This window comes from Solea solea, chromosome 17 (assembly GCF_958295425.1).
Source record: "Solea solea chromosome 17, fSolSol10.1, whole genome shotgun sequence".
Lineage (NCBI taxonomy): Eukaryota > Metazoa > Chordata > Actinopteri > Pleuronectiformes > Soleidae > Solea > Solea solea.
In genome coordinates, this window is record NC_081150.1 from 6,001,579 (window position 1) to 6,289,936 (window position 288,358).

General features: G+C 41.0%; 12 protein-coding genes, 1 long non-coding RNA gene and 1 other non-coding gene across 34 annotated transcripts in view; 7 read left to right on the top strand and 7 right to left on the bottom strand.

The window, feature by feature from the left end:
• Positions 1 to 12,224, bottom strand: part of LOC131443700 (uncharacterized) — a 140,837-nt gene extending 128,613 nt beyond the window's left edge. The window contains exons 1-3 of the long non-coding RNA XR_009233662.1: positions 12,109 to 12,224; positions 10,531 to 10,581; positions 9,805 to 9,896 (exon numbers count right to left, since the gene is read on the bottom strand). This is a non-coding gene — a long non-coding RNA (uncharacterized LOC131443700). The remainder of the gene's footprint in view (positions 1 to 9,804; positions 9,897 to 10,530; positions 10,582 to 12,108) is intronic.
• On the top strand, positions 11,390 to 24,368 carry agbl5 (AGBL carboxypeptidase 5). Of its 5 annotated transcripts, none has more exons than XM_058613551.1 (17): positions 11,390 to 11,481; positions 12,863 to 13,158; positions 13,252 to 13,423; positions 13,572 to 13,738; positions 13,875 to 14,052; positions 14,210 to 14,388; positions 14,730 to 15,243; positions 15,334 to 15,503; positions 16,027 to 16,162; positions 16,312 to 16,529; positions 16,631 to 16,833; positions 17,624 to 17,800; positions 21,550 to 21,659; positions 21,809 to 21,861; positions 21,988 to 22,181; positions 22,572 to 22,702; positions 22,935 to 24,368. In XM_058613551.1, the coding sequence occupies exons 2-17, from the start codon at positions 12,944 to 12,946 to the stop codon at positions 23,010 to 23,012; spliced, it is 2,895 nt and encodes a 964-aa protein (XP_058469534.1). In that variant the 5' UTR covers positions 11,390 to 11,481; positions 12,863 to 12,943; the 3' UTR covers positions 23,013 to 24,368. The 5 variants fall into 5 exon arrangements, with proteins under 5 accessions (XP_058469534.1, XP_058469533.1, XP_058469535.1 ...); XM_058613550.1 differs by lacking the exon at positions 11,390 to 11,481 and adding an exon at positions 11,973 to 12,062; XM_058613552.1 differs by lacking the exon at positions 11,390 to 11,481 and adding an exon at positions 11,973 to 12,062 and having other exon boundaries at positions 21,565 to 21,659.
• A 422-nt stretch (positions 24,369 to 24,790) lies between these two features.
• Positions 24,791 to 26,170, bottom strand: ost4 (oligosaccharyltransferase complex subunit 4 (non-catalytic)). Its single transcript, XM_058613562.1, has 3 exons — positions 26,081 to 26,170; positions 25,100 to 25,237; positions 24,791 to 24,925 (listed from the first exon to the last, which is right to left on the bottom strand). The coding sequence occupies exon 2, from the start codon at positions 25,234 to 25,236 to the stop codon at positions 25,123 to 25,125; it is 114 nt and encodes a 37-aa protein (XP_058469545.1). The 5' UTR covers position 25,237; positions 26,081 to 26,170; the 3' UTR covers positions 24,791 to 24,925; positions 25,100 to 25,122.
• A 442-nt stretch (positions 26,171 to 26,612) lies between these two features.
• selenoi (selenoprotein I) lies at positions 26,613 to 35,920 on the top strand. 2 transcript variants are annotated; one of them, XM_058613561.1, is made up of 10 exons: positions 26,613 to 26,806; positions 29,016 to 29,084; positions 29,761 to 29,869; positions 30,515 to 30,589; positions 31,540 to 31,802; positions 31,898 to 32,006; positions 32,096 to 32,144; positions 32,235 to 32,415; positions 32,529 to 32,708; positions 32,996 to 33,061. In XM_058613561.1, exons 1-10 carry the CDS (start codon positions 26,750 to 26,752, stop codon positions 33,059 to 33,061), a joined length of 1,158 nt encoding a protein of 385 aa, XP_058469544.1. In that variant the 5' UTR covers positions 26,613 to 26,749. The 2 variants fall into 2 exon arrangements, with proteins under 2 accessions (XP_058469544.1, XP_058469543.1); XM_058613560.1 differs by having other exon boundaries at positions 26,615 to 26,806; positions 32,996 to 35,920.
• Positions 35,921 to 45,212: 9,292 nt separating this feature from the next.
• LOC131444120 (hormonally up-regulated neu tumor-associated kinase homolog) lies at positions 45,213 to 142,861 on the bottom strand. Of its 3 annotated transcripts, XM_058614280.1 has the most exons (13): positions 142,812 to 142,861; positions 133,835 to 133,942; positions 73,612 to 73,700; positions 52,893 to 53,015; positions 52,607 to 52,776; positions 50,404 to 50,459; positions 50,168 to 50,306; positions 49,948 to 50,075; positions 48,251 to 48,386; positions 47,402 to 47,579; positions 47,223 to 47,306; positions 46,510 to 46,807; positions 45,213 to 46,426 (listed from the first exon to the last, which is right to left on the bottom strand). In XM_058614280.1, the coding sequence occupies exons 4-13, from the start codon at positions 52,953 to 52,955 to the stop codon at positions 45,642 to 45,644; spliced, it is 2,037 nt and encodes a 678-aa protein (XP_058470263.1). In that variant the 5' UTR covers positions 52,956 to 53,015; positions 73,612 to 73,700; positions 133,835 to 133,942; positions 142,812 to 142,861; the 3' UTR covers positions 45,213 to 45,641. The 3 variants fall into 3 exon arrangements, with proteins under 3 accessions (XP_058470263.1, XP_058470262.1, XP_058470261.1); XM_058614279.1 differs by lacking the exons at positions 73,612 to 73,700; positions 133,835 to 133,942; positions 142,812 to 142,861 and adding an exon at positions 54,691 to 55,695 and having other exon boundaries at positions 45,213 to 46,327; XM_058614278.1 differs by lacking the exons at positions 73,612 to 73,700; positions 133,835 to 133,942; positions 142,812 to 142,861 and adding an exon at positions 54,691 to 55,695.
• On the top strand, positions 66,354 to 66,425 carry trnac-gca (transfer RNA cysteine (anticodon GCA)). Its single transcript has one exon. It is a non-coding gene; the product is annotated as a tRNA-Cys (tRNA).
• tbx18 (T-box transcription factor 18) lies at positions 81,713 to 89,962 on the top strand. Its single transcript, XM_058614281.1, has 8 exons — positions 81,713 to 82,202; positions 83,489 to 83,651; positions 83,936 to 84,037; positions 85,173 to 85,344; positions 85,620 to 85,787; positions 86,331 to 86,395; positions 87,723 to 87,817; positions 88,421 to 89,962. Exons 1-8 carry the CDS (start codon positions 81,971 to 81,973, stop codon positions 88,960 to 88,962), a joined length of 1,539 nt encoding a protein of 512 aa, XP_058470264.1. The 5' UTR covers positions 81,713 to 81,970; the 3' UTR covers positions 88,963 to 89,962.
• A 1,144-nt stretch (positions 142,862 to 144,005) lies between the features above and the next one.
• On the top strand, positions 144,006 to 147,777 carry irak1bp1 (interleukin-1 receptor-associated kinase 1 binding protein 1). The gene is made up of 4 exons (XM_058614167.1): positions 144,006 to 144,338; positions 145,393 to 145,474; positions 145,555 to 145,685; positions 145,791 to 147,777. The coding sequence occupies exons 1-4, from the start codon at positions 144,019 to 144,021 to the stop codon at positions 146,044 to 146,046; spliced, it is 789 nt and encodes a 262-aa protein (XP_058470150.1). The 5' UTR covers positions 144,006 to 144,018; the 3' UTR covers positions 146,047 to 147,777.
• Positions 146,074 to 149,928, bottom strand: si:dkey-261l7.2 (uncharacterized protein LOC569751 homolog). 4 transcript variants are annotated; one of them, XM_058614171.1, is made up of 8 exons: positions 149,847 to 149,928; positions 149,675 to 149,731; positions 149,206 to 149,372; positions 148,145 to 148,234; positions 147,945 to 148,033; positions 147,438 to 147,598; positions 146,541 to 146,657; positions 146,074 to 146,462 (listed from the first exon to the last, which is right to left on the bottom strand). In XM_058614171.1, the coding sequence occupies exons 3-8, from the start codon at positions 149,328 to 149,330 to the stop codon at positions 146,352 to 146,354; spliced, it is 693 nt and encodes a 230-aa protein (XP_058470154.1). In that variant the 5' UTR covers positions 149,331 to 149,372; positions 149,675 to 149,731; positions 149,847 to 149,928; the 3' UTR covers positions 146,074 to 146,351. The 4 variants fall into 4 exon arrangements, with proteins under 4 accessions (XP_058470154.1, XP_058470153.1, XP_058470152.1 ...); XM_058614170.1 differs by having other exon boundaries at positions 149,206 to 149,375; XM_058614169.1 differs by having other exon boundaries at positions 149,675 to 149,864.
• Positions 149,929 to 153,446: 3,518 nt separating this feature from the next.
• phip (pleckstrin homology domain interacting protein) lies at positions 153,447 to 185,718 on the bottom strand. 3 transcript variants are annotated; one of them, XM_058613355.1, is made up of 40 exons: positions 185,320 to 185,642; positions 185,145 to 185,203; positions 185,030 to 185,059; positions 184,819 to 184,878; positions 181,815 to 181,965; positions 180,956 to 181,054; positions 180,303 to 180,463; positions 174,795 to 175,016; positions 172,608 to 172,708; positions 172,105 to 172,175; positions 171,620 to 171,720; positions 171,076 to 171,116; positions 170,465 to 170,563; positions 169,513 to 169,669; positions 168,827 to 168,961; positions 166,866 to 166,994; positions 166,500 to 166,725; positions 165,593 to 165,769; positions 164,915 to 165,098; positions 164,673 to 164,775; positions 164,285 to 164,422; positions 163,389 to 163,489; positions 163,054 to 163,261; positions 162,551 to 162,661; positions 162,213 to 162,320; positions 161,079 to 161,203; positions 160,619 to 160,701; positions 160,386 to 160,497; positions 159,047 to 159,108; positions 158,770 to 158,925; positions 157,844 to 157,964; positions 157,605 to 157,730; positions 157,416 to 157,491; positions 157,112 to 157,171; positions 156,861 to 157,013; positions 156,498 to 156,650; positions 156,181 to 156,392; positions 155,846 to 156,087; positions 155,580 to 155,726; positions 153,447 to 154,766 (listed from the first exon to the last, which is right to left on the bottom strand). In XM_058613355.1, exons 1-40 carry the CDS (start codon positions 185,357 to 185,359, stop codon positions 154,057 to 154,059), a joined length of 5,550 nt encoding a protein of 1,849 aa, XP_058469338.1. In that variant the 5' UTR covers positions 185,360 to 185,642; the 3' UTR covers positions 153,447 to 154,056. The 3 variants fall into 3 exon arrangements, with proteins under 3 accessions (XP_058469338.1, XP_058469340.1, XP_058469341.1); XM_058613357.1 differs by lacking the exons at positions 153,447 to 154,766; positions 155,580 to 155,726; positions 155,846 to 156,087; ... (28 more) ...; positions 172,608 to 172,708; positions 174,795 to 175,016 and adding an exon at positions 184,626 to 184,740 and having other exon boundaries at positions 180,324 to 180,463; positions 185,320 to 185,718; XM_058613358.1 differs by lacking the exons at positions 153,447 to 154,766; positions 155,580 to 155,726; positions 155,846 to 156,087; ... (30 more) ...; positions 180,303 to 180,463; positions 180,956 to 181,054 and having other exon boundaries at positions 181,801 to 181,965; positions 185,320 to 185,703.
• A 3,935-nt stretch (positions 185,719 to 189,653) lies between these two features.
• hmgn3 (high mobility group nucleosomal binding domain 3) lies at positions 189,654 to 197,721 on the bottom strand. Of its 4 annotated transcripts, none has more exons than XM_058614374.1 (7): positions 197,520 to 197,716; positions 195,341 to 195,391; positions 195,062 to 195,091; positions 193,328 to 193,378; positions 192,811 to 192,909; positions 192,471 to 192,570; positions 189,654 to 190,722 (listed from the first exon to the last, which is right to left on the bottom strand). In XM_058614374.1, exons 1-7 carry the CDS (start codon positions 197,532 to 197,534, stop codon positions 190,715 to 190,717), a joined length of 354 nt encoding a protein of 117 aa, XP_058470357.1. In that variant the 5' UTR covers positions 197,535 to 197,716; the 3' UTR covers positions 189,654 to 190,714. The 4 variants fall into 4 exon arrangements, with proteins under 4 accessions (XP_058470357.1, XP_058470358.1, XP_058470356.1 ...); XM_058614372.1 differs by lacking the exon at positions 189,654 to 190,722 and adding an exon at positions 190,737 to 192,200 and having other exon boundaries at positions 197,520 to 197,718; XM_058614375.1 differs by lacking the exon at positions 192,471 to 192,570 and having other exon boundaries at positions 197,520 to 197,715.
• A 4,957-nt stretch (positions 197,722 to 202,678) lies between these two features.
• On the top strand, positions 202,679 to 207,744 carry enpp5 (ectonucleotide pyrophosphatase/phosphodiesterase 5). 2 transcript variants are annotated; one of them, XM_058614334.1, is made up of 5 exons: positions 202,679 to 202,831; positions 202,932 to 202,969; positions 204,274 to 205,184; positions 205,588 to 205,764; positions 206,894 to 207,744. In XM_058614334.1, the coding sequence occupies exons 3-5, from the start codon at positions 204,296 to 204,298 to the stop codon at positions 207,295 to 207,297; spliced, it is 1,470 nt and encodes a 489-aa protein (XP_058470317.1). In that variant the 5' UTR covers positions 202,679 to 202,831; positions 202,932 to 202,969; positions 204,274 to 204,295; the 3' UTR covers positions 207,298 to 207,744. The 2 variants fall into 2 exon arrangements, with proteins under 2 accessions (XP_058470317.1, XP_058470318.1); XM_058614335.1 differs by lacking the exon at positions 202,932 to 202,969.
• Positions 207,745 to 210,547: 2,803 nt separating this feature from the next.
• clic5b (chloride intracellular channel 5b) lies at positions 210,548 to 224,213 on the top strand. Its single transcript, XM_058614140.1, has 6 exons — positions 210,548 to 211,011; positions 219,104 to 219,213; positions 219,315 to 219,440; positions 220,090 to 220,196; positions 220,420 to 220,601; positions 222,680 to 224,213. The coding sequence occupies exons 1-6, from the start codon at positions 210,565 to 210,567 to the stop codon at positions 222,842 to 222,844; spliced, it is 1,137 nt and encodes a 378-aa protein (XP_058470123.1). The 5' UTR covers positions 210,548 to 210,564; the 3' UTR covers positions 222,845 to 224,213.
• A 7,272-nt stretch (positions 224,214 to 231,485) lies between these two features.
• On the bottom strand, positions 231,486 to 273,466 carry runx2b (RUNX family transcription factor 2b). 5 transcript variants are annotated; one of them, XM_058613915.1, is made up of 8 exons: positions 272,609 to 273,460; positions 272,271 to 272,394; positions 255,029 to 255,291; positions 253,516 to 253,672; positions 251,402 to 251,506; positions 240,575 to 240,742; positions 236,459 to 236,620; positions 231,486 to 233,114 (listed from the first exon to the last, which is right to left on the bottom strand). In XM_058613915.1, exons 2-8 carry the CDS (start codon positions 272,326 to 272,328, stop codon positions 232,636 to 232,638), a joined length of 1,392 nt encoding a protein of 463 aa, XP_058469898.1. In that variant the 5' UTR covers positions 272,329 to 272,394; positions 272,609 to 273,460; the 3' UTR covers positions 231,486 to 232,635. The 5 variants fall into 5 exon arrangements, with proteins under 5 accessions (XP_058469898.1, XP_058469899.1, XP_058469903.1 ...); XM_058613916.1 differs by having other exon boundaries at positions 272,605 to 273,460; XM_058613920.1 differs by lacking the exon at positions 240,575 to 240,742 and having other exon boundaries at positions 272,609 to 273,466.
• Between the last annotated feature and the right edge of the window lie 14,892 nt (positions 273,467 to 288,358).

The following is a 288,358-nucleotide window of genomic DNA, read 5'->3' on the forward strand; positions in this document are numbered from 1 at the left end:
AGGCTGGGGAGACAGTCTGGGCTTGGCATGCATGACTGATGTCGAGTTTGTAACATTAGGTATCATAAGGTGTAATATAGGAGATAGCGTGAAGTGTAAGATTGCATTTGAGCACGTTGAGAGAAATAGGAAGCTGTTTGACAGCTCTTGGTACTTTATGGTTTCCTGCTGGTCCTTTTCTGCTCTGGGTATCTGACCATAGCTGTAAAAACAAAGATCTGCTATTCATTTGGGTTATGCAGAGTGTTGTGTTAAGTCAGTCCTCCTCTGTAGCTCTGCCTCACATTTTGTCTGCCTGTGTATTTTTGCCTTCCCTGCACTTAAATAAATCTCTCTCTCTCACACACACACACACACACACACAGCTATTCTTCTTAGGACACAGCATTGACTTCCATTCATTTGGACAACCTAAACAAAGTGTTATCCCTAACCTTAACCATAACCAGTTAATAGGTAACCCTAAACTTAACCAGTTTCTTTAAAAATAAGGTTGTGCCTCATTAGGACCAGGTTTTGGTGCCCTTGAGGAATACTGGTCCTGTCAAGCACAGTGTGTATTCTGATGCTGAAAAAGAAGAGGTAACAAAACAAGTACACATACACACATACACACACCCTTCAAGATTTTTATGTCTCAATTGAGGTTTGAAATATACAAGTCTTGGAACCAAACCATGAAAGAAATGACATACATTTTTGTTGTTTGTGACATGACACTACTCAAATGTGTCTGTCTCCTACATGACATCCTATTAATTCTGTTTATATCAAGGCAGGTGGTTGTCAGTGAAAGTCATTTCGTCAATCAATTTTTTTCGGACGGACTATTTTTCAAATGAAAAAAGAAGTTGCTAATTTTGTCAGTGCTCTTTCTAGACACTGCAGGTTTAATTGCTAATTGTTAACTGGGAATGAATGCATTTGCATATTAATTAGTTAGCCCATTTGCATTTTTAATTTGCTGCCTTCAAAGGGGGTGAGATAAAAGGTCGCACAATTCTGAATAATTTAAATAATTTATGCTCCATTGGTGAAAAGAAGCTGAACAGAAGTGTTCTGCGGATATTAACCCCTGAGAGCTTTTACCGAATAAAGCACTCCAAAAATTGTTTTAACAAATCTAATTAAACGGAAAAAGGTCTGAACACACAACCACCCAGAGCACTAGGAGCTAGAGTGTGTCCTCGGGAACAAAAAACGCTCAGGAGAGAGTGATGGAGGGTGCATGGATATGGAGGACGAGACTTCCAGTCCTCTATCCGGATATGAAGGCCTCTCATAGTCTTTTCATCATTCAGATTGATCAAATACCCCTACAGAAATGCTGATGGAGTCAGTGCTCGGTAATAGTAATTCTCTCTGAAGTTAAGCTGCTCTTTGCAATGTGTCCTACACCATAAGCAATCAAAGAGATGTATGCACCGTGGTGGATCCTTGAGAGTTAGCAGAGACTAATTTCAACTATGCCTCCAAGTTGTCATTTTAATGAATGGACATTAGCGGTACAAGTAAATTCTTCAGATCTTCACAGGGAAGTAACAATGAATAGAAGTTATTTGTAGCCATGTGTTCCTCATTTTAACTTTCTTCTCTTCTAACTACTCAAGTGTCCATTAAAAAAAAAGAAAAAAAAACTTTCCATTTTTGGGTACAATGAGCTGATATTTTTGCTCCCTCTTCTTCAACCAGGTCCTGACTGCTTTGTGAGACTGTCTTCTCTCCTTTGTCCCAGTGATCTTAATTACAGGCCCTGGGCCTTGAGCAGAGAAGCCCATTTAAATCAGAACGCATCCAGCTTCCATTATGGGCTTGGCATTTGGTCTTTGTGCCCATGCTCTTAAATTACATGCTGCCAATCCTAGTGGGCACAGGCAAGATGAGGAGAGGAGGATGGGTGAGAGATGAGGTGAAAGCAGGATGAGAGCGAGGAGAGGGGGCCGAAAGAAAGAGTGGAGGGGGCCACAGGCTGCACTTGTCGACGGAAAACACCCCCCCACACCCCACCCCGCGCTCTTCTTCTGCCCTCTTTATCACCAGATAACTTATGTAAAGTAGCAGATGAAACCCATTCCCATTCACGTCAGCCTGATTGTCAGAATAAGCTTGCATTCCTTTGAAAAGTGATTGACCGCCTGAAAGGGTACAAATTAGGGGCCTGTTCATCTTTTCTTCTCCGGTCGTGGGGTTTATTTGCAGCATATTCACCCAGGCCCAAAATTAAGTGAACTCAGGCAGGGATGAATGGGAGAGCTCTGATTGAATAATTGATTTCCTTTGTGCGGCCTGTGTTTAAGAGGGATAACTAGACATCCTTTGGAGTGTAATGATTGTAATTACTGCGATGACTGGTCATGTCAAATATGACACGGGAAAGGACTGTTATTAACCTTTATTCTCCACATCGAAAAAAATAACCCAATATCCTCTTTTCTCTGCCGTCTGCATATGGGTTTCACCTCTGGTGGAAGCATGGCTGCCGTAGGTTGAATGCATGGATGAACTCATTCCCTGTCTAGTACTCCTGGCCCATGAAAGGTAGATGGGTAATTGACTGTGCAGTCGGACTCACTGGTGTGCCAATGACTCACGCGGCTAGTGAGCCTTGGGGTAACTCTCAAAGTACAATGCATTATGGCTGCAGAATTGAAGTGTAAAAGATAGGAGTTATAGCCGTGTTCATGATATCTGTCAGATTCCCTTACGCCTTGACCTCTCAAGCAATGCAGCCAGAATTGGGCTTTAATACACTTGACGCATTGAGGGCCTCAGTGAAACAGACATTCATCACATAGTGATCAGACACAGTCTGCTGAAGTGAGTGGACACATGGTCCATGTGAATCACACATCAGACCTATAGTGACTTGTCCAAACTGTAAGGTCTAAGGTCCTGCACAAGAAAACGTGGTTATTCACAGGTCTAAGACAACTGACCCGTTAAATCTATTTCAATCAACATTGTAAATGGAGGTGATCTATTATTTAGTCTGACCACACTAGGTCATTTAAAACTGTTACATTGTAACAAATCTCACATTCAAACCATTATCGTACTCGTTAAATCAGCCCCAAACGACTCTCTTAGTTTGTCAGAATAGCAGCGTTTAGATCTCATTTTGCTCACCAACTGCATTGCACACAGGAAGTCATTTGCTTTATGCCAAGACAGACAGAGGTAACAGCAACACTGTGCAAGTGAGATGGCTGCAAACAGGTGGAAATATGACTTAAAACACAAATATGAACAGTTTCCGATGTGACTTCTCCTGAATGCTTTTTGCCCCCACCTGCCCCTGTACTGCTGCTGTATACAAACAAACACCCGGTCAGTCAGGCCTGATAGTATTGCTTGACAGAGCCCACTTTAGATGAAGGATGCAGCATACAAACGTTACACTGTTTCTGTTCGAGTGGACAAAAGAGAGGCAGATAATATCAACAAAAGAAATCACAAAAAGTTACGCACTGCAGCTTTGAAGCAGATGTGCATTTTGTAATCACATGGAGGCAGAGAGAGGAGCTATAAATACACAAATGACACCTCACAGTATATGTTGATATGTCTAATGTGTTACCTCCTCATTTACATGTAACAACAACACTGGAGTCAGCAACCAACAAATAGGCTACAAGTCAATCTCTGGGCGAGGACTCCTGTAGTCATTATCTACACTGACCCAAAACCCAAACATTGGGCTGGAAGACAAAAGTACTTCATAGTGCTGAGGAGGACTGCAGAGCTTGGTGTAATTATCAAGGAATTTATACATGTGACCTCTTTAACATATCAAATTTGATCCATTGTTAACATAATTTTGATTAGTTCAGCTTTAAACTGAGTTGATGCAAATGTTCTCCCCTGAACTCTTCACTCTAAAAGACTTTATATAAATTACATGCTCTACTTCAATTATCGAGGCCAGCTCAGGTTTAATTTGTAAATATAAACACTGCTGAACAGCAGAGAGCACAGGCTTGAGTGATGATGTCACACCAAAGCCAATTCTGGAGCTGTTCCATAGACTGTGAATAATTGAACAAGTGCAAGGCCAATGTGACAGCCCTCTGTGATTTCACTGGGATGGGTAGACTTTTTTTGATTCATGGTTTTAAGGCCTACAGTCAAATAAAAATCCAGTACTGCCAATGGATCAGAGGAGTATCATTTGTCTTGATATTCAGATTTCCACCTTTTCTTCTTCAACAAGCAACAACTATTTGTCCTGCCCATCACGCTATTGGTTGACCGCTTCATCTTCAGGCACAACATTTAGTAGTTTCCAAAAGTATCACTGTAAAGCACTGGCTTTTTTATTCACCCAGTTTAACCTCTGGAGTCAGTGCTGCAAAACTTGCCAGCTGTGGACAACAGAAAATCTTCATTGAGCACCAGACGGATGGCACCAGGGACAAAGAATAAATTTTCCACATGACCTAACTATATGGCAAGTCATAGCAATGTCTATTTATATTAAAGTCGTGAAAACATTAACTTTTAGGGAAGTCAAGGTGGACATCCATCAGTACAGGGCAGAGCTTTTTAAGTCACGAGGAACACTGCCAGCTCTGCAGTGCTCCTCATGGAGACAGGACAAGGAGGTAGGGACATGAAGCAAGGATCCTCACTGAGATGAAAGAGACAGACGCCTGCATGCTGCTGTTCTGAAAACAGTGGGAAGTCTGCTGATTTTGCAGTAGCAGCAGTGTGTCACACACAGCTCACCGAGGCAATTAAGGTACTTAAAGTGGCAAAATAAACCGACTTTTGAGAGCTAAAGCAGTACATCCTCAAACAGATCCACCAAAATGTCAGAAATATGATATCAGTCTGTTGCTTAGATTCAAGAGACGTGTCACTGTGGCCTCAGCGTGTGATTTGTTAAAAAGTGCCAACTAATGATAGCGTAGCATATGACCTGCACTTTAAGGGGAGACTGAACCACGGTGAGCGTGTACCTGTCGGTACAAAGGCCTCATACTGAAATGCACTATGAAAGCACAAGATGGAGGCCCATACAACTGTGTTTAACCTGTGTGTGTTGTGCATTTTAGCATCATCATTTGCTCTTATAGCTCAGCACACTGCTGTGCAGCTTTAACTTTGGTTTATACTCGTCGCAGCACATCCATCAGACGTCTCTTACTGCTTTAATGTAGCTTATTAGATGCACGGGGTGTGAAAACAAAACTAAAATATGTAAAATATTACACTGTCGTTCATCCGGACAATTTCCTTGTATGCGACCTAAAGGTTTGGGGGTATACTGACGACCATAAACACCTCTGTGGCTGCTCGTAGGGTGCACGCCATCTGCAGATGAAACTTTTCTTCACTCGCATCAAACTTAGCATGTCTGAATGCTATATGCTGTTTTTATACTGCAGATGAAAACTTCCCACTGGGACAATAAAGTCTATCCTATCCTGTAAAAACATTTTTTTGAACTGAGCACTAAACTACTAACTAATTTGATTTCAACTTTTTATATGATTATTTGCATCAATGAGAATCAACTCAAAGGTGAGTTTTAATGAAGGGAAATATAACCTCGACAAGACTAAATTACTGTAGAAATGTAAATATAATCAATAATGACCTTTTTCTCATAAAAGTTTAGTTTTTTTTCCCATGAGTCTATAAATGAAGACATAAATTAAGTCTGGGGTTGGTTGTGACTGTGCCATCCCACTATTTGTGTTCCTTAATGACTTTCTAATTCCTCATCAGTGGGTAGCTAGCCTCCACAGCAGGCAGACAGAGAGCAGTGGCAGGGTGCCATCCAGGAACAGGTGCTCTTCCATGTTGTGCTTATGGTGTCTGTAGGCCTCAATTACATCCTTTAGGTTGCTCTTAAGTTGGAAGTGCTTCAGCGGGTTCAGTGCTTTCTCCCCTCGCAAAACTTTTTCTGATTACATATTTGAGTGCAACGGCAGGTAAATAATCAATTGCTACGTTAATCTGGTAGCAATGCAAGGTGATTGCAATAAGAGTTAGCGGGGAAAAATAGTCCATATAATATTTAGACTGCTACCACTGTCATGTCACATTTGGACTTTTCAACTTGAGCTTCAGTACTTTTTGGATATTGTTTGTATTGCTTTGAAAATGTACATTTATTTTGATTTCTCTGTTGTTGAAAACATCCATCTGAACCAGTGACAGACTCACTTCATGTTGGCAAAATGATTTGTGGTGTGAGCTGTGGGAGAAAAAAAATAGCACTAAATTTTATGTAGGTTATTACAGGCCTTGTGTCAGGATTTTCCTCACATTGCTGGACATAACTACCTACTGTATGTTTTATGTGGAATCATCTCTGCAAGAAATAAAATGATGAATTATGGCAGGGGCACCAGTCATTCCAAAAGCATATTTACATGTGAAATAATGTAAAATAACTGTTACAGTGGAGGGGGAGTATGCAAAAGAAATGACATACAAAATATACTTGAATTGAGTCCTGCAGCTGAATGAATTTTAGTTAAATTTTTTAGTTAAAGTAAAAAAAACACAACACACTTGTTTGCCTCATATAAATAATATATAATAATATACAGTATAAATATTTGTTTACCTGGATACCACACTGCAGACATATGTGTGCATAGCTGCATATGCAGTATATATCTTTTTCATTTGGGTTACCACCATACTGACAATTGCATTGATACAAAAACAGCTCTGTTAATGAAGTGAATAGTTTACTTTTATTTCATTCACTTAAAAAGAAGTTTTTTTCTTCTTCTTTTCCTTTACCATTCATTTCCAGATCTATGCTTCTCTTTAATACCTTACATGTTTGGTCAAGACACTTTCCAGAACCACTTGTCAGCCACGCAATGTAATAGCTTATTATTTACAAGGCAGAGGCCATTATTACAACCTGTACTGCAGGTGACGTACTTGTCATGTTTGCATAAAAGATAAACGGGGGGAAATAAAAAACCTAGATCACATGAGGGAGAAGCAGTTTTAGGACAAACTACAATCAGATCTTGCTCCTCATCACCTTTGTCTTTTTGTATTTTATAATGCTTTGTTGTTTCCGTGATGTGTTTTTATGATGAATTTCATCAAAAGGCATATCACACCACTGCCTTAAAACAGCATGCAGAGGGAGAACAGGTACCACATGCTGTAGTCATTTCTAAACAAATGGATCAACACAAAAATGCCTGTTGCATTTTGTATTATTTGTATACACAAATGGACAAATATGAAGAATTCAAGTATGAACAAAAATCCTCAAGCCACACACACACACACACACAAATAAAAGCCTGTCCACCATAACACTTCTCCAACACAGTGGTCAGACCAATGAACAAAACATAACAGTACACATCTATAGGTCTCCTCTGATCTCACCCAGGAAGGAGACAACACTTCGCATCAATACCCTGTCATCTCACAATGTGGCATCTTCCCCTTTGAAGGTACAGTTGTATTGTTGCAGTTGCTCAGATGTGAAACTCTCGCTTTTATCATCCTGTTTTGGGCAAGGAGGAGAAGAGTGGGAGATGAAGGAAGCTATTTCTTTTTAACTTGGACCCACCAAAGTGAACAGAAACAGTGTGTTGACAGGTGTGTGAAAGGAGCACTGCTGGGGCAACTGGGGAACATCAGAGACCACTTTCGAAGGCTTCATGAAGTCTCTCCGAAGAGAAGCTGCAAAGAGTTCACTGGCAGCAAAGCAACAATAATTTCCTACATATCAGAAGTTAGCAGTGACGGCTTATTCTGGATTCCTGCACATGCTTTAACTGTAGATTATTGCTCTGTCCGATTAATGGCACACACATTTAGGCCTGCTAACATGCACTAGTGCCATCACTTCACCGAAGACTATTTACCCAAAAACCAGAGAGATTTGCTCCTTGTCCTGAATTACCAACCAGCTGTAAACTACAAGTCCCATTCCACAGCAGGAGAATCACTCCTCCCATTAGCCTTGGCATAGTGCCGACTACAAATGTGAGATCATTGGCCGTCAGGAGGCCCAGTTGGGACAAGACCCTCTGTCACTCATGGCGACACATGTCATAAACTCATTGTCTTGCCATCAATCTGGGGACCTAACCACCTCAAAAGCAGATGGAGACCCAGCAGGACAACAGGGGGCCATGCCCTGAGTCTGTGGCCCACACAGAGTGCACACGGCAGGAGTAAAAGGGGCCACAACTATACGCGATCCTCATACCCTAGACTGGACCTCCTGTGGATAAACCTCTGGATGAAGTCCTAATATTGTCCGTGATTAATTAGAAATAGATGTAAGTACCCCACTACTGCTGTGTAAGAAAATGAGCTTGCTTTTGATTTGGACATTTAACTAATTAGATTAATATTTAAAAGTTTATGTCTGCAGACTTTCACCTCTACATCACATAGCCTCAGTAGTGTATCAGCAATTCAACTCTGTGTTGTATCTCTGAGTATACAGTATATGCACGTCTACGACCACAATAAGAAGAAGCATCATTCCCAAGTTCAGGAGTGAAAATACTGATACATTTGGTCTCCAAGAGGTAAAAATGTCTTGCTGATATGTAATGATATTCATAAAGAGACCACCAACTGGGGGCACAGGAAAACCGTTTCTTAGCAACAACATACATGATCTTACAAGGTAAATCTACGGAAATTTTGACTGGGGTGAAAACAATACAGACCTTTAACTAAGCCATTTTGTGAGCCTCCCTATGGCTGATATCAGTGTGTCTTGTCTGGAACAAATCCCACCTACAAATAATGATACATACTGCATATCAGCAAACCCCATGAAGAGAATGCAAGTTTCAGTATATGCGGCTAACCCAAATGTCACACCATGTTAGTTCCTTTTAAAATGTAACATGTGTGATCTCACGTCATTAACATTCCAAACGTCATCAGCATTAATACCAATAATCACTTTGCCACAAACAATTACCTTATAGGCTACATAAAAAAAATCCACATGACAGTTGAGGACAAGTTGCTGCAAAGAGGGCAGTCTTGCTTTAAAGGTCATAAACTGGTCAAACCTGCTGTCAAATTCTTCTTCTCCCTTCAGCACTCGGAAACCATTTCACAGTATCAGTTGTTGAGAAAATTGTGATGGCTCAGGAGCTTTATGTCCATGCAGTGTAATCAACTGTGTCATGGGATTACCTATGATATACTTCCCGGTGTTATGTTATGTTACCCTCATCAAAAAATACAATTTACAATTTTAATAATGCGGAAAGTCATGATTTTCAGTTAATAAAAGACAGCACATGACGTCACCCTACGAGAGGTAACAGGGGCATATGTTTTGAGAAAAGTGCTTTGCGGAAAATTATCAACAACAACAATACAGAAGTACAGAGATCATGATGAAATTACATCCTCACAAATAAATCATAAAAAATTATCTATCAGGACCTCACTGCTATTATCTGGCCTCCAAATCAGTGGTGACAAATGCAGCCGTTCGAAATCCTCATTTTATTTCCCTTGAAGACCGAGACATTTGTAGCGATCACTGAAGGTAAAGAGATAACTGTAATCTGCAGCAGGAGGTTGTCACCGACTGACTGGTGTGTGAACAGTGTGTGAATGTACTCATGCCTTTGCTATGTCTGCAGGAAAAGGCCAGTAGAAAGGCTTCACTGCCCTCTTGTGTTGAAAAGATATGACATCCGTGCAACAGTATCAGTCAACACTGCAACAGGCCTTTCTATGTTTCTACCTAAACATGCTGTGCGTTCCCAGTGTTGTCATATACAGGACACGACAAGATAGGAGAGAGGAGACGGAGAGGCTTCTTTCACGTACCTGATCAGATGAAGCTTGATGGGATGTTTTACAGCGGTCACAAGCGTGGAGCGACTGGTCGGCAGGTCAGACAGCTCAACAGTGGGATGGCTCTGAGGAAGAACAAATTGTGTGGTAAGTCATAACATATGCATTACTTTATTAGTCTCTAGCTGACACTTTTCAATCTAACTGTGATTAGAATTTAAATAGTGTATGTTAACATGAGACCTCTGAGGATTAAGCAGCATACCAGGTCAGATTTTCACTTTCAGAGAATTTCTGAAACACACAGAAATACAGGACAATAATTCATCTTCCTCTAAAAGCAGGCTTTGATGTTTCTTCCAGGAAAGTAAGAGTAACTATAACAACAACAAAAATGTTTTAATGATTTTAAATGTAGCCATTAAATCACAGTCTTACTTGGTATTTACCCTCCTGGATTCAGGTGAAGATTGTCTATAAAATGAGCCACAGATGTCTGACTATTTCACTCCAGACTTCCCAATAGGTGTCTGATTTTAAACTCCACCAGGCTGACACTGATTAGAGGGAACAAGACATTTTCAGACAGAGGAAAGACACATACACTATGTCAATTCTAATCACAGTTAAATGAAAGTCTCACTTGTCGCTCAAAAAGAGGAAGAAGCATTTTTATTCACATACAGTACATAAGAATTATGCCAATGAAAATGTTTACATTCTCTCCATTTTTGGCTTCTCTCTGTTCTGGATACTCACCACTCAGGATGCTGCCTCTCTGCAGATGATGGTTGCAGGATAATGTAATGCCTGAAAAACACGAGAGCAAATAAATGTCACTAAATATGAATAATAATTTATACTTTACAAACCGAGGTATTTGCAAAAAATATACAAATAGGATAAAGAGGATGAATATCACTATAGTGATAATGATATAGTATAGCGTAGTAACATCACAATACAAAGATGAATCCTCTTCTATATTCTATCCATTATGACCTCTGAACATCACTAAAAGAAATTTTGTTTTTCAATTTTCTGTTTGTGTATTCATTGTTAAAACACTATAATGAATTAAATCATTAGCCGTTATTGGCTTATAACTGACCACTCTTTATATGTATCACATTTAACTGATCTTGTTTGTCGCCGATTCAGTCAGTAACTCTAACTGCAAAATGCAGTTGTGACCCCAGGGTAATAAAGTAGACGCACAAGACGGTCATGATTTTGTGTAATTGATGAGTACTATTTAAAATAGTTTTATTATTAATAATTTATTTTACATTCATCTTTGATTTCTGCACTTCTTTATTGACAAACAGTGCCATAAGAATGATGTTGTTCACCCCAATGGTGTAAAATTGTGTTTAAAATGAAAATACTGTTGTCTGTGTACATCTTGTGATAACACCAAATTCAGCATGATTAGAAAATGTGCATTTCCAGCAGAAAATGCTGTGTGAATGGTGTGTGAATGCACTTCCACTGTTGCCTCTGATGCGTATGTGAACTGCACAGATCAAAGGCAGATGAACCACAGGTGCCATGTGAAGGCAAATGAGGGCCCCGTCCATGTTCATTCATTGTCATTGGGGCAAATGGCAGGCAAAGCAGAATAATTCTAAAACTCAGGAATTTTAAAAAGCTGTATATGATGTGCTTGGATGGAAAACACAGAAGCAGAAAAGGAAGATGTAGAAGAAGGTAAGGTAAAGGCAGGCCAGGCTTACTTGGCCACCCGTTTAAGCTTTAATGCATGAATACAAAACAATAGAGACAAAATGAATGGATTACATGCAGGTGACTATTAGACTGTACTGGTGTACAGAAAACAGAATGGAGTAGATTTGAAAAATGGGAGTCTCAAACAGCTGTTTCTGCAGTATGTGCCACCTCCAGATGGTTTTGACTGAAAATCATTCATAAATGAATACAAAACACTATTTAGTGCTGCTGTGCTATGTTCACGTTAGGTAGATATCTCCAATTAATGTGTAATTAACTTTGAAAGAGTAGTACTGTGACGTTATTTAGCCTTTCTGCAGCTATTCTGCACTTAAAACGATTACTTGTATTTATTAATGAGTAAATATACCCCCTCACAATTATAAAAAAAAACATCAGTCACGTTTGTCAAGCCCTAACTAACTGTAGCTAACTAACTAGGGGAACGCAGTGCTCGTTTTTACAGAGAAACTTGAACGCAGCACTCAGAGCAAAGAACTGTGAGGTTGAGGAGGACGGTAAAAACAAAGATGGACATCGACCGAATATAACCGATACTGGTAATTAATTGTGTACAAGCGTTCGTGAAATGTAAATTGCACTGACCGTGACTCGAGGGTAAAAGGGGATGGAGTGACAGGTCGAGCAAAAGGGCTGCTAGTTCGGTAGCTAAGTTAGCCTGAGTAGCATATTAGACACGTACGCTAGCGTTACAAGGTGTGTGTAACCTGAAGGACAGAATACTTAGGCACCATTACTGACATAGCGCTAAATAATAACTAGCATTTTTGTCATAATTGGTATAAACAGAGTGTAGCGTTTGCAGCCGTCACTCCCCTTCCTCGATTTCTCGGTCAGCTGTTGTTGTTGCTCTGTTACTGAAAACCAGACAGCAGCCATTTACTACTTCATCACAAAAGACAGGGGCGCAAACGTATTCTCACACATGATTATGATGATCGGCTATGCATCAGTTCATCTACTATGTGGTACAATGAAAGCAGGGAGCTAGCAGGCAGAATTGGTATGCAAGTGTGTATAATATTGCTTATAATTACATTTTGCGTGTAGTCGTAACGGCCTCGGGGTGTCGCTGTTGAGTGTTGACTCGTAACTAAGCAAGTCGAAATATTATATCTGTAGCTGTAATAGCAATAATAATCTCGTATGTCCCCACACACATTAAGAAACACCATAATTGTTTCTAAGATAAATAAAACATATACATTTTAACAATAACAAAAACAAGACTAAGTAGTTGGTTGTGTCTGATCTTGTCACTTGAACTTATTTCATTACACTTGACAGCACAAACATATCTACACCTTTTATTCATTTTGCTCCATGTTCATTTATACAGGCTGCCAATGTGCCATCGGTGACCAAGACTCAACAAAGAACCCAGGGGGAGAGAGGTGAAAGAGGGTTTAACTCCTGGACCATGGAGGCTTATTTTGGTAATATTGTGTTTGGCTCCAAGTTTGACTCAGGGAACCTGGCTCGTGTGGAGAAGGTGGAGAAGGCTAGCTCAAGCCCTTCTTCCGACACAGCTTCCAGTGGGAGTGCTCCTTTAGTATCAAGCCTCTCCCCTGATTATGAGTTCAATGTGTGGACACAGCCGGACTGTGCTGGCACAGAACATGAGAATGGAAACAGGTTACAAATCTTCAGCTTTTGTTGCACATATTTGTACACAGCCACTGTGCTGCATTACATTCATTTTATTAAGTCACGTTTTTTGTGTTTCAGGTCATGGTTTTACTTCAGTGTACGGGGTGTAGCACCAGGGAAGATACTGAAGATCAATGTGATGAACATGAATAACCAGAGGAAGCTCTACAGCCAGGGCATGACTCCTCTTGTTCGCACTTTACCTGGCAAGAATCGGTGGGAAAGGATTAGAGACAGACCCACAACTGAGGTACACACTCATACACCCTTGGGACTATTAGGAAGAGCATGTGGGCAACAGGAGGCAGAGAGGCAATGGGCCATCAGTCTGGTTCCTGACAGCTATAATAATCTTTCTAATAATATCTCTCATCTTCCGTTCTTCTGTCACTTCCCAGATTAAAGATAACCAGTTCATTCTCTCATTCACTCACCGGCTGTCAGAGGTGCGAGGGGCAACCACCTACTTCTCCTTCTGCTATCCATTCTCTTATAGTGAGAGTCAGGAGATGCTGCAGCAGTTGGATGAGAGTTACCCCAGTGGTGCTCACCTCAGTCCAAGCAGGTAGAATACATACAGCTCACCTAAACACCTGACATTTGATACTACTTATTAAGTAAAATTACCTAAGAATTTGGCCGTTCATCATGTCTGTCTCACTCTCTTTTCTTTTACTCCTTGCAATATCTGTCCCATTCAGTGCTCCAGAAAGTGTGTATTATCACAGGGAGTTGCTATGCCACTCTCTGGATGGCAACAGAGTGGACCTGCTCACTGTGACCAACTGCAATGGGATGCAGGAGCAGAGAGAGCCCCATCTGCCTAAGTTATTTCCAGACACTAACACTCCAAGACCACATCGCTTCTGCAACAAAAGGGTATAACTCAGCTGTACATAAAGTCAACGATTTCGGCTGTAATCTGACACCTTAGATGACACGTAATGACTTAGTATAAAGCCTGCATATGATGTGAAATCACCTAAAATTGTCAAAGTGGTTATTACACTAACCCTTGACATTTGTGTGTTTGCAGGTGTTTTTCCTAAGCAGTCGGGTGCACCCAGGGGAAACTCCCGCATCCTTTGTGTTTAATGGTTTCCTGAATTTTATCTTAAGAAGAGACGACCCGCGAGCTCACACACTTCGAAACATGTTTGTGTTCAAACTCATTCCAATGCTTAACCCAGACGGGGTTGTCCGCGGACACTACAGGTAAGAATGTCATACTCACATACACGTACTGTACATGCACCCTCACAACATCGTACAACAAAGCGATTATCATTTGACACAATCTAGACTAGAAATTACTTTTGTCTCATGACGACATGCTCATTTGTGTCATCATCTGGAATCAAGTCTGGAACAATGTGAATCTAGCACAGTATGTGTGCCATCTGCTCTTTGAACAAACACTTTGTAACAAGTCTGTTATAATAAGTTCACTACAATTAGTCACTGATTATCAGGCACTATTACATAAGGAAAGTGTGTTGTGTGACTTCTATCCTATTGTTTTTGTTAATGGTGAGTGATCTGTGATTCTTCTACAGGACTGACTCCAGAGGAGTGAACTTGAACAGACAATATCTGAACCCCAGCCCTGAGCTGCACCCATCCATCTATGCAGCCAAAACTCTGTTGCTCTACCACCACACACACAATCGCTTGCACAATACACAGTCCAGTACACACTTAAACAACACTACAAACACACAGACTCCTTCCCCCATCAACATCAAACCCACCAGTCAGCACCAAGCTCCTCCCCGCGGAGTCAGCTCGAATCAACGAATTGCAGAGAAAGATGAAAATCCCACACAAACTGAAATTCCCATGGCGATGGAGGAAAATGTCTGGGTTATTACAGAGATGGGGAAAGAAGACAGCTCCTCGAGCTCCTCAGAGACTGTAGCCCCAGTTACTGTAGACGTCCCACAGGTGGAGGAACAGGAATCAATTCCACCTCAGGAGGGGGGTGTGGCTTATTATGTGGACTTACATGGCCATGCCTCCAAACGTGGTTGTTTCATGTATGGAAATAACCTTCCTGATGAGAGCCAGCAGGTCAAAGCATATTTATTCATACCAACCATTCTCAGATTGCTGTCAAACTGCAACACAGCTTCATTGCATTCTTTTTTCCTCTGTCTGCAGGTAGAGAACATGCTGTACCCAAGGCTGATCGCTGTGAACTCTGCCCACTTTGATTTCCCTGCCTGCAACTTTTCTGAGAAAAATATGTATGCACGGGACAAGAGAGATGGGCAGTCGAAGGAAGGCAGTGGTCGGGTGGCAATCCACAAGGCCATAGGGCTGCTGCACAGGTGAGAATTGAATAAATACACACTGCTTCAACAGTTTAAATAGCAAAAATCAACAATTAAAGGGAGATCAAAAATTCATTGCTGGGTAATTATCCCATTGTTAGTGATGTATCTTTTCATATGTTGTAATTAGATAACATCTATTTATTGGCTAAGTATTGAATATATTATTGCAGAATCAGCTGTTGCAACCATTAAGCCTTGTTTCCTTCAAGCGGTTTAGTACAGAACAGTACACCCTGCTCTGAGTTGCGTTTCCATTGCTGGATGTGTGGGCCAGATCTGTAAATTATGTAGCTGTTTACATAATGGGTCATCTATGTAAGTAGTTTAACGCCATACCAGCACGACACAGTGTAGCTCGCCAACTAATCTCTGTCGAAGAGGGCAATACAGTAAACAAATTACATACATAATACATACTCGTGCTAGTTTCCATTTGACAACGAGAACGCACATTATTGTGTACCCTACCACACTAAACAGGGCCCTAGTCACATATCTGTTATTGGTTTCCCAACAGCTACACTTTGGAGTGCAACTACAACACAGGTAAAACCATGAACACCATCCCACCTGCCTGTCATGACAACGGACGGGCGACCCCACCTCCACATTCATCATTCCCTCCAAAATACACTCCAGAGATATTTGAACAGGTAGGAGGACATAATCTTTTTTTGGGTGGGAAATTGATTTGCCTAGATTTTAGTTTTTCTGAGGTAACAAATTGCATCAGGGGTTTTACTACAGTGTGCTTTTAAGGTTTATGATATTTGTAAATAACACTTTATCTAATGTGCATCAGGTGGGGCGTGCTGTGGCCATCTCAGCTCTGGATATGCTGGAGTGTAACCCCTGGTCACGGCTGGTTCTGTCAGAGTACAGCTGCCTAACAAATCTTCGAGCCTGGATCCTCAAGCACGTCCGCAACACCAAAGGCCTGAATACAAACATGCATGCCCACCCTCCAACAAGACCACACCACAATGGCAGTAAGGCTTCACCACCAAAAGGTTTCAACAAGTGAGTTCAGACAAAGACACCAGGCAAAAATGTACACTGAAGTGTACATTTGTGCTATTTATGTAAAAGATGTTGTTTTTTTAATGTGATTTTCCTGGTAGCTTTCTGTCTGGCTCCACCTCTGAGAACACGCTCAACCGCGTTCGATGCAACAGCCACAGCAGCAGCAGCCAAACACCCTCTCCCAAGATGCACAGCTCTCCAAGCTTTACTTTTGGCTGCCCTCCACCCCGGACTCACTCGCAGCACAATAGCACACACACAAGAGGACGTGGCAGCAACAAGACACTCGTACCGGTCAGGGGTAAGCTGATCTCTCAACAATCTGCATGTCTTGCTGGTTAGTATTTTGTATCACCTCTGACGGTGTCAGTTGACTCTTCTCTTTAAATCTCAACATTGCATATTCTATCTGGAGTCTTGTTTTTTCTGCTGTCCTCTATTTTTTTTGTACCATTGTAGATGATTGGAGCTTGGGACACTTGTTTTTTTGAGAATTGAACAAATGGATTCCCATCCTGGATGTGTCTGCCCTGTAGTATCTGCATGACCCAAGCATGACACACACACCCCCCCCCACCTGCTACTTGTGCATGCATTTTGTGGCCTCGCTGACATTAGTTGTGCCCAGAGTGAGGATGAAACTACATTTTTCATCAGTTTTCATGAGCCTTGTTCTTAGGCACAACAATAAATTGTTTATGCAGTTGGAAACTGAAATATCTCTAAATAAATCAAAGTTTAATCAAAATTTAATTGAATTTTGAAAATTTAATAAAAACAGGACATTCTGAACTGGAGTCAGATTGGTTCAGGGAATCGGCAGCAATACCCAGCCCTACTTGTTTTCAGCTCAGACGACATATAGCATATGTTCCTACCTCACAATTTTATTCCATTCTATAATTCCAAATCACAACATACGTTATCTCAAGGCACTCAAAACACAAGGTTGATTCCTTACAATATTCTCAATGTATCCCGTTAGTTTCCAACATCTGTTGTGCCTCAGCCCATGGCTCTTGTAAATATTCATATTGCACACAATCGTTGCACGTCGTTGAGCTGGTGTGTGTGTGTCTTCCTCTCTGTAGACCCTAAGCCTCAAGAGAAGAGACGCCCCCCCCACCACCGCTCCGTCCTACAGTCTCCCAGCAACAGCCACACTCCCTCACGCCCCCCACTCTCACCCCCTTCCTCCTCCTCCTCCTCGTCTTCCTCAGTGTGTGCTGCAGGCTCCTGTCCCCTCCCGGCCTCCGTCAGTATGACAGGTCTGTACACACTCCAGCCCCCCAGCCTCTCCACTTTGCTCCCCTCCCTGCAGGCTCTGCCTCGACCCGGGCTTCTCTCCAAACTGAGCCCCCTGCTCCTTCAGAGCCTACCGCCAGCCAGTACCACTCCAACTGGGCCCACCCAGGACTGAAACAATCCTAACCTTTTACCGTTATGACCTCCGTGTGTGGGGGTGGGGGGGTGGGTAGTGGGAGTAGGCCAAGTGACCCTGTTTAGACCTGGTATTAACATTCCTTGAGTGATCCGAACACGGACAGATCGTGCTACCGCTACACACAGGTCTGAACACTACCAATCCCTTCAGAATGCGTCCTCAAATCAAAAAACACATTCAGACACATTCGTGAGCATGCATGAATCCATCCTCAGCCTGTATTAGAGAAAACTTATTTCATGTTACACACCACTGAATTCACCTTTTTATACCCAAATCAAGCATAACATTCAACCACTAAAACAAATGTTTCTGTTAAGGAAGGCAAACAAATGACTATGTTTTCACATCTTAATCAAGAAATAATAAGGTTGTTTACTATTTTTTCAGTTTTTTTGTAAAACAGTACATTTGAAAATTCATGGATAACAATAATAATTATATTTTAGCATTATGAATATCATTAACTGGTGTATTGACCATTACAGAAACATAAAAAATGACTCTGTTAAAACACTGTTAATGTAGGGCAGCTGTGTGGCTTTGGGTGGTGGTCTGTTTGTTAAGGACTGTATCTGTTTATTATGTTCAAACAGATATGATATCAGTGTAAATTTGAATGAAGGGACGGGGACACCAGATCCGATCACATGTGGTCACAGAAGACACATCCAGGACACATTTTAACGCCGGAGTGATCAGTCGTACTTAGGGCTGTCTGCGTGTAATTGGATTGCTGAGGATATCAATACCAGGTCTGAATGGGGCTTTGTAGGTTAAGAGCAGATCACTATCACATGCGTGTGTGACTGACTGAAACATTATTGGTGCTAGCTCTTGTAAAATTCTCCTCAAATATTCTGCACATATCTGCATAATTACATGTGTCTGCAGTATTAGCACCTTAGAATAAATAATACACTTGAGAGCGCCGAGAGCTCCTCTGGTATCGTCATGTTGAATGAAAAGTTTCAACATAAATAAATCAAACTTGTGTGACACACACACACACACACACACACACACGCACACGCACACGCACACACACACACACACACACACACACACACACACACAAAAAAAACCCTGGGACAGTGAGTCAGTGATATTACAGTGGGAATATGTAACAAAGAGACACAATTGCTTGGCTACATAATTTCCATTGTGCCCTACTACTTGCAGTATGTAAATATTATTAGTATGCATTGATATTTGAAATATTATACTAATGGAGTATATTACAATGAGTAAGTCTCTTTTTAAGTGTATATATACAACTAATAAGCTAAGAGGAATTACCACATTACTGTGCTGATATTTGGGAAATAGCCAGGGCTATCAATTTTTAAATGTTATCTTAAAATCACTGTCACTCTTACAAGTAGCTGTACTTTGAATTATTTTGCGTTGTTGCACTTATTTATTGGTTTTATTTATTTATTTATTTATTTATTTGGAGAAGAAAAAAAAAGCAACAGGTTTTGCTAAATTAGTGGTGGCTTCTGTTCTCTGATGTATTGTGTCTTTGTATTTCACTCTATAACTCTATAATGTGTGTACTGTACGTAAAACAGGTCACAGGCCGATCTCACCGTCCCTTTATGGTTACTTCTGTGCTCCAAATCGGTCGTGGCTCCTGTAATCTGCATTTAATGTCTTGTGGTATTTAAAAGGCCTGTTGTTTCATTTTTATATTTATATACAAGTATGCAGTTCCTCCTTTCTGTGATAATTATTTCAACCTCTTTACCATTCCAGTGTCAGTCCAGTCTTGGTCCTGACGCTAAGATATTCACAGTAGCCTACTGCCAGAAACCTCACGTGGACCATTGCTGGTTTTAAATCCTTATGGATGGTGGAACCACAGAATTGTCAAAATAAGAATTGTGTCATGGAGCTGTTTGCCAACAAGCAATATCATTTAATACTATTTGTTTGTCAGAAGAGTGTTGCAAAGTCCAGCAGGCAAGTGTCAATAATTTTTCTAATACCAAATCCAGTATTGGTTTTGGTGTAAATAAAGTGTATAGTTTTTAAATTTTAATACATGTTTCATCTAGCAGGTGAGACATTCACCATTATTTATTAAAACACATATGTGTGTGTGTGTTTGTTGTATAAATTGAATGTGGCAGGCGCGTAGTAGTAAAAAAAAGTTGATATATTTTGTGGTTAGCCGAGATGAGATATTATCTTGTTGTCCTTGGTGTTTTGTGTAAGCCTTGAGGATAATTTGTGGAATTATAGTTATTTGTCTGTAATTCATTTTTGTGTGCTGTCGTCAAAGAATTTGATGATGGTGTGTGTTGTAAGACCAGCCGTTTTAGATGCACTGAAGTTGCCGAGGTGGAACATTTGTGATCTGACATATGATTGATTGGATCAAAATAGCTTTCAGAACATTTGGCCTTGCCTTGCCGTAGCTATTGTCTGTCCCAGTGCTGTGCATCATCGTTGTCATGGTGTGCCTTCCTCTATTGTAAACAGTACGTCTAAAAAGGCTGCACTCATTCTTTTTTTTTTTTAACCAGAATTATATTGTTATTTAGAACCCCTGAAAGATGTAATATGTAAACAATGGAAGAATGTTCTCTATATTTTTGATGATTTTGAGTTTGCTGGCCAAAAATAATGAATGGTTTAAAAAAAAAAAAAAAAACATTACAACGGATTACAATAAGTTAAAGGGGCATATGTAGGACTTAGAGAAGGCAGCTAATTTGAGCAGAGGTCAAATAAGAACTGATGATTCTCTTGCACACTATCCTCTCATACAGTGATGTTTGATAGTTTTTCCAAACTAGAGCCCTGACATCTAAGCAGTTTGTGATCACATTCCTAATTTACTACGAGGAGTGAAAATGGGATTTCGGAGACAATGTTGTTTTTATACTCTTTTCATATATCACTTTAGTGGTTTTCATCCTGCATAGTGAAGACAATGGATAAGGAGCTTTCAGCTGAGAACAGTTTTGGAGCGATGCGGGGAAATGCACTGTAGTTGTATTCTGCTTCCTCACTGTGAACTTTGTCCTGCTGTTTCCCCACTGTTTCAAACTTAAATGTCCTCATCCTGAATAACAAAAAAAGCTGTGTGCATAGTCACATTCCCATTAAGTCTCCCTGCTTTATACTTTCCTTCACTGTGGTGCTAACCTTCTTTACCAGACTTGGGTTAAGTGTTTGTCTGTGTAACATCTTTAAGAGTATCACCTTCTTGAATGTGCTGCTGTCCTTTTGCTGCCTCTCTGTTTAACCTCTGGAATAAAATATATATATATATATATATATCCTTTTGTGAAGCAACTTCTCTGTGCGAGTGTTCTACTCTCTATTCATTCTTTTGACTCTAATCATGTAGAGCACAGGTCAAAGGTGAAAGTAAGACCTCAGGAAATTGATCATTGAAGTGTTGACATATATCAAATAGCATGTGTTACATTTCGTATTACTTGTTATTGTGCTATAAAATGATGTTAATTTCCCAATGTTGCAATGCTCAGATGCCACCCACCGTTTCTCCATTCCTGGTTTTCTTGTCTTCATTTTCATTCCCCGTCATGTGCTTAACAGGCATCATCTTTCCAGACTTTCAGGCAGGTGGAACCAGTTCAGAGCGTCCGTCCAAAATACCATTTCCCATGCGTCCTGGGCGTGTGGCGAAAGGCTGCCGGAGTCTATTGGTAGGCCGTCACTCCACAGAAGCCTGTATAGAGTTTAGCAGACTTGTGGCTCACATACACACACAATGCAAACTCTCCTCATTTTACCTAATTTTACCTCATTTGTGTTTAAATATGTATAGCTTATATAAATCTTTTGGTTTACACAGGTTGCTAAAGTCTCCGGGCCTGAACACATCCTTTCCTCCATCAAACTTACCAAGTGAGTTCAAGAAAACACAGATAAGATTACACATATGTGTTGTATACTACATGACCCTCTTTAATATATGCTATGACGACTTTTCCATTAGTGGTTAAAATATTAACCTCTTCACTACCTGCCCAGGTGTGACCTGCAACCGCACGTGAGCTGCATCACCATCCGGAAGCCGGGGTCAATGGACAGCCCATCCACACGTGGCAGTAAAACAAAACCGGTTGGCAATACTCATTCCTCATCTGGAGGAAAAGAGGAGTCGGCCGCCATCAAAGTCTGGAAGCTGCTTCGACCAGGTCTCCACCGACACCTGTCACTGTCAGGTACCTATATATACATGAAATGGTTTCCACTCTATTTGTCAACTGACTAAGGATTAGATGTTTTGCACTCGAACTTATTAGAAAGGATGGATTCAACATGACCTCAGCTGCATTACTAGAAAGTATATCACTTAATTGTATCCGCTCTAAAAGTTAAAGGGTTTCTTCTTGGTCCATATCTACCAAGTTTCAAGAGAATCAGCTCAGTAGCGTTATTTAATTTTGCCTCATTTGTGGAGCATTTTATTGTCTTTCAGGTCATTATATTGGTTGTATGCCTCTTAACTTGGAATCTCTAAACTGCTGATGCCCATTTTTATACTTATGTTGGGTATAAACTGCACGATACATATAAACAAATAAGATAATCGTTTGCGTTTCTCTGGTCAGGTGTATCAGGGAAAGACGGTGCCATACAGCTGGCCTCCAAAGCACTTCTGAAGGACACAGACAACCATCTACACTGCAAGGACTGTGCCATCATAAAGGCTGCACCAGAGACAGATGAGATACTGCAACAGGTGAAAACCAATATGCACACTTTGTGTCAAATATAATTTAACATGTGACCTCTGTCAAACTTGGGGCATATGATAACCTAAATGCCCAGAAATGTCATCCAAATTCCTCTTTGAGAGAAGCTGCTCACAGACAAACATACAGACAAATACAGTCAAAAACATCACCTGCTTGGTGGGCGTAATTAAAGTAAGACAAATGACTTTACCAGGCTGTGCCATGTTGTCTTTGAAGGTTGATGAAACTCCAGTGAGTCCGCTGCCGGAGCCTGTCGGTATGGGTGACACAGTGACCCTCTGTGGAGAAGCCTAGGAACTGCAGAGGAGGAAGAGGCACTTGTATACGACACCAATTTTTAAATCATAACCATTCAAAACAGGCATTATATCAGACTGACTAAACTGTGCAATATGTTTTTTTTATTATTATTTTATATATTCAGTTTCCTGAATATCGTTACCAGTACATAGTTAAAGGTTATAATTCCCTACAACTGTGCGGCTCAATACCTACAAACTGCTCAGTACATACCTTCCCTGAAGTCACAGGGGGTGAAGTGCCTTGCTCAATGACACCATAACGGTGAAGCACACATGTGAAATATCTCTTAACATTTCAGTTACTCTTAGTGTCCCTCATATTTGTGTTTTTTGCCACTTTACTATTTTCCTTCTGCTGCTCTCTCCCTCAAACGGATAGTGAACACAGTCTGACAAGTATTCCTATATACACTGATGAGTATACTGCATGCCACAGTCAGCCACTCGTTACATTAGAGGTTGACTTCTAGTCTCACTTAAGAGCACAATGGCACCTTGTACAGCTTCCTTTACGTCCTTTTTGTATTTTAAAACAATGTGAGAGCGAAGTGTGTATTGATTTCAAAAGTCCTTTGCGCTTTGTATGTTACTCATAAAAAGGTATTCACCATTCATTTTACCATACTGTTCACCAGAACCGAAACTGGAATGTCTAATTGTGGAGTCACAATTATCCAAAACGCAAAACAGTCAGTGAGCAAGTCTGTCATTCATTTGACACCACTGACACAAGTACAAAAAATTCCGAGTAGACAGTATGAGATTCGGGACAGATGTACATCTTACATGGGACCACCCTCAGTGTGTGCATGTGCACATGGCTCTCGTGAAGGAGGCCAACAAAAACAAACCCATCATGAACCCCTTTGTTGTTATCATGTAAAGAAACCTCTCCAGAGCAGGTCAAGGAGGCCTTGTGGAGCTGGAGGGTTAAAGAAAGGCAGCTAAACACAAAGAAATTCCAAAAGCAAATCCATGTGTCATCTACAAAAGAGCTATAAACCTTTACTTTCCAAAATTCCCAGGTTGATGTGGATGTAAAACAAATATATAGCTGTAGTTGTTCACATTCCCTCTTAGAACAGTGATTTGAAAAGAAGATCAATCATTTTGTTACTTAGAATTAACATGGTAAAATTTGACTTCAGATTTTTCCTTTTTTTGGAATTTTGTTGAAATTAAACCCAAGATGGGATTCTACTTTTATGGATATTGGACAATATTTCGTACATACTTGTATTACACCAGTGTTGTGTGTGTTTTGTTCACATGAGACAATCTGACTGAGATTATACTATGTTGGAACTTAAAAGAAATGTGATGTGTAAATAAATGATCTTTGAAAACACCAAGTGTGCATTTACTTTTGTGAGAACATCCATCTTCTACCACTTGAAGCTCCACCTGAGGGTCACGGGGGTGCTGTGCTAATCTCAGCTGACATAGGGCGTTAGGCGGGGTACACCCTGGACAGATCACCAGTCCATCACAGGGACACATATGGAGACAAACCACCATCCACTCTCACACCTATGGTCAATTTAGAGTGTCCAATTGACCTAATCCCCATTTGTGAGTACAATGAAGTGATAATGGAATTGTGTTATTTCAGTTTTACCTTGTAATACATTTGCAAAGATTTTTTTTAATTTATTTTCACATTGGCTTTATGAAACCGAGTGTACATTGTTGAGCAAAAGGCTGAAACGTAAAAGGGTCTGAATACACAGTACATATGGGTGACAGGAATTAACTGAAAATCAATGCAAATGTACTGCATGTGTTTTTATTACAAAAAGAACATACACCACTGTGCAACCATAGCAACATAGAAATTCATCTCTTGGAAAGAAGGATGGAAGTTGGGGAATGTTTCCAAGGTGGTGGCTTTGATTCCCATCTCATCTGTGGGGAGAAAAAGACATTCAAATGTGTCCGTGTGTCTAACCACATTATTACACTGATGTTCACAAAAGCTATATGGGCCATGTTGGCCTTTCAATTCTGGAACAATATGGAATAGTACTGACAAAAAAGTGACATGGTGAACCATCTTCAGCAAACAAAGATTGCACTCACCTCTCCGGTCATATTGGCGGACTCTACTCCTGCTTTTTGGGGTTATTGACAGCAACGTAGTGATACAACACAACTAACAGGAACAACGACACGCCAAGCATGTTGGCAAATATGGCCAGCTGCACGTCTGTCACCATTCTGCAGAGGATAAAGAAACTCAGTGGAGCAAGTGCAAGACTGCTATTTGTTTTTAAGTAGCTTTAGCAACTGGGTGAAGGAGGTATAGACGTTTTATATAATGCACTGACAGGTTTCTAAGTCTAGTTTGTGACATTTGAAAGTATTATAGGATATGGTTGACTTTATCACCCTCTTATTTTGGACAAAGTGGTGCTGGCAAACAGATCAATAGATAATATATCACAACTGAGAAATAGATAAGTAGTTAAAATGCACAGATAACAAAAATAGATATATGTGGATATATACAGAAGAATAAATGGGAAGAAAACAACTAATTGCCAACAACAAATTTACACATGGCTACATACTGTATTGTATAGTAAGACATACAATAATAAGTCGTTATAGGGACTTTTCTCTAAGTTAATGCAACATAGTAGGTCATACGATACCTCCGGTAAACATATACATTTTAAATGATAAAAAGAAAAGGACATGTCTCAGAACATTAGTAGATAACCGATCTGCTTAAATCAACGTTAAAGTCGATCACAAACTCGGGCTTGAATATTCCATATTTACATTCCGATCACGTCGACACACACGTAGATGATTATTTTAATTTTCATTATAAATGTGGGCACAATTGTAGATGTTTTTTGACAAACTAAAGGGTCAATTTGGTGAAAGAACAATCGTTTGTGTCAGGTTAGTTAGCTAGCTAGCTAACTAGCTAGCCGACTAACAGAACTCACACAGGTTAAACAAGCAAATACGACGTATAGTAGACGCGGAGCCTTACAAACAATAGCATGGAGAAACACACTGCAGTGCAGTTTCATTGATGTTATAACTCACGTTATTCCTTTATTGAGGATTGACTCTCGGCTGCACTGAAGCCCCAGTAGATCAGCAGCAGGAAAGAAGAAAAATCTTGTTTCCGGTTGACTGGGAAAGACACGTCACGTTATAGAGCGTCGTAGAAATAGGTTTTCTCTCATTGATAAACCACGATATGTGCATTTGGGGTAAAAAAAAATCGTCGTCTTTGATCTTCCCTCAGTAAATTGCATATAAAGCAGAAATACTGTAAATATATTTTGTGCAATATTTATCTTAACATGCAGTTTTTCTCCCACAGTAAATGCACTGAAAACAAATCAGAACATGTACAATGCAGAACAATAGCATTGGTGACAAAACAACAGTACAGTGAAAACGAACTGTATTCGGTATTATTAACTGCACATTCAGGAAATGTTTATGTATATACATATGTTATTATGTTTTAATATGTATATAGATGTATAACTCAAGTACGCTTAGTCCTCCCAGCCAGAGGCGGCGGTAGTGAGCTACAATTAGTGTGGCGTTTACACACCGTAGGAGTGGCCCCAGTGTTTCTCGACCTCACCGCACCCGGCCGGCGTGAACGACAGCAGCTAAGTTACATGGTTCTTGGACTCGCCAGTTAACGTTCGGGATTTGATATTCATTTATCTCCTCGTAGAGCCATATTGCACCACCATGGCTCTTTACGAATATGTCACCCAGGAGCAGCTTGCGGGCTTCGACAAATATAAGGTATGATTAAGGGACGTTAGCAGCTAGCATTAAAGCTGCCTGTGTGTGTTTCACAGCTAGCTGTCACGGTCTGCAGGGATAGAAGTGTGTGTAAAGGTAGAAATGGTTAGATAAAATTAAACCGGATGCTGATTAAAAAAACATTTTAAAAAGTAAAGAGGTAGATGCAGTTCCCTGTAGCCTGTTCTCGTGTTGGTGGCTTAGATATAACTATCCCTGTACTTGTTAAGGTTCATCTTCGTGCCACATGCTTTGTTATTTTCAATATCCATTGACATACAAATGTGTGGTCAGGCGTTAAAAAGTAAAGGGCCAGTCTGACAATGAGATGCATAAACACAAGCAACATGTACACACTTTTACATGTGGTGAATGTAACTGGTCTAACATTTCGATTTTTTGGAATTAATCCATATAGTGTGCGTCTGAGAAGTTTGAGCCACAAAATGTTCATGACTACATTTTATTTTGAAAGTGACGTCCGGAAGATTTTTTCGTTTACCATGCCGTGCTTGACATTGGCGCAGATGTGCTAATAGCTAACGTTTCTTTTCCTTTCTGTTCTTTCTTAATGGCTGCTTTGTACCTTCTGTTTTCACACATTTCATAGCTCCCCCCGCTCTTTTTCTTTCTGTATAAAATAATTGATATTAATATGTTATTGTTAAGATATAATTGAGTCCATAGTGGTGAAAGAAAAGCAGCTTGAACCAATACACTCACACTGACAAGATACTGACGTTTGAATTGTCTAGAGTAACCAAAGTATTTTTTTTTATTTTTTAAGGTTGTTATTCAGGGTTCGAATAGTACCACCTTTGTCTGTGCTTCACACAGATCTTTCAGGGCCCAATTAATAGCCATAAACAGGCATTGATGGGGTTTTATGATTGTTATGGACTGAAACTACCTAAAAAAGGAGTGGCAGATATTTGAAGGATGTCACAATAAGTGGTACTAATAGACAGAGCTGCTTTGTAGCCCTTCAGGCTATATTCTTATTTATTTCCCTGCTCATATGTTTTGTTCACCAAAGGATTCAGGCCACTGAGGCTCTCTGCAGTGTCTCCTCATCTGATTACTGATTTCCATCATGTGAGGCCTGTTTTGTCATTAATCCTTATGCCCAAAGTGTTAATCACTGGAAGAGATAGGAGGATGACAAATGAGCCAATTAAAGGATTGTGGCTCTTTTTAACGCAGCACTTGTTTTCCCAAAAGACGAACAAATGTAGTTGAATACAAGCGCATATGAGTGGAAAGCACACCATGTAGGATTGTCTCGCTCTGTTTGCATGCTGCCACCCATTTTTCTGCTTCACACATCCTTTGTCACACTCAGCACAAGCTACAGTGCTACCTTCCTTGCTTTAAAGGGTATCTTGTGTCCAAGCTTTATTTTTTTTTGGTGGTTAATCACATTGGCTACTTTTTCACCCTACATAACAAATGAACTGTATAAACTGTAGACTTTTAAATTGAAGTCCAAGAAACATTTAATAAGCATATTTTTTTTTTCTTGAGAATCTTTGCTGACATTTTACCAGTAATCTGTGATAATTAATTCTGAAAGTTAAATTAGGTAATTTTGCTGCAGGCCCATTACAGTCAGTCATTTCAGTGCCTGCAATAAATAGTGCTGTGTTAATCTCTGTCTATTTTTAGTATGAACTGTCTGCAATACTTCGTATCATAGGAAGCACATTTATTTTGAATGCTTAAGAGTTTAGTGCTCATGTGGAAAGAGAACATTTGAAGGGTCATTTATTAATTCTTTTGCAATCCAAATTTCAAAGTCCAGTCCAAATTTCCCCAATTAACAAGACATAGAAAATAGTTCTCCAATAACATTGACTTCAGAGAGGCAGCGTTCACTGTTTCAGCATTCACTCACATCTCAGAAGATACAAAAAACAGCCTTACACACCTCTGGAATTGTATGAACTCCAGGGACTGTAGTTCATGTTGTAGTGCTTACACTTATTTGTCATGCCTGGATAAAGTTACTAAGACTGGAATCAGGTTTTGTTTTGATCCACATTATGATATACTGTTGCATATAATGCAGCAAAGAAGTTAAACATGAAGCTAAGGCCATGTAGCCTAAGGCCTGGTTGACTTGCAGTTATAACAATCAAATAGATTCAAGTAGATGAACTCTGTGTACATGGTTAACACACCCTGATTATGTCTATGTGTGTCTTTACAGTACAGTGCAGTGGACTCAAATCCCCTGTCTGTCTACGTCATGCACCCATTCTGGAACTTTGTGGTAAAGGTGAGAAAGACCAGTTCAACCAGATCTGTGCGAGGACAAGCTGCATCTTTAATGAGTCTGTAACACCATTAACAACACAGCCTCTTTTTTGTCTCTGTGTCAGTTGTCCTATCAGTTCTGAAATTAGAAGATGGTGTATTATGTGCTGTACATGAAACATGCATGTGCTCTCTTAAATAATGTGCTAAAGAGCCTGGTGGAGCACTGACACAGTAATCAACTGATATCTATTAAGCCTTTATTTATACATTGATATCTGTTTGACTGGAACTTGACATTATTTATAAGAATTGTGTGTTCCTTTCCCCCGAAATTATCACTGTGTCTTAACAACACAACCTCTTCTTTGTCTCTGTGTCAGTCGTCCTATCAGTTCTGAAATGAGAAGATAGTGTATTATGTGCTGTACATGAAACTTGCATGTGCTCTCTTAAATAATGTGCTAAAAAGCCTGGTGGAGCACTGACACAGTAATCAACTGATATCTATTAAGCCTTTATTTATACATTGATATCTGTTTGACTGGAACTTGACATTATTTATAAGAATTGTGTGTTCCTTTCCTCCGAAATTATCACTGTGTCACTGTCCAGAATCTTAAGTAATGACTCAGTGACAGGAAGAACATGTTGATTAACTTTTTGTTTGTTTTCTACGCCCAACTCCTCCTCTCCAGTTTCTACCAACATGGCTTGCTCCAAACCTAATTACATTCACAGGCTTTATGTTCCTGGTGTTGAACTTCCTAATGTTGGCCTTCTACGATTTTGACTTCAGTGCTTCCAGTAAGTCATCTCCACTACTTGTCTCACTCATGCATGTGGTCATCGTCGTTGTTGTTAAAACTGGTTGAATCCTTTCTCAATAAGAGGTGTGGTAAAAGAACCAGATGGGTTTGTTTATGGGAGGCAAAGTCCATCACTGGATACACACCCATGACAACATACAAACCCATGCACAATAATCTGTCATACTAATTATGTACAACAACATTTCCAGGATATAGAAACACTGGCCATAATGACCTTTCAATAACATTTGTTGTCAGAAACCGATTCTTAAAAGAATAGTAAAATAAAAGCACATCTCCACAAGCACCTTGGTTAAAAACAACTCTGGCATGTTCCACATGTTTTTCAGCATTTTAGATGCTGCCTGTTAATGACCCCTAATATAACCCTAAAGTAGGCATGAAGATAAAACATGTAAATTATGACTTGCATGTCCCCCTGACTACTATCTGACAAAACCCTCATAGCTTAAAAGCAGAGCATCAAAAAATAGTTTTTAAATGTGGGTCCATTTCATTTAAGTTTGATTATTTAAACTTTTCAAATTGAAATAACTTTGTTGTAAAGACTGTATGTCTTATAGTTTTTCTTAACTGTGTTTCTGTGTGGCGTGATGTGTTTTTATGGTTTGTGTCATAGCTGCAGGACATGAACATGTGCCTAGTTGGGTCTGGGTTGCTGCAGGGATCTTCAACTTCTTGGCATATACACTTGGTGAGTTTGAACCCCCGTCACCCGCAATTTATTGCACCTCTCTCTTTGTTTTTCTCTCTCTCTGTCTGATTTAGTTAGAGGGTCAGGAGCATGCTTGTAGTGCAGTGCCTTAAGCAATGAGACTGCAAATATAAGTGGTAGTTAAGGGTTAGACTTTGACCAGTGATTAAGTTTTGCTTTAACTGTTAAAATGTGTTTAGTCATGTCATTCTTACACCCACTAAAATCATACAGTATCACCAGAATGTCACAGTGAAACACATACAGTTGATTGTCGACAACACAAAGTAACGATTGTACATGCTCGGCACGCCATTTGCAAGATACTGACGTGACTGTGCCACACTTGTTTCTTTACTCTCATATGTCACATACCAGTCAGCCATAGCCACCAGTTATGTCCATTTTAGAATCATTTTATTCACTGGATGTTTTACAGGCTGCCAGAGACAAAGCAAGGATTTTAAATCACATTAAAACAAATGAGATGATGTAAAATGTGGTTTCCATTAGTTTGTGTGTGGCATTGCATTTTCATAACACTTGACAGTAATGTGTATGTGTATGTAGACACATATTTCTATGTATGTGTCTTAAATACAGGTTGTCCTCAGATATTGTGGAACCTGTCCGTCAACCACAGTCATATAGACACAGTTTGTATGTTGGTTTGTGTTACATGTACAATATGAACTGAACTGAGGTCGGTTTAAAGTGTTGCTGACCACTGAGGATGTTAGTGCAGAATACTTCCATGTGTAGATGAAATGAGTGCAGAGGTTGTGACAGTGGGAAGCAGGAATGTGGCTGTTTTCACTCTATTGTGTGTGTGTGTGTGGGGGCAGCAGCTTTTGTGAGACATTGGGGGGGGGGGGGGAAATCTCTGTTGCTGTGCTCCTTAAAAAATGATGCAGTCTATGTAATGACGTGTACCTTTTTGTTGCGTACAGATGGCGTCGATGGTAAACAGGCGCGTCGCACCAGCTCCTCCACACCACTAGGGGAGCTTTTCGATCATGGCCTGGACAGCTGGGCCTGCATCTTCTTCGTGGCCACCGTGTACTCCATATTTGGGCGCGGTGAGAGTGGCGTGAGTGTGCTCACGCTGTACTACATCCTGTGGGTGGTGCTGTTTTCCTTCATCCTGTCTCACTGGGAGAAATATAACACGGGCATCTTGTTTCTGCCCTGGGGATACGACATCAGCCAAGTGGTAAAGACGACGCACTCACACCAGCACTCACGTTCATTCACACAAACATACCAGACTCCTGAAGACTCCATGTATGACGCCTCATCTCCTTCCAGACCATTTCCCTTGTTTACCTGGTCACTGCTGTGGTCGGCGTGGAAACGTGGTACCAGCCGATCCTGCTGCACTTTCTCTATCGAGACCTTTTCTCCTTCATGATCATTGGTGAGCTGTGATTGGTCACACGAATACGTTATTTAATTAGTTTTACTGAAGCAGCTGTAATAATATAATACATGTCTGTTGATTTTCAGCCTGTTCCTTCACTGTGACTTTACCCATGAGCCTCTACAATGTGCTGAAGTAAGCAACGTTTTCATTCGTTTTTTTTTCATATGTCGCTATATCATGTTCACCCAGTGCTCTGAACGTGTCACTTACGTGCTGTTGCAGGGGTTACCGCAGTAACAGTCTGAAGCACAGCAGCCTTTACGAAGCGTTCCTGCCCTTCCTGTCTCCCGTCCTTCTCTTCATCTTGTCCACCATTTGGGTGGTGTTCTCTCCATCCAACATCCTCGAGCTGCAGCCCAGGATCTTCTACCTCATGGTGGGAACCGCATTCGCTAACGTCACGGTAAGAGCCTGTGCATTTTTCACACCGGTGTGTGTTGTTGATGTTTTTTTTTGGTTCTGATGACTAAACCTGTTCCCATCTGCACACGCTCTGTGTTCGTGTTTGTCCTGCAGTGTAAGCTGATCGTGTGTCAGATGAGTAATACGCGCTGCCAGGCACTGACCTGGCTGTTGCTGCCCATGTCGGTGGTGGTGATGTTGGCAGTCACAGGGGTGGTCACCAACGAGACGCTGCTGCTGTATGTGTGGACAGCCGCTGTCATATTGGCACACATACATTACGGCGTATCAGTGGTAAGAGCGCACATGTGAATACGGCTTTCTGGACTTTTAAAGCTCATGTCCAGCAGCTTGTTTATGTCACTGCTGAGAAACTATCTCTGTATTTGATTCAATGCTCTGCTTGTTTAACAATCTATGGATGGAGCTCAATAATAAGTCAGCTTGAATAGACTAAGCTCTCTCTTGTGGCAAATGAGTTTAAACTTCAAATAAAAGCCACAATTCCTTGCTTGAGTAAATGAAGAAGTAAATGAGAATAAAATAATAATGATTTTGTCTTTTTTCCCCCCCATCCCCAGGTACAACAGCTCAGCAACCACTTTAACATATTCGCCTTCTCTCTGAAGAAACCCAACAGTGACTGACAGGAGGAGGAGCGAATCGGCTTGAAAGGAGCGGAGGTTTAAGCTCCTCCCCTCCACTACTCTACCGACACTTCACTCTCATCACCACGGAAACCACATCCCCTGCCCTCCGTCCATGAGGACGCTGCAAGTGGACTGGACTATAGCCCAATTTACCACCATCTCCAAAAACCCATTACAAATACAACACAACGCACACACATTCCTAACCAATCAAAACTGCGGCCGTTGCAGATGGGGGGCGGGTCCAGGGGCTGTGGCTTCCGTCACTGGTGATTGGCTAACTTGGTTGAGCCAATGAGGTACAATTGTTTCCTACGGAAATGTGCTTCGGTCATGAGGACAGGAGCCCAGACGAGCCACGCAAACACACACACACACACACAAACACATTCTGCTTTCATGCAGATGTTTTATAGCTTGTGGCAGGTGTTTCAATACAAAGCCACACATACACACACACACACACACAAACACACACTGTTGCGCTCACATAGTATTATGAATGTATAATATGCCTTGGGAAAACATCATTTCAGTTAATTTTATCAAAAAGAAAGTAGTGCTATTTCAAACCTGACCTCTTGACCTCTGGTCACATGTGGCTCATCCATCCACAGCCGTGTCCACAGTAAAAGGGTTCAGTCACCTGTTCATCACGAGAGGATTTTCAGGTGGAAATCTTTGTGCTATCTTGTAATAACTATATATATATATATATATATAATTTTATATAAATATATAGTGTGTGTTAAAGGTTTGGGGCATTTTATTTTCAATTAAATCTTTCAAAATTATGATTGATCCCGTATAATTTATAAAAAAATTACCTCTAATTAATTAAATTAATTAAAGTCATAAGTAACCAACCAGGGCAAATATTGACCAGGATAACCTCTGACCGTTTGACGTCTACTAATCTTTGACCTCTGTCTGAGCACTGGCCTCTTTGCTCTCCTGACTCTCTGAGGTGTCGTGGGTTCGCGCTGATTCGTGATTGTTTTTCAACTCCTTGATATTATTTGTCGGTCACATCGCCACGGCATTGGTGTGTGGTTAAGTTTCCCCCCCAGCGCTTGAATGAAGAGTGCCTCCAAAAGCCGGCAACGGAGCGGACTCACTCTGAGGGAACAAGCTGCTGCACAGGACACCGCAAACACCACAGAACACTGCCTGGTGTCACACTCTCTCACACACACACACACACACGTTCACACCCTTTATACTGTCTTAAGTGTAACTTGTGTAATGTTGCCTTTGTTTTGTTTTTTGGTTTTTCCGTCTGTTCAACACTGATCCTCAGTATGATTCTTACTTTGTTTAAGAAGATGGATGTTCAGTCGTGTCTACAGACTGGACTCAGCTTCTCATACTGTTGGGTTTTTTTTTTTTACTTCTAGGCCAAAGGAGACGAGACATTCTGTCATTGTTTTTCATGTCGTAACAATCAGTCTGTAGGTTGACAGAGTCGTTTATTTTTCTGGGTAAACCTCACCGTTTAGAATCCTGCCTGCTCAACAGTCATGTCCGCCTGAAAGGACATTTATGTAGAAAGGAACAAAAAAGTCTCATCACAATTTGGCCTGATTGAGTCCACGTCTTTGTTTAAACTTTCATACTCTAGTTCTCTACCAAAACTGGAAGAGGCTGGTGCGTCTACGGTTTACATGCCATGCTTCCCTGTCACCAGACAACAGGAACAGATGTGCTGCACTTTCACTTGTTTATGACGTTATACAGTTAAAATAAACCAGAACAATACCAGTGTGGGGGGGGGGAAATTATCTTACTTGCCGTGTGAATGTTATGTTTATTTGCGAGTTCGTGTACTTGTCTTTGATTTGACTGAAGTCCACAGTCGCACTCCTAATGTCTGCATGATGCAACAGAAACATCAGGTACACACATGTCGATCTTTTTAAACATTTTCGCCTCAGTGTCGACTCGTTCTGTCGCTCGTCTGTTTTGTACAACGGTAAACATGGAGGTACGAACCCTGTCGTGTCCCCGCAGTACCAGAGATCCAATCCTACTGCCGTAACATCCAGCAGAGCAGCTCGCGCTGAGAGCTCATATGCAGTTATAAAGCACATTGTAATCTTTTAAATTTGTTTTTTTTTTTTAATGAAGCCCCATATCTGTGACTGTGATGACCATAGATTGTAGTGATGTGAGAACAACTGATTGTGAGATTTTGCCACCAAAACCGCTTTTCTTTTTTTTTTTTTGTGGGTGCAAAGCACTGTCTGGGTATGTGCAGATCCATGTGTGCTGTTTATGTATGGATGTATACTCTGTATGTGTGAATATCTGTGTAAATACATACATAATGTCTTCAGTTTTGTTTTATTTTTTTGTTTTAAAACAGGATAAATGCTCAATTAGCTGATTTTTCTCTTCTTTTTATTCCCAAACCCTTCACAGCTGAACCTAGAGACCAGGAGCAGTTTCTCTATATCTTACTACAGTTTTTGAACAATTTCCATCTCTGCTGCTGCTGCTGCTGCTGCTGCTGCTCATGAGTTAGTTTTATAGCAAAAATGGCTATAAAAAAAAGTTCAATGCAAACAAGCATTTTATATATTTAAAAAAAAATAATCTAAATCAAACTTTCTTTGCTGCTTTAACTGGGGCAGATTTGCAGCGTGCACCTCAGCTTTACTCAACTCTTTCTCGGACAAACTGCCCTCTCGTCGAACCTCCTGGATTAATGACCCAAGCCTTTCAAATTGTGACTAATTTGTTGTATAATGCTGCTCTGACAAACACTTCAGGGCTTCAGTGTGGCTGCTTGTGATGTTGTATTTAACTAGTGAAAGAAAGGACTGTTGGGAAATAAATGTATTTGTTTTTCTTTAACCACGTCACTGTGTCTGGCACAAAGGTCTGTGGTAGTTTGTAGTTCCTTCAATATCAACACAGAACGGCAGCAAACAAAGAAATAGGGCTGAAACGATTCATCGATTACTAAATTAATCATCAACTATTTTGATTATTCGGTTTGAGTGTTTTCTAAAGAATTCAAACCAGTTTCTGTGATTTTTCATCTTCTTAAATGTTTATATTGTCTGGTTTCTTTGCTCCATAAAACTAACAAATCACTAAATCGGAATCATTTTGGTTTGTGGACAAAACAAGACATTTGAGAACATCATCATTTCCAGGTTTGACAAACACTGATCAATATTTTTCAACATTTTATGGACCAAACAATTACTCGATTAATTGAGAAAATTATCGTGAGTTGCAGTCTAACAAACAAAGCAGTGACCATGAATCCCAACACATAATATAATTCCTGAGTTCAAGTGATATTAGTGTTACTTTTAAAACACTCAGAGCAAGTCCTTTCCTCACCTAGAAATTAAAAATTGATGATCTGTCTGAATGTTCAACACAACACATTAAATTGCAACACAAAAACACTCTGGGATCAACTCTTACATATTATTTATTACACTAACCTGTGGCAAACTATTTAAAATCATCATAAATACGTTGTCATTATTTGAAGCCTAATTATAAAACAGAAAACCTTTGTATTGGTTTATTTGTATGACTTCTCTCGTCCTACAGTACTTTCACAGTCTGTTAGGGGGCATGGTCCACACTTCACTGGTCAAAGGTTAAATAAAGAGAATAAAAATAAAGTTTTATACAAAGTGACTTGAGCTGAAAGATAGAGTAAAATACCAATACTCACATTATGTTCCTTAAACGTCCAACACCAATAACTCAAGGCCATCTTTGGTTCTCTTTCTCACCTGTGAACACAGAAACATATTTGTTATGTTTTAAAAGGTGAGATCAACTGTTTCTTGCAAATAAAGGAGCATTACAGATCATTTGTTGCAAGCTTGTGGATCAAACAACACAAATAGCCTAGATCGAAATAACTGTGAAAGAAATATTTCTTGCTTAATTCATATCCTAGTAACATAACACAATTACTCAAAAAGTGGTATTGTTGTGGCGGATCATAAGGTTTCAATCTGTCCTGCTAACAATGTGTGAAAACAACAGCTTTTCTGATTTAGACATGTTCAGATGACGTCATGAGTGAAAAGTCCCCAAAATCCCATCTCCATGAACACTGAGGCTTTCACTCACTGGTATTAACATCACAGTATTACAGGGAAAGACTGGTAACAAATAATTAAACTCTACATGAATGGGGCACTTAAATATTGTAAATATTATTTTATTGTGCTGCAAATAAATAATGAATATTGTGCATGTTTTTGTGATTCTGCTGCATTTTTGTGGGGATGCAAAACTTGACAAAGGTCATTTGACCTTTTTAAATAAAGCACAAAATACACTTCATCTTCCTCCGCCACCCTTTGAATATGTAGGTTTCTATGCAACCAGGTACCTCAGTTGAGCATGTTAACTAAGAGTTGTTAAGTATTATTCATTCATTCATTCTCTACCACTTTATCCTCCACATGAGGGTCACGGGTCGCTGGAGCCAATCCCAACAAGCATTCACTCACATTCTCACCCATTTTGAATGAACTTCTGCAGGTTTGGGGCCTGTGTGAGGAAACCGGAGAACCTGGAGAAAACACATCCACACAGGAAGAACATTAAAAACTCCACTCAACTTTTTGCTGCAAGGCAACAGTGCAAGCCACAACCCCACCATGTGGTCCCATGTTACGTACTAAGATAAAAACAACTCAAAACCAAGTGATCTGTACTGACAGTTGTGATATTTGAATAAAGCCTCAAGGAACAATTAAGAAAACAATGAAGCACAAGCTGATGTTAGGGAGAAGTGACAGCTGTCACAGAAACACTTCCTGTTCACATCAGTATCCTCAAGCATTCAGTGTGTTCTCTACCTGCATACAGAGGAGAATAGTTTTGTTGACATTGGCAACACAACTCTGACCAAATCATTTCATATTCTTTACAAAAATGTTAGAATAAATAAACAATATTGAATCTACTGCCTCTCATCAACAATTATATGTTATCCACATGTGGAAAAGTGAGCTTAAAGTCCACATTATTCCACCACACCTCCCCCCTGAGTGTCCTGTGTGGTTACAGGTGTCAGGTGGCTGAGTGGAAGATGTAGAATCATTGAAGCATTAATGGGGAAGGAGCAGTGACAGTGACATCACAGTGACTGTTGTCTACAAGCTTGATAGCACTTTACAGCTGTGGGTGTTCACATGTCACAACACCAGCGTGGTGTGTTTGACACGATGCATGTTCTACACTGTAAACGCATTTTATACTAGAAACAAGAAGTTAAGAAAAAAAAACCTGCAAGCCCAGTAGCTGCAATTCACACTTCAACCACAGGAGGGCGTTAAAGACTTCAGCTAAATAACTTTCCTGAAACCTATGATTCATTCTGCTACTGAAATTGAGGAGTTCTTAATAATAAAACCTTACCTTCTGGATGATTGACTATATTAACAAAGGGAAAACTTAAATAAAATGAATAAATATTTAACATAAATCATGGTTAAAATAAAAAAGTTAATCCAAAAAAGGAACTGAAGCCACGGTTCGTTGTTATCAACAAACAAAACAAGAAGCTGAAGTTTAGCTGTGATGTGTAAACTGACTCCGAGCTCATAAAAATGAAAAACTGCATATGAGAATATTAAAGTGGGAGATTTTGCACGGTTGATTTGTGGTTTGTGTCACAGCCAGAGTTCAGTTCACTGAGCGATGGCAGAAAATCTGAGCTGCAGTCTTTACCGTTTCTTTCATAATAGTCTTTGTTTTGTTTCTTATTGTCTCAGAGTCCACAGCAATGGACAATCAAGAAAGCTACACATGAAGGAATGTAAGAAATCCAAACAGAGAATCATAGCTTTATGTTTAACTGTCTTTTTTAACAGTTTCACGACTTAAAGTTGTAGAAAAACTGTCTCTGCAGCCAGGAAACTTTTATTAGTTTCAATATTATTTGCCTTCTTTTAACTGCATGTGTGATCACGTGGCAGTCAGGGCTGTGATACCTAATCAACATGTTTTCCTTTCCTCTGACACAATATATAATAATATAACATAATGTGATGAATGATGTGATTGCATCTAATAAACTTTAAGTTTCCCTGGTGGTGTTCCTGAGAAATTCTACTTAATAAAAATGGAATTAGCTCCTCCTAAAGTCTTGAAACTTGAGATGTCGTCTTCACAAGAAAGGACCAGACAGATGGACGTATAAAAAGGACAACTAAAAAACTATTCAACTATTTTGAATGTATGAACATTTAACGCTTAGAACACAGAGCATTTCGGCTGCTTTTTTCCATAACTGTGTTTAAATGTACAGTATATAGAGAGGCTATAAGAAGTGCAATATAGAGTCTTATATAGTCTTATATCCTTTTTTTTCAGCACAGACTATATCTGACAAAAAACTATGTAAACACACCTAAGCAAAAAGTATTCAAGATGCTTAAAATCGGATTGAATTTGTGAAATTTGGAAATACGTGACAGTTCAAAGTTCTATTTTCTCGTTTTTATGAAATTTTTTTTTTTAATTGTGACGTCTGCACAATAATTGCTACTTTATTATCACTTATCACTAACATTTGATACAAAATGAATCATAACTTTGACTGAACAACACATAAGAAGACGAAAAAATATTTTTTTGGAAAGCATCAATATGTGACCTATCAACACACACCCCCAGGATGTCCATATAAGGAGTTGTGTATTATTCCCACATCAAATTGAAGTTAAAGATGCTTTACAATTGAGGACTAAATGAAACAAAAGTGTTTTTCTTTAACTCATCCAGACCAGATTATCTCTTCCACTCGATTACTCTCAAATACCTAATACTATGTTTCATCCATATGTCAATCTTACAATCATTTGAATACAAAACGTTTAAAACTGCTGAGTTTAGAGTAATGTGCCTAACGTGTGCATGGGAGAAAAGCTGCACTATTAAAATAACATGCAGTACCTAGAGTCTCCAGCAGATGGTGGTGTAGGTCAGTAAATGTTTAAGCTGCCATGCTTTCATCCCAGCAGAGGATTGCACAGAACACTATAAGATGTTTCTACACATCTTTCAAATAACCTTCACCAGTTAACACAAGATTTAGCGATTTTATAGTTTTTACAGTTTACAGCGTACAGTTTTTACAGTTTGAGCAGCACGTGTGCTGAACTTAACACCTCTGGACCATGTGGCTCTGCTCTCTGTTACAGACTTCATTAGTAATTGATTGTCTCCTCACCCCCACGTTTGTCTGGCAGAACGTTTGTTTTGAACATCCTTGTGGCGATCGGAGGACATCGGAGTGTTGACTCCAGAGCGAAATGAAAAGTTTCACACAGAGAGAAGCTGCCAGACAAATATCAAAGTGGAGGAACAGTGTGACACGTTTATCTTTAATACTGGCTCCTTGTGTATCATGAGTTAGTGTGTTTGGAAGTGGAGGCCCAGCATGTCTGGAGTGGACTGGGCTTCTTTATTGACTCTGTGGGTGCTGAGTTGTGCCTGTCAAAACAGTTGGCACCGCATCATGATGGTCGCTTATCTTGACAGGATCTTTTTCATCCTGAAATATGACTCGCATCGAGCAATGATTCATCCAAACCATGAGTTAGAAACAAGCCAGCGGATTGCTCAGCCATTAAATTTGTGATACACCACTTTGTCTGGGAAGAGGCTACAGCACCCGGGCGGGCAGGGGGGGGGGGGGGGGGCTGTTTTTAAATGTCCACTTGTAACAGTTAAGAGGCTTTATTAGCAGAAAGTGAATTTACTACTCATGACTGTGTTGATATACATGTATAATCACCTTAAAGCTGTAGTGTGTAACGTTTAAATATAAACATATACATCTTAACTATTGTCTAAACTATATTACACACAACTCTGTGATTGTCAGTATTGCAGTGTATTTTATGTCACAGTGCTGTAATGCAAGAAAGTACAAATACTTCAGTACAAAATTCATGTAGTATCTTTACTTTGTTATTTATATATATATTCTAGCCACTTTTACTTTTACTCCACCACATTTCCTCTAACTATTTTTGTTACTCGTTACAACCAAATAAAAGAGTTGTTAATACACATATAGACTAGCAGAGCCAGAAATTGAACCCACAACCTTCCAATTGAAAGACAGCTCACCCTACCACTGAGCCACCATGGCTCAATCCTAACTCCTCAATTTTTTTATACTTTTTATTCTAAAACTTAGGTAAATTTAATATCAGAAAATCACTTTTGATACTTCAGTACAGTAAATGTCATATACTGTACGACATTTACTTAAGTAATATTATATAAGTGACTTCAACTTCTACCAAAGTCATATTCTGGTAAGATACTAGTAATTTTACTCAAATATCTCTTGTATATAAGTTACTTATATACAAGACTGACGTCACAACTGAGCAGGCGGGAGGAAGCACACAGTTCCAGTAAAGCCAGACCGCTTTTGCACGTCCAGTAGGACGCGACAATCGCAATCGTAATCACGAACACGACTGTGATTGTCCAATATTGAAGAATGAACGCTCCGCCAACAGAACTCATAGCAAGCGAAGCACTCCATTAACAACAGCCTGCATGTGCCAAACACAACACGGCTGCTGCTGTTCACTGCACGGTGCAGCTCCAAGTTTCCTGGCTGCAGTCTGGACATGTAATACTACGTTTAAAGACAAATAAACAAACTAGAACTTAACAAAACACGGTAGAAAAACAAAATTTCATGTTTGGAAGAAGCCAAGAGCTCGATCTCGTTGTGAGAAGTCACACACTGGAGCTTTAAAAGCATTTTCTGGTTCAAAGACTCAGGAAGAAGCCACCATCTTGTGCCTTCATGTTTCTAGAGCAGCCCTGAACAAACTAGCCAGAGAATGCGTCTCAAGAAAATGAAGATATGTGTCAAATATTCTGGGATGGATGTTGATGGCATCGCGCACATTTACACAGTTTCGTTTTCTGCAAAACCTCACAAATAACCTCTGAGGTGATCGATTCGTTTTTATAATGACTAAGAGTTTCTGACAAAAGTCTCCTCTGATTGGCGCGGCGTCTTTTAGTGAATTAGTAGGTGTTGATCTTAAACTGACAGTTAATCAGAGGTGGCATCAATTAAACAGTGTTCAGCTCAGGTTGCTGTGATGCTGGACGTTTTGTGTGCTGCTGACCTTTGTGACTCTCACTCACACACACACACACACACACACTGTGATGACGAGCAGTCCGCAGACTATTTAACCACTGCTCCACCCTGGACTGTTCTCCCTGCGTGGTGACGCTCAATTATGGATGACCATCATTAGAAACGAGACACGCCGGAAAACACAGGCTTGCCCAGACTGACACACACCGTGATGGGCACAACAATTAATCTCTGAGACACCAAAGACTACTGAAGTGCTAATGGGGGGGTAACACCATCCTGTACAGTCCATAACCAGTACACCTGTAATCCATAATAATAATTCCACACCATTATCATTATTACAGCCAAAACTAATCACAGTTAAAGAGGAAAAATCTTGAGATGCGGGTAGTACAATAACAATATTATTCATTCAGTAACTTTACTGAATGTGGAAGTTAGTTAGTTCCTTGGTCTCTGCGATTGATCCATGAAAGATTGCATCCTGTTAAGTGCACATGTCCATGTTTAGGTCCCTGCTTTCATTGTGGAACGTGCCTATTTATCCTTTTCTTAATTTTAGTATTCCATGCTAAAATACATCTTAATCTTCATTGTCTGTGTAGGAGCCATTCTGATCATTTATCCTGATTATCAGGTCTTGTGTTTGATGACACTTTGATGGCTTGTTATGGTGACGATGCACAGAGAGGGGCTGAGTCTTTATAGCTGCACTGGGTTCACTGATCACGTATGGGTGACGGGGAGATTTTATGGTGATATAAGTTTACAAATACTTGCATCATCACCGGTTCATCCACCTTGTAACAAATTAATTTAAACACAGGGAATTCAACCCAAAGACCAAGTTTGCCTGGACATCCATTCATTGGCACACGGTAAAACGGGTCTGCACCCGGCGGAGTGGCTAAAACCAGGACTGATGAGTCACTACAGTCTGTATTTAATTTCTTTTTTGATAGAAGCATGACTCTGTGGCGAGTCGTTGTAGTCGTCCTGTTCAGAATGAAACGGGTCCTTCAAGTGTCCAGTACTGTCCAGTACAGTCCAGTATTTCATGAACTGTTAGCATGTACACAGCTCCCCCGTGTCCTCATGTGGAGAATAAAGTGGTAAAAGATGGATGGATTTGCATGACTAAGAAGTTGTATGTTGTGTATAGCAAATGTTCACATGTTAAAGTAAGACCATGGGTATGTTGGCACCGCCATAAAACCAGTGTCAGCGAAAGCTTGAACCACAACCATGGATACAGATGACTTCTTTTAAAAAGGGGGATTTCAAGAAAGCGGTGGTTGACATCATCGTGGATCGCCACTTATTGACTCAGACAGAGCATAAAGCACATTATAGCGATGGCACAATCACAAACAGTAAAGACAAAAGCTCAGTCACGGGGAGGCAGATTGATTTGATTTGCCTCTGCATGAGTTAAAAATATTTCAACTTTTGCTAAACATGTAGAAGATCAATAAAGAGAGAAATTAGTGGTGAGTAACACCGAGTTCACCGTTGGTAGCAAACAAGTCGATAAACGGAAATGAAAAAGTCCTTGCACTTATTCCGTTCTGGACTGAAGATAAATAAAGAACGACAAAAGATGATTTAGGGCCCGGTTTGCCTTGTGTCTAATATGTAACTAGTTCCCCATGTCAATACAAACCAAGAGACAAGCCTGGGCATGTTATATGTTCCACAGATGACTCCACAGAACCCCCAGTGACCACAACTGTCTCTGTCTCGTATGAATTAATGAGGCATCACAGAGGCTCTAACTTTTATACAACTTAACCAACATGTGCAGTAAACTAGAAACTGAAGCACAAGTCAAGAGTGAATGAATCAAATCTGAGTGTGTTGATGTCGACTGTGACACTCGACGTCTATTCAGTTCTTTAAGTCTTATATACGAGGTGAGATTAGGTTTGTTAAATGCACAGGCCTAACAATGAAATATTGAAATCAAGCAAGACAAAATAAATCAGTCCAGATCAAGACTTCAGTCTTACATGGTCAAGTCTCAAGTTCCTCCCTTTGTGACTTGAGTCTCAAACCTTCACCTCTGCGTGAACTCCTTTCTGACCTAACTGTGTCCATCGACCGCTCGCACTGTTGCAACATTGATGACCAGTCAAGGTCAAGATATGTTCTTTTTGCTCTTATGTCACGGCTGTCGTCGGTCAGGACACCTCTGGTCAGCGAATGCGTCACTGATAACCCGCGGTGATCGCTTGGAAACACACTTGACGATGCCATCGTTACAGGCACCTGCTTTTCACGCAGGTTCACTACAGACGGTGCGTTTAGACAACGCTCCACCGGTCACAAATACATCCCTCATATGCCCCCGTGCATTATTAATCTGTTTTCCATACCTTGTTTGTGCAGCTCTTACGTAAATGTACCAAGTCAGTTTCAGTCCAGTCGCGGAAAGCGGACTTTGCTACTGTTGTTTAGTGCATTGTGCATCGTGCAGTGCAAATGTGTGTGACTGACACAGTATCAGAACTTACTGGTTCATATCACTGTTAAGTAGCCAGAAAGGTAACTGGAGTGGGGGATGTATCCACCTCAGTGGGTTCAATCTGTCTTCACAGGGCACACACAGAATATCTACATATCACAAACACGCAAACACACATGGAGTATCGGGTAACGGCCGCTGAATTATTAAGCAGCCGCCAAGAGCGCCACGTAGCAGCAACCAGATTCTTCCACAGTCTTTGCAGCACACCTGAATATTAATGACACACAGTCGCAGGGACAGAAGGAGCACGAGGAAGACGACGTCTGTGAGAGATTTGAAAACAAGTTGGTGGAGGAACTTTGCATGATGAGAGAGTGTCACAACATGTGACACCCTCTCATCATGGACAGGCTTCAGACTCAGGGCACCAGTGTGTGCAGTGCTGACTCTGCGGTTGTTTGGATGAGATATTCATAAGATACACAAAAATAGACATTGACAAAAACAAACAGAAACACAAAGCTGCACGTACTGAAGGGGTACTGAACTGAAGTTGTGACTTTGTTTTTACTTTGACTCTTTGTTGGTACAAAATGTTGAAAACAATAAATACAAATATAACCACACTGTAAATCAATGTGCTTCCTGCATTTCACATTGCAATGGGTGGTGCAGACAAAATGGTTCAAATGTTAAATGTCATATTACTTGAATTGAGGAGTTGAATCAGAGTTTACACTTTTCTTTGGCACTGCATACTGTGTGGTGTCTTGTCTACACGTGACTGGAACAGTAAACATTGAGAATGACATGTTGTGCACAATCCTTTAAGTATTGTAGCTGCACTACTTATAATTTGCCTCTTCTGTTCACCTCTTTTTTCATATAAGCCGGCATTCATGAAATGGCTGCTACACTAACTTCTCTCTAACTCCTCCTCCCCCTTGTGAGATCAGTGCTCCTCTACTGTCTCTGTGTCAGTAGTCCATACTGTGTAACTGGCTCTTTTTGTCACCTTTCCCCTGCAGAGCTGCAGGTAACAGTGGCAGGTTCAGATCTGCCACCCGACGCTGGAGCGATGACCGTAACTGAACTGAGTTCCTCTTTGCTCCACTCATCACTCCTCCCGCTGTCACTCTCTCTCCTCCACCTCCACCTCCTGCTGTTGGCAGGTCTCTCCTCTTCCCTCTCTCCTGCTTGAGGCTCTTGATGACCAAAGTATGTTGTCTCTGTGAGGGGAAGGCGGGAGGTTTAGACCCATTGACCAGGAGTCCAGGGGGCCCAGGTCGGGTCAACCCCACCCACGTCATCTTCCTGCCTCTTCTGTCTTTATGCCCCACATTGCGTAGGCGTGGCAGTGGGGTAGTGGGTGACGTTTGGGTCGTTTCCATGGAACCCATTTGATCTCTGTCTGAGGAGTGGGAGGTGCGCGTGTCGGCCTCCAGCAGCATCCTGGGAGAGATACCGTTCTTCTCCGAGGAGTAGAACGTCTGCAGCTTCTCCAGTCGCTCGTCGATGCTCAGGTGGTGCGAGTGGTCGTCCTGGTGGCGGTTGTCATGGAAACAATCTGACCCGGGGTCTGCTGCCCCGTCAGACTGAGTAGTCCTGAGCGGGAGTGTGTGTTGTATCGGTCTCATGGGGCTGTTGCCTCTGATTGGCTCAACTGGAAGGGGGACATGGCAAGGGGCGGAGTCACAGAGTTGAGACGTAGAGCTTTTAGGCGGAGAAAGATGGACGAGTTCCCTGTCTCTAAACACAGACACTGAAAAAATAACGGTTGAATGTGTCACATATTGTAGTGTGGCTGTAAGTGTGTCGCTTTGCTTTTGCACACTAAATCTTTACCTTCTGGAAACAGAGTCTCTCTGGTGTCCAACGTCACGGCGATCTCGTCATCAGTAGCCCCTCCCACTGCTGACAGAGGGGCAGGGGAGGGTGATCGGAGGCGAGGGGGCATCGGGGGGGAGGCACAGTGAGGTAGCTGAGGCAGAGAAGGAGAAGGGGGACGGTTCTCATCGTCCTCTCTGTTGTCCTTTCTGTGAAAGTCCTCAGTCCTTCTCCTATTGCTCTGACAGTCAGTTGCCTGCTGAGCCCTCAGAGGTCGGCTGGGCTGCTTAGAGATTTTTTCACTGGTCGGTTCAATCTGAGAAAGCAATGATTGGACATATATATATATATATATATATATATATATATACATTTATTTATTTATTTATTTAATAAACTAGATATTTTGATCCAAACGGATGCTGTTCATTTTTCCACAGTGTCAATAAACTCCTGAATCAAATGATTTCTTCCTTGGGCCATAACCATAAACTGTACATAAATGGATGCAGCTCATGGACTCAAAATGCCAAAAAAGCACAACACCTGAGTGGACACAAGTGTAATTGACGGCTAATATTGTCCAGCAGATGCCTGGTTGCAGTTGCAGGTGAAATCTGTGAATTACGCAGTTCCAAAAACGTGCAAACAGAAGACTGCATACATTTACAATATTACATCTATCACTCTTTACCATTTAAATACTTTGTCACTGATGACGGCAGCGTTACCTGTTGCTGATTCTTTGATTCAGTGTTGCTCTTCTCTCTCCATGTATTCTTACTGGGAAGACTCCAATCATTGCTTTCCAGTTTCTGCCAAATTAATCATTATTAGCTGCTCAATAATTCTTTTAGGTCGCATTATACTGACGTGTGCATGTGTATGCGTGTGAAAATAAAGTGTGAACCTTGCTGGCCTTGGCTCCTCTCTGGCTCCTGTTGAGTTTGTTGAGCAGCAGGTGATAGGAGGCCATGATGGCAGAGGGTCGGTTGCTGGTGAGCACGTGAATGACTTCAGAGAGAGAGAAGCCCAGCGTCTCCGTCATGTAAGACAACACAGACGAGTTGAGTTCCTCCGCGCACAATCTGGGAAATAACAATGACAGAGAGGGAGGTTAAAAAAAAAAAGCCATGACAATGAATACGTGTGATAATGGGTTGTTCAGCATCTGTGGGTGTGAAATGACTGGTAACTAAAGGATTTTGGTGCAGAGGATTTTCAGGGCTGGAACAGCTCCGCTCTTATTTCATTCATGTGGATTTCAGAGGACACATTATTGCTGGGGGGGGGGGGGGGGGGGGGCACACATGATTGCATTTCCACTCTGCATAAAGTGATAAAAGTCTTTTAGTCATGCTATAATGTCGAGTTGTAACCCATCTGACCACCGAATTGCTCATTTTCTTAGAAAACATGCAGGGATTTTTCCTCCGCTCCGTTTTTTGCCCAGATTGTAACGTTTGTCGCAGAATTACCCCCGAGGCGTCGCTGTGTCTGATGGCACAAGGGGCTGCAAAGAGTGCTTTTTAATTTATTAAAAAGCAAGTGAGAATCTTTACATGTTTTTGCAGCACATACACCAGAATGTAATGTGACACACCACAACTTAAAGCCAATTTAGAAAATATATTACAGATCCTTTTACATTCTTTAGAATATAGGATTAAAAGTACAAGTGGTTACAGTATATTTCTGTAGCTTTTTGGTGCGTTTGCAGATGTCGTGTTACAGAACGTTCACACAGAAAAAGCTCTACCTGTTTTTATAGGCGAGTGTGTGCAGTGGTTTCTTTGCATGTCCTTCGTTGATCCAGCGTTCCTCCATCGCAGCTCTGACACTGGGTCTCTTTGCAGGATCTGGTTCCAGGAGAGACAACACAAATGCCACAGCACCTGCAACGGCAGCACAGATAAATCAGGGTATTATCATCCAAGGATAGAGTAGTCATGTTAGATACACTTTCCAAATTATCAGTCATCATCAAATTATTTGGTGTAAATGTCTTTAATAGACGTACAAGCAGATAAAATAAACTATATTCCCTTTCCAGTAAATTACATTTGGCATGTTCTAAATCTCTCAAGCATTTATGACTGATTAAGTAATACAGTAATGAAATAAATAAATTAAAGGCAGAAATGAATATGAAAGAATGACAAACTCTCTGCCCAAAAAAGACTTAAGCTCATTCATAGTCTGACTTTCCTGGAACACCTTTACAGCTACATTTAAAAAATTATAATTTATCAATACACAACTAAAATGTGGCAACATATAATATCCATATAATTATACATATGATCAAATGACCATGTCAAATAGTTTATCTGGTTGTCAGCTTTGTAGTTTTTATTAACCACTGTCACGATTGTCATCGCTCTGTTTTTGTCTGAACAAAAACCAAAAACCCAACACCAGTAAGCAGTTGAACAAGGTTAGTGATTATCTGGTGAACACGACGGAACATTTAGCAGCTAAACAGCCACATTCTGTATTTTCGTCTTTGAGAGCTGCCGGAGTGGAGACTGTCCTCCGGCCTCACCACCAACCACAAGACCAATGCTTAACATTCAACTTGATTTGCCTACACGAGCATCAGTCATGACCACACAGTCACAGATGGTTTTCTACATGCAACAACAAGCGAATGCTGGGCAATAACAAACACATTTGCTTGGTAGGTATTTTGGTAAATGAGCTGTAATTCAAAAAGGCCTCATATTCACACTCACACAGATACAAGTCTGCCATCAGCCGCCTTGTTTTTTGGAATAGTGTTGTGCTGAAGAGCGTTTAAAAGGGAGAGAAACACCGTTCATTTGAATGTCTCAGGTGCTCGTCTGTGGCAGTGATACAGCTGCTAATCTTGTGTTGTCACAGTTTCAGGGCATCACAGTGATACTGGTTTTCCCCTCAGTAACGGGAGCTGTGTTTGTTTGTGGTGACATGGCGCCATGACAGAAGCAATGGAGAGAGAAACAGACACACTAAGGCACTAAGTGGGTTTATTGGTACCCAATAAGTGGAAGAAATAAGTAAAACTTGTTCTTTTGTCTCAGCTCAAGTCTGCGGTCTGCAAAAAGATCCTGCGAGTCGTACGTGATGTTTGCTGGAATTATTTCTAAAACGGGCACAAAAGCTCCTTCAGGATTATTCAGGCAGTGACATCCACTTTAGATTTAACTTACCCAAGAGCTGACCTGCAACCAAGGAAAACTTTTGCAAATGGAAAAATATTAAATCATTATAGGAGAGGAATCACATAGTATGCATGTTGACATTTTATGGTTGACTTTTTTCTGTTGGCCATCATATTTTGGAGCTTGACAGCCAACCACTACAGCGTGTGCATTTGTTCTCTCCATATCACCTTGAAGACTAATGAAACTCGATCCAACTCCAGCACCGTGGCGGTAACTGACTCACTGGGCATGTGGTGAAATGTGGACTTACCTTTGCTGATGTCACCGGGGATGCTGCCGATCTCTCCGTTGACCATTTTCTGGTGGAGCTGTTTGATGTTGAACGGCTCGACGGTAAAGGGCAGCGTTCCTGTCAGCATGGCGAACATGCTGACACCTCTGTGTGAATGGACACAAACACTTTAGCGTTATCCAAACTTTATCCAAATGTCCTCTCTAAGCTAGGATGAGAGCGAGACATTATCACTTACATGGACCAGACGTCCACTTTGGGTCCATACTTCCTGTGAGCGAGCAGCTCAGGGGCTGCGTAGGCCGGGCTTCCACACTGAGTGCTGAGAAGATCCAGAGACAACGACTCTGCCTTCAGAGTGTTGCTCAGGCCAAAGTCTGCATGAGACATCATCAATGGATTCTCATCACTGCACATTTATAGAAGATATAGTTAAAGATATGAGTAGTTCTCTGAGTTTAAAAGTCAACATACCTACAATCTTTATGTTATTATGCTCATCCAGTAGGAAGTTTTCAATCTTCAGATCTCTGCAGGAAAAGGAAAAGACAGATATTTGGTCGATTAAAGTGTAGATCATTCTACTGTTTACATTTTGTTGAAAACCTATGCTTTTGAGGTTGTTTAGAGGGCAAACATTCGAATCAATGATGAAAAACTACTATCCACCACACTGCCTGCAGCTAAACCCATATTAAGTACAGCCTGTCAGCAATGCTCCTTTCATCTGCCTTCATCTAACCAGCAGATATTCAAGCTCCAAGAAACTGAGAGACGTTCGTTCACACAACCCACGACAAAGTTCAAAGAAAGTCGGGTCAAGAAAGAGCGAGAGCAGACTTTGTCACGAAGGAAAGAAAAATCATGAAATCATGTGGTAAACCTGCTGCACGTGGGTGGCAGGAGGTGCGTTAGAGTGCAAATTTTCCAGTTTGATCATTTATACGTGTTGTAGTGTGTGTGTGTGTGTGTGTGTGTGTGTGAGAGAGAGAGGTTGAGAGCGACATCGTTGAGGGACTTCATTAGAGAGGAAGTCCATGATGTTGTGATGATGTGTGAATCATGGCACTGGTGCAAGAGGGTGAGGTCATTGCCTGGTAATCACATCCCCTCCTTCAGAGGAGCCAGAGTCTTAAACCAAAGCCCAGAGCTGTGTATGATGTGTGAGGTTACAGCACAAGTGTATATGTATGTGGACGTGTGAGCGCGGGGGTCTCTAACACCTACACATAGTAAAAACGAATAAAATGGCCACTAGAATAATACACTGCACTGTGCCAGGCATGGCCTCTCTCGTCACATTTCCTCCGCTGTAAAACTACTAAGTACTGTCTACGCTGTGTTCTAATGCGTGAGTTTATATTTGTATCTTCAAGATGTAACCGTGCATGCAGCAAACAGCTACTGTTTGAGCTTTAGATGGACTTTTAATTATGTCTGTTCTGCCAAATCTCCAGCAGGGCCAAACTCAAGATCACATGCTCCTGATTGATTGTCCAGAAACCTACTGGTTAAAACTGCACAACCACATCTTAATATGAAAAGGATTTCCAGTGAACATATGTCATATATATATATGTATATATGTATATATATATATATATATATATATATATACACACAAGATGAACTATCCTTTAAATGATTCCCAGTGTCTAATATGGGTTTTCATAAAATACAACCAATCATCTTCATATAAAATACACAGAAATATGGAAAGCTAAATGTAAAGACTCAAAATGTCGTTACGAAGTTCTTCACCAGTTGTTAAATAAAAATAAAAAGTCTGCCACAGACTGAATGTGCTAAAGGTTTCACCTTGTGACTTCCCTCTTGTGTGTTTGAATTGCATGTTGAACCACGACTGGCTTCCAATCTAGTTGTGAAAGAAAATCCAGCAGGAATCTTAAAATCCGATGGTGAAACTTTTTCCTTTACGGCGGATCGTTGTCAAAACTTGGCGCATGCACGCGCTACATTATTCTGCGTAGCGACAGAATCACTTCAAGCAAAATTCCCAGTCATTTCCAAACCTTTTTGTCGAGGTGAGGGGACACAGGAAAACGCTATTACTCATTTTTCCGAGCTATGATATCTAAAAACAACTTACCTCAGTTTTAACTTGACGTCCAAATACCTTTTACGCCTGCAAATCACCCATATCAGTTTATATAGCACAATAGATGTTTGCTTCCAAGGTAACATTTGTATTATTAATTATAATAGAAAGACACAAGGTTACGTCATCTGAGAAGTTGTCTTTGGCATTATATTTGATCATTTATTGATGGTTGAATGGGAAATACAGATTATTATGGAGACTTGAAAATTAAATTCAGTAATTAAGAGGATCATTAGTGTGTTAATACTACACAAGTCTGTGGTAGACTGTGAGGAAAATGTCTTTGTGAGGATATTTTGGCTGGTCCTCACAACTTTGAAGCAGTTTTTTGAGGGTTCAGACTTGGGTTTGTATTAGGGTTAGGTTAAGGATTAGAGTTAGACATTGAGGGTATGATGGTTACAATTAGGGTAAGGGGACCAAAATGATGGCAGAATACTTGAGGAACTGGTTAAGTTTAAGGATAAGCTTTGATTTCAGGTAAGGTTATGATCAGGGTTAGGCATTACCTGGTTATGGTTAGAGTTAGGCATGTGTGTGTGTGGTCAGCCTCACCTGTGCACAATGCCATGTTTGTGCAGGTGCTCCACTGCAGAAAGGATCTGTCGGGTGTAGCGCCGCACCTCCCTCTCCTCCAGCCTCCTCCTCTCACAGATCCTGTCCATCAGGTCTCCTCCTGCACAGAGCTCCATGGCCATGTAGTAGCTGTTCTCTGTCTCCAGAGTCTGACACAGACATTCACATACAGTCTTGTAATTATGATTAAAACTTTATTGGGAATTTATGATGTTTTATGATGTTTTTAACTTCTCATTAATTGGTTTACATCAATATTTTTTACCTCGAACAGGACGACAATGTGAGGATGTCGGACCATCTGATGAATACGAGGTTCTCTCTTCATGTTCTTCAGTACGTACGAGTCCTGACGTGCTTTCTTCTTGTCAATCACTTTTATGGCAACCTACACCAACAAACACATGTACATGCACATGCACTGTAAAATAAAGTTGTTGTTTTTTTGTAGTTTTTACATTGATTTATCACAAGATTTACACTCGCACACTTTTTAAATAAACACATTTGGTTATTAACCAGCCAACAGAGCAAGATGTCAGTGATGAACCTGTGCCCACAGCTCTTTACTAATGAGCAATGTTTTCATTGCTTTCATCACTGCACCACTGCAGTTGCCAATGAATTATTGCTCAGTCATTTTATCCACCAACATATAGTTTGACCTCATTTGGAGATCAAGGCATTGGCATTCAGTTATAAACCCTTAGGTTTAACTCCTATCATTCATCAGCTGTGGTGTAAATTATAAATGTTAAATCCTCCAATGGACGCAATTAGAATTCCTAGTAAGTCATCTTTTGTTTTTCTCTAAGTTGCAAATATTCTGTTTTTATGTTCTTTTTTATTTTACCACAAGATAATAACAATGATTAATGCATAAAGTAATTGGTCTGCACAGGAAAAACAATCCCTGAAAGTGTTAGCTCATACAGATGACTGTTGTTTGTCTTAGGTCATGTATCAAGTAAACAGTGTGGTGTGAATGACAGCACATTGTTGATAGAATCTAAACAGGCCAGTTTAATTCCATTTTACATTCCATTAATAATGTGTACTAAATAGGTCACTTGATTACATATCCAGTTTTTTTATCCCATGTGTGTATACTTGAATTTGTTGCCTCTTTTAGGACCTTTTCTGGCATGAACACTGACCATGTCAGAACCAGTAGTCCTCATTGAGACCAAAACCTGGTCCGAATGAGGCAAAACATAATTTCCGACTGATGTGTGTGTGTGTGTAGATGTGACCTCCACAGGTCTTGTATCTACAGAGGGTAATGAGGGTTAAGGTGGGCAAACACAGCTCGGAGATGAGTTTGGTCACTGTCATGACAACCAGGTCAGGTAAACATGAGCCAGGGTCAGGGATGAAAAGAAAGTTACACATAAAGGAATGCACATGCTCACACACACACTCACACACTGCTATTCTTCTTCGGAAATGCATTGACTTCCATTCACTTGGACAGCCTAAACAAAGCGTTATCACTAACGTTAACCATAACCAGTTAATGCCTAACCCTAACCTTAACCTAACCACAATTCAAATCTTGGCCCGAAACATAACCAGCTCCACATATCTGAGGTCCTGCCTCATTAGAACCAGGTTTTGGTCTCCATAAGGGCTTCTGACAAGATCAGTGTTTATGTCAGTAAAGGTCCTTGAGCGGTAACAAATACAAGCTTACATAATGCAACACAACACACATACACACAGATTCAACGGGATCAGTTCAGGGCAACAGTGTGTTTACTACCTCAATGTGTTGTCATTTCTATTTGCCTCATACACAGTACATGACATAAATCATAACTGAAACTCATTTTTCTTGGATAATATTATAGTTTTTAAAGCAGTAAACATCCCCCCTCATCAAAAATACAGGTGGTTCCGATGAAGACTACAAGAATAATAACAGTCTTCCACAAATAATTATCATTTACATGTGTTGCCATGTAATCATGCGAGAGCTCTACATATGCCCTGTGCCAACCCTCCAGCTCAAGCCAAACCACGTCTCCTGGCTCTAATTCTCAGATTAAAGAGCAGGCACCGACCTTTTCCCCCGTGCCAATGTGCAGCCCCTCCATCACTTTGGCAAATGAGCCCTTGTTGATCATTTTCCCCACCAGGTAGGATCCCACGCGTTTGGAGTGTGGGAAGCTCCGCAGCAGCTCCCTGGGAACCTTCAGCGAGGGAAGAGTTGGCCTCTCCCGCTCCAGCATCGAGTTGTCCCACTGGGACACGCCGTCCCCCTCACCGTCCGCCACCATGTCCTCTGGACTGGGCTTCACTACAGCAGCTGGCATCCCCAACAGCGCCTGGGCCCCATGTGGCTGCCGCTTACACTCACAATCAAATCCAAAACCAGGACTGACCGTGTAGAGCACACATACTATCACACACAGATGTACATAAACATATCCAACGGTTTGTTTGAGTTCAAATGTTGCTTAAAATACAGCAGACCCAAATCCCCCTTCGGAAGCAAACGAGAGCCTTTGGCAACAGATTTGTGTTCCTTCCACTCTCAGATAAATAAATCCATTACTGCAGACAGTTGATAGATGACTCCTCTTTTCTTCTTGGTTTATTTTACCTTCTGACAAGTGCAGGTGCGAGGCAAGTGTCTCCCTTTGGATTCCAACTATGCAGTTTTTGACTGGTCTCTCTCTCCCCTTCCTTGCTTCTCTCACTCCGTCTCTGTCTGCTGGGTAGTGGATGATTAACCGTCCTGTTCTTAGGTCAGCTCCAGTGATGAGGACGACATTCTACACCGTAATTACCCCCACTGCACACACTCAGGTTCACACAGTTATAGAGTAACCACTCAAGCGTTCTTGCTTTATTAACTTGGCTTCCCTTTAGAAAGCTTTAGTTTGTTTCTTTCAGTTTTATTCTCTAAATGGAAGTAAAGTGTTCCTTTTTCCTCCGTTTTCTTTAGTGTCTGGTTGGTTCTAATGACACATAGCTGTGCACACGTAAGTCGATGAGAATAAGTGTCACAACCTTCATTCACCAACATCATCACTTGTGTATGAGACCACGCGTTCGACCTCTTTACCAAGTATATACAGTCAGTTTCACACAGTGTTTACATTCATCATTTTATTGTGAGTAGTAAATGTCCTTGTAAAACTACGATGTTTTTACACTTTGGTTTAAACCAACATTGGTGCTGGATATTATAATATTTGGACTGAACTATGGCAGCTTCCAGTCTTTATGAGTGCCTTAAAATAATAATTCTTTTTCAAGGGTACATTTATTGGCACAAATTACACCAAAAATAAAATGTATCAGCACATTCTTAAAGCCCTTATCAAAATTGTTATTTTATTTCGGTAAAACATCAAAGATTAATTTGAATCAGCTTCTTATGCAACTGTCTGTATTTTCATTACACATTTTACAAAATATTGAATTGGATTCATTGGATTAATGGGGTGAGAATGCACTGCTAAAACTTCCCCCATTTACAACTACAAACTTCATTATTGACCCCTTCAATGTAATTATCCTTTGTCAGGGTCAGAGGTCAAAGGTCAGGGTCAAGAACAGATGAGCAGGTCTGCAGCATGGTGGAGATTCAGTGTCTCCGTTAACAAACGCTCAGCAGGGCAGACCGTTGCCAGCTTCATACCCTGAGAGCCACAATTATGGTTTTCACATTTTTACTTTAAATAATGCGTTTACACTGTAACACTCATCATTTCAAAGTAAAACAAAAACCAAAGTGAAGATGGAGTGATATTGACTCAGGGATATAATACTGGCAGCAGGTACTGGAGCCACAGCAGCATGTGTTATGGCAGTGGTGACCAATGGAAAACAGAAGTGAGGTTTTGTACTGACGAGCGATGGCGAGCAATGAAGTGTGTCTGCTTTCCTGCTACTGTAAAGTGCGCGCGTGTGCGTGTGTGTACATCAGGGTCAGATTGCAAGTGTGTTTGTGCTCGATTCGTCCTCACTCAGTTGATGAAAGGAGGGATAGAGCCCAAGATCTGTCATGTAACTCAATAGGCACTCACACACGCACACACACACGCTCACTCAAACGTTACACAACCTTAAACTGAGCAACAGCAGTGGCCAAGTGAGGCTTCTTATGTTTTCATGTTTTCTTGTAACCATGCTGATTTTGTGTAATTTGACTGAGCATTCACAGAAAAGACATTTGCAGCAGCCATGACAGAGTATTTCCTCCACTTATAGCTCATTTCCATTAAAAAAAAAAGCTAAAAAAAACATTTAATTGCAGATTTACATTGATTTTGACCACTGGGATTTAAAAAAAAAAAAAAAAATCATCTTTCATTCCCAACTACGGACATGCAGTTTTTTTTTTTAGTTTTTTTTTTTATTATCAGATTAGGCTCTGACAAGTATGAGTTTGACCCAGGTGGACGTGCTAATTTCTTCTTTGTCTGCTTCATTTTTGGCAGCTATGCAATTTCCTGCATCATTTATGGCGCAACACTAAAACATGCATTCATCTTCTATCCGTTAGCATAGCAATTAGTGATGAATGGTTTTAGAGAACCTTACTTTTTACAACTTGGGACAGTGCTCAATGTATTATGAGCAACTTAACTCACCAAAGTAAATACTAACAACTGTAGCATTTTCACTGATTGTGTTGTTGTTGATTTCTTCTTCCTTTAACTTGTAAAGTTCCGGTGCATTTGTGACCATCAGGTTGGAGTAACGGGAATTTTGTAATGTGGGTTCACAAGGGTTAAGAAATCTTTTAAAAAATGTATAAATTTTTTTAAAAATATTCATGGTATGCAAACAGCAATATCATTCAACTCAGGTCCAAACTAGAACACATCCATTCCTTACACTGCTTCAACACTTTCCTGGTATATTCTGAAACATAATATCTACAATTTGTGGTTTCACATCAGTAGAACCCAAAACACTGTAAAAACACTGGCAAACCCCCCTCTAAGAAAACCATTACTTTTCCTAAACATGTCACATATCACATCTTAATCACTCTTCATGATGTGTATGTGTAGCCTTCAGTTCGTAAACAGGTCTTAAGACAATGGTGTGTGTGCGTTTGTGTGTGTGTGTGTGTGTGTGTGTGTGTGTGGAAGGAGGTGTTTAACACCCCCTCCCTAATGCCAGAGGGAGAGTCTGAAGCTGCATCTGGACAGATACAGGGGAGGACAGATGTTATGAAAGAGCGGAGGAAAGTGTGACTCCTGTAACGCTGTGATCACAGGAAGTGAGTGAAAAACAAACAGCTACACAGGGTGAGGGTGAGGGACAGAGAGAAAGAGAGTTTCATAACTGAACTAGTGTGAAATAAAATGACCTTATGCTTTTTATGAATATGCAGCACTGCCATGTTTAAATGTTTTGCAGTCCTTTCTCTCTCTCTCTCTCTGTGTGTGTGTGTGTGTGTGTGTGTGTGTGCCTCCTTCCACGGTTCAAAAAAGGTCATTCTCGCTGCCAAAAACCACAGTCTATTTGTGTGTGTTTATGCACACACACTTATTGTGAGGTGAGTATGTTTTTGAGATTACACATCTTTGCATCTACACATGTGAGCTTACGATGTGTGTGTGTGTGTGTGTGTGTGTGTGTGTGTGTCGCGTTGCGTTGGTGCAGTGGAATGCTGGCTCGCCTGTAGGACTTGGCGAGCTTCTCGGCGGTCACATTAAATGAGAAGAGAAACCCCCTTCTGCTTCCTGCCGGTAATAAATGGATCCCCAGCAACCATTAAGGCATATTTTAACACCAAATAACTCCTCAAAACCACACTAGAACAGACACTCAGTTGAACCCTCCCTCCCTGTTCTACCATCTCTCACTCTCTTCTCCTGATCTATTTATTTTTGATTCTCCCTTTTCTACCTCGCTTTTATACAAACTCTTCAAACAAATAATAGCTTATATACAGTGTCGGCTGCTGAGTGTTTAACGGTTGTCATACCTCTTGACAGTCTCAGTAAATGAGCAGCTTTCAACCTGTAGCATGTAAGTTACATGATGTTCTTGTATGTCTACAAACTATGGGCAGACTGCTTTAAATACAGACTGTGTTTGAGTCAGAAACAGAAAGAAAAGACGCTTTGAACCTCTCATTTACATTTAGAGTGAATATTACATGTGAACAACACGGCCAACTAGGAAGTGCTCACAGAGCATAATTTATTAAACCCCCAGTGTTAAAGGAAAAAACATAATCCCCCCCTTAATCAGATCCCTCCCAAAATCTTTCTTGAGTCCGACAGAAAATTTCCTGGAAATCGGTTCAGTAGTTTTTGAGTAATCCAGGAAAACAACCTGATGTAATCCTCTCAGTGCAGGTGATTAGAAATGATTGTGGGATTATGCAGTAGATATTTACAATATGGTTAAATACAGATTAGCCTTCCAGAAGGTTCCTGATTTTTATGAGATGCAAAGCACTTTGTGTGATTGATAGAAACTATAAACTATAAATATTCTTCTTCTTTTTGCATCACCGTTGAGGGATGGCCACAGCGGATCATCTGATATATCATATTATTTTATGATCCTATTATCATATCATGATATGACTTAAACATTTGAATATGCAATATGTAAAAAAGCAGCTGATTATTACTGTAGACAGTTATTTGGATAAACTGCCTCGGTATTGGAGCGACGACAGTAAGTTAATCAATTACAGGAAACTCAGAACAGACATTTTGTTAAATTATTATGTGCTCTTTAAATTATTCACATTTGTAAAACTTTAACTTGTATACATTTATATAAAATTGGCTCTCGTGTTCATGTAATTTTGACTTCTATATCCAGAATTGTTGAAGCTATGACTACGTTGAAAAACTTGCTTTACATGGTTGTAAAACAGTGAGCTGGTGTCAAAGCTACAGCCTTCCACTACAGTCTTATAAGGTTTTATAAATTGGCATGATATGATTTTTAGGCTGAGTAAACACTGGTGTTTACTGGCGTCCACTTGTGTTCAGGTTTCCAGTGCTGTTGTCCCTGTCTGCCCTCCAGTGGATATAACAGACTGATGCAAGGACACTACTTTTAAATAAATAGCTCAATTACAATAAATAAAGAAACATCTCAGCATCATTTGATCTCTTTTTCTCTGTTTGTCATTTATCCACTGCAAAATTAACTTATATCAGTCCCACAACAGGAAAACCGTCCTCCCTTAAGTGCTTAAATATATTCACTCATTTGTAGATCAACAGTGCAGCAAACAGCAATGACTGTGTATGTGAATGTGTAAACAGCATGAGAAAATACTGTGAGATTAATTAATGATATGTGCAATTTATGTGGGTTTCCTCCCACTGTCAAAAAACATGCAGATTTAGGGATTAGACAAATTGGACACTCTAAATTGACCATAGGTGTGAATGTGTCCCTGTGATGGACACACCTCATGTGGAGGACAAAGTGGTCGAAGATGAGTGTGTGTGTGAGTGTAACTCATGTGTGTTTAATTTACTAATATTAAAAATGATGTAACTGAATTGTCTTTCCTGTGATGATGTCATTATCTGCTTCAGTGGACAGGTGAGGGGCCGGTCGATCGTCAGTCACCGCTGACTTCACCCGTGGCCGCAGCCTTCTTAATTGTCATGTCATCATCTGTCAGTGAATCCGACCATCACTTCCCAGTGTCTTCATCAGTCAGTGCAGTGTAGTGTAGTATGCTGCTTAGCGTGTCATCATTCGGCGCCTGCATGATGCTGTGGTTAACTTTAAACCTCCCTCGGTGATGCTGATGAGACGCAGTTCTTCGTGGTTTCTAAACAGACAAACAACGACCAGCGCTCTGTCTTTGCGTTAAAGCTGCGCGTCTTCCACATCATATACTGTGAACGCAGCCTAAGGACCATAACATTGCTGCCCACAGAATCATTTCTGTGATATCAGGTTGCTTCTGCACTGACTGGAGCCAGAAATGGTGCAGAGTTACCTCTCCAAACAGGCAGGGGAAGTGCATTTTGTGAAAAGTGCACGTGCCAAGAAAAACTGAAATGAAGAGAGGGCAAAAAAGTTAAATAACACTGGTAGTGGCGCTTTGATTTGAGGCTGCCTCGAATTCTTAACTCAACAATGTGCAGATATTTAAATGTTAAAGCATCAGATTAACCTATCCGCAGCATGACACTTCCAATATTTCAAATGCAGAAGGGGTACAAGTGAAGCGTGCGATCCAAGAGACTGATGCATTTGATATTTTCTGGGACTGAAAAGTTTGATTTGCACCCCAAATCTTAACACTGTAATGACAAACTCTCCACCTCGTCTAACACTGTAGGTGTTGATTTCTTGAGTAGTTGCCTAAAGGCTCACTGCACACAGAGCACTGTAATTTAAACGCACACACACACACGTATGCATGGACACACACATAAAAATACATATCCATAAAAACGTCTCTCCCAGAGCCTCAGTCCATCACAATCTGCTATTCCCACACAATCCTGACCAAGCCTGAAATGGGAGTTTGTGTCACGGGTGGTTTAGAGGTTTTCTTCTGTCAACATAACACTGATGGGAGAGAGACAAAGAGAAAGTAAGAGAGAGAGAGAGAGAGAGAGAGGTCTGAGAAAAATACAGAAACAAAGGGATGAAAAAAGACCCCACCCATTTGAGCCGAGAGGCCAAAAAAATGAGTGCTACAGCAGCAGAAAGTGCACTCCCACTGTCACTAATGTGGACCGTGTGTGTCTGTGCCTGAGCACATGTGTGCAGATGTGCACTTACGCTCGGCTGTGCTCTCCTGTGGTGTGTGCGTGTGTGCGCGTTTGTGTGTGTGTGTGTGTGTGTGTGTGTGTGCTTTAGCTGCCTGCTGCGCCGCTGCCAAATTGAAATGTGAAAGAAACGTGTTGGAAGGTGATGACAAGAGTGAAGTGAACCAGTCGTTTCCTGAAGGCCCTGGCCAGATGTGTGGCACACAGAGCCTCAGAAATGTGCTGCACATTTCTCTTTAATAACCAGGATATTTAACCAGGGGAGGCGGGAATATGTGGGGCAGTGACTCTGGGTGTGCTTACCTGTGTGCATGTGCGATACATCTTTAGGTTTGCCGGGGAAACATATGTGAATGTATATGTGTGTGTGTGTGTGTGGGGGGGGGGGGGGGGGGGGGCTGGATGTGCCGTTTATGACTTTAATCTGGGTTTTTGAGACTGTGGTGTTGAGGAAAGTGAAGGAAGCACAGGAGGAGTAAGACGACAGAGAGAAAGAAGTCTGACACACTGATGGCCACACCTCCCGTCACCACTCAGGACACACAAACACACACATATGGCACACACACTGGGTCTTTTCCATACTGTACTCAACTACTGACCACAATGCCTGCCACTTCCTCCAGAAGCTAACCCTGGCGCCTAGAATGACAAAGAAAATATTCAGCTCTATAACGTCTGATGTCTTAATATTTCCAACCTTTCTCTTCTCATATATGCATGATTCATGGATCATAATTTAAAAATAAAATCAGATCCTTTTCCACCGGTTCCCCTGCCAGTTAAACGGAGCATTTTCAGGAGTCAGTGCAACGGGAAATAATGCAGAGGTGTTGCAGAGTTTCTTGCCGTACACTGGTCTTGTTGTACGTGGTGAAGCAAAGAGCCATATTTCTGCTAACCTGAGCCAATGCTTCAGCCAAAAAATGGTCCACATCCACTGGCAACGACGGTACACACAGATCAACAACAACAGTAAAACTGATTCGAAGGCTGTAGTTGATGTTTTATATGTATTGACTTGGTCAAGCCAGGAAAACAAAGAATTTAAGGTTCAAGTGACATTACTGATGGTTCAGGAAAAAGTTTTAATGTCGTCACATGAGGTGTTTTGGGCACTAGGGCCTCTGGAATATGACTTGTATGTACCATTTTCTAACCCGTTCCATCACCTGAATCAGCGGTGGAATAGGACATCGTGAAAGGCCATAGTGTGTGTGCTGGAGAAGAAGTGGTGCACTTTGTTTTCGGCAGAAAAAAAGCTGTTATTTACATAAAAGGTGTTGGACTAGCACACGTTTAACTGCCTTGGTGTGGAAGTCTGTGTGAGCGTGTAATATGAGAGCGTTTAGCTGTGGGTGTGTGTGTGTGTGTGTGTGTGAACATAATCGCCCATGATATACAACGTTTTGGCCATTTCTTAATAGCAGCGTTTTAAGAACGGCCATTAATGCAGCTTGTAAAATATTCCCAACACCACGCCAAACACTTCTATTTCACCTCCCTCCTTCTCCCGCGCTCTCTCCACTTCGCTAAAACCTCTCTTTCCTTCACCTCATTTGTGCGGGGAATTTATTTTAACTTGTTAAAAACAATTCTCTGAATATTCCCAGCTGAGCGACCAGGCTTCCGTATTTTTCACCCCCTCCCTCATTCTTCCTCTCCGTTCCCTCTTTCTGGCTTTGTTTTTTCCTCCCTTCCCTTAAACTAACCTGTATAATGTTGTCAGAAGTGCTCGAGAATGAAGTGCTAAGTGTTGCTTTTTATGGGGAGGAAACAGACTGGAACAGCGGGTGTGTGTTTTCTGATGCCTACTAGAAAGGCACACACACATACTGTATATACACATGGACTCAAACACACTTAGAAAACTTTAGAGTGACTACGTTATAAATTACAACCTGTTCACTGATGAGATAGCCCTGAAGCTTTTGCTTATAGTCGATCATTAGCAGTTGTGAGTGTGTCACAGTTGTGCGTGGTAGTGTGTCCTTGTGTGTGTGTTTTTCTTTAGGGTTGACTGTGTCATTAAGGCACCTTGGTGAAAATCTGTTCTCAATTGTTGTGGTGATTTCTGCTGTTTTAATTTGGACAGTAAAGCCGCTGCCAGCTCTCCCCGCCGCGATGCCGTGACCACTTTGCAATGTTAACACAATTCCCATGCAGTCAAACAACACGCACACACACATTTTTATGTATCATATCCATAAAAGCTCTGCTCAGAATTTATTTTCCAAAGCGGGAATGTGTCACAAGTGAGGAGTCTTTGTTTAAAGGGTGAGAATAATGTGCAGAAAATGACTCAAACTTGTATTTCAAAGCATTTCAAAGAGCTTCTCTAACATGGCTTCCTTCAACTGCACGTTTTAGATAAATATTAATATTTTGTATGGATAAATACTAGTTGATTAGTTCGTGTGAGCACAAGAGCAATTTAAATAAATCACCAGAGTTTTAATATCATATCTAGTGTAAGCCAGAGCTAAAATTGAAGCTTGTTATTTTCTCATGTTTCTGAGCTGAACTTAGAAAAACAGAATGTGAAAGAAGTTGATTCTGGAGTCGAAGACACCTGGAAACAAGCGCGTTTAGATATAACTCAACTTATAACGCAACTTAAAGCCTATAAATCAAATCAGAGGGGACTTTATGTTTTGTGAATTCATGCAATTACCACGTTTTCTGCACACATCCAGTGTGACGATCTGAGTCATAGGCACAACAGTTAATTTATATGGACTTGGAGTTGATGAGTGCTGTTCTAGTGTTACAACTTTGTCCATCCTCCCTCCAGACTCTCTGCTGTCCCAGCTGACAGCTGGCTACAAGCACCTCTGACTCTGCCTGAGGATGAGATAAGCTCAAACGTGATTGGGTAGAGCTAAAACAATTCCTAAAGGGAAAATGAAAGGTTGCATCAGACAAATAAAGAGAAAATGGATTAGCAAATATCAGGATTTGGTTAGAATAGAAGAAACAGATTAGATTTTTCAAAGCTGAAGCAAGATTTTGTCATCGATAATAAAGCTCACACAGTGCACTCATGATTTCCAGCTGTGGGTCAAGGATGCAGGATGTTTCCTCTCCTTTTTGCTTTCCTTTTAAATTGATTTCCATGGTCTAAAGAGCTGCTCAAGAATCATGTTGGAATATTAGTGGGGTGTAATGGGTGTAATGTTGATGCCGCTAGAACTGGTGGAGCAGTGAGGGGTCCACGGCCTGAAACAGAAACCAGATGGACGCTTGGATGGCACCAAATTCTTTCACCTCTACCCAGTGGAAATGGAATTAAGTGCAATTATCCACGGTGCTCCGAGCATCAAATAGCAGCTCGCACATCTATATCTATGATATCTTTGTTTTGACCTGTGAGAGAAAATGTGCATGTGTTTCTGTGTGAGTGTGATTAGGTATGTGGGGTGTTGGCCATTAAAGCGGGCTAATAAAGTCTGTTCCCTTTCATTAGTGAGTGCTAAAATGGCCTGGCAATGTGAGTTTGTGTGTGTGTGTTTAGGTGTAGGTGAGCTTGACTGTGTCTGTGTTAACTAGGTAACATTTTGTGCAGACAGACAGTGTACACTTGCCCATGTGTGTGTTTGTGTGCATTCATTAAGCATGTGTTATGTTGTTAATAGCACACCTCGTTGGCCAGGCAAGATGAGGTCATTAAAGTGGTGTACAACTGTGCTTGTGTACTCAGATTTAACAAAGGCAAGCCTATATTTGGGAGTCTCAGAGTTGTGTTTGTGTGTTTGAGTATTGCTTCACCTCCTCACAGCTGTTATAGCACATAAAAAAAAAAGCTAATGTGATATCCTGACAATTCTTTTGATGAGATTCTACCCCATGATCATAACCGTGGTTACAAATTCTGATCATCAAAGCTGTAGTGCGTGACTTTCAAACATAAACAAATGTATGTTACGTTCAATGAGTTCACACAATGCCGATGAATCAGTATTTCTCATTATATAGCAGTGTTTTGTTTGTGAGAGTGATGTGTTTTACAAGCGTAACAGCTATGCTAGTAAAACGAGCTAGTTGTAGTGATGCGAGTAGTCTTTTGGCGACAGTTTTCTGTAAGAATTCAGAGAGAGGCTTGAGTCACATTAGTTCTTTAGTAATGGTTTCAGACTCTTTAAGGGAAGACAACGTAGAATGCTGTAATTTATTACGGATTAAGGATTACACTGTGCTGCTGCGTCTTGGCTATCGACCAATTATAAAAGATTCTCTGAATTTGCTTTAAAAAAAAAAATCCCACAACATTTACCACAGTTTGATTTCCATCCATTCATCCTTACATCTGTATGTATCTATATGTCCATAACTGAATTTAATAAAACCATAACTGCCAGGTGACTCCTGAAGCAAACAGCGAACTCTTCGGCCACTAAACGTCGCCCCATATTTAACCGGCTAGTACCAAACGTTGTGCTGACATAACAGCTGCCCTGTGCATCTGGAAACAAGACTCATGAGAAAAGTGAGCGTGAACCAAAACAGTAAAGTTGTAGGCTGTAAAACAAAAACATGAGCTTAAAGACACCAACAGGGGGAAACAGCCCTGTGATGACTTTGATAATTCTCCTTTACTATCACACACACACTAAACTCGTTCACTGTTTTTTTAACTACCTGCGTCTGACATGTCCTAAACATGTGAAGGTGGGATGAGTTTCTGCCTATCACCAGGAGCACAGATGATGATGTGTTCACACAGCTGCAATCTCAGATGTGACTGTTTTAGCAGCTCCTAACTCCGCACCTCACAGCGGGACACACTTTATTGCAGCGTGCGCCCCTCCCAGTCATGCCTGGTTACTTTGTTTCTTATAGCTCAGGTTTGGAATCCTAAAAACTGAAGCATGAAGACAATCTATCCTGGATACCTCTGACTCTGTCCATCCTCTAGTCTATTCTATTGCAAGAACGTCTGCACCTACTGTATGTGATACTGCTGACAGAGTGACACACACTGGAGCTATAAACATGGGGGTATAGCTCATTGGTAGAGCATTTGACTGCAGATCAAGAGGTCCCCAGTTCAAATCTGGGTGCCCCCTTATCTCATATTCCCACCATGAAGCATTGTTGAACTCAATATAAAGGAATTCCAAGCTACAGTGTGTGCATTTTGTTGTCGTTAAGGTCATGTGATCTGTAAGTGGCTTTGGATAAAAGCATCTGCTAAATGCTTAAAAGTAAATGTAACATATTTTGTTGTTTCATTATAGAAGGGCTCTTGCCAGTTGCTTGTTGACAGCCAATAAAATAACCTAAGCAAGGTGTAAAGTGTGGTTTTGTGGGAGTAAAAAGTACACGTAGTATGCTGCACCAGGCCATCGAACACTACATGTTCACTTCACTTGTTATTTTGCACGGAACGTACGGTAGTTCATGGATTTGCAGAATTGTGAAATATCTACATTCTTATCTAGACCCGTTAATTCAGAAAATAAAAGGGTCGGATCATCATGTTTCTCAAAAATGTTCCCTTCTGTAAAAACAGTCATATTTTGGTAGGAAACGGTGTGCGATGAGGACAGGACATAGGATATTGTTTCTGGAAAGTGACACCTCTGCTAAGTTATTCTCATACTTTTTTTTTTTTTTTTTTTGTAATGTGCACCTCAAACCAATTCAAACGCCTTGATAGTATCAGGGCGGTGACAGATGTCCCGGTGGTGACATACAGAACGTTGAAGGATGCATTTTGAAAAGTCATTAGATCAGATCAACCTCATCTTAACCCGATACGTCAAAGGACATATTTCAGGATGTGTGCTTCATTGGGACGCTTGTGTAACGAGCACAAAATCTGCAATCGTGACTCAAACTTTTACCATCTGTTAATGAAGGCAGATGGAGGTTGCCTTTAATTTAGTGCAACTTTTATGTCCGCCTTTAATGAGTCGTACACCATGTGCACCAGTGTCATGTGTTAGCTTGGGTCTTTCCTGTGGTGCCTGCCTGCCCGTCTTCCAGTGCTAATGTGCTAATCTGCTGTTTAGTCCATCCAGATGGGTTTCTCCCCCCACACTTGGGGGGGCGGTAGGGAGAGGGGAGAGAGGAAGTTACCTGCAGAGATTTCCCCTCATTAAAAATCCCTCAGCCTAAATCACACACCCCACACTCAGCCCCTCCCTTCCTCGTCTCTCCTGCTTCCATCCTCCCTTCCCAGGATAAGGGAGCCAACTTTTATTAAGCACTGACAGGCTGAGACACCCAAACTCCCCTCCACTGCATCTCCCCTCCACTGTCTGTGCAGCACTTTACCTCTTCCTGGTTATTTATTTAAATCTAAGTTTGAAGGCAAGCCTGAATTGAGACGTCATAGTTTGGCATCGACATCACAGGCCCGTTGGCATGTGATGTGATTTCACATAAAACTAACACATTCCTTCGCCGTAGATGAGAATAAAGTGAGGCGCAGATGAAAGTGATGTGAGATCTGAGAGCGAGATATGATACGTGTGCGCGTGGAAACACAATATGCAAAAGAAAGAGGAGAAAAACACACAAAACCGAGTCACGGAGACCACACATACTCTATATGTCTGTCATTCACACACATGCATACATGCACATGCTAACAGCTCTCTTGCCGATACCTAAACCATCATGCATGAGAATATATTCAACAAGCAAAGGGAGGTGTAGAACTGTGGGCAGGAGGAAACAGGGATGGGGGGGGGGGCTTGAGAATGGTGTTAAAAACCTCTTTAGAGCGCAAATAAGAGAGGACTGTTTAAAAGCCTGATTAAAATTCTTATGCTTTATTACTCTGCTCTTTCAATGAGCTGCTGACAAAAAAGGGGTGAAGGGGGAGAGGAAGAAGGTGAAAGAGAGCCAATGTTAAAATAAAACTCATGTTTGTTGAGAAAAATCAGTGACAGGAAAAAAAGAGAGAGGGAGAAAAACCATCATATCAAATTTAAACTCATGGACAAACATGTGACCAAGGTTACCAGTGGCCACCTCATGCACACGCAGGCTCTGTCTTTCAGCACAAGACAATGATCTCTTTTCCTGGACTGTCTACACACTCACACACTCCAAACCAAAACCGCGGGACTAAAAATGGGTCCCTGTCATAGTCTATTAGGAGTAAATTTGCTGTGTCCACAGAGCTGTTGCTCTCTTGCCCGTGTAGGCCTTTTTCGCCGTGTTTTGAATGCTCACTGGATTTCAACCTCTCACCACCTCATCGTATTTGGGATTGGGCTGCTGCTGCCTGGCAGTTTGATCAGCAGATAGCATCAGGCCGGTTTTCTAAAGAAGATTTAGAAAAAAAAAAAATGCACGCCAACAATCCATCATCTCCTGTCAAACCATGTACATGTACATTTCTCCACTGTCTTCTTTGGATCCTGTTACTTAAAACTGGCCTAAAGCAAACATCTTGTGTGTGGACAGCAAATGTGTGGAGATTATCCAGTTTCAGTTCTTTATCAAAAAGGACAAAAGCTACTTACACTCGGTGTATTTTTCTTTGAAATCATACTGAGTATATCTGCGGAATAGCTCTAATTATTCTATTGAATTTTTTCCCGGTTTAATAATGGAGAGAAATGTGCTGCCTTATTGCCAGAGATAACGTTGACGTTGGATGATTATGGACAAACCCTTGATTGCTTTTCATGATAATAACAACACTTATAAAGGAGAACATTTTGGGGTAATAGAATAAAAACTGCAAGCAAAGGAAAAATAATATATAAAGTGTATATATATATGCACCATGTTTACAGTGTTGTCACCCCTATTTTCCAGGCACTGGGATTGACATGCGCTGCCAAATGACACTCATGTTACACCACTTGCAAATGCAATAAATCATTTTACACTTTGTTTTTTTTGTACTTTTTAAACAAAGCTACACAGTCTCTGTGCTAAAAAAACTCCGACAGACACTAATGTGCCAATGTTGTTACCTTAATTTCAGCCAAAATGTCAAACTATTGCCTTTACGGATTTGTTTTTTTAACTTCTGTATCGCCCTATGTCAGCTGAGATGGGTGTGGAGGATAAAGTGGAAGAAAATGGATGGATAAGTTGAAAAATATAGGGTCATGTTGTGGTTAAGATTAGACGACTAAATCACACAGCTTGACATGTTGATCAGTATGAAGTACTGATATCCTGTCAAAATAAAAACATGATGTTTTTCTCACTCAGTGGTTCAATCAATTTCAGTTTAATGTTTTTTTTTTGTGTTGGAGACCCAGTGGTCTCTCTGTTGCTAAGAGTTGGACTTGAGTGCACCATAAAGTCAAGGTTTCCAAAACATTTTCAAAGTCAGGACCTATAATAAAAAATGTGTTTCGGACCACTCAGCCAAGGCTGCATGATAAAAAAACTGAAAACATTAAAACAATTCACCAGAAAAAGAAGCAAAAGCCATTTAGGGTTGTAAATAACAGTTGAGAATCCATGGCCCCGACTTCAAAGTAAAAGTCTAATATAATGAATGACATCAACACAAAAATATTGTGTATCAGCTCTGCGTATCTGTCCATCTATACGCACTAATCCTTTCAGCCACATGAGGCACGAGTATTTAAGGGAATCCACAGCAGTCCTCCACACGCTTGATTTATGGGCAATTACACTATCTGTTTCCCTGCTGCTTATCTGTCAACACAGTTTGAAATACAGGCCGCAAGCCATTCAGGGACCACGGATAAATTAACAAAGCTGACCCTCAAGAAAACGTAGGAGAATACAAACAGACAGAAAGAGACAGACTGTATTAAGAGTGAGGAAAGAATATTTGGGTGAAAGTGCAGTGATTAAACTTGGTGAGTTTGTCACTAAAATACCAGTTATGTTGGAACACTTGTTTTTAGTTCTCAGGCAAAAGAACACGCATTCATCGCCGCGCACAGCCCAAGAGACTGCCTGTTGTAATTACCTCCTCTGCGCCGCACGTTATGAAAGAGAAACACACTGTCACATACACCATTAACTGCAACAGGAATACAGGGGTGTTTTTAATAAACCTATAAATGTTGTTTACATAGCCACCGAGTCAAAGGACATGGACACTGATCCTCCCTGACAGTAATGCATGCTGCTAATCTCTGTGTTTCTAACCAAAGGCCTTTTTCTTGGCTCAGTGGTGACAGTCAGCTCTGAAACGGGGCTTTCAGCACAACACAGTCAGGACAGATTTAGGCAAAGACTTTGTGATTCTGAGCCTTAATGCTGTGGCTTCCTGCAATGATTCATGTGTATGTGTGTGTGTGTGTGTGTGTGTTCAATAGTTTGACATGTATATTTTACATGCTATATATGGAATGCATTTTGAATGTACTGAAACACACACTGTGTGATGGTTTGAGTTTGAGTTTATTTATTCATTTTTATCACTTCGTTAAATCTGTGGTTCTCAAACTGTGGTACGTGTACCACCAGTGGTACGTGAGCTTCCTCTGGTGGTACTTGGAGGAAAATCAGACATATTGTATGACTGTATATACCAGGTTATGTGATCGGAGTGGAGCTGTGTATAAAAAGTTTTAATAACCACTGAGTCAAATCATTGGGGGGCAGACGAGTCTCTCTCTTGGTATTCAAGATGAATTAAGGTGGATTTAGTTTTTTGTTGGTTGGTTTCGCTTTAGCCATTTAGATCTAAAAAAAACTCTCACAAAAAGATACTTGATGAATATATATAATGTATAATTCTCATGACATGTGTAAGTTGTATTGTTGTAATTTAATTAGAGAGTGATCAGTTGTCAATCTGTGACAATTAGGTAATTGTCCATCTGTCATTTTGTGATTGGTTTAAAAAACTAAATGGAATCAAAAGCATCACATCTAATTCACAATTGGTATATTGTATTTTCGTAACAGCTTTTGACAACATGTTTTCAGTTCCCTTCTTAAGTTGCACACTGAAAATAATACGTATTCTGCAGCCATGTGCTAGTTTTTCATGTAGTATTGTTCTTAAATGATCACGATCAACAGTCCCCTGCTCCAAAGAGAGGTCAAAGGTGAAACCAGGTCAGGGCTCTTAGAGCTGGGAGACATCAGAAGTACACAAAGGATGACCCACTTATTAATGAACCCATATTGTTTCCATGTGATAAAAGTCTTCCTAACTGTTTCCAATAAATGAGACGGCATGCAAACAAACAAACAAGCGTCACCTTGGTGTGCTCAGCAGGTGTGATCAGTCCAGCTGCTGAGGGGGTGTGGCTTCTTCCTAACAGCCTCATTAACAAATCATAAAAACCTCACATGGTCATGAGCGTGTACATGTGTGTACTTGTATTTATGATCCTTTCTGGCATGAACACTGACCTTGTCAGGACCAATGGTCTTCATGGAGACCAAAACCTGGTCCTAGTGAGGCAGGGAGGGTTAAGTGTAAGATTTGAATTTTGGTTAGGGTTAACACTAGGGATAACAATTTGGTTAGGCTGTCCAAATGAATGGAAGTGTGTGCGTGCGTGTGTGTGTGTGTGTGTGTGTGTGTGTACTCAGACCATGTTCAGATAGTCAGTCCATGTGAAAGATCAAAGACCTGGCCAGCAGATGATGAGTACAGTTAAACACATGCACACTAACAGCTCAGCTGAGTCAGAATGTGTTGTTTCTGGAGCAATTAGAAGATCTGAGTGAAGGAGTGCCAGTGTGTCAGCTGGCTTAAATAAAATCAACAACTCTTCATTTTGCAGGATAAATAAATGATAAATGGATGCAAAGACAGGCTGGAGAGGCAAAAGCCAAAACAACGCCCTGCCTTTTCACTCCATTCTTCAATACTGCGCTGGTGTCGTATCGGCTAGAAATGGAATAATAATATCCCACTGTATAAACATCAGCCCAGACCACATTCATAGTAAATTGCTCAGCTTTAATCTCACATTTCTATTGGTATATCTGAACCATGTATTTGCCGCCTTCTCCATCCACAACCTGTTAGAAGTAGTCAACATCTCTGGAGTTTATTCAGAGCCACAATGACACGTGGCAGTTTTGTAGGGATGAAAAATATCCCCCCCCCCCCCCAGCCCTTAATATATGGAGAAACCCTATAGTTGTGAATTCAGCAAACGGCATAAAACGCATATACACATGTGCGTTTTGCGACAAGGCTATAATATGTTTGGACAGAGCAGGATGCCAGGCTGTGCCCGTTAAAGGCTCTAATGTGGCGGTGGTTTCATGGTGGTTGGCACGGATCAGCAGGAAGAGGGCAAAAAGAGGGATATAAAAAATGAGGGAGTGATGGGGTATGAGGGAAGGAGGGAGGGATGCCTGGAAAAAGAAAGAAAGGAGCAGGAGCAAGCTAAAGAAAGAGGACTATATTTACAGAGGCACACCACAGGCATCAAACAGTCATAGATATATGAATTCTCTTTCTTCTCACACTCTATGTCCTCACTTCATCCCTTTCCCCCCCCATTCTCTCACTCTGGGGGAAGGCCCCATTCACAGTATGGACCTATGGTGATCAGAGTGGAACCTGCCCTCTTCCTCTGTCTCTCTCCACTGTCCTCCCTTTCATCCAGTCTTTTCTTCTTATTTTGCCATGGAGAGAAGGATCAGTCATACTTGAGCTACATTTTCTCTTTATTAATCAGATCTCGGCATATATATATATACATATAAATATATATATATACATACATATATATATTTATATATATATGTATGTATATTTATACATATATATATACATATATGTTTACATACACATACATGTGTAACCCTATATATATATATATATATATATATATATATACATCTCTACTTATAAGGACTCTGCATTGACTTCCATTCATTTGGACAGCCTAACCAAAGCTTAATCCCTAACCTTAACCAAAACCAGTATATGTCTGACCCTAACCTTTACCTAACCACAGTTCAGATCTAACCCCTAAACTCAACCAGTTCCTCAGAAATGAGGTTCCGCCTCATTGGGACCAGGTTTTGCTCTCCATGAAGACTATATAGAAGTACAGTATATTAAAATGACTAAATAGGAGTAGAGACACAAGAACAAGCAACTGACCGCTGAAAAACTGCCTCTGGGTGTTTCATATTTCCTTTGCTGCAAAAACAAGCTGTCACAAAAAACACCAGTGACAGAACGTGGGAGGAAAAAAAAGATGACCTTCTCCCATTCATAAAGCTTCTCTAAGTATTTCTTCATACTCGTATCATTCTTACACACGTGTATGCACACACACACACACACACACACACACACAGAGAGGGAGAGACACTCACCAGCTCACAAGCAGAGCAGAGCGGATATTCTGGGTGGTGTTATTCCAGGTGTGGAGTCGTTGAGGTCTCCATGCTGTGACCCTGTTATCCTGGGAAGAAGGAGAGTATTAGAAGCATGCCGGGAGAGGAAGAGACTCTATATCAAAAACACATTTTAGCCTCAGGCTGTATCACTGCAGCTATAGATGTGTGTGTATGTGCGTGTGCGTGTGCATGTGTGTGTGTGTAAAGACTTTATCAATCAATAACAGGGAAATTGTGACCATTACATGAAGCTGAGGGCTGAATTTTTAAAACCAGAACACATTTCTTTCTGTGGCCCTGTGCACACTTTAGTTAAAAGGAAGAAGTACAGTGAGAAAATAAAAGTGAAAATCATTCTGTTCAGCTTGCAAACTCACAGCAATTACCTATAAATCAAGTCGCTTGTATGTTTAAAGTTTGCATGACCACTGGTTATAATTAAATCCCATACTGTAAAAATGCCTCATAAACATAAACAGACGAGAGCGTGTTTGTAAATCATTGCGTTAGTCATTATCAATAAGATTATCTAAATCGGATTTACTCTCTGCAGGATGTCACTTTTTTCTTTTTGCACATTCCTCAGCAGTGAAAACAGTTACGGTCTCTCTGTGCACTTGCTTTCTACGCTGCACAAAAAAAACAACATTTATTTAACATTTTTTCCTTTTTTCTATTTAAGCAAATTTGTTTTATGTCTACATCCATATCTATTTAATGTCATGTATAATGCTGATTATTTTAAATGTGAAATAAATGTGGTTTATTAAGTGATTTTGATTATTTAATGAATACACTGATGATGCAAAGAAAAGCCATGAAAATCCAAAAACAATGGCTTTGTGAAGTAACGAAGTGGCTGCAGCATCATTGTGTTCACGTGAGAGCATATTTGTTTGTGAGTTAGTGCATAATGGTTTCTTAAAGTTGTGCCGTCTTCAGTCTCATTTAGAGTTTGTTCTTTTTCTTCATTGTAAAAATGGTCATTACGACGTTTCGAGACGCAGAGTGGCTAAAATAGAATAGCAACTGGTTGTGGCAAGAAAACGCTGAAACACAAGGTCATAAAATATCACATATATTGTAGATATGCACGATTTGTGCCTTTTCGTTAACGCAGAGATTCCTTAAATGCAGTAATAAAACAGAATTCCTTAAATCTGCACTAAATGTTAGTTAGCATTACGGTCTGGACGTTGAATGCAGGCAGAACTGAGAGACGAGCTTCGCGGACGCCTTCACCGCCAAACTCTAATGACTTTGCTCTTTGATTAAAAAAAGAAAGACCTAAACGCTTCCAGTTGAGCCAAAGAAAAAGAAAAGGAATAAAACTCCAACATCTAAGAGATGAAAATAACCGTTGTTCTCCGGTTTTAAGAGGCACGTGTGCTGGGGTTGGCTCGAGACGTCAGTTACGAGCTGCAGATGTTTGTATGGCTTTTTTTATGATTGTTGTTATTTTCAAATTGCGGTGTTTCCGTGATGAGTTTGCACTCGTTAGGAGAGTGTGTGTGTCTGTGTGTGTCTGTGTGTGCATGAAAGAGACAGAAACATCCAAAGAAGAAAGAGACGAGAGAGTTTCATTCACCGTTGTTTAATCTGTGTGTGCTTTTTAGCAGCTCATCATGTAGTGTAATCACGGGGAAACGATGAAGGTTACACACAGTGATTGACTGCGCACTCACACATGCACACGCAGACACACAAACACAATAACACACAGCTAAGAATTGAAGAATTCCCTGGCACTGAACAAAAAGGGGTAATCAAACACTCGGCATACACAATCCTGCCTTCTAATGACCTTGTGCGCGCACGTGCACACACATACACACACACGCGCGCGCACACACACACACACACAGCTTTGATTCGTCTCTTCATGTGGTTTTAAGGGTTATGAGAGGAGAAAATGTTTTCACCTCTTCTTATACGAGATGAAGAACGCCATAAAAACAACACCTGCTTACTTGTTCTCAGCCCATCATGTCTGCCACTCCATTCTGTCCTTCTTTGAAGGCAATGAGGTCATGAGACTGGGGTTGTTTTGTTGCCGTGAAACAGAATTAAACACATCGCACTGGCCATTTAGCTCATTCTCACCCAAAGCATGTTAAAAGGGAGGTTTGGTGCCTTGCTAAAGGGCACAGGCTCAGGTGAATCCTGTCAAGCTAAAGCAGCTTTAATTGCATCTCATCACCTGGCAGGTGTAGACGATGAGGTGATGAAACGGAAACGAGCAGAAAGCTTTCTTGACAAAAACAAACTGGTTTTACAATCTGTTCAGTTCACTTCCACAAATCATGACTCGACTATGTAATTAATAAGAGTTGGGAGCAGACTGAGGTCTCCTGCTGACTCACTTAAATATGACTGCAGCCACTTCCACCTCTGCTGACACGATATATAAGTTTAGAAATGATTTATTTACAGCACTGCAGCATATGGAGTCGCCTTTAATTAGATACACAACAGTGCTGCTAAAATGGTTAAAACAATGGCAGAGTGGAGTTGTTTTCAGTCACTCTTGAAATCACACACTGCTGGGACTTTCTTGATCTGGGTAAAACACAACGCTAAAACAAAAAAGAGAAAGAAAAAAAAGAAAGAGAATAGGAGTGCTACTGTTTGACACTGAGTGGAAAAAAATATCTCAAACAATGTGCTCTTTGGTGCATGATGTGCACAGCAAAATATTTGAAAACCGAGGCACTCAGGGTTGTGGAAAAAAAAAAAAACACGAAAAAGAAAAACGTTATTGGTTTTCATGGTAAAATTTAAAAAGGAGCATCAATGCATTGTGGGAAACTCAGGGTGACAAACGGTAAGATTACACTCATCTTGTAATAAAGTATGAAATAGACAATAAAGCGCTTTTGCCCAAACAGTCTTTGTAGATAACACACAAGCACCTTTTAAAAATGCCATCTGATTTATCACCGTTGCGACACAGCAAAACACAGTGAAAAGTGAAACCTTTAAAATGTACATTTGCATCCGTACTGAATTAATAAATATGTACATTATTTAATTGACACCAGGCGAACACAACTACAAAAACATATGGTTTCAGCTGAAAAGAACAATTAAAAAAGGAATAAATGATGCCGAAAAGAATTTGCCCGTTCTTGTTCTGTTCAGTGTGATTATGCAATATTTATTAACAGTTAGTTAAAAAACAAAGAGTTTTTTATACCTAAAATGTCTCAAACACACAGAAAACCTCTCTCTCACACACACACACACATACACTCACAGCATCACTATCCATACACCGTGTGTGGAGGCCTTTCTCTGTCAGTAAAGCTCACGAGCTGAAAACCCCTCAAATCTCCCTTGTAATGCGTTAAAGCTGGGGTCTACAAGTCTGGAAAAGCCAGCAAAAGCACTTAAAAAATGGAACCAATGCATCCCAGGCCCTCGCACTGACGTTACACCCTCAAAATAATATGAAAGCATACCGTCAGTGACATCAAATACAACATGAGTCACTTGTGAGAAAACGCTAAATATGATGGTAATGAATTACAGGGAACACATTCACATACAGCGGTGAATTACTCTTTATTACAGTAAGAGGTCCAATAATTTAGATGAACAAAAGTGTTTCAGAAACAAATCCTGGACTCGCATCACTCAGTCAGTTAATAATGGAAAATACTGCAAATAAGAGACTGATAAACTCTATGACATGGAGAGGATTCCACAAAAATAAGAATGTTGCAGATCATATGTATAATAGTTTAATGCTTTTTTAAGCTTGTGATCAGTTAGTGTCTGCATCTGTGCATCGTTACTGCAGCTGCTACAAAAACACATCACATTAGCACACTCATGTGTGAAGTTTAAATAATGAGTAAATAAAAGTATTACAATGGGGCTGCAGGAAGACTAATTACAAATCACAAAAGGAACATCATGTTTGCTTGTTGGGTCGAAAGAAATGTCGTTAAATTGTTACATTTGTTTACATCAACAAGGACAAGGTTATTATCAATCACCCTGAATCTCTTTAAATGTGATCTGATTGCAATGCATTTGTGATTTATAAATACAAGGGGCATTTTTAGGCTGTAACTGAGACCTTCATCTGTGTGTCAGTCTCTCTGTGTGTGTGTGTGTGTGTGTGTGTGTGTGTGTGTGTGAGAAACAATGCATGGCAGCCAGAGCAGGAGTTCAACTTGAATAACATCCGAGACACACACAGAGGCCCTGAATAAACGGCGTCAGGACCGGAACCGGCTCGTAAAGAAATTCAATAAATGCCATATATCCATCAATTTCCATCAAGCGTGTCAGTAAAATACCAAGTTTCTCAATGGAAGGTTAACTTTATGAAAGGGAGCAGGGGTCACTTCACGCGGATGATGAGTGACTCTCAGCCAGCACAAGCAGGATATGCTCGTTTGCTTTGCGGCGCTGGCATGGCTGCAGATACATGCATGGAGTTAGGACTTTGCTTGTCTGGGATCAGCCCGTCTCCCAGCAAAAGCAGCAGGGGGGCGAATGAGCGGATCCTGATCCTGATCCTGCAGGCAGGCGGCAGGCACACGGATGAAAATGCATGCTGCATATTTTCCCCATCACTACATCCTCCTTTACTTTGACTACTTACTTTCCCCATGCATTCTAAGTTAAAAAAATGTCATGACATAAGGTATCACTCCCTCAACCTGTAACACTTACGAGTTTACTTTAACAGCATGGTAATAGTGTGTGATATTTTATTAATATTGAGGTAGCCTTATGCTAATAAAATTTTATTTCCAATGCAAGTTCCAGCTTGGTAATAAGGATTTAATATCACAGTAATTTCCAGAGTAATATCGCAGGTAATAGATTGGTAATGAAAATGACTGTAGGCTATCATCAGAGCATTTCCTTCACAGTAAAACACTAAATAACCATTGTGCTGTATCACTCTCTCTCTCTCTCTCACACACACACACACTCTCACACTCTCACTTACACACACCCTCATGCCACTTCCGTCATAAAAGCCCTGGCAGTGATCCACGTGCCCATTAGCGCGCGCTAAATAACTGTTAACAATGTATTACCCAGACTCCCCTGCTCCACCACATCTACCCATGGCCCCGCGTCCCCTTCAAAGCACACAGGTAATTATGTCAAAGTTTTTTTTTTTAATAAACAGCTCATTCTGTGTGCAGCACAGTTACGCCCACCGTCAACGTGACACAACAGATTTGTAAAAAAAAAAAAAAGGGCTGCTCTCTGATTGGCTCAACGACGACAAATCACCGCGTAAAAGCGCGCGCTGCACGTGACTGCGTCATTAACATTAATGCAGATTAATTCACCGTTTTAAAAAGTGCTTGACTAACTTTATAAAAAGGTAGATTTTATTATTAGGCCTACATAAATATTATTATATTCATAATTTTACAATTACATTTCAGTCACTTGATTAATTTACCATTTATGTTAAAGTGTTTTTAAACACTGCCAACCTATATCTACACTTGTTACACAAAACAGCATGTTTGTATTTTAATAAATACATGTGCGTCGACCTGCAGAATTCAAACAACAACAACAATAATAATAATAATAATAATAATGATAATAATAATAGTAATACAGAAAAATATGAAGCTCAAGGTGTAAAAAATGATTTCAGCTGAATAATAATAAAATCGACAGTGAACAGAATAAAAGAGGCCGAACACTCTGTCAGTGATGTGAGAGGCAGAGCATGTGCAGAGTTAGAGTCGTGACCAAAGAAAGAAAGAGAGAAAGAAAAACATGTTTGTTTTACAGGTGAACTCATTCACGCTGCTTCAAAAAACGCTCTGGGCGACGATGAAGTACTTGAGTTTTCTGATGTTAGAAAACGCCACGTCATAAATTATATGTTTACACAATAGAAGTTTGAGCGAGTCCGTTTTTTTTATTGTCTCTGTTGGCAGCTGTGCTGTGTTTATGTTAAGTATTATCAAGTTATGACTTATTAAAGAGTCGTGGACAAAATAGCAGATACAATGAACTCAGTGCACCTGCTCAAGAAAAACATAACAATCCACTGTGTCGTGAAATGGCTATTTTTTATTAATTCATTTTATTAAACACAAACAAAATGTCTTCATACACCTGTTTATGATATAATAAGTGGTGTAGACCTGTGCTGTTATCATTATCCAGTCTATAGAAATGTAAAAAAACCTGTAGTAATAATAATAATAATAATAACAATAATAATAATAATACATTTCGTTATATGTAAGTGTAATTGTTATCAGAAGATATCGTTTTCCTTTTTAAAGACGATGACATACTGAATTATTTCAATTTCACTTTTATTTTATTAAACAATGTTCAACACATGAATCGCTTGTTTTTAAACCAAAATTGATCAGGTCAAGTTTTCCCTCGGAGTTTTCCACATTTCGTGTGTTCAGGAAAATACAAGCTAATTTAACCAGGATATTAAATATGTTTTTTTGTTTGTTTGTGTAAGATAATTAATCATACTATCTTGACCAGGACTATAACTGACTAACTAACTAACTAACTAACTAAATAAATCAATAAATAAACACCGTGCCATCACTAAATTTCACATTTATCTATCTCTCCATTTGAGAGGCAAAAATGTCTTTGAAACATTTTTACTCTCGCGGGATTATTCAGAAATATGACGTGTCTAAAGGCCCACGGGAAAGTGAAACATGCTTTGGTTCACTTTCTGATCTGATCACCCACACAGCGTGACGTGACGTGACGTCCTATATCAAATACACCACGACGTATATGCCAATAATAAGCGACGGCGACGTGTTTTGTTTATTTAACCAACAAACCACGAGAGGCCTCGAGCTTAATTTAACACAGCGGTCCACATGAGGAGGAGGAGAAGGAGGAGGAGGTGGTCACCGTGGCAACAAGGAAGCTTCAGAGAAAGAGAGAGAAGCCTAATTAAAGTCAAACGTGGATAATCACACGGTGGTTGTAGCTAAGTAACAAATCAGGAGATTATTTCCACATCAATATGCAAATGTTACCATATGTACCCTATGTATATGATGCAAACCCTGGCCTGAAACGCACATAAGCACAAACATGATGTTTATTTATAGCCTGGTCCTCTCTCTCCCTCTCTCTCTCTCTCTCCTCCACACTCACCCACGGACACGCATTCCCCGAGTGGCCACATCCACGCTGCCGTCATAGTGCAGAGGATTATTGACAAACGAGCAAAGACAAGAGATAATCCAGCTGGTTTGTGATGGTGTTTTACATCACAGTCATGACGCTTTAACTGTCATGTTTTCAATGTTCTTGTTCAATCAGTTACATTTTTGAATTTTAAATTTCAATTTCACACCAATGCGACGCACATTAGTGCACCAAAGGCCTGTGAAAATTATTTATTATTATTCTAATATTATTATCTATTATTATTACATTACATATTAGATCAGTTTATAAGTAAACTAAGTTAAGCTACAGGTTTGTTTGAGTAGAAATCAGCAGTTTTCTGCAGAACGTTTGTTATTGCAGTGAAAACAAATGGAAATCAAACCAAATGAAATTAAGGATGTTATAAAATGTTATTGTTTAATTAAATATAACAAATGCAGAGTATTATGATAAACAACAGCTGAGCTTTTGCTGTGTTTATTTTATTTTGTGAAGACGCCCTGTTTAACAGGCTAATTTATGTTGTTATATCTTGTAAAATATATATTTTTTTTCTTTCTATTTAGGTCGGTGAACATACAGGGCATCATATTTATTTTGGCCATACATTACCACGTGCACAAACACATTTGGGTTTAAACATGAACATGTAGGTCAGGATGTGAGCAGTATCAGTGGACACAGTGCAGACTAAAGCATGTGGGACCGCTGCGTGAAAATGCGCGCGATGCCACGGCGAGAGATGCTCCGTGCGTCCCTGAGCCTGGAGACATGATTCATGAGCCAACTCCTCTGTTACCACATAAGGCGGCACGAGTGGGGCCCCACAGCAGGCGGGACCAGGGGGAAGTTCCGGAGGCTGTGACTACTCGTGATTGGCTGCTCTGCGCTGTGATTGACAGGTCGCTCCTCTAAGCTCCGAGTAGTTGACAGTGTCCAAAAGTGCGCACGGCTCTTACAGACAACGGAGACACTACATCTCCTCCCGGCTCCCTGTACTGACTCTGCTGTCCAGCCAGAGGACGGAGTGCCCCGTCTCGACCCACGGCACCAGGCTGTCATCGCGGATTGACATATTTCGAGACGAAACTTTTTTTTTTTGTTCGCTCCCCGCAAGCTCGTGACGCCGTCTCCTCCTGCCTTTCTCTCCCCTGTCCCGAGACACGCGAGAGAAATGGCAGAGAAGCGTCGCTCCCCGTGCGCGCTCAGTGTCAAGGCTCACGCGTTCTCCGTGGAAGCGCTGATCGGTGCGGAGAAGAGACGCAGGACGGACGGAGGAGAAGATGCTGTGTGTCCCGGCTACGAGGACGGAACCGACGTCTCTGATCTGACCGGGAGCCCGGTGCCGCGTGCGGACCGGGCTCGAGACCAGAGCAGCGAGGCTGAGTGTGCGAGCGAGGGATCCCGTAAGTAAACAACATTTAGAGAAATAATAATAATTAATATTGTTGCTAACATTATTATAAAACAAATTAAATTGCCACATTTTAAGTTAAATCATTACTGTATTTTTTTTATTAGAATACTGGAAATTATTTAACGTTTCATGCAGAAGTCTCAGGCTTTTATTGCATATTATTTTATGAAAACAAACATCAGACATGTCCTCTGCTCATAATTCTTTCATATAATGAGTCACAGCACAGTTTTAGTATCAGGACTGCATGTTCTTTCTCCTCTGCTTGTTGCACAAGAATCCTCAGTAAAGACACAAAAATATGTAGATGCTCAGGTAAAAATAACAATGCCAGTCTGTGGGTTCTGAGTTACGCAGTCGTGGGGGAATGTGATATCATATCACAGCCCTGGCCTTGTAAATATGAGTGTGACTAATGTGAGCCGCTTTATGAGTTGTGTTGCAATCATAAACACGCCAATTAGCAGCGCGTAAAGGCAGAGGGAGAGAGAGGGCCACGGCACGGATGCTGACAAGTCTGCAGTCAGAGCATAAACCGACTGGCCCGTGACAAATTAGGATTTAAATCCACTGTAATTTCAAAAAAAAAAAAAAGCTCCTTGGCTGAGCATTTGTCTTTGTGTGAGTTTAGCTTGTTAGGCCCATGTCTAATGTGCATAAATTCCCAGCACTTGGCGAGGCCTGCGTGGAATATAGCGCAAATAACAACAACAGTGAGACACATAAACACTGAAGTTTATACTCAAGGACTCTATTATGAAAGTCGTTATTGAAAAATGAAAGAAAGAAAGGAATCACTGGTGTAGCTATATTTCTCACTCAGGTCGTGCGTTCACTAATAAGTGTAGAGTGGCTCGGTTTAAAGAGACATATATTACACTCATTTTCATACAGATGCTGAGTTTTCAGTGCACCAGAACTCACCATGAACACATTTATACATCTAAAAAAAACACTTTACCTGCTTGAAATGACTGGAGTACATAAAAGTATACACACTGCAGAGCAGCACTACTTATATTTCCACATGCTGCTGAAAAGAGGCCTGTTGTGTGGCTGCAATAAATACATTTCATATTTTATACCAGACCCATGGTTTTTGAATCATACATTTAAAAATGTTCTGTACTATATTTGTCTTTTCTGAGACACATTTAAATGCGTTGTGCGTTATTATTATTATTATTATTATTATTATTATTATTATTATTAATAATAATAATAATATTAGTAGTTGTGTTATTACAAAGTGTCATGTGACTCTTTCCGATGCAGCGGAGAGCGAGGACGCGCTGCTGGAGAGCCCGCAGCCCGCTGTTCTGTGCACGGCGCCGGTCACCGGCACCGGAGAGGAGGCCCGCGTAGACCTGCAGGGGTCAGACCTGTGGAAACGGTTCCACGAGATTGGCACGGAAATGATCATCACCAAGGCTGGACGGTGAGACAGAGCTCTTGATAAAAAAAAAAAAATACAAATTCAAGAGTTTATTATAGTAAATTCTCAGACATTCTCAGACAATATTTATTGTTGGCTAAATAAACAAAGGTAATTTTAAAGGTGTATAATTAAAAATGTAACCTGTAAATTAAAAAAATACTTATTTAAAATAAGACATTATTAATATTATATTAGGATTATTATTATGCGGTGGCTCAGACGGGACTGTGTGTTTTAAATGCCACAACCTCCAGAGCGGATGATTTATTTGCTTTCCCTGTCAGGCGGATGTTCCCTGCGATGCGTGTGAAGATCACGGGCTTGGACCCACACCAGCAGTATTACATCGCCATGGACATCATCCCCGTGGACAACAAACGCTACAGGTGAGAATTAAACACGCACTCCGTGCGTAAAACGCATGACGTCCAAGCAACAACGTAACGCAGTGACCAATGTTAGGGTTTTCTTTTAATCTGACATTAAGGAAGCTTCCGATATATAAATCATACAAATGTTGCATCAATCATAATTTAGACTCACGAGGACAAACCTGCACACAACCAACCCCCCATTTTTTCAACTGTGTAACCCCGCAGCTCTCTCTCTCTCTCTCCCTCTCTCTCTCTGCACAAATGGCGCCTGGCACCAGTGTATGTTGTTGTCACGGTGGTTTTCTCGTCCCTTTTGGAAAAAAAAGCGCCTTTTGGATGCTTATAAAACATCTCCACCCTACAGAGAGTCAAACCGACAAATGTCGTTAGAAGGCACAAGCAAACTAATTAGATAGATTAGGTTTAGGCTATAAATCGCTTGACAGCACCTTGTAGTTTAACATCCTAATATAAAATGAAGAAAAGGTGAAAAAGGGTTACTCAGTGGTATTATTTCTTTGCTACGTTTTCCTCCCTAAATCATTGTAGTGTATTTATTTGTTTGTCTGTTCATTTAATGTACAATAAATCGCCTGTAGTCACGTGAGAGTTTTGGGATTGATATTTTGGCAGAATAAAATTTTATTGTTTATTAAATCCATTGACTGATGTTAAATATCAAATTGTTGCTGATGATGTTCATCACCACAGCCATTTTCTCTCCAATAAAAACAGTCTGTTCAACATTAAAACATTACTTTACTTTATTAAAACATTACTTTAACAGTAAATCACTCTGTATAAATAAACACTATATATAAATGTACAGAATATGATGTTGTCCTATAATGTGACTATCATTTTATTGTAAACTACTTTAATTTGACAGTTTCCCATTTACTGTAATTTGGCAGTACATTCATGCATCAGTATTAATGCATATGCACTTGATTTTAACAATATTAATTGTATTAATTTCATAATTAAACACAGAAAAACTGTACTATATTGTGAATTTTCACAATTTCACCCTGGCACATGATAATGATGTAATACATTTACAGTACAAGTGTTGATAAAATCTGTAAACTTGAGATATTGTGCTCATATACCAGCCTGTGTGTGTGTGTGTGTTTGATGCATGAAGGTACGTGTACCACAGCTCTAAGTGGATGGTAGCAGGGAACGCAGACTCTCCTGTGCCGCCCAGAGTGTACATCCACCCGGACTCCCCGGCCTCAGGGGAGACGTGGATGCGTCAGGTGATCAGCTTTGACAAACTTAAACTGACCAACAATGAGCTCGATGACCAGGGACACGTAAGTTACTTCACATATATGAATTATTCATTGGTTGTATATCTTTCGATGTTTATGTCAATAATACTTTTATGTATATTATACATATTAAGTGTGATATGATAAAAACATTTATCAAAAATGTGTACAAGACAATAGAAGTCTGCATCTGCATATTTGCTGCAATGTTTTAACAATTACACGACAATGTTTTATTTAAAAAAGTGGATCTTCTTGATAGCTGTTGTTAGTGTCATTAAAGACTGAAAGAGCATTTTTTTTTCTTCCCCGTTCAGATCATTTTGCACTCCATGCACAAGTACCAGCCCCGGGTCCATGTGATCCGTAAGGAGTGTGGAGAGGAGTTATCTCCAGTGAGAGCCATTCCCTCTGGAGAAGGCACGCACACATTCGCCTTCCCTGAGACGGTGTTCACTACCGTCACTGCATATCAGAATCAACAGGTAGCTCAACAGACTCCACCACTGCTGATATATATTGGCTTTGTTTTTCGTAGCTTTATATAAAATAAGAGAACAAAATACTTCAATGCATGTCTGTGTGTTTGTGTTAGAGAAAGCGAAAGCAAGGTCCTGCAGTTTTATCAGAGGACGTTTAAACATCTCTTCTGGACTTATTGAATTTATTTTCTATGATTTGAATTCAAATTCTTTTTTTAACAAACATTTGTTTGAACATTGCCATTTTTTTTTTTTTGGATTTCTTTAAAGCAGAGGTTAGCCGGGATTATATGACCCACAGTGTATGATGGCTGAAGTCAGAACATGGTGGCAATGCCTATAAAAATCCTTTTGGATGTGGGTCACAGAGCAAGGCCTTAAACACCACCCACAGCCTGAGAACAGACATCTACTCACACGCTCAATAATGCATTCCTGCAAAGCTTTTCCATTCTACTTACTATCACTACCTTCTCCATTGTATAAAGTAAACTTACAACTGAAATATTTGGATATAATTAAGAGTTTCTTTTTTCTGCCTTTCAGATTACACGGCTGAAAATTGACAGAAACCCATTTGCCAAAGGCTTCCGAGACTCTGGCAGAAACCGGTGAGTTCATTTTCACATTATTTTGTGCATTAGCTGTAATGTGGGACCCATGGCTGCATTATATTCTGCCTTGGTTGTGGTTTTTGTCACGGCTATTTCAGTCTCATTTAATGAGGAGCAAAGCACTTTTTTTTTTCCTTTCCTTTTTTTTTGCTAAAGGAAAATGTGCAACAGCCTCCCATTTACTCTTTGCTAAATGGCAGAAGAGAACTGGCAAAACTGTGCATATGTGGCACGTATTATGATGGTTTCATCATATTAATTGGTGATGCATTTTCATTTAAACGTGCTAACTTTAAAGCCACATTATTCCCTACAATTGCATAGTTACAGGCACATGCTTTGGGGGGGGGGGGGGGGATCTAACCTCAACTGCAAATGGAGCGTCAGATTCCAGCCAGCCTTGTAACATAAACATCAACAGCAAAATAATAAAAGTCGAGAGTGTCCTGAAGAAAATCTGTATAAACACATTTTCTAAACATATATAAACACGGCATTAAAACAACACAGCAGTAAAACCCTAACAGTCCAAACAGCCACTCCCCTGAGGCCTCATAGAAATCATTAGAGGAGGGGCGGGTGAGGGGGAGAGAGGGAGGAAAGAGAGGAGAGGAGAGAGAGGGAATGTGCGAGACAGAACATTTCAGAGCTAGTAAGTTTGAGAATGGCAAACTGGATAACGCAGGGATCATGACAGCTGACCCTATAAAGTGAAACTCAGGAAGGCTGACAAAACTTCCCCTTAAATATTACAGGAAGAGTTAAGCAGTTAGCTAAATAAACTTCTGCTCTGATAGGCTGCTTCGGTGCACGCAGAGTCGCTCCGGGCAGCTTGTCTAAATTATCACCGTGGCTACAACCCTGCAGGAGGGAGGACTTTTATCCTCACGCTAACGAGGGCTAACAGATCACTTGCAGCAACCTTGTGCCCCACCTAGAGGAGGAGGGAGGGATGCAGGTTTTTTTTTTTGGGGGGGCGAGGGGGAGTCCCACCTCATAAATCCTTGCAGCGGCTTCCTGCGCCTTCGTCCTGATTCGCCCATAAAAGCCGTGTGAAAGCAATTACCTAAGAGCACCCGGCTGGCGGCAGCCAATCGCAACGCGGCGTTTATGCCCCTCGTTACCTGCCGTCTCCATGGAGATTGAGATGGCCCCACAGGCGACTAAAATGGCCGCCAGGTGGTTGGCGTAATGTACAACGCAGAAGGCATGCTGGGAATAAGCAGCTGCAGCTGCATCGACGGCTACGGAATGTGCAGGAATGTATGCTCCAAATGATTTTGTGATGATTTGTGTGTAACGCTGATGAACGTGTGTTCCGCAGGATGGGTCTGGAGGCTTTGGTCGAGTCGTACGCATTCTGGCGTCCGTCTCTACGGACACTCACGTTTGAAGATATCCCCGGCATGCACAAACAAGGTAAGGTACAAGCAAATGTTGAGAAAATGGGATTCAGTTCCACCTTTTTATTACTCTTTTCTGATCTGCCACCAAGGTCTGAGGTCTAGGTACAAAGATCATTCAGTAAAGGTTGAGGAAACATTGTAGTCCTATTACAAAAAACGGATGGCTGTTGGTAGGAAATGTTACGCAATGGGTGGTTTCCTTTGTCAAAATCAATCTTCACATGCTCAGATATCCACCCTCAGAAGTTCAACTCTTGTAATACTTCATTTATTTCTTTTCCTGAGAGACTGCTCAGCAATAAACCAATGTCTGGTAAATATTTATATAATACAAAAAAACACAGTTTCACAGGAATGGAGTTATTTCCTTCTGCACTAAAATGAAATGAAATGATGGCACACGGGAAGTAACACACATTGCTCATTACATGTCATGACTAACAGGCGTCCTGATGACAGTCAGTCAGTGTGCTTTGTTTACGAGGACAAACTCACAGTGATGAAGATTAACAAAGAGCAGCAGCTTCACAACTAAACACCAATCAGGTTCAAGGATCTACATCTATATTGTTTCATGCTCTGTTTCAGAACTCTTGTGTTGTTTCTGTGTCTGCAGGAATGGTAGGAGCTCATGGAGGGGTCGGAGCGTCCTCTCACTTGCTCTCCACATCGCCATGCTCCTCACCTTTCCAGGTGTGCCCTCTCAGCCCACCAGACTACGCCTGCAGTCGACCCACACACCCCCTCCATCGCTTCAGCAGCCCCCCAGATTCGTTCCCCTCTCCCAGAGGCCCGTCGGCATACGAAAGTGAAGGATTCTGTTCCCTGCCCCTCCCTGCATCTCAACTTGGCTATCTATCCAACCCCACTCCACAGGGCTACGCTGGTCTTCGCCTCCACACGCCGCCCTACAGCCTGTATGGTTACACATTCCCTCCGTCACCGCGCCTCGCAGCCAGCCCTGATAAAATGGCCGCCGCTGCCACTGCCAATCATCAGAGTCCCTTCCTTGGCTCGTCTCCTAGCGGGACTCTAACGGACAGTCTGGGTGTGCTGAGTGCAGGACAGCAAGGCTTTTTGTTTGACTCTCGGACTTTAGGACTGGCAGGTACCCAACCAAGAGGAGGGGCCTCACAGGTCACTGCCCACATCGGCTGAATTTGATCCCGGGCATTTAGGGTTGTCAGGAAAACAAAAACGGCACCCTGGAATGGGTGGAAGTTGCTTAATCATACATGTGCTAAACAGGCATTTGAGCTGAACTGTGGACAAAGAGCGACAGATCAAGCCATTGCTTCTGTGATCACACGTTAAAAAGCTCCTCTAAGTCAAGGAAACGTTTCTTAACTCTGTTTCGCTGCATTGGTCGCTAAAGGAACACATGTCCAGCAGCTTTCATTAAGGAGTCCAAGCAACACTGAACTGGAACTGAATATGGACTGGGCAGACACAGAGCGACTGGCCCAGCCACTCCGAGCAAGCACTTCAAACTCTGGCAGGAGGCCCTGAAGCAGTGACTATCATGCTCTCACAGCATTCTGCACGGCCTCTGTGATCTCGCCTACTACGAAATGGAGTTACTGAACACTACTTTTAAACTTTATTTTAAGGGACACGTTGACTAAATTACATCTTGACTGAACTTTGGTCAGTTCAACTCTCTGTTGGTGTTACCATTCAATGCGTTTGTGCATTAGAGAACATGCAGTTAAGTATAATATGCACTACAGACAGGCTCACAAAACAAACACACAAAAGACTTTAACACACAACACCACATATTCATACCGAGGAGGTTAAAGCTGCAGGAGAATAATGGATGAAGGACATATCTATATATTCTATGTCTGATTTTGTTTGGAAGATGGTGAAGCTGCTTGAATGGCAGAGAGAACAATGTTTTTCCTTTGTGTGATGCAGACGTAAATGCACATGATGGCTCTGTATATAAAGGGAGGGCGGGAGGAGACATAATGTATATAAAGGTGGCCGTGTGTTCGCACTTAGAAACCCTAACGCACCTGCTTCTGCTCTTTAGACTGGGTCAGGTACACGGACAGGCGGCCCTGAACTTGACTGAAAAGCTTTCCGCTATAACGTGATCTATTTTGTGATCTGTTTGAGCCAAATAAAATATATCTATTCATGACACAATGTATTTATTTGGTCGAATCAATGTCTTTCCTGTGTAAACCAGTGTGTAGTAATGTATTTATGAATGCGTGTCATTTTTCTTCAAACGTAATTGTATGAGTGAGAGAGTAAAACTATAGCTTAAGGACAGGGCTTTGTTAGGTTGTCCACATGAACATTAGTCAATGCAGTGTCCTAACAACAATATGTGTATTTCTCTCTCTCTCTCTCACTCAGAGTGTGTGTGTGTGTGTGTTTGTGCGTGTGTGTGGCGACAGGTGGTTGAGTTGTCAGCGCGTGTGTGACCTCACGCTCTCAAAGTTCATGTCGATGCCTGAGAATTGACCCCCCCGCCCTCCTCACTTCAAAGTCATCCCTCTCTGCTGAGAGCACAAGCCAAGACTTCTGCTCTCCGAGCTCTGCCACTCAACCTTTGTAATTTTAGCCCGTTTTAACGCCTGAAACAGCAAGTCTCCAAAATAAAACCAAGACAAAAGCCAGAGAAACCTCTCAGCTGTCCTCTGTGCCATGTCCCCAAAATCAGTTTTGAAAAGAATAATGAGCGCATAATTACATATATGAGAGATGAAGTAGTTTTTATCAGTAGTAACACTATAAAAGCTACAAAGACAAGAAACAAATATCACAAATGACAACTGAAACGAGGAACCTGGATCCTGATTTCATGCATGCACACAAATGTTTGTCAAAATGACAACAGGACAGATTAAAAACACAGTTGGTACACAGCAGTAGTACAATATATCTAAAAGAGATACCCAATATGACCCATTCATCTAAATCATTTATTTTAAATGGTATAAAGCACAATAACAGCAACTTTAAGTATGAAAAAGTCCATTTTCTGTGGGTATTTTGCAATTGAAGTTTTCACAGTTGCACGACATGGACCTTAGTACAACATGGTACAGCTGCACTTGTTCTTAGATTGTAAAGCAGATACGCTGATCGACTGATGTTTGCTAACTGATTCCTCAGGAGCTGATTTTTTCGCCCTCCCCCCCAAATGTACATTTTGAAGTTTGCTGACTCTGTTCTGCTGTTGTCCATTTCCTCTGCAGCTCCTCTGTCCTTCACCCATCAGGTGTCTCCTGAGCAGAGGGTCACATGTGAGGGGGCAGAGGAGGAGAGGGCGGACGGAAGCGGGGGGAGGAGAGCTTATTTTAGAACCCAGGAATGATTGGCTTGCTGTCTCTGAGTGACAAGGGACGGGACCCCTGCCTGCTGCATCCATACCACACACACACACACACACACACATATACGGCACGGCAAGACACATTTATACAGAAATGGTCGCTCAGGCTCCTCCCTCGGTTATTCTCTTACTGTTACTTCCTTAAAAAAGATTGTTTTGATAGAAGGTTTGACTTTGAGCAGGACAGAGCTTAAAGTCATCACTCGTATATTCACAAAGACGCACCCCGGCATGGTGTCAGTGTTCCAGTGATTCTCGGCTGTGGTGAGGATCATTAACACTTGTGCATGACCAGGTGCCGACGTGACAGAGCTGTCACGCCATCCTCCTGCAGTGGGAGGAGGGGGAAGGGGTTAAGGGAGTCAGCAGAGAACAGGAGCAGCATGTGTGTGTGTGTGTGTGTGTGTGTGTTGATGTTTTGCTCACTTTCAGAGGACCTCAAGACTTTTATAGGACACTGTGGTAGGCAATTAATCAGGAAATGAAATGTGCATTCAGGAGTCACTGCTGGGTAATATTTCACCGACTTTCACGTCAACTCTGATTTTGAAATGTATGTACACATGGTGTGAAGGTGGTGAAAGAGTAAAGGTCAGTAAAGGTCAGCAGATCAGCACAGTCGGTAGAGTTCATTCTCTGGGGAGGGGAAAGGAAAGATACTCGAAATGTTTCAAGTCAACCCTGCGATGACACCCATATACTACATAATATCTTCTGAATTAAGCTGTCAAATGTGTAGGGCTACAACCACTAAAAGAAGGAGAGGTAAAAACAAGTGTTATTACTACACATTTTTAAAAGGTATATTCCTTTTGTAAACAAGTGTGTTACGGAACTGAATCCTCTTTTTTAAAATAACAAACAGCAAACATTGCAGCATCTCCAAAGCATCTGTCCCAACTCTGTTTTCTGCATATTGCTTCTGACGTGACCTGCCATGACCTGCTGCACATGCATGTCATATTGAGATTAATCCTCTGTGGACATAAAACAAGTAGTAATTCAGAAAATACTTTGCTCAGTAATGGTACTAAGCGTTTTGTAATTCCTTAGCCACTGGGTAAAGAAAAAAATACTACAGTAACATATTACTGAATCACACATTCCTGACAAGATATAAATAAATAAAAATAATCTTCCTGCAGCAAAATGTAAATCACAAGTGTCAATAGGTGAAACCAGATTTAATTCCACTTAAATACTGTTTGATTTTTAATGAACATATTAAACACAGTATTTATATTCAAATTAAATCCCTGTCATTTTTTTTTTATCTTCATACATCCTCTCATGACAACTCAAGTGTTATTATGATGAGCTGCAGCTTAGGACCTGAGTTAAGTTTAGAGACATACAAGCGACCTGGCAACAGTTTTAATGTTTTATGATGATTTATGAAACGTTTTATGGATGTTTATGCTTATGCAACCAAAAGACTTGTTTTAGTTATCAGGATTAAATCGATCTTCCAAGACTGTTTTCTCATTCACCTGAACAGACAAGAGAGCCGAGTTTGGCTGGAAACCTAAAAGTCGTAGTGTTTTCTGACTGGTATTTTAATGTGTCATGACAATCAGTGTCACAGTAATACGAAACACACTGTTTAATGCATCGTCTTCCCTTGTAACATCTATTATTATCTAAAGTGGGCTATGTTGATTTACTGTTAACATTAGCCACGTATAAATACACATTTAGCAGCGCTGCCAGGGCATCTCATCGTGACACTGAATATTCCCAAAGCTCTGAGGTGTCAAATCAAAGCTGAGAGATATGGAGAGTGTGTTTGCGTGTGTGTGTGTTCTTGCCAGCGCAGGCTTACAAATATAGACTCCACTATCCAAGAGGAACATGAATGAGTAAGACAGAGCAAGTAGAAGAAAAAGTTCTGAGTGTATGTACACACACATGTATTGTCTGCTTGCTGCTGCTGTTTTCCATGTTCCACTTGTTGCTCAATGTCCCAAACAGGAGCCACAGTGTTTACACACGTTTGCACATTAACACATTGAACTCATCCCTGTTTAAGACGATAATACTGTACAAACAAGACCAGTTTAAATGACTGTGTATTTCATTTCATATGAGCTCTGTGGAATGAAAGCACAGGGATTATGCTGCTAGGTTTGGGGGGGAAAACTGCTTATTTGCATAGCCTTAAAAAGTTTCCCATATACTGTGATGATGGTCTGTGGCATTCTCCAACAGTGAGTCTTGGCAAATGTGGAAGAAACCTATTTACCATTTCTTTCCTCTACACCCATTCCCTTCCTTCCCCTGGGGACAGGCAACCCTGAGCACTCATCACAGAAGTTAGCATTTGCATAGAGGCCAGTTATGTGGTTTTAGAGTCCTATGTGATTGAATGCGGCATTAACATAAGGGCTGACGGCAGGACCACGTGGTCGAGCGTGCTCAGACCGGAGTTATGGCCTGCTGTACGTGACCAAGCATAAGAAGTGGGGAGTACACAGGTGAGGTCATACTGGGTATAGTGACAAGAAAGTTCCCCTGAGCACAGCAAAACGTTTCAGCAAAGAAAAGAGGGCAAACATGTATCTAGAATTACACATTAAGACAAACCTCTCCTGAAATAAGGTTTCTGACAGAAAAGGGACGTCCAGTGATAAAGTACTGAACAGGTGTGACATTTTTCACACATTAAGGAGTCAGCTATTCCGTGGGGATTAAATATTGGGAGAGTGCTGCTCGGCTGCTCTTCCAGGAAGTGCACCTGTGCCGCTGTGGGGCTTCAGCTGGTGGGGGTGCTGATGATGTTGCAGGCTCAGCTCAGCTCCGCCTGCGTGACCTGTTAATGGCCTAGCGGGTATTTGATGACAGTTGCAAGAATCTGAGGCTCAGGGTGTCCTTTACAGCTGTTAAATCTTTGTCATCAAATCTGCCTGCGCTAAGTTGATTTATGCACTGCTCCGCAGGGCATGTTTCTCGGTACCCCCCCTGTTAGAAAACCCTGTGAACTCTGATCTAAGATGGGGGTGTTGAGAAATAATTATGACACAATATATTCCTGTAATCCCTCCATGTCAACAATGAGAACACAATTGCCTCAAATGAATGTCTTGCTCTGCGGCGATGCAAACACACAAGAAACACGCGTGTGCCAAAACATGTGGACTTCATAGTTAGCAGTCCGTGTCATTCTGTGTGCGTATGTCAGAAAGTGAGAAGGTCCCATAGACTGAGTGTCGAGCCAAAAAGAAAGGAGAGGCTCTGCGGCGTCTTGTAAATGTCCGTCAGTTCTTTAACCATGTGATCTGTTGCTTTGCCCCTTATAAGCCCTCTGGCAAACACGTAGCAAAATGCACGACAGTTATTCACAGCTGCCTTAGGCAAAAGGTTTTAAGGGCTGAAGAACTTTTGGAAACTTTAATTTACACTTGACCCAAGCACCTGCTAACCACTTCCACTAAAGAAAAGATGAACAAAATGAATGTAATTTAGCCACATCACTTAACATAACACATCACTATGTGTTATGTTTGCTTTTTAGGGAATATAACAAATGTAATATTAGTCATAAAACCCCAGCGTCATTGAATGTTATGCAGGGTATCTACTGATATGGTTGACAAAAATGGACATTGAAAGAACATCTTAGGACTGAATCCATCAAATACTATATCTATATCATTTAGTGAACATTCTGCATGTGTGCACAAACATCACCAATCAACTCAAGTTTTGATTGTTCCAAAGCCAAAAAACAAACCTGATGTTTGTTTATAGGTCTAAGTCAAGTTAACATATTCTGCTAGTGTATGTTTTGTTAAAATAAATGTTCCCCAAAGGTTTTTGGTGACTGAAACCTTTTAAAGACAACAAACCATCACACCTCCATTCACAATATAAATCATGACAAGTGGAAATCTGTGCATAACATTTCAGATCATTTTAACTGCAATTTCTGTGATGAAAGCTCCAGTGCGGAACCTCTATTGCCCCCAGTGGACTTGTGAGTAATTACAAAAACACTGCAGTCTATGTGACCTAGTTTGATCTCTCACTGCTATGCTTCACAATATGCTTCACACAAACACAGAGAGAGAGACACACAACTTGTGCTTTGCAAGACATAGAGACTTTTTTTCTATAATACTTCGGTAAGTTATGTGTTGTTTATCTGTGTGAAAAGCTAAAACTGTCGCTGTGATAAAAAACACAATTGTGAACATCCCGCTTTACTTTTATCAGCAGCATTCCCGTCTTAAACTTTTTATGGGTGCAACTGTCATGCTTTACTTGTGCCGTGTGCTTCTTCCACCTCACCTGCTCAGTCATGATGTAAAATGTGTGTGCAGTGCAGTGACGTTGCCATAGACAAACGCAAAACAGAGAGAGAGAGCATCACACAGAGAGAGTTATGTGGAGTTGGTAAGCTGAATCAGCACTGTGTGAACTATGGTATGAATGTAACAGAAGTTACACACTACAGCTTTAATACCAGCTACTATTTTTGAATGGGTAAAACAGCCATCTACAAGATTTGTGTATGCTATTTTAAATGTAAACACATAACTCTTAAGTAAAAGGCTGGGAAAAAAAATATCTGCAAATCTATTCGGTGACCAAAATAAAATCTCCCACGACCAACTGGGAATAAATTGTTTAAACTACATTTAAAAACAGTCTGATAATCTTTCTATAATAAAGTGCACCATAGGTTCTGGTCAGCAGTGTGTTATTACTGATCCACAACAGATGCTGCTGGAGGTGACTAACAGGGTCATGTGTCTGTGTGTGTTTGTATGTTTATCTCTTTTGTATGTGTGTATGCTTACATGTAACACAAATACTGCCCCTTACTGCAGGGGCCTGGTTCCCACATGCAGCTGCTAATAGGAAAGGTGCAAATGTGTGTGTGTCTTGCCTGACCATGGCCCAGTCCAAGTCTTAGCATGCTCATTTATAGCCAAGCAGCCCATCAATCTTAATAGAGGAGAGAAGTGCAAAGAGCCGATGAAACGCCAGACATGATCACTATTCATTCATTGGGGCGAGGAGAGAGGGAGGTGTGAGAGCAAGGAGTCGCAGGGAAAGATGAGAGGAGGGGAGACGGTGGAGCAGGCAGGGTGAGGGTGCACAGAGGGAGTGAAAGTGAGCAGGGTGGGAGGGAAGAAAGATGTGGTGAGAAAGAGAGAGGCAGCAAGTTGTTTATCCCTGTAGGTGATAATAATGATCTGATCCTCTGTCTCGCTGTTTGAGTGATTGCTGGCAGAGCCATGTGAAAACTGCTGAGCCGGCCAAAGTGAGGGGCACACCAGATCATATTGTCACTTAGTATGTGTGTGTGTCTCTCACACTGTCTTACACACTCTCTCTGTCTCCCTCTCTCTCTCTCGTTGTCTTCTTTGGGATTTCTCTGGAGTGAACAGTTAAAGGACATTTTGGTGGTTGGGTTATGTGACTGGCACATCGTGTATCTCAGATGGTGGTGGACAGGTCACATGCCTAGCATTAGATCACACTGTGCTCTCTGTTTATGTGGCATGTCTGTACTGAAACCTGGTATGGAATGGGCCTGCGTGTGTGTGTGTGTGTGTGTGTGTGTTTGAGGCAATAGAAGGTCTGCTGAGAGGTTGGGAATGGTGAGATGATATTTGGCAACGTGCTGCGACACTGCGCTGACACAGGACACTGCGTCTTCATACAACAGAGCTCTCACGCTTACAGGCAGGTGTTTCCTGATAAATATTGACTCAGTGAGGCAGTATTTGCGTTTTGACACTGGTCCATGTTTACTTGTTTACACTGTAACAAAAGAAAGGAAATGCAACGATCGATGGTCCAAGAAACAGCTCCAACAGTCGGCCACCAGGCTGTCAATGATCGTCCCCAATCCTCGTCAATGCAGTGTGTGCAGCAACCATGTCAGCTTAGTAACGTCTAATTCATCAAGACTTAGTGTCATTTAATGTCACTGAGAGAGATCCCTGTGATTGGCTCAAACCAAAAAGCCAATCACAGGACATCACCGTCTGTCAGTGAGAGTCTGTTTGGTTCCAGCCAATCAGAAGATAGGAAAAGGCCCAACAATTATGAATAATATAACCTTAAGCAGCTGTGTGATGACGAAGTAACAAGACAAACAATGCTGCAGTGTATATGTGCCGCCACCAAATAGCTCTTCTCTTTTTTCAATGACAAATACAGACAACTGCCCCCTGCTGGTAAGGAAAGTCATTTCCTGGCATGCAGGCACAGAATTTTCATGCTGGGCGGTGTAGGCGAGCACTAGTGTCAGATATTGACTGGTGAACAGCCTGATGCACTAATTGGTAGATTCTGCATTTTGTTACTGGCCTACAGAGCCTACATGCAGCTGCAGGTGGTTTAACCTCTGATAAAAAATGATTGGTAAAGAGGGCACAACCTTTAATATTTTTTTTTCATTAAACAAGATGTCATGACATCAGTTTCCTGTTTCAAAGTAAAAGCACTCAAGCCTTTCAGTTCCGTGATTCCATTGAAGTTTTATTGTGAAATATGTGCAGCAACAACAGGTCCATGGCATCATACTGAGAAGTAACTATGTTACAGCAGTTCTTAATTTTAATATTTTGAGTCCCGCCCTTTTATTTGCATACTGGCATACTGTGCACTATGTGACATTCACCAATTCTCAGAGTCTACTCTTTGTTTCTAGTGTCTAGTTTTTATTGTTAAACAACAACAATATCAAATGTTTCTAAAGTTAAAATTAACTAAAATTAAGTTAAAATTATTGTTGGTAATGTACACTAAATGTGATGGTTATTTTAATAAGGACTAAATATCTAAATAAATAGATCGATCTTTGGGAATCTTTAATTTACTGCCATTTATGTTTGCTACACCTCATATAGATATGTTCTCACTTCACACATTGCAGACCACACACAAATCTAGTGTGAAACCTGATTTGAGATGAAGCTCCACAAGCATGCGTGCATAAATATCATCTCCATTAATAGACTGCAAACATGACACCTGACCCTTTATCATTCGTGATGAAACATGTACGCAGTAACACTACAGATTTGCTTTAATTAAGAATTATTAAATATTTCACGCAGCCAAAAGATTGCTTACATTGTTTAGTTTATTTTTGCATTCACTTCTTGAAATAATTGGCAAGATAAATCCAGTGCACATCAAAGCACTTCAAATATTTAAAACCTTATTCATGTTCTGTATATTTTGTCTGCAGGTCTGAAAGCCAGGACCACAGAGGGCAGGGTGGTGAGGTGAACCCAAGAAAGCCTGCAACAGCTGTGAGAAACCATCAGATCTGCCATTCCTCACACTTCAACAGCCAACAAGACGGCGATTTATGACGACCAGAGAGGGAGAGAAAGAGACAGAGAGAGAGAAGGACGGAGGAAAAAGATCAAGCGGTGGAGAGGGAGACATAAACAAAGAGAAAAGGGGAAAAGAATGATATAAACAGTGAAAGGGAATAAAATTGAAAGGAGATGTGATAAGCGGGTAAATTGACAGCAATAAAATAAGATAAATATACAGAGAAAAGGGTGACGCAACAAGACACAAGAAGAAGGAAACACATTTGTAGTTGCCAGAAAACGAGTAGAGCTTTGAAGATTAGAAAAGGACTGAATTTATTGAATAATATTGTACAATTACACATGTTGGTGGAGTGACTGCAGTGAGGGCGAAACATGAGCGATGTGAAAACACACATCAACTGCAAGGTCATCTTACAGAGAGTGAGCTGAGAAGTTTGGGCCTGCTGAGGGAAATCAAAGGCGTGGCAGGACATGCAGCCTAACCTTAGATTGTCTTATAATTAAAGCTAGAGTGCGTAACTTTTGTTGTTGACGTTGTTATTCTGCCTTTGTTTGGACGTCATGAACAGAAACAATGTATCAGCATCTGTATGTTGCTGTGTCCTTCACCTGAAAACAGGCTCTGTCAAGCAATACTATCAGACCTATCTGACTGAGGGAGCATTTGTGTGTATGCAGCATCAGAGCAACGGTATTATATAAGCATTTAACCCCTTAAAGTTCAGAACGACCACATCTTGTGTGCAGTGTGGGAATGTCGCCGGGGCAATATTGAGGAATACTATACTGAGGAATACAATAAAAGATGAATCTGCACTGTGTCAACTCATTTTGCCTGGTTGCTTGTTTCAAAGTTACACACTACAGCTTTAATATGACAAGAATGACCAATTAATATGAGTATGATTTAAAAATGCTTTCATAAAACGGTCAAATCTCCTGTCTTATGGCAAACATAGCAACCTGCTGCCAGGAGAAATGAAAGATCTCCCAGTTCCCCCACCTCCACCCTTCCTCCCGTCGTGTTCTCGTTCTCTGTCTACTTGTCTTGTCTGCGGTGGGTTGCCGGTGCAGAAAGCTTAGTTTATTTGTTTTTTTAATACAAGCTGACCCCTGTCCCCTGCTGTGCATGTGTGTGTGTGTGTGTGCGCGTGCGTATGAACAGTGAGCACTCTCCCATGACAACCACGTCAGCGACCCAGAGACGGTGTCGAAAGAAGACCACACCGCACGGGGGGAACACACATTTACACACATGCATACGCACATGCACAAAAATAAACTTAAACACATATACACTCGTATATCTAAGAAAGCAGCATGGCACGTAGAAGAATATATGTGTGTGTGTGTGTGTGTTTATGTGTGTTTTGGTCCCGAGGAAATCTTCAGCATGTGTTAGATGAATCCCCGGGGCTCTCACTTGCCTATGATTGGCTACTCAGCTGGCTGTGTTTGTTTCCACAGCGACAGAGCTGTCACTGCCTCCTACCACCCAGGTAGAGATGTCAATCACGCTGGCTCGCAGCCAACCACACACAGGCCACACTGCAACCAGCCCCAGCATAGAACCCGTAGTTAATGATTTACCAATCGACCAATTAGAATTAGGATAATCTTGATCTGGAACATCCAGTGTATTTATACAGAACTTGGCTTTTTAATGCATTTAATGCATGTCTAAGTATTTATTTGAGCTCAGGTACAACATAACATTTATGAATTACTCAGTAATGTTATTAATAATTACATGAATAATGTTCTTAGTTGCACCTTTACGGCTTCTGCAATGACATCTGTGTGCCATTGGGAACAATGCAAATGCTACTTGTAGCACAAATGTGATAATTAAAGCGTACTTTACTACTCCGTCTGACAGCGGCCTTTCTATTCAGGGAATTGGGGCAAATATGTGCAACACAGTGTCTTGCACCACAGCGTCACAGTCATGTGTTCACAAAAAAAGACGAGCATACACAGGATGAAGATTGACTAATGTCACTAATGCAAAAAGCCTTAATAGATAATACAAAATGGTCACTTGTTAAGCATTCTGTGTTATTGTGATACAGGCAAATTGTGAATGATCAAATTATTACAGATTTTTGGTACATTTTACATCTTTGGTAGACATATTCCTTTATCTTCAGGCAACTCAACAACATTTAATCCCCAACATCCTGCTCACACAAACAGACCAAAACATCACACAGGATGGTCCACAAGGCTGAGAACACATGGTCTGCTCTGCTTATAAAGACCACTTGGTATTAGTAGTGCTGTGTGTGTGTTTGTGTGTCGGTGTGTCAGAGCTTAAACTGCTTGTAGCGTTGCTTGACTACAGAAACAGAGGAATATGTCCTTTTAAATGAACCAAAGCCCTTTAACAATTTACCTCCCTGTGGAAAGTGTAGGGTTCAGCGGACAAGCAGGAGGAGCCGAAGAACAAACCCCCCAACTCGGTGATCATTGCGCATTCGTCTCTGCTTGTGAAAATGTCACATACTTCCAGTCGGATTTGCATCACCAAACTAAGGATTTCTATATTTAGTCACTCCAAGAGACTCCTGCTCTACCAGCTGAGCGGTATCAATGCCCTCAGTATGTCAATGAGATGAAATAGAGTATCACTAATCTAACCAGTAGTGTCTGTCCTTCCCCTGACCATCACATATCTGCTGTTGTGTAAGGCATTGTTAAAGTGGCTTTAACAAACAAAACAACATTCCCAAGTGCAGTCCCAGAACCCTCATCACACGACTGCACAGCATTTAACGGCCGATGTGTGTTTCTGGTTACCAATGCATCTTTGTTAATGTGTTTGCTTTAAATGCCTGTGTGTCGTTAATCCCCGTCCTTGCCCAACAGTCACACACACTGCTGTACGTACACATGGCACTTGGTCCCTTGTGGGCAACAGTAGCTCCTTCAGTGTTCTCCTGCCTCTGCTCGGCTGAATACAGTAAAGCCTCTTCACTGTAATCACTGATCAATAATACTGATCACAGGTCAGTCATCAATACTGCGCCATCTGCTGCCATTTCTCTTGAGCAAATAACACACAGAGGCTTGACATTAGACAGAGTACATTTACATGACATTAGAAACAAATGTAAATAACTGTGTCAGTCTGACTAAAGCTGCACTTTTAAAATACTTGTACATGTATTATAACACAGCTATAGTAGATAATGCAATTTGGACTCAGATTACTACTGCAATGTATACCCACATATGGGCTCAGACTGGCCCCAACACCAGTGGCCAAGAGGAAATGAATTGGGCTTGTAACTGAAGGGTTGCCAGTTCAAACCCCAGGGTGGGTCAAGGGGTGCTGAGCAAGGATCTGCTAACAACTAACTGCATTCTTAACTAGAAACCACATAATACAAGCAGAGCAAAGCTGTTTGTATACTTGGAAATGGCAGTTGAAAGTGCAATTGAAAGATTTAGGGGGTATTTTGTTGGCAGAAAGTAAATATACTACCCAGGAGTATGTTTGTATGTAATCACTTGAAAATAAAAATTGTTTGGGTTTTGTGGCTTTAGAATACACCTGAAAAGACTAAGCGTCCAGAACAATGAACAATGACATCCTTTACGCAGTCACTTTGTTTGTGTACCTTTAATTGCACTTCATGAGTATTTTAAGATACAAAACTAGGAACAAAAAAGGAAAACCTTATCAATACCAATACTTAACACACACACACACACACACAGACATAATCCCCTCCATCCCTCCAACCCACACACACACACGGGTCTACAGTATGAACTCATCATTAATGCGTTGAGCCGGATGTTGCTGTGACCTTTTTCTTTTTAGGCCTGACCCCGGCAGACGACCCTAGAGAGGGATTAGTCCCACATACGTCTAATTAACCCCACAGCATACAGCTCAGACTGGACCAGCACAAACTCATCCACACAACAACACCCTGCCCACGCTTTATTTATACTTTCTTTCAATCCTTATTTCATTTCATCCAAATTTTCCTTTCAAATAGAAAATGGCTTAACAAGGGAGCACATGTTTTAAGGCTACAAGAACGTGTCCCCAACCTGCAGAGTCCATCAAACAACTTTACTTAAGCATCAGCCTATATCTCGCATCTTAACTCCCAGACACCCCTCCACCTTGACCCACCCACTAACACTCCTCGGGACCAAGCTAACCTCTGTGTAATCCCCTTTGAAGCCTAAACAAGTGTATTTTGACTGTGGTGGTTTGCAGAAAGGAAGCAGAGGTGGGATTTCCACAAGAGTTTCTCGGCCTACAAAAGCATCAACACTGAAATCTTGCGGAAATGAGCCAACTAACATAACACACCAGACATGTGGCAGGAAAAAAGGTGCGACCTATCAGCTTACGCTTTATACCCATTGCTGGAGAATGACTTCTCAAATGAGTCATTTAAAGATATATCTAAAATCTTTGCATTACAATATCTAAAACTGAGAAGATGATCCATAATCTGTATTTCTATTCAAAGTACGGGACTCATTTGCCGTTTGCTGCATGTTCTGTCCACAGTAAACAAAACAACAATTCCCATGATCCCACACTGCTTCCTTCACATGTCCCTTACTTGTAATTTATACAATTAAATACATGGTGATTTGGTTTAAAGGAGCAAAGTACATTAAAGTTTCACCCACTCAAACAGAGTTGTTCTGGAACGCTGACACAACAAACGTTTTCAAATGTAATCTGAACAATCCACCGAAAGATGTCGTCTTTGTTCGACTTAATATGTGACACACACACACACACACACACACACACACAGCTAAAATGTACACACAGCTGTTTAAAATCCTGGCTGCTCACACACACCCAAACACGAGCACACAGCACAGTATGCAAAGTATCCTGGGTTGGGTTCAGATGATGCAACACAACACCCAGCTACTAAACAGTTGTACAGAACTGGACACTTTATTTAGGGAGGTTACCAAGCAACCCCTCCCCTTTGATTTTTAATAGTCTGTGGAAAAATAGCTCTGATATTTAGATTTCCTGTTTAGTTGGCTGAAGTTGCTGTCACACTATGAATAGATGAATGTGATGTATACAGTTTACCAACTCGTGTGCTGCTCACACCTCACACAGGCTTATAGATCAAACAGCAGTTACAATATGTGTGTGTGTACTTGCATGTGTTACCTCTTTCGGACCAATGGTCACTGGTGGGCACGTAAACCAAAAAAGAATGAAGATATTTCTCGACTTAGGGGAAACTGAGGTTGGGAAGCACAATTTTTCAAAAATACTACCCCTATTCTAGTAACACAAAGCTAAATGCAAATCGGTATTCCTTTAAGTTCAGGGCTAACATTTGAATTGTGGTCAAGTTAAGTTTAGGCTGTCCAAATAAATATAATGTCCTAAGAAGAATAGCTATGCAAACCTTTGTGTGCATGAGTGTGTGTATTCAAACCTATCTTTGAGGGGACATTTTGACCTTGTGTGGACATATTGTCTGGGCCCCACACATTTTACAGGATTTTTTTCAGGGTTAAGACCTGGTTTTAGGGTGTGAATTGGGTTTAGGTTAGGGTAAGGGGCTAGAGAATGCATGATGTTGATCCATGTCCGCATTAGGATATAAAAACATTTGTGTGTGTGTGTGTGTGTGTGTGCGTCATGAATGGGTTCCTCCCTGCAGCTGCAGCTTTTCCCAGCTGTGTCACTTTGATAACTGTGTGGTTACAAATGCCTGTCTTTGTTCCCATTAACTTGCGGCGCAGCAGACCATCTACACAGAGGAGAGTCTGTCACACAGGTGTGAAGGTGTGAAGGATATGAAATAAACTGTTCCCGAATGCTCCGCTTTGTGCGAGACTTTATATACTGTACCTGTGAAAGTTGGTGTGTGTGTGCACGTGTTAAGAGGAAAACAAACAAGTACATTTCTATGTGAGTAAGAGTCTGATATTGAACCTCTTACACTTTAATCCTCGACACATGCCTCGACAGTTTAGTGTTAAAATGGATGAACACACTGAACATCGCTTGTCAATCAAACATATCTTTCTGGGAATTTATGTGCAGATGAAATTTGAGTTGGTTTAAGTGAGGAACTTTTCTCCTGGAGGATCACTAATGTGAGGGCACAGGCAGAGGATCGGATGTGGGGGAGGGCAGAGGGAGCAGATGGGGGTAACTGGTTATTACAAGCATCCAGAGAGCAGGACAGATGGTTAGACACTGGTCAGGGTTATACAGCAAATGGTTGTAAAACAGATATGGGAAAACCATGTGTGTGTCACTCAAGAATGGATACATACTCTTACACAAACACTTGTGTAACTGTCATTTATTCTACACTAATAGGGTGAGGTGAATGTAACTATTATTATATGGTTGGAAAAACACCCAGAATGCATTATTTCTAACATGTTTGCATCAGTAAAATCTCTTTACTGATTTAATTATCCCCATCAAGGTTATTTATTTGTTAGTTTGTATATTTTTGAGCAGTATAACTCAAAAAGAGTATTTAGGTTATAGACAAAGGACAAAGTTACTTGTTTTTGGCGGTGACGTGGAGATGGATCCCAATTTAGGATTATTTTTCAAGCAATAATTAATCCTGCGAGACGGGGCAATTGATCAACACTGGGAAACTAAGAGGCCTTGGTGGATGTTTGTGCTCTCTGAGTGCTTTATTTATGTCCAATTTTCAGTAGAGGCTTTATTGTTTTTTGTTTTTGTTTTTCGAAAAGTGACTTTTATATTCACATCGTTATCATCTCTAAAATACTTCTCAGGCATCTCCTCAGTGGTCTCTGGGTAATTCCTGTCAAATATATCAGTTAAGTCTCCTGTGAGTTGGAGGTGTGTCACAGAGTGACATGGATGAGGAAGAACTGCACTTTTTGAATTCTAAAATTAAATAGCTAAAAAAAAAACACAATAAAATACAGAAGTTGGATCACTGCTCGCTGTCTTTCTGCTGAAATTGTAAAACACATAGGGATGATGGGAGCTGTCATGCTGTCGTGCTGTGCTCCAATCATATTAAATGTGTGAGGTTATAGAAGTGTAACCGGAGACAAAACTGGAAGGAGGGACTGGTTTAAGACAGTGTCCAGGCCTTGTGAAATAGCCCGTTTGTGAAAGTGTTTTGTAGAGGAAAGAAGAGCCAGTATATGAGATGCTGGTGCAGTAGAGAAAACACTCTCTGGCTAATTATGATTTGCTGTCTTCTTGAGAGGAATAAAATCATACCCTTTTGCATCACATATAATCACACTGTATTAAATAGGAGACAACTTTCATTGAGTATTCAAAATCACAGTACAAACATCACGTGACAAACACTGGCCATGTCCCAACAGAGTTTAAAACTAAAAAGTGGCTGCATAAAGACGCGAAGAGGACGGCTGCACTTTGTCTCCTTGTTCCAGTGAGGACAAAAAACACAGACAAAGCTTCCCAGATCACAACAACAGCTAAATAACTTCAAGTAGCATCAACAACCTCTTTCCTCCAGCTCTGCTGTCATCACCCTCAGGATCCGGGTGACACATCAGTTCACTGGAACCACAGACAGGCGCCAAGGGCGAGTCTAATCTGCTCTCTCTCTCTGGATTCCCTTCAGTCACACTCTAGCTTACACTTACACCTGCAGTGAGGCGAGACTATCCCACTCGGGATCTTCACAGAGGCAGGGAGATAGAGGAGAGCGGCGGGGAGAGCCAGCTCCATGCGTTTCATCTGTAACCACTGGTCACCGTTTGCTTCTGGTTGTCCTCTGTTTAGACATGTATGCAGCCTGTGTTTGTGTGTGTGTGTGTTTGTTTTCGGTCGTGGCTGTCTGCGTGATACCAGTTGTGTTAACATCAGGGCATATTAAACTGATGGTGACAAAAACTTAACACTCTGATAAAATAAGGGTTGTGTGTAATCTGGGCAGCAGAGGTAACTGCCAGGTCAGGATAAGTCAGCTTTTTTATGTGACTCCTTTATTATGCATTATAAAAATTAAAATACTATGTTTTATAATAAGGAAAGCTGTGAAGGGAGAGAAAATACACTTTATTGTGTTGTTCTGGGGGTGCTGATAAGAATGATGTTAAGATAAATGGCTTCATTTCAGACATCTTTCATGTCGTTCCTATTCACCGTCACACTTTTTCTTCTGAGCCAGTCAGTACGTTTACATGACATTAAAAAAAATGGAATAATTGCATTGGTCAGAGTATAACAGGACTTTAAAAATACTTGGAAACATGTTGTAACCTGAAATAGTAGCTATGAAACACATCCATATAATGAGGTTGGGAGATGCATTATTATTATTATTGCATGTACAGTGCATGTTCAACTGGACCTAAATTGCATGGTCTAGTATCAGAAGAGCTATTTTTGACACATCACCACTCAAATATAATTAATCTGGAGCCACAAAACCTATTTGACCCTTAAAATGAAGAGAATATCATGTATAAAGTTTTTCTTATACATAAGAACTACATTTTATTGGATTTATGAAATTTAAGAACTACAAAAAGAAAACTTTTGACATTTAATTGCCTCTTGTTAAGTGGAGAAAAAATAACTACTTTCAAATTAAATCAAACAATATTTGGATTTTTATGTAATTCATGCTTGAGAAAACCTGCCTGGCATAAGTACGTGGATCCAAAGACAGACAGGGCTAAAAATGTGTACTTCTTCATGTACACATTACTTCAAGTGTCGGGGATGGCTTTCGGGGAGGTTTTTAACTTAGGATGTGACGCACAAAATATAACACGTTTATTTACACATTCATCTCTACAAAAAGGGTAAAAAACATGGAAATTAAATAAAAATAAACACCCCGTAGGTGCTCCACACATGGCTTTAAATTGGATGTAATAGAGGAAACTAGCACACAGAAGAAAAGGACAAGAGCAAAACAAACATAATAAGCACCCATGTGTGGAAATGATAGAACCACACTTTTCCTTTCATTGTTTTGAACATCTAGTATCTCTTGTATTTCTTATCCAAACAACGTTAAAGAAACCCGTTTCCCGTTATGTGAGGAACAGTCAGACAGACAGATTTTCCTTGCATTTATGTGATGTAATGCAGCTCCTTTGTGTTGTAAATTTATTTTTAATTTTTCTGTAGAAATGTTGTTCTGATGTCTGAGACCGAACTTACAGGGGATCCACGGTTAAGCCAAAAAGTTGTCTCTTTCCACTTTAAGTATGTGTCATTTGTTGCTATCATTCAAATCCCATCGTTTGGTCTCATCTGATAATCGGTGTGATAAAACATGTCATAAATGACTCCTTTCCTCTTCCAGCTGGCAAACAAGAAGTCAACATGAGATAGGGCGGGAGCAGAAAAGAATGATATGAGTCTAGACAGGCCTTGTTGGGTTCAATCTCCTGTCAACACCATGCCTGTCTGCTGCTTTGTGCGAGTGTGCTCCGTTCCCACGATCAACCCACTACAGGAGACGCCGCTGGGAAGGACACGGCATTCGGACGCTAATGTAGCATGAGCGTCTCTCCCAGTAAGACCATGCTACTGATGGTCACCATGCATATGTGTGTATATTCATGATATCATCTCCCAGTGCTGCAATTACACACACCTTTCCATCCGGTTTAGACCCATGACCAAACAAACACACACACACACAAATATATTTGTAGCTACTAAGGCTTGTGTCTGTAATTGAAATAAAATGGAGTGTGAGCAGAGGTTATGACCTGGAGGTTTTGGTGATGCATTATTAACTCTGCTCACCCAAAAAAGATACAGTCTCTCTCTAGAAAACACACACCCACACATCCTGTCATAGATGACTTCACATCTCTGACTTCTCCTCACCGTATATTTAACATGTTATGAAAATACATGTCTTTCCTGTCTGGATTGTTGCTGGATTTCTTATGAACCCTAAACTTCACTCTTTTTCACTTGCTGCACTTGTGGCTGGAGCGTGACAATAGCATGTGAGAGTCAAAACAATAGAAAGGTTGAGGGGAAAGGCTTACGTCACACTGTAGAGCGATTGTTCAAGTTTAAGCAATGTTCCACTGTGTCTTTCTTTTTCAGACCCGCTTGATAAAACATCATTTGCAGGAATATCAATGCAGCTAAACCTACAGTAAGAAAAACCTCCTCACAACCAGTGTAGTAATGCACAAAGTACAAATACTTCTGTACTGTACAAAATTCACGTATTTGTACTTTGCTATTCACATTTCCTCCAACTATCTTTGTTACTCGTTACTACCAAATAAAATCAGAAGAAGAAGAGTTGGTAATGGTCTGTATTTATATAGAGCTTTTCTAATATTGATGAGCTGCTTTACACACTTCAACATGGGGTTAAGTGTCTTGCTCAAGGACACATATAGACTAGCAGAGCCAGGAATTGAACCAACGACCATCCAGCTGAAAGTCAACTCGCCCAACCACTGAGCCACTTTTAATACTTTAACTTCTACTTCAAAAACGTAAGTACCTTTTACATCAGCAAATGACTTTTGACACTTAAGTACAGTAAATGTCATATACTTTAAGACTTTTACTTAAGTAATATTATAAAAAAGTGACTACAACTTCTACCAAAGTCATTTTCTGGTAAGATACTTGTGCTTTTACTCAAGTATACTTTATACACGATTTCTCACGGCCCTAACAGAGGACTTATTTAGATTTAGAAACTGAGAATAAATAATTAAATAAATCAAATGCATTGCTTTATTTCTCACTAGCTGTCATGCAGCAATCTGCATCATTTTGTTTCATGAAATCTTTAAACAGTTGTTTTCGGAATGAATCATCAAGAGAAAATCCTGCCGTATACACACTTTTTCAGCGCAATAGTCCGTCAACCACTACTTCAGTCCAAACCTTCACTTCACCTTGATATAACATCTATTTCTACAGAACAGACCTCCCCAAGTTGTTTTCTCTCACTGCTAATTTAAATTCCTCGTGAACACCTTCCATCACATGCCCGATGATCCGTGCCGAGCGCCCTCCCTGAGACCCTTTTATCACTCCCCCAATTCACACAGATAGTCACACACAATACACACTGTATGCTGTTCCTGGCCTTGACCTGTGACCTAATCTCCCATGATTCTCCTGTTTTTGGATCCCACACAGTCCTGAGGTCGCTGAGCACAAACAGATGAATCCAGTGGACGCTCACCAACACAAACATGATGTACAAATACACACGTCGTGCATGTGTATCGAGGTCTTTCTGCTTGACTATCCATCCCAATCTTGTGTGTTCAGACAGTATATTGTACTTAGAGTACACTACATGTGTAAAAGTGTGTCTTTTGATGGTCGGAGCCTTGTTAGCACACTGTCGGTGTGTGTGGTCATGAGTGTTGTCCACTCTGAGACTTAGTATTTCATTTAGAAGCAGTGCAACGACTCCCTTGACTGCTATAGACGTCACGCACTGTAACACCACTGGGGCCTAAGAAAAAGGAGCGAGAAGAAGCTGGAACTGAAGTTAGAATAAAAAAAACTGAAGTGAAAGCAGCATAGCTTTTAGGCCTTGTTTAGACTGTAGCCCAAATCGGATTTTTAAGCATATCCAGATTGTATATGGCTTGATTTTTTTGGCAGTCTAGACAGTTAAAAAACTCATGAGATCGGATTTTTCCAAAGCTGATTCAGAACACATACCGAGGTGGTTTCAAATGCAATTCTGAAAATCAGAAACTCAGAAAATCTCGGTCACTCAGACAGGATTTCAGTGTCTTCTGCATCACTATAGAAATACATGTGAAAGACTAGACTAGACTAAATATGGACATACACAGATCTGATCTGGTCACTTGCAATATATAATGTGAACAGTTGGTCAGGAAGATCAGATTCTGTTCGGATATGTTTACAAATCCGATTTGGGCTGCAGTCTAAACAAAGTCTTTAGACGCAACTTCATTGTGAAGTCAAGTTACGCTAGAATTAAGTTAATAAAGAAATGTATATATAGTGGTTTCAGATTCAGCGGCCCATCTCTTTTCCTTACGTGACCTGTGGGAGCAACAGGATCCATTTATGCTCTTCGTCTTGTGGCAAAACCTACTATTCATTGTTGTGGAGAATGATGGTCTTTACATTATACGGTCAGAAATCTAAAATTATGCACCAATTTATTCTGAAATGTAAGTATCCAGGCCGCAGACACGCCGATGACTGGGTTAATGTCCTCACGTTCCCTTCTGAGGACATGCACTGCCTTACCTCAACTCCAATTATGACAACAGAAATGGGCACTTGGTGTTTGTTGCATGCATGTGGGCTGGATGCATGGATATGCACTACGAGAATGTGTATGTCTATGTGCCCTATATGAGCACAGCATGTCTAAACAGGGAGGTGTTTAAGCCTTATAAACACTAAACATAGTGGGCTGTGACCAGCATGCTGCTTATGATTAGCAGGTTACAGCAGAGTGATCAGAGGGAGCCGGGCGAGCGGAAACCAGAGAATGAGTTTTATGTGGAACTTAATTTAGCATATATTCCTAGAATTAGCTCCACTGTGGCAGGGCTAATTTCAGACGCACAGATGTAAAGGCTAAATATAACACGGCAAAACATCCGACAACACATGCGAAGACAGAAACTAATAAACTGCATGCAACTTCTTTGCTGCACTATCACACACACATACATTGCTGTGGTGCACAGATTTCCACCCAAAATGCACATGGAGCAGCATGTGGGTATAGCTGAGCTATAAGGGTTGCCTATAAAGAGCTGCCTTTCTTTGACAAGAAACTCCTAAAAAGATAAGCATCATAAACAAAAACAAGCCACTCAAAATGCAGGCACGCGTAGAAAGTGTGGACAGGTTTATTTGTGTCTGTGCGACAGCGCAAGCTGCAAAACATTTCTGACCAAAGGTCCAAGGTGCCTCATTATCAAGTTCAGAAAGCAGATGTCTTCATGCACAACACTTCCTAGCCGAGGTGCTGTGGAGGAATCAAACGAGACCTGGTTTTGAGCAGCTCATTACCGCCATAAACAACCACGAGACCTCAAGCCCCCACTCAACCTGAGGTCTTTATGCTCACACGGCCCTGTCGTCCGTGTCTGTCAGCAACTCCAACACACGCAGTCAAAATAAGGTTATCTCCAGGTAAATATCCACAAGCCGACAATCCTTAACATCTGCATTTGAAACAGAAAGAAACTCACGTTGATACAAGTGAAAATCAACATATTCCACCATATTCCATCATGTTGTACTGTAGTGTGTGTGTGTGTGTGTGTTTGACGCTGAGCAGAGGTAACGCCGCACAATCTGGATCGCTGATCTAAACACACAAACACGACAAGGACAATCAGATTTTACAAAGACTCGTGTGTGCCTGTTTTGTATAAAGCCATCAGACACTGTGGCAGGAAAGAGCAAATCACTTACATATTTTAAAGACAGTGAGTGAGGGAAAGGAAGGGGGGAGAAAAAAGAGGAAATGAGTGGTAGGGTCTAACAAGAGCTGTGTGTCAGGTTGCGAGCGTGTTGGGGTGACAGCATTTTGGCGACACCTCCACAATTAACACCTTATTACTCACACATACATCAACGTGCCTTTTTGTGTGTGCATGGAAGCATGTGGGCCTGTTTTAGAGGCCGCAGTATGAGACAGACAGAGCAGTGAGTGTGTGAGTGTCAGTGTATCTCAGGCACTACTGGGGAAATGTGGGCAATTATTTTTCATGCATCCTTTGTACATATATCTAATAACCTAATTATAATCAGTATTGATTTCACTGTAAAACAAGGATGCCTGTGTTTTTCATCAAGGAGAGAGAAGCCACCCCAGCTAATTTAAGCTGGTGCGGATTAAATAACTTGCAAGTCTATTCATCTGTATGCACATGAAAGAGCATAAGTTACAACTCAACTGGGACCCAACAGGTAACAGACAGAAGTAACGTCTCAGGTCGATTGATATGTATCATGTTGTGATGAAATCATTGTTTTCTATTTACCTATAAAAATGTTTTCCCCAAAACCAAATCAATCATCTTGAAAGGTTTAGAACAACAAACACCTCATGACAGAAGTTGTTGGGTGTTTTTTTTTCTGCTAAAGAAAAAAGTACTTTCTTAGTGTTTCAATATGTTTTACTTATACAAACAGCACATGAGAAAGGCTCAGCTACATGTGACGCTTTGTTTGCGCCCTACGATCCGTCCTAAATATGCATAACATTCCACATGATGTTCGACCATTACGGTGAGATTTACGACGCGTGGCATTCAAAAACATAGGAATCACACGTAATTTAATAAAAACCCTTCTGTCGTTGCATGAGGGGGGCGCAGGAGAAGGGCTAATGTATTCTTTATGGGGCACAGCGACTCTGCATGGTTAGTGACCAGACCAGGAAACTGGAGGTGGACCGTGGACTTGCAGTTCACCCAAAAACTTCCTCTGTAAGTAGACCTCATCATCACCCACACACCTCTCTCAGAGTGTGAGCTGGTCACATGAACAGACCAAACACGGGACACTGTTCTGGGAAACATTACGCTTCAATGACTTAGCTCTTTGAGGTGAATGTAACATACAAAGTAACATACAAACAAATCAATATTCTAGCTACAAAAATAAACGCACGGGATGTAATTTCTGCCACTAGGGGTCTCTCAATCAAAACAATAACAAAAGACGTAGTTTGATTATATGGAATTACTCCATAAGTGATAAATACACACAATAAAAACAAAAGACAACACACAAACCAAGTAGTACAAAATATTTACTTCACTCCGATGTTTCAAAACAAATTTGCCTCTTATGTTATGGCAGGTTACGCAGATGACACCATAACTTAGGTTTTAAAAGTGTCACAATGTGTAAAATATGTAACACTGATCCCGTCTTTTTAGGGCGTTTCATTGCAGAAAAGTTAAACTTTACATATTTAATCCAATCTCATTTAAAGGTTTAAAGAACAATGCTCTGAAACAAATGCTCCCACTAAGCGAGGAAGACACAAATTCATGATTTCATTAATTATCATAGTGATAAATATCAGAGGAGTTGAAAACAGTCTGCACACTGGGATCAGAGGTTATGATGCTGACCTCCTGCCACTTCCTCTCACCCTGAAAGTCATTCATAACAGCAACTCAACAGTTCCCTCACAGTCTGAATCCACTCCTCCCCCTCATCTCCCACACTCCCCTCTTCCGTACCTCCTTCCTCCTATCTGCGTCTTCGGCTGCACCTCCCTATCACCTCACCCTGCTCCTCCTGATTCTACAAAAGCGTGTGTGTGTGTGTGTGTGTGTATATCGCTTCAACCTTCATATGCAGAGACGATAAGTGATAAGTGTGCCCCGTGTATGTGTGCGTTTGTGTGTGTGTGTGTGTGTAAATAATGAGCTTGCGGGGGTGAGGACATTCCATCAGACAGACGTCTCCATGAGCAATCAGTCATTTCATTCGAAACTAACCAGATTTTCACTGAAACATCATACACATAAGTTTGTCCAGAGGAAGACAAGCTGCCACCCTCCTTGCTGCCATATTTATCGTATCTCTGACCTTTTAATTACACACAAATTACAAAGACAAATACACACATTTATCTCGCTCATGGCTCTCCTCTCTCTCTCTGATATCACAAAGTGAATCCTGAGTCCACGGTTGTTACACACATAACTTCTGGGATTGCTCTCTCTCTCTCCTTCTCTCTTTGTAGTCGATTGGCTCGGTCCAGTCGCTGTCTGGTGGCGAGGCCGAGGTTATTTATCACCCGACGGTGAAACAGAGGGGGGCTTGCCAGGCGCCCGGACCTTATTAGTGAGATTTACAGTGTGCAGGAAAATCTCTCAGGGGGGAAAAATGCTGCTATAAGCACCATCAGTTGTTCATCAGATAACACCCGCACGTCTACAAGACGACACGGTCACCAGGTAAAGCAGAAACATGCCCCATTCACAACAGGTTAAAAACATGAGCCAGAGTGACCTTTAACCTTCTGACGTAAGGCCACAAAATGAATTGATTTCGAAATGATTAATCAGTTTGAGTTTTTTTTTTTTTTTTTAACATGTGGTTTCAGCTTCTTAAATCTGAATATGTTCTGTTTTTTCTCTCTACATGAATTGGGTTTTGGACAAAACGAGACATTTGATGTCATATAACTGTGAAGTGATTAAGTTATTATTGTAAGCTTTTTGTCATTCGTCATTTTGGGGGACAATACATAGACTTGCCCTAGACCAGGGGTTTCAAACTCAAATGACTGTCTCGTCTGGTCAGTCGGGGGTTAGTCAAGTAAAAAAAAAGAAGCCCAACTTTTTTGGGAAAAGCAACAGTTGCGGTGAGCTCAAGATTACATATCAATATGCCATATTAATTCCTTTTTTTATATGTACTCGTCTCGCCACGTGTGAGCTTTTCCGTCTTTTACTACTTCTGTCTTTTATACATTATTCTGTACATTCTGTGTTTGTTTTAAAGCGCTTTACAAATAAAGTGTAATTGGATTGGATACTTTCAAAATATAAGTGCTTGTTTTAATATGCAACAATAAAAAAACATTAATCTATTCATTTAAAAATAAAAACATATAGAAATGACTCGTTACAACTTGATATTGTTTGGAAGGCCACATGTGGCCCCCAGGCCGCAACTTTGAGACTTAAACATTAACACTACTTGCCTTAAAACAAAGTTCAGATTATCATCAACTCTGTCCCCAAAAGCAGACTAGGACACACAGCCTAAGAATAGAGCACTTTATATGGACTACTGTAAAAGTTTCCATATTTTATTCCTTCGTTGGACACTTGCCTTTTTCCAGAGATTCCAAAATCTACCCTCACTTCCACGCACACAGAATGTGCCGGAGTTGACACGGTCACACCTGCCGTGCCTCGACACAGCTTTGCACAGTGTCAGTGCGAGTGTTAAAGGTGATTGTGTGCTCGTCGTGTAGCGTGCCACTAAGCGGTAGGGCCTGCATCCTCTTATCGAGCTCTAAGTGCTGGAGAGGGTGAGAAAAGATGAACCGCCACCTCTGTGGTGTGTCTCTGTCGCGGCCTCGGGCTTCAGGATCTGCTCCGATAGCAGCCGGCAGTATCAACACTGCACTTACTGGGCGCACAAGTGTTGTTGGACACACAGATAGTCACACATTTGTGCCCTAGTGTTTATAGTTTACCCGCACACATGATATTACTGCCACTGCCATTTCCTCTGACTGATTCCCAGAACCTCCGCAGATGTCGTGTAAATCATCAACACGTACTAACATTTTGAGTGTAATCACAGCATTAATTTGCTGGAAGAACTTGGCCAAAGGGAGTAAACTGTCGTGAATGCGGTCGTTCTATAATGTCATCCAGAGTTTTACAGTCTTATCTGGCAAAATATATTTCCTTGGCAAAAATGTGTCTGATTGAAATACTGCAGCTGAGGCACAGTGAGCATGGGAGCGAGCCTCGAGCCTCGAGCCTTGACATCCAGTCAAGTCTACAGCTGCGATGTTATATGCATGAGGCCACTAAACATATCTTGTGGAACACTTTCACTATCATCCATATGCAGAAGCTTCTTCCTTCCTCCCAGGCAGTGGCGGTTGTGGGCTGCACGCTCCTGCCGAACGCTCTTCTCAGAAGCCAGAGAAAGTTGTTTTCTTGGCCTCTGCCACGGGTACAACAAAAGTCTTTGTATTTTCATTTGTGCGACTGCGCGTGTGTGTGTGTGTGGATCTGATAACTCAGAAGGAGGTTATTTTAGACTTAGTTCCTCTGCTCCTCAGATGCTGTCAAAGAGACAGAGGCAGGATGAAAGATCACAGAGGGAAAACCACAGAGGAAGAGTGCATGTGTGTGTGTGTGTGTGTGTGTGTGTGTCTCTATGGCCAAATTTACATGGCAAAAGTTCATTTTCTGCACTTTGAAGTGGGGAGTATCAGTGTCTCAAGAAAACACAGTGAGAAAAGGGCACTGACTGTGTGTTTGTGGGTGTGAGGGAGAGGAAAACAGAGCATGAGAACGAGATGAAACCATTACTACCTTCTTTATCATCCTCCCTCCATCCTTGCCTCTCGCAATCACCGGCATTTCTTTCACTACTTGTCTCATAGCAGCAGAATGATGAGACCCGGTGACTCCAGCACTCATAAATTTGATAATGAGTCTCTTCATTAATGTGATGCCGACTCCTCCATACACAAGGAGATGTCCTTGTGTATGTGTGTGTGTGTGTCTGGTTCCCTCTGTCTTCACTCTTATCTGTTACGGAGATGAAAAGTGCTCAGATCCCCCCCCCCCACCCCCCAAAAAAGGAACATATTACATATATAAAAACAGAGAAAAGAACAGAAGATAAATGAGAGGACGATGAAAACAAACCGTGGGATAGTTAAAATACAGTCTGTGTAGGATCATGTCACACTGAATCAAACATAATTAAATGGGGGAAAACATGCTGAAAAGAGATTGATAGTAAAATTTGATTAATTACCATCAACCAATCAATTAATCGTTGACAAAAGTTCCTAAATGCACAAAAAATTATTTTTTCATCCAAAAATGTATCAAAGTTTAATGTTTCGATTACTCATGTCATATATTTAATATTTACTTTAATACTATAAAGTTACATATGGTCATATGGTTATTCTCATAAAGAAATAGATCAAAATCATAAAGATTTTTTAAAAATTTGTAGTCTGACAACAAATAAAACATTTCCTCATCTGAATAATTACATTTTGTTAGTCATTGAATTCCTCCAGCACTGCATCATTTTATAATAATGCTGATTTGACACATGTTGTCTTTATCAAATAATTGCAGTGACTTTATTTGGATAGTAATTAATTGTGCAGCCCTATAGGTCGTACGCAGATATTATTATATTGTGCGATTTACCATTTCCCTATTGTACTGTATTATGTTGATAGCATAATAATAATAAAATAATAATATATTTTATTGACAAAGCACTTTTTAAGGGTGGTAAAAAAAAAAAGATCACACTTTAACATCATTTAGTATAACTTCTGCACTGAGTGAGTGTTGAAGTGTTTCAATTTGTCACACTTGCCAACATCTGTAGGTTCATCCCGCATATGTTCATAAAGGCTTCTGACCAAATACTCATCTGTCCATCCCACCGACGACCCTTCACCCTTTACCCCATGGCCTTCACGTCATCCACCAAGATTGTCAGTAAAAAAAACTTTAACAGGCAGCATGTGTGCCCTAAGACGCCGTTACCCTATAGGATCACATTTTCTTACCTTTATCCATTAATAGACACAAAGACACACTCCAGGTACAACATGTGCGCACAGGTTTTTACTCACTTTAAAGACGTCTCGTAATAGTTTTTATTGAAAGTGAGAGGGGAACAAGGAAAAGCGGGTGAGATAGAGTCCGAGGGAGAGGGACAGATGGAGACGGAGAAGTGGGGAGCTCGCTCCATCGCTGCCATGTCTAAAGGAGCTGGTATCTCCAGATAAAATAATCTGGTTATTCTCAGCAGCCCTGGGAGGAGACGTGCCTTTTTACACGGCACGGCTGTGTGAGATTACATGTGTTTTAATTACATCCACAGGAGAAAGATAAAGAACATTATGACACATTAACATTATTATTTACATACTAAAAAATGTCAAGCCATTAGAATGAGCAAAGACATTTGACGGCAGGTATGACTTATTAACTGAGGAGACTTGATAGCATGTCAATCTGTGCTTTACATGCATGCAACACATTTAATCTGGCAATCTGAATAAAATGAAATTAATAAAATGCTAATCAAACATTAATAATGAACATCATTCTGTCCTTTCGAGTAATTAAAACCATCATTCCATTACTTTTAAAAGCAAGAATAATGCTGTAACTACACTTACAGTATGCCAATTTCGCCGGTTTATTCTTTAAAAAATGTCTGGCTTTATAATGATAACTAGGGGATACTGTATATGTCTATTATTTGACCATTTCGGTTGAAAACAACATTAAAATACTAGTTTACCCAAACACACACATGTACAGAGAGAAACTGTGGTGTGTCAGCATTGGCTGATTCTTTTAACAGTGAGTGCACGGTGGTCACCAGACCTCCCCGACACTCGTGTGTCATTCCCTTCACTTCTGCTCAAATATCTGACCAATCACACATTTTCACGACTTGCAGACTCTCGTCAACAACATTCAGATGACATAAAGACTCAATTTCAAGGTTTCTCTCAGCTCAGCACCTCAATGAGGCCTTGGCTGTCACATGGAGACCAACAGCAAAAAAGAAAAAAGGCCTGCAACTGATTTTGGGTTCTGACCTCCAGCTTCAAGATGCAATGAGTCTATTTCTAACTGAACAGTTCTAGTGACTCAGTTTTCACTGGCCCATTACAAATAGATTGTGGGGTTAAGTCCAGGAAAATAGTCATAGTTTTAAGTTGCATCCAACTGTTTTAGAGTGTAGAACTTTTGAGAGGGTCAAACTCTTCAGTGTGCTTCTTCTGTTCACATAAATTATGAACTGAAGGGCTTTTGTTTCTATTTCAGTAAACATGGCCGAGTGTTATGGATCATTATAAAACGTCCATGCAATTACACAGGCTACATGTCTTTATGTAGATGCAAACACTGCCACTAATGAGACCTTTTTCTGCATCAAGTCACTTGCCAGCTCCACAGTGCTCTCATGTAACCCTTTCTGGGCAAAGATGGAGACGGAGCAAGTAAAATACTACATGAAATCATGTGACGCATGAGATACATAAATAGAGATAAAGAGTTTTGCTTCTTTTCATCGGGGACCAATAAGATTAACTCAACAAGCCCAAAACCCTGTGGGTCTGTAGGGGATCTATACGATGTTTTGCCCCTTCGCCATTTGTCTGTATGTGAAAAAGATGAAGCGTGCGTCTGCAAATGTGTATAAGGGGGGAATGTAGGACTGGTTTTATCATCAGATCTCCCTCATCATAGCCAAACACTAAAGAAAAGTCATCATCATCTGGTCAATCACAACTTACCACCAGCTATCACCATCATAATCATCATCTTATGTCGTCAGCATCGATCTGGAACCCTCCGTCCGTTGACCGGTTATTTGAGGTTACAGGGGGAAAGGATGAATTACAGAAGAAGACCACAGTTTTACATGCAAAGCTATATGCAACTTAGCAAACGGCTGCTTCTGGTGCCACTGGGAGTTTTTGACAACGGTGGTGTCAGCTGAAACACAGCAGAGTGCTGTTAAGTAACTAGATAACTGGATATTATCATCAAATACCTTTGAAAAGCACGTCATAGCTCGGGTCCCGAGCCTATATTATCAAACTGATAGGTAGCACTGACCACGACAGCGTATATACATCCATCAAGTATCCACAAGCAACACAACAGAGGGCTGTTCACTCCCTGAAGTTGAATATCGATAAGATCGTGCACTACATTGTGACAGACATTAGCGATTAAAAGAGGGGAGGAAAGTGATAGAAGGAATGAAGAAGAGAATTTATCAACGGCCTTAGTGTCCACTGTTATACCTGCTGAGATGTGTCAGGGTGAATTACATATGGAGAACTCTTTCACATTCTTTCCATTAGTGACTGTTAAGTCATGTCATGAAACTACATCGGGGTTAAGTGCTCTTGCACTGATAGTAAATTGTAACAAGTGCTGTACATGTGCCATCTGTCACACTATGTGTAAAAATACACATATATCTTATTATCAACAGAATCATAGAACATAAAACCTGAATAAAACTGAAGGTGAAGATTCCATTTTTATTTTTTTTTCTTCCCCCGACGTGGAGTTAGTCCTGGTTTTTCCATTACAATGCTGATCAGAACTGGCACACGCAAATACAGCGCTGGCCTCCTTTTGTTCCCTCGCATACACACACATGCAAACCACAGGCACTCACAAACTTATAAGTGCTTGTCCTTAAGCATTAAAACACACAGAGGCCCCAGGGACGGACAGAGGAGGGAGAAATGACACGTCGGTCAGCTCACTTCCAAAATATGACAGAAGGCCGGAGAGAAGATTTTAAAGCTGTATTCTTACTGCAACCATAACCACTAACGTCATGTACTGCAAGCGCTTAGCAGTACTTTCCAGGTATTTATAATGCAGACATTAGAAACAATTTTACAATCAATGTGCTTGTAATATTCATCCTGTCGACTATTGCTTTTTACGTGTATTGTTACTGTGATTCTTAAATTGTCTTGAGCATTGCAACGTGTGTATGTCAAGCCAATAAAGCATTTTGACCTTAAGAATTTGAAAACTGATTATTAATGTTACTAGGAATGGGAATCGGTCCAATAGTCATAGTTTTATGTTGCCTCCGATATTTGTTACACAGTTGGAAAATGATGTCTTTGAAATTACTTAACGCAAATGTGTTGTTAACAGCTTTATAAATGGTCTAAAATGACTAATCGGACTAATATCGGTATCGGTAGATATACGAGTTTTTGATATCGCAATCAGTATCGGACACAAAAAAGTGTAATTGGGACATCCCTAAATGTTACACACAGAAAGAGGTCAGGAATAATCTTTTTAACAAAAGAAAGGAAGAGGAGGGCTTAAAAGTAGATAAAAACTAACACTGCATAACATAAGATAAACAGTAAATAACCGTCGTTAGGCTTTAGGTTAAGGCCAATACAAGAGCCACTTACTGAAAACATCAGTCAAATATCTGGGTAGTGACTGCAAACATCTTATCACAGTGATATTTCCATGTTTGGGCCCCATTGTCTAATCTTTGTCACATTCAAACTTGAGCTCACTTATCAGCTCATCAATCAGCTCCACATGTTTCTCAATAAAGCGGCGTTAACAATCTCTTCTGGCGGTGCACAAACACAACAGCAATCAGCAAAAAGGTACAAACTGCAGCTCCAAATAAAGATGATATGTTATGTATTGACTCACATTTATGGATACACATATAGCCAGGCTAAACACACACTTTAGTTACATCCTAAATACACAGATATCACGGTGGTATCAATGTTCTCATCGAACTCTAAACCTTTAACTTTGTGAGAGATGAAATGTATTTGCCTTAATTCAAGGTGGTGATGCATGCAGAGGAATGCACACAAGAGATTGTGGTTTAATTATTGGGGAACAGAGTCCACAAAATAAACTGACTCGAAGGCGACACAACAGCAAAGTGGAAATCATCACATTGACTGAGCCACATGAAACAATAACTATTAAGTCATTCTTCTGCCCTCTTAAAATCCATAATATGTAGAGAGTCTGTTAATCGTTTCCTCGCTGAGGAGAGACGTGTTGAAATGTGCTGACAATCAAAATAACTTTTGGTTTATTTTCTCTCCTCATGGTTACCCCTGCATACATAAAACATTAAATGCAACTCATTGCTCTGGCCTCAGCACACTGCCAAGCAACGACTCTGTGTCCTGACTGTGTGTGTGTGTGTGTGTGTGCGTGCGCCTTGGGTTCAGATTTATCTTGATTGTTTCCTTCCACGTCTCTTTTCAGTTTTCATGTTTCTCGAGGGTGAAACTTTATGTCGACTGTGGTCTCTGGGTTTGGTTATTTTTGAAAGCAAACGCGGAGGAAATATCCCAAACATTTTAACGGCCTTTCTTCAAAGGACGTTTACTCTCTGTTGAATTTAATTAAGAGACATAATTGAGATTGGCCTTAAATAGCTGGGTTTTTTTACTGAGCTTTTTCATAAGTTAAACACAAAACCACATTTAGCAGTCATCAAAAACGATGAATCACCACCCTGGTTTATTTAAGTACAAAATTAGGTAAAAATGGGGGGAAATCTTAATAAACATAGCAGGACATTTCTGGTATAAGCTTGACTTGACTGTAGGAATTCACAACCTAGATGCTGCCTGCAGTCTTTAACAGCTTATATTACAAAGATAAATGTTCATTACACAGATGTACAACAACACTCTAACGCAACGTTACTTTGAGCACAACACAAGAAACCTTGTAAAGCCATTTTAGATTTAGTTTGATAGACAGTGTGGAGAGAGGAAAATGGGCATGACATGCAGAATCGCTCCTTGGCTGGATGTGAATTGGGGACATTGTAATTACATTGTGGCCTAAATCCCTGGTATACCAGTGTGCCCCATATTAAAAAGATACTTTTTTATATACAGTGCTTTACTATAAAGCTTTATTGTACACAAATGTATTACACTGTTTTCATCCTGTAAAAACCCAAATGTCGAGTTTTATGAGCTGCAAAAACAACGTTTTTATCTGAGTCTCAAAAGGGGGTGGAGAGCAAATAATGTTCACTGTATTTTTTTTATATATATATTTCATTGTGTATAATCTCTTAGTATATACGTGTATAAAGATAAGGCGAAGCTTGTGCAGATGCTTTATTGTTCAATATGGGAAAGTGGTCCCTCTTGAGGCCAGATCCATTACTGCAGATAAATTCCCATGGGTCAAAAAGTAATGAAGGATAAAGGAAAGAAACGACTCAGATTTGTCATAGAAGAATAAAGCAGGTAAAATGACAGCACTTGTCTCTCTGTGTGTGTGTGTGTGTGTGTGTGTGTGTGTGTGTGTGTGTGTGTGTGTGTGTGTGTGTGTGTGTGTGATGTCTTCATTGGCCCAGTGCAGCAAAGATCAAGTGCTTGTGTGTGTGTGTGTACACAGCGTCTTCAGCGTCTTCCAGCCCCAATGGGCTGTGGATTTTAACAGAGCATGGATCACAATTACTGTTCCTCTGAGGGGGAACAGCAGAAAGAGATCTGAAAGCTTGTGCACACACACACACACACACACACACACACACTTTATTCCTTTGCCCCAGCAGCTGAAATTCCCATCAGAACTTTTACATCGTAAAGCCCCATCATCATAATGATTGCAGCCTCTTTGGTTTTCTCCTTTGTTCTTCTGTCTTTCCCTTCATTCCTTCATCCATAGGTCACACACTATTCTCTTACAATATGTATTAAACAGAACAAAATAGCATCCACTTTCATTTTAAAAAATGAAAACTATGGGGCCGGCCCTCTGCAGCAAAAAAAGGTCCATGACAACAGTTTTGTGCATGTGTGTGTCAGCAGGCCTCAGCTAGTTTGAAGTTTGTCTCCTCGTGAGGCTCCATACATGAACAAAGGCAGTAAAAATGTTTTATTCTTCAACACATAAGGCTCACTAAAAAGACTAAAACTAATCTAGAGTACGTGTAAGTGTATGTTATTGCAACTATCACAAAAGACAATATCTTTCTAGTGCAGAGCCTCGGAAGAATTTGTGCACATGGATCGTACGACACAAGTACGACAGCGCTGATGACTAAAGCAGAAGTCACATTAGTTACTGACACAAGGACACACACACACACACACACACACACAAAATGAGCCACCTCTAAAACAACAGCTTGCCAGCTCATTACATTCACTTGGACACTGGCCTTTAACACACAATACCACCAAAAGAGAGACATTCAGCCCCCCCACACTGCAAACGCCACCTCATGTACCAGATCAGCAGCAGCAGAGCCTCTGGTAACTAAAATCCAAAAACAACACATAAAAATGTGAATAATAAGGAAGAGACGCAGTTAAAATGATGATGGACTTAATGTCTATGACCACAATGTAGTATATCATTTTAAACATCAGATTTTTAAAGCTGCAGTGTGTAGTTTTTGGCGAGTTGGGTTTGTTGTTGATGTTATTATTCTACCTCCGTTTGGTCTCTGTAAAAAGAAGAATGTAACTTTATTTATGGGCGGTGTCATCTGATGTCAAGCAAAACTATCAGAGCATGTGTCAATTAAACATTCATAAATGTCGTTCCCATTTTAAGGAAAATAGCAGAGTGATTGACAGCTGATGTGGTCCAATATGAGTGACACCTTTGTCATATGATCAGTGACGTCATGACCGGTTACCAAGATCTAAACGCCACTTAATCAGCATTGTGTGAACTCAGTGGCGTGTGGTTTGAATGTATTCATGTCTTCCTTACATCCAATGGAACACCTTCTAAATATAGTTCAAAGCGAGGACATGCTCTCAACAGGTTCACTCGTTAATGGCTTTGTTCTTTTTTAAAAGTCAAACCGTTTATTGCCTCCAACTAAAATAAGATGAAGCCATCATCTGAAGGTCTTGTGCAAAACTCAGTTATCTCTGTAACATGCCGCTGTCTTGAGTGAAAGGTCAAAGGTCAGAAGGTCAGGGTTAGGGCCTGCTGACATGCTGCCGACTGCTCCTTCAGCCAATCATCGGTTTTCGTCGTCAGGCCGCGGAACTGCAGCAATCGGCTCTGTCAGCAGCTGGTCAAGAGGCAAAAGGGAGCACTGTGTGTGTGTGTGTGTGTGTGTGTGTGTGTGTGTGTGTGTGTGTGTGTGTACATGTGTCGCCGTGCACATTCCAGCTCCTGAAGTGGCACGAGGGTCAGAGGTGAGCCGCATGTATTCCCTCATCAGCTCTACTTGTGGGGCTGCTCACACACACTTGACGACCACTTACTCTATTTAAGTGACACATGTGAGTACAAGGACGGAGTGATGGTAACAGCCCAACGATCCACACAGGAACGTACTGAAACATAAGAGTTGTCTTCCCCTGCAGTTTGATGGAGCAGCCTGTGGTGACAGCGCTCAGCCTTTCGTTCAAGAGTAGATACATTTCATATACTATGTAAAGCTGTTCAAAAATAATGTTATATATATATTTAGTTCAACAAACACAACTTTGCTCACAAAGAAAAAAGGTAAGGGTTCACCAATAAAGATTTTCTTTTTTGTTTCTGCAGCAATGGAAGTAAATTGAGACTTTAACCCTTTAACACCGAGCGTATCGCAGACGACACTATAATTGCACGACAAATTGTACTATCGGCAAAAATCCAACTGTTTCTGAAAGCTGAGAAGTTGCCTGTCAAAGCCATCATGTGGTTGTTACAGTAATTTCACTTGCACTGTTGCAAGAAGCCGGCGAAACAGCGTCACCAGAGTAGAGAGTTGGAAAAGCGCCTGTAGGCCTACATAGTTTCCATTTTTTGGCCTTTTTTTGGACACTTAAACAAAGACTCAAACAAATGTTATTTTAAATGGTTTATGTTGTGTGTTCATGTAAAACTACAGTGTTTTTTTCTAAATAAAACCTTTTTTCTTCATTTTAAATTGTTAATGCACTGTTTTAACATGCAGTAAATTGTAAATAACTTCCAGATATTGAAAGTTAATCTGGGGGAAAAAATGGACAAAAGCGCTTACTCACAGGACATTTTCTGGCCCTTTAATGGTAATGTTGGAAATTATACAATTTCTTCTTATGCAATATTTGGATATGATGAGGCAAAAATGTAGACATTAAATTTCCATAGACAAAACACCATATACACAACTGCAACAACTGGAAACATTATCAAATCTAGATTCAATCCTTATTTTAATTATTTTATTCAACAGACAACACTGAAGTGTATTGTCTCCTGAAGTTTGAGTAGAAGAGTGTGTCAGTGTGTGCTTTTAGCAAAAACAATATTTCCATGTGGATGCCCTGCAGTGAAATGTCCACCTGCATCTTTTTGCAAAAACCTTTGCTCATGTTCCCTCCTTTCATCCTGTATTCGGCTGAATTCTCTCTCTCTCTCTCTCGCTGTGTATCTTTTACACACACACACACACACAGAGACAGAACATGCCCACATATAGGTTCCTGGCTCCCCTCCGCTCTGCTTTAAAGCGCTGCCTATCCAAACAGGAAAGTGGCCTCTGCCCCGGCAGCAGTTGAGGGCACAGCAGTGGAGATTTCATTAGTCACAGCTAACAGGCTAATTATCCGCTTCAGCGCACCTGTAAAACTTTACTGTGTGTCAATCTCGCACAATCACAGACACTGCACATAGGTAGGTGTGTGTGTGTGTGTGTGTGTTAGTTTGTGGACATGTGGGTCTGTGGGTGGGTGTGCAACAAACCTGTCTGTTTCTGTGTTAATATGTGAACCGTGTGTCAATCAGGCCTCTGTGGGCATGTGAGCATTTTATGTGCAACAGCATGACTGGCGATCAAAAGCCAAAAGCTATTTATTTTAAAAGGTGCAGGAAACTCAGAATGAAATGAATAAAGTATGTGGTCTTGCCATCAGCTCCCACAAATGTCATCAGGTGCTATTAAACTGCTCTCGTGCTGTTTTTTGGACTTCAATTCTTCCGTCTTTATTTGGTATTATGACAGTTTCAAACAAGTGGCCAGTCTTTTTACACCAAGAAAACATTCCAAAAGAAAGAAAAATGATATTCATATGCTGTGCAATTTTAGCACCGTTAAAGTCACAGGTTAATAACTTAATATAGGATGTGGAGCAGTAGCTCATAGTTGGGACTGCAAACTTTTGCAGTCACATGACGTGTAGTACTGTGCAATGAAGCAATGCAAGCAATCTTGAAAAATAAAAACTTTGTTTTACAATGTACTGCTGCACAAAACTATTCCTTATACTGGCTTAGATCATTTATCAGGGTAACTTCCAACAAGGTCCTTAGTTAATAACAATCTTTGGGATCCGACAAGATTTCAATTGGGTTTCCTTGCAAGGTTAAAACAAGCAAGGTATTGCTCTGCAATACTTTCAGTTTAGTCACAAAGGCATATTTAAAAGTGTAGTTTGTTCATTCTAAGGTTTGTGACCTCACAATGCACATTGCAACGGCAACTTAAACCACTAGGGATTGTCATCTTCGTTTGATTTGACCATCCTGGGATCGTTTAATGTTCGCTCATGTACATGCAAAATAGATCATTTTCAAATCAAAGTAATTATATTTATTTTACGTTCCCAACCACAGTTTGGCTAAATGCCCGTTGACACGACTTTGCTTGGAAAAGAAGAAATAAAGAGTGAAAGAAATGAAGACGCAGATTGCAATAATCAAATAAATGCCCCCTTTTCCCCCTGTTAGAGGGTTTCTGGGTTTAAAATAGCTTCAAATGGAGACATGAAGGAAAACAGGGGCCACTGAACTAAAGTCTTTGAGGTTGAGGGAATTTCTCACCATTTTACTGCAAGTGCCAAAAACCCGCATCCTGCCCCATGAACAGAGCTAGAGACACACACAGACACACACACTCAGAGTCTTACACACACACATACAGCAGAACCCCCTACCTGGCAGCCTCTTTGTAGCCATGTTGTGATTGTATCGGATATAGAGCGATAGAGGTTAGGACTATGGGGGTGTCAGTAGGGGGATGTGTGAATTTGTAATGTGCTTATGCTGGAACCGCAAAGACAGGAGATACGGGCTCTGAAGCGATATTACACTCCCACACACTCGCTCAAACAGACACACACACACACACTCACACACTGTAGGGAGTGCAACTCTAGCTCCCTGAACTCCTTTCATCCTCCTGAAGGTGGAAGTGAGTGCAGGGTTTCCTGGAGTCACAGTGAGATTCAGCACTCTCTATATCCTCTGCAAAACGATTGCCTGCTGCCGGTGTGTGTGTGTCTTTACAGTTCAAAGACTCAGGGTGCATACTGTTGAGGTCAGCTATCACTGTGTGGTCTCCGAATCTGTATGTCAAGTTGGAATTATTGCATTAGCACATACTGCAGAGCATGTATAATAAAGTAGTTGTAAGATTGAAGGAAGAGAAGTGGCAGATTCGTATGATTTACTTTGATTTGACTGTACACGTGCTGCTGATTTCAAGTCACAATTTTTGAGTAATTTTAGATGATGACGTTGTTCCGCTGAACATCACGTGCACCGTCTTTTAAGATGACATTGTTACGCCTCCGTGTGTGGTGGCTAAAGTTCTAAAAGGTCACTTGAAGCGAAGGAATGAGCAGCAAATAGTGTAGCCTCCCCCCCCACCCCCCGATGCCAGGTTAGAGGTCAAAGGGAAGCCACACTGGAGTGATACTGTGACAGCATACCTACAGCAGACTGCAGTGGTACACATGAAGATTGTCACACTCGGCCTTATTACCTTTATAATCCTTTATTTCATGTTTTTAACTTGATTATGGTTGATTTTTATTGTTTCAGTATCAGCTGACACGTCCTGTTATTTAAACTCATCCAACTCTTCATACTGTAACTCTTCCCTCACCTTTACCCCCCCCCCCCCCCCCCCCCCCCCCGCCTCCCAGGCTTCTACAGAACATACATTAGCAAACACCATTAAAAATGAAAAACTATGTCTTTTACTTACCAAAGGGTTTCTTTTATTCCCTAAACTCACCACATCTGAAGCTCGACAGGCTCACTTGTAGACTGTGGCGATTTTGTGAATGCAGTGGACCATGACACGCCCTGAGACATACATTCTGTATACACTTAACGTGTGGGTAGTGCCTCTAAAGCTGGGGAAACGCAAAAAAACAACAACCTCTTCTTTGTTCATAATTTAAACAGCATTTACTGTTGTTTCCCACAGGTCGTAAACTCATAATGTGGCACAAACAAAGCTACACATTATATAAATCACTTGTAATTTTACCATCGGCCTTCTCCGTGCACCCAAATTGACATTGTTTGTCCACATGTCTCTCTGCACAAACAATCAGTGGGTGCTCCACTGAGGGCAGATGCAGGCTTTAGTGCCACAAATCACACATTTGACTTCATTTTTGGACATTGTGGGCTTTAAAAAAAACACCATAGTAACTACAGTCACAAGTTTCTATGAGAGAATGAAATATGTCTTTGAGTTTTGCTTTGATATACAGGGCTTAACACATTTATTTGACCACCTGTCATAAAAAAAAAAGATAAAATAAACATTTTAGAAATCTTTCAAAAACTTGTTAAAAAAAAAAAAGGTATTATTATTTATTTGGCAAATAAACTGAATTCACGTTCTTGTATCCAAATTTGAGTCGACTGAGTCGGACTTCATCTCTGAATCAAGCATAACATTCAACCACTAAAACTAATCTTTCTGTTCAGGAATGCATGTAAATAACTATAATTTGACATCTTAATCAAGAAATAATAATGTGCTTTACCATTTTTTCTGGGGTTTTTTTGGAAAACAGCACAATTGAAAATTCATTGATAACAATAATAAATAGGTCCTCGCACACTGTGTGAGTGCTCGGTCCCTAATTATATTTTAGCATTTTGGTTAAATAGCTTCTATCTACTGGTGTATTAACCATTACAGAAACATAAAAAAAATATTTTCTATAATTATCAATGCTGTAAATTTGGGGCAGCTGTGTCATAAACCTTAGATTGGGTGGTGGTATAATAAATGTGTTAAGCACAGTAGATCTACATATACGGGTTACATATATAGGTTTATACATGTATGGGTAACATATGGGTCATTTGTGACACTTTATTTAATTGAGTTTTCTTATACTGTGTCTACTACAAAATTCAGTAGTCCCAGTGTCATTGCACTTTTTTATTATACACTACTGCCACCAATTCCTGGAGTAGCGGTCTCATGGCATGCCTAGCACAAACACACTGAGTTCCAATGAGGTCCTGTTGGACCTGTGCACACACACACACACACACACACACACACATTTTTGTACAGCATTCTTAGCGTGGACAGTCACAGACATAATGCATTCCTATAGCCTTGTACCCTAACCTTTACCATCACAACTGAATGTCTAAACCTAACCTTAAGCCAAGTCTAACCCTGAACCTAAAACCATGTCCTCACAAAGATAGGTTTGGATCTAAAGTTGTCCTCAGAGCCTTCTACAGATATGTACAAACACACACACACACACACACACCACTGCCAGATCTGTCTCCCATCCTCCATTTCTTCTACATATAATATATCAAAGCACCTTTGGGTGTCTATGGATCTCAGAAAATCCACCCTCACTTCCTCAGCTGACATTCTCTCTCTCCCTCCCTACACACACACACACACACACACACACCATGTGTGGTGATGAAGGATGGTACCTCTTTTCTCTCCGGTCTCCAGCTGATGTACATACATTATTCCTGACAAAACACCTGGAATAACACCACAAACACATGTACACACAGGCGCGCGCACACACACACACACAGACACACACACACAGTGGCTGAGTCTCTTCACTGCTGCTTTGCCAAGACAACCAAAGACACACACCGAAACAAAAAAAAATCACAACTGAACTGCTGTGTTACAAATGACTGTGGTATCATAATGCTTAATGAAAAAAACATCGGTACATGCTCCAGTGAAACACTATTTATTGTATGACACTTCAAACAAGGACCAAGAAAGTCAATCATCAAAATCTCATCTGACCTTAGTTTAACTTGCTGGACTTGCCCTTCTCTCTGCCAAAAGGCCGACACGGTGCTCAGAGGGCAAGACCGAGGTGGAGACAAAATGGCCTGAAACATCAAAATATAGAGGGGGAAAAAAGAAAACAGAAGTCAAGAGACAAAGAGAAATAAACAGTGTGGGTGTTTAAGGTCATGCACAAGTGCGTCTCCGGCAAGACGTACAAAAAGCACATCTATATGTAAATGTTTGCTATCTGTGTGTCTGTGTACACTGAAGCAGGAGTGTGAGTGAGTAGACTGTACAGTCCGTCTCAGTTCATTTCCTGGTCAGGAAGAGGAGGCGAAGGAGGAATAAATAAGATAAGAGAAACACAGTGGAGCCATTCATGAAGCATGTTCCTATAGGGAATATGGCTCTTTGTCCAGAAAGGAACAGAGTGTCCATCTAAGAACGAGAGCGAGAGGAAAATAAATAATCCCAATAGCTACAAGAATCAAATGTGTCAAAAAAAAGTGATACTACTTGATGTAAAGATATGTAGAGTATAAACTGTGGTATGCGTGTGGTCCCGACTTCTCATCCGGTTGAAGAAGGCGAGGGACCCCCTGTTTCCTTTGGCTCCGAACGCTCTGTTGTGACTATATTACCGCCCCTCCATTTCCACACCCAACTACATATGTCTCCCATACTATAGCAAGGGTTTATACACTGCGTATAAATGCTAGGTTTGGACAGACCCAGAATGGCTGGATTACACTGTGAGATTACACTGTTTAACAGACATCTGTGTAGCTTTTAATCAATTAAATAACGGTTTTGGTCTTCCTACAGCTTTATACCAGTCGGGTGATTGTACATGGAAGGTTAGGGAAACTTGAAGCGCCTGTCAGTTCATTAGCATGGTTTATAAATGCTGTAAGTTTATGGGATGCAACAATTAATCTATTTTTAATAATGGATAAACCATTTGTTGAGTGTGTTTTTATTCAATAGAAAGTAGACTAGTAACTAGAGCCTCTTACATGTAAATATGTTGCCATTTCTTTGGTCCTTTAACTGAAACAGCAGTTAACTGAATATCTTTGTGGACAAAACAATAGTTGATGCCGTCAACATTTAAAAAGGTTTTAGAAACCCAAGTCGCCATTTTCCATTTTTCAGATATTCTATGGACCTAATAACTATTCGAAAATAACATGGTAGCCTCACTTGCGTGACACAATCATGTCCAAATAATGTGATACGAGGCATTAAGAGAAAAGGGAGAAACCTGGAGCAAATTTCTTAATGTTTATTCAAAATATACAGAGCCCAGTGTCCTCTCTTCTCATCTCAGCACTGACAAATCCGCCGGCCGCTTATCAAATTAAACCCCCATTAGCAGCAAAAGCACACTCACCCAAACAACCTATTACCAACACAAATATGCCGGAGCCCCACACATGTTCTGCTACCATTCCCGCTCTGAGTAGGTCACAGGCTCTTTCCATTAACCTGAAAACAAATCTACTTGTCTCTACAAGAGGAGCTGAAGAGCACATGTGCTCACTGCTCCTGACCTGTGACGTCAATTGTCAGCGCCTGTCACTCTGCGTGTCCAGAAAAATGTGCAGCTCTAGCCCCATAACGTCACACCTGATGAGACGGCATCCACTCCACAGAGCAATTCTTTCCATCCGTGCTTGTAGGGTTTTATTTGCAGCCACACCATAAAAAGAAAAGCAGTGTACGCAGGTAACTCGGCCTTATGGATCTTCCTTCTGTGTGGCAGCTGCTAAAAGGATTTACCCCAAAATGTGGTCATGTATAACCTAAAAGTGAGACATTGCTATAAAAAGGACAATTTCATCCGTCTTCCTTCCTCTTCCTGTGTGGACCCAGGGGACGCCCTGGCCAGTGGTGGACAGAGACATTCTGGAAGACTTAATATGCACTCCATCAGCATAAAGCAATCATCAGATGAGTCAGGTAGATGTTTAGATGAACATGGCTGGGTGCGTTTATGGGCCGTGTCCTATAGTAACATACAAGGATAAAAACCCAGGAGGAAGCCGAGGTGTCTCAGTGACTGCAGCCAAAAGCTAAACCAAGGAGGACGTAATACAAGAAACATCGATTCGAGTGAATGAACTGACACGGTTAACTCAACCTGCAGCTCTTAACCTTAAATTACACAGATATGAAATTACGGACTCAAACATTATAAGCACACCAGGAATATGTTTTCCACACTTCCCTCTTATTAAACTAATGCAAGGCATGAGGGCCATGTCTCCAGGTCTTAGTAAAAGTACGACCACTGTGCCAGAACTTCTTTCACACATCGTCAGGGGTACGAGTGACTTTCGAAAGCCTGCTGAAACCGAGGTAACTCATACGACCGCTTCACTCTTTGGTCTTGTTTGTTAGAAGTTTATAGTCATTTGGTGAACATGCTGAGGAGCCATTCTGCTGCTGGTGAAGTGATTTCTGAAAGCAGAGCCCCATATTTGGATTACATTCACTATTCTAAGTGAAATTTCATTTCTCAACATCTTTTATAGCCTGGAGCCTTTCCAGTCTTACCACTGTAAAAAGCATCTAATCACCTCTATTTCAATGCGTTTGCTCATAAAAAGTGGATCAAGAATCTTTTTCTTTTTTTTGTTGTTTGTGTGTTTTGTTGAGATGTAGCCTCAGGCTTTTAGATGTCCTGAAATTAATCCAAACAGAAACTCTGTAGTTCAGCCTCTTTTCTTTCCTCCTCCTCCTCTTCTTCCTCCTCTCTGGAATTCTACTCTCTTGCTTTTTTTTTTCTTTTTCTAATAAATCTGAATGGGGCCTTTTCCACTTTTACAGGAACAGCAACTCATTAAATGGTTGATTTCAGATGGCAGAGTGTGAATGTTTTGAGTTAACTTTATTGATCTGAGTGGGTCTGCGGGCCTGAGAGCAGCGGACATGCCCTTCAGCACATGGGTAGTAGATTTACACCCGGGTCATTTAAAGACACCTCTAAGCCCAGATGGCCACTGGCCGACATTCTCTCCTGTGCTGTACCTGGAATAGACACTGCGGTCATCTCTCCTGCGCACATGTTCACATAAACTTGGCAAAAACACCTCAGATAAGATTTTATTCACCTACCTGCATGAATGCACTCTTCTCCTCCAAGAACGGCAGTGATGCGTAGTTGTCTGATAGTTCATGCCTGGTTTACATCCTTGGAGTCCGTAGAGCTTCACCTCTGGCTGCCTGCAGCACATACAGAGGTTTTTCAAATGAATAAATAAATATTTCCATTTTTAAATGATTGTTTATGGGGCGTTTCTGTTTTTATTATTACACACTATAAAACAAGGACAAAGATTGAGCAATTGCAGGATGATTGCGAGACAAGGAGGTTTGACAAATACCACAGAACAAATATGAGTGTATAACACAGAATTAATGGCACGCAACTTAATTCAATGAACCATAAGAATGAAGGCAAAGGTTTTTTCATTTTAAAAATATAGCAGCGCCTTCACCGAGTTCTTTGAGCATGAACTCACGTTAACAACTCATGGGAATATTGAAGGGCTGAGAGAAATCGCAGTTCAGCTTAGTTAAGGAGGTTTTGGTGTTTTTGATATTTGCCCTCCCTTTACCATATCAGCGAGGGAGAGCTCGGTCTGTCTCCTATGTATGACATCACTCCCCATGCATGAGCCATTTCCCATAAACCTCTGCGGTCCCCAGGGTTTCCCACCCATGACATCAGTGAATAGGCAGGATGGTTATGGAGACCACCTTTCACAAGGAACTTCATTTTTAATCGCGTAAAATACCTCTATAATGGAATCAAACAGGGAGGAAATGTCATTCTGCTCCCCAGTCTCACTCTCTCTCTCTCTGTGTGTTTGTCTCACTCTCCGCCTCAGGGCTGGGTGCTGTGAGGCTGTAAGGTCCCTCTCTTCCCACAACTGCTCTCAATCGCCCCTGTGACTACTCTGCTGTCAATCACTCCCAACATCAGCCCTACGCTGAACAGATCGAGCCTGTTGGCACAGACGCGCACACGCACACACATATTTATATACTGCACAAAGAAAACAAGGTTTATAGTGGGAGCGGAGATGAAGGGGGTCCTGTCAGCACCTGCTGGGCCTCACCAGAGAATCTGTGGAGACACAGATACACACACACACACACACACACACAGACACACCACAGGGCACTAGTTGTGAAGGTACCACTTTAATTTCCCACATATTTACTCAGCCTCCCTCTACGTTGCCTCCGGCCATGCCGTCCCGCAGGGTCAGTGTGAAGCTGCTCTGCCCTCTCACAGAAGGAAGCACCGGGCAGCTGAGAACCACATCGCCAAACGCACACGCACACAAATTACAAGTGTACGAGAATAAAGGGGGGGGGGGGGGGGGGGAGTCTGAGGTCATACGGCTTGTCAAATGTTAATGTAAAGGCACGCCGACATTTCAACACACACCTTAAGTCAGGTACTTCATACATGCAACACAATCTCGCAGAAACACACAGACTCAATTGTCGAGCTCCTCTCGTACGAAAGCAAACGTCTATTAATTTCATCTGTTTCTGTCCGAAACTGCGCACACATGCAGATGTAACGCACACAAACATACACACAGAGTCCATTAGGCTCATGTGTTGGGCCTAACCCATGGCCCAGAGTGCTCTTTCATGGCTCCATCATTACATCAATAAGTCTTCACATTAATCTCAGCGCAGCAAGAGCACACAGGCTATTACCAGACCGGCCCTGCACCACAGAGGCTCACTCCCAAGCAGAATAGAAGTCAAATATATTCTGGATAGTTGAAAAACACACAAGTGGTGCTTGCTTTGCAAGTGATGTGTCCATTTTTGAGGCTGGTTAGAGGATAAATTACAAATACCTTGAGTAGTTCAAATGCATGAAAGCATATCTAGATATACAGTATTTGGCCACGTGTGCTCTGAAAGGCCATCAAACGGACTTTTTTTTTGTAGACTGCTGATTTAATACAGAGCGCAAAATTATTTTAGAGGAGCTGGTTTCAATAGTGACTAAGATTAATCCTTGGCCAAAGCCTTTTCAAATCTGTGTAACATAAGTATCATGCCCCCTTTAATGAAGCTCTTGAGAGCCGTCTGAGAAAAACATGGTAACTTTTCTGAGATTAACTTACTCCATCGCATTATTAAATCAGCCTTTGCTCTGCATTTAAAAGCTCCTGTGAGGAAAAGGCGGCTTGGTTAATAATCACGAGGATGAGCTAAGGCAATAGGCCGAGGCTACCATTACAAACACGGCATCAATCACAATCAAAAACACACACACACACAAAGAAAAAGTAACTGCAGTGCAATGAATTTCAAACTCAAATAGAAGCCAAACAAGAAAATGGCATAAAGAGAAAGAAATGTTGGGAAAGTGAAAGGAGGGGCGTTTGGCCCTCGTCTGTCTGGACAGGAAATGGGGTTCTTTAACCCTTGACCCTGGTCCACCATGTCACCGAGAGCGCGTACGTGTGTTTATATGCCTTAGAACAGGTTCTTTCAGACACGGGTTTGATGGACACATGGTCCTTGTTGTCATGGTAGCCCATGCAGGTGCGCAAGTATGGGGTTTCCTGCCCCTAGGTGCAGGATGGTGGTGGGTTGGGGTGTTTATTATCCGCAGTGCCAACAGGCAGCAGACTCCTGCCGCTCCCCAGAGGTAAGAAGAATGAAGGAGGGGAAGGAAAAGAGGGGGAGACCGAGACACGGTATGAATGGAGAAAGGAAAGGAGTGAGAGTGGTAAGTTGTTAAAGTATGAGCATCCATTTTTATCGCTCTGGATCTGTTCTTGGATAAAACTTTTTCTTTTCTTTTTTTTATAAAAAAGAAGCTGTGAAGTATGTTTTTCACTCTTCTGAATCACTGCCATAACAAAAAAGTAAAAGATTATTGCCTCAGAAACCTCTGCCGTTCCGGGAATGGTAGCCGCCGCTAAGATGACCTCAGACATTGTTCCGTTGTATTCTTTTTATTCTCCTTTCAACATTTCGGACCACAAATGGGAGACGGGAGAAGGTAGTGGGGGGGGCAGCAGTGTGGAGGGAGTCAAGCGGTGGGGCCAAAGGTCACTGCTGAAGATTCGCCCCTGAAGGCAACTCCACTGCAAATGGGCTAATAATAAACATTTGGTGTTTTGAGTTTCTAAAACTTTCTGTCCCGACTCCACTGGCTTCAGGTTCTGGACCAAAAACACATTTATCAAATGTTAAAGGCTTGTGTTTTTTAAAAAACACAATAAAAATATTCATTAAAAGGTATTTGTAGCATAATAATCTATATTTAGGAGTGGAGTCTAAATGTATATATAAAAAAAAAAGCAGGGGGTTTTTCCACCTTTAACTCCTGAGTAAATTACAGGATTATGGTTATAAGTAAATGTCTCATTTGGGATATTCTACAACAGCTGTATGTGGGCACATTTTATATATTTTAACTAAATAATACTTCTTTAAAATTAGTTAATAATAGACAGAAAAAACTTGCCTTTAAAGATATAACAATCATGATTTGTAAAGTGCAGCATAGATAATCTGTATTCTGAATGTCATTTACCCGTTAAAATGAGACATTAAATTAAATCAAAAAGTATAAAATAGAAAATTAAGAAATAAAGAAACACAGTAGATTTCCTGAAGATAACAAAGCTCCAACCATTAAAAAAAAAATCTCAGAATAGAGAGAGGGAGAGAGAATTTAGAATGGGCAAATATGTCTCTACCACCAGTCTAATCCCAGGCCTCACTGTCTGCGGTGTTTGTTTTTGTGTTTACTCTGGAATGTCAGACATCCGAGGACACGGCGGAGAGGAAGGTCAAACCCAGCAGAACTCCAAAGACTAAACAAACATTATTAAATTCTAATTTGTTGCTAAATGTTTGTGGAAAGTAGTGTTGTGAAATCATTAACGATTTCGTTCTGGTTATTTACTCGTCTGTAATGCGCCGTGAGAGCACGTCCACTTTAAAAAGGTAAATTACACACAGCACTTGACAACTGCGACATGCACGGAGAAATAGCAGCTCAGCATATCGCGTATAATCTCAAGCAGACAGAATATCCTGTGAGGAAACTTGATTACAGGAAGAAATACAGCACCATAAAAAGTGGGACATGAAACTGAGACATAACTGAGGAAGTGAGGGCTTAAAAGTATAAAAGAGTTTTAGTGAGACTGTCGTACTGCGACAACGTGTGACTGGACCATGCAAGAGAAAAGCATTGCTCTCGGACGGAGACGGCGATAATGACAAAACCACATTAATTGACCGAGTCAGATCTTAAGAGTTTTGATTGTTTGCATCTTGATATTAAATGTGTTTGGACATAAACAGAAAAATCGGGAAAGCATTTTCTCACGAAACGGAGCTCTGGCCATATCTGATGTTAATGATGGTATGAAATCACACATCTGTCAGTGTGATGTGTTGTTTGGAGGAGAGGAGCAGGAGAAGTGGACAGACGGAACAAACAGGGACAGGGCGCTGAAAGGGTTGTTAAGTCTGTGATCGATCTTTGGCACTCAAACGGACACGATTTCTACGGACTCTGTGGGGAACAGCGTTGTTTAGCCTTCATGAGGGGAACATGTGTTGTGTGTATTTTACTTTGCTGTGTGTGTGTGAGTTGTGCACTCATTAGTGAAAAGCCTCAGTGCAGACTAGCTCCAGTTACAGTAGTAAACGCTGCCTTTGAACTTTTAATGGAGTCCTGAAACTCAACTAGGCCTTAAAAAGCACAAATCTTTAAGAGAGGACAAAATGGAGAGAAAGGGGTATGGAAAGCAGTCAATATAAAGCTTTACAAAATGTACATTTAATTAAAAAAAAAAAAAAAAAAGGAAGAATAAGAGCTGTGTTCAGATCAAATCTTGTTTGAATCTTATAAATAAAAGATCAAGTTCAACAATCCTAATGAAGCACAACATGTATAAAATGACACCTGTTGACCTGATTAAAGCGAGGTTAAAGCATCAAGGATCTCGGTGTGTTTCCTTTCTCCAACACACACCTCATTATCATATATATATATATATATATATGGGGCAGTGCCTATATAGTGTCGGCACCTGTGAGTGCACACAGTAATTAAAGCATGCAGACCTTTCTATGTGTTTAAGTGGGTGGGTATTTATCTGGGTGGGTGTCTGAGCTGCACGGTCCTCTCTGGTGTGCATTGCAATAAACAGATGTTGGGTCTTTATGAGGTCTTTACAACAGGTTCGGCCCCAAGTGTGTTTGTGTACCGCGTGTGTGTCTTAATGCATATGTAAGCTATATATATAAATATATACTGTACGTGTCGACCAAACATAGAAACCTGTCATCAGAGAATCTTAAAGGAGACCACAAGATGGATACAAACAGGAAAGGTGCGGCATTCATCCCAAGTGTTGAGATATGTAATCACTTCATTAATGCTGCCATAATGTCACAGTATACTTTGTAACATGACAAACTATCGGCTGGTACAGACTTTTCACTGATGGGAGAAGAGAGGATTTGGGGACATGACTGTTTATTTGGCTCTGAGCTGTTTACAGAGATGGACACTGTGGAGCTGAATGACAGCATGAGAAAATACCTCCGATAATATACCGACATGCAGAGAACTCCGCAGTGAACTGGCCTCGTTCTTCCTCTCTCAGGACCTATGAGCATCACTCTCACAGTCGCCGCAATGTCTCTGCTTTCAACGGCACGTATTTATGAGGAGTTAGGATTTTGTTAAGCATCTTTGCTTTTATTAGCAGTTTAAATTGTTTTTTTCCTTGTACATTTATTGGAGGGATCATGTGATTACTGTATACATTTATTTAATAATATTTAAAAAGGCACAGAGCATATTAATGTACATTAGTGTACAATATAGATGTAAATGTGCCACTGTACGTTGGTAGGTGACAGACAATACAACATAAAACACAACTATTCAGATGGCTTAAAAATGTAGTAATTGTGCAAGAGTAACCTGTTTATCTAAAGTGCTTTTTAGATATATTTGGTGAAATCCATGCACTATGATATATTAAAAAATGTAAATAAAAGCTACAAAACACCATTTTGTCCTTCACGTTGGGATATATAGAGAAATAAAACCAGAGTTATGTGAATACGTAAAATATGAAACATCTAATGAACTGTTTTCTTGGAGCATTGGGAAGTTGGTCTTTCAAATTCCAGAATGTCAATACGCTGTCACAAGGACTCGTTCACTGATACAATCCATGCTTTCTTCCTGTACATTCTAAGTACACATGAAATGTTTCTATAATTAAAATTTTACATACTAGACAGCCTCTGTGCAGGGCCTCATTCTATCATATTTTCACAGCTGAAAACCCATACATGAAACACACTTTGCATTAGCTCAATGTAAAGATCATCTCGACAATGACGTTCCAGCTCGAGTTGTGATGTGGACTGTGAGCTCATAAGTTCACAGAACCTCCTGCTGATGAAACAATGATCACCACCTGAGCTTATTGTTCAACACAGCTGAATACTGTTGGTTTTATAACCAATAAAAGTGGAGTCTGGAGACGTAAACAATGACATCTACGTTCATTGTTGTTTTTTTTCTCTCTCTCTCATTCTATCAGCATCTGTTTTTAAACAAAGAGGGAGATTTGTGCAGGAAATAAAAAATGAAACTCGACTTTTTTTTTCTCCCCCTTTTACAATAAAGTCGGAGACAGATGACAGCTGTGGACACACAGAGTGCATGCTGCATGTTTTATCGCCTCCACTCATAAATAAAAAAACGCAGAGTGGAAGAAATACAGTCAAAATATAGGATTTATGGCAACGGGCACAGGAGGGAGTCTGGAGATTTCTTGGACAATATGAAAATAAAACTGCAATAAAACTGAACGGGCCTTGATTGTGGTCTATGGAGAGACATGGAGGGCCTCCAACACGGCTAACTTTATTACTTCATCTGAGAGAGAGGGGGAGACACATCAACAGATTCGGAGACCATTACAGTCAAATCTTTTTTCCCTAAGTGGCCACAGTCTCCATCTGAGGACCCCCAGACCCTTTTCACCCAACAACCAGGGACAAAATGGAGGCCAAAAACCTCCTCGATTCAGTTTGCCCATCTTTTTATTTACACAAGCACAATCGTTTTTTGGGGTTTTCATAAATCTTTGTAACATTTCATAGCACACATCAGAGTGTTCTGTTAAACTGGTGGTAGTTATAAAAACACTGGGTAAACAAAGGAATTTATGCATTAAGAGTAAAATGGATTCTTGTTTATGTAAGTGGCCACAAACCTTATGATGATCACCAACTGAACAAATAATTCACCGTCAATTTCATTTACCACACTATGTTTCTCTTAACATTAAACATTATTTGGAGTGAACTGGGTGAGAGGTGTGGAGGGACTCTAGACAGTGTTTTTGAAGAGATTAGAACAACAGATGGACCGGATGGTGGATGAAAATGTCCTGATGGTTTGTAGGCCACTGAAGGAAAATGGTCAGGACTTTGACTGTGATTTAAAAGTAAAGGTCTCCTTATCTTCCCCATTCTCTCACATATGAAAATAGCCTATTGTTGGCTGCGGCATCTTTCTCGGCCAAAGCCGCGCATCAGATCTTGGGTTTCACAGAGCATACTGGGGGACCAGAGAAACCAGAGACAACAACAACAAATATGGCCTTGTATTTTTAGGTTGTGATTATAAAGTCCATTTCACAGTTTAATACTCCAGGGAGACCAAACAAACTTTGCTGTTTGAAGAAACCAGAATTGGATCAAATCTCTGCAGCTCCCCACTGTCCTCAAAAAAATGAAAGAGGGCAGCAAATCAAAGGTCCACAGTGCATGGAGAGACTGTGGCTTTACAAATACCTTGTTGCTTTCATATGAGATGCACACTTTTGCATTTCCCTTCACTACACAGGGGGGAATAAATAAGATACTATACTTTTTCCAGAAGGCTAATTTCATTAAACAATAGTTGCACTATTTGTTTTACAATTATTCAACTGCATAGGAGGCAAAAACTAGACAGCTAATGTATGTTAGCCTCTATTTTTGCTGCAAGAATGTGTTTTTTGTTAAATACAATTAAATGACAAAGTAAGAATTCACAAAACTAACATTAAACACATCAAACTTCTTACCAAAGGCTCTGTACGGTCTCTAAAGGCCTGATCTCTCTTGCTGCATCACTTACAGCATGTGCCAGTGAAACATTTACCACCACCACCATTAGACTTTGTTGCCACCTGCTGACCAAACATGGCTACTGACCAACTTAAATGGTGAATGTGAGCTGAAATGGAGCTTAATGCTACTCAATATGAAACAGAAAGCTATACTTTATAATAAATATAGAGACAAAATCTTGATGTATACATGTGGAGTTCCCATCTCATTAAAAGCAATTTTATGTGATGCACAGCATGAGAACGTATTAGTCTGAATTGCACGTTGATCTTCACCATCTCAACTACCTTCTCAAGAGTTTATGTCTAGATGTGCAAAACCACACAAATGGGGGCTGAGTGGATTTCTGCTATAGATGTGAAAGTGGTAAAATGCAGAAGTTTAATTAAATTAACATTATTATACATTGTCTGGATTCTACAGAGTGTTATGTGGGGAAATTAATTAATTTGTGGCCACACACTATTTTGTTGCTTGTGCATGTTACACATTTAATATAATGTAAAAATAAATATTCTCATTTACAGCTGCACATGGAGTAGTAGTGCCACTGTGCACTAAAGACCAAACCACAAAAGACAATTGAAGGTTTGACATGTTTGTATTACTAACTAGTGCACTCAAAGCCAGTGTGGACAGACAGACACAGCATGTTGACTTGCAGAGCTATCAATGAGTAAACATCACCTTCAAAATGCTACTGAAATGTTTGTTTGTTTGTTTGTTTGTTGCACCTGTGTGATTGAACGAGTGCGTGTGCTTGGAGCAATTGTTTGCAGCTTGTTGTCCCCAACACTTCATTTAGAGAAAAGGCTCAAACTGAGACATTTATGTTAAACAGTTCAGTCTAAATCATTATTCAAACAGAAAAGTGACAGTTTACCTGATGTTTCATCTTTAAAGTCGGAGAGCAACGGTGAAAAGCCTCTTCTTCTTTCTCTTTTTTTGAGTTTTAATGGCGGTTGGCAAACAACGATTTGGCGCATTACCGCCACCATCTGGTACGGAGTGTGCGTCAAAAATGTGGATCTAAATGTACTGCAAAGTAAATAAATGCATAATAATCATATATATATACATATGCATATATACACATACACACACATACACAAACAGTAAAAAATATATAAGTTAAATAACTTAGATTCCAACCGATATCCTGTCAAACAAGGTGAAAAGCCTCAATTATATGTAATTAGTGTAATGTGACAGTGTAATCTGTCACATTGTGTGACGCTAACCACGTGACTATTATGACTGTGTGTGTGTGTGTGTTACCTCTTCAGGATATTTTCTGGCATAGCCACTGATCTAGTCACGTTATCATTGATACCTCATGATTAAAGTTTGCTTCATTTATCAAATGTAATGCACTAGTCACACAAGGACACAACCAGCACATCCTGCTTGTTTAGTGACACTCCCTATTTGTCTGTTTGAAAGTTGATCAACAGAAGCAGTCTGTCCACGTGTGAGGAGAGTTTTAAGTTAACTGTTCAGAGTCCTGTGTAGATTTGTTGTCCGTGTGTTTCCAGACATAAAACCACCTTAGGTGGAGAAAACGCTTTGGGAGCACCTACTCCCACCAAGGCACAATCAAAAGCTGGTAAAGGTATCACAACATTTTCAGTTGAGTTTTCAATTTTATTAAAATTGGTCACACAACACAAGACCAACTAATGAACTAATGAACACAAATTGGGTTATACTAATGAAACACATTCTTTTTATTATTACTACTACTACTACCACTGCTACTACTACTAATAATAATAATAATAATGTCCCAATCACCAAAAAACAACTTTTCTTATGCTGCACAGTCTCCCTTCAAAAGACATTTTATTAGAAAGCCATATTCTAATTTTAGCTAGCTGTCAGTTATATTTACTTGTTTATTATTGTCATTATTATATTATTATTATTATTCATAATAATAGTAGTAGTATTTTTGTTTGTTTTATTGAATACAATTTTGTTTTTTATTCAAAGTTACCGTTTTTGCTTTGTTATATGACTTTGAACTGCTCTACAAATAAAGATTGAAGAAGAAGAACCATATTTGGTTGGAATTTCCTACAGGTCCCGACATGCACCTCGTCCATTACCATAGCAGCGGGAAGTTAGTTTCCACCATGGACGGCCCGAGCAGAGTGTTTACTGCTATACTACCGGCTGCGGGGCTCGAGTTTGCCGGTAACGTAAAGGAGCAGGGGCTGGAAGTACGGACAGTTAACCGGCAGAGTCCCAGTAACCGTGTGAGGGAGGTCCAGGTGACGGGGACAGCGGAGGTTTGTTGTCCGGCGGACCGAGTCTCTGTCCGGGTCAGTGTGAGCAACAGTAAAGAGTCAGTGAACGAGGTCACAAACAGCGTTTCCCGACGACTCGAGTACATCGTGCAGACTGTCAGGTGAATAAAACAAACATACACTACATACACATATTGAGAGTGGGTCAGCAACATTAGCTTAGCATTAGCTGCTACGTGGTTCTATCTGCATAGGAGTAAGTTTGACTTCTTCAAATGTGCTAAAAGTATTCTCTCCCACTGACATTAACACTAATTACTTGTAATATTCTTCTCAGTCTCTGATATCTACTAGTGTACTGGATATCCGACATTTTTACTGTACAATTTAAGAGAAATTTTAAGTTGAAAGTCCCATATTCGCACCTTTTAATCGAACAATTATCAACTTTGAAATATAATAAAAGCAATGACCAGGACTGAGTAGGTTGTGTTGAGGACATATGTTTACTATTTTTGTCTAATTTACAGTACGGTAGTAGTCATGTATGTGCTGAAGACAACCTCGTCAGTCCTTTCGTCAGGATTTATGGAGTGTAACTTATTATTTTTTATTACATCTCAAAGTTGATCATTTCTTTGATTTAAAGAGTGTGAATATGGGACTTTCTACTTGAAATTCCTTTAAAACTGTATAGTTTTAAATATCTGATATCCAGTACACTAGTAGATATCATGTTTACAGCATGTGCTAAGTGAATCATTTAGGTTAAATTTACAGAACTCTGTCTGTGTAAGGATCCCATACAGGTAAACAGAGTATAATCTGCTTTTGTGCAATACATTTTTAATTTTTGGTGTTCATTTTTTGAAAATTATTGTTAAATGTTTTAGTTTGATGTTTATTACTTGAATCATTTTAACACTTGCATCATTAAGGCACCTTGTAGCCGTTTTGAAAAGTAAGTAAAGGTATTCTAAATAGTATTACTGTATTTAGTGTCTACAAATCATATTGTATTTTAACTTTTATCTTCCTCTATATATTTAGTGGTTATTCTGACCAGTATCTGCCTGATACTAACACCAAGTTGGCCCATCCCTGACACCATTTCTGACTTTTTATAAACCAAATAACTCTCAATTAGTTGAGAAAATAATGAGCAGTGAGTTTGCAGTAGTCATGTGTTTACATTCATTCATTCAATGTGCTTAGACAACATGGCGTGAGTGACACAGACACCACAGTGAGGAGGTTTCTTCACAGAGAAGCAGACCTGTTCCACATGGATGCAGAGGTATTCGGATACTAACAGACAAACATATAGAGTTTTTCTGCGGAGTTGTGTTTGACAGTGTAAGAAAATGGCTCCCCCAGGTGGTGGTGACTTTTTTGGATTTTGAGAAGATGGAGCGAGTTTGTAGTGTCTTGCTGGAGAAGCTGGACAAGAGTGTCTGTGTGGGATCGCCACAGTTTTACCACAGTGAAGACTGCCTGAGTCACCTGAGGTAGGAACACACAAAGCACACCTCTCTACAGCACTGTGGATAGAGTACCAATAAGATTTTCTGGATGCAGCACTTCAGTAATCAGTGTGCTTTTGTCTGTTTTAGAAAGCAAGCTTGTGTATCTGCAGTTGAAAATGCTCAGCAGAAGGCCAACGAAGTCAGTCAGCTCCTGGGACAAAGTCTGGGACACCCCCTACTCATCAGAGAGGAAGAGACGAGGGAGTGGAGGAACGAGGACGAGGACTATGGGAGCAGAGAGCAGGGAGCTGCACCCGTTTCTCATCTTCCTCATGCACCCACAATCACTGCCTCCTCGCGGGTGACTGTCTGCTTCAGCCTCAGAGATAGGAAAAAACTCTAAAGACATTTGCCATTGGCAAAACCAAACCCCTGTTTGCCACAGTTTAAAACACTTTATTGCACAATTGCAGCTCATCCAAAGCGTAGACAGTCAAGGTTATTTTTAGACTTTCGCAAACACTGTCATGTAAATTTAAATTTACAGAAAATCAACAAATTTCAAGCATTGATAATTATGCCAAACACTCATATGTTGTCTTTTAAAAAGACATGAAAACCTCATCAAACTTTTGACAAGGTCAATAACTGACCACAGAGGGAGAAAATGGAATTATCAGATGGATGAATGTTTTTAAGACAGATTCTTCAGGTGTCCATGACCTCATCTTCAGGAAACAGCTCTCTGAGCCAGGGCTGCATGATGAACCGCTCGCCGTCAAAATGTGTGAAGTAATTCTCCAAGGTGGGAATGTTTGGCTACAGAAACATCCAACAGTGAGTCCAAGGCCATCATGTGTTTGTGTATTTGAGTGTGCTGTGATTTCCACGTCTTACCCTCATCCCGGTGATGCGCTCCAGTTGCGTCTGAGGCAAATATGCAACCATCAGAGAGGAACCTGCAGGTCCGCCGAACAGAACTTTGTAGTGAGGTGTCCTCTCTGCAGCGGCGCCCTACACATACAGACACACACAGTCACAGAGGTCATGAACTTGTTTCCAACATTTGAACACATTACATTTCCTATAATGTGGGTCACTTGCAGTTCTGAAGCACTAGTGTGAAATCTATTTACTGAATGAGGTGTGTCCAACCCCTTTATGTAGTATTGTTAGTATTAGGCATTTTCCAGTTAAGCTGACGGAGCGTAAAAAAACTCTAGAGATGATTGTTGGGTCAGGTTCGGCACATCAATTGCCTGGTAATTCCAAATTCTAAGTGAAAGTAAAATATAGGGTTGAAGAATTAATCAAAATGTTATCAAAATCACAATACAGCCTAATCAGAATATTTCTTGAAGCCAAAATGTGTGGGAAAATGACCATTTTAGATGAAATATTGTCCACGCCTGTTCACATCATATTCTACAGACTGACGTGTATCTTTGTTGCTCACAGTTCTGCACAAATATCACAGTCATCATTTTAAATATGTATTTTAACTGAAATTTTGGAAAATTATGTAAAAAAAAATACCAATCTCTATCATATCACAAAATCATACCGCAATCGCACTTTCAGTCAACTGCTAACTAAAGCGGTTATGGTCAATTACATATATCTTCAAAATTGTTCAGCCCCAGTAAAAAAAGGCCAGTTTTAGTTCAGTAGCTCCACTTTCACTTACGTTATGTGGGAGTGTCCAACACATGTCTTTTAAAAGTCTGGTTTTAGTCGGACTAACACAATTACTCAATTTCTTCAATGGATAAAAAAATATTTGTGGATGCTAACCTCAAAACTGGAATATATCTTGTTAATCCACTCTGAAGGGGCTCGCATCTCCGGGTCCCAGCTCACCACCACTCCGACCATGTTACCCTTCCTCTCCCTCACCACCTCGCCGACTCGTAGGAACACAAATGGAGGACGAGGGCTGCGCACGGTCGAGGACGCTGCAGGAGAAACGATGAAGGAAATAAGACAAATTGTCACTTTGAATAGTAGATTTTCTTTAAAATGGTCAGATTAACACTCTTTGTTATGAAATGCTCTTTTTGATAAAAGAGGAAGAAATAACCGAAATACAAAATGTAGTTTCACACAAGATTAAAAAAGGGGATATTTTTATTCATTCATTTGCTGATGTGTTTTTTGTTTTGTTTTTTAAAATCACTGGATCCACATAGCAACAATGCCTGTCTAGGCTACAAGTCAAAGCCAATTAATCCTAGATTATTTCCAAAAATGTCCAGTGATGTCACACAGTATATAAATATACATATACACACAGACACAAACCTCCAAAGAAGCCCTTGTCATTGTCAAAAAGCATTGCTTCAACGGGAGGCGAGTCCATTTTCACTTCCTGCTGCATGCCAACCATAGACCTTCAGTGTCAAGTGAAAACGAGGTCATTGGGAGTTGAAATGATAATGATTCTTATAGTAGAGGAGCAGCAACAGTTGTTATTGGCTCTACAAACACTCCGGTGCACTTACATAACATCGGACATCTGCTGATCTGCCCAGTCCATCCATGCTGTAGCATTCAGGTAAGACTTTCTCCAGTCTCTCCAAATTCTTATCAACCTGAAACACCAAGGTCACCTGATGAACAGCAGAATTACTCAAAGTGCATCATCCTAATAGAATATCAATAATGGTGACTCAGAGAATACAATGCAGTGTGTAGTCCTAAATCTGATGAGGAATCAATGGATTGTCATGAAATAAAAGACACAAAAGGGCAGTTCCTTAAATATTTGATTGCAAATGTTACAGATTATTTTACAGCTTGGTTTTTGCTCACAGGCCTAGTTAATATCTGCTTTAGCAAAGGTTAGAAAACATTACTAAAAAGCACATCCTTAATGTCATCATTAATAGGACAACACACTAAGATATGAACTTCATTCTCAATGTCTCTGTGTTGGTTTGCAGTGACATTAAAATGAAACCTGCGAGTCTCAAGGAACAAGTTCCTGAACAGTTCACACATGGATCTTTATCCTCTGTTCAAATTATATTTTACACAAGATTCTACTGGATTAGAGGTCGACCAGTAATGGGGTTTTCTTTGATTATTACACACCAGGGCAGCCAATAAACAATAACTGATATAAATGTGTTTGTCCCATTTACTTAGCTTAGATTTGTTTTCCTCCATTTGATAAAATACAACTCTTTAATGATAATATCAAAAGTTGCATACACATCTACAGTTCATGTCTGCACTGCAGCGCAATCATTTACAGTATTTTCCTTTAAAAGAATAATGTATACACTACATATTAAATACATAAAACAGGTCATCAAAATATGAATTTTTTTTTAGTTTTACTGACTTTTACAAACATCCATCAAGTTCTAAAACAACGTCACACCGACACGGATGTGTCTTTGTTTACATGTATGGTAACACCTCACGTAACACCTCCCTAAAACACTTTAAAAAAAAAAAACACTTTCAAACTTAATGATAATGTGGTCACACGCACACAGACAAATGCATTTACATACGTCATAAAGAAATGACAGGTCCCTCACTCACTCCCACTTACCGCGTGGTCTTGTGGTAGCGCTGCGCGGCGTTGGTTCCGGTCCACTGGGAGATTAAGTACTGCGCGGGCACAGCGGACAGAATGAGCGCGAGCTGCAGCGCCACGGCTACGGGGACCTGAGGCATGACCGCTGCTACTGCTGCTGCTGATGATGATGATGATGTCACCTGCTGGACGGAGTTTGGTCACATATCAAAGACAAGAAAAACAGACAGAAGGCAGTGACGCAACACTGTGGCAGCCGTAAAAACGTGAAAGAATAAAAATGACGGCGGGAGCGCGTGACAGGTGGATGTGGATGTGGCAGCAGGTGCGCAACCGGAAACTTAAGAGCAGAGTTTGTTTTTTATTATTATGTCGTAAAGTGACATTTTAGATGTCTCAACCTTAATTTACCAGAAAGGAAAGCTCTACAGAAACAGTCAACAGCAAACTTTTACCATTAAATGATCAACTTGTGAGTCCTTACCTTATGTTAGAGTCCACAGTTTTTCCTGCGACTCTCTGCCAAACATCATGAGTGCGTCTGCGAACCAGAACAGTGACACGCTTTCACTCCTGTTTTATTTACATAAACCACGCGCCACCGCCACCTGTTTATCCCCATTATTGTCGAAACTTTTAAACTCGTAGTAGTTTACCCAATAGCAGGAGCCCACGGGTGAAGTGACGAACCTTTAGCTGCTCGCCACGTCAGGACAACGCGGCGGGGCGTGAAGTGACGCACTTACACTCTGTGGACACCAGGTGTCACTGTTGCTTTACTCGGCCCTGGTGTTTTTGTTTTCATATTATTACATACAAAACAAGTGACATTCACAGTTTAATATTCTTTATTTCTTTAAGATATGGAATAGTCTGTTAGTTAATAAAAAAAGAGTCTTCACAGTAGTTTAATAGCGCTCTGAACTATTTTCCCGTTATTATTTGTAATACGTTTTATGGTCTCTTGTGTATAAATTGTAATGTTTTATGCTGTAAAATTGCATTAACTTAAAGATGACAGTCTAATTTTGGTGTGCGACTGTGCCTGATTAATTTTTTTAAGAATACTATGATAGGTTTGTGTGTTAGTGTTGTTTTTGTGTAAAAGGTTACCATTTCCTGTAATATGCTCACACAATACAGATTTTCACACCCTCTGAAGGCAATTCTCCCTCATATTATCATGGTGGTTATAATGGCTCTATTAATTTGTTTTTATGTTAACATAAATACAAATACTAAGTGCTTTTATCTTAATAAAAATCCATATTTTAACTATCACTTTGTGAAAAATAAGTTAGACCTTCGCTATGATAGAAAACATGTATTTAAGTCAACAAAAATAAATAAACCAGAAGTAAAAGTGTATATGGAAACACAACTGTTTATTTACTTAAAATATTGGTATGAACTAACAGGACAGCAGTACTCCCCTACACATACATTCTAGCTTTATGCTTCTTTTTTTGCATTAATTATTTTATATATAAAAAGTATCCAAACTAACAAAGACGTCCTCGCTTAGTTCACATAAATCAGCTTTCCCTTTCCCTTCCCCTGCTTCATTCGCTCCTATTCCACATCCAATTGCAACTTAAAAACAGCCCCAAAATGTTTCCCAGTGGCTCAAATGCAGCCACTTCACACACACACACACACACACACACGCGTCCATACTCTCACACACACAGTGACCATTCAACTTCTGACCCAACACTATGATGCGTGGTCAGAAAACCATGCGACCAGCCAAACTCTGCCACACGTGATAAATGAACGCAAATGTTCAGCGAGGGTCTAAAAAAAGAGCGAGAGCTGAGTGAAGTGAAGTGCTGACACCAAAAACCTCAATGAGGTCAAGTCAGTGCAGAAAACCAGACAAGACGGACGTGACTGGTCTGAAAAGATAAGAATCAATTAATTACACCCATTTGACTAGTTTTAAGGCCCCTTTTTCATGATTAGAGGTTGTGTATTGTCACAGACATGGTTAAGGTTAACCAGCAACACTAAGTCAGCTCTTTTACTTTGACAGATTCAAAAGTATAAAGAAAAGTGGGTGATATGATTGAGAGACTGCAATACACAACCTTTTTTATTAACATGGGGAACAATGGCTTCTACGTAGCAGGCCCGTGTAAACATTACGTTTAAAACTGACGTCCTATTTAAGATTTGAGAGGAAGTTTGTTTCTGGAAACATTGAAATCATGATCATCTGTGCGTAAAGGTAAATGTTAATTGTGACTGAGAAAGAAAAACCCTTTATGTGCCTATGTCGAGTATAATAAATCCATTTTATGAATGAGCATCATTAGCGAGCCACCTAAAACAAACAACACTGCTGCCCGCAAAATATGGATTTGTTTAGGGCAAAGAATAATTTGCTTCCTACTTTGATAAAAGAAAAAAAACATTTACTTTGATGTCAACAGGAAGATGGCTGTCACTGTTCTCAGCCATCTTCATATGCAATAAAGCTCTTTATATACACAATATAAACAAAGCATTGGTAAGTAAGGAAGTGTGTCCTCGGATAAGTGTGGCAGAGTATAAAACACCATTCCAGCAATACAACTCCACAGATCGAGCGGCTGAGACATTGTCCAAAATGGCAGGGACACAGACAGAAAACATTTGACACGTCGTAAAAAGTCGCGAAAAGAAGCGCGACACACTCACTGCGGAGACAGTAAAACTAAACAAACAAGAAAAGAAAAACACATTCAAAAGCCATGTTCTAAAATCTCAGTGCCCAAACACAAACATTTGGCATCAACTTATCCATGACAACAAAACAACAATGATAAACAGATCAGATATATGTTGAATAATATGTGACAAGGAAGATCAGTGAAATCAATGCAAACATCCAGGTCTCTCCGGCACTTTGCCCCACAAGTGTCACATTTTGGCCTTCACTTGCCAAACTCGGAGGCCGCCATCTCTGTAAATTCGGTCCATTCAGTGTACAGAGCAAGAGAATGACTGTTCATTTCATTTTTCCGTCTTTTCTCAGCCTTCAGTACAAGCCTGTCAAGATCAGTCCTGGCCCCAGAGTCCAGAACCCCCCTGTCCCGTCCCCCCCCCCACCACCACCCCGTCAAATACAAGAACCAAAGGGGAAAAACTTATATCATGCCAGAGTAGCGAAGGCACACAGTCAGAAAGATGTAGAAATCGTCTTTCTCTTTCTCGGCTTTTTGTCCAAAACTCAGTCCGAACCAGTTTGATCTGCCTCTGTCCTGTTTCTTCAGACGTGAGAAAGTGTCGGAACGAGTGAGACAGAGTTGTGTGTGTGTCTGTGAGTGTTTGTGATCAAATAGAAACAATATCAACATTTCAAAAGTCCATTTGTCTATGTTAACAGTTGTAAAACACACAGGGTTACTCCCTATGACTGCATTGATAACTGGTCTGTGGTAAGTGCATTTCAAAGCCCAGCGCTCCACTCGCTGTACCTTAGGTATAAACTGACGATAGGTTGGTTATAGGACCATATATTTGACATGAATAATGGTATGTTCACAATAACAGTTCAGTCTTTTTTTTCCCCCTTCTTTTCAAACTGCTATAAATACATTTCTTTGAGAGGTTTTACAACGATCAAACCGTATGCCACTGTCTGTACGCTGAAAGTGAATGACACACTCAGTTGCGGTGTTAAAAAACCCCACGCGCGCGCACGCTCCTTCAGTTTCACACACGCCTGCAGAATCGTGACACAAGTTCATACGCACACAGGCACATGTACCTTGCAGGGCAGAGGCCAAACACACACACGCACGCACGCACGCACACACACACACACACCGGAGACATAAAGGCACAAGGTATTGCTAATGTTGAGGACACATTGACACATGAATGATCTAAACATACAAATGAATCCTTTCATCCACTCACTCACAATAAAAACAGTGTCTATTAAAAAAAAGATTCTTCATCTTTCAAACATGCAAAAAAAAAGAAGAAAGGAAAACACCCACACGCCCAAGCACGTCAATAGTAAACAAAACCTACTAATCTGCGGTACCTGCAAAGGTACAACATTTGGTATATTAGCTCAGACAGACACACTCATGTCAGCCAACGTGTAAGACTTCCAAAACAGAGAGCCCATCATTACGTACAAATCTTAGAAAAAGCTAATTGTGGGTTGTATATATGTATGTATATATATATATATATATATATACATATACATATATATATATACACATATATATATACATATATATATATATATATATATATATACATATATATATAAAAAAAGTAGAGGAACGATGATGACGCGGATGAAAGATGTTATCAGGCCAGCGGTTGTTCTACAATTCTAGCTCAGCGGAGCAGGTTTGACCGACCCCGCAGACACTGGACCAGTTCTCTGAAATTGTAAGACGGAGATGAGCTACGTCCATCTGTCCTCATGACATCTTCAAGTACTAAAACTCTGTTCAGCTACTGTCTTGTCAAGTCAGACAAGGGTGAGGGGTGGTTCACCAGACAGGAGCCAATCACAAGACCACCAACACGGGAGTCGGCAAACATCTATCAGATCCAACATGGACCAATAATGTAAGAGGAGCTTGAACATATGTTGTCTGAAATCCACTGGTTGCCATAGCAATGTGCTTTCTGGGCCGAAAGAGGGAGGACTAGACAGGCCACTGCACTGCTGTGTCTCTCCAGAGCCTCGGCTTCCAACAGCAGCAGATGAAGCAGCAGCTACCCAGAGGCACATACACATACATGCACACAAATAAGCATGACTTCCACAACGTGGCCCTTTGCTCCTCTGATGCACAAATAAAGAGATTGTGATCTCTTAAAATCTCTGTCACATCCTGTTTATCTCCAAAGTTACCAGCCTATCAGGTTGGCTTTGGCCTTTTCTGTTAGCTTACGGACACGCCCCTTAGAGGAGGTGCCAAAGGTGATAGACGAGTCCTCAAACAGCAGTTGCCTCTGCTCCTCCTCAGAGTCCTCCTCCATGTACCAGGCCGACCTTCGCCCCTGGTTACGTGTGCGCATGGACCCACTTGCTTCGTCCCCCTCTTCCTCCTGTGGAGACTCCCTGCGATTGGACCGTTGAGGGACAGTCTGCGGAGGAGGGGTGACCTCCTCGTTTCCCCTCCTGCTGCTCCTCCTCAGCGGCTCAAGCTCAGGCGACTCTGTGGGTGGAGTGGATTCCTCAGTTCTTATTGTTCGGGGCCGACCGCGCCGCCTAGGTGTCGACGGTGCACCAGAGTCCGACAGCACAGATGTCTCCTGCGCTGAAGATGTCCCTCCTTCATCGCCAGTGGACTGGTCGAGCTCATCGTCCGGGGTGGAGCTCCTGTGGTTCCCGCTCCTCCTCATCTCTTCCAGCTCCTGCTTGCTCTTCCTGCCTCTCTTCTTGCCTGGAGGGCGACCTCGGGGTCTGGAAGGGCTTGCTGGAGTCGTGACCTCTGGAGGACTCAGCGGCTGTTCCGTTCTGGACTTCCGCCCCTTCTTCCCAACGCCCATCGTCATAGGACTGCTATGACCATTCAGGTGGACTGTGGTCTGGACTGAAGGGCTGGCGGGAGAAACTGTGCAAGAAAAGACATTAAATCAAAGGGAGTAAAACATCAATAACAGAAAGTGACATTAAACACTTATAATAATTATATATTATTAAAGGTTATATGTAAAAATATATTCTATTAAGTCCTAAAATTTAATAAGATTAAGGAAACACAGGTTAACTTGAAATAATGTCTTCAGTATATTCACAACTGAAACCTTAATTTGCATGTTGCAAACTATGTTTTGGTTTGGTGTTTTTCTGTTTCACCGCCCAGTGCCACCCACCAAATAACGCCTCAAACTATAGTGCTTTGACACACAGAATGCCAGCAGAGTTACTTCAACACAGTGGGCTGCAGCTACGGCTCGGAAATGCTGAACATTACCAAACCTAAAAAAAAAAAAGCCTCACTACCCCTCTCAAAACATCTCAACCAGAGGAGAAGTAAAATGAGGATCTGCAGTGGAGATGCATTAAAATATCTGACATCTGAAAGTGGAAAAGAAGTGAAAGACATTACCTGTGGCGAATATTTAATCATCTATGTGAATATTTAACATTTATAAAGTTTTTAAAGTCAGTTATTGTCACCTTGTCGTTTCCTCTCACCATGTGTTATTTCTCGGCTGCTCTAAAGCAGACACACTTTCACTTTCGATCTCTGACTCAAACAGGTTCAATGTTTATAAAAATAAAACTGACAGTGGGACAGTTATGTACATGTTTGATTGTGCACATTTACACAGATTAATGTCAGGTATAAATGCAGCTCCATTTTGAACTGGGATTGCAGTGACAAATTTTACATGTATACACTTTAAGCATCATCTCTTACCAGGTGTGAGTCGTACAGGCGTCCGGAGTTTCCGCCGGGTGCTTCCTCCACCGCTACTCTCTGGGGCCGGAGAGGAAGTCACCTTTTCAGGAACCGGTGGCGTTGAGGCTAAAACAGAGTTATGAGCCCTAAGTGAACGAGTCGACTCTGAAAAAGGCAAAGAGAAATAACTAAAGTTAACTGCTCCGCACATTTAAAGCGAGACACTTTGCTCTTTTACAACAACGGTATTTCCTGAATGTACTGCACAATATAAGCGAGCTCACCTGCTGTACTCTGTGTGTTGCTTGTGGCGTTTTGCGAGGAGGACGGTGCAGGTGGGGAGTGTGCAGAATGGCGCGCTGCACTTCGCGTTCGCCCCGCAGCCGGTGTATCCGCCTTCCCGTTGACCAGCTGTTGAGGCTGTTTCAGGGGGGTGCTCTGTCTCAGGGAGGAAGGCCGCGAAGGAGGTGGCGATGGCTCCTTTTTTGCGGTCACCCTGGATGACACGCGTCTCTTCCTCTCTGGGCTTGAAGCAAGAAAGAAGGAAATAATTCAAAAGACTAAATAATATTCTATCGAATGAGCCACAAAATTGAAAATAAAACGTCCTTCCTTCTACCTGGATGCAGTGCTGCTTGTTGGAGACTCGCTCCTCCTCCTCCTCCTCTTCATTGAGTGCCGTGTCTGTCTGTCTGTAGTGTGTCGTGTCTGCCTGTCCGCGCCCTGTCGGGTCAGTTTATCTGTCAGGCCGTGGATGGCCTTGTAGTCAGCCAGGATGGAGCTGACGTGCTCCTCAAACAACGCAGAAAGCCTCAGACTCATACTGTAGATCTGGAGACACAATAAATGATGCACTGGATCAACTGCTGTACTTAATGTGTGTGTGTGTGTGTGTGTGTGTGTGTGTGTGTGTGTGTGTGTGCGCGCATGTCTTACCCGAGACTTCTTACTCGGCGTGTAAGCTTTGGAATTGCTGAAAATGAGCCGGACATCTTTGCAGAGGTCAATGGGAGACTGGTACTTTCCTTCTGTCAGTGTGGAGAGAACGGTTCCAAAGTCCATTGGAGAGTCAACTATTTGCAGGTAGTCCTGGGTGAAGGCGATGTAAACAGAATAAGGATTAGATGAGAGCAAGAATTAGGAGACAGGGTTATTATCAAGAGTTTACCCCTAACACTTCCCTTTTTAAAGTGTATCTAGTGGAAATTCACACCCAAAATAGTTTGCCAGGTTTCTGAGTTTGCAAGTTTGTGTGCACCACCGTTAATTAAGAGAGAAGAGCAGCTGTTGAATAAGTACCGGGTACTCCTGGAGGTCCACAGGTTCCCTGAAGGGCTCGGAGTCTTCACACTGAAATATCAGGTCCAGCAACTCCTTACAGCGCCCCCTCCACGCTTGAGGGTCGTACGACGGAGGTCGCGTTCGCCGCTGACGCTGCATCGGCCGACGTCCCTACATTACAAAGTTTCATGTGAAGAATGAAGAGTTCATGGTGTGTTTTCACTCTTGTGGACGCTGCAGTCAGGAATCTACACAGTGAGATGTGTTACCTTGTGGTTTCGAGTGGATGTTCCAGGTCTATTAGTATCTTCATCTTCCTCCTCCTCATCCTATATAAGACAAGGGGGGGAATGATTGTGATGGTGAGTATTGTACTGTACTCATTTCTTTATATTTAACAATAATATAATACAGTATTGTATATGTTTAAAAATACCAGCTGCCTTACATGTATAATTTTAGGTTCCATGAATTAAAAGAGAATTTTGAAATTGTGATTGCTACCCTGATCTACAAAAAACAAAAGAAATACATATTTGATATGTTACTGTGTAAACATGTTTACAAACACACCTCATCTTCGGAATCAGAGAAGGTTGCCTTCTTCATAGTTTTGTAGAGGGGCATGATGTCAGTCAGACTTTGGTCCCTGAAGAAGAATAAAAAAGTAGTTAACAGTTTAAATGTTGTGAAACTTAATGTAACATAGCTAAAACTAAGTACCTAACGCTTAATACGTAAAACCCTATTTAACACACTCACTTAATAAACTGCAGCATGAGGTCAGAGACAAACTTGGCAGTAGTGACGATGAAAGATCCCGGTTCGTTGAACGTTTGGGCGTTGTGTTCAATATAACGAACCTCCCACATCAGAGAGGACAGTCGTCTGAAAGGGAAACAAACAATCACAGACTGTGTTTGAATTCTATCTCTTCCATATACTGTATACTGTACGCTTTCAGTATCTTCTGCCGTCTCTTCTGAGCTGATGCCAGTTACCTGTAGAAGCGGTTCACCAGCCTTTGGCGAATCGTGCTGAGGTCAGTGACGTAGGCCACGACTGTGCAGTACGTGGGATAAGCCTGTAGGTCCACTGGAAAGGCAAATGGCGCTGCCACATCTGCGGGTGTTGAGTTCAATAGGGGGATGGAAGACAAAGATGAAGAGAGGATTAGTGCTGCGGCACAACAGATTTGACGTACAAGCATTTTGTATAACTCGGAACCAAAACAGTTTCAAGAAACGGTCACGTTGTGAGTGTGTGTTTAGTCAACACATTTTCACGATCAGTTACATCAAGCTAAAATAAGGGAGGTGAAGGTAACAAAAATGGAAACATCTCTTAACCTCTCTTAACCTATGTATTGTGAGACATTGATAAAGCGATCTGAAATCACCTTAATCTAATTATTGATCCCCAAATCTCAGCATAAATCTCACAGCTAATGAGGAGATATCTAGATAACTGTCTGAACTGTGCAGGGTGTAAACCGGCTATCACACTATGTCAGCTGAGATTGGCACAGCACCCCCCGCGACCCCCATGTGGAGGATAAAGCGGTAGAAAATGGATGGATGGATGGATGTTGACACGCTATGTGTGCATGTTTTTCCACAAACTGTCTCTAGAGGGAGCCCTCTAACCAGTGTACTTCCACCATGATTGCAGTAATACAAAGTCTCTAATGTGACATTACATCACTTTCCAGGAATACAAGCAAGCACCTCAATATCTGACTCAACGTGTCAGCAGCTTATTCTTTTAAACATATGACACTTGGTCCTGCTGATGAGCTCAGAGCAGTGACTCACGCTGTGCAAAGTCATGCTTTACGCAGCCTCTGTAGCCTAATGTCACATCCCTGCTTACATGACATAAGCAGGCTGTTATTAATATTATTATAAAAGGTCTGACAACATCATACCGAGGGTGCAGAGCTGGTCGATGGCCTTGATGATGCGTTCACACTCCTCCGCACGTGTGCGGCAGCCCCATTCCCCGTCCAGAGGGACGTACAGCAGCTCCTTCTGCTCCTCTTCTACGAGTGGGACGCTCAAGCCCAGCTCGTCAGGGAACGTGGCTACAAAATGAGAATTTTCGGGGGCTTTAAAGCCACTTGAACTTAACTTTATTGAGAAAGAAACTGCGTGCATGTCTTAGTGTGTGTCCACAAGCGTGTGGGTGTGTATTAGATAACTCACCATCATCAGGAATAGGCTCCATATCCCACGGACTCATCTTCTCCGTGTCTCCATTGTCCCAGCTGGATTGGAAATAGTGTTGTGATGTGGATCATTGACATTCAACAAATTGCTAGTACTTTCTTTTTTACTTGACATAGGTGACAAGCAGTGTCGTGAGCAGTGACGCTGCTTTGCCACAACCTACATCTGAAGAAAACATTTTTAAAATGATCTGTAACCATAAATGTCTCAGCGTGGAGAGGGAAAAGAACGAAACACAATCAGAGAACATAAATATCAATCGTTTGAAATGTCACGGTTAGTGAAAGAAAAACAATGCAACATAAAGAGCAGCGTCAGCCGGAATCATTGTAAATATCAAATTCCCAATTCAAACTTTGCCAGGATATTTTCCACAGAGTTTGTGGATTTAATGAGTGTTACACGCAGCTATTTGTTTCCATCTGAGTGGGTTTCTCCATGCAGACAGACTTGTTTTTATTTGTAAACCATTTTAATCAAGCTGTTTCAGATGTCTTTTCCCATTTGTGTTGGTGTCTGCCAAGTCAAGAAATCATTAAATCCTAAAAGTAACTACATTTCTGCCGAAATTTCACTGGACTTAAAATCACAAGACCTTTTTGTGATGTTTTTCCCTTTTATTGGAGAAATGTATTGCTGCATGAGAGAGCATAAAACAAGATAAGGGATTGTCTTACCAATTTGTCTTTGGTCAAATTACACTTTATTGTCTCGTTTCAAGGGGCTGAATTTTACTTTAAGTGCTATTGATATGGTCCAAAATGATCTATATGGCATATAGAGATGAAATATAAGGTACATAACCCCTTAAGTGAAAGCTACTGCAGCCTCTTTGTCCGTGTGATGACAGATTATATGTATATGATATTTGGCTTTGATAGGAGCGGCAGTTTTATGGCACTTTTTCATTATACAGTTCTAACACTACTCTGCTCTACTCAGTTTGGTATCAGGTATAAACGCGGCTGTAAAGGTTATGATTGGGCTCACGATCGCCAGCGCTCGGCAGTGCTGTCGCTAAATACACCCGACTCCTCTGTTAAATATTGAGATTTTAGAAATGTCCGTGCCAAATGTTGGAGATTAACGCATGTTTGCAGGATCTTTGAGTCTTTTTAACTGATCTACAGTCCGGGATTACTCGGTTTGATTCTCGTGTCGAACGTTGCACTCCTCCTGTGACTCCTTCAGTCACATTTTTGAATCGGCTCAGGTCACTTGGAACGTCGTCAGAACAAATAAGCACCAGATTAAAAAGAAATTGTACAATGAAATGTATAACTACAGGTCAAGTGAATCCAGAATGTGTTCATACCAAACATTGTAGCACTGGAACAGACTGTCAGGATACTGCGTCTGGTACGGCTCCTGGCTCTCAATGGTCCCGAACCACCAGGCATCATCAATCACTGACCGAAACCTGTCACCTACACAGACATCACACAACTATTTAGACATTTGCAAAAAAAAATGAAGTAGAAAATGTGTATATTTTAGATTTGCTTAAAAATCCTATGCATGTTTTTAGTTATTCTAGCTTTGGCTGACCTATCCTCCACTGCCTGTCTCTGGCATTGTCAAACTGCTGCCGCAACACCAGGAAGTCAATTACATCAGCCATGTCGTGGTACCTACAAGAGAAGAATAGTGTTTACAAATTACTACAAGGAAGTGATGAAACATCTGAAAATATAACCGCAACAGTAACAATGTGAAATAAATCAGAGTTTGTAGGACAGTTCATTACTCTTAAACACTGTAAATCAGTGGATTAAATGGGTTTATGGAACTTGACTTGTGTCAAGATGAGAATTTATTGAAAAAATGTGCTGTATTTAAATGTAATGATTTACTTAATCTGCATATTGTTGGAGGAAAAGTGGAAATGAATGTAAGAAATGTAAAGTTTACATGAACATATGACACAGTGATACCACTTCCTGATAAATGGCTGTTTCACATGTGTAACAAGCACTCGCTATAAAAACAACAGTGGGTGGATGCTTACTTCATAGAGAAGGATCCTCCGGTCAGTTTGCCGGTGTCAGGGTCCAGGAAAGACAGCTTCAGGCAGCACAGCGTGGGCAAACCCACCTCGTACTTGATGCCAACTATCTTCATCAACTCCTGCTCCTGAACATTACAAGTAAAAGAACATATAACGCAAATTAACAAACACTGTCAGTGGAATTATTTATTCAATGCACTGTTTTTTTTCATTTGTTTGGACAAATATGACCCGTGTCATGTTTACAACCATATACTGTATATGTACTACATAAGCATGCTGATGTCTTTACACTGTGTGTGCTTGTATATAGAAAAAAAAAGCAGTAACCATGGTAACAGTTGCATGTCAAGGACAAGCTACTGAAACTAAGTGCAGCTTAGCACTGCTATACTAAGTTATTTCCAGCAGGGAAAACATGATACTGAAGTCATTCCTGGTTGTTAGAACTACAAACGGAGAGAGAGAGACTGCATGTGCATATTTGCTTGTATTTCTGCCTTTATTTGAGAGTTAAGGTTAACTTGTGGTGAGGGTTGAGGTAAGGAATTTAGTTGTGATTGTTATGGGTAAGATAATCAGCGAAAGAATTCCCTTTATCAATCGTTATTTTCTTATAAAAAAAACAAAAAAACAGGCACGTGTGACCTACTTTGTCAATAACAATGAAAAACCAATGAATGCTAACATTTATTGAGTTTCCATTTCAAGTGCTCTGCTCTGTTAGGCCGTAAGAACTTCAGCACCTTTGTCGAATAGATGTCACAGAAAATATAACACAAACACAAAGTCCCATGATTAGATTACAAAAACAGAATCCAACATGTCAATGTCTGCCATATTTATTGCTCAAAGACTTTGAGGTGCCATGAGCAGCTTTACCATTTGTAACAGTGAAGTTTACGTTTATGTTCTTAATGAAAGACATTATTATACGCTTTACTGTCCAAGAACTGTTCCTCTGTGTGAAGCTTGTATTGATTTTGCGACATGGCTCTACTGTGATCTTTATTATGGGCCTCTCCTCAGTGGTTGTGGGTAAAGAGACAATATAAATCTACAGATACATTGGTAGCAAGAGCAATGTCTCTCTTCAGAGAGTCCTAAATCCATCTTTGTCAGACTGTTCCTTACCCGTAGCTCCATCTTGTGCCAGGGCTGCTTCTTGGGATTGATGCTGTAAATCTTTTTCTGTTTGGCCATCTCCACATAGGCTTCATGTCCCTGTCTGAAGTAATACAACTGCACATACACACATACAGTACATGTGAGCTACAACGTTACTTACTGGAACATTACAACATTACTTGACTAGTAGGGTATTGTCACTTTCCTCCAACATTATCTCCTGTGGCAACATATTTGGATGTAAGCATCTAATCATGTTAATATATAAGCCTGGCTTTTTGATGTGTGCAAACATGTGGTGCACATGTGGTGGGAACACTGTAACAGAGACAGGCTGCATGTACCTCATCTCCCATCTGGGGTATGTAAGGACATCTGCGCGGGACTGTGTCTGTGATCCAAGCAGAAGGAAGCCACTCCTCCAGAGTTAGGCCTTGCTCCTGAAACTCTGTCCTCTGAAAGACATACAACACAATAGATGCTGTCACAGCTCAGGCAAGGATTTGCATTCATCTCAGAGTTACTTAACCACTTTTACAACAAATTAGCAAATCAAATTTAGTGCAAAATCGCACCATGTCAAGGCATTTTACCTTATATGACAGATAACTTACAATATAGAGAGAGAAGTTCACACAATGACCAAGCACTTGATGATGGAGAGGAAAAAAAACCCTTTGAAGGGGAAGAAATCTCTGGCAGAACCAGACTCAAATATGTGCAGATTTCTGCCTGGGCCAGGTGCATTCTAGGCCTAGATTCTTGTGATTAATCTTAGTTTGGTCCCTTACTTGTGCAAGTAGCTGATTGGTAATAATACCAAGGAAAATAAAGGTTTTAATCTAACCTTTCTTTTCTCCTTTGGCTGCTTCTTCTTTGGTGAGGTGCCATCTTTGTCTGGTTTGTCTTTCTTCTGTTCTTTCTTGCCTTCCCTCTTCTTCTCCCCATCCTCCTCAGAGCTGCTGCCCTTCTTTTTCACTTTAACACTCTTCTTGGGCGGTTCAAGGTTGATTCCTGCGTCTGCTGTCCAGTCAGAGTAGTCGCTGGAGTAGTCGCTGCACGGAGATCAAATGCATCCCTGTATCAGCTTGTGTTTACAATAATGATTTGCATACGGCCCGTGTATGTGTGTAGGAGATAGTTGATATGATTAATGTGTGTGATAAACTGCGTCTATCTCACCTTGAACTGCTGTGGTCATCTGGCCACGGCTCTTTTTCCTCCTCCTCCCCCTTCTCTTCCTCTGAGGAATGCCCGTTAATCTGACGCACCTCCACCTCTCCCTAGAAACAGACACACAGAGGCAATTAAACACAATGAATGCCACTAACAATTATTGTCATAAAGATTCATCTCTTGATTATTTTCTTGATTTGTCAGTTTGTTGTGGTCCATGATGACTCTCAGAAATGATAAGTTCAGAAATATCTTGTTTTGACCACAAACCAAAATTATTCAGGTCTAATGATTTCTTTGTTATATGAGGCAAAGAAACTAGGGCTGCAACTAACGATTATTTTCATAATTAATTAAACTGTTGATTATTTTCTCCATTAATCGAGGTGCCCGTTAGGTCCGTAAAATGTCTGACCAGTGTTTTTCAAAGTGTCTTCTTTCATCTACAAATCATTATTATTCAGTCTTAATGATTTTGTTGTTGTATGAAGCAAATAAACCAGAACAATTTGCAAAAAAATCAGTGAACTTGTTCGTATTATAAATAAAACATTCAAACCGATAAATTGATTATAAAATTAGATGATGATTAATTCAGTTATTGATTGATTGATTAATTGATATCAGCCCTAAAGGAAACCAGAACATTCAAATCTAAGAACAAAGATGAAACAAAGATTAACTGATTATCATAATAATAGTTGGTGATTAATTGTTGCAGCCCAAAATTAAACATCATATTATTATTGGAAAACAACTTTAGCAGAGCTCTTTGAAAATAATGAAATGCAGATCAAATTTTGAGGATAAATTACTAACTCATTTTAGCTAATACACTAGTTGGAATTGAATAAAGTATAAAACCAAATCTACAACACGGCAGTAGCTGTTGTGTTGTCTACCTCTGAAGTGCTGTCATCCTCGTCTGCAGCCTCAGCACTCTGGCGACTATTCTCCTCCATGGCAGCCCGAGTCTGATAACCATGGTTACCCAGGCTCCTCCTGCCCTCATCAGCTACACCCTCTGATGTGGGATGAACCTGCAACATGAAGAATAGAAAGAGAAAGACAGAAAACAAAGGTAAGATGGTAACATTGTGGCTGATGGAATATTCATGAAGTTGCTGATCATCCAGTACTGACGCTGTGAGGGAGAGTCGTGACTGAGCTTGACTTAACTGAAGTTCTGAGACATGAAAGCATCAATAAAATGTCTTAAGAAGAAAAATGAATACTATTTCTGAAGTGTTGTAAAAAAATAATGTCTGTTGAGTGTGTTCATTCACTTACCCTGCTCTCCTTGGGGAGAGAGTGGATGGTACGTCTCCTCCTTTCTGACTGATAAATATTGATTTCTTCCTCCCCTTTAGCCTCGCGCCAGTTCACCTGCCTCCTGCACGAAACAAACAAACACACAGGGTCATGATGTGCACCCAAAAGATACCACCTCCAAGGCAGAGAAATCATATAATATTTGACCTTCCAACCTCTCTCTGTTTGTTTGTATGTATGTGTGAGCACAAGTGTTTAACCTGACAGAGGCGTCCTCCAGCTCCGGGACCAGCACCCTGCGGCTCCAGGCCACCAGGTCGCCCTCTGTGGCCATCTGGCTGCGTGGAGCGTTGCTGTGCATCTGGCGGACTCCCTCGATCTGACCGCTACGGCGCAGGCCTACATTGGGTGGGGAGTGCACTTCTATTGGCGATCCCACCGATCCTAAGATTGAGACATCAAATTAAAGAGAAAAACACAAGTGCTTTGTGTCAAACTGTGAAAAGAGACGTGTCATTTTCTATCGTTTATTGTCTGTGAAATATCAGAAAACAAGTTACAATTATTTCAAAGCATCAAATTCTCACATTTGAGAAACTGGAACCAGGAAAGACATTTCAGGTTTTAACAAAATTCGAGTTACATTATCTATAACTTGTATTTTGTTTGAAATACTAACAATATTTAATTAATTATAAAAAAAAGGGAGTAGGAAACCACTTCTCATTTACGCATATACTAAATAGGTAGATGATATGTTTTGTTTTGTGTAATATTCACTATTCATTTTACAAATTAACCTGAACCAGAGTTTATCACAGTAAATGTGTGTCAAATAGCGATAATAGTTTGCAGCATATAAGTGACAGCATTTGAATATTTTTAACTCAATCAAGATAATAAATTGAAAACTATTAAGTCATGAGATTTGCTCCTACCTCTGCTGGCCCTGGTGTTTACATTAGCAGCCGCAGTAGTAGTGGAACCAGGAGCAGCAGCAGCAGGGCCATCATTTGACCCCAGTCTTTGGTCTTGTTCCTGCTGCAGCCTCTGAATGAAGGAGTCCAGAGGACTGGGACCGTCCACAGCCTGCTCACTCACCACTTGGTTCAGGCCTGATAGAAACATGAAAGAAGCAAAACAAAAAATCATCTTAAAAAGGTATATAGAGAACCTGGTGAAATGTAATTAGTTTGAATTCCAACAGGGATTACTGCCATAAAGATTGCTACTGCCAGATAAAATGTAAGCTCAGCCATCAAACGAATGACGATGATTTCATCTTTTTTGGTGTCGGCCAACAAAGAAAACATTATTTCTCAAGATTAGTACTGCACAATTCCACCAAAATGCTATTGTCACACATTTTATCCTAATTAAATAATGACAGTGTCTTTTCAGTTTGTTTATTGCACCTGGTCATAGAGCAATTAGACTAAACTTTACTGATCCTTCACTGGGGAAATTCACTTCTCACAGCAGCAAAACAGACAGAGGTAGACAAGACAAGATACTTATATATATTATATATATATTAATATATTTTATATATATTAGATATACTGACTAGAATAAGCAATCGAAAAGATAAAAAAAATAACAAATACAAGTAAATAGAATTGATTAGGTTTAGATTATTTTCCAACTAATTAACTAAATGCCACTTTTTTTCTTTTACATTTAAGATTGTGAGCTGCCTTATTAATTCTGTTTTAATTACTGACGCTAGTGCACTTAAGATGCCTTTCACTAAGGAAAGATAACACAGTCGTCAAAAAATGAGGTACAAGAGCAATGTGATCAGCTTGACAACAGAGTCTTTGATCAGCTGATCAGCCTCAATACCTGAGGAAGTGACGCCCATCTGTGGAATCAGCTGCTCGTCCCGGCAGCCCTCTCTGCCAGGTACCAGCCGCTGGTACCTGGGAGGGTGGGGGTTACCGTCCACGTCCACCAGGAAGGGAGGGGGCATTAGGTGTGGCGCCTGCTGGGTCTGCTCATCCAGCACATAATTGTTGGCGTCCCGGATCAGCGGCCGATAGTCTGTGTGGAAGAACATCTGGTCCGCTATCTGAAACAAGAGGCGGAGAGGAGCAAGTTCATTTCACAGCACATTAAAGACGCCTGATCATTCGTCCCTGCTGATGTCATCAGTTGCTCACATCAACATTATACGTCAAGTTGTACAAGTATGTGATCCTGTCACTTCACCTTGTCGTACTTGCTGCTGGAGCCAAAGCCAAAGATGAGCAGGTGTCCGTGGGAGTCGGTGGCTGCGAAATGCTGCCCATCTGGACTGCATTTGCAGTCAAACAACGCTCCGTGTCCTTGACCCTCAATCTATCCACAGAGACACGGAGGAAGGGAGATCATAGCATTACACTACCTGGTGGAATTGCATGCAACTGTAGCACTTTGAATGACATGGATACAGTCAATTCCACATGGCTGGTACACAAGTGTGCAAACGCTATTTAATGAGCCACATGAGGCACATGGAGGTTGTTCAAGATGATGCATTTATGTTTATGGAAAAATGTAATTGACCAACTGTATTTAATATTTCCATCAACAAAACAGAACATCTGTGGAGGTAGCTTTCCTGCCTGTTGCTTTTTGTGTTTTGTGTTTCCTTGACTTTTTCAATAATCAAATAAAATACGTGATAAAAACATGTTTTGAATTTTTCAATGTTCATTAATTAAAGGTACTGAACCCTACTCTGCTTGAGCCTAGAGGACGTCTTGTATACAAGGTGTGAGTGAGTGGATTTGAAGTGCAATTCAAGTTGAAATGGGCACAATATGCTTCAATAAAAGGAATAGTTTTTATTTTTTTTTATTTCTTGGTGAGCGTTAGAAAGGTACAGTAGACTGATACAACTCTTACAACTCTACACTGTATGTCTGTCTCACTATATATGATCACAGGCAGCTGCTCGTGAGCTAAGTCTCACTCAGACAGAAGACAAGGGAAGCAGCAAGTCTGGATTTGTCTAGAAGAAAAAACCTGTCCATCAACACCTCTAATGCTCAAACAGTTTTGTACAAAATGCCACTAGTAAAAATTCACAATTTTTACAGCTGCACAGTTCAAGTACGTGCAGGTATAACTGTTTCCACCCGTTTCCTTTCTTCAATTTAACGGCAAAACTCTTTATTCTCATCTGTCAACAAGAAAGTAATAGGTTTATTTCCAAGATGCTGCACTATCCCTTTAAGTTTCATACTGAGAGTTGTGCCTTTTTTTACACAATTTGGGTAAAGACTAAGGCCGTTTGCTGTCTGTGATCTACACCAAGTTTCAGGCAACTGACCAGCTCACTGAGTGACTCACTGCGATGAATGCTGTCCTTGGTTACCATAGAGACACAAGCAGGAAATACAACAGTGTCTTTAATGATTATCACGCTGGGTGAATATGTACAGCAGCATATGCAGCACAAGTGTGGACGACATGCCTATGGACACACTTAATAATATACACAATAATACAATACGTGGAGGGGATAAAGTGAGGCAGCAAAGGGAGAAAGTGAAAGCACCGGGGGAGGTGGGGGGGGGCTGTGGGTGAGAGGGGAAGAATGCGAGACAAAGAGTGACACTGGGAAAGGAAAGCGAAGGAATGTGTGGTGGGAACGAAGCAAATAAAAAAAAAACACTGTATCCCTGTAGTCCACATCACACAACGCTAACTAATTCACTGACTTCACATCCAAACATGACAACACATGTCAAAGAGAGGAAAAATATACTCGTACATGGACTTGAACACATGACAGAACACTCACTAATGTCTCGTCTTCAGTGGGAAAAATTCCATTTGGAATCCATTTGCCGAGGTTAAGACTCACAGTTATTTATCTGTTCAAGCTCAGATTGGAGCACTGACCAGCAAAGTGATTTTGTTATTTGGTATGAAACAAGTGAAAAAGTAGTCATTAATACATGATTACCACCCTCCACGCTGCTTTCAACTCACACCAAAAAAAACTGAAAAGAAAACAAATTAAAAGCAGTGGAAAGTAGTCAATAATTTTCTTTTGGAGGTTTAATATGATTTTTTTTTTAAATTATATTTGCAGTCATTGTGGTGTAAAAATAGTTTTCCAGCTTCAGCATGACTGTTTGCAAAAAAACAGCTCAGAAATCCAGTGACAGTGAGAATCTTACCATGTTGAAATAGGAGCGGATCTTGACCCCTCTGGCCAGGTCCCAGACAATACAGTTCCCATCATGCCCCGCTGAGAAGAGGATTCTCGGATCAAAGGGGTGTGGCTCCAAAACAAACACCTCATCCTCGTGACCCTGTCATTAAACGACACAAACGTCGAGAATAAGTCACTCATGAGAAATAAATGAAGACATCGGGAAAAATCAATGGCCGTTTGTAACTGTGAATTAAACTGATTTCAGCTCATTAGCATTCAAGCAACTATTACGCAGACGGAGCTGCCTCTGCCTGTTTATTTACGTGAACTTTAAACATTTCACAGTCAGCGGTTTAACGCAAGCAACATAATCAATTAACAATTATCTTTTTTAACAACCTTTTTTTGTTTTTCTTCAGGGATAATGTGGTAAGGTTTTGCATCCAACACTTCTACATCCATGAATGCAACACCGTAGAGTTTCCAGCAGAAAATGTAATGTTAGGGGTGCATTTTATGTATCAAGGTAAGACAGCCACTGAAAAATCCATAGCTTTTTTAGTAAGCAAGCAAGCACGCAAGGTTGAGATGTTTGGTCACGTGTAGAGGAGGGATACGCTGCGGCGACCCCTAAAGAGACACCTTTAACTCTTTTAAAATTTTCTTTCCACTTGTGTGTCTGTGTTAATGTGTTTTTCCACTTCATACCATCAGCACATGGACGAGGTTTCCGGTCGTGGAGTTCCACACCTTCAGCGTCAGGTTGTTGGCTGCCGTGATCACCGTGCCGTCGTGGCGATCCCACGCTACCATGGTAACCTTCAGCTTGGTCACCTTGTCTTCCAGTGGCGGAGGGTTGTACTTCCTGGAGGGAAGATGTTGATGTCATGTTTACACATTTATTTATTTTAATATTTAAATACATGCACAGTATATACACGGAGAAATGCGGCATAGATGTTTTCTCATCTTTTCCAGACATTTCCAGGTCAGACGGTGCATAAATATTCTTGCGCTTATGCACTGGAGATAAAATACTTTCACATACTTTTATGTTTTACACTATCTATTAAATTATCTAGGAGTTTGAGTGCAAGCGAAGCACAGATTAAATAACTGTGTTGTGGGCATTTATTGCCATTCTTGCATATTCCTTGAGTTCATTGTGTTCAGGCAATATAGATTTGAAATGGCAGTCAGTGTCATCTCCATTCATCAGTTGTCTGTGATTCCCACAGTAAATCGATATTCTGTCTGCAAGCAATCAGGTAATCAATCACTGTTAAATTCAACCATCATGCCACAGGTGTGAAAGTCTAGTTTAAGTTGATCATTTATTGTAAGTACACTATAAATCCCCTTGTGTAGCTGTGAATAAATAAATGCTGATGGTGTTACAGAGGGATTTTAATCACTTCAAACTCCATTTAAATGAATGTTGGTGTTTGGGGGCGGGGTTTGTTGCTTCAGACCAGTGCACAGGTTTCAGCAGGGATCCCTCATATACTCATATAAAGCAGGTCTGGGACGGTTTGATTGATTTGTATGAAATAAATCTTGACATTATAACCCACAGGACCTTCCAAGCCCAAGGCTCTGAGCTCTGAACACAGCAGTGCTGGTGGAGAAAGCACACTTTGACAGCTGTGCACACACTTACCCGGGTAATTTGGTCTGCATGTCCAGCAGAATGCTTCTCCAGCCCTGAGGCTGCAGCTGCCAGATTCGTGCTGTACCATCCCTGCTGCCGCTCACAAACCTACAGCACACGGACACATAATAATGCAGCGGCTAAACTGTAAAGATGGCACATGGTTCTATTTCAGCGTTCTGCTGTACAATGGCTGCTTTCATCTACACACATCAGTATAAACTAATAGTGTGTATCTTCCGCTCCACCCCTCCCGTTTGCATTGACAGTCTACCGCGCGCACTGCTGCGATTACAGCAGCCCAGGAGAATTAAAGCTGAGCTTGTTTTTCTGCACATTCAACACAGGCACACATAAATTTACACTCAGTGAGTTCATGAGATACACAAGCATGTGTGTGTGTGTGTGTCTGTGCGTGTAAGAGAGAGGGGGGGAGGGGGGGAGAAAACGCGTATCAGGGCATGTATCAGAAAGTAACAGTGGGGTTTTTGCTGACACTAACAAGTCACATTACAACACCCTGCGGTTCCATAAGCACAAACAGTGATGCACACACAAAAATTAAATGCACCTAACTACAGTATGTGGCTCACACAAACACACAAACTGTGCAAGCTCACCTGTCACTGCAGTGTGAAAATTGGATGCTGTCAACTTTGTCCTAGGTGAGAAAAAACAACAGGAAAAAAGTCATAAAAGCACATCTTACAAAACTCTTTTATCGTGAATAACAATTAAAGGTCTCTAATTTTAGCAAGACCTTTGCAGAGCTTTTACACCACCTCGCTGTCTTCCTCGGTTAGATGGGAGTTTGCTAATTTGTCATGGATAATGGTGAAAACTATTCTTACTTGACAACAATAAAACAAATCCCAACCTTCCAGCGGCGGCGGAAGACCATGAGATGCACTTAAAAGCTTTGAATAAAAAGCAAGAGTAAGTGGGCATTTGTTTTGTTTGTGTTGTTTGTCTTTAAGAACAAACTTGCACCGTTTAAATGTATAATGTGTTTGCACAAACCGCTTTTAGCATTTTTGTACATCAGTTTTGAAGCAGGGCATGTACAAGACAAACAGATACACCAAAACCTAAAAAAATAGATCCATACATTTTAATAATAGTCATAACAAATAAAAACAACAATAATTGTCTTAGTTGACTCACTGTATGGGACTCAAGTTCAGAGATCTTCTCTGGTTGGCCTGAACCAAAGTAGTAGACCCTGATAATATGGTCTGTGCTTCCTGTGGCAAGAAACATCCCACCTGAAAACACACAGCGAATTAAAAGGATTTCTATTATGATACGGGACACATGCATTCATTTACAGTTAATTAAAATTTAACATTATTCATTATTCATTCCTCACGCCACAGTAGCGTAACAAAATCCACATATTCCAGTATTTAAATGACTGATTTTCCATTAATAATAAAACACATAGAGCAAATCTTAACTTCAATGATCAATAACAGGAATTCATCATTTTTTGAGTCCATTTTCTCAGTAGCAGTGGACGACCTGAGTGTGGCCGTGGCTACTCTGCACACTCGTCAGATAATCTGGGCTAATTGGGCTAACTTTTGTTTTAGCTCTGTTTCCACGTCTGGTGGTGAGGAACATGTGTGATAAAGGTTTGTGGTGTTAACCTGCGCTGAAGGAGGAGCAGATCATCTGGACGCCAGGCCTGGAACGCTCTGTGAATTTACTGGGCCTCTGACTGAAAAATGCACGTAAGAACAGTAAAGTACATATTAAATACGGTGAACAACCATTCTCGTCTGAATATACTGATACTGTGGATGCTTTAAAGAGAGTGGGTTTGACAGGCAGGTGTGCCGATTTAACATCATCTTTACACAGTGTATTATGTAAATAAATATATACAGTACAAGTTATGCTTAAGCATCAATGCACTATAAACATAACGATGAAAGTGACAGTAGTCGTGAAGAAGAGTGTCAGTGAATTGTAAGTGAAGTGTAGATCAAAACAGGCCAATAATATACTGCATAATATATTTCTCTGTATTAAAAATACATTTTCACTGACTAACAAACACATCTTTTGCTCGACAAAAATATGTCAGTTCAGAAGATGTGAACAGCAGTCGTGCAGCTGAGACACTGGGAGCTACGTTCGTGTTTCTCACCCAAACTTGAGCGTGCGTGCATCCCACTGCCAGAAGCAGATGGTTCCGTCAGCTCCGGTGGACGACAGGTAGCGCTTTGAACCACAACAGAGAGGAGAGAACTGCAAACACAACCAGGGAGAGGTTACAACAAATCAATGTCAACACTCAAATCATATTCCAAAAAAAAACATGTGAGACCTAAAGACAGACAGACAGAGAGCGAGAGCACAGAGAGGGCACCATAACCCTTTAACACCTAAGCCTCAAAATGTCTGTCTTTTACTTTCTTGCTTATTTTAACCATATAAAGGACCAGAAAATGTTTTTTCCAGAATAACTTTCAATATTTGGCAGTTATTAACAATTAACTGCATGTTAAAATAGTGTAATAACAATTTAAAATGAAGAAAAACAAAAAGGTTTATTTAGAAATAACACTGTAGCTGCACATGAACACCAGATTTTGCGTGTTAAATTTGAACAGTACAAAACATAATTTAAGATAACATGTAACTATGTACAAGTGTTCGTCCCACTCTCTTCTCTCTGGTGATAAAGATGCTGATTCTCCGGCTTCTTGCAACAGCACGAGAGAAATTACCATAATAACCATGTGTTGGCTTTGACATGCAACTTCTCAGCTTTCACAAACCGTTGGAATTTATCCAATAGCACAAACTGACGCATAATTACGGTAATGCAAAGTGTCGTCTTTGTGTTCAAGGGTTAAACTCTGTTGGTGATATAACGTATATACAGTATAAAGACCATAACGATCAATAAATTATTCATACAGAACAGTACTGTCTTGTAAAGGCCAACATAGATTTCTCTAACCCTGTTGTTCAAAATCTAACTTACTACTGTTGATTAAATGGCTTGAAACAGCACCCAACTAATACACTATTTTCTCTCGTTTAAATAACATCTGCTAAAAAATTCAGTGACAACATATTTCATATTTACTTTGCCTTTCCAATGGGGATTTTAACAATAAAACCACATTAAGTGCCTCACTATTGAGGAAAGAGGCGCTCTTTTAACTGATTGTAAAAATGAGTCTGCTCACAGAAACAATACGGAACTGTTAATCCGTCAATCGACCACATGTTGGAGGATAAATGGAGAGTTTAAGTGGCTCTCCATTAAATTAGCAACATAAGCTTAAAATTGCATCACGATACATTCATCCATCCGCCTATCTTCTACCGCATTATCCTGCACATGAGGGTCGTGGGAGTAATAACATGCATGATGACGTTCAAAATAAAAGCATTTGATTTGATATGTGGAGCTCACAGGCTTAACCGGCATTGTGTGACCTCATTTGACAACGGTTTAAATGTAATGGCTATTTGTTTAAATTTTAAAGTGATGCACTACAAAAAACATCTACACATGGACAACTGTAATTAAAACACATTAAACAAGTTTATATACAGTACATAATGTGATGTCTAACCCCAGCTGTGATTGGCACAGCACCCCCTGTGTGACCCTCATGTGGAGGATAAAGCAGTAGAAGACAGATGGATGGATACCGGAAAGCAGAGAAATAGACTTCTCCAATCACAGACAAGATTCACCAGCACGTCACACGTTTGTGACGTCAGGTTATTCTTAAACGACTGAATAACTGCCAGATATCTAAAGTGAAAGTTATCTTGGAAAAAGGAGCAGAAAAGGAGGCAGAAGCACTCACTCATTGAACATTTTTTTGACCATACCACAGCCATAAAATCAATATAAATCCAGGCAGCCCCATTATCTTGATCCTCATAAGTGGGTTAACGTAATATGTTATATGTAATAAATATAAATTAATGTAATTTAATTAAGCATTTATTGCAGTTACTTTCACTACATCGGTCTCTGCTTCACTCCAAGTGTGACGTAGCGCTCACATGAGATAGAGCAGACTGATGAAGGGAAGGGGAGCAGGAGACTGCAGTGACATAAGTGACATAAAGAACTGCCAGCCTAGGTGAATGAAGGGGAAACACTGCGTCATCACGCATCTCAATTATATCCTCCGAATGATACAAATATAGATACAAGTGTCTGAAGGGGTGAAGTTTTGATAGACCAAGAAACAAACGTTGGGGTAAGGATTAAAAAGGATTAAAACGGTGGGGTAAGGATTTGTTTTTGGTCAAAACAAATCAAGACACACATGTAAATCCACATTCCCTAAAATCTTCCTACCTGTAGTGAGGTGATGGAGGCTGCGTGTCCCTCCAGTACAGCCAGAGGTGCACACGTCTGTAAGCACCACACTCTGATGGTTTTGTCACAAGAACCAGCAGCAATCATGGTGTTCTCATAGCTGACGGCCATGTCTGAGATCTCGGCAGCGTGGCCGCGCAGCGTGGCCAGCAGGCGTCCATCGTCTGTTCCCCAGATTTTCACAAGACAGTCGTCTGAGCCCTTTTGAAAGACAGACAACACAACAGTCCCCATGGCTATCACATGTGAATCAGGACTAGTATTTTGGAGAAGTGGCCTGAAGCACACGTCCAGTAAAACAGATGAAATAATTAAGACTTTTCTGTCCGAGCATGCAGCTGCTCAGGGCTACAAATCTGCAAACGTGGAAGACAAACAGCCTTCTAATACATGATCGTACATATAATTAGATGTGATCAATCTATAGTGTGACAAGAAAACAAAGTGGACTACTGAATGTACCAGATTATCAATCTATCTGGTTTGTGAGATTATTATCAGTAAAGATAAATCTTCATCTGTCTTGTAAACACTTTCCATATATTAGCCTGGGCGACATAAAGCATTTTCACTCACTACTTCTGTGTCTTAAACTAAGATTAGCTCACTTTAACTTACTTAAATTACAAGTGCATTTGTGTATATACTGTATGTTTGTTCTTCTTTTCCTCAGACCAAATGACAACATATTTGTACATTATTTAAAACACTGTACGCGTCTGAATTATTGAGGGAAATCAGATTCTTGAGACTGTGTTAATGTTTCATCGGGCTCCAACCTTCATTTGGCTTTTCACAATGACAGGGCTACAGTGTGCAGGTAAGTATACTGTACACAGTAGAAACAAGTCCACTGTATCACCACCCAGGACTGATATTTTTCACACTCCTGTGAGACAGGCTGGTCCGTACTAAGAGGAAACCCAGCTCCCACTGAAATAAAGTAGAGCTACACAGAGGTAGATAAGAGCAATCTCAAAGTGTAGAGAAAAAAATAAGGTGTATCAGCCGAGGCTTCAGTGAGACTTCATGGGATGTCTCATTTTGACAAAAGCTACTCTGGGTTTAAAAAAAAGGGGGAGGACATTTTCAGAGGGAGAATCCTGTTTGTAAAATACTTTATTTAGCCTTAAAGGCAAGGCATGAAAATAATAGAGAACAGAGTTCAAGAAAAGAAGGACCACAAATCAATAAGGTTGGGGAAAAGAGTCATAAAACGATATATTCATTGTGGGGGGTTTTGTGCCCCAGAATCGTGATACGTTCATGTTTCATTAAAGGAAACTCAGCTGAAAATGTCTGCTGTCATCCACCTGATCAGAGGTTAAACATTTTCCATTTGTGCTTTGACTAATAAACCAATCAATATATCTAACACCTGGGTTAATTATATAATTGTGTTCATATAATTACACCTAACCAGCATCACAAGTGGTGGTGACACAGTGTGACATATTCACAGCATACTACATCCTTCCAAACTCCTCTGAACCCCCACAATAATACCATATTTAAACAAAATACCAGCACAAGTCCTGCAAGTATGGTTACAAATAAAGGTAATCAATGAACTAAAATGCCCTCTGTGAATGTCAAACTACTAGATTAATAGTTACATGATACAGTTGCAACTAATAATTATTTACATTATGTATAAATAATGTACTATCATTTTTTTATTGCCATCAAGTTAGTAAGTAATTACAGTTCAAAAGTTCACCTTCTTCCCCAGTGGGAGACATCAGACACATACTTTGATCTGCATCGAGGGACAGTGTGTTCCAAGACGAGACAATCCCATGTTCAATTTAGAATATCCAAAGTCACTCGTAAACCACAGTAAACCTAGAATCAAGACTAGAATATACACTAAAAGACTAGAATAGTGACTAAATATTGCATTTAGTGGGGGCAGCCCATGGCCAAGTGGAAAGGGAACTTGGCTTGTAACCGGAGGGTTGCCGGTCACCAGGTCAAAGGGCTCCCCAGGCGCTGCTGAGTGGCTGCCCACTGCTCCTTCTAGGAAGCTTCTTAGGAGAGGATTTAGTTGAATGCAGAGAAAGAATTACCCCTAGGGGATTAATAAAGTGTATATACAGTATATATAATTTCAAGAGTCTAGTTTTTGCAATTTATTAGGGACAGAAATACATAGGGGCCCTCAGACAAACAATTCTATATTTGAAAAGAGTAAATGTTATCATTTATTTTACTTTCTTCTACTTATTTAGTAGTTTTGAAAATTGACATTAACAAAATTAAAATTGAATAGTGACACATAATAAATGGTGGGACAAATAAAACACAAATAAAAAAAAGCTCACAATAAAAAGAAAAAAATTGTAAATCTATACTGTATTCACTTATCTGTATATGAATGTACTGTCTATATATATATTAGAAATGAAAGCTTGATTAGGCACACATAACAAAGATAAGGGAGGAGAGACCTAAAGCTCTGATCAACATGAATTGAGCTTTTAATTAAAATCTATGTCTGACAAATAAGTCAGGCTCCCACATCAGATTATAAAGTTGTTTCTTGTTTGAACCCATACACCAAAACATTGTAAAAGAAAGGCCAGGCAATTAGATTGAAGAGAAACATGAGCTGAAAACACCAACTCCCCCACCCGCTTTGAATAAATCTTAATCACTTTCTCCATCACCACCAGTCGAGCAGAGTGTGACTCCAGACACAGTTTTTTCCCGTGGACTGACTGAACTACAAGTGGTCCCATGGCAATGTAAACACCCCCCAAGGTGACATGACGAACAGAAAATGGACGAGATCAAATGAGGGCCGGGATTAAAAAGGTGCTGGACATGAAACATATGCAGCACAACCTTGGTATAGATGTCAAGTTACAGTATATTACGGCCAGTTGAGTTAGCTACAGTTACTGAGACAAACAATCCATAGCAGCTAGTATAATTTGTCCTTGTGGCCATGATAATGAGCCCCGAGCCTCTTCCAAAGCTATATTACTCAAATCAATATGGCCGTTTGCCAATGAACTGTTTAGCCAAACCTTTATGCACACGCCCATTGATCACACGCGACTTCAGTGAATGTTTAGGCTAAACTATTTAATCAATTATCCATGCTGCCACTGCAGCAAAGCCAGGGAAATAAAACACAAACACACACACACACACACACACACACACACACAACTGATCTAAAAATAAGAAAATATTTAAATAAAAATGATATTGCAATGAAAGGAGACAGCAAGAAAAAAAAAGGGAGAGGGGAAAAAAAGGGAGATGGAGAAAGTGAGGGAGACTAAGAACGAATTTTAATTCTGGCACTTAGCCAATGCCTCAGAGGAAACATTTTCTCCTGTTATGATGAGAAATAGCAAGGAGAAGAGAGGGGGGGGGGTGAAAGGAACAAAGGAGAGGCAGTGTAGGATAAGGGACGAGGGGAGAGGAAAAAAAGAAAGAGAGATAACGTGAAGAGAGAGACAGAGAGTCAATCGAAAAGCCCTCCCCCTCCTCCCCCCGCTCCCTCTCAGCAGACAGCCATTTTTAGAGATTTAAGAAGTGAAAGCTGAAAATGGTGTATAGCAGCAGGCAGAAAGCAAAACGAGGGACGGCAACATTAAATCAATATTATCTCCGTGTTGATTTAATATTCAACGCATAGCTCGCACTGTATCACCAACACGTCTGCACTAAAGCTAACACACTATGTACAGGCAGCGACATCCACCTTTTCATGAACATGCCTTCTTTCCCTTTTTTTAAAACATGATCGCTGTCAAAAAGTTGTGTGGATTTTTCCTTTTTCTTTTCTTTTTTTTCTTTTGCTGCAAGGTGAATTCAGTTACAGCTGTGAGTCACTGAGTGAAAGATTCTCCACCCCAGTGAGGTAAACATTAATTACATCCCGCCACAACTGTTACTGTTAGATAGCACAAACAGATACTGGGTCATCCTAGTAAGCCAAAGACACCCTGTAACAATCAAACATGACCACAACCGACAAGGAGTGAACCCTCAACAAACAGCATGCCGCTGGTGAAACTTTTGAAAAGACTTGGAGCACACACTTACTGACTGGTTTCAACAGACTTTTTTGTGGCGACAGCGCCTGACGACGGATCACAGGCGACATTGATTTGACAAACCAACTGAACGCATCAAAACTCCAACCGTGTCTATAGGAGCAACAGTTTAAAGCATAAACAAACATCGCCATCATTGTTTTGATCCCCGCTTCTGACACTATTTCCTGTTTCCCCTACTCTTTCATTGGCTGCTGGCAGCACGTGTTTGCAGTTGGGTCAGTAATCAGCACACACTACCCGATTGCGTCCAGAGTCGGCTCAAAAAATTCAAACATGTTCGATTGACTGTGACTGAGGTCGTGTCTGTTACCCTCACACACTTGCTGATTCAAGTCTTTCCCGCTCACACACTGACAGATTTCTGTGCCAACCAGCCATGCCAACTGTCCCCAACTAGTGCTGACTGGTGCAGACTCTGCCCAACTGCGAATAATGGGAAAATAAGGCAAAAAATCTTGTAGTGTGTCCCCAGCTTTATGCTACACACAAACGGAGGCATCACACTAAAGCTGGACAATTATTAGTTTTCAAACACAATTCCCAAATCACCAAATCAAATCACAAATTCTGCTATTTAATAATACAATGAATTCATCTGTTGTTTGCTGATGATGATGATGATAACTTCACTGATGATGAACTTTGTTAAGCGTAATGCTTCCATGTGGAAACGAACCTCAGCAATGTTGGTTTAAGTTATGGTTATAGTAATATGTGGTTATGTGAGTTTGCTTATTGTGTTGTTGTTTTTAACCCTTATTATTATTCTCTAGCTTATTAAAAATACTGTTTTATCTGTTTTACAGTAGCATGTACAAATGCTGTTGTATAGAAATAAAGGAATAGGTAGTATTAACATAGCACTTTTCTAGTCTTGATGACCACTCAAAGCTGCTTTACACTACAGTTTCGCCATTCACCCATTCTCTCACACTTTCACATAGCGCATCTATGTGCAGCACATTTTCTATCACTCATTCACACGCTGCCGGCACAGCTGTCAGGAGCAACGTGGGGGTTATGTGTCTTGCCCAAGGACACATCGGCATGTAGACTAGCGTTACCTCAGTTCTGTCCCAGTATATTTAATTATTTTTAATTTAATTAGATGGAATTTGTGTTCATATAACAATTTCATTTGAATAATAATATGAAATTGTGTTCATATTTTACCCATAGTCTTAAAAACTTAGATAATATGTGTCGTCAGTGTTTTTCTTTTTTCAATGCTGCTCCATCATGTTTTATATCTATTACACAGAGGAATTTGAACCGAAACTTGACTTAAAACCACATTGATCGTAGTTACAATATCTGTCAGAAACATAGCAATGACATATCTTCCCCCCCAAATCATTCAGCACCTACATCACACCACCACCACAAGCAAAAAAAAAACACGCTGCCTTACCGTGAAGATGCGTCGTCCCGTCCTGTCAAAGGTGACGCAGTAAACGGACGACAGATGTCCCAGGATCCTCTTATGCATCTTCATGTGCTGGTACACAGCGGTGGGCACCAGCTGCCGCAGGCGGTAGGAGCCGATCAGTCGACGGCCGGAGCTCGTCTCCACTGTACGTCAAGAAAATATTCACACATCAGGAAGGGCAAAATGATGCCTGGAGTCAGGTGATGCGATGCATAGATATGACATATTGTGAAATTGCAATACATTCAGATACTGTAAGCAAGGTACTAACTTGTAATTTTTCCCTAAAAAATGATGTACTATGTAAAAACTTCAAGTAAAATAACAAATGTTATATACAAAATCAATATATCAGGGGTTATTTTGGCTAGAGAGAGGATGAAATATGACAATATTTGAGTGTATCTATATTTTTCTTACACTCTAAGCACCAAGAAGACAGTATCCAATGAAACGGGTTTATTTCACAAAAACATGCAAATACACTGCAAACACACTTTTGAAGGAACTCAAATGCTGCTGGCACGAGACACTTCAGCAAACACACTCAACGCGAGACACACGTGTTTAAAGAGTAAAACTGGAAGAGTGTCACTAATTTATTTTATTGATTATTATTTATTTTTATTACTTACCAATATTAGGTGGGCTCCCATAGATAACTGGTGGCTCCGGTGGTCGTCCACAGTGAAGTGCAGCCAGTGCTGAGCCCTTCCACACCACATGCTTGCAACCTAAATAAAGAAAGAAATCAGATACATGTTACTGTACAGATACTGTCAGATACTGTACATACATAACAGATAATGTAATTACTATATGATTTGTGGCGTTAAGTTTTATTTAAGTCAAGCATTAGTTCAATTGTCACAGTGTAACAGATTTAAAACATGATGGAGCATTTACAACTTGAGATAAGATCAATACATATATATATATATATATATATATATATATATATATATATATATATATATATATATGCCGCTCTGTATTCTAATTCAAAAGAATAAAAATGAGAAGCTGTAACTGTGTTTAATAAAGTAATTATACACAATAAAATATTTTTCTAATAGAATGTGATACATTATTACAGTATTATAACAATCCCAGACACTGAAATAGGTGGATGAAAACCAGTTACCATGAAGAACAGCCCCTGGGTCTGACTTATATTCTTGAATACAGCCTTTGTGATTCACTACATCATTTTGAAAATGATTAAATGTTCAACCCTAAAATCAAACATTACACAACTGTACATTAGACCTACACTGACATAATATATTACTATAAGCTTTAGTCTACTACTAGAGCTGAAACAATTACTCATGACATTTGAGATTATCATCATTTCCAGGTTTGACAAACACTGATGAAACATTTCTTAAGGTTTCTGACATTTTATGGAACAAACTAATATAATAAATAACCATTAGTTGCAGCTCTACGTGTGTATACATCACATCGGCAAACGCATTCAAATGCACTCACTCTTGCTGGTGCGGAGGAGATTCTGCCTGCCGGCCCCCAACAGACTGATGAGCCCCGGCACGCTGGCGGGAACTTCTGTCTCGAGCAGTGGACAAACTCTGGAGCAGACCTGCAGCAGGTGGTCTGGACTGATGTGCCGGTTGAGCTTCACCTGAGCAAAGAAACATCACACACCCGTATTTATCTCATTTTGCAATCCAACGGATACAACACCACATCAGGAGCAGCAGAAAGAGATGTGTGTGAGCTTTTGCCAAATGCTGATGCATCGAAACACCAAACATCAACAGCTCAGTGACCCTCCTTTAAAAAAAGAAGCACCCAAGGAGAAAAACAAATGTAGTATAGTTGTTAACTTAAAACATTTAAACCGATTATTTAAAGGTTTATAAGCAAACAAAAAATAGTTTTAAATGATAGATCGCTATTTTTTTCTCAGCAATATTAAGTGACACAAAACACAAGGTCACAGCTTCTTTTCAACAAACTCAATAAGGATAATTTGGAGAAAAAAAATTAAACAACTAAAATATTACTTTTTAATTGAATTGAGAGGATTAACTGACATGTGCAACCAAATGAATGCTGCTGCAACCAGTTTGTTTTTTAAACAACAGTGCAGTTCAACAGCAGTAGAGGGGGCGTGGCATGCAACATAAGCATGAAGCCGAATGAAAGGCACACTCTTATAAACACAGTGTGTCTCTGACACATGGGGACACTCCTGCATGGCCTACTTCTGAAGACACACACACACACACACACAAAGCTGAGTAAAGAGCAGGATGAGAGAGAGACAAACACAGTGAGACGTGCAGCGCTGTGTTTATGACAGCACTATTTCAGGAATGTTCATTTAGATGAGATATGTGGAGATCAGCTTTGTTTCAGACACATCTGATTTAAATATGTGAACTGGGTCAAATAACCCTGAAATTAAACAATTACTGCTCGCTCGCTCTCCCTCTCCCTCTCTCTCTCTCACACACACACACACATAAATAACTCCTTTATTCCTTTATCTGAGCACCAACACACACACACACACACACACACACAGACACACAATTAATGACCCCTTAATTGCTTTCAACATCCTTGCTGGTTCAGAGACATGATCAGTAATTCTGAACACATCCAAGCACACACACACACACACACCTCAGGTACAAGCACAGCCAGGACCCACACGAGCAGGTACACACTCACACACACAAGCACATTACCTGAGTGATGTGTAAAAACAATTTGCACCATTTTACTTCCTTCTGATGGGTAATGGATAACAACCACCGCCTCCCCACACCACCACACGCCTACAGCAGCAGCACCAGAAAGCACACACGTGGTCCTACACACGTCTGCAGGTTCCCTCTGTGTGAATCACCACCTTTAATTTCCACGCACTGTTTTATAAACACATAAATATCTATGGCACCTAAACTCACATTCCCTTTAATCCGGATCACACATTAAAAACCAGCAAAATGTTGAAACATCATTCAAAAAAAATAAAATTAAAATATAAATTAATAATTGCACATATTTATGATTATCATTATGATCATATAATATTTTTAATTCTTTTAGTCGGTCTATATATGTGTGTGTTCCACGTTCCTGGTTGGCTTCATATGCAAATTTGAAATTAATAATAATAATTATTATTATACATCTAATTAACCCACCTTAATTAATTAGCCACAACTAACAATGTTAATTATTACAATATCGCAGAGGTGTGCAGTTGATACCTCATGGCTGCCCAACCCTCTGACTGTGCGTCAGCCCAGGCATCAACCTCACACTACTGACAAGAAACCGCCTCTATACTCACTCCCTTTACATTTGTCCTGATAATTAAACACTATCCGCAGTATTTTTCCTTTTAATAGAGGGAATTATGCACAACAGACAGGAGGCAGGCTGAGAGGCTGAGCATGGGAGGAGGAGGAGGAGGAGGAGGAAAGGAGAGCTGAGTGAGCCAAGCAGGAAGACAGACAAAAAACACACACACGCACACGGGCAGCAACACACTGTCGATAATTCCTAAAAAACGTAAAGATCTGCATCCACTTCAAGCCACACGACATGCGATCACACCATGTCTGCCTTTTTGGACCCAAGAGGAAAAAACCATGACAAGCCAAATCTTCGTGGATTCAATAAGCCAAGGGTGATTATTATAATATATTAAGAAAAATAAAAAAATAACTTGTAAAACAGCAACAAAAATCAGCGATCGTGATGTGTACTGTGGGCAGACTGGCTAAGAAATAAATATGTAAGCAATGATTAATTCTCTCCACGCCCCCATGCGTAAAAGCCGCTTTCAGGCGAGCCCCTGTTTGTTTACATGACAATTAGCACGTCAGTTAATAGCGCGATTAAAAACGCTCCAGCTCAAACGTTACCTCTCATCTTCACATCAACGATCTGCCTCCTCTCTTCAACCCGGAGCTGAGATCACAAACCCCCGAACAACAAACTCAACAAGACTCCGACACAGACAGCAGCTGCCTCACACACGAGCTGCAGCCCCGGCTTTACTCTCTATATTGTTTATATTCTCCTCCCAAAAAAAAAAAGTCCTGTTTTCAAACTCTTGCCCCCTTGAGTGTTTTTCAGCCCATGCACAAAATTATGCTTCTTGCAGGACAAGAGCGCCTCCATCTCTCTCTGGCTTGTGGCGCAGGGAGTCCCTCCTCCGGATCCTGGCGCTCCTACACCACAACACTCATGACGTATCAACATTTCACACACATTTTCACAACAACTATTAAAACCTTTAGGACGTGCATGGCAACAAACCCGCACACCACGGTGCACACCAGGCTGGGACCGACACCCACGGTGCCCCAAAACGACCCCCAAGCTGCAGCCAACTCGCCCAGCAGAGCCCCTTTTCCACTTTTGACTTCACCACCTGATTTAAAAATTGCGGGAAATTCAATTTTTATTTTGCTCTCTAAAAACTTTTTCCTCCGTTATAGAGCACCCTTACCAAATTTTCGTACGTCCCGGGGTGTTCCTGTCCTGTCCAGTCCAACCTTTGTGGCAGCAGCTGAGGTGGAAAAACAGTGTCGACTGTGATCACCCAGTTCATAAATATATGAAGTGGTGTTTTTAAACAGTAAATGACAAATCAGAGTGAAAGCAACATGACAAAGTACAGTGCAGAGACAAGCATCTCTCTCCCACTGCTGACTGCTTACCTCCTTCTCCTCCACCTCCCTTATCAGAGTCTGAAAATAGGAAACAAATACAAAATTACGCCCCGTGACCATTTCGGACATATTCTAAATTATCCTAAAATGCAAGTACACTAACCTGGGCAGCTTTTTGACACGGTCCAGCTTCTAGAAATCGGGCTATTAGGAAGTACAGTTCTGGTATGGTTGGAGGGAGAGAAGAGGACGGGGAAGCTGCGTTAGAAGAGGGCAGCGAGGAAACTGGGGGGATATTAAAACAACCATGACACATTTTTACGAGCTGCTTTACTCACCAGAAGTCAACTGCGCGATGTGTGTACTGTCTGAAGCCATTTTGGTGTTGTTTGCCAGGGCAGCGCCAGAGCCTGTGTGCTGGGTCTAGGTGGCTGCCCTGTAGCTGTCACTGTTTATCCACCAGGAAGAGGCTGCCTCCATTCAGCTCTGCTCACACAAAGTCCCGCCTGCGTCGAGTATTTCTCCGCGAACGACAACTAGGGCGCGCCGCGCGACTTCGCTCGCAAAACACCCGCTTTCACGCGAAAATACCCAACCGCCTTAACGTGCCTGCTCTGTCTAACCCGCGGGGTGAATTTTAGTGCCAGTCGCTTTGTTGTGGGCTCAAGTTTGTTTACACCCCCTCCCCCTCAAAGGAAAAAAGCGCAAGCCCCCTGCGGAAGGACACACGCGGTGTGTAACACGCACTCCACTGTAGAGGGGAGGTAGAAATGGTAGCCTGCTAAAGGAGCGGACACACTGCTGCAGAATGTCTCTTATTCCGTAGTTAGGTGACATTTATCGTGTTTAATAATACATTTTTTTTAGCTTACATACATTTTAATTTGCTTGTGGAATCATCAAAGCGCACATTTGGTCACATTTCCTGTATTTTCTTTAAAGGCGGATGTAAAACATGGCTCCCGTGGTGTTTTGAGGTGGATTCGTAACAGATCTCATCGTTTCGGCGAGGTTTCACCAAATCATACACGTTGCTGTGATGTGTCTGCGGTGTTTGTTACGGCCTCGTTTGTTCTTACTCTGTCGTTATTGTGTAACAAGATGTCTCGCTAACACACCCACTCGCTCTGGGAGCCGTTTGGTGGGGAAGTCGTCCATTTCTCCTCCAAATACTGCCAGGCAGTAAAATGGGGGAAGGGTTGGAGAAGAAGGGGAATGCAGCTTAATGAATGAAACCTCGTGAGTTAAAGGGATTTAATGGCAGTGAGACATGTATGCAAGATACAACTAACTAGGAACATTAATAAGGGGATAGTTACATGGCAGCAGTGACACACTTCCTCTGAGGTTAACACAACGTCTGCGAATTAATATGACTAACACTAAGCTGTTGTATTAATTTATGCTATTTAAAAAAAATATGTTTTTACCAAAGCAGCAATTACATTTTAAAGATGCATTTATTTACTAATATAATACTTGTACAATCCCCCTCATTCAGTGGGATCTGTAAAACAAGTTATCGCCTCTGTTTTCCATGTGTGATTTATTTACTTACCACAGGAACCACATTATATATTTCAAGCAAATTGCAGGTGTTCAATGACCTTATTTTTTTAAAATCAATTTTATTCCCACATTTCTTAATATAAACCATGTGAGCAGGATATGAGCAGCTGCTTATATTGTGTAATTTACCCGAACAAATATTTATTCCCATCTTTTTATACAATGTATGAATAAATGAGCCTACAGCACCACTTACTGCAAAGGTCAAACATTTTCATCTTAAACACAATCAAGCCCTGTTTTCTGTTTCTCCAGAACAAGACTTAAGGCCTCGTAGTTAGGAAAACATTTAGCAAAGTCTCTTCTCTCACAAGACTTTTTTTGTTTGTTTAATCCTGATCCATGTCTGCATCACAGGAAAATTGAATCATTTATTCCTTAAGCTTTAACCCACATTCCCAGAAAACTATTCAAAGCTCCTCCAAAAACACAACCTCTTACCTGGACGAGTAAGACTAATAAATGACAGGTTACAATTTCAAATACAAACTCTTGGTAGTGGTAAATAAGTATTTTGATTCTATAAATACAATATATGTTATTATTTTATGCCATAAATGTTTACTTTTCCCATCATCAACCAGTTAGGACTTTTAAAAAGGTATGTGGGTCAAGGTGTATTCTGACTTTGAATTTGACCTATATTAATTTCTATCCATCTTCTTCCACTTTATCCTCCACATGAGAGTTGCAGTGGGCGCTGGTGCCAATCCTACCTGACATAGGACGAAAAGTGGGGAACATTTAATCAATTAAATTGGAGTATAAACTGTAAAGATGCTTCTCTACAATGTCTAAAATCTGGTGTTCTTGCTCATTTTGTTTAGGAATTGGAAAATAATTGTTTATCACAACTGCTATGTCATCTTGACATGAAAGAAAACTGAATCATCAGCAGCAAATAAAATGGCTAAAATATGTGTAGTTTACTGATAAAAAAAAAATTAGTGCAATAAAATTGAAAATAGGAAGGCCCTTGTACCCATGGCTCAGCCATTCTGCGATCCTTGACTATGAATGAGTTCCATTTAGATCAGTCATCTGCCTAAAGATGTACTGATATAAAATTAACCCTTGAGCTCTCTGCAAAATGCAGTACGGCATTACCACTTCATGTTTAAGTGGAAATAGTTTTTTAAAATATGATTACAATGCATGTACAGTAAAATATGACTTCATGTAAAATACAAACAGAGTAGTTTATTTCAGTTTGTGTAAGAGGTGACATGACTTTTACTCATCAAATTGATATTTATTCCACCTAATGGAGCCATATTATGTCTGATGGTATACTATATCTGTCCATGCGCTGTGTGTGTGTGTGTGAACATAATCTTTGCACTTGTTAGGCTTGTTATATGCTTTGCATTTATGAATTTGTTTCAAGATACAACATCAGGCGAGCAGGAATCCTCCAGATAATCTGATCAGTGGCTACAATAACATTCTCTGCTTATTCTCTTACTTGTGCACACACTGGATGCTCTCATATGAAGTTGGGCTGAGTTTGACACTTTCTGTAGCAAAGATGAGCAAAGGGCAACTTTTCATGACAGAAATGCAAAAAACTCAGGTTTCATTGTTTATAATAAGAGATTATTTTGGACCTTGGGAGAGTAATAAAGTGATCTTCTTTGTTTTTCTCTTTCTTCTTCTGATCATTGCTATTCTGCTGCCCCTATTGGTATATAACTCATTGTGGAAGTTCATCATCTTCACAGAAATCCCACAGTTATTGGGAAATTAGGACTACCCTTTTAAGTGCCTGCCACTTGATGGATGGTCCTCTAAACCTCCAGTCCATCTTGCAAACTCTAATACATATTTCACTGGTTTTATGACTCAAGTCTAAACACTGTTGGGTGGAACAGGGCCAGGTCTGAATTTTTAGTGCCAGGTCAATCTCTTCCATTTTACCCTTCAACCTTAACCGTCAAGTGTATAGTTATTATTGTGCTGACTGACATGGCCACAAGGAGGCAATCTCTGTCAGTTACACACAGTTGGGCAGGGGGCATCCATGTGTCAAAGGTTATGGAGGAGGGTAATCAATTACACAGGTCCTCTTCTGGTAACATGTATAGACATTTGCTTAATATTTGCCTAAACTTTTACTCATGATAATTAACACATTAACATGCATGTATACTACTTGGAGACGGCTGGTGTTAGCTGTTTCCCAGACCTTTTATATGGGGACCACATGGTCCAGAGGGTGATTAGGAATTCTAACCACCCATTTGTTTTTTTAACAGCCACCAGATAACCTCTTATTTTGAAAGTCTTAGCACTAAATAGGCATTGAACCTTCACCCCTTTTGCCAAACTGTGCCCTGTATCTTTTAAACCACCTGCACATACACAAAGATAAATGCTCGAAGCTGAGATTTGTTTAGATACTGTGTCTCCTACTTCCTGGGTCAGAGAGTCACTGAAATACCCCAAGAACAAAACAGCATTACTCAAAGAGACGGATATTTTCATCATCCTCTTCTTAGCCTCAGGTCTGCTCATGTAAAGATCTGAACAGTCAATATTGTACCTGTCAATTACCTTCAGTGGTGTAGTGGATGAGTTATAAGGTAAGATCATTCTAGTATGGAATTTTTCACTTGGTTTCAATTTTTTTTTTATACATTTGATTAAGTCTCCTGAGAGTAGATTTTAATTGGACTTGGTATTTGTGTTATACAAGCATCACATCTCCACATGTTAAAAGGAGGAAGTTGTCATTGGCGTGTGACTGAGTGACAGAAAGGACTGTCTTTCACTGAGTCCCACCACTCTTTGCAACCGCTGACCTTTCACGTTCTGACACAGCAGTTGTATTTAACACAGCAATGTGCCCCAGTCGACCTCACGCACACACACAAAGACACACAGCTTTGGCTTTGTGTGGGTTAAAAACCCATTTCTGAACATGAACGTGTTGAAAAGGAACTCAAAGAGGACACACGCTGAGAGCTTCGCACAGACTACCTGAGTTTTACAAACTACAAAAAGCAGCACGAGTCAAGGTTTTACAAGCACAAGTGGTTAGAATGAAAACATGGCATCGCTGTCAAACCAGACACACGGGACTAAAGGAAAAAAAACTTCAGGGTGACATCAACTTTTTCTTTTATTTCAAAATATTTTCCCAACAGAATGAAACTAGAGGGTCCAAAACCAATAGAGCTGTCTAGAACAGAAGCACCACTCGTTATTGCTATATCACTCTGCTGCAGGACAAGGCCTTCGGGGTGGGGTAACGCGAGGGAGCAAAGTGAACAAAGTCAAGCACTGACCCACAGACAAATTCACACGTGCACACACACATTGTTGTACAGCATTCTTTGTGAGGACACTCATAGACATAATGCCTTCCCTCACCCCTTACCCTAACCTTAAATCACAACTAATGCCTGACCCCAACCCTTAACTCTAAAATCAAGTCTTAACCCCTAATCAGTCCTTTTAAGGTGTGACAGAGTGTGAGGACCAGCCAAATTGTCTTCACTTTCACAGTTTACTAACCTTCCTGTGGTTTTTTTGGTCCTCACAAAGACATATGTACAAGTACACACACACATACAAAAGGAGCTATGTGGTGGTGGTGATTTTTTTAAAACTAAGAGTTCTGTTTTTTTTTCTTAAAAAAGAAAAAGCTGCAATTGTACTATATGGTGGTGACAAATTACAACACATCCTCAACTTAAAAAAGGTGGGGGGACTGAAGCATCCCCTAATTTGCCAGAGTGCCCGGTAATAATGATCATCGTTTGTGGAGAAGATTCACGACAGATAGGCAGAGCTGGTTTAAAGATCATAACAGTCTTGTTTTAGGCCCACCTTTAGGCAAAATGAGAAACATTTGCAGCCGCCTCATAAAACCAATTCATTAGAGAGGCGTAATGTATAGCAATAAAGAACGGTGGGAGGAAGAGAATTGAGGAAAAACATACTGAGAATGAACAAACTGTATGGGGATTGGGCTGCTGGTTGTCCGTCTTTACTATCACAAGTCTAAAATAAATTCTGCATGGTACAAAAATTGTCAGTAAAAAAAAAGATGCTGCCATGGAGTCAGAAGGGACGAGTCAGTGGACACGTCCATATCTTCACGCCTTCTCATCCTCCGCCTCCTCCTCCTCCTCCTCCTCCTCCTCCTCCTCCTCTGCTGCCTCAGTTACCTAAAAAAAAGAAGAAAGTAAGATAAGGTAAAGGTAAGGTATGGTTGTCTGCTTTGGTTTGCCAAAACTCATCGGGCAAGTCTGCAGCAGTTGAAGACGGAATTCTCCATGTAACTACATCAGCCGTGAACCAGGTACAGGATTAAAGATGATCTAAGTAATCTGGAAACAATCAGCACTTTGGTCACTGAAGATTCTGAAGCATATTTAGTAGAACAGAGAGGTGCATTTGTTAATTTTTCTTGCTGAGCGCAAGGTCAATACTACTCTAATGTATGTGAAACAAATGTGAATCCAGAGTGACACGTGTTATGACATTTGCATGTTAGCTTAGTCATACTGGTGATGGACGGGTGGAACCAGTATCCTGGCTATGTCCAAAATAAACAAGATCTAAATAAAAACGTTATGCTAAGCTAAGGTAAATCTTGACAACCTCAAATGTTATTATTCTACCTCTGTTTGGTCTCTGTTGTGTCTCCTTCATCTGAAAACTGGCTCTGTCAAGCAATACTATCAGACGTGACCGAGGGAGTGTTTGTGTGTATACAGCAGCAGCGTATGGCCAAAAAGCTTTTTATCCTGTCAAGCCACTGAACGATGCTTTGTTTGTGTTTTCAGTCATACTCTGACCTGTCAGTTTACCAGCACTGAGATCTGAACACTGCTATACTGAGAAACACAGAGAGAGTCGTGTGGCGCTAATAGGCTTTATCAGCTTTGGGTAAACTTATTTGACAATAGCTTGCATGTAGCAGGCATTTGTTTATATTTAAAAGTTACACATAGGGGAAAAACAAAAACAATCATATAGCTATATATCACGATATATGTCTAACTGATCATTTGAGCAGCGCCACCGTGAGGAGACATGAAGTAGTGACGTCTGGAGACTGAAACTGACAGGAAGGGACCGTTTACTTTAGAGTGCCTTCTGTATTTGCCCGGGCGTATTGATTCTCGTATTGTACAAGGAAGGACGATACATTAGGATTATCATTACTGTCTGCAACCTTGTTTCTGCAGATAAATGCAGGTTTTTGAGAGTGTTTTTTTTATCAATGGATAAAGCACTGAAGACTTCCATTCATGCTCAAGGTTTTATGTAATACCTCAAAACCTGAGCAAATACAATCCAAAGCTACATGAGTACAAATGACTAAAAACATGTTTGTAAATGAGTCAAAAAAGAGTGACAGCAGCTTCAAGCTGCTGGTTAAAATGATCCTTTATGTATGTTTTTCAGACTAAAATAAGTTCACAAATTTGTTTTGCACAGGAAATAAGTGCACGCTCTTATTATTGCTATAAAAAGCCACTCACTGAATCCCATAACTCCTCTGTTATCATCGGAAATCCAAAGTATTTTCAAGAAGAGAATCAAAATCTTGTGATTGTGCATGTGAGTTTGCATGATCTCCCTCGAGTGGACCCCTCCTGTCTGTTTTCTCTGGCTGGCCACTGGTGGAGCCAGTTGTCTGTGAACCCACGTGAGCCAATCATCTTCCACATCACAATACTGTGAACAGCACTAAACCGTCCTGCTCATGTGTACAAAGTTGTCCTTGGCCCACTTCACTGCACACAGCAAGGAAAACACCCGACATACTCCCTTCTTCTTCTCTCTCTCTCTCTAGCAAATACACACAGCACTGCAAAACACACTGGGTAAACTGCATTATTGTAAAATTGAATATATGTTAGTGTCCAACACACACCAAGAATGGATTAGAAACACTTCACCGTACCCTTGACTCTGACTGTATCACTCTGCCCTCTCACTGACATCAAGGAGGGAGCTGTGGTTCTGACGGACGACACACTGACAGACGGACGAGACACATAGATCTGTGTGTGTGTGTGTGTGTGTCAGTATTCATTAGTGTAAGTGAAGTGAGATGTGATTATTAGTGATAAGAAATAGATATGAAGGGGGTAATGAAGGAATATAGGTGCGTGTGTACATGTGTTCACGTTGATACACACATTGACAAAAGAAGGGAAGACAGGTTGTTATTGTCTTCTTCTCTGACTGAGTGTGAATTGTTTTCCCCTTTGAGGACGTTTTCAGTTTTTCCCTCCATGTACCTCATTGTTCTTGGTCTCTCCATTCTGGGTGTGGCCATCTTCCTTCTTACCCTTCGCACTGCCTTTCTTTGCCTTCGCCCCCTTCTCTTCAGCCACCTTCTGCGTGGAAGCAATCAGAAGAACATACACAGCGTATTCACTGGATGTTGGCGGTCATCACCACTCACCTACATCCAAAAAAATCAATTTTTTTCCATACACTGGCACTGTCAAATGTGATTTAATCCCATTTGATTTAAGTATAAAAATATATTTTTCTCCTACTTGTTGCAGAATACCGTAATATTTAAATTACCAGTGAAATATCATATTATTTTAGGGCAAATAAATCCCTTCAGTCCAAAAGACACTGTTGTCCATCTGCATATGAGGACTCCTGAGTGAGTTTTAGTTTTCCACACATCCTCCACCTTGCTTATTATGCATATAAATCAGTAGTGAGAGATTTGCAGCCGTCTGCCTCTGACGGTTGCAAATTTATGGTCTGTGTGTGTGTGTGTGTGAGTGAGTGCTTTACCTTGACGATGGCCTTCTTGGGCTTGACCTCAGCCTTAGATGGAATAGGTTTCTACAAATTATAAGAAAAGTAAACTCACTTAATTAAAGTGAAAAGCACTTGGACAGACATTACTTCTTGTCTACAATTGTAGGGCTACTTGCGTGCTGTTTGTTCTGCTCCATCAGTATTTTTTTTTAGCTACAATAGATTATTTGGATGAGCATATAGATTATTGGATCCCACTGCAAATGTTAATAATGATGGAGTATTTCTAAGCAGTGGAATCAAACAGTATTCCTGGACGAAGCAGTTTTAAATATCTGCCACATCTAAAAGTGAACTGACCTCAGACCACTGTGCAATGACTACATCATTGAGTTTAAATTCTGGCCAGTCAGTGCGAGCAAATTGGCTGCAGAGCTTTTTCCAAGATGCTGAGTGCGGACCATGTTACCCTGAGGCACGAGCTAACACTAAAACTAGTGTGACAAAATTAAATAATGTGATTTGCTCTCAAAATATCTGTTTTTCTTAAAAATCATTGACACGATAGATAGACGAAACAATAAAAACATTGGGGCTTTGCATTTACTGTAACTCTTCAAAGACTACATTTGTGTCCTCCAGTCGCGATAGTAGCTTATGAAAAACATAGGGAACATGCAAAGATGAATGGATTCAAAGTGTGAAGAGTAAAACAAGTAGATTAACATTTTGGGAGAATACATTCAATTTCTTTCTGTCTTTCACCATTCCTGTGTCTATATATATATATATATATATATACACATATATATATATATATATTCATTTATAAATACCTAGAAACTGTCCAACAGTGACCTGTTGCTAAGGTCCCCACCTTAATCCTTATGCTAAACTAAGCTAACTGGCTGCTAGCTGCATGGTAGAAAGAATAATTGCATTTCCCAAAATGCCAAACTACTCCTCCAAATTGATCATACATAAATATACTGTGCAAACACATGCAAATACTGCACACTGGTAAGTTCAACATATAAAGAACAACACAGATAAAAACACATGGTCTGTGTGGCAGAGCTGCATGCACACATGAATGTTTTTTGGTGGTCAATATGTCAATATATAGTTTTCATTATAATTTTAAACATGTAGGGCCGCAGGACATCGACTCTATACCCCTTGTATAGAGGTAAAATGAGCTTAATTCTCACTTGATTTATAATTTATAAGATTTACATTTTCTTGAGGCGTCAATGTTCTCAATCGCTAGTTTCAGGTCTGATTCAACAGAACATGATGTCAGTTTTGTAAATTAAACTCTCATTTAGAGGACAATAAACGATAAAGTAGGGAACATACAGTACACAGCTGTGGGACTAACAGCTGTGTAGTGTATGTCAAATCGGAGCCTGGTTGCCGGGGAAATATATTTGAATTTCCGTTTGGAAAATGTCAACATGGCACACGAGATTAGAACACCAAAGCAATATGGGCAATATGAGAATATTACCATTTTAATCATGCAGCCTTGCACACACGGTGTCAACAAGGTGTCGCAACAAGACCACGTAGAGAGTGGACAAAGACAACAGAGAAAAGACATGCATACCAACAATGATGCAAGGAGGGAGGATGTTTATGGAATTAGTGAACTGCACTGTTAAAATCCCTACATTGTGTTTTCGTTATACGTCTGTTATTGCCCCACAGGACTGTGTGGAAGGAAGGAGAGGACAGTGACAGAGGTGAGGACAGAGCAAAACTTACCGCTGACAATCTCTCTGACCTTCTGGTGGGCTACCGGAGCGAGGGATGATCAAAAAGAAGAGAGAGACAGAGAGAGACAGAAAGACAAGGAGAAATCAGTTGTACCTTTACAAGCTGACGTGCTTGGTGACTGCGCCAAGAGTGCTAAACATTAACATGTCATGTGTCTATAGTCTCACTCACTCACTCACTCACTCAAACTGTAAGTTAAAAAAACCACAGCACACAAACACACGTCTACACACACACACACACACACTGCAAATAAACAACATTTACCTCTTGTTTTGTGACTTTGGAGGACTCCTTGCCCTCAGAACCCTCTGGAGACTGGAGTTAAAAATGAGACAAAAATAACATATATACATTACACTCAGTGATATTACCCCTACCTTTACTGTGGAGAATGGGTCATAAAGGAAACTTGATTCACGTGTTCGTTGAATGAATGAATGAATTCATTAATTTAATAAAAAGAAATAAAATAAGAAAACAATAGCGACAAAAAATAATTAGTTTGAAGTAAAACGTACATGATTTTTTTCTCGCGTTGCTGTTAAACACAAAAATTAAATATACACGCTACTTAACTAAAACCGAGTCCGGCTCACTGGCACACATAATATCTTATCATTTCTGTGAAGAGCTACAGTGAAGCAGGAGGAATCATAAATAATACAAATCACTCAGCAGTGCAGCTGTGGGAAAGGTCAAATGTTTCAGAAGTGATAAAAAAAGGAGACGCTTGTGTTTTTAGAGCAAGGTTTTATCTTCCGAACAGAAATATCACTTACTAATGGCGACATAACTGATGTGTGACTATCATTATCAACACAAAATGAACCAGCAACTGCATCTCAGAGACTGTTTTCTGAGATTTAAGAGTCTCATTGACTAACTGATTGAGAAAGACATTTATTTACACTTATCTTATCATTTTTTTAATTTAAAAAAAATCCTGTGTGTGCAATTAAATCATCAATGAGCAAGTAACTGTACAGCAAACAAAATGAGCGTCTTTTCTTCTGGTGACATTCTGATCATTTATTTGTATACTGTCAGGTGGCCTATGGATTAATTGTACTATAAAGAACTTTTGCAATTGTGTATAATATAGAGTTTCTAATCTTTCAGGCAGAGTTTGATCAATTAATCACCCGACTGAGTAAAAGGGCTGATTTTCCCATTTGCTCATAAGCAGCAGTGGGTGATTTTGTTCTTGGAAAATCAATGAATGCATCAAAGTGCAGTTAAACTTTATTTTTAGTTGAATTTATTTGGTAGTTTAGCAATATTGTGTATCACTTGTTATTGTTATATTCTATTGTTATATAGATAGATAGATAGATAGATAGATGATTTTTCATTTGTTTTCATTTTCATTTAATATATATATATACATATACATATATATATATATATATGTATATATATACATATACATATATATACACATATACATATACATATATATAATTAACCGAGAACACAGGCAGGTAAGTGAGGTGCACAGAGCCTTATCCCTAACCACAATTCAAATCTTAATCAGCTCCTGAGAAATGAGGTTCTGCCTCATTAGGACCAGGTTTTGGTCTCAGTGAGGACAACTGGTCCTGACAAGGTCAATATATATGCCAGAAAAAAAAGGTCCTAAAGAGATAACACACACAAAGAGAGAGAATGTCAGTCCAGCCCGCAGGTTGCCAATCCAAATAATGCCCACATGCGACCTCCGCCCCTAGAGGCCCCCATTCTCTGTCCTCAAAAGCGAGTGTGCGCAGACAATGGCAGTTTTTAGGTGATAGAAAAGCTCGTGTCCATGTTTGCGCTGATACAAAGCACCGGAGACCGTCGTGCCTGTGCCTCTGATCCCCTCTTTCTTCATTCATTTCTATTCATCCTCTGGTTTTGTTCGATCGGCTAAAATTCATCTCCACTGGATAATAAAATAATAAGAGGATGTGCTTTCTCTGAGTTTTCACATGATTCACAACCTGCGGGGAGTCTATATTTATGCCTGAATGCGCGCACAAGAATGACCATCACGCACATCTCACACGGCTTTTACGCATCCGTCCATCCATCCACTCATCCATCCAACCATCCGGCGGGTCGGCGTGACTTTCACCAGTGCGCACAGTGGACACGGTGACAGATGAGAACGACCACAGGCACGGCCATTGAGATAATCACGGGGGCGTTTCACGACACAAAAACAGACGGAAATGTTGTTGATCGAACACCTCACACACAAACAACGACGCTGTAACCACCGCGGACGCCGTGGAACACAACACGCGCCCTCAAACTTTGGCATCATCTCACCTGCCTCGACGTCGCCACACACACACACACACACACACAAACACACTCAAAAATCGCGCACCGCAATTTTCTTCAAACGCAAGAGCAGTGAAAACTACAGTGAAGTGAGCGGCATGGAACAGACCACACTCACCTTTCTCTTCGGCATTTTACGCGTGAAATATTCTCCACAGAACGCGGGTGGGGAGCAAAAAAATAAGGTAGAGCCCAAACGTGCAAGAGAGGTGAATTTGAACTACCTCGAAATACAGGATCAATATCTAAGCACCTTCGATAATATGTTGATTATATGCTCTCCCCAAAACTCTATACTTCCGCCAGCCATTGGTTAGATGAGTCGAAATCCTCGACTGTGCTGACTCCTGATTGGCTCCTCCCGCCTCTATGTAAATAATACTTTATCAGTCATTGGCTGAGGTTTATCAGAGGCCGCCTGTGATTGGCTCCGCGCTCTTTGTGCGCAGATCCCACCAGAGCGCGATGGCTGAGAGGGAAAGTGGAGACAGGCCAATACAAGCAGAGACGACTCTCGGTGGATCTGGGTAATGTAGGACGAGTGGAGCGACACAGAGGGAGAGAACGACTATGTTGTAAATAAAACACAAAGGACCAGAGAGAAGCGGACACAATGACGGTGTCATAGAGAGCAGCTCCAGAAAAGCTTTGTGTCTTTGGGGATTGTCTTTTTTTAAAAAAAAAAAAGAACTGGACTAATGACGCAGAGGCACCAGAATAATAAACAATACAATGAATACATTAGACAATTTGACTAACACTACCTTCTGGATAGTTTCTGGATGATTTTAAGAACCACAACTGAATGTAACATCATTTACAATCTACAATACACCTATCTTTTCATTTTCAAATTTAAAACTTGTACACCTCATTTTTAAATTAACATCAGGCCCCTAGAGATGTTGTGGCATCAAAGGAAACACTTTTTAATCATAAAATAAAAAACTAAACTAAAGCACATGTTAATGTAGATTCACTTTATTTTAATAGTCCATACTGCACCCACTGTGAGTACCAGATCCATGATCTCACAGTGACAGTACAAAAGAGAGGTTTCCAGGACACATATGCAGATATAAATCCTTTAATAATTCATAATTAGAGTTAAAATGTTAGAGTTAAAAATGCGTCTTTAACTACCACCTCTCCATTTTTCACTCAGATGAAGGATTTGTTTATGTTTTGTGCCTCTGATGCTTTTCTTTTAGACAGCCACTTATACTTAATGAACTTTCTCCCAAGAGTGAAAGTTGAATAGATCTGTGATGTCTTTAAAACCAGAACTTGATTAATTGTCCCCTGAGGTCACAGGCTGTTTGACCTCATGATTGGTCCATTGTGTGTGTGTGTCCCCCACCCACACCCACAAACACACACATCAACAAGTGTCTCCGTGGACATCCAGAGAAGACGTAGCTTGTCTGGACAGCTTGTGTTGTTGGTCAGTGTCCTGCAGGTCAGTGCTTACTGTGATGACACAACAACAACTTTGACCTCTGATTGACCTCAGAGAGTCACAAAATCCTCAATATCTTTTCCCCTCAGCCCAAGTTACTGATCCTGTCACTCTGACTTTAGAGATACATTAATCCTAAATTCTAACTCTGTATTCTTCCTCTTCACAATACTGTATTCCTCTCTCCTCTCCCAATACTCTGTGATCTAGTTTCCCCAGTTCAGGGGATGGTTTAAAACATAGAGTAGAACACCTTTCATGTAAATGCCATTGTTTGTGCTCTATAGTATTGAACAACTGCATTAACTTGAGCTGTCTTAGATAAGTGCTGTTACAATAAACGTTGTAAAGGATACTCAGTCACTCACAGCCTGACACAGCAGCCGCTCTGTTTTTAGGAAAATTCACTACTCCCACCTGTACAGTCAAACACATTTTGCTACAAAAAAACATTTAGTGTTTTTTTGTTTGTTTGTTTGTTTTATTTAACAAATGTATCACACCTTTTCAAACATAACACTGTCTGGATGGTTGTTTGTCTCTATATGTGGCCCTGTGATGGACTGGTACCCTGCCTTTCACCCTATGTTGGTAGAAGATGAATGGATGAGTGAGGACTGTGTGTCCTATTTGTTCTATTCTACACAGAAACAGAAGCAACCACAACATTCTTGAACAACATATCATATAAGAGATAGTCGCATGCGTGCACACACACACACACACACACATACACACACACACACACACACTCATAAGCTCACAAATCTCACAAAAGACAGAGAGACAAACAGAAAAAAACAACAACTGAAGTTATAGCCTGGAACACACAGGAGCAGGTAACTTGATGCTCCACTGTTCCCACACACAAATTTGACACTGTCAGCTAAAAGGGAAGCTAAAGCACAATGACAACAACATGACAACATAAAGAAAGGCACAAAAGAAATGAACAATGAAAAGAAATAATAAGCCCCAAATGATTTCTGAAACATTTCAAACAATTTTAAACAAACATTATTGATTTTTACTCATCACGGCTCTGTATGTGGTCTACATTTTCTCTTGTTTGTCAGATATAATACACTTATATGTGCATGACATATCTGTTTTTCAAGATAAAACACCCTGGAAGCATGTTAAATGTTACTCCTTTAGTTTTAAACTAACATTAAACAAGTTACATTTAACACAATTACAATAAAGACAGATTATCTGACCTCCCATCTGGGTACAAACTATCCTCAGCAGAGTGGACAGCATGACCACACACAGGACAACAGCAGATAAAACAAGTGCAACATAAAGACAGTTGTACAATGTACAATATAAAATATACTGTAGTTACTTAAATGCTTGTCAGGGTACATTTTATTTGTATTGTTCCAAGTCTCAACATACATTAGATTCAAACATGTGTGGCCATCTGCCTCGACCGGTTGGGGTGAAAGGAAAAATGGGGGACAGAGGAGAGGTGGGGGACAGAAAGGGAAGGGAGAAAATGAAAGAGGGAGGTGAGGTAAAGACAGAAGAGAGAGATAACACTTGTCTCAAGTTATAGGTTAAGACAGGGTATTAGGCATGTTTATAGTACTGCAATGTCATTTATACTTGTACTATTAATACTAAATTTGTTTTTACCATCTGTTTTTAATGCTAAGTGTCTGTAATGCTTTTATTTTGTAAAGCACTTTGGTCACCTGTTGTAAAGGGCTATAGAAATAATGACATTGTATTGTACAGGCAGCAGCAGAGATTGTTGATGAAAAAAAAGTATACCGATATCAACTTTATTACATCATAATAATGACAATTATACGACTGCTAATGATAATAATAACAGCCTAGGAACTGGATTATATATTCTGTTTCTTCCTGCCTGCACAAGAATTCCAAGGTACTTGTGCTGTAAATATCTACTCATGGCAAATAAAATCTTAGAAATCTTGAATCATAAAATTGCCTCCTTCACTGTTACTTTAAAACTGCAAATTTGACGGTGTGCCATTTCTTTAACACCTAATATTATTTTCAATAGTGTTTGACTAACCCTATGCCTATTATTTAAAAGATACAGAAAAGACTAGGAAAACATTCTGCAAAAATCTATCTGGTGAACTATTTGCCCTCCAAAAAAATCCCCCACCACCCATTTGTGAGTGTGATTTAGTCTCTTGACTAATTCAATTAAGTCTCCTGTTCTGTTAAAATCCCTGATAGAATACAGACAACGATGGAGTGGAGCTGTTGAAAGTGCCATGCGCTCATGGATCGGCATCTCAGTTGGGATTGAATTTATATTGTCGAGGGACGTGTTTCTATGGTAATGTGCACTTCTCATATCTGGTTGATATCACAGATATAATTGTGCTTCAAGCATGTCATGCTATTTAACAAAAAAAAAATCCACACACACTTTCCAGATCATATGGGAGTTTAAGTAATGACAGCGTTCACATTTTATTGGCCAAATGCCTGGTTAATTCAAATTATGAGCGGCTGAATGAGTCAGGTCTTTGAACTGGGGCCTCATGTTTCAGGAGATTTGCTTTCGTTTAATTAATTCTGCAAGCCCACTTTAATCCTAATTATGAGTGTGTGTATTAATGTGTTAAGAAGATGCTACTCAATGTAACAGCATATATGATATGATTATATATGGGGTGTCAACCATACCACATGATCTCCATCAGCAGGTGGAGTTGCACGGTTGTAGTGCAAAAGATTTATTATAATACATTTCCCTTTTCTCCCTTAATATTTTGAATGTTCTGTTTGTGTTAGTGTAAATAAAACAAAGCAATCTCACCTCAGCGTCAACTTATTGTGGATTTTTTCACAACCATGAGTCAAGGTCAAACAAATAATTTTGCCTAAATAGAAAATACGCTGAATCAATCAAGCTCAGGTTGATAAGAGTGTGCAATAATAAGCTTCAGTAAACTGATCTGTGTCTCTGCAGAGGGAGAGGGATCACAGGGTCAGAAATAGGCTCAGTGTGACCACGCGGGGACATTACTGAGATGCCAGCTTTCATTTATTTCACAGCTCAGATCTGGTGTGAGCCGTAAACACACGCAAACAACACTTGGCTGACACCTAGTGGACAAATGTTGTACTGTCACTGTTGCAGGCAGGCTTCATGGTATGTCCTGTAAAACAATAATAATGTAAATCAATGATCACATCTGTAAATACAACTATTTTCTTCTTCTTCTTATTATTATTATTATTATGGTTATTATTATTATTATTATTATTATTATTATTATTATTATTATTATTATTATTATGATTATTATTATCATTATTATTATTATGATTATGGTTATTATTTGTTTAATATTGTTTATTTTTATGAGTAGAGCCAGTGTACATGACTGCACATCCACATGTAAAAGTGCCATATTAAAGGCTGATTTACATATTTTGTAAAATATTCTTGGGGCTTTTTTTGCCTTCAAAGATCAGCATGAAAGGAGGGAGACACCGAACCTGAGTTGTTGCGGGGGGGGGGGGGTCTTGCAAATAAAACATTATATTGACCAGATTAGATTAGATTATAAAAAATTTAAAAACTAGAAACGCACATTGCCCTATAGTGCAGTGCGAATTGCATTGTCTTTTATAGCATCCTTTCTTACATATTGCATATACAAAAGGTATATATTATATATAAAGTATTTGTATATATGTATATTGCAGATCTACTACTACTACTACTAATAACATAATAACAATAACTAAAGCGGAAATGACACCGTTATGTCTTATTCTTCCTGCTCCTGGCTCCTCCTCCTTCCTCCCTCCCTCTCCTCTTCCTCACCCTACATTACGTCACCGGGACCTTTGCGCTTGTCGATCGCAGTGTATTATGGTGATGCAGCTCTTCAGGAACTGAAGAATGCACTTGCAGGACGCAGCGGCCAGACGACTGCTTTGCTTTAACATCTGCAACTAAGACAGTAAAGGTAAAAAAAAAATTAAAATAAATAATAAACAAACAAACAAACACTCACACCCAGAGGAGGAAGAGAACAGGCCTGGCTGACTGTTTATCTGTGCGTGCAGAGCAGCAGGGGCGAGCCGGTGCAGGATCAGATAACGAGGTGAGCTTGTTGACATGCAGTGCAGTGCAGCGTTTTGCCTGTTTCTTGGATTCATGCGTATTTTTTATTCTTCGTGCTGCTTCAATGTCGCGTCAACTGGTGTGACAAGCGCTATTGTGTGTGCGTGTTTATACCTGCAGCACAAAAGCCTGCTTCCTCTTAAATGTGAGCATTATTATGTGGGTGTGGAGAAGCTGTGTGCTGTCGCTGTGTCTCCTGGCTGCTACACGACTTGTTATATCATGTCTTTCGTGCCTTTAGTCGTAGAAACTGATCACTTTCTCCAGTCTGCACTGATGGTTATATAAAGCAGACTCTAAGTACAGTGTTTTAAGAAAGGTTACTAGATACTGTCTCTGAACTCACTTCATGACTCCTTGCTCATCATTTTGGCTACAAAGGGGTGATTACAAGAATTATTAATCTGTTGCTGTTTATTCCCTGATGAACTGATTAATATTAAAACCTAGAAGCATGGTTCTCAAACTGTGGTACGTGTACCACCAGTGGTACGCAAGCTTCCTCTGGTGGTCCTCTGGTGGTGCTTGGAGTAAAAGCACATATTCAATGCTATGTGTTGGTTTTTATCTGCTTGCCAAGCAACGGAATTTCGTTGCCAGTTTTCACTGCTGTGTTTTCTGTGCAAGGACAATAAAAGGAAGTCTAAGTCTAAGTCTAACAAATACTGTTCTACTGTATATACCAGGGTATGTGATCTGATGAATTTTGAATGGAGTGCATAGGAAATTAAACAAATAACCCAATAAAAATAATAACACATTAAATAATGTTAATTATAGTCACCTTATCTCTCGCTCCATTTTAATCTAATTTCAATGTACCAGTGTGTGAAGTGTATGTGAGGAATAGGAGGATGACGAGAGAGTAAATGATCTTATTTGGAAAAAAATCTGCGTCCTGCCAATATTTTCTCAGGTCAGAAAATAGCTTTTATAAGTGTGACACAAGCTAACTAAAATTAAATTATGTAATAACACTGGAAACAGGCTGGTTGTGTTAGATAAATGACTAAAGTTTATCCAAATAGTCGTGTATTAACCAAAGTTAGTTTTTTCTAGATACACACTGTTGTTGCCAAGTGTTGACAAGACACATGATTGATGATTGTCTAATGTTAATTACTTAAAAATGTTTGCTTTGCTCATTGTTGAATAATGTAGAATGACTTATCTCAGAATAAAAGGCCACACATGTACGTGGACTGGTCTGTGCACATACATTTGTGTGTATTAAGAGGTTCATTACTTTGCCATAAGCAGTTTTGTTTTGCATGTGTTTTCTAGGCGTCATCACACACACAACACGATGCTGGGCTGCTCGCTGCGAGGAGGCTGCAGTCCTCTGGTCTTCCTCTGGACCCTGCTGCTGCTCCCGCCTCTGGTTTCCCCTCATAGCTTGAATGAGCAGCATGGGAGCAGAAGCCACAATGTGAAGGACAAGCCCAAGCTGCTTCTTGTGTCCTTCGACGGCTTTCGCTGGGACTATATCGATCGCGTCCCGACGCCTAACTTCCGCCTCCTCATGGATGAAGGGGTGATGGTGGAGCAGGTGGAGAACATTTACATCACCAAAACGTTCCCCAACCACTACACCCTGGTGACAGGCCTGTACGCCGAGACGCACGGCATCGTGGCCAATGAGATGTACGATCCCACCCTCAACCACTCTTTCTCCATTGAGACGGAGAGCATTTATGATCCGCGGTGGTGGGAGGAGGCGGTGCCTCTCTGGGTGACCATCCAGAAATCTGGAGGCCGGAGTGGGGCTGCAATGTGGCCTGGGTCTGATGTGAAGATCCATGGCATGTTACCCTCCCAGTTCCTCCACTACAACTCCTCAGTCTCCTTTGAAACCCGAGTGGGGCGGATTATTGACTGGTTCTCTGCACCTAAAGAGGACGCGGTGGATTTTGGAGTCCTGTATTGGGAGGAGCCCGATGAAAGCGGCCACCTCCTGGGCCCTCAGAGTTCCCTCATGGATGCAGTCATCGCTGGGATCGACGAGAAGCTCGGCTTCCTCATAAATGAGCTAAAGAAAGCCGGGTTGTTTGAGAAGGTGAACCTGATAGTGACCAGCGACCATGGGATGACGCAGCTTTTCGCTGATAACATCATAGAACTGGATGAGTATGTCAGCAGGGACCTGTACACTTTGGTGGATAGGAGTCCGGTGGTGGGGATTCTGCCCAAAGAAGGTCCAGTATCACTTCCAAACAATCAATATAGCGTCACTTGAGAAAAGCACTTGCTTTCTTCCTGAACATTACAAGAGAATAATGATGGAAAATCACAAATCTGCCTGTATAACAAGGATTCTAAAATTCACTTATTAAAAAACTGAATAATGTGGCTATTATGTGATCATAAGCTTTATATGTACCATTTGGTGTTTTACTGGGAATATGTTTAAAAAAGTCCCTTTTCTGTATAATTTTTGTAATGTTTAATCAAATTTAATGATTTTACTTACATTTTGCTATTATTTTGCAATGTATACAAATTTCAGCAATATGGCCCTTTTTTTTGGTCATAAATGAACATTTGTAAGCTCTCTGAAATGTTTTTCTCATAAAATCTGCATCTTCGTCTCTCCTCCAGGGAAGCTCAACGAGGTGTACGACAAGCTGGTGGACGCAAACCCCAACATGATGGTGTACAAGAAGGAGGAAATCCCCACGCGCTTCCACTATCAGCACAGCGTCCGCATCATGCCCATCGTCTTAGAGGCCAAGGAGGGCTGGACCATCATGCAGAACAGGAGCGGGCCCTTCATGTGTACGTTTTGAAACAGTGTGAACATTCTGGTTTCTGTGGATTTACACTTTAAACAGGGTTTTAGTTGTTCGTATAAACACAAGTGTCTCTTTTAAAGTCAGCTCATGATATATGAGCTATTTTTGTTTTCCCTTTGAAACAGTAGGACTGTTTGAATGTTATTTTTGTGCTGCTTTGGTTTTTTTTTCAGTCCATTTCAGATCAAACGGATTTCTTTTTTTTCTTTTTTTTAAACACCTTTTGGGAGTAGGGATCAGAGATGTTGAATTTTTAATGCCGACGACAGCAGCTAATTTTACTGCTTCTCTCCTCTCTGGCGGGGGATTGGTTAAAATTACCTGGTGGCAGGAAGGAAAAACCTGCTGACACTAAGTTCTCAGTGATGTGATGAGAATAAGCCACTATAGCTCAGCGTTATATGATTCTGTGGAACATATGAACCCGCCCAGATACGAACTGTAAAACCACCAAGATACCTCTACTCTGTGAATGTCGTGATGCCAGTTTTGAATATTTGAAACCCTGCGTTGTTCGCAACCATGTTTATTTACTAGTATTCACTGTGTTAGTTTGTGTAATGCCAGTTATTTTCATTACACAGTCCATAGATTGGTAGAATACCCAGAAACACTTGCATCCATATTAATACAAACACAATGTAAAAATCTTTAAAGCATTTCCTCCATCATGTTACTACTGGTCAGAGACTCCACCAGAGTCACTGTATCTGATTGGGTGGTTGCTGCCATCACTGATTAACTGTATTGATTTGACTCACAGAGAAGCCTTTCAGCGAGGTAATAGTGCTGATAAATGTCGGGAGCAACAGTTAGACAGTCCAAGCTTCCGTCGGGACTTTATGCTTGTGTCTCTTGATTTAATCTCCGTTTCTGCGTGTGTGTTGTGTCTGTGATTGATGCAGCAGTAAGCGGCTGGCTGGATGGTGGAGGCAGTGGTGGCTGTAAATCTTGATCGAGAGCGGTTGAATCTGATCCCATAAATCTGTGGACGAAAAGTGCTGCGTGGGAATCCACGCGATGTGGAATCTCAAGATTCAAGAAGTATAATCAACACTAAAGCGTCGCACCTCCTCATGCAAATGTGTTTCTTGTCTCTTTTTTGTCTCCAGTGGGAAACCACGGCTATGACAACACCCTGCGCAGCATGCAGCCTGTGTTTGTGGCCCGTGGACCAGCCTTTCGCCAGGATTATGTGAAAACCACCATGCGCTCAGTCGATCTTTACCCTCTCATGTGCCACATCCTGTCTATCCGGCCTCTGCCGAACAACGGCTCCCTTGCAAACGTTCAGGACCTGCTGTCCCCGGACTCGGCTCCACCTGCTCCCAGCGCGCCTCCCAGGGTCGATGAGTACTCCTACGCCCCCGTCGTGGGCTCTTTCCTGAGCGTGGTGATGGTGCTGGGCTTTTTGGTTGTCTACGTCCGAGAAGTGACGCTCAAACAGCTGCCCTCACTAAAGCACAGACGCAGGGAGATGTCGCAGCCTTTACTGCAAGAGGACTTGCACCTGTAGCTGGAGACAGGAAGGATAGCCCACATAAAAGAAGAGGAGGTAATGCTCCCCAAGGTAGCCCGCTCTGTCCAGAAGCATCCCTGAAATGCCTCCTTCACACCGCTGTTTGTCACTGTGCTGCTCTGTTCTGAGCTTGTCTCCATGTACAGAGTTTTGCCTTTAAGTGTGAAGGAAATGTGCAGGGTTTGCTTCTGGATCAGGCTTGATCAAGATATTAAACCTGTTACATGGGCTTCTAGTGGCTTTGCTTTGATTGTGAATTTCACCTGATTTCATCTCATCATTTTCATCGTTGCTCACAATGCAAAAGATTTAAAGCAAAGAGTGGACGTAGAACATGTGATTCTGATCCTTTGGTGGCTAAAACTGTGACGGGGATAAAGGGTTTAATGTGAAGTAGCTGTGAGGACATTTCATAAAAAGGGTAGGATGCAATAATTCTTTTTAAAGGTGCGCACACTTTAGACAATCTTTCTCGAAGGCATTCATGGTGTTGCATTCATTTGTGTGTAGGAAACGTGTGGAAAAAAATTCAACTGAGAAGAAAAGAGTTGAAATTCTACCTAAGGTATCAGTCAGTTCCTCCACTCGAGCACTGAATTAACCTGTGATCAAGCTTAAGTATTTAAAACTCACCTCACTTTTTCTTGGAATTAGATGTTACAGTTAAGGCTACTCCTCATATGTATCCATGAGCCAGTCACTCCTCTGCCATGCTCTTTACTAGTCCGTTACCATTTGCCTTTTACCTTAAAATGGAGAACAGCTCTCCAAAGTGTGAAATCATGTGTGTGTCAGTCCATTTTTCTGTGAAGATGACCGTGTGCTAAGCTCATCCTCATGTGTTGACTGTCATATCCATGGTCATTTGTTGGTGAACATGTGAAGTGCAGTTGCTATTGGTCAGTATTCTGTCGTTAGGATTTTAAGGGTTTTCGTTGTTGTTTGGTTAAGTCGACTATTTCAGCCTGACTTGCAAGAACTGCTCCTCTGATTTGCACTACAGGACAGAAATGAAACAGTATGAAAGAGGCGGTGGTAGAACGTGTTTTAGGTCATGTATTATTTGCACTTCTTATTCGTAGTTGCTATTTGACACATTGAAAATGTTAGGTGCCTCTTGCCAAAAAGCTTTTGGATCAACATAATCGCAGACAGTCTAGTAGAATCCAGATCACCCGGTCAATTATTCTGCTTTTGTTTTTCAGCATATTTTAATTCTGCTGTTAGATGCATCAACTAAAACCTGTGCCCAAAAATGACAGACATCACTGTGACTAATTCCTTTTTACAAATTCATAAATTGAAAGTATTTTATGGAAAAGGTTCATTTTCTGATAACTGTCTTGTTTTTGGAAAGAAAAGTGTTGTCTGATCATTTTTTACCCCTCTAATTGTCGAAAGAGAAATTCAATCTATCCATACTATATTTAAATAACGTACTTGAAATAGTTAGAAAACATTAACTATCAGGTCTTTATAACCATTTATGATGACTTTGGGTTTGAAATATGGATACTGATATTATTTAGAGATTAACTATGTTTGCCATGTTGATCATGTTGATGCAATTAAAGATCATGTTGAGAAAATAAAGGGACTAAAGAGAAGCTAAATGCAGTGTATTTGTTTCATTTTTTTTCCCTACGCATGAAGTTCCAGGTTTAACACACTGTGAGTCTTTGATTTTCTGATAAGAGAAGGAGTTCCAGAGTCTAACAGCTGAAAAATCCATAATAAACACCAACTTGCTTTATTTGTGAAACGACAACAAAAACAACTCTGTTCTGATGTGTGCATTACACTATTTTAACAAGGCAGAAATAAACTTAATATGTTAATAAATCTTCACAACTTTAGCAAACAGAGAAACAAGTTAACTTGTGAAAAAAAATTACAGGTACAGCACACGTCATTAAACAATAATAATAAATGCATCCCACCATAAACTGCTCCTACTGGGTTTATATACTCACAATTGTCATATTGATTATCAACGTTTACATCAGAGATGTCAAACTGGAGGACCGCTGCCCTCATGTGGTCCCCCAATCGACTACATGCGGCCAACAACTTAATATCATAATGAAAACATGGCTGCAACCTCCTTTAAACACAGCAGACACAGGTGATAAATATACTCTATTTGCTAGCGATAAATAAGACATTCGGTTGTAATGATCACATGATTAGATGCGTTACATCCAATATTAAATTACAAAAAAGATTGCTTGGTGTCCACATTGTTTACTTAACAACAATGAAACAATGATTTATTTCTCTGAATAGATTTTTTGTTTTTTACTGTGAAGTATACATCATATTATCCATATCAAAAACAAGCACTGTTACTTTAAAACTGTGTAAAATCATCATGAATATCTTTATTGCAATATCACGATGTGATATGTGTTAGAAAGGTAAGCTTACAGTGACCTGAACAGTTGTTTTTTTCCCTACACTTGTTTTCCTCTAGGCCGGCCTACTTTTGACCAAACTAGATATTCATTGGTCCCCAGCTCATTTGACTTTGACACCCCTGATTTCAATTAAAAGTCGAAGAAACCCTTTAATCTTCAGCTAGATTTGGTCACAAAGTAAGAATCTAAGTGGACAGATGTGTAAACAAAATCAAAAGCAAGATTTAAGAGATAAATGACGTTTCTTCCACTATTTTTCAAACTTCAGACTTCAAACTAAAGTCACAGTCAGGTGGCCTCGAAGGCACAGTCTTCAGCTTTTGCATTAATCACTTGTTAACTCGCAGGACCAAAGGTCTTTTTTTGTGTTACTGCTGGAATTTGCCCAGCAGGCGCTCAAACAGTCAGTCAGTCAGAGGCAGGCGGACTGTGCCACCACTCCAGCCCCTTTTTCCTCCACTTTAAACCTCAGCTCTTGTCCAAAAGAAACCCCATCAGAACAAAACTAACCATGAACAACACAGTCAGCGACACAGTCGATGAGGGAATTGTGAGTGAATTGCGCCGCGATGGAGCAGACAGTCCTGACGCAGAGCGCACAGGTGAGGCGAAGGCGCAGCTGCAAAGCGAGGCGCAGGTCCACGTTGCTGCCGAATACATGGAAATCAAGGACGGGGACAGAAAAAGCTCCTCGTCCTCTTCATCCAGTGACGATGACGACGATGAGGTTAAACGTAAAGGAGCAGCTGTGGATCCAACTGTAGAGGTACTGGTGGACCTAGAACCTGTGGTATTGGTTGATCCATTACCAGAGCCTGTGTTACTGGTGGATCCATTGCCAGAGCCTATGTTACTGGTGGATCCATTGCCAGAGCCTATGTTACTGGTGGATCCATTGCCAGAGCCTATGTTACTGGTGGATCCATTACCAGAGCCTATGTTACTGGTGGATCCTTTGCCAGAGCGTGTGTTACTGGTGGATCCATTGCCAGAGGTTTTGGAACCAGTGCCTTTGGTAGAGGTGAAAGCAGAGGCGCAGGACGGATCCAGGCGGTCATCGACCTCTTCTTCATCCTCTTCCTCCTTTGGTGATCCATGCGACGACCCGCCGATCCAGCCGAGGATCCAGGAGGTGGAGGAGGATAAAACCGAGCACAAAACTGCTGACATCGAGCCGGTGGAGTGTGTCGACTACACCCTGACAACTCTGGAGGCCGTCACTCTGGAGGAGAGCAGCGCTGCACCTGAACCTGCTGAAGCCACCGGTCACCCCGACATCGCTCTGTTCGTCAAGGTGAGACACACACTGACACAGACAGTGGTCAGCACAGAAGAGGAAAGGACAGGACAGGACAGGACAGGACAGACACAGACACAGGGCAGAAAGACCAAGACACAGGAGTCAGGTCAATCTCCAGGTGCAGGTTTCTGTGCAACAGCTGCACTGAAAGTGCTTTTTACACTTCTGTCACTGTTTGACTTTAGATTATAAGTATAGGACTTTTTATACATGTAAATAAGCAAAAAAAAAAAAAAACAACAGAATATACAAGAGGTTTTTTCCTTTTGTAAAACAACTGTCATGTCTGCTGTTTGGCTGTTTTGCTGTTGGATGGAACACCAACACTGCAGGGTGTGGCCTTAGATTAGTCGAATGAAGTGATCAACCAACTGGCTCAGTCTGCAAGGACAATAATTGTTATTTTTTCAGACAGTAAAACATTGATACTCATTAAATTCTATACATGTGTGAGGCTGTTTTTGATTCCCACCGATGAGTAATGTGTTCATTTACACATATACATGTATAACATATTTAGTGACTTAGCTAATTCATATCCACTTACATTAGCCCCAGAGGTCATGATGTAAAAGTAATAATCATAACATAACAGCCATCATTGAATTTAGGGCATTTCACTGTCATGGTGCAAGTCTGAATACATTTATTTCCTTTGCAAATTAGCACAATTAAGATATGATGATTCCTTAAAGGCCTTACTACAACTATTTAAAACCCAATACTAAATGTATTTTTGCTCATTAAGAAATGAAAACATAAAGCTGCATGGGAAGCGATAAAAAAACAACCCATTTCTTACGACTTGGTAAACTCAAGGTCAAGGTCAAGGTCACGTTTATTTATATTGCACATTTAAAAACAACCCCGTTGCCAGAAAATGTAAAAGGAAACAATAAAACACAATAAAGAAAGTCACCAAATAAAACACAGCAATGGAAACAACAGAAATAGAATAACAATTGCACCCATTAAAATAAGAATTTAAAACAAGAATAAACTAATTAATTAATTAAAGACTCAGCTGGTATTAAAAGCCAAAGCAAATAACTAGGTTTGAAGTCTGGAGCTATGTCCAGGACATTGACATTGTTGACCTCAGTGCTCTGAGTGGAGTGTGATGTAGCTGTTATTTTACAAGGATTTAAAAACAGGTAATACAATTTTAAACTGGATCCTGTAGGTGACAGGAAGCTAGTATTATGAAACTAGAACAGAGATGATGTGATCACATCGTCTCTTCCTCGTCAGCATATACGTGCATTTTGGACCAGCTGAAGACGGTGAAGAGATAATATTCCACAAAGCCCACAGGACAATGTTACTAGGCACCTTGTCAAAAATTTATGACAAAAAGATAAATAATTAGTGATTAAAAAAGTTGCTATTTATAACACTTTGCTTTATAAAGCAGGTGAACGTCACTGTTCATCAAAGTTTGTACAGAATATATATGTAAAAAACAAACCTTTTGTTTCACAAGTATGGAGTGACATTTTCACTATTTTGGTTACAGTTTATCAACATACTGTAAACAAACACAAAGAAAAAAGGAACATATAGACTTGATCACCATAAATCACCACATTGTAGATACATTACTATAGGTCCAGCAAAATATTAAGGTTGTTAATAAAGTGAACATTTTGGAATTATGGTGCAAATGTCTTATTCCAAATATCTTTAGTAATAAACAGAAATACGTAACAAAACTGTTGATTTCAGTCAGAAATGTCAGTGACCTGTGTGTGTGTGTGTGTCGGGACCATCATCAGTGACTTTGCAGACCGATGTAATAATTAACTTGTGGTCTGTTGGGCCATATAAAGCAGGGGTGAACGCCATGGCTGAGCAAATCTGACTGTGTGTTTTGTTGCTTTTCTGATAGAGCTGCTCTGTGAGGTGAACTATCAGCACACGCAGGGGTCACTTTGCCGATTGAGTCATTGGCCTGGAATGAAGGCCCTCACAAAAGCCCTCGTAAAGAGGAATGACAGCAGTGATTTATGTGGAAATTTAAAAGTGCCCTGGTCTTTGAACAGAATCAGCAAAAGCCGTGCCTTTGTAAAAATTAGTGTCATCCTAAAAAGCGTTAGAATCTGATATATGGTGATTTTGTGATGTTAAACTGTCACAGGAAGATAATTAGCTTCATAAACAGTGCATGATCACCAAAATATTCATTATTATTTGAGGTAAAATTCTCAGTAAACCTAATTAGTAAAAGGAACATAAATAAGTATTTCTGTAGAATATTACATAACATCAGCATTAGTACACATTAAGAGGACAATTCTGACCCATACAGGTGCTATCTTGATGTTGTTATATCACAATTATGATAAAGACGGTAGTTCACCAGTGATGTGACAACATACTTGGCCCCTACTCCACAAAGCTGGCCTTCCTATCTGATCGAGTCCATGTGGTGAGTGCATTTCCCAACAGTTTAATCTTCAACAGTTGCCATAAACCAAAGCGGAGGGACTATAAAATTAGGTGTATAGGAGAGTTACGAGGTCAACTATCTGCGCTCAAGGTTGATGCGACCCCGCTCTCGCGTCCTTTGATAAAGCCGACCACAGCAGAATAAACTAAACTATCAATACAAACAATAATCTGTCTTAATCTCATACTGAACAACAACACGTTCTACTTAAAATAAAAGCAGCCATTTAGCATGTGGCTAAAATGATACATGTGTTTGGAACCACCTTTAACTCTGGTGATGTACAAATTGTTCAAGTGAATTATTAACCCAACAATAAGTCAGTGATTTTAGCTTCCTTTTGTCTCAAGGGAGCAGGAAAAAACCCACTAATGTTATTTTATAACCGTCAAAGATTTATAAATCCTCGCAGGAATGTGGAGAGCTGTGGGAGAATGTGAGTATGCACTGGTTTGCTAAAATGTAAATGGATAAAAAGTAATGAAGAAATAAAAAGGCTATAGTCCAAAGATGAGAAGGTAAAACCACAGCCTGGTTCTGTTTAAACAGTGAAGAAACTCACCTAACACCATTTCCTAAGTGCAGTCATCAACAAATGTTTAATGAATGAAGGACTTTCAAAATAAAGGTAAGGAAAAGTGGAATGTTGCTTGAGGATGTCAATGTTAAAAAGGCTATAGTTTTATGTTTGTTATAAATACAAAGTTGTGTTAAAACAAAAGCTGCCTACTCTACAGCTGATTAACATGTTGTAATGTATTTGTTCAAATTGTTCCAAAGCTAAGTTTAATAAAAACAACATCACCAACAACACATGTAATACCAAGACAGTACGTGATAGTACGTTTAGACCGTTTTTCCTTTATATTTCATTATTTTTGCTGTCATATTTGGTTCATGAAATAATAAGACTAAAACAACTCAGACTGGAGTGAGAGTGTAATTAATGAGTGTTTAATTAATGCTCACACCTAATGAGACTCAGTGGCCCAGCAAGTGGTTTATGCTGCATGTTGCTGTTTCTGCCAGGAGATGGAGCTGCTCTATAAATACAGACAAAAAAACCTCTCATTTCTCTCTATGTATTTGACATAATAAGCCATAATTCCCTCACTGTGTTGTAATGATTACAGTCAGGCCTGCTTTTATTTGTGTTGCCCTACATAGCACTAGTCTGTAAATGTATGCCAGTTCCTGCCCTAAAACCAAGGCCAAGCATTAATAATTCAAAGAGGAATCTTCTGCAGGTCTTCTACTGGTGATCAAATATAACCCGCGCTATCCTGTCTCTGTGTGTGTGTGTGAATGCACATTAAATATGAACGACGCCGTTATATAAGGACGGAGACATGAACACAGAAAGAAAAAGTGACACAAAAACATCACAGTTTTTGAGACACATCATGGGATGTGGTAATAGTGTTGATTTAGTTTAAAGATTTGTATGAAAAGCTTTCTTCAATTTGGCAAAAAAGAAGAGAATAGACCATGAAAAATAATACTGTGAGGTGACTAGTTAAGGAAATCAATGCAAGAGATAAGAGAGAGTGGTGCTGATGATGTGTGTTAAAATTGGTTGCAGTGTTAAGAGAGAGAGATGGGGCTCCACCCCCTGGTGCAGACTATAGACTGACACCTGTTGCCCACTCTGTGTCAGTGAGAGGGAGCTCTGCTGTGCATCTGTGTCTAAATCAGGGCACGGGCTGTACCTGCCACCTGGACCCACTCTCAGCCTCACCTGCACGCTAAAAACAAGGGAGGAGAAAAACGCCCTTTTACGGGACTGAAGAGAAAAAAAGCGCTTGACATTTTCAGGAACCTTAAGTGTGAGGACTCAGAGGAGAGGATCACACAGAGAGGATAACAAGGCTTTCTCTCATTTCATTGAGGATGTAGACCACAAGGGAGAATTTAAAAGAACAATAGGTCAAACAACCGATTCTGAAGAAACAGCCCGGTCACAGCCCGAGTCAAGCATCATGTCCACAAACGGTGCAGACAGGGAACCAGATATCGAACTGTTTGTCAAGGTAAGACAGACACAAATCTATGATTTCACAATGTTCTCTAGTTTTTAACAGAGGGTGGATGCAGTGAATCAGGAGATTTTCTTTATACTGCAGCATCAGTGTGTGTGTGTGTGTGTGTGTGTGTGTGTTGGAAAGCTGGTGTAACTTAATAACACAGGTTGAGTTACAGCGGCACACAGCGCTCCATGCTGACCTGGGGTTGTTGTGACACTGATATTGAAGCTGCATGTTGATGGTGGGAAGCTCTAACAATGTTGGGTACCGTTATTATAGTGGCATTTTCATCAGGAGGATTGTTACCATAAACTGGGATTGGGTTTGTACGTTTGTGTGGTGAGCTAATGCTGTGGTAGGAAATAAAAGAAGTGCATTTATTTCTCACAGCCCATTCAATTCAATTCAATTTCATTTGTACAGCGCCAATTCATAGACAAACCCAACAGGAACACAATGAGCAGGCACGAGGCAACGTAACAGGAAAAAATCTCTGACAGACCCAGACTCAGAGGGTGCAAACATCTGCCACAACCGGTTGGGGTAGGAGAGAGGAGAGAAAGGAGGGAGAAGGCAAGGGGGTTAGTGAAGGAGAGGTGTGTGAAAAGAAGAATGGAGAGGAAAGAAGAATATAGAGGAGAGAGAGAGATTGGTTCGATCCAGCTCCTCATGTGACCCTCAGAAAAGGACAAGTCATAGATGAAGGGAGGATGAGAATAATATTAACGTTAGCAGCGATGAGTATATGATATATAGTAATAGATAAAGTCGTGGTGAATCTACTGCTTTAACCAAAATGTGTCATCCTTCACATTATTTTGCGATAGATTGTCCCCTGAAATAGAGCTAAAACAGATAAAAGTACCAGTTGGCAATGGTGGGAGCAGTTTAGATGCACGTGAGGCCCATCTGAGGAACATTAGAGGCAGATGAACATGCAGTACCTGAGGCAGGTGAACTGGAAGCAGATGGAAAACGCTGATGTGGTGCTTGGATGCACTGACCCAATTAGCTGCAGTGAGGGTTCCTCTCAGCTAATTCACCTCCCAGGAAACCAAAGTTCACACACAGCTCAGCTTGCATCTGTCTTTAGCCTCAGCATTCATTTATTTACCATGGCTGTAGCTATACTGCAGTTTGCGATATGTCTCATATTGGGTTTCAAAGCTGCAACTCTTGAATTAGACATTGTTTTTAATGAAAATAAATTGACTGGACTGTGTCAACACAACTTAGACAAACCCTGTATACTGTAATCTTTCACTGTAGCTGCAACACTGACGTTGCAAGGTGATAGACGTGGAGTCTAATACTGTTTACTGGGCAGTGGGTTAAAAAGTGATTTGTTGCATTATGGGAAGTGTATGATGGATCATGTTTCAGGCTTGGCCAATAGATGAGTAAAAGTCTGGATATTCTGGCCTATTAGATACAGTCATACTGTACATACTGTACCTTTTGTGGAAAATCTTAAGTGTTTTAGAAAACAAATACTGGAGTTGAAACTGAATCATACAATATATTTACTGTGGAACTAACTGTAACTAAGAACTTAGTTTGTACTTGTCAATAATGATCACAAGCAGTAGCTTTGATTACACTCATTAAAATGATAACAATCAATGAAACTAACCCCCAGATAGAGTGTAATATACATGAATATGTATGTGACGGATCATATGAATTGACTCTGCCTCCACTGGACCCCACACATCCCATCACTCACTGGCTCCACACACACACTCACTTTCTTCATACCTAAAGGGATTAGATGTGTGTGTGTGTGTGTGTGTGTGTGTGTGTGTGTGACAGCTTTTGTCCTGCATGTTCTAGAAGTTGATTGGCTTTTATCAGTGACTGTGTATTGTGTTACCACTGTGCTACTGAGCATAGCCATAACAATGCACACACACACACACACACACACACAGAGGAATCCCATGCACCCACAGGCAGCATGACAGCAGCGTGAATACAGTCAGCTCAGCTACTTTTAGACTGACAGCGTGTGTTTTTTTCTGGTCTTTGCTTGGAGCTGCTCCTCCTCTGGGAACATACACCCCTTTTAGTACATGCAGTTTCTTTCTTATATTCATGTTAACCAGTATGTCAAAGTTTTATTTTTTGGCTTTTTTTTCTCCCCTTTTTCTGGTAAAATATAACAGGTCAATAATAACACCTTACACAGACTTACAACACTGAAGTCTGAGTGCTGTTAGCTGCCTTTCTCAAATTTCTGATAACAAAATAAAGTCCAAACTTATATAACTAAATAATAGTCTGATTCAAACAGCCACACCAAGTGATTTAAGTGTAAGAGTTTGCTTACTAAATCCTTAATGAGTTCATGAAATGAAAGAGAACAACTCCACTTGTCAAATCTCACCCTTCCCTCTGCTGACCTCGAGGTCAGTGCTCTTACTTTGACACGGCTTGTGGATTCTCACCACGTGACCTGCAGGCCCTGCACTCTGTGCTCCGGCGGCCACTGAACCAGGTGATGGAATCACTATGTATAATTCAGCAGGGCACAGTGGATCGGGTGTCAGTGTTTGTGCTCTGCCGTGGATCTATACACGATGACACGTGATGTCACCACGCGTCGACGATAGCTTATTACTGATGAGGAAGAAGTGATTCTGTTAGTGGCACCACCGTAAAAAGGAAAACCCTCGTCTGTATTCTATCCTCATTTGAGTAATATGAGGTGATTAAAATGCTATGGAGTAACCGATGAATTCATTTCAAAGCCATTTGGATAAATGCAGAGCTATTTGTAAAAAAAAAACTTTTATTTTGGCATTTGACCAAACGCTTTTACTGCACAAAACTACTGAGTTGTTAACTTGTGTATTTCCTGCTCAACCAGTTATAATAATAAAATACACATTAATGCACCAGTGTAATCTGCAATATAATATATATCCACAGAGGTTTCTTTTTTTCCAAATAGTCATTACTTTTAATGCTTTGAATGAAAACATTCTCTTAAAATACTGTTACTAAAGTGACATTTAGGTAATGTTGTATTAAACTAGTGAAGTGTTTTGCTGCCAGGTTTGAATATGTGGGAACTTTTCCCAGAAGGTACTTTCAGTTTGACTCTGCCCTTATGTGATTTATGTGTTTGCACAGTGTTATTTTCATGCAAACAATGAAACTTCTCTTACTACTCAAATATCAAGATAACAGCCAACATTCATTGTAAAAGTCATGTAACACAAATAAGCGTTTAAATGTTAGCATCAAGGTCACAACCTTGTTAGTAAAGTGCACGGAATTAAGTGTATTTTTTTATTTGGGATGAGTCCTTCATATCATAGCAGTGCAATCACTGGCAAAGAGGTATTGAGACAAAGTGACAGCAACAGAAAACTATGAAATCCTATGGATTTAAATGTAGCTCTTGTTTTACATGGCTATGTTTCAACATGTAGTTGTTTCAGTTGTGGGAATGGCTTGTACTACACTATGAGCCATTCACCCACTGTGAGTGTGTCTGCATGTATGCACCATAATCCAGTATTTGTGTTGTATTTCACTCTGACTTATTTCCTGTCATGCTGTGTGTGTGTGTGTGTGTGTGTGTGTGTGTGTGTGTGTGTGTGTGCAGGCTGGCAGTGATGGAGAGAGCATCGGCAACTGTCCCTTCTCTCAGCGTCTCTTCATGATCCTGTGGCTCAAAGGAGTCGTGTTCAACGTCACCACCGTCGACCTCAAGAGGTGAGTGACGTGGCGACGGCAGACTCCCCGACACGAACACACGCGAGCACACCCACGGCTTTGGACTGAAACGCTCCTGTCACTGTGTGTCCCCTGTGTAGAAAACCAGCAGATTTGCACAACCTGGCCCCGGGGACGCACCCGCCCTTCCTCACCTTCAACGGAGAGGTCAAGACTGACATCAACAAGATTGAGGAGTTCCTTGAGGAAGTGCTCTGTCCTCCAAAGTAATTTCACTGGAAGGTTTTATGACATGTAGTTTACAGTATCAGATTATATTACTCACACACACACACACACACACACATGGCATTTAAGATGATTTATTTCACTTCAGAAACACTGTTGAAAGGACAGGAAACATGTTAGTCTTGTAAAGAGTGTTGTTTTTGATGAGGGCCGATGTTAACTGATATGGCTGCTTGTTGTTTATGACTGTTGTAAACGTTTGTTTGAATGTACGCCTTTGAACATTCGGCTCTTTCAAACAACAACAACAAAAAACTGGACTAATCTGAACCTAACTAGTCCCCAAATTCATATATGCATGTGTGTGTTATTTAAAGTGTATGTGTAATTTTAGCATTAATGAAGACACATTTGTCATTTAAAGAAGTCAGAGTCAGTGTGGGGGAGAAACATGTCAGATTAACTAAATCTTTCTTTTATTGCCCGTAAAGTTTTTTACATTACAAATGGACCTTACTGTGAGAGAGCTTACGGGGCAGGCGGCCAACTTGGTTTCAGTGTGTAACACATTTTTAGTCTGAGCTGAGCCCCAGTCCAGGTGTTAATGTCCTCCAGATGCTTTGGTCTGACTGTGTCTCCTGCCTCCGTCCCCCTGCATCCCCCCCCCCGTACGTCTGCTCTGCTCAGGTATCCCAAACTGGCCGCCAAGCAGAGAGAGTCCAACACAGCTGGAAATGACATCTTCGCCAAGTTCTCAGCCTACATCAAGAACACCAAACCAGAGGCCAATGCTGGTGGGCTGCTCATTTACACACTGAACATGAGTGTGTGTGTGTGTGTGGGGGGGGGGCAATGTCACAGTCATGATTTTATTCCACCACTAGGTCGTAGCAGAGTCCAGTGTTTGTGGCTCACAGTCACTGCTGTGCTGCCACCTAGTGAGATTATCACTCAACTTTTTGAATTCATTCTAATGTGATGTGACGTGTGTGTGTGTGTGTGTGTGTGTGTGATCAGTCCTAGAGAAAGGTTTAACCAAAGCCCTGAAGAAGCTGGATGAGTACCTGAACAGCCCGCTGCCAGATGAGATTGATGCAGACAGCATGGAAGAGGAGAAGAGCTCCATCCGGTGCTTTCTGGACGGGAATGAGCTCACTCTCTCTGACTGCAACCTGCTGCCTAAACTGCACATAGTCAAGGTAAACAAGGAGTGTTTCTGAAGACAACATGACATGTGTCAGGGTCTAAATAGAAGTGAAACACAAGTGGGTCAAAACCAAACAAGTACCTGACTAAAAGATAACTAGTAAAAATAAATAAAATCAAAATAAAAGCAATACAAATAGATTGAATAAGAACGACATGGATGCAAATCAGATATTGCCAAAAGCCTGGATTAAGAAACATGGTTTTAAGACGTGATTTAAAAGAAGTTAAGGATAGTTGATCTCAGTGGTTATGTGGATGTATACCAGCTTAACAGATCTGAAATATAAATAGGGACAAGACCATTTAAAGCTTAAAAGGTGCGTACAATTGTTTTTTAAATCAATACTGAAGCTGACAACTAACTGTTCAGTAGAAAAGTAAATTCAGTCAGCTTAAAGGCAGTACACAAAAAAGCAGTCCAGAGCAAACAAAAATCACTCCATGATAATTATAATCTTTATTTAACCAGGAAGATCTCATTCAGATTACAATGATCTTTTACAAGAGGGCCCATGGCCAAGACAGGCAGCAGCACATCATTAACCTGATTACAGACCACCGACAAACTAACAAATAACAGATACAAGATGTACTGTAGACTGTAATATCCCCATCCAACATAACATGAAATACAGAATTATTAAGATTAAAGGCTGAGTCAGTGCTGAGACTGAACACACACACACACATACAAGGGCTCAAGATGAACTGGCAGTGAAGTGAGGGAACACACAGATTAAATACCCAGCAGAGGCTAATAAGGATAATGAAACACAGGTGAAACACGTCAGACAATCACAGAAGCGAGAACTCAGACAAAAGGAGGGAGTAAATAGAGAAGCACCTACAAAGTAAAACATGCACGGACAGAAACAATAATACAAATTTAAACCAACATATATAACAAAAGGTCAAAGTCTGGTTTTACAGGGACACATCACAGCCGTTTTGTGTTAATAGAGAAGAAATAAATGGATATTCCATTTCCTGTGTATTTTTACCTCACATCTCAGTGTATGTGTCTATTTGAGGTTATTTTAATTGTTTTACACAAGTCACAAGTTTCAGTTTATCCATGTATAACATCATTAGATCAGTAGATATACATTGATTCTAATTCACAGATTACTAAAACCCAGGGAATAAACACCCACAAATTCAAACTTTTGATGGAAACAACATCCTCTATATTTTATTATCAGGAGGTTTATTTTAAACTGTTAAAAAAAACATCAAATTACCTTATCCTCCTTTCAAGATTATGGTTATTATTGAGCTAAAATGTCCACAAGGTTGCAGTTTGAGTATAAATGTGACCAGTGAAGACCAGGTTTTAGTCTTTTAATCTCAGAGAACAGGATTCATTCTCAGGTCATAGTGAAAAAAAAAAAAAAAGACTGATAGTACAGTACTTATTGCTGTACAACTGCTTTTCATTTAATTATGTTGTTTAGCAGCACGGCTCCGTGGAAGGCAATGTCACTTTTTCGAACTATTTCACAGGCTGCAGTAGACATTCATGGTTGTTATGTGATTTAACAGCAGTCATTCTGGGGACTTTTCATCTTGCACCAGTGGAGGACAGTTAAACTTTCGAGTTATCCAATACCTTGGACCAAACACCTGCAAATCTTATGGTATTTCAGCTGATGTGGGCGTATAAGTGCACTACAGCCCCACTGAGCTTAGACTTTGAGACATTTCATCTCATACATATATATGTATCATTTTTAAGTATTTTTGAATAAGTGCAGCAACTCATAACGTTTTTCTTCTCCTCCTCTCACATTTCCATTCCTTTTCTCTGAAAGAAGCCATCACTCTTTTGCTAGTGCTCTCTGACTTGGCCATATGAAAACACCGGGTGGTTGTTTCAAGTCATTTATTCTTGCATTTATTAAGTGAAGAAGCAGGAAATGAGGGCAGTTTAAGCACTGAACTTGACAAATTGATGATAGAGGTCGACCGTTGACTCCTACATGAGCCCAGTTTTTTTTTTTTTTTAAAGGTTTCAAGTTTCGTTTAATCCACGTTCAAGTTTACAGCGCGGCCTTCTCTCCCTCCGCAGGTTGTCGCTAAGAAGTACCGCAACTACGACATCCCGTCGGACATGACGGGCGTGTGGCGGTATCTGAAGAGCGCCTACAAACGTGACGAGTTCACCAACACCTGTGCTGCTGACTCTGAGATAGAGACCGCCTACAAGGACGTGGCAAAGAGACTGGCCAAGTAACTCGCCAAGCAAGAGTGAAAAATGAAAAGTGAAAACTAGCAGCACAAGACGAGAGAAAACACCACTGTCACACATTACGTACACATGAATTTCCTTTTAGAGTCTCTTTCAGTGACGCTGTCTGTCGTCGGGTGTCTCATGCAGCTCTGTACCACCGCGTGCATTATGGATATATACATAACACTGGAAATACAGAAACAGACACGTCAAGCAGAGTATAAATCAATCCCCGAAAACTTCATTCGCGACTTTTTAAACCCGATGTTGCTGCCGTGAAACTTCTGACATAACCATTTCCACTCGAACGCGATTGTGTCTGTCTGTGTTCATTTCTCACAACACAAGGCTCTCTTTCATACGTACTCCACTGGCCCGCACGGCCAAACATTTTACTAGTTGCTGATGTCAGGGTTGTTCACTTTATTTATTCCAAAGCCGACAGAAGTCTAGTCTGACTGCAGTGTTTATTGTCATGCTCTGGCTCCTGGGGGAGACACCTTTGATTCACATGTGATTGATGCTTCTGATTGTTTGCTGAATATGACTTTTGCAGATCCATCCTGACTGTCACTCATCACTATGGGGTTGTGTTGTTAGGCTTTCCTTATAAATGCACTCCTGCTTCTAAAGAGGTTGTTTTTTTTAAGAAGGGCTGATTTGAGAAAATGAGATGATCTGGTTAATGACTCTGGAGTGAGGATTAGCGGCTCTGTCTGCTTGCATGCACAAATCTGTTTTAAATTCTAATATTCAAACGTGATCTTGTTATGATATGAAAACTCCTCGATGAATGTGTGCCTTAATTTGAAAGTATCCAAAGTCCATGCCAATGTCAATGATGGACTCATTCTAAAAAATGTATCGCAGCCAGAGCTGAGATGTTTGTTTTGCCTCCAGCTATTAGTGTTCACTCTAGCTATTGATTTCGTCTCAAGTTTCAGATGATATTATGAATGGCGAGAGTATTTATTTTGCAGTCCCAATCAGGCCTGATTAGCTGGAGAGCCATTAGCGCTGCGATGAAAAGCATCTCCCAGGCCGGGTCCAGAACGGTCAGGAGCCCTGCCCTCCAGCTCTTCATCAGAGAGACATTTCCGCTGCACCGAGGAGTCCATCAACTTCCACAGCCTAAAAAAGTTTAAGTTCAAAAGTTTCATTAGGAGGAGGATGGAGTGTCAGAGGACAAGGGAAATTTGTTTTGGGAGCTTATCGTCTTTGGCTTGGTGTCAGGCTGCAACTACAGCGAGACTTCCTTGAAGAACCATAAGGCTCTTGTGTGGTTTGGACAAACGTATGAAATGAAATTGGAGCATGATGACTGAGGGGCTTGCTCATTGCAAAGCTCTACAAATAAAATAATATTTTCACAGATCTGCTTCTGCCTTTTCTTTTCTTTCCCAGCTAGGTGATCAATCAACACTGATACTTGTAGGCTGTCATGGAGGGAGGGCTGGGCGCTGTGTGTCTCACTGATAAGCAAAGGTGCTGGTGTCCTGCCGTCCTGCCGTCCTGAAAAGGGTTAAGTGTATCTGACTGAGTTGATCAAATCCAGCGGTGCAAGTCTGTTTCTCCATCCATGACAGAGAGAGGGAGAGGGAGAAGGAGAGAGAGTTAGAGTGATGACCGTTGACAGGCTTAAATAGAGGCTTCCATGCCAGGGATCAAACGCCATCCCTCTTCTCCACTCTCTCATTAAGACGGAAAACCCGAGCACCGCCATCCGATCTGTCTCCATTTTTCCTCAAAGGAGTCTAACTTGAAAGATCTGCGCCTGTCGGATTTACAATGGTGGGCGAGTGGTGTTTACTGAGACGCAGCCTTGCCAGAAACAACAGTCAAAGAAAATAAATGGAGCCTGCCTAGTGTTTCCACAGGAGTAAGGAAATATGGAGCGAGACTTGTGCCTTGCTGTTTGGTAATTAGTACCTAAACATCCCTGTCCTTGGATCCCATCGCTCACATCCAACATTTCTGCACGCTGGATAATATACAGTGGAGCATTAACGTCAAACATGTCTGGTCATGGGGCCTGGCACGGCACATTAATCTGTTATTACACTCCCAGTGGATCTACCAGTCCCTGGCCTTGGCTTGGCCACCATCGCACAGAGAGTCTGTATATCGGCTGACAGGGACTCACACATGGCGTACTTTTATAGCCACGTTTAGTAAACCTTTTCAGCTCAGGCATAAATTGTGTAAATTGAGTCCTGCTTTGAGACCTGAGCTGATTAAAACAAACTGGTGTGTTTGACGTGTGAGGACCTACCAGAAACAGACCTGTGATCCAATTAAGGGCCAGACCCATAGTTTAAGAAATACTGCCTCAGCCCCCCGTCCCCCCCTCACAAGAACAAGTCAAATTTAGCTGCTGCTTACCATAGATATTGTTCCCAGGAGACAGACAAATATGTTTCAGCCTGAGGTGAAGTTTGCTTTTCCCCTCTCCTGTCATTGTGTTTTAGTAGAAACTTTGTTTTATTCATGTCTTATAGCGCCGGTCTTAGTAGAAAAGGCTTCGTTGGTTGTTCAGTCTGGAACAAGTCCTCTGCTTTTCACCTCACATTCAAAAACGTGACCTCAGTCTGTGCCTCTCATGCATTATTTCACGGGTTTCCATGCAAAATAAATGATTAATTAATTCATTTAGAATTAATTGGATTGTAAAGTGAGCAAGATTCTGGGTTAAAAAAAACACACATTCTTCAGGTGATTAGAGCCAGGGCCCGTGTGTAAAAAATAGTGACATCTAAAGGTGAAGCGTAGGACTCCTCCACTCAACCCTCCCGTTACCAAACTTGTCAGGGAAACTACGGTGGCCTTCACGTACCAGAAAGAAGGTTACTCTTGTGTTTGTAGCAAGCTTCCACTTCATAATGCAAGCTCTGGCTGGTTTGTCTATTCAGGCTGCTGGTACAAGATGGCAGCCTCTGTAAAGCAAGGCATTTGCTTATTCTAAGGCTATTGAAACCATTTTTATTTCAAAGTAATTGTACATGTCTACAAAGATACTTATGGGTCGTATATCTGCCGGTAAATCCTCCTAAATGTTACATCCTGGACCTTCAGGGACCTGCAGTTTGTCCAACGTCACCAGCAACAAATGATTTATGCAGAAGTTCAGTGCTTTAAATCCGCCCCTCCATCCACGTAAGTGTAGTGAAGCTAAACGTATAATGACTGACACGTGACATTAACATCAAAAGGTGACAGCTGAGGTCCAACAGGCCTGAGAGGGAAGCGTCTAATCACAACACAGGAACCATGTCATAACAGGAGATCGGGTTTAAAGCACAGACAGAGCCGCAGCAGAAGAGTCTTAGCTTCTTCCACTCTGAGACGGAGAGCATCTCAGAGAGTATCAGATTCTCTGCAGCCCCCCCTCCCCCCCCACCTCCCCCCCAACTCCGCAATCCTCCTCCACTCGCCTGCCCTTGGAGGTTTGAGTGACTTGTGGTGAAGCGTGATGTGGATTATTGATCTGCCTGGCGCACGCCTGCGGTTTCGGCGCAAGACTGACGACCTCACCAGAGAGAGTTCTTGGCACACACTGACCCCTGTGTCTCAGACAAGTGGAGGAGGCGAGCGGTGGCCGGGACAGACCTGAAGCGTGCAGGCCGACAGTTTGAGCTTGGAGCCATTTGATCAAGACATTTTGACTGTGTATTTAAATAATCAGGCCCACATTTAGGCAGAAGATAACAATAAACATATCTGATTGGCTTTTTGGAGAGGAGTCGCTGAAATGAATAACCATGTCTGCAGACAGCAAAGCCCCGGGGTTTTTATGCCCTTGGTTAAATTTACTGGCTGTAGTTTCAGTTCCAGTTGTGAACCACATGAAATAATCCACGGTCACTGGAGAAGGATGTGGACACTGTGCTAATTATGTGAGATGATGATGTCAGGTATTGATACCGACGAGGGAGCCAAAACTTTTCCTCTCTGTGCTTGTGTTCCAATGTATATAACCGCACTGTGCGACCACACTCACATCCACATGTCGGACATGTCTGGATCCTCAGCAGCCCTCACACTGTCAGCCGGGCCCTCACTTTATCATTCATGGTTGTAAATCATCGCTTTGCCTGCAGGAAACACACAGCATTTTTATTTTCCAGTCATAAACCATAAAACCTGCCTCTAACACGAGTTATGATCCTTGGAGACAGAGAGGATGAATGTATAAAGCAGAACCAGACACGATGGCGGGCATCCTTCATCCCCCTCTTTGCCTGGCATCCCCACGTGGCCATGGTCGCGTGGTGGATTTTCCAAACAGCTCCAACATGATCTAAATGTCACCAGGGTTGTATGTCATTCAGCCGTGAACTGGATCTGTGTGACTGCTCTGAATTACCAGTCCATTAGTTCTCCATTAACACTCGCCTGATTAAGTTTTCACAGGCCTTCATCTCACAGGAAGAGCACATAGAGCTCCTTCATGCTTGGTTTCAGATAAAGATGGGGCCCCTGCTGAAATTTTTCAAATTCTACTGCCTGGCTGAAACGTATGGAAAAGGCCTGTTTTGCGTGAAGATCTGGCACCGAGCTGAGGTTTATCCTGTTTTATGTTCCGTGCACTCGCAGTGCTGCAACAGTTTTGCCATTTTTGACAGTCGAGATGGTGTATAATTTGAAACACTGACATCAAGCAAAGGCCTCGGACAAAGAGGCCTTTTGTTTGCAAAACCCTGTTTGCATGTTTGGTCGCTGTCCATGGTCCTGACACTTGAATTTTTACAGTAATTCCCATTTTTGGTGCTCAGGCGATGTGGTCCCGTATCACATTGCATAATCTGAACTGGCAGAAGTCATTAAATGTGGGCATTTTTAAGGTTGCATAAGTGCACTTTTCTGTCTCTGCGCTGGGTTCACTTTGCAGCAAATGGTTTCACGGAGTCAAATGTTTCCAAAGCAGGCTGAAGACACAGGCACGCATTAATCTGGTGATGAATGGATTCTGCTACAGGACGTCAGGCAGCCTTACAACCTACCATGTCTGTGAAGTTCTGGGCCGCTGCCTGGACGCAGCTCGCCTGCCAATTGATCATTTCTTTTATTACAGGTCAAGAGACAAGTCATCGTTTACAACCCTGCGCTCTGTGAGAGTGAGGAACTTTTCATATCTGGTGTTCATTTTGTGTGTAAAAGCCATAAAGCAGGCGGCAGAGACAACATGGGGGGTGCTGGAACTTTCGCAGGAGTACCGCTAACATAAAATCTGCTAGTTTGGCTACATTCAGTCTGCGTCTGGCTGTATGGAACACCATATGGGTGGGCCCCCTCACACAGTCCCTTAGGTTAAATAAAAAAGCCACTAGAGTGCGCCAAAGTACACATTTATTGTTGACTCAGTTTGAAGTTCGCTCAGACGATGAGGGCAGTTGCTCAATTACAATCAAATCAAATTAGGTTCAGGTTTGTGTACTTTATGGTGGGCATGGACTGATCTCAGCGACGGTTTTCCTGTGATATTTAAGTGGCCTGTCACCATTTGTTAAGATCGGAGGACAGCAGATTAGAGAAGTTCAAGGAGGGCAAGACATCCCACTGATCCAGAAGCAGGCGCACACTACTGAGAGCCCCGGGCTTATCACTGGCTTAAATGAGAAATCAAGATGCATGGGTTCCCTGTCTGAGTACACAAAACACACACACACACACACATACACACACATTCAGTCCTGTTAGTGTAGACAGAATCATACACAGAGATATACAGCTCTGTGAGTGGTATGGGACCCTTGAGGATCACTTCCCGCCTGAGCTGCTCCTCTGAAACGTTTGTAGAGGTCAAGTAAACAGTTTGTGTTGGGCTGACAACTGTGTGTGTGTGAGTGTGTGTGTGTTAGTCTCCTGTCTAAATCGTGTTTGTATGCCTCTCTGCTGATTGCATAATATAAGGGAGAAAGTGGCGTCTCCTTTGTGCTGCTGCAAAACTACTTATAATCTGGTATAAAAATCAAGTGTACACATCATCACTGGCATAATGTTCAACCATCAAATTTACCAGGGACGAAAAAAAAACAACCCACCCCTCCATGCTGGTGTCTCTGCCGTGTGTGCAGGACATTATGCTAATTTCTCCTGGTGTCTGGGTCCTGTTGCTCCTCCAGAGTTCATTATTATAATTGCGAGACACGCGGCTGAGAACGCTAAGAATGTGAACCTGAAACCAGTCGAAGCTTTTTCCACTCAATCTATATTCAGGGAAATCCCGAGAATGTTCCCAATCTGAAAAAAAAAAAAAAATCCAACACATGGGATGGTGCAGCTCGCCCTCACTCTCTCTCTCTGTTTCAACATGTGTACGTACGTGTGTGCGCACATTTAGACTGGCTCTATTATGTCTTGGAATAATGTAAAACAGCTTCCCTGGTTCTCTCTGTCTCTGTTCCTGTCTCCATCTCTCTGGTTTCTCAGTGTAGCTTTGAAATGAAGCCACGGCAGTGGCAGTGGCAGTGGTAGTCTGGCTGAGCGTGCCGGGGGCCCCAGCCTGCGTTACAGTCTCCGTCCAAAGACAATGTTGGTGCAGACGAACCGGCAGACAAGAGATGACACCACAAAATGTGCCTCATACGCACAACATGCTCACAGATTTGCATGTCAACTGTTTCATAAAATATCAAATGAGAGGTGACACGACTAAATGTTCATGGAGAATTAAAAGTGCACTCTGTGGTGGCCCTTCCTATTAAAATGGAAATTTAGCAGATGGGAAAATCTAAGCCACATATGCAGACAATGTGGTGGATACAAATACTTAAAGCACAGTTCACTGTCTCTGCTATAGAATTAATTAATGAAAATACAGTACAAATAACTATAACTATAAAATAGTTTCAGTCAGGTTTCCTCATAGTGATCTCACAAAATTATACATTTAAGTCTTAAACAGGTTGAACATTTGGGAAAGGAAACAAACCCCAGAAAACGATGAAATGATTCCTTTACACGTTGAACCACAGATGACATGAAGAGGGAAAATTAAGTTACAAAATTCCTATTTTATTCTTAAAATAAACAAAATGTACAATCAAAATGCCAATTTCACTCACTGTTGTCAGGTGTTTGTCCCTTAAAAAAAAAAAAAAAAAAAAAAAAAAAGACCACTCGATGATGTTTCTGAAACGTACCAGCAAAATCTAATGGCGTCTCCATTAGGTTCAGTTTCCTGACAAGTGTTCATGAGAGAAGAAGCATAACAATAAGGACACATAACAAGAAAACTTTACATAAGAGCAGGGTAAAAGTAAAGTATGCTTCCTGGATATCATACATGTTAATTATTAAATAATACAAGGTCTCAGATGTATGCAACATTAAACCAAAGGAAAGAAAAGGATGATCCGAAAAATGAGAAGAAAAGAGAAAAAAAAACAACAAAGACAAAAAGCACATGAGGACAGAATGGGATGTCAGTGCTGCATCGACATGTAAACAGTTTTTAAAGAAGAAATAAATGGTTACTGTGGAGATTTTGTGTTTGGAAAGACGCTATAAAATCACAACAATCTAAAAGGATTTGAACTGCTTTCTGGTGTTACACTGTAACAGCAAAAAGACTTTGCGTTTGGGCTGAAGCAGTTGGGGAAATGTAGTGTGACATGTTCAATTCCATTAAGTGAGTTCAGAACATCCTCTGCAGAGACTGAAAAAGACACGCTGCGTGCAAACCTCCAATGAAAAGCTTGAAGTCTGATCTTTGGACAGGACCATGTTTTTCTCAGCTTTTTCAAATTGGGTTATTATATTACCTATATGCACTGAATATCATATTGCATGAAAGGGGTTGGGAAAAAAAAGTTTTTTTTCTTTTCAAACAAATACCAACTGCCTTGTGAGATCAGGTTCAGCTCCAATGTAAATGGCTTGTTTGGCCAAGTGTTATCCATTCTCTGTGTGTGTGTGTGTGTGTGTGTGAGTGTGAGTGTGAGTATGTGTGCGACTCCAGTGGCGTTATATCGGCAGTGAGGACCAAAACCACGAGCCCTGCTGGCAGCCAGCCACAAGTGCTGCTAGAAATAAAACAAGAAATAAGTGCTTTATGAAACAAACATACACAAGTCTCCCATATTTTTTGGTTACCAGTTTGCTGCCAGCAGCTGCATCCAATCACCTCGGTTTTTGCACTTTTTCCCTTTACTCCAACACTAAAAAAAAACCAAACAAACAAAAAAAACCTCTCACATACTAATTTCAGATTGGAAAATATCAGACCTCCCACTCATCCTGGTGCCACAGACAGATTTTAGATTGTGACACTGCTTAGTGAGTACTGTATGCATACATTTGGTAAATCGTGTCAACAAAAGCAAAAAAAAAAAGAAAAAACAGAAATTGGAATAAATAAACATCTGCAGGAATGTCACAGTCTCCTTTTGTTTTTGTCTTTAACTGTGATATCGCCCCTTTTCAACCTTAAAGACCGAAAAGAAGAGAGAAGTACCCATGTGTCACACACTAAGACAAACTTTTTCAAAGCTATCTTTTGCACATAACGTAAAAGCAACAACAGACTTGGCGTGTTTCCCCTGCGATCTCGACAGAGCACATACAGCAAATGTGAGGGGATTACTCCAGTCCTGAGCCGTTCATGTATCACAAACTGAACTGAACCTGCAAGTCTGACCACCACCAGGCGTGGCACCGCAATCATCATCTTTGGACTCCGTGTCAATTCGTGCATAAATGTACCATTTCGTATTTGGATAAGAAAATGCATATGTATCTGTGTGCATGTCAGACCAGACAAACTGGAGAAATCAAGCAGACTTTCCCCCAATGGGTAATTATTTTCCCCCATTGAAGCTCTCTTACGTGGTATGTTGCCAAGAGGCACAATGCGAGTTATTGCTCAATAAATACTGAAGGTTTAATTCCAAGCCAAATGTGTGTCAACGCCTAGCGAGGATGTCAGGCTCTTAATGTGTGGAGCAGTTAAACTGAAAGTTACACCAGAAGAAACATGTTGCAATACTCTTTGGAAATTACATTTCATATTTGAAACAATTTAAATCTTTGGGTGCTACAAAAAAAAAAGGAAAAAGATTAAACCTCTCGCTCTCTTAAATTACCTATCAAAATAAAGGAAGAAAGAAAAGAAAATAATTTTAACTTACTCATAGATGCATCAAAAATATTCAGATTACACTTCTTTGACTCAAGTTTCAAATACAATACATAATTTATGGCTTTATAAGTTAAAACTAAGAAGAAAAAAAAACAAAAAACGCCTTAATCTACATCATTTCACCCACAATATACAAGTTAAATTAATTGTTTTAAAGCAAATTTACTGTCCATACCACTTAAGGTAACATATGCGTTACGCTCATCACTTGCTACTCAGTGCTTAACTTGCATCTTGATATTGTCATAGTACAAAAACATGCTCTGCAAAAAGCCTTACTGAAATACAAACACTATACAAAAAGAGGCAGTCTTCTACAAATATTGTTGAAGCATCCCTTAGCTTGTGGATTATAATAAAACTGAAATAATGTCTCATCCACATAGGCCGAGTAAAATCAAAATTGTCTTTCTCATTATTGCTGTGAGAACGACTCCCTTTGTAGTGCCTTGGTCAAAACACATTCCAGGAAGACAAGTCCGTACAAGTCTGGTCTTTCATTTATCTCAACCTTAATCTCCAAGCAAAAGGTAGAGATAGCTGATGAGAGCTCAAAAATCCCCCCCTTTTTTTTTAAATTTAAAAAAAAAAAAAGGTTTTGTGCTTTCAAACCATGACCTCAGCTGACTTCCAATCTCCACACCCCTGCTTTTCTTCAATATGGCCTCCAGACGGCTTCATCCATGCGGCCCCCGGGGTTGAGAACTGTCGGGGAGTTACTGTGGCTCCCGTCGCCGTCCACCCCGCCCTCCGTCTGGCTGGGCAGGTTGGGGTTCACCAGGGTGGTGCCCGTGGAGGCGCTAGTGCAAGGCGGGATCATCCGGGAGGGTGAGCGATCGCCACCGGGGACCATGGAGAACTGGTACGAGCCGGACGAAGCTCCGTAATAGAGATAGGGCGTGCTGCTGGTCTGGAAGGGTCCACTCTGGGTCTGAGTGGAACCCGGGTAAGGCGGGGGAAGGTAGGTGTGGTAGTGGGTGCTGCCCAGTGACATGGCGGAGGTGACGGGCGGGGTGTAGGTGAAGGTGGCTGGGTAGTGCATCCGAGGACCAGAGAAACGAGTGTCTGTGAGGGAGGAGAGGCCCGGGAACTGACGCTCGAACTGACCGGGGAATGGGCTCAGGTCGGAGGAACCTGAAGAGACACACAAGCAAACGCAAACAAATAAACACATGCGGTAATTGCTTTAGCATTCTCTGACATCTTATTATGAAAGCCTGAAGAACAGCACGCCTTCACAACAGCGTGTCAGTTTTGATTATTGATTATGTGAAATGTGGCTTTGGCCTGTAATAGCATTTTTGCACTTTGTCTTGTCGAGTAATTGAATTTAACAGATAAGTCCCTCGAGAAACGGAGCGTTAGTAAACTAAATTGTACGTAATCAGATACTTCAGGCCAGATAAGTGTATTAACCAATTTGGATTGTTTAATGGGTTTTGCGGGCACAGTTATGAAATAGCATTTAGCCATAAATATTGTTACATCCATCAACTTCTGTGCTGTCGTTCACTTCAACTCCCAAGTGTTGATAAAGTTACCAAACATCAGCAAAGTCCCACGCATGCATTTGCCATAATATGTTTATGCCGCTGCATATTTATGTGTGTGTGTGTGCGTTGGCGCATGTTTATATGTATGTGTATGACTGTTTATGCATGCAAACACACACTTGGTCGTGCAATAGGAGTGTGGGTGGGGGTGTGTGTGTGTGTGTGTGTGTGTGTGTGTGTGTGTGGGTGGGTGGGGGGTGTATGTGTGTGAATACTGTATGCACATAAAAAAGCAGTTGGGATGAATCAGGAGCTGCACATGTGGAAACACTTTGAGCAGAAACAGTTTCCATGAGATCCATAATGAGGCAGGGCTGAGCTCTGATGTGGCTCCTCTCCTCGCCTCCCATCGGCTCCACTGTGTGTGTGTACGTGTGTGTCCGTGCGTGCGCGAGCGCACAGGCGAGAGACGACTGAGAGGGAGCTGCTCCATCTCACCCTTCGTTCCTCTCTTCACTTCATCCCTTAAAAAATACCCAAAAACCACTAACTGGCTGTGGCGAGCTTCGCGCTGGGCTCGGAGTTTAAGGAGAATAGAAGGTCCTCCCGCTCTCCCACTCCCTCCCTCCCTCCCTCCCTCACTCTGTCTCCTCTTGGTGGTTAAGTCCAGCCATGGCGCTCTTATCATAAATCACTAGGCGTCTTCCGTGTCACCATGTCTGCTGTGAGAGGACAGGGGGCGGCAGGGGACGCGGGGAAGAGTGTTTATGTGCAAGGAGAAATTGTGAAGCCCAGTTTGTCGCTAGCATCAGATAGCACATGCTGCCAATTAAGGCCTTAAAACTTCCTCTTTCCACAAGATCCGTTTAATTCTAATAGAAATAGTAGGTGATTGTCTCTGCTGTAGAGGAGCAGAGTGATCTCAGACGTGACCAGCAACATTTTGACTTTAAAAGAAATCCGAGTAGATCTAAATATTTTGGAAGGATTCAACAAAGTTTGGAGCAGCGCTGCCAACATTAGGTGTCTGACTTGATTGAACAGCTACTAAGCAAATGTATTGTTTCCTCAGCAGAACCGGATTGTGTGTGGGAGTGTGGATACCTGACCCGAGTCCGTCGGGTCTGGGTTTGGACCAAAATCAAGAAATGATTGTTGGGCTCGGGCCAGGTATCAATCAGGTCAGTTGGCATGGTTATCTCAAGTTCTTTTAGTGAAACATAGAGTAAAAATATTGCCCTTTATTGAAGATACACTGAAAACGTTTAATATATCGAAGTATAATGTATAAAAAAAGTGATAATTAGTAGAGACTGATCAGTGATTGATCTTGTGTTTCTATTTAAAACACAGGGTTTCCTCTTTATGCACACACACACATACTATCCTGTTATTAACAGGATAGTATCGGAACAACTTATTATATTGATAAGTGCTCCAGACAACTCATCCGGTGTGTGACTTCTGTGTGTGTATGCGTGCATTTGTGTGTGTGTGTGTGTGTGTGTTCATGGGGCAACAATAACATGTGCTGTTTGCCATAACAATGAATAAAGGCTACAACTGCCTGTGTGACAGTCAGAGTGTGCTTTAGCTTAATCTGACTGTGCCAGGTTCTGGTCGGGCTCAGGCAAAAAAATAAATAAAAATACAGGTGGACCTTTTGTGCCATAAACACTGACTTTGTCAGGACCAGTAATAGTCCTCATGGAGGCCAACACCTGGTCCTCAGGAACCAAAACTTAATTTCTAAGGTACTGGTAAAATTTAGGGTTAAGATTTATATTGTGGTTAGGTTGAGGTTAGGGATAAGGCTGTCCAAATGAATGCAAGTGTCCCTAAAAGGATAGCTGTGCAAACGTGTGTGTTGAGGGGGGCAGGATGGTGCAGTGTTTGCAGTGGAGCATCCATATCACCCCTCAGCTTGTACTTGTCGGTATGTTCTGTGGATGGATACTGTTACAGTGCAGCCTGGCAAGGTGTCAACATGATCTCCAGAGATCTGAGAGTCTTAGTCACATCACTTAGGAGGCATTAAGCGCTCGAGGTGTGCGAGTGGGTAAAGGCGGTAGGCGAGGATTTTGGCCTGTGTTTATGCGTGTGCACATTCTTGCCTGAGCACGCGTGTCACTTTGAGAACAAAGCCTAGTGCTGGAGAGATGAAAGCTGAAGGGGAGGACCGCACTAATCAAAGCTGACAAGGCAGCTGGCTGAATTTTAAACCCTTTCTAATGCACAGTCACATGGCCGCATCGCATAATCACTCACCCTCGCTCAGGGCACACACACACGCACAGGAGGGTGAAGTATGTTAGCATGAGGAAACGGAGGGAGAAAATAGCGAAGAAGGAAAAAAAACAAAACACGGACATGGCAGCGAGTCAAACAGGTGTACGGGGGGGAGAAACTTGTCTGGCGGCATGTAAGGATTGTAGAGGAGCTTTCACATTGGGGAGAAAAACAGAGACAAATTGGAACACAGATGCTGCTGTTATGGCAAACAGACTGGCTAATGTAATTACCCAGAATGCCCTGTGAGAGTGGCGTATCGCTACGACACTTTATTTGTCAGTCAAGAGCCTGTCATTATCCCTGGGCCTGTTATTACCCATACTCCTCTAGGATCAAAGGCTTGGAGCAGGAAAAAAAGGAAACAGTCGTTCTTTTCTCCACTGTTGAAAAAATTGGCATGTAAACTTTTCTCTCTTTTTTCGCTTCATCCCTCATATTCATTTGAGTTTCTTGTAACAAGTAGTGCATAATTTGTTTGCAGTCCACTAAACAAATCTTTGTTTATGTTTCTGCTTTAGTTTGAGTGTGAAAAATGTGTGTGTGTGTGTGTGTGTGTGAGCATCTGTCTTCCCCCTCCCTCCCTCCCCCCTTCTATTGCTCCAGAGAACGTCAGGATTCTTTGTGGCAGATGAGGCAGTCATGACAGGACAAGGTGTCGGGTAGCTTCACATAGTGGCAGAGAAGTTGTTCTACCTGGCAATCGTCTAGGCACGTCACTGATGGCAGGCAGGCCCGTGCCTCGGCTGGAGGAGAGGGGGGTGGTGGAGTGGACTGAGGGGGACGCCATGGGACTCAGGTAGGATGGGTACGTCTGTTCATATGACCAGGGAGGAGAGGACTGGGACTGACGAGGGTCTGATGGGGAAAAAATTGAGCGAAGGAAGAAAGGGAGGGAGGAGGAAAACAGCCCAGAAAGAAAAAGAGAAAAGGGAAAGCATGATTACCAGTGGCCCATTGTCTCATTCATTTGCTCTATTTGCTGCACTATGGAGCAAATTGACAATACACACAACTGCAGACATTATTAGTGCCCCTGTTTCCCCCCGTGTTTGTGTTTTGGGGTAAGTATCAGTTGGGCGTGTTATGCAACATCCTCTCTAATGACACATAATGTTTACTTTTGAAGAGAAGATCTTCCTGTTTGCCTTATAAAACATTGTGCTAGCAGCTGAGGCACAGAGAGCCTCGCTGGCACACACCCAGGGTGTAAACACACCGGCAGACAACCATGAAAATAACCATTGCACACGCTTCAACAATGTGTCTGACGTGCAACACACATGAAGACTAATTGACATCGCCTTATTTGTAAGCTGTTTTTTTACGTTACAGCGAGAGAATCGTGGTGGGATTACTGCCCTCTGCCAGAGCTGAAGCCTGGTGAGCATGAGAAGTTGAAATGATGAATTCAAGTTTCTAATTGAAGTTGAAAAGTAGTGCAATATGAGGAACTGAAAGTAGGAAATATAGCCAAAATCCATTAGTGCTTTTGAGATTAAAACATTAAATAGTGTGATATGAACAAGACTATCTCAGATGAAGACGATACAGCACAAACATACAAGATGTCACCTCAGATTACGAAGCAGAAACTGCGACAAAGTATTACTTCTGCTCTCTACCACAACTCGACTGACTTTTACTTTTGGGACGATCAATCTGCGAGGCATGCACTGGTTTTGTTGAATTCATCGCAGCACTCAACCGCGTCACACTTTTATTACGTACGGTCGGGACACTTAAGTCCGTAAAGTTAAACACACTTGTGAAAGTGAACGACACATTCCTTAAAGCCGCTGTTACACAATCACACTGAAGGAGAAGATATTAGACACTCACTGAAATAAATCTCCGTCTTAAGTGAGCTGAATATTCGCTGTCACTGTGTGTGCAGTCTAATCTGCTGATCTGATCCAGCTGTGGCGCACCTGCAGTTAGTGGTTGCTATAGTGATGGCAAGAGATAGAGCAGGTCCATTAAAAATACACAGAGAGCACCACTGATGCACCCTCTGAGCTAGTTACCATAGTCGCTATTGCTATAATGTCTTCACAGTGATTGTCACATGACTTGGCCAGAGCCTGTGTGAAAAGTGAAATTTGTGAACTGGAGAGCGAGTTGAAGAGAATGTTTTTAAAAAGTTCAACAACCTCGCTCCACTCCAAGGGTGTGATGTCATGCACTCCACGAGTGAACCCCTCTACCTTGTAAAATTCTGGAATCGGCTAAAAAATGAAATTTGAACAGTAACCGTGAACAATCTGTGAAAGTCATGAGAGAGCTGAATTGACGGATGAAGTTTCTCAGTTTAAGTACGTGGAACCAGTAAGTGGTAGAAAATGAGTGCGTCTGACCCTCGTTTCGATTAACTTGAAAGTGATACTGTCTTCAAAAAAGTTGATTGTTTTGGAAAGTATGTAATATTAATATTAATATAAATTCTCAAAGGACTGAATAATGCCCTGATTGAGCCAAAAATTATGAAGCTTGAACAAAGCTGAAAATGTCTGTGTTTTAAAGGGCAATCATGTCCTAATTAAGCTGAACAACATATAGTGTGATTGTTTGCAGCAATCCTATCACACATTTGTTGTGATTTTGAGTCCTAAATTCAAAAGTCTGACTCAGCAGTTTTACACTGTGGGTTTGAACCTGCCACTGAATGCTATTATCAGGCAGCATTAACACTTAACACCTTAACACTTCCAGCTTGTTATATTTCCCCTTTGCTGCTATACAATCTTGTGACCTACACAGCATTTGCAAGTTTTGACTATTTGGATCACGCCTTTTACTGTTTTTGTAGCATCCTCTTTCCAGGGCATGGTTTCAATGGGGTGCTGATCACTGAAAAATGTCTCGCACTCTGGCTCTTAGATGTTGAAATTGGAGATTGATTGCTACACTCTTATTTTCCTCCTCTCAATACCAACACAAACTACTTTCACATCCATTCCAGATGATGGGTACCCATAAAAGGGATTGTTTCCTTTGACACTAAATAAGTAATTTCTTTCTCACCTGTCCTTGTGGTAAATCATATCTGGGTCAAAACTCTTACTGCAGAACAGAATAAAGTATAAGGATTTAGAGCCTTTCTGATCCACCATTTAAAAAAATGGTGATTTGTCTACCTTTCATGTACAATATTGTGTCTACAGTGTATTATATTTAAATAAAGTTATTTATATAAAGTTAGTTATGTTAATTAGTCGCTGTGTCTATATAAAAGCAATGTGTACTTCAATTCCCATTGTTGCAATGTGTTGCGGTTGTGTTATTGTGGGTATTTTTGAATGGCTGTATGTTTTTACAGCTAATCTGTTGTCTCACAGCTGATGAACTCTCTGCTGTCACACTTGCAGAAAGACTTGATTGTCGGATCACTACCACGAGTCTAGACAGGAGATGATGCTTTCGTCTGAAGACGATGTGAGTCCGGGAGGAGGCCTTAGGGCCAAAAATGTCCCCTAAAATTACAAGATAGTTACTCATCTGTGAAGGCTCTCAGTCTACAAGTTCTCAATAACTAATGAACCAACCCCCCCCTCCCACCCACAACAGAAGGATAATGGGTGCAGCCAAACCACTCTTCAGTACTGACAAAGCACTACAGAGAATGGTCTGGCCATGTCAGACTGGTGATTTAATGATTCAGGGCTACTTGTTCTCCCTGAACTGGTTACACAACCAATATAATAACATAACAAATAAAAAGTAAATTTATACATGACATAGGTGTCTAATGGATAAATGGATAAATGGATAAAGAGCTAATGGAACATATTTTAAATAGCTGAAAGTAATGACTTATGGATAGAGTGACTAAAATCGATAACTTGAAACAGCAACACATAATGATACACTGTTGAAATAGTGAGCTGGGAATGGATAAAATGCAGACAATGGTTGAAATAAACAGCTGAATAAAGTGTAAAAAGAAAACAAGACGTGGAAATCTGGGTTCTGCCACTCCAATAAATCCATGCTCGGATCTCAAACTCAAGATTCCCTCAAAATATTGACACCTGAAAACCAGTTTGCTCACAAAAAAACTAATGTCCAATCCAGGGCATAAATCTCAACACTCATCACTGCTTAACTAAGCTGCTTAACCATCCCGCAAATGATCCACTAAGTAACACGACAAAAGCCATGCCAGAGAGTAACTAAGAGCTAAATGACGACCTGTGATGAGCCTGCAGAAGTGTGAGTGATCGGGTAGCAGCCATCCTCAGCCGTGACAGATGGTGTTACCTTCTAGGATGTAACTGATAGAGTGAAGGAGCAGAGAAAGACAGATGATCTTAGAGGCAGCGTAACACCCTGCACTGGGCATAAACCGCTGGATGTGCCCATGGCTCCAGTGAAGGTTTGATATTTCACCTCCCATACAGTGAAGACCTCTCTGTTTGTGACTCAGCCTGTTTGCTAATTTCGTGATCCCCCAATGACACCTTTTATAAAAGTTTGATGTAAACTGTAAACTGGTCCCTCTGCTCATTTGTTTCCTCAACAAAGTGTTAGTTTTTTTTCGGTTTGAAACACGAGATGTGAGACATGCACAATCCTAATGTCGAATCATAACTCCCTGCAAAGGTTGTGCAGATAAAAGATTTTGCATTTTAAATTAAATTTTGAACTCACAGCAGTGTCCGGTGACCCACGTGAAGCACGTAGGCATCAGAGGTCAAGATCAGCAACCTAATAGGAAGCCTATAGCTTAGCTCAGCTGTGCATCTGGAGTCTGGTTGCTTGAACTCAGTGCTCACTGGGTGTAAGGTTAGAGTTGATGTTGGTGTTGCTCACCTGTGATCTGTGTCTGACCCTGTGGGTTGAAGGAGTTGGCCGCTGTATTGAGAGTTGGTCGGGGGCCTTGAGTTGGGACACTGACCCTCACCCTCATTCTCTCCAGCTCACTGAGGCGGTCTGAGAAGAGACCGGTCTTCGGAGGGTCTTCAAGCTTTTGACGATGCCCTGCAGACACATAATTATTTTACTGAATTTAGAGCTGTACCTGCCAAAAAGGGGATCCAGGCTATGATATTATAAGATATGAATGTTTATTGTAATTACTGCTGTGCTGACACTCTCAACTTGTTTGCTGATGTCTTGGCACTCAGTTTTGTCAGTTATTCCTACTTATGTACAATAACTGACTCCTTTCTTCCATGTGTCATGCCTCACTTGGTAAATATAGATAACGCAATGCAAAGAAAACCCGTTTGCTACAGAGGTTTTTGGAATGGGATGCTACATCCTGTTAATTAAAAAAAAGAAAATTATTATCTTTTGTCTTTTATGTATGAGAGAAAAAGAGAGAGTTCAGAAAGGGACAGAGAAGAGATCCCAGTACAAAACAGTTGCATGTACGTTGAGTTTTAACCTGAGGCTTCCTTCTTAGGTAAACACGGGCTCTCACGCCATTACCATTATCCCCACAGGATTCATTACCTATGCCAAATCTAATACACCTTCTTTTCCACCCTTTATATTCCTGTTGCTATTCTATTTTCAGATCCCTGTACATACAACGTGCAGTCCTGTCCACCCTATGGTTGCAAAGATCTGTCCCTGAGCTCAGGGTATTGATCACAGGTTTTCAAATGTGGGATAAAAACAGAGCCATGTGCGCACACACACACACTCGGGTTTTCTTTTTTACACTGACAGAACTGTGTCAGTGCGTCTGTCTGGTCTTGCACTAGTTCCTCTGAAAAAAGGTGGTAAAATAAATATCAAACGGGCTGCTGTGCTTGGCAGAGCTCCAGCTGGCTCAAGCAGAAACAACGAGCTTCATCAGAATCCTGTTCAACCTGTCTGGGCTGGGAACAAAGGCCTCGCACTACACCTTCAGTGCAGGTTGGTTCTTAAGAAGGGGAGTGGGTGAGGAGAATAATCTGCCTGTTCAGACCTGGTGTTAACATCTGTTCTGAGTGATCTAATCACAAATGGACAGTAAGGCTGTTTACACATAAACTAATCTAACTAATCTCAAACAGTTTTTTTCTTCTACATTGCAATGAATTGCAGAAGTTCAACAGTTAATCACTATTGATTGCATTTTTATAACAAAAGTCTATCACATTATAAAGTTAATTTGCTTGAATTTAAGATCCATTTGATTATTTCATATCTAAAGAATGTAATAAGCCTGATGTAACACAGTGTTTGCACTTTGCAGGAGTTCTAGATGTCTCTGTTTCATGCACGGCTATGATTTGGGGTTGAACAATGTGCTGAAGGACATCATGATGTAGGGTCGTCCATCGTGATGACACACTCCTCTCCCTCCCTCAGACACCCTATAAAATGTATAATAGTTGCTCACTGTCTATCAGTCCCCTCCCCTTAGTACAGCATTAACATGTGCAAACAGTGTAAAAGGATGCAGACAGTGCGACTGTACGAACCAAACAACCAGCAGTATTACTCCTCACTGTATCGCATACGTCGCACAACAATCATTGCCTGTTTTTTAAACGTGTGACACGGACGCTGACGTCATGTCTGTCTGCAAGAACACAATGAGTCTGACTGTACAGATGTGTCCATTGTCATTGTGTTTGTGTAGTGGTGCACGCGTGAGTCTGTGTTTATATTATGACACGAGTGACAGTGACAGAGAGTGGTAAAAAAAAACAAAAGAGTAGGTACAAGCCGAGGTAATCGACGCTCTACTCAGGCTAAATAAATAAGATTTGAAACATTAGGGAAATAAGAAATCATGTGACAACCAGAGTGAATATTGTGGTGGCAGACCACAAATAAGTTATTGTTACTGCTGCCATTCAGAGGATGTCAGCTGAGGAGGTGGTTTCTAATCCGACACAAGAATGCTTTGCCACATTCATCGCCAAACCACCTTCAAATGTGTTTTTAGTGACGATGCATTCAACCACATCAGGTGCGTTCAGACCCGTCTTTAGCACCGTCCACGTGTGATCAGGTCACACAGGATAGATGTTAATACCGGGTCTGAACACGGCCGTCAACATGTTACTAAAGCCTCATTTGTGGGAAAAACATGAAAGAGTTAAGTTGCATGTCGTGTTTCTGCCAAATGTTTGTTGGAGACAAATTCCTGTAAAAACCTCTTCCTTTTTAGCGGATCATTCTCCCACAAATGCAGCCTGAGAAAGACTTTCATAAACCATCTCACTCTTCACAGCAAAACGACTTTATTCTGGACCAAATGATTGGAATTTTAATACCACATGCTGCTGCTATGAAATAAGTTTGAGAATGGTGGCGGTGAAAAAACAGACAGTGACGGACCATGAGTTTTATTACAATGACGTTACTGGGTTGGCATCATCCAATTCAAAGTCTCCTCTTCTAGTTCCTGACATAGTTGCTTTGGAACGTAGGGACGATATCGGCTACTCGAAACTCAAGACTTTATAATTAATGTCTATATTTCATTAATAATATTTCCCATCATTCATGCATATAATTTGTGTCTCGCGCTGGCATTCCTGGTCTCTCTGTGCATGCTGTGACCAGTCAATCATAGTGTTTCCATTTTCAACAGACCAAATTTCTATTCTAAAAAAGCCTCAGAACACAGTGCGGGCTTTGTGCACAGTCTGTGTTTAAGAGATGGGAATAAATGGCAAAGGGAGACGAGGGGAGACAGACACGAGAGGGGAAGAGGCACATGGGGAGGAAGAAACCCTGATGACCGGTAAATTAAAAACTCTGGATGGGTCAGGAGACGTAAGCTCTGAGCAATGGTGAGACAGTCAGAGAAGGTTTAGGGTTTTGCCGTGTTAGCCAAAGATCCCAAAACACTTTATGTGTGTTTGTTAAAATGAGATCATTCTTTGTCTCCGGTAACTTCAATTTCCCCTCACAATTTCAGTGACTTTAGGCCTCGTCATTCTGAGAAAATAACTAAGGATGCAACTCCATTTATAAGGAATGAAACGTCATTTTCTTTTATCGTATTGCGGCATGTCAACCACCATATTAAGGTCCACTTTACACTCCATACAGCTAGATCTTAAGTCCATTAGTTTGGCAGGCCCTGACAGTAAATACAGTTTTTCAAGACTTAATTACACCTTTTAAATGACAACTGTTGCCAAACACAAGACGTCTCAGCTGTTTTATCGGAACCCAAGCAGGGAGGAGGAAAGAGCCCAGGGTATTTAAAGGAGCGGGAAAGGCGGATGATTTCACTGCCGTAGGGAAAGTCCCTGAGATTCCCATCATCCCTGTGAAAACAGCGGAGATTTTTGATAGCGCCTGCCACTTCCCTGCCCAGCCAGCGGCCGGAAACAAGGACAGATTCAGTCCAGATGTGAGCAACTTGCGCGCACTCTCTCTTCCTCTCTCTCTCTCTCTCACACACACACACACATAGAATTACATATAGAAACATGCACATTCAAGACAGGATGCAAACAAAAGTCTGCACACCTTTACACACACTGGACATGCACATACGCTTGCACATGCCCCGAGATTTAGACACACACACAAAAGATTAAGAATGATTAGATAACACCTCTGTAGATGGTATCACTAATCACACAATTGCACACTGATCCTAGAAAAGTATTATTTCAGCCGTCCAAGAGACATAAGTCTGGATTCAACTCACTCCTGCTGATCTGATAACAGTGAGTAGAAGCAAGTAGGCAAACACAGTAGAAGTCGCCTGTAATTAATGGCAGCATTAGATTGGATCTGAGCCCGAGCGCAGACTTCGTTGATGGGTGTTTAGCTGTTCCCTCATATGTCCTGGCTCAAAGAAATACTCAAATGAATTAGGTCCTTAAGCTATGGAACAGCTTGTGTTGGGCTTTTTACATGACATGGGTGACTGGTTCCAAGGGCTAAAAAAGTTTAAAGGAATTGTTTGACAATGTGTGAAATATGCAAATTCCCTTTCTTGCCAAGTGCTAGACGGGAAAATTAGAAAAATATGAAGCTGCATAGGGAAACAGCTAGCCTAGCACTGCCTAAAGCGAATGATATTCATTTTTTTTGTGCAGATTAAACAAACACTTCCACATTGTCAACCTACCTCTTTATTGTACCGCACCCCCCACCCAACCAACACATGCTGACACATCATTAGGAAATTCTCCTGCCTGCTGCCTGACTAAGAAACACATGAGGAAAATGTTGAGCGGCAGAAACTCCTGAATAAATGGGATAATTTATAAATTTGGTGACGCGTCATGCCCTCTGAGCCCTTCAGGCTGGTTTATGATCACTGGTTGAGCTCAAATGAATGTATCTTTGGGGCTGATTCAAAAAAAAACATGCACATGGAGCCCGAGTTGAATCAGCCAGTCTGTGTTTGTATGTGTATGCATGTGGCTGTCAGTCATCTAACGGTGGAACAACCAGTAAAGTCAGTGAATGAATGCACTGGGTCCATATTTCACTTTTTTATTTGGGAGCCCTCACAGTGGTCATGTTGTTTTTGTGAACGGTCAGAAACAATGAATTATTTCAAGTGGCAATCTGAGGTTGGCAGAGCTTAGCTCAGGAGGAAAAAGGCCTCAGTGGGCGAGAGCCAGACGCCCGTCTACCTTGGGGGTCTGGCACAGAAGGAGAAGGGAGCAGAGAAGAGAGGAGAAAAAGAGGAGGCTGGATAACAGAAACAGCACTGGAAAAAAAGAAGAAAAAAAAAAGGGGGAAAAAAACGTGAAAATGTGAAGAGATGAGAGGGGAGGTTTGGGAGATGAGGCAGCAAGCGAAGGAGAGAAGGAGAAACTGGGAGCCAGGCTGTCGTGGAGCGCTGCCAGCCGTCTGTGTGGTCCATGCGTTCCAGGCTGGAGGAAGCAAGCCAGGCAAGGGAAGGGCACACACACACACACACACACACACATGCGCTCGTGCACACACACACGCACACACACACAGTACAATTCTCAAAGGTGATACATTTATTGAAAGCAAAAACACTTTTTCAGCACATACACACTTGTGTAAAGAGCACTTACACACACACACACGCACACTCACAGTATTGTGTGTGTGTGTGTGTGTGGTTTTCAGACAGTCTCCCCCTGCACCTCTCTGCTCGCATTAAAGTGTTTTGATTCAGAACACGGGAGAACAAATCCCTCACAGTGGTTTTTGTTGTAGCTCAGATCCAAAACAAGACCCCTCTTTCTTAATATTTATCTCTTTTATTATGTACATTGTACATTATATTCTTTTCTGCCTCATTTTCTCTCTCTTCATTCATCCGCCTTTCTCTCCGTCGCTCCCTCCCACTGAGTGATTTTGTGTTTTGCATTTTCGAAGCCTTGGCGCCTCTTCAAGGAACTTCATGAGACATTCAACTGACTGACTGCCTCTGGAAAAGCCTGAAGACTTTTTTTTTTCTCCTCACTTTTTCCCCCCCTCTCTCCCTCTTTCTTTCTCTCTTCTCATTCTTGTTCTTCCTGATGTTTGGGTGATTCTTATATTAGTCCTGATCCCATTGTTAAAAGAAAGCTGCTCTGGCGGAGGGAACAGCAGATAGGTGGGTGTGTGCCTATGTGTACGAACAGTGTGCGTCTGTGACAAAAGGTGACTGACTAAAACCCTTTTTAATGACCTGGATGCTGTTCAGTACATTCTATTTCACAGACAAGCTGCTTGAAGTCGTCACTCCTCAGTCATTACCATACACAATTCAAGGAAATTAAATGATAGTGGACTGACATCTTCTTAATAATGTTGTACATTATAATTAGCATAAGCATTAAAAAGGTAAAAGTATGTGCCATGTCCTTTGTATGCTATGACAATGTTCTGAAGCCTTTTTGTGTCGTCATGTTAATGGAAGAATCTCACTGACTCATATTGATTCCAACCTCCGATTACCAGAGATGTCAGACTTATTTCAGGAGTTTGGGATGCAGCCTAGCAACCACTCCAATAAGGTTATTTAGACGTGTGGGTGTTTGTCTGGGTGCATGTGATGGAAACATGCATCATCCTCTTCTGTCCATCTAACTTGTGGTGTGCCACAGGGCTCAGTTTTAGACTCACTGTTGTTTTCTATGGAATATTTCTTTTTTTGGGGACATAATTGTTAAATATAACATTTGACTCATCCATGGACTTTTTATGGAGTAAGTGTGTTTATGTAAAAACAAACAAACACAAAAACTACTTTTTTTTCCACGACACTGAACTTACTGACACTTTTTTTTCCTAAGTAAAATCCAGTTTTCACTCACATCATCCTTTATAACATTGACTAGAAATCTGAGAGTCCTCGTTTGTGATGCTATTGAGATTGTATTGTTTTTCTTTCTACACTTAAAGATCATATCCAAAAATCTGATTTTCTTATCTACTTATCTATCCTTCCATTACAACTAGTGGAACGCAGTTGTCTCTCAATTGCAGCCAGTCCAGAAATTTAGGGAAATATGATCATATCATCCCTGTCTCTTTTCATGACCAGTTTAAGTTCAAAATGTACTCATTAATGTAACAGTTATATCAAATCTAGGCATCTGGCAAATCCTGACCATGTGTAAGGTTGACCATATCCTGAAGTTCTCAGATAAATGTCTCTCAGGAGGTATTAAATACTTTCCTGTGTAAGCTTTTAAGGTCTTTATGTGACTGACTTGCTATCTGTGTATAGTCCCTTTTCATTCATTTTCATGGTGCAATTTCCAGCCTGCTATAAGATACCGTGTTTTGTGGTATGCTTTTAAAAATTCCCTTTTTGTCTTTATATTTATGCACTTATAGCACAATCACAGTGAGCATTATTATTTTTGCTGGTATAATGTATATACATGTGTATAATTTGTGCGTCACAGGAAGAGTTTGGTTTGGCAGACATGTCTCCTCAACCACTAATATTGTCTGCAGACCTGGAAGTAACCAGGACCTCTTCACCAGAATTGTTAACACCCTGACCAAAACAGAACCAAAACACGACCCTGTTCCCAACTCTAGAACCCCCCCCCCCCCCCCCCCCCCACCAGACCTAGTGTCTACAAACACTAGAGAGCAGAGTCATGCCTGACCACTAACCTCCACCGCTGAGACACAACACACGCGTCACACACACACACAGTTATGCACAATAACCACTGCAATATGCTAAAGCAAGACACAGTACGTGATGCCATAATGGTTTTCGTCACCTCCAATGTTTGTCTGTGTGCAATTAAGTATAATGAGAACAGTGGGTTTGGACAGAAAGCCTTGTATGTTGTGTTATTATGGCTCAGCCATTATCACTCAGGAAGTTTGTCTCAGCTGGCTGCAGCCACCGTCAGGAGCAGCTGAAAGGAGACAGAACCACCTATAAAAGCATATTGGTTTAAGCAACCACTCCCTGTCTATTAGCTCAAAATGACATTTAATGAGGCCTATTTGCTGCGCTCCAAATCAGCACTGTGGCTACACTAGACACTAGACTAATGACACCAATAACACTCTCTTTCTCTCTCTCTCTCTCTCTCCCTCTCTAAAATATTGTGTGGGTCAGCACATGTAGACACAGGCCTTTGGGGGCAGAAAAACACATGCATCAGCATCCGTATCTCCATGAGCATACAGACATGCACATGCCTACACACATGAACGCACAAGCATGTACAAACACACTTGTTGAATTGTTGGTACAGTGGCAAACCACAGGGTAACCAAGAGCTGTCAAGCGATTAAGCACAATACGAGCCACAGAAACCAAATTAGCCTCCTGCTAATAACATAGTGGCCAGAGGGACCTGGCTAACCACTCGCCATACACACACACACACATGCACCCACTATAAAAGTCTGAGGAAAATTTCTTTATACTAGGCCTCACTGATACTCGTCACTCTAACCACCCAATTAATTAGTTAAAGCTCAATGCCACAGTTCAGAGATATGAGCCCCCTTCATTCATGTGTGGTCCAACTTAACTACCTCCATTATATTACATGAGGAACCTCCGGGGGAAATGACATCCGTCAGCAAAGGTCATATGGCTGCCATAAGGCTTATCGAACACATTGACGCAGAATGTCTTTACTGAATGGAGACACCAGCAACCAGGCGAGTGGTTAACAAGGAGCAAAAACTGTCAAAAAACTCAACAAAAGCATAGAAGACTCTGATTCGTTCTAGCTGCTCAGACCGGCCTTTCGCCCTTGTTGATATCGAGTGCTATTGTCAGCTTATTTTCCACAAACAACACAACGTTTTGACAGATCAGGTCCACAGAGTGCCAGTGTATGTCACCTTTAAGACAGCCTACTGTTCTTTCTCTGCATGGACCGCTCCCTTAGGGGCCCAGTGTACCACAGGCCTCCTAATTACCCACTCGTTTAACACAAAATAGAGCTGTAATGGCCGACAAAGCCCCCCATGCGTCAATGAAGCGTTCACAGATTGAATCAGTGCTTTGGAGACAGCCGGTGCTCTCAGCTCTGAGCCTCTCCGTGCTGAAACTCTGAGGAGGGCTTGAGAGGGCACATGTGTGTTTTGCCACCCTCTGAACTCAGCTTAATGACCCCTGATTGGGAGACGTGTTCTGGCTGTAGTTTCTGGGTAAATTACACCAGCGCTGCAATTCTGACCACTTAACAGCAAAGTAAAGAAGTTCAGGGGTTACACACGATGACATAGTCTTTATTGCTTAAATTACTATCTTGAGACTTAAGTTAAAACATACAAACTCTGACTTTAAAGTTTTCGCCCAGACCACAAATTGAGAGAAATAAAAGGGAAGAACAATGGGTGAAAGTGCAAAGTCTCTTCCCCTCACCTGACATCATCAGGTAGTGCTGCTTTAGTTCACTTCAGTCACTGTGTTACCATGCACAGTTAAGTCTTGACCATTTAACTGGAATAATATCACGTTTACTGATAAAGTATGTTCACCTCCACGCCACTGGGTGGAAACAAGCCTTCTTTTAGCTTGTTAGTATTTGGGGGTTTATGTTTTTAGCAGGTGGCTAGTTGTTAGCATGTTAAATGCCATACCATGCCATCCATGGACTTTGCAAACGTAAATTCTTTGAGCTGACAGACTCCTCGTCAATCCAGAACATGCACCGGTCTGAATTTGGCTGTGTTTGTCTAGGTGTTGTCTTTGTGTACCAAAGTCAAAGCTGGGTGAGCGGGAACTGTGGAGCATGTGCACAGCAGCACCCAGGCCAGGTAGAGTCCGATTAAACGTATTTATTTGACTTCCAGTCGTATTATCTGAATGTGTTTGACTATATTTAGTGCAATTTAATTCAGAATGACATGTTTACATGTATTTTATTTTATTTAAGTCTGGTTTCCGTCGGAGTAGCACAATAATTATTTACTTTCCTAACGCCGTGTAAACATACCGGATGTCTCAATCTCACCCCGCGTACTATACGTCCGCGTCTCCCTTACGGCTGTTTAGACTCGCAGTTTTGTTGAGACCAAACTCTGACTTTCCCAAACAAAGTCTCATCTGCTCGCCACCAAATAACAGGACTTATCCAAGAGTTCATCTGACGAGGGATGCAGATGCGCAGGAAATGCTTTTGATCAAACAAGATGGCTCGAGAGCGATGAGCGATGGAGGGGGGGAAAGTGGGTGTGATTGTGAGTACATGTGCATTTGAGGACAAGCATGTGCCTTTGTTTCAGGGTGCGTGTTGATGAACACTGAATGTCGATTGTGTGAGGCGTTTCTTGGCACCATGGGGCAGATTTCCTACAACAGAGACTGATGGTGGTGGTACTAATCCTACTGTCTCTCGGCTCCTCTGTGTCTCTGTGCGTCCTGGTGCCATATGTGATGGGGCCGAGGGCGGGTATGATGAATATGTTTTTTTTTTTTTATGAATAGGGAGGAGGATTGGGGAAACAGCTGCATGCCAGACCAGTTGGCACTGACGGCTATAGTAAAGTTTTTTTTTCCTCCTCAGTTGTTTTTATATGGCCCATTAAAATAAGCTGATGCTAGCACTCTGCTACCCAGTGTACCCTCTCAGGAGTAATCTGCCTCACTTTTTACTTCTCTTCTTTCTCCCAAACCGTCACATGGGAAGCTGAGCTGCTTTCTCACATGTCAACTTAATTAAAAGTCAACTGATTACTAATTAAAACAGTCACAACTATTTACAGAAACTGTTATTTTTTTGTTTGTTAATTAACTTCTTTTATTACATTGCATTTGCTACCACTGGCTCACTGCACAGTCAGCCACACCCACAGTTTAGTTACAGGGACATATTTAGTAAAACTGAGTCTGTGCTGTGTCTTCTATGGCTCTCTCTTTATAAGCTTCTTATAATGAGAAATTCATTACGCTGATTATGTTGTTAGGGCTGTCTCCGCTTGGGCCTGAGACTTACAATTTGAGCCTACATAATCTGAAGGTGTGAGGTTTAATTGAAGTAGTTTGGAAGAAAGGTGTGTGTCCAGATGTTACCTGGCTGGTGATTAAAAAGACATTTGCCGGAACTTTAATTTGCTAAGCAAATGTGTCTCATCTTCTGCTTAGTTGAAGTGGACAATTCTGAGGCAAAGGGTGTCAAATGAAAGATGAGACAGTGGTGCATTGTGGGAAATGTAGGTTCAAACCTTCCACTCTCTCTCGCATCCCCAAACCTGATGTAAAATCACTGGTATGACCCTTTGAAGGCAAGTAAAAAGAATCAACATGGTGCATGCATTTGTACTCACTCCTGGGCTCACGTGGTCCGTCTACGGTGACCTTTATGGCTCGATGGTAAGTGGCCACTTGTGGTGGGTTGGTGAATACTGTGATTGTCAGCGTGAAGCTCTTGCCTGTGGTGACATCAAACAACATCAAATGACATACCATCTGTAGAGACAATGACCTGCATTCATAGCTAAACCATCCCTAAGTCACAAGTGTGGTTGTGATCACATAATAGCCAAACCAAACTGGGGGAAAAAAATCGACTTTATGAGGATTAACGACAGACAATATTGGCTGTTTGAGAGGGTCTATTAAGGTTTTTTGGCAGAGCCTGAATAGGATATTGACCGGAGGAGCCAGCATATTGTTGTCCAGACTCTCTCCGTGTCTAAAGCAGTGAGAGTGGGCGAGAGGCATTTTAATAGTCACTTCCTTTCTCGATAATCCCCAGCAGTTGCTGCCCTGGGGTTGAGTGTGTGTCTGTGCAAGTGTGTATGTTCCTATGAGTATGCATGAGGAATGCTATGATTCAGAGCGCAACAGCCCAGTCAGCAGCGGCATCAACGAATGAGGTATGCAGACGCGTCGAGTAACCATGGCTACACGCAGCAAACAGGAAGTGGGGGGCAGGTAGCTGCGGCGACTCATGGAAGCAGCTGTCCATTCATTCGCAGCCATCTACCCATGTGTGCGCTCCCCTCTTCCGTTCCACGCTGCAGCTTACTATAAACACGCCTGAGAGATCGGTGATAAGACAAGCCGCGGAGATAGCAGATCACAGATGCAACAGGTGTTCCACATACCTGGTCTGAGGCACATGTGGGTGAAGCAGAGCTAGTGATCTATGATAAAGACGGGACGCCCAGCACGTCACCTCCCTGTGCCCCCTGCCATCATTGCTACTGTCATCTGCTCTCCACAATCTAATTTAAGCTTGGTGTCAAGCAGGCCGGTACACTACCACACTATTAAGTCTAATGATGATATCAACAGTATCAGATTTCACTTTGTTATCTGTCCTATCCATCCATGCTGTCATCATATGGTGGCTATTTCAGGCCTGTCACTATCATTTCACATCCATCTATGTTTGCTCTCCCCACCTTTTTATGCACAACTTTTAGCTATCTAACATCCTATCAGCACACGCTGCTTGTACTTATCTCTGTCACTGGCGGGTATTCATTTCAGACACCTTGTAGTTTGATCTGCCCCGGCTCATTTGTCACTTCCTGTGACTAGATTCTGTGTCACTGCAAAGGGACACACGCAAGGTCTCCGTGGCAACACATCCAGCCACCAGGCCTACTGTCTTTTGTCTCAGCCGCCACCATCCCTCCTGACTGCCAGCACTTCTTGCTTTATTGACGGCTACAGTGGAGATGCTAAGCTAAGCTGCTGACAGCTCTAATCATCACTGACTTGTCGTAGGTGACGGCGTTCTATGAGACGTGGAGAAAAAAACACTAATCGACGGAAATATTTCTAGAAAGTTGGGGGAAAAGGTGTAAAAGAGAGTGAAAGTGTGTTCTCTGTGCTGCAATTACAAATCATGAAAAAAAAAAAAGATTTAGTAACAAGACGGTTAACAATGCAATGAGCCGCTTTGATGATGCCAAATATTCAGGGAATGCCATTTGAGTAAAGAGAAGTGTGCCTCTGCTGTGCTGAGGAGCCTCAGGATATGTGCAGAGAGTGATTAGCTGAAGGGCTGCAGCACCACCCAACATGTTTATAAGCCTGGCCTGGGTCACGCCAGGTGAACATTTTATAGAAGGATGAATAAAAGCCTTGTTATCAGAGCAACATGTGTAGCTGATACTGGCCTGACGAGTTCAATCTTTATTTAACTAAAGATACCGGGTAAGACACGACGGTTTATACAAAGCTTTTCTGACTCATCTTGGATAAGAAATAAAAAAAATCCTTATTTTAAAGTAAGAAGAGTGGCAGAAATATGATTCACCACTCAGACTTTAGGAGACGGGCGGTGGGATTTGAGCCCGTACTTAGAGAGATCATTATGTGGTTGCCACGTAGGGAATGTGACCACTAATCCACACCACTGAATCTAATAGCTCCCACTGACGAATAGTATAGTGTGCAGACGAGTGAGGAGTGTTTCAGGCCTCACCTCGGCCACTGCGGCCCACGAAGCGAAGGTCGTTGAAACGCGCTACCTGGTTCTTCATCACACCTGAGGCATTCCGCAGCTCGGCAGAGTAGTTCTCATCGTTCCCCGCCATCACTGTGACTACAGTCCCGTCAGGGATGTCTCCTAGAGCAACCACCTGTCAGGAGGGCAGGAACGAGGAAGGGTAGAAATTTAGCATGATGCACTCCTGTTCTGTGGCCCAAAACAGCTCAAATACAACCTTATTATCCACTGTATGCACAGTAATTATCTTCTGCTTAGTTGTATGCACAGAGTCTCTCCCTCTGTTCATGTTCAATGACAATTAGAAAAAAGAGGGATTTAATAACACAGTTGTGTCAGTTAAGAGCCAAAAGCTGAGTGAAACCAAACATAAGCTTCATACTCAGTTTCATCTCAGCTAATGTGACAGACTTGTTTTACATCACACCATGCCTCACCAAATCAGGTTGATAAAACGGATTCAATTTCACTCTGCCGACGCAGTTTGATACCATAATAAATGTGATTATATGTGAATCACTCCTCAGATGCTTGTGTTAAAAACTAAAGCAGCAAAGCCTTGTGTTATCATTTAGACGCCTGGATGCAGATTAAAGAGCCTGAGCAGGCCTGAGCAGCAATAATTACAGAGCCTCGCCGATGAGAATGGTTAAATAACACATATATTCTCAAAAGTGTCACATTTGATTTGGAGCCAGTGCTACAGCTACAAATTTCCACTGTGGTGTGTCTTTGATCTGTCCTTTAAAAAATATCTGTCATGTAATTAATAAGGGCCTTTCCTATCATAACAGCCCACAGAGGCCTAAAATATATAAACAATTACTCTTTACTGCATCTTAAGACACTTCTCAGTAAATGTTCAGTAAAAGTCAACATGTAATGGGTAATTATAATAATTTCGTATAAGCATTATATATCGTAAAATATTTGTTTTTAACATTTCTGGCATAAAGAATTATGCAGAATAATTGTCTGATTCAGAAAATGGTGGGTTATTATCATTACAAAGACAGCTTTAATATTACTTCATATTAGTGCCATAACAAATGAATAGTCAAGATTATTGACAGTAAATTAAATGTAGGTTATTATGCACACAACATGTGAAAAGAAAACAACACAAGCAAGTGATTTTCTTCTTTTACAAATAGAAACATTTAGCCAAAATATTTCCAGGTGCTATTTTAAGCAGCTTAATCTTTCCTGTTTTTATTTATTTATTTAATTTTCAGAATAAAAGCTCCTAAATCACAAATTCACTATTCAGCATTTGCAATAAAAGCAGACAGAAAAACGTCACTGAGATAAATAACTTGATTGAGCACATTTAAACCACTTCAAAATTAAATGGAATCAAATTAGAAAAGAAAAGAAATTAGAATAGTTACAATATTTTTTTTTTTTTTTTAAACACCAATATCTTTGATTAAATCCTACTACAGTTTACCCTTTAAATTTAGCCTCAGACAACGGAGTCGGGACTCACCTTGAAGGCGACAGGCAGCGTCTTGTTGCACCGCCAGTGGGAGGGCAGCACCGAGCACAGAAAGTTGGGGCTGTCGGTCCGGACCAGCTCGGCCGGGTGGTCGGCGATGATCTCGGCCATGCTGCGGTTTTCGTGGGGGCGCAGTCTTGGCACCGTCGCCGCCGCGTCCGGCTGCCCGGCTGGGGAGTTTACATCGTTCATCTTCCCTGGGACCGGCTGGAGGCTATTGGACGGCGGACTGAACCTCCGACTGGCGCTGGGATCTACGGGAATTCGCATCACAACAGCGTGGATTATCAGAAAAGGCACTAAAGTCTCTGCAGCTCTCCTTTTTCTTCCTTGTCTGTCTCTCTCTCGTGCGCACTCGAAGCAGAAACTCGGAGTGTGTGCGCCGCTGTTTGCTGAACCTCAGCGCGTCTGCCAATGGAAAATGGGACTTGGTGAGCGAACACCGCGTCTCAAAACCCTTTCCACTACAAACTTTAGTGGGCGCCTTCAAAAGACATATAATACACTTCTCCGAAAAAGGAAAACAATCCTTGAAAACTTGATGATGTATAAATTACAAGTTCTTTTTTTTCTCAAACTTCACAGAGGAAGCGTCCGTGCGCCATAACGCAGGCGTAGTTGCTCAGTGTGAATATAAATAACATCAAATACATGTCCAAGCGCGTAATAGGCTATAGAGTTACAAAAAGAGGCAGGTTTAAAAAAGAACAGCCGACCCAGATGCTCAAAAAAAGTTTTTGTCTCTCTTCCTTGAGTGAAAAGTCAAAGCGCTGCTCCAGGTGCGTCTTTGTGCCAAACTGAAAGACTCGCTGAAAGCCCGCAGGCTATGTACACACACACACACACACACACTCATTCACACACACATACACACACGCGCGCACAAAACGTTTTCAAGTCAAATGGATAAACTTTGACAATACATTTCAGCTATTTAAAACCATGCGACGCCAGGAAATCGTTCTTATTTTTCTGTATCGTCTCAGTGCGGAGCCGCAGGGTCTTTGTTTATAGGGTTAAAAAAAGTTGACGAATCAGGGGTGAAAAAAATAATCGCCGTTGAGATGAAGGAGGCGGAAAAACGAATCCCGATTTTGTAGCCGTAAATGTGGTTAGTGTTTGGAGGCCGGGGTTTCCCGTGCTCAGGCTTTTTGTGGTTTATATAGCTCGAGCGCACAGCAATTACTGCACTGATGCGACTCCAACACGTGGTGTCTGGAGTCAGATCCATTCCCTCCGCCATAATCTATCACGCCTATATAGACGAGCGGACAGGTCTCCACACCTTCATTACACACATGAGGGAAAACGTTTCAACCCATTTTTTTAATCTCCGTCATTACGCGCGCGCGCGCAAACACACACACACACACACACCGCTGTACATACCGACATGTTACCGCTCTCCTGGACCATCACCATCCCCGCGCACTAGAAGTGGTCATTTCCAGTCAGCGCACGCAAACCAGTGCGTGTTGTGTTACCACCATATCCCGACAGCAGCACGCGGCTCACAGGAGCGTTCAGAGAGCCGAGCACGGCAGAGAAGTGAGTCACACTCACTCCATAAGGTAGGAGTGAGTGAGTCAGAGAGCGGCGAGTCTGTCAGGTAGAGGCGCAGGAGTAGAGTTTCACCCGGTCGCAGGGGAGAGCTGTTGTGCAGGTGTACAGGTATTCTACTTAAAGTCATCCTCGTCCGCCCATCGCGCAGTTTATTGTTAATCCACTGCTTTCTGTGAGTATGTAAAACCCCGTTTATCATACAAACGATCACAGTGCTACAAATGAACGGCATGTGGAATAGATGTAACGGCGCCAGATGACCATGGTGACCATCTGGATCGTTTCGAACGTGCGCAATTACGCACGACCTTTAATGCGCATATTTCAAAAGGCAGCAGGATGTAACTAAAGCACATTTAGTCAGGTCATGCATTTACTTAACTTCAACATGGGTATTTGAATTTATTGTTATTTATTTAATTGTACTGTCTAGTCCTGAAGGAAATAAATGCATTGTTTTTTTTAACCTCCTTTACTTACATGATTTATAAAAAATAAAGCATATATAGACTTGAAATAGAAATATAAAGCATTATTTTGCATTGAACATTAAAAAATGTTAAAATAAGTTGCATCACCAGCAATACAATGTTCCTGTCACCTTTAATATGCACCAATAATCCAGTTAATCCAACCAATAAATATTAACATGTTTTATGGCAAAAAGAAAAACAGGTATGAGGGAACATGTGGAGGACCTTTGTTAATTATATAAATGATATAAAAGATATTTTCTTCTTCCCTTTAAATGTGTTATATCTTGTAACATTAAGCACATTTATAGATTATCAGATGTTTAAGCAAGAAAAACATTGTTTTTTGTTAGTTTGTTTTGTTGTTGTTTGTTCGTTAGTGTACGTGTTTACAGCTCTGAGTGATGGATGATCTTGCAGCACAAGAACGTCAAACTAAATTTAAAAACACTGTGGCAAATCAATAAATCTAAAAATAAATAAATAAATAACACAGTCGATTATTAATGTGTGGCATCATTTTATGACTCCTTTTAATTTCTACACACAAGTAGAATTTGCATTTCAAATGCAGGGCTTTTATTTTATTTTAATTGTCTGCAAGTTTGGTTGAAATTGTTTTTTTTGTTTTTTTAAAAAAAAAAGCATAAATGGCAATGGCAAGTTTCAACCTTGAATTAAAAATGATATTGAATAAAATAATGAAAAATACTGAATGCTTTGAACCGAGTGCTAAAACGTCTAATCCTCAGAGGGGATGCTGCTGTGAGGGCAGTCAGTGAGCCTGTGGGCCTGCTTCTCCTGCCCCTCCACTGTCTACTGTAGAGGGCATCATCTACCCTCTGTGAGCTCCGAGAGACTCCAGTATCTGAGCACAACTCCCATCACGCACTCCACCCTCCATCCTGATTATCCATCAGTTTCCCGATGAGTGTTTCTGAGTGCCACATCACACAGCAACATGTGTATTGCTACTCTGTGTTCCTTTTCCATTGCTCTTAAACAGGCTTTTATGGCAGACTCTTTAAGACAAAGGCCTTTGATACTGTGGGGCCTGACTCAGAAATAAAAGGGACTACTGGGAGGCACAGCTGCTGTTGTTGAGATCCTGACACGGCTTTTGCGTCTTATTTTAAATTCTTTACCTCGACTTGTAGCTTCATACATTTTGAGACTAGATTTCTGTGTCGACAAAAAGAGGTTGAGTCGAGCCAGAGCATATGGAATACCTCCACTTCTTATGTTTCACAACTCTGTATGTATGTGGGTGTGCACATTCATACATGTCTGTTAGCATATATGTGTGTGTGTAAGGATGTGGGAGGGATATATATCTATATATATATATATATATATATAGATATATATATATACACATACATATAAAGTCTGAAAGCACTGACACGCATCTGGCACCTTGTCATATGGACAGGGAGGAGGGGAGGAGAAAAAAAAAGAGTGATTGAGTTACACTTCCCCTCCATGTGCCCCAAACACCAGAAATATGGTTCACATTGTCCAACATTCTCAAAGATCAACTAACAACTCATGGATGAATACATGTGAATAGTAGTAATTAAATCTGTAATAGTGATAAACATGGCCTTGCAAGAACCGTGAAGCCAGTTATTCCAGCAGGGTTAAGTTTCAGCTCCGATAATATCATTTCTCTCTCTCTCTCTTTTTTTTTTTCAGCACTGAATACATTTGCAGTAATGTGGAAAACATGCTTAATGTTGTAGTGACATCTAATTTAGGAAACGTTAGGGATGAAATAATAATACCTAACGTGGAGTCACGTTCGTACAATCAAGTTAGTGAGCCTAATTATTTTAAATGTGGGCACGTTTTGACTGACTAAAAGATGGAAATTTCTTATCCTCAGTCACACTTCTATGTCCAACTTTTCACCATGTAATTGTCGTATCAGACACAGCAGCAGGAAGAACCTCTGGATTTTTTCCCCCTGTCCTATCCAAGGCTCCGAAACATCAGCCCCACCCAACGTAGTTTTGACAAAACCGACTCTTAAAAAAAAGTGTTTGTCCGATCTGACTCCGCTTTGCCTTCCCACTGTACACCGACCATCTGCCTTCCAGCTCCCTCCAGGATATAGCCCGCTGTGGACTGTGATCTGGCTCGATGTCACCCAGAGGTGTGGGGGTGACCTCTGACTTTAAAACCCACCTTCTGATTTCCCATAGATGTGAGGGGTAACAGCGGAGAAGGCGCTAATGTGCCTGAATTCACAGTTTAGGCAGAAAATACCACACAGATCAACTTTAAAATAAAATACAATGTTGTGAATTTTACTCAGTATTATAATTTTAGCACATTTAACTGATTCTGTTCAGTATTAACAGGCTTAATATGATGTGGTAATGAATCTTGGGTAAAGCTGCTCATTCACTGTGGCTGCTGCTTGCCTGGTGCACAGCTGGATCGTCTCTCTCGGCTCTGGTACCATTCATCTACTGTGTTACACTGGCTTGGAGTCATTGCACAGTAGGAGAAGTCACTAACAGTGAGGAACCACAATATACCACATTGAGCATGATGTGCATTTTATGATTTATGGTAATATTGTATTTCTGCCTCTCAGTTTCAATTATTTGTTTTCAATAAAAGCCAAACTCAGCTGACACTCTGACTAATTTTCCTGTCGAGATATCAAGCGTGCAATAAAAGTTTCTGTTCTCATTCCCACTTGGAATGACAAAAACTGTGTGAACCGCTAATATGAGCACACACACGCACACAATCAGTCTATAATCTTTCTTTGTCGACGTTTTCACATCTGCTGCACTTTGATGTTGACAAAAACACACACTTAGAGGCCTGTTTATATTCAGTATTAGCAACTCATCCATAAAGATTAAAGGGGTTTTGATGCAATAAAAGTACAACACCCTAATGCAACAATTTAAGCAGGACACACCCAAGCGCACGGGCTCACGCACAAACTGAGCGCACTTCAACTTTTATAGAAAAATAAGGAAAACACTGGTGAGAAACACCACTGTCTCTTCATACGACTCTTGTCTTCTTCACAAACACATACTCTCATCACTCAGCAGGAAAAGTACAGCCACTTAAGACGAAGGATTAAGGCTCCATTTCACAGTGGTGCATTTTTCAAGACACTTAATTATAGCTTTCTAGAGGAGGGCTGTGACGAGGCCCAGGCTTTTTCAGCTTTAACGGGATGTTTCCATGTTTGGCAGGCCAACAGCCAACCGGCTTGCCAGCTTACCAATCAGCGAGCCCACCAGACTCGGCAGCAAACCCTTCAAACGTCCAGTCTACCAGCCAATCGACCAAATATATCAAGAGAACAGACACACGGCTGCAAATGTAGCCTACCGGTCAGTTGCTTATAGACTCTGGTTGGTGCGGGCGGCCAACGTAGGCATATCAATTAGTGAACCGACGAGCCAGTAAAGGATGACGACAGGCAGAAACTTTACTCCTCGTGACCTCATCGACACAACCTCACCGACTCACATTCATGCACTGATCCCAGATCACAGCTAAGCCCTTAATGACCGTTTGTCACTGAGCCCGTGACATCACTCTGAACTTTTAGGATGAGGACGGCACGTCCTGTGGTGTGTGTGTGTGTGTGTGTGTGTCCCAGAGCAACCATTTTCACTGAGTCTCGTCCAAGTTTTGTGTTAAGACTTTTTGACTCTGGATCTCAGAGCGGCTGTTACTATAGAGTTTAACACATTTAAATTGCAAAATAGAGAAACGCAGAAAGCGTTTGTCTGATATTTCACGCTTTTATTCAAACAGCAGCGAGCGGAATGGAAAAAGATGGAGACACAGAGGGGGCGGCTGCTCCCTGCTTGTGGCAGAAGGGTAGTGAGGGAGTGAGGGAGTGAGGGAGGAGGGGTATAAAGACAATTTCCTCTCTGCTCTTATTGCTCTGACTGTCTGCCGCCTACTGCCTTCATGGAGGTCCCTAATTGAGATCACTTGTACTTAAAAATAGGAACAAAAAGGAACTTCTGTGGGCTGGGAGAAGGAGAGGAGAAAATAAAGCAGTAATATGTGACGAAGGCTGCCATTAAAGAGTACCAATGATAGATCTGAGCGAGTGGGGCAAAGAGCTGAGAACGCTTTCTGTGCCTGCCAGGGAACCTTCAGATGTTGATGTGTCACACACCACCTGCTGTCAAAGCGCTAAAACTGTACATGCATAAGAAACGTATTTGTAGGTTTGTGTGTGTGGTGGCTCTTTGATGAGGGAGGGTGACAGTGCCCGGGGCTAAGGCCAGAAAAGTGCCAAAAGGGGGGAGTTTGGTTTTTCCACTTTTGTATGCAACTGTGTGTATATTACAGTATTTTACTTTTTTTTTTTTTTACCCTGAAGCAACAAAATCTCTATGCTGTCAGACATATGTGGCCGCCCCACTCTATGCAGCTTTTGTGTCATTAGCTGTGCTTCTTTTAGTCCTTCACTTTAATTCAAGTGTTCCACCAATCACGGTGTCCCCTGAGCAGCTTTTCCCAGACTTGGTCCCCGAGTGTCCCCAAGGCGTGCTGGTTTTCTCTCCAAAACATCTATCACTCAATCAGCTCCGATCATGCCATTAATCAAACAAAGAACTCTCCTCCTTGGAGACTAGTTTGAAGGATTGGTTTGAAGGAAACGCAGCGTATCCAGGAGTGGTACCGCACCACGGCTGGGAACAGGAACCCTGTAAAGAGCGTTTTTCTTGGACTGAGACCCTCTGTAGGTGCTAAAGACAATACAGACACTCGGGCTAGGCCAACATTCCACTTTACACTTTTCCCTTCCTCTGTGTATTTCACTGGTCTACTTCCCCTCTGCAAACTAGCCGGCTAGTATCAAAATATTTATAGTACATCTGCAAGACATGCTGTTCTCATGTATCCAGGACCGTTAAGCCCTGTGTTCATTATGCGAGGTAAAACTAATACCAGATTTATAGAGGGAGATTTCTCTCTGTTCTGCCTGTCCGTGCAGTGCGATTGAGGATGATTTATGTGAGGTAAGGAGGCTCAGGCGAAATAGATAGTGTGACTACACAGCGAGAGGCAGTGGCCCAGACTAGCACTCACAGGGGGGCTATCGGCTGTCACTTAACCGTTTCAACTGCTCCTGTTTTGAGACTGAAAGAAGGTAAGGAAGGACAGCGAGGGAATGGAAGGAGGAAGAAGGCGAGATTATACCGTATGTTTGTGTATCATGCATGGAGACAGGGGTGGAGGAATGCCCAGGTGCACTCGGTCCAAATCAATGTGAGGGGCTGTAGAAGAGAGCCAGATGGAGGGAAAAAAAGTCTGTCATGGATGCTCAATTGCACACAGACATAAACATTTAACCAAAGACAGAGTAAACCCACGCCTGGAAATATACCATATACATTTTTTTTTTACTTGGAGCATTTAAATGTATTAAATATACTACAGTATGTGCTTTTCTTGGCCGTCAGCGTGGAATGGGTATCCTGAATGGTTTTAACTGCAAGTGAAAACAAATTTTTCGTTATGTCTCCGTTTCTGGGGAGTAATCAACATCAATACTGTCAGTCAGTCAAGTGAATGTGTCCAGCATTGAGACAACAGCCAATCAGATAAACAGGAAATAAAGAAAACAGTGCTGGGCAGGCATCGCAAGAAGCCACAGAACTGGGCGTGCTTCAAGAAACAGCACTCCACTTCCGAGTGTTTGGACCTTGCTCTGTTCTTTCTTTTTTTCTGATCTCTCGCTGGTCGCGCTCCAAAACACTGAGACTGAACCCTACAACCTGGAGCCGTGTACACACTAGACTGAATTCCAAACCATTCAGATGTCAAAATTGCCTCAAGAAACTTCAACTTCTGAGAGGCTTCACATGTAGCAGCTGATGCACGGTGTCATGAAAGAGTTAAAGAACTAAGTTCAGAGCGTGTCATGGCTGATGCAGCTCACTCAGCGATGGCCCTTTGCCTAAAACCTTTTGCCTGAAGCCTATAATTACATAGTGCCTACAAGGCTACTGGTCAGAAATGAGTCACAACAATGTGGGGGTGTAGAGGAGAGAAAAGAGATGGATGGATGGAGCTCACTTTCATAGGTTCCAGCCTAAGATGTCCACAGACAAAATCACTTCTAGTCATCTTAGGAAGACGCTTTAATGGAAAAAAACATGGACATTTAGGGGACAATATACAAACATAAAGATAAATGATTACAGACCTATGACCCTGCATTTTCCACACACTCACTATTTGCTGGTTATTCCAGGACAGGAGAGGACTGTTTCATACTGTGTACTCTCAGTCCCTAGCCGAGACCTGGATGACGCCAGCTTGACAGCGCCTCTTAACCAGTCAGGAAGACTCCTCGTGCTGGGTCCCATGGGGAACATCAATTCTGTTGTGAAACACTGTCCCTCAAATACAATCTAATCTGTGGTGTTGCATTATAGCAAAGTAGAGAATTTGAACGTCATACACATAAAAAAAATCCTCTCTGGCAACAGGGTTGTTGGGATGTGGTCTCGAGCTGACAATTAAATTGTCCGCCTGGAATATAGTGTCACTCTGGAAGCACGAGATTTATAGCAAATAATTTCACGAGAACTGATCATCTTAAATGTTTTAACTGGGTTTTATGGCACCATAGATCACTCTAATATGTTCTGGTGTCCCCCAGGAGACTGAAAACTGTTCCCAGTAGTTGCAGAACTCATTTACAGGCAATTAAAAAAGCTCTAAACAATCCAACCTCCCTCTCACTGAACTAATGTTAAAAAATACTTGCACTAATTAGCCTCTTTTCTGCAAATGAAGAGAGAATCTGACCTCTGGACGAGCCACTGAGCATCACACTTCTTCTGTAAAAGCTTCCAATCATAAAACAGGTACACATGGGTTAAAAGCTATAAACATTAAACTTGTGTTTACATCGCGAGGCATTCTTTTTCATCAGTAATCACCTCACACTGTGAGCCTGATGATTGGGTAATATTTATGATGGGCCCTCGGGGTGTGCTTCCCTCGCAGTCTCTCTCTCTTCTGTCTATAAAATCTTTTACCCTTTGCTCAACTGCAGTGCAGACAAGGTCCCATTAGGAGCTGATTGTATATGTGCTTTTTAACTGCGCCTCTATAGCAGCTTTAATGTGCACAGGTCATGTGCATATGTGCGCCTATGCATGTGATGTGGGTGTGTACGTACAGTACGTATGCCAATGTGTGTGTGCAGCAGTAAAGGAGCTGGCTCTCAGACTTTGGTTAACCAGACTATAATTTGGAGGCCCGGTGAAGACTCCCAACAGCCTCTCACTGTTTGTTTACCAGAGAGACCAACTCTACTGTTTCTGCTGCATCTGCAGCTCCCGCTAGGAAAAGGGTGTGTGCATCTGTCTGGTCGAGTGTGTATGAGCGCGTATGACTATATAATGTATGTGTAGGTGTAATCATGTCAGTAATGCACTGTGTAAATTTGACATTTTGTACCGTTTCCATGATACATTTCTATCATTAAGCACGTGCACAGTCTCATTAGCTTTTTAAGGAAGCGGTGCAAAAAAAAAGAATCCGACAACCCTCGCTCTTTTATTTTGCTCATGCATCTTTAAACAACAGCAAATCAAGCCTATAATATAAACACACCGCTCTTCCGATGCTGGAATGGTAGCTTTGTCATAAATAAAAAAACAGAAAGAGCCCAACTTCACAGAGACACCCTAACATTTGTGTTTGTCAGCAAAAATGTTTTGTTTGTGCCAAGTGTAATTCTCCCGAGACTAAACTGCACGCTTTCCGTCCCAACTGAGCTTTTTTTTCTTTCTTCACCAGTTCTCCTCCCAAGCAGGAATTAGAAGAAAACAATGCAATTCAAAAGACCAGAGCTCGCAGCCTGTCATTTAGCCGTAACTTTGAATTGCCTCTGCTCTGCGTGAGCTGTTTTTCTTCACACACACACACACAGAATTGTTGCAGCATCCTAAAATTCCACCATGAAAGAGGAAGAAAGACAGAGGAGGAGGAGAGGAAATTTCAAAATGACTCTAATAAAATATTCCTGCTCCTCTGGGATCCTCCTTTGCTCATTCAGCATCAGGAGATGTGAAGCGGAAAAGGCCTGTTATTGGTCCCCATCCAAAAAGGCAGACAAGAGAGAAAAGAGGAAGAGAGAGAGAGAGAGGGAGAGATAGACCTATTTCCTTTGGGGAAAAACAGAAAATAGAATGAAGAGCGCAACAGTTGACAGAAAACTTTTGACTGCGACAACACAATGAACTACAGATGACTGTAAGGGGGCAGCTGTCTGGATGAGTGACAGGATTCAGCTCCAGACTGGAAGCCTGCTCCACTGACGATCAGACACTATGTATATGTGTAGACTTTGATCAATGCAGCGCTCCCTGTCAGAGCAGTGTAACTCAACTCAACTCTGTGTGTTTGTGTGTGTGTGTGTGTGTGTGTGTGTAAACTGGAACATTTTTGGGGACGAACATAAAACGCAAGGGCGACAACTTCTCAAACGATGTGTGCCACAGTCACAGGAGTGAGCTTTAAAACAAACTCAAATGTAATGCTGGTGTTTTCTATACTTTTCAATACTAAAGTATTTGTCTGTTTTTCTAAAACAGCACAAGCAGGCAAGTATAACTTTATATTAACCCTTTGTTTAAACTATATAAACCAATGAGTGGGATTTAACGTAGAAGTTGAGATGTACAGACATTTTTATGTACTTGTCAACACCTATTACTCTACTTGCACATCATTATTTATTGCTAGTAAAATAATTAACAATAGGAATGAAATCCTTATTAGAATAAAATATTTAGTTATTTCTATGGTAAACAAATTAATCTTAATCCTCTGTGCATAGTTTAATGGCTTTGTGGTACTTCCTCAACTTCAGTTTAACCAGATTATAATTGTTGTAAGTAATCCATACATTTACAGATGGTCTCCTCTTGTCTGGTCGTGTATACATATGAGCAGGTTATAACTGTTTACATGCTGCCCATTCATGCTAAGTGTGGGGTTAAAGTCAAGATATATGACATAACTTCAATTTGTTTTGTTCTTAATCCCAATTTTCTGCATCTTTTCTTCTTTCTTTCTTTCTGTCCCCCCCTCTCTCTCTCTCTTTCTCTCTCTCTCTCTCTCTCTCTCTCTCTCTCTCTCTCTCTCTCTCTCTCTCTCTCTCTCTCTCTCTCTCTCTCTCTCTCTCTCGAGGCCACTTTATAAATGAGAGCTACCATTTCAAGCTCCCCAGAGACTTGTCAATACCAGCTACACACACTATTCAAAGTTCAAAGACTAGCAACCCCCTGCACACACCTACACACACACTCTGCTGGCCCCCTTTGTACCTCTGGGGCATATTTAATTTCAGTTGTATGTGCACTGTATGCATGCATGTGCGTGTGTGACGCAGGTGGTACTGCCCCGGAGACTTTGATTATTGCTGTGACCAAAGCATTGCCGCCTCGTCACATTTGTCATCACCCTTTTCCTGAAAGCGTGGGTGGGTTGGGAAGGATGAAGGGAGGACAAAAAGGGAAGGAGAAGGCAGAAGGAAAGGGAAGAAGAGGAAAGAGGAGTGCAGATGAAGGTAAATGGCCACCCCCGCGGTGCCATATGGGAGGTGGCCTGCCGGAGTCAGTCTTGTGTTGCGATCACTGGATGCGTCACACACGCAAACCGATCCTACCATCTGTATCATATCTCTTCCTCTTTTTCACTTGCACTTTACCCTTTTTCTCGCGTACAGTGTTTCTTTGCGCTCTCTAATTTTCTAACATTCTATTCCTCGCGCTCACATGAAAGAGTAAACGCGCAGCCTCTTTCTTCCACACATGCTCGCAGGCTTCCAAACTTGTCAGACCACCATAAAAGGCTTGAGTGGGCGTAGTCTCAAGTGGGTGGGCACTTTGATTTTCAGGTGTATTTGATCTGTTGTGTTCACACCTCGGTGCTGGCAGGGGGCCCACTGCGTGGGCAGGTAATTTGAGCAAATTAGGAGATGGGGCCTGCGTGTTATTAATGACACCCCATACCCTTCAGTGCACGTCCACCCTATTGTTCCCTCCTCTGCACACACCTTTCTTTTCTTCCGCTCAGAGTCCCCCAATCCCATCTGCACCTCCTGCTCAACACCCACCCTCAGCGCCTCTGAAGGCGATGTGTATGGAATGCATACATACACAGATACACACGCAGTGCACATGGGACGGACGCAGCAGGAGGAGGGGGGATTGGTTCCAGGTGCCTGTTTGAGTGAGAGCATAAATCAAGCAGACAGATCTTTTTGTCACAGACACCTTTAACACACACACACACACACACACAGTACTGTAATTGCGTTTGCATAGTAGTAACTGCAAATCTCACTGTCACCTTTCCATTATATAGCCGAATACCAAACTGCCATTTAAAAATACAAAGTTACAACACAAGTGTTTTTTTTTTTAAATGTGCGCTGACTGATGAGTGATTACAACTTCAGAGAAAGTGAGCACTGATACCAACGTCTGCAGACACGTTGTAACAAAGTGTACTTATCTGCGCAGGCAGCGCCACTGATCTGTTGCCAAGCTATTGATCACAGCCGGAGCTGTGAGTAACTCTTTGTGAGGCACCTTTACTCATCCCAGTTTACTGTCTCCTTGAAAATGAAGCACGAATCTAAACATTCCATGTTTGCTCTGAGACACGTTCTGTGTTATTATCGTCGTATTAATGATCAGTATTGCTTCAAAAATACGGCTAACGCGAGCTGCTCTTTTCATGACCTGCTGCTAAGTCGGTTTATGTACTCAGGAGTCCCTGCCTAAGTCAGAAGGGATACTGCATTCCTCTAAGATTAAACTAACAAGGGGAAAAACCTTCCTTTTTCTCCATCAAGGGACAGAACAGGTAAGGCCTTGTGCAGATGCTGTGGCCGCGCTCTCACTCACATCGTTACAGGCCTGAATGCAAACATCCAGGAGGCTCAACACTCCATATTTCCCCCATATAGAAACATGGCTTTGACTGTTTCACAGGTAAACAATGCTGCCCACGTTCCCCCTGGTCTCAGCTTTGCTTAAAGTCATCGCCCAACTTAAATAAAAGTCAAATCTGAATACTCGAGTGGAAGAGAGAAACGACAATGAGAGCGGAGTGAAAGATGAATATGAATACCGGGGTTCTGTTTCATTAGGGCGAACAATTTTCAAAGTGTTAGGTAGTTACTTCCTCTCCGAGGACTTACATCGGATAACGGTAATTCACACAGCATGACGCAACTGAAATGCATGAAGGGCCACAAGATCTTGTTAAATGTGGAAATAGCAAGCTTCACTGGCTATTGCAATGGCATTGAGCTACCTAGTAATTATGGTGCATTCAAAAATCACAGCTATGCAAGGCACGAGTTTGAAGAGCTAAGAAGAATGCACTTATTTTACTCGGACCCCAAAAAAACACTGCAACGCTATCAGACATTTGCATTTAGAGAAAAAGTTTGGTCAAAAGGCACAAATAGGTTTTATTGCACTCCTGAGAAGATTGTATTTGAGTGTTTTATCAACACTTTATACAGGCAGAAACCTAGAGTAAGCACAGTCAGCTGGCAGGTTGCCTTTTCATAACAATGTAATTAGCCCCACAGCTACTGAATATGAGGATAAAGCCAGCGATAATACACAGTGTCAGTGAGTATTTACACTCAACTCTGCGTTTGTTGTTGCAGTCTCCGTATCACAGGAGTCAGTCTCTCCTGGCATGTTTCAATAAGTCCTCGCGGCTTCATTTGGAAGGAGAAGCAGATATTGTCAGTCGTAGAGAGGCAATGAGGTTTGCCAGTTGATACTAGATTAAAATAATAATAAAAATCAGACAGTCAGGGTTAAATCTCTGAACAATGCCACATTACTGATGGGATATTTTAATCCCCTTCTTTGATATATAACGCTTCAAAACGTGCACATGTCCATGTAAAAAAAAAAAACTCACGTAACTTTCTACACAACTTTCACATCCTCAGCAGTGGGAAAACGTATTTCAGGCCGTTAAACTCACAGGTTCTAGTTTTCTCACGACACTCTCATTTAGACCTTAATAGCTACCTCCAGCCTATTTAGGGCCATAATCAACCCACCATTCACTCTCACCACACTTTGAGTGAAAATACAGAGCAATTAATCTATCTTTGATTAAACACTGATCATATTAACCCTCTGTGCCTCCCTGATTACTCCAAGGAATTATGTGGACTAATGTGCACTAATAAGTCCTAATAGCTGGTGCGGCTCGCAAAAACACACAGCGCCATTTTACTCCATCAGTACGACCCTGCTGGGATTAAATAACATGTTTGCCTCAGAGGTACAATTAAGCATCGCTAAATAGAGTTCCTTTGAGCCCGGAGTTAAGGGAAGAGTCTTCTCAGCACAGTAGCAGCCAGTGAAGCACTACGATTTTTTCCCCCCTGGCTTTTTCAAATTACCTATTGATGAGTGGGCTTCACGTCTCTCCCCTGGCTGTGGGGGGAGAAGGGGAGGATGTCTGGTTCACTTTTAAGATGTCTCCAAGAAGCAGGCCTGTGGTTAGATCTAAGGCAACACTTATGCAACAGAAGCTGCCTTTCTCAAATACATATACGGTTTCCCTGCAAATTATCGGAGATTTTCTTTGGGGAAAGTTTTCCGCCCCGGGTTTCTAGATATTTACCCACATCAACCCGCTATCCTTTTGATCGTGTTGATTTGGGTCCGTCTGTGTAAGCACTTTTTTTTTTTTTTTTTTTTACTCTACTACTACACAACTTTACTGAACGATAATTGCTCCCATGACTTAATTGTCTATATGTAATTAAGTTTGTAATAGAGAAAAGAGGCACTTAAAAGTTCCCCAGAGAGCCATGGTGGTTGAGTGGGTGCCACACATGTTGGAGATTATTTCTCTCTCCACAGCTGATGTGCCAGTATGAGCAGTTATAAAAATGGATTTGAGGTAGTTAAATGAAAATTGCTTGATGTAAATGCCAAGGCAAATTTTAATGAGAGCCCTTTGGAATATTTGCCCGCTCCCTCAAGTCAGCTCATCGTTGGTAATGTGCACTCAGCCCTAAATTAAAAATGTCCTTCAGAAGGCAAATGAGTAATGTGTATGTAACTAACAAAACAATCTTTTGTAACCCGTGTCCTCACTTAACTAGCCGATGCCAGACAAACAGATCCAGAACAAACATTAGGAAATATTGTATAAAAAGTGTCTCATGGTTTTTTTTTTTGTTTTTTTTAGAGTAAACGTTGTAATTAAAAGTCTGTGTTACAATATTTCACTTTAATGACCACTCAAACTCAGCTTCTGAAATTCACACCCCTGTTTGTCTGATCAAATAAATGACAATTTTATTTCTAATTTCTACTCGTCTTCACGCAGTGCAGCACGCTACATTTATTTATTTTAAATTAGAAATTCAACAGAAAGCGCTGGAGGTCTTGCAAAGTCGCATCACGGAGTTGAGGGGACTTTTTGTGGTTTACACTGACAGATTTATTACACGAGCGGGGGCAGCATCAGTGGGCCGCACCTCACTATCAATCAACAATATTTAATATGAGACTTGATCAGTGATGATCATCCTCTAATGCCTTTCCACCTGAACATGTGCACACATCTGCTCCTCTCTCTCTCTCTCTGCCACTACTACAGTATATGCTTTCAATTTCCTGCTGCGCTGCTCCTGTCCTCTCCTGCGCTCCGACCCCGGAGACACAGCGAGGGGTCAGGGGGTTAACATGGTAATAGGTGGTGGTGATTGGTAGAAGACGCTCACTCTCTCCCAGCTTTCAGAGCGCATTAAGAGCCACCCTGCTTCTGTGTGGAGCAGGAGACCCAGCACAGCTGTGTCTGACCACGGAGTGACTTCTTAAAAACATCTTTTATAAATCTGAATTGGACAGTGAAGTGGGAGTCTGTGGACCGGAGCGAAGGAAGAGAGACAGAGGGGGGGAGAGAAGGAGGGGTGGAGGTCTACTGAACCCAGCCTGACTATTCCTTGTGTCGCACCGCGATGAAAATGTTTGTTTAAATTTGACTATTCTGGCAAACTTGAAACATCATTGATTTAACTCATTAAATTAGACAGTGTGAAGAAGCTGGCACAGTAAAAAGAAAAGACAACAAAAAACCTGCGTCCCAAAGTTTGCAAATCAGTCTTCAAGGGTAATTAAAAATTTAAGTTGATGAATGCCACTTGAATTTTTTTTGACTTGCTTCCTTACTTGAATTTAAGACTGAGCAAATTAGGTATGAATAAATATTAAGAATAAATCATCTGAGCAGCATACTTGTGTAATTCTTGTGTAATATGAAGATTTTCAATTGAAAGAAAATGTGCTAAGGATGAATTTTTTAAGCATGTATATACAAATCAGAAAAAATAATTATTCTTTCTTACTTAAGTAATTTGCAGAAAGCAGTAAATAGGGATAACGTGGGGGGTTACGAGTTCAAATTAATTACTACAGTGCCAGAATTATGAATTCATGATATGGAAGTTGACATGGAGCAACTTCTTGTTCAAATTTATGTCTGTTGAGTAAAAGCTCCCCGGAGGCTGCGGAAATTGATGCTGATTAATTAATGACAGCAGTACGACTACACAATTTCAGGAAGCCATTACAGACCTTTCTTGGCAAACTAATCAATATGTCTTCCCTACACATTACAGAGACACCCAACACACACGATACAGTAATCCCCACATCTTGTTTCAATGCTCAACTGTAAACCCTCTTGTGCAACGTCTGTTTACGTTTGTCAAAAATATCATCCGTGCTTTTGTTTTTGGTTCTGCAATGGCACTGCTTTGTAAATCTAAGGGTATTTTGCACAAACATGTCATCTCCCTCTTTCAGAAATATTTATAAACATTACATTGAGTAAATACTGGAATATCTAAATGCGGAGAGAGAGGGTGTTTGTGCACCACAAAAAACTGTGATGGTAGCTGGGTCTTTCCTCTACCACAAAAGCCGGGACCCTGAGAGCACGGGTCTTCGTTCCCCTTCACTCATGTGGACCCAAAATCCTTCAATCAGATCCAACAACCTTACCCACAAATACTCAACCCTCTATGCAGACCTCAACGCCTGACCCCAAGTCCTCCCCATGACCCAAGCCCTTAACCCAAATCCAGACCCAGCAGAGTCCAGTGAAGCAGTACTCACCCCAGAAGAAGTTTTGTTGACATGGTGTCACTGTGCTGAAAAGGCTGTTAGATGCCATAGCTGCCTCTGGTTGCAGCAAGCCCCACTTTTGTTCCTCTGTGGTTTCCGTGACCCTTGACACGTCCTAAACCAAGAGCACGAAGCATGTCATGAAGAAAAAAATGGAAAAGCCATCCACAAGACATGCTTTTACATATCAACTATTTGGATGACCACAAGTAACAACCAGGTCTGGTTTTATAGAGAAAAAAAATGTGCAGAGGCAAATATCGCCTTTGTGGATAGATCAGATGGTGTCGGACTTGCTTGCTTGGCGAGTGTGGTTGGAACGTACTTACTCGCTTAGCGCCGTCCTTGTGACTGGTGCTGGCCTGCGACGATTAACCATTTACACTCCAGGTCGCCCTCAAACACCAACCCCGAGCCGCACGTCTGTGGTTCTGTGGTTGTTTGGGAGGCGAGCAGAGCCCTCACACAACCCAAAAGGCACCAGCTTTAAAACTCGTCTCTTTCCTGCCCTCCATGTGCCGTCACTGGAGAGCCTGGGTCACATGCCCTCTGACGTCATCACGGCTCAGCAGTTGAGTGGGACAGCCTACCGCTGTGGCTTTCTTCCGTCTCCTCTCGTCTCTGTGGATTTTTTTTCTCTCTCTGGCTCCCCTCCTTCTCTGTTGCGCGTGGATCGGCAGCGTTTCCAAGCTCTCTGGGGGATCAGGGTCTGACGCTCCCATGAGTCAGGAGGCTTCAGTGGGGGCAGCTTGTTCAACCGCCCATGCCTCCTCAGCATATGGGCAACAGCGCTCTCTCTCTTCACTCTTTCATCCCCCTCCCTTTTCCTCTGTCAATGGCTGTCTCTCTGACTCTGCTGCTCCTTCCCTCAACTCCTATAACAGGCTGCTGTGCTGCTTCTGTCTGCCTCTGAGCAGGGAGAGCCGAGCTTGGTAAGATTTGAGGGTGTGAGTGAGGAACGAGTGGCTGGCTGGCTGGCGGTGTGAGACTGGGTGTGTACATGTGTATGAATGTGTGCAGCAGAGAGAATGGGGGAAGAGAGACAGAGCGGCGTGTGTGTGTGTGTGTTTATGTGTGTGTGTGCGTGAGTGTGAAGAGACAGCGGAGGTGGTGTGAAAGCAGCTTATTTACAGAAGGGTGTCTCTAGAGAGTCGCTGTCACCTTTTGCAGCCTGAACGTGTTCCCTTTCTGTCGTCTCACACCCTTTAACCTGTTGTGTCACAGACAGTATAGTGTTATTACCTTGTCTGTGCTTGTGCATGTATGCATGCAAGCTCGTACCACGCTCGATATGTTTCTCATCTATGTGGGAGATTCCTGCAGGAGACCGTAAATCAAGGTCACCTGTTGCCTCGGTGGAAAAAAGAAAAAAGACGCCTCCTCATGTCTCGCACGGGGAAACACACACCGTTGAGCAGACGCCCCGGCAAGAATGGCCCGTCAACATGTTGAGTAGCGCAGACAACACACAATAACGATGAATCATCACAAAAACAACGATTCCCACGCTTGCCCTGTGGGTGCACGGCTTTAAGTCCCAGCACAATGTCACGCCTCGTCTTTGATCAGTGATCACAGGTCTGTGCTGCAGCAGATCCAGAGGCAGATTAGCACCGAAGAAGAAGGAGAAGACAGCGAGGATTGCAGCTGTAGTTACACGGGCTCACAAGTATTCAAATACATACATTTGATTGGTATCATCTTGATACCAGTCAGAGGGAAAGCATGATGAAGTTGATGATGAAGAGCAGTAGTGCCTCAGAATCGTGTTGTTGCCAGAAACTGACTCTGAATCAGTAACTTGCATAAATCTATTACTATTTTATAAAGCTATTACTATTTCACCTGCACATCATGGCATTTAGACATAAAGGTATAGTGTTGCTTTCATTGCTTTTGTGATTTGACCAAAATTCCAGAATTTCTGTTGTTTTTTCTCTCGCAGATGTGAAAATTACACATTTCGGCAGCACATTTTTCTTGGAGGAGATTTCTCCAATCACTTTGGATAACACACACACACACACACACACACACACACGCACAGTTTGTTACTGTGAAAAGTTGAAAAACGTCTAACTGAAAACTGTTGTGAACACCACAAAACAATTTACTATCACCTGTGTTGTATTAGACGAGTGCAGATATCTGGGAGACACACACACGTTTGTTGAAACATGGTCAAATAAAAGCGAAAGCCTTTTGGCAGGTTTAAATCCCTGAAGAGTTAAGTGAAGAAAAAACGTTTTGTGTAATTTGATGCAGTTGTGAAAGGGATCAATAATAAAAGTAGGACACTGGGACTATTTTAGACATAAAGTCAATGTAACGATTCAGAATTTATAGTTTTCTTATTGTAACCCTCAAGTTCAAGAGAAATCTGTCTACAATAATGATGCAAATTCTACTCTTAGGCTGAATTAAATGAAATATTAATAATAATCAAGAAAGCACAAACAAGCTAAAACTGCTGCTGTGTTAATCTGTGTTAATCCTAAAATTAAAGTAATCTCTGTCTTGTGTATTTTAAATCTTGATAAACTTAATATAGCATCAGGAAAAACAGTTCACAACAATCCCATATTCGCCTGCACAACAGCATTTCCACCAGTCTTCTCCACCTCCCATATTTTTGTGCAGTGAAACATTTTCCTTGGCCCGGTGCTTTGTAAATATTTGCTGTCTAAAACAAGAACATGCCTCTTGAGTTGCTGCACATGTTACAGAATCCTTAGGGAAGGGCGATTTAAGATCCCGTACACACACACTCTGAATATTGCACAAGGTACACACAACCTGATTTCTTTCAGACATTTAACCAGTCACAGCACCCATGCAGTTTACCCGCATAAAATTACACATTTAAAACTATATTCGGCAGTAATCTTTCTTTAATAATTTTTTAGATTTAAATGTTTTGGATTATCAGACCGATGGCAAAGTCATACTGTACATAGGGATTAGTCTGGGACTTGGTACTAAGTCTTTTCAAAATAACTTTTAAAGTTATGTATAAACATTGGTAAGTTTAATGCAGATGGATGTTTCCCTGTCAGAAGAATTAAACTTCAGGAAAGAGTGTAGCACCGCAGTGAGTTCTGCTGAGCCACAGTGAATTACATGCAGTATGATGGGAGTTTAATTTGCACATCGTGATTGAATCTGATACACGGAATGAGAAATAAAACATAAATGTCAGACCCGAATCCTATGGCAGGAAACATCACTTCTTGGGTGGCATGGCATTTGATAAACAAAAATCTCAACTATGATGATGTTGTAGTCTCCGATATCTCTGCTCGAGTTCTTTAAGAGCTGCAAAGATTTTAACTGTACAAGGAATGAGTGATGTTTTCCCCTGATACAGGAACAAAGTTTAGTTAAAGTTGGCCAAATATTGTTTTATTTGCACGACTGTTGGCAGGTCAGCAGTTCACCCACCTTAAGAAAACCATAACAAACCTTTCCCGTCACTGAAACTGTGACCACAACCTCCAATCCTGTCTATACGCAAGTCTAAATACCCCAGATCTAATCCATAAAACATGTAAATTTAAGGTTTGGATTTTGCTTCCAAAAGTGTAGAGTTTTTGAGATATTTAGCAAAGGGAAAAAAAACATCAGTTCAAACTGCTGTTTATCATGTTTAGCGTAGCATGATCGGAAAGATTTTAGTAATTGTAAGAGGATGAAATTACGATGCTGCAGAGATTTGAATCTGAACGGTAACTGGCGAGCTGTCCTGGCTGTAGGTCATCCTTGTAACAAAAAGATTTTTAACTCAGGGGACTTCCTGGTTAGACGAAGGTTAAGTCAATAATAAAAAAGAAAACATTATTTTCTGCCGAAGACGAGGAACAACTCACTGCAATTTACAATCTATCATTAGCAATAACTCAATAATCTTTAAAAAAAAAAAAAATTAAAAATCTGGGGGTTCAATAAAGTGTTGTGACTGAATTAAAAAAATCAAACAAAGGTTATTAGAGTGGGGTACAGTGATCGAGCAGTGGTGCAAGTTCTATACAACATTTCATGAACAGAAAAAGAAAAATCACTTGAGGAGGGAGTGGGTACCGCCGGCTTAGAGCGGCCTTAATTTTGCTGTAGAGACAATTTTGTAATATATGTAGTCTTCACTGTCAAAAAAAAGTTTTTATGTGAAGGTAATGATGTTAAAAGCTGGAATATGATGTGGAATATAATATTTCATTCATTACAGCCGCTCCACCGGTGGCCATATACTTGCTCTATAGTTATGTGTGCGTTTGTGTGTCGGTGAGTGTGTGAGTGTGTGAGTGTGAGTGTGTGGAGCTGAAGAGCTTGGCCGTACTGAGCTCTGGCCAAGGTCTGCCCTGAGGACTGTGGTCGATCGCCCACCCTGCCAGACACTTTCTCTCTCTCTACCACTCAGGACCACACACCTTCAAATGGACTCACTTTGTTATCACAAGCTCTTAGACAAACATAATAGAGGTATCATGTGTTGGAACACGCTTAGAATTATACATGCTATTAACACAGTGTGCACGTGCGTGCGTGCGTGTGTGTGTGTGATACAGTGCGGCTGGATACAACACGCCGATTCCTCGCTTTGTCACAGTAGATGAAGTTTTGCTGGGGACTGTTTTCACAGAAAGTTATTTATTGCAACAGAATATTTCTGGGAAAATATTGGGGGGGGACAGTGATACCTAAGATGAGTTAAAATTAACTCAGACTGAGGCTGTGAGGCTGTGTGTATTCGTCTCCGGGCGCAAGCTAAAAATGACGTGACATAATTAGACCAGCGCAGACATTACACACGTGGAGGTATTACAGTATTAGAAAAGGAAGGGCTTATTAATAGCCTTTTTGGCTCATGCTGTGTACTCTTTCTGGCGAGGCATCAGAACAGTCCCGCCAGGCAAACAGGCAGGTACAGTGATTCACTTTAACAGGCGACATCTGTGAAACGCCAAGGTAGTTTACACTGCGGCCGAGCCCGAATTAACGTGCTTTCATTGGAAACAAACACCACCCGCAATCAGCTTCTGTGAGCCGCTGTGCTGCTCGTGTGAGCGTTAATATCTCCTTGCTGAGGTGGGACAGTGACCCGCAGCCAGGCAATGGAGCAAAAGTCACCGAGACGTTTGTTTCTACGCGGTCCAAAACTCATGGAAGTGCAGAAACTTAATCCACAATGTCAAGCGGCCAAGAGGATGTTGATGTTCTACGTGAATTGTTTGGTAAAGTACGATATGGTATAATCGTAATGAAAAGTAGATATTTTTCTTCTGCAGTCCAGCAGTGGGATCTACATCTTCCATTGACTTAAGGCCCTTTCTTGTGGTGTCTGGACAGCTGTTTTTGGAGTCACAGCTTTGAGGGAAAATAAAGACGGCCTTTAAGTAATAAGGGGAAATGTTTAATATCGAATGGCGCACGCACAACCTAAACACACATTAAAAATAGCTCGCGGAGTTGTGATTACATAAAATTGCAAAAGGGGGGAAAGTCACATCATTGGTGGAGGCTGAGATGAGGAGGCTGTGGCTGACCACTGAGAGACTGAGACATTTCTTTTTTCCCCCATTCCTCATTTTAATCAAGGGCCCGGTCCAGCATAAACAGTGCCTACCTACACTGCAGTTCAAACAGCGAGGCCCGCTGAGACCCAAGCGATGATTTCTAAATGTTCACCGACAAGCTGGTTTAATTTGTGTGCTAAGTAGATGGAGGTGGACTTATATATATCTTTCCTTCTTGGCATACAGTACATACCACTCGCCCGCTTTTTCTACACCTCTGTGAAACATTATGGCACGTCTCTGTATAAAAACTGGTTCGCCACAACTCCTGGCTGTCTGGTTTATATACGCCATGCTGCGTTAAAGGTGAGGACAGGTCCAGCCACTGAGGCCTGAGCACAGACTTCATAAAGGCGCCTTCATACAGAAGACTCTGCAACCATGACTGAGCAGCTCAATGAAGTCCCTGCTTCTACTGCTATCTCAAATCTGACTCCCTCTCGTCATCCACAGCCTGTGTCCAGAGAGGTTGGTACAGTATAGTTGTGGCCACTGGAAACCCTGTTATTGTGTGGTCAGTTGTCAACAGCTGAGCCTTCACAACAGCTGCCCGGCCGAGGTCAAAGGAGTTCAAGTCGCCGAACTGCTTAGTCAGCATTATAATTACAACGCCACTACGAGGCCGAGAGTCACGTGATGCGCCTGGTCACATGATGCCGTCACTCTGAGCAAATGTCAAAAACAGAAATGACAGTGTGTCATGCACACAGCGAGGGTGAGGAGGAGTACGTTAACAGACGCAGTTCATGACTCAGATCCCGGGGTCATGACAGCCAATCGCAACCTGAATGAGCTTTTACATACGCGGCCCATTATGTGTCTCCGAAACTCAGTTTACTTGCTGTCGAGAACAAAGTGTGACTGATAAAGGCAGACGGCTCACTGGAGAAACAAGCCATTATGAGGAGGAGTTCGGCACTGTGTCGCTGACAATGGGGCAAACAAAAGCCTCTGTTGTCTTCTCCAGCCGGTGGGTTATTTTTTTTTCTGTGGGGCCTTTGTGATGGATAATTGCCCTCCTCACATGATTTCATAATGCTATGACTCCTCTTTCAGTCCCTGTGTAACACAATAACAAGATAAAAAAAAAAGGGGGGGGGGGGGGTATCTAAATCTGAATTTTTGACATTGTTTAGAAGTGGCCGCTTTTCTTCATTGTGGTGTATAATTTTAGAAAGATGTATGAGCAGGACGCTGACTTGAACCAGTCATAATACAGCCTGAAGCAGAGGCAGACAGGCCAGCTCCTCCAGTTCACTGGCTGTATTGTCTTTGGATAATCATTTAAAAGTGCTCTCACAACTGCACCATAGTTTTATGGCTTTATATCTTATTGCTGTCTGAATATCAAATACAAATCAGATGGGTATACTTCAAGTAAACCCAGACTTACACAGAAAAAAATGGTATTTTGGCATGGTTTAAAAAATAAAAAATAAAAATCATACTACAACTACATTACATCCAACATTTATAGTGAGCGCCTTTAATTGTACAGGTAATATTCATAATTAACAAAAATACAGCACAGAGCGCTCTGCTGGAACACTGTACAGATCAGTCTGTGTTGCCACCCCAAGGACTGGGTGGAACTGTAAACATATTGTTCCCCACACAAAGTCGTCTGCACATGTACTGTTAACCCCGGGGGCATTGTCTATGAGATGCTCGGTAGGTATGCAATCTTTCCCCTGAGTCAGCAGAGATCAATCCAGGACAAGTCAGCCGAGGAATGTATTTACTCCTCATGGAGAAAACACTTAACTTGAAAAGAAGGGCACCTATCATCTTATAATGTATGCTGGAATTCATCTAATCTGCCGGCATATTGCCACCTAGGAATGTGTATATTACAGATGAACTGGGAGAGGTGGCACCTGTGAAGGTTTTCAAAGAGAACCTGCATTCCTCTATGTGCCGTTAAAGCTTGCATGTAGATTAAATATGCTCATAAAAATATTAGAGGCTCTCTGTGCTTTGGAGAGTACTTTTAGTGAAGTGAAAGCAGGACACTCAGAAAAGCCCAGTTTCCAGTGGTGGTGGGTGTTCCGTGTTGTTGCACTGGAAATAAAAAAAACCCTTCAATTTGCATGTATATCTGAAATAAATTTAATTAAAGCTTGTGGTTTTTCTGATCTGTAGTTTCTTCAAAAGTGGAAGAAGTGGAGCCTCCCGTTAAATTAAAATCTAATATAAAAATGTCTTGTTAAAAGTAAAAGTCATACATTAAAAATGACAGCGGAATAAAAGTATTGAGGTATTAAAAGCAAATGACAAGTATTGACTTCAACACTGGCATTTTTTTTTTTTAAATTGTTCCTGCTAAATCTTTAAAACTGCACTAAGAATAGCACAGCACCGTCACAAAATAGGTAAGAATGCCTGACACAATCCTCCAGATTTAGTTACTATTAGTGACTAAATGTTATATTTTTTTAATATTTTTACATCATTAAATCCATTGATACCATTTAAACTTAACTAGCTGGCTGGACAATTCTAAAACTTAAAAGTTAAACTCTTAGAAATGTATTCATTAATATAGCTAATATAAACAACTCATATTGTTGATTATAATCTTTTATATTGTATTAATTTGTAGAGTTGTAAGTATTTACAAGGGGTCTTTGGAGTTCCAGCAAAAACATTTATATTAAACCAGGGAAACTCATTTATGAAAGCTAAGACATCAGTAGCCATGAAAACTCCACTATAGTCACTTATCTGTTTGCAGTATGACTGTGTTTCACAACAGTGTACAGAATAAGAAACCTTTAGGTACTGTTTTATTGCAAAATATCTTAACTTCTCCAGAAAAATGAAAGGCGTACAGCAGCCATTAAATGAGGCTTTTAATGTCTCTGTCTTTGAACAGTACACTCACATATTGTTGCCTGCAACACTATTTCACAGATGGTGGTTTTGGGATGTGTATTTGTGAATTACAATGACTCCCTTTTTTGCTCTAAAAACATTCCAGCAGCCTGCAAGATGAAATGCTGGAATCTGAGGCATGATGCTAATTTGAAGACAGAATAAATCTATAAATCTGACTTACTCTTTTGCCCGGGGATATACAGCCATGATAATTACAGGTTGACTTTACAGACATGCAGACATCTCTCATCTGTATTGCTAATGGTATAACCAGCAGGCTGCTACGTGCTTACTCAGTGTCTAGCAGAAGGGGTGAGCAGAGGTAAACTGTAACAATGATATCGTTATAAAGTAAAAATAAGTAGTCTCAAATTGCATGTTGTTATGACAAAGATTTACTTCAGTTTGAAAAAAAAGAAAAAAGGATCTGTTTGTGGTAACACTGCACATCAGTTGTAGGACCATCCATTAATTAGCCTATCATTCATAAATGGTCCTGTAATCAGAAATGGTAATGGCATTTGAAGAAATGCAAAGCCAGATGTTGAGTATGTGTCATGGCGTTAGCTGGCAGCCAAAATTAAAACGTATTACTGAATAGTCTGCAACACTTTGATTGTTCTTGACAAACAAACAGGCATCCCCCTGCACTGGCAGCGTGACGATCTGAGAAAGATCTGACACAAAACATAACGGATGATCTGGGAGGACAGTGCTGCATCTGGTTGTAGTTACAGCCTTGTTTTGCTGTGTCCTTCAGACTTGGTGCCATAGGCCCTACTGCTCAAGCAAGTAGAGTTCATATGGACACAAAACCAACATGTGGTGCCTGGAAGACTCCCCACAGAGGTCAGCTTCAGGACTCACTGGCCCAGGAGACAATGGATTGGGGCACGGTGAATCGTATCCCTGGTGCAGGCCGTGAACTGAATACTACTAACAACTCAAGACATTAAATTGTCCGTCAGCAAAGTGGGAAACTTTACTGAGCTAGAATTGGAGAGAAAAGTCCAAATGTAGTCCTGCTCAAATTCAATCTGCACTGTGAACAAAATGTTTTTGTTCCTCATGTCTTGTTTTATTTCGCCATGAAGTTCTGTTTTTTCAGCTGACTGGGTGGGCTGGACACGTTCCATATAGGTGTCCAATCAGAGCAGGTGAGCATTCCGTCCAAATCAATCAAACCCACTTGTTCTCCAAAACGTGACGAATTTCTACGCGCAACGCTAACATGCTGTCTCCGCTGACGATAGTTGCACCCTGGACCGGTCGGCCTTTCTGCCTCTCCTCCTGCATTCATGGGAGTTCATCAGAGGTACTTATATTATTTTTGCGTGGTCAGAGTTTTCCGGGTATTTTTGCGGCCTCCTGTTTGCACACCTGCCGGAATTGTGAAGTTTGTCTTGGGTCATGTGTGTTTACACACCCCAGGCCCCAAAGGTGACCCCATCACGCCACCGCCAGGGAGGCCAGCACTTGTGTGTGGCGATTTCCAAAGCGGACAGGCTTGGATAAGGGCCACACTGCCTGTGCTGCCTTTCTGCAGTCTGGCCCCACTCTGGCTGCGCTGGGAGGAGAAAGTTTGGGGTGGGGGGGACTTGTTGGCAGGGCCCAGCAATGTTTTGAGAAGCACAGCCTTCTGGCAGCATCGCTCAATATGATGGAGAAAAATGTCTTCTGCTAATGAAAGCCAGCAGTGTCTCTCCAATTGGACTACAACCCAAAAGGCATTATGTAACTGAGATACCATAAACATTTCAAATTTGTCTCTCAACAAATTATCAGTGTTTATTTTTTCCACATTAGATCTGATATTTTTGCAACAGTTTGAAATTGAGGGAACTTCTCTGAATTGAAGCTACAATTCTTTTGAAACCAGCAGCATTTTGTCTGCAATTTCAAGAGGGTACCAGGTCCAGTTTGTTGAGATTCATTTTTTTTTTTCCTCAACCATATCAATAAATAGTTAAATAAAAATGATTTAGTTTAAGGTTTCAGGTCAAGGTTAGATGTTTTGTTTGGTAGGACAAAAATCAAGATCCTGGGCTTATCAGAGATGTGCAAATACTGCAACTGCAATAATCAGCGAGTGCTGAATGCCCCTCTTTCACTCCTGTTTTGATAGTGGTGTGTTTGGCCTGAGCCCAAAGCTGCACTACAGTATGTATTAGACAAATATTTATCTTGTTCAAAAATACATGGCTATACTGAGATGGGAATAGGGTAAAATGATTTAATGGTCACACCAGAGAGCCTCCTTAGGTGCCAAAGTTTTGCAGTTTTGGTGGTCTTCTCTCAAAGATCAGACACCCAAAGGGTCGTTGAGGAGACCACGAGATGCCATGATTCAAGACTCACTGAGGGGACATGAAAGTGTATGTAAGATGGAGGGCCTGGATGGCAATTACTGCTCATCAAGGAAAATTTCAAAGGGTGACTAAATTGTTGAAAGTCTTGCATATGAAAGATTTACAGTTTTTCCTCACAGTGTCTTCCCTAAAGAGTCTGGGTAGTGGAAGCAACATTTTTATGTTCACACCGACATCATCAGTGCATAATAAACTATAAGTTCTTCATCGCTGGAGAATATTTTTTTTTTCATACCCTTCTGGGGTTGATTGAAACTTACATTTGAAATGCAGACACATTCAAGCCTGTCCAACATACATATTTGCTGCCGTGTTTACCAAGTGCTGCTCAAGCAAAGTATAGAATACCCATGTGATCTCTGTGAAAAAACAGAAGCAAGACATTAAAGACAAAATCTGTCTCCATCTTTATTTGGAATTCTAAATCTTCCTGCCACCGACTTTTATGCTGCAGACCAGCAAAGAAAATGTGATTTTCCAGTATATTTAATGAACCAACTTCCACTCAAAATAGATTGAAGGAACATTTCATCCCTAAAGCCGCTTCCTCTGTAAGATTCCTTGCCATATTTGAGAAATGAAGAAATGTCTTGCTCACACATTTCACTCCATTTATCACTGTTAATGTTAACTGTCATAAAGGTAAAAATAATATTTGTCTAGTAGTATTTTTCTCCATGTCATGATATTTGATGAAATGTTCTAAAGTGTCTTTTGTGTTGTTCTTTGAAAAACCAGCCACAGGAACAGATATTTCCAGAAGTCGCGACTTAAGTTACAGCATGAGGGGAATTAATCAATACAACCGAGTTCTGTTTTTTCAATTGAAAATGTATTACCACATTACCACTATACGATTCTTGGTATTAAAGCATTTTAAGTACTTGTAAATGCTATTCATTAACAAATAATGGAAAGTATATCTGTGGTTAATTCGCAGCCAGACAAATGTTTGCACTCCTAAAAATACTCAACACATACATGCACTGTACTTTTTTTTTTTTCTTTTTAGGAACTTTCAGCTTGTTATTTTTTGAACACAAGTTGTGCAAACAGAAACGATGGAGCTGTAATATTGTCATTATTGTACATTATAAGTCAAATATAAATACAGGAAGTGTGTCAGTCATTATTTATACTCAGTTTGCTCTGCAGTATTTGAGACAGGATTATCTGGAAAAGGGGGTGAATGGGCTAGTAAATTATTTTGTAGGGGATCATATTTCAGGAGACAATGAGTAATCATGTTAGAACTGTATATTGTACTTGTTCAGTGGATGAATTTGCTCTGTGGTATGGATTTTGACCAATAATAGTCCTTATACATGTAAGGACACCAGTGGCAATGCATGAAAATGGCACAAAACTGAAACTGAAAACAACTCACAAGAGAGTTTCGACACAAACTCAATTACCCCCATCTTGATTCCCATTAAAACTGTAGCGCGCAAATAGGCAACTCTCTGTTACATTTCAAACCACCAAATGAGTTCACACATAATGCTGATTAAGCTCCACCCAACTCTCTGTGTTTCTCAGTATAACAGTGTTGCGATCTCCTATTACCCACACTGCACAGCAACGCTGCACTAGTAAAGTGAGATGGCTGTAAAAAAGGCTGGCGTATGACTGAAAACACAGAGAAGCACCCAGAAAAACATTCAGAAGGGAATTCTAGTCTTGCATAATTTTGAAAAAGAATGCTTGTTACACCCACCCGTCCCTGCACTGCTGCTGTAAACAACCTGACTCTCCCTCAGTCAGGTCTGATAGTATTGCTTCACAGAGCCTGTTTCAGGAGAATGACACAGCCTACAAATGATGTTACATGTCTAGCTGGTCATTTTACTGAATGACAAGCAACAACAATAACAAAAAATATCTTGCACACTGTCCAATTTACATTGACAAATTGATTGGAACATTTTGGTACTAGTTGAAAACTATAAACTATATTACTTCTTTGTTTTCGAGTGTAGGATGTCAAAGGGTTTGGATTATGAGGAGGATCCTGTTTGTTTGTTAACAATCCCAGCTGTTAGCAGCAATAATAAAACAAAGTGAAACGCTCGTAGGAAAGCTGCATTGACTGGATGCAGTTTAGAAACATATTGAATAAACTGCAGAAAATTTAATCAGTAGGCTTCACAATTATCAACATATAGATTATATATATTGCCAAAGTACATCTGTGTATGGAGCCTATGATTGCAGTTCTGATACGTTATTCAGGGACTGAGGGATTGCCATGGTTTGTATGGACAAAACTTGCCTTTACTTTGCTCGTAATAGGAAGTATTACTAGCCAGTTAAGCAAACCTGTTGATTACTTTTAATGCATTCCCCAAAGCCAATGCTTTTGTTGAAGAAAAGAAATTGCGTAACATTTTGATTATCTGCTAACCTTCCTTAAGGGTTCATAACAGGGAGGAAACTTGGGTGGCCTTGATAAATGACATTTGACATTTAGAACTGCTTGCATTCATAACAGTCATTACATCAGTGTTCCCAAATGGTGGTTCTTATTTTAATGGGCAGGATTATATGGAAGGCCATGACGTTTATATTGAATCTGTTGCAGCTAATTAGAGTGGAATGGTGGGAAGGAAGGGTCTGCTTATTCACAGGCACAATCTACTCCTCTATATTCCCAAACGTCCTTTTCACTAATGCAACCGCAGTACACTCATGTTGTTTCAGGTACAGTTACTCCTCATTTCATTATATTCGTCAAAACCTCAAAATTAATTACGATTAACTGTACATGTCATATCATTCAAGCATAGTCAAATTTGGAAAGACATCATTTATTTTCACTCTTGATGCTTTAGTTTTCCACAATGCAGCAACTCTCTGGGAGTTCAGGTTTCACAGTATCAAGGCTCCAAAAAGTGACATTAACTTTTGTTGTGAGAGCTAAAAACGCCACAGGGGAGCCATCTGAGGCCCAGTGAGAGCTGCTACTATACAGTCTCTAAGCAGCAGCAGTTATCTGTGCTGACCTTCTCTGATGACAGGGACCTACTATTCCCTACAGTATCTCTGCAATAGGCAAGTTAATATACCGGATATTCAAACATGACCTCAGTGCAAAATGGTTCTATCAATTCACAGGAGCAAATGTCCCCCCTGTCATTAGAGCAGCTACATCAAACAGACAATATATAAACCATAACTACTGCTTCACAAAGCACAGTTCCATGACATAGCTCACACTTCATGCAAAAACAGGCCTGAAGGGAATTGACTTAATGGTCCCACCCACTCATTTTCTCAGCTGGGGAGAACAGACACAGAGACGCAGATGCTGTGTGTGTGTGTAATAGAACTGCATGAATGTGTGCGTGATATATAAGTGACTCATCCCTTTCTAACAAATGCCTTCATTTTAATTTCAATTTACTGTCATGACAGTTGCGAGATAAAATTTCACCAGTGCACATATCACCGCTCACAGAGACACATCAGAAGACACGATGACTACCCACCTATTGAAGGCATGACTGAATCTCAGAGATGCTGCCAAGGGAGGGAGATCCCCCACTAAACAATATGATATCACATAATCCCGCTCCTATTCCCTGAGCAGCCAAGCCCACATAGGCTTTCCACTCAATAGTGACGACCGGGCGCTCTGCTGATGAAAGAGAGCAGAGGCCCATTAAACCTCATCGACTCACTTGAGTAATGTGGAACAGGCACACAGCTGGGGAGTTGGTGAAGGAGACAGATAGACAGATGATAGTCAAACAACTGACAATCAGTTTTTTTGCATATACACTATATCCTTGGTGTTTGATTTGACATAATAGTATGAGGGGTGGAGTTGTTTAGAGTGTGTGACCACCTTACGGATGTAAGTTATCTGACTGGTACACTATTAGATCAACTTGTGATCAACTTTGTTAAGTCTGCTGCTCTGTCTGTTGGTATGAAACTAGGCCAAAACAGGTGTTACTAGCTGAGAGGCCTCTTGCGGGCCTTTGTGGTCTTACGAGAGACTTTTAAGGAAGTGTTATCTTATTGTTCATCACGCTCACAACACAGCTCTTACACAAATGTGGTGGAGGCCTCAACTGAAACGCTTCTCATTCACTTGACTGGAACAGCATCAAGTGGGGCAGCCAAACTGCATTGTGGGTCTGTTGCTTTGCTTTGCTGTTGAAGAAGTTGAGAAATGTCCCGTTATGCAATCACCAATGGACCCAACAATGGCAGACATCACATCACCATCACTTTAACAACATTTAACAACTACTGATATGGACTTAAACATGACAGACACTTCTTTGCTAAGCCTCCCAGAGCTTCCTACAGCACCAAGTGTTGGACCTGCCCACTGCTTAGCGTTAAAAGCAATATTTATTATTATTATAGTCCATTAAGGTTCTGTATAACAGATTCATGGACTGAACCTGTCATGTATTGAGAACAACTGTATGTAAAGACAAACCATGCCTGAACACTTTTACCCATAAACCAGAAATGAAGCCAAAAGTCCCCAAATATGGGGACTGATATCTTATGATGTCGATGTCATTTGGTGCCAGAATGTGCACACTTTAGTGACGGGGGCCAATGACATTGGGCTGCTATAAATACACCAGGCTCACCCTCTTTTGTAGCATCTTGTAAATAATTAAACAAACTCAAAAGAAAAAATAAATATGCTTTTCGATGACATAAGAAATAGTGACAGACACCATCTTTGTAAAAATGTATTTGCTGACGGTGCGTTCACTTCCCAACAGAGTTGCTGAAGCAATGGCAACGTAGCGTCCACTGTGTCCACTGTTCTTGGGCACACTCGGACTGACAAATACACTGGCAACAGGAAGAACCGCATCGTCCAAGAACTGCATTTAGATGGTGTGGTGTTTGAGCTTAAACTCATAAACATGATTTGATTGGCGTCTATTCCAGAGTATTTGCATAATATGATTTGATTGGCTGGTGCTCGCGCTGCCTCTTGGAAAGCACAACATTTCTCAACTTCTGCCGCAAGCAAAGAGATTATCGTGGACCGATTGGCCCCAAAAAGCAGATGAAAAAGAATAGAGATGGGAAGCCTGCTGCGTGCTATTCGTGCAAACATACTTTTGGCCACTGCCATGGTTGCCACAGCAACCCGCATACAGATCAAATGGAGGTGAGGGTGCCGTTAGATCAAAGGAAAGTGAAGGCGGTGTCTGTCTGGGCGGAAGCCTGCTGGGTTTGACAGTTTAACTGTAAGGACTACGTGGGATTGCACAAACATACCACT

What these genes read in the sequence shown, in the direction of transcription:
- irak1bp1 (XM_058614167.1), top strand. Translation starts at nt 144,019, where the DNA reads ATGCACCTCGTCCATTACCATAGCAGCGGGAAGTTAGTTTCCACCATG. An exon ending in TACATCGTGCAGACTGTCAG is followed by an intron (nt 144,339 to 145,392) that starts GTGAATAAAACA and finishes CAATGTGCTTAG; the next exon opens with ACAACATGGCGTGAGTGACA. An exon ending in GACTGCCTGAGTCACCTGAG is followed by an intron (nt 145,686 to 145,790) that starts GTAGGAACACAC and finishes TGTCTGTTTTAG; the next exon opens with AAAGCAAGCTTGTGTATCTG.
- ost4 (XM_058613562.1), bottom strand. Translation starts at nt 25,236, where the DNA reads ATGGTGACAGACGTGCAGCTGGCCATATTTGCCAACATGCTTGGCGTG.
- phip (XM_058613355.1), bottom strand. Translation starts at nt 185,359, where the DNA reads ATGGCTTCAGACAGTACACACATCGCGCAGTTGACTTCTG. An exon ending in TGGGAGCCCACCTAATATTG is followed by an intron (nt 180,464 to 180,955) that starts GTAAGTAATAAA and finishes CTTGACGTACAG; the next exon opens with TGGAGACGAGCTCCGGCCGT. An exon ending in CTCATGCTGCAGTTTATTAA is followed by an intron (nt 157,492 to 157,604) that starts GTGAGTGTGTTA and finishes ATTCTTCTTCAG; the next exon opens with GGACCAAAGTCTGACTGACA.
- clic5b (XM_058614140.1), top strand. Translation starts at nt 210,565, where the DNA reads ATGTTACTGGTGGATCCATTGCCAGAGCCTATGTTACTGGTGGATCCA. An exon ending in ACATCGCTCTGTTCGTCAAG is followed by an intron (nt 211,012 to 219,103) that starts GTGAGACACACA and finishes GTGTGTGTGCAG; the next exon opens with GCTGGCAGTGATGGAGAGAG. An exon ending in CAAACCAGAGGCCAATGCTG is followed by an intron (nt 220,197 to 220,419) that starts GTGGGCTGCTCA and finishes GTGTGTGATCAG; the next exon opens with TCCTAGAGAAAGGTTTAACC.
- tbx18 (XM_058614281.1), top strand. Translation starts at nt 81,971, where the DNA reads ATGGCAGAGAAGCGTCGCTCCCCGTGCGCGCTCAGTGTCAAGGCTCAC. An exon ending in ATCATCACCAAGGCTGGACG is followed by an intron (nt 83,652 to 83,935) that starts GTGAGACAGAGC and finishes TTTCCCTGTCAG; the next exon opens with GCGGATGTTCCCTGCGATGC. An exon ending in AGCTCGATGACCAGGGACAC is followed by an intron (nt 85,345 to 85,619) that starts GTAAGTTACTTC and finishes TTCCCCGTTCAG; the next exon opens with ATCATTTTGCACTCCATGCA.
- selenoi (XM_058613561.1), top strand. Translation starts at nt 26,750, where the DNA reads ATGGCTCTTTACGAATATGTCACCCAGGAGCAGCTTGCGGGCTTCGAC. An exon ending in TCTGGAACTTTGTGGTAAAG is followed by an intron (nt 29,085 to 29,760) that starts GTGAGAAAGACC and finishes CCTCCTCTCCAG; the next exon opens with TTTCTACCAACATGGCTTGC. An exon ending in CCGCATTCGCTAACGTCACG is followed by an intron (nt 32,416 to 32,528) that starts GTAAGAGCCTGT and finishes TTTGTCCTGCAG; the next exon opens with TGTAAGCTGATCGTGTGTCA.
- runx2b (XM_058613915.1), bottom strand. Translation starts at nt 272,328, where the DNA reads ATGGCATCTAACAGCCTTTTCAGCACAGTGACACCATGTCAACAAAAC. An exon ending in TCAACAAAACTTCTTCTGGG is followed by an intron (nt 255,292 to 272,270) that starts GTGAGTACTGCT and finishes GAATTCCCGTAG; the next exon opens with ATCCCAGCGCCAGTCGGAGG. An exon ending in CGTGGGCCGCAGTGGCCGAG is followed by an intron (nt 251,507 to 253,515) that starts GTGAGGCCTGAA and finishes ATGTCACCACAG; the next exon opens with GCAAGAGCTTCACGCTGACA.
- hmgn3 (XM_058614372.1), bottom strand. An exon ending in GGTCAGAGAGATTGTCAGCG is followed by an intron (nt 193,379 to 195,061) that starts GTAAGTTTTGCT and finishes TATAATTTGTAG; the next exon opens with AAACCTATTCCATCTAAGGC. An exon ending in GAGAGACCAAGAACAATGAG is followed by an intron (nt 192,571 to 192,810) that starts GTACATGGAGGG and finishes ACACACACACAG; the next exon opens with ATCTATGTGTCTCGTCCGTC.
- LOC131444120 (XM_058614278.1), bottom strand. Translation starts at nt 54,942, where the DNA reads ATGCCAGCTGCTGTAGTGAAGCCCAGTCCAGAGGACATGGTGGCGGAC. An exon ending in ACATTGTCGTCCTGTTCGAG is followed by an intron (nt 52,777 to 52,892) that starts GTAAAAAATATT and finishes TGTCTGTGTCAG; the next exon opens with ACTCTGGAGACAGAGAACAG. An exon ending in ACACTCGCCTATAAAAACAG is followed by an intron (nt 47,580 to 48,250) that starts GTAGAGCTTTTT and finishes GTTATTTCCCAG; the next exon opens with ATTGTGCGCGGAGGAACTCA.
- si:dkey-261l7.2 (XM_058614171.1), bottom strand. Translation starts at nt 149,330, where the DNA reads ATGCCTCAGGTCCCCGTAGCCGTGGCGCTGCAGCTCGCGCTCATTCTG. An exon ending in CGCTACCACAAGACCACGCG is followed by an intron (nt 148,235 to 149,205) that starts GTAAGTGGGAGT and finishes TTGGTGTTTCAG; the next exon opens with GTTGATAAGAATTTGGAGAG. An exon ending in TGACAAGGGCTTCTTTGGAG is followed by an intron (nt 147,599 to 147,944) that starts GTTTGTGTCTGT and finishes TTTCTCCTGCAG; the next exon opens with CGTCCTCGACCGTGCGCAGC.
- enpp5 (XM_058614334.1), top strand. Translation starts at nt 204,296, where the DNA reads ATGCTGGGCTGCTCGCTGCGAGGAGGCTGCAGTCCTCTGGTCTTCCTC. An exon ending in GGGGATTCTGCCCAAAGAAG is followed by an intron (nt 205,185 to 205,587) that starts GTCCAGTATCAC and finishes TCTCTCCTCCAG; the next exon opens with GGAAGCTCAACGAGGTGTAC. An exon ending in CAGGAGCGGGCCCTTCATGT is followed by an intron (nt 205,765 to 206,893) that starts GTACGTTTTGAA and finishes TTTTGTCTCCAG; the next exon opens with TGGGAAACCACGGCTATGAC.
- agbl5 (XM_058613551.1), top strand. Translation starts at nt 12,944, where the DNA reads ATGGAGGCTTATTTTGGTAATATTGTGTTTGGCTCCAAGTTTGACTCA. An exon ending in GAACATGAGAATGGAAACAG is followed by an intron (nt 13,159 to 13,251) that starts GTTACAAATCTT and finishes TTTGTGTTTCAG; the next exon opens with GTCATGGTTTTACTTCAGTG. An exon ending in CAGATGAGATACTGCAACAG is followed by an intron (nt 22,703 to 22,934) that starts GTGAAAACCAAT and finishes TTGTCTTTGAAG; the next exon opens with GTTGATGAAACTCCAGTGAG.